We start from the raw sequence: 254,690 nt of genomic DNA, 5'->3' as shown, positions 1-254,690 counted from the left end.
TTCTGAACGAGTGGCATTTGTGTGGGCAAGGAATAGTCTTTTTGGGATGCCACAAACAAAAAACCCACTGTCTCTGCTGGAGTCAAAATTGAAGGGTCCCAGAGTAAAGGCCTTTGTGACAAATGCTGGCATAAGTCTGAAAATAATTTCCTTTTATGTACAAAATATTGTTTTGATGAAGAAAAATTCCAAAATGAAAGCAACTATTCAGAGCAAAAACTTGATGCCCTCTGGATGTATTGGACTTTACCTTCCTTTCTTTTTAGGATTATGTGGGAGCTGAAATCTAGCACAAGTGGAGAATATGGGCATTGAAAAGACTCACCCTAATGCTCAAGACCTGGGAATTGAATGAACTAAAAAAAAAATAGATGAATTTTACAATACCAAATTCTCACCATGACTGCTATTTTTAAATTATAAACAACCCTATAAGATCATAACATGCTGATCCTGATCTAGGAACAAAGTAAAAAGTATAGTATTGTTGTTCCTCAAATACTATTATCCCTCCTTCCATCTTCTGTGAAAACTGATGTAGTTCTATCTAGATCTATCTGTCTGCCTATCTATCTTATCACTCACTGAGGAAAATTTGAGCATGCATCATTTTCACTTCCTCATCCCCATATTTTATCTTCATAATCATACTTGAGGGAGGTTATGCTGAAATATAACCTGTGAGCTTTATAGCTAATGGGAGAGGAGCCTGGGCCTTCCCAGGCCTGCTCTTGATGCCCTCTTCACACTTCCATCAGACAGACTCCATTGCATTATATTATGCAGAGTTTTCCAACAGCTGCTTCTTCAGCAGCGACCGACAGAGACTATAATGGCGTTAGTGAAACCCCATTCAGTCAGTTATGCATAAGGTAACGTTGTCAGTGTAAAAAGGCATTTGTGAAAGTTAAACTGGCAGGATGTATTTTCCACATAATATAAAGGTAGTTGTGCCCAATGATTTTGTTTGGTTCTACTGCTTTCCTGGGTAAGAAATGGTTAGTAAAGTTCATGAATTTCCCAGTCAAATGAGAAAGAACCATTCTGGCTGGTGCTCATTTTCTGAGAAGCATAAAATTTCCCTCAAGTTGAGCTTGACTTTCAATGACTTCATGGACATGTTCCTGTAGTTGTCTTGACAACAGCTCCAAAATGGATGGCCATAGACTTCTGGGATGCTGTTATTCTTCCCAGTTTCAGCTTTTGCTGGCAATACAGTTTTTTTTGCTAACTTTCTCTTCTTTGTTCACATAACATGGCAGAGTTAGTTTATCTTACAAGGGAACATGGTGATTGAATGATTCTTTTGCACCATGCCATTACATTACTTTGGTTTCTTTTGCACCATGCCATTACATTGCCAAGCATTTTTTATATATCATGTGCTTTTTGCATATATGATCTGTTTATCCCATTTCTATCTCCCATTTTTGTTGAGAACAGTATTGTTGGATTTTGTAGTCTTGATAAGAGTTCTATGAAATAAGTCATAAAACCATAGGGTTAGAGGGTCCTTGGAGGTCTTGTAGCCCAATTCCCTCTCTGGGGCAGGAATCCTCAGACCACCCCAGATAAATGGCTGTTCAACTTTGTTTGAAAACCTATGGCACTGCTGTCAAACTTCTGGCCTACGGGATGGATGCGTCACACGCTGGCCACATCAATGCCCGGTTTAAGCAAAGCGGGGAAAAGTCTCGATACATTACATGATGATGCCGTGATGATGTGAGTTTGACACCCCTCACCTATACGGTGATGGAATAACCACAACTCCAAGTTGCAGGTTGTTCCACTGTTTAGGAGCTCTCACAGTGAGAACAAATTTGAATCTTTTTGTGTAAAGCTTCCCTCTATTGGTTCTTATTACACCCTTATCCTATAGAAAATATGCCCACATATTTTCTCTGAGACTGAGAGAGAATTTTGATAGTGAGCTTCATGTTAGAGCTAAAATCAAAATGATGTTTCTATGTACCATGTTACTAAATTCTGCCGTGGCTCTCTGCTTTTGATCTACTGGTTATCCATGATACCTATCTTCTTCTTCTATCTATCTATATAAAAACAGGTGTGCGTGTGTGTGTGTGTGTTCCAGCATAACTCTGGAACGCCTTGAGCAATTTCAACCAAACTTGGTACATAGATGACTTACCCTGTGGAAACAAATACTGTGGGGGTAAGACACCTCTAACACCTCTCGGGGTGTATGTGTGTGTGCGCGCCTTAAAATGGCTTCTACTGTACAGCACAGTGGACATGCCATGGTAATGGCTTCACAGTACTCCACAAGGGGGCTCCCTCTCAGGTCTCCAAGGAAACGTCAGAGGATTGGCCAAGTGCAATAAAAAAAATGAAACACCAGTATAGACAACAAACTCCAAGGAGTGGAATAAGAAGACTTGCAAGGCTGTGGGAGAGATAGTACAAACAGTGTGAGTCCCGACTACATAATTTCCCTGTCTAATACAGGATTGGGATAAATAAATACCCAGGAAACCCCAGGTTATCGGCTAGTAAGTTATAAAGATTTTCACCTGTGAAATTCTGTAGATGAAGATGCTCTCCAAATTATAGGAACAGGGCAGAACATTATTTCCTAATCAGTCTGCAATCTCTGCCCATAATTATTGTATTTAAAACTTCTGGGCCCAGAAAAGGATATTTTTCTGCTTTCAGGCAGTTTTGAATATTAACTGTTCATTGATCATTTCTTACTCATGAAACTGCACCATGAATAAATGCCAGGTATGCAATATAGGACAACATTTGAGGCAGTCAAGAAAAAGTGATAGTTTCACAGAATTCTCCAGTTTTATAGGCATTCTAACAATTCATTTTCTCCCAGCTTGAATTCATTTTTCTTGAACATGAATGATCAAAACACAATTTCTATTTTTAAATAACCTTCATTGGTCCCTTACATGTGGCTATCAAATATTCTGTGCTGTTACGAGCCACATATTGTCTAATATTGGCAAACAACAATATTGTATTTTTGGTTCGCTGTCATCCTGACATCCAATAATACTCACCCCTTTTCATTTTTTTTCCAGCTGATCAAAAAATAAAATCTGGTTCCAGGATGGGCAATTATATACTTTTTGTAGGTATTATTTTGGCAAGCACATGCAAAAAGAATGAGAGATGGAAGGACAACATAGACACATACACAGACAGAGAGGGAGATTCTCATGGATTGATATCTAGTTTCAAAACTTGCCTGAGGAAAAGGTATTAATCATCACCAAGGGAAATATTTGCAGAACAGAATTAATAAGCAGAGGAGGTTCCAGTCATGGCTTTATTTACAAGCTCTCTACTGAGGTCTCCCCAGATCTCCAATTCTACATTACAAGTGAAACATTAACTGGAAACTAAGTTCTTCTCAGGTCCTTTTCATCTTTCCCAACCTGGCATCTTTTGGGTGCATTATTTCCAATGATCAGCATCATTTGTGGGTGACACTGTTTTGGGCAAGAACTTTATAAGTGAGGAATATGGCCTGCTACTTTTTTTTAACAGTGCTACTTGCCTAAACCTTACCACATTTATGAGTATCAGTTTATTCAATATTTTCCTTATCAATAGGATTGATTTTGCTACCCTTTCTTTTCTTGCTTTTTAGGAAATTTTGTTCCTTCTGTCCATGGATAAAGGCATGGCAGTGCCAAAGAGCAAGGAAACTTAAGTATCACCCTGAACTTAGATGAAGCAATAAATATTCTGATTCTTACTACAGATAATCCTCGACTTATGACTATTAGTTTAGTGGCTGTTCCAAGTTACAATGGCACTGAAAAAAGTGACTTACTATTTTTCATACTTACGACTGTTGCAGCCTCCCCATGTTCACACAATCAAAATTCAGATGCTTGGCAATTGATTCATATATATGATGGTTGAAGTATTCCATGGTCATGTGATTTCCTTTTATGAACTTCTGACAAGCAAAGTCAATGGGTTAAGTTAATAACCATGTTACTAACTTAACAACTGCAGTGATTCACTTAACAACTGTGGCAAGAAAGGTCACAAAATGGGGCAAAATTCATTTAACAACATAAATTTTGGGCTCAATTGTGATCGTAAGTCGAGGACTATCTGTATTGTATATCTTCTTTTCCTGTCCCACCTGAACAATCTCATATTTGTTGGGTCTAGGATTTCTGTGCCCTTTCATGCGTATATTTGCCCATCAGTGCATTTCCACATGCTACCCTCCCTTTTCTTTAATGGTTACTTGGAGATAATTTCGGTCTTGGATCATACAGTCCCAATGCTGCAATTTACTTGCTGACCTCAAAGGCTCTGCACTCCCAAATTACAATTCTTTAGAAAAGCCCCTGTCTAGTGGCTTGTGTGTCTGTGTGCCAGTAGGTGTGTGCTTTTTTAAAAAATTTATACATAAATGGTTAAACAGTGGGTGTGGAAGAGAGAAACCAAAACAGAGGAAAACAAGGGAAGAAGGCTGATAGTACCAGAGATACAGAAGGAAAAAAGGATCATTATATTTTGGGCTGCAAGAGTTAGTCTGCTTCTTCTGTATTTATCACTGCCATAATTATTTTAATTGCACTGGATGGTTTATATTTAACCCTGTTTATGCGTACATGATCTTGTGAGGTTATGGTGACTCTGAATTCAAAGAAAGCCAAGACCTGTAATTTAAATGTAGCTAACAAAATGAGGATGGAGGCCACTGAATTCTGAGCTTTTCCTAAATATAATAAAGGTAATGTACATCTTGGGATTCTGTCAAATTGCAGGCAGTTCTGCCTTCCCTACCCATCCTTTAAAGTCCTTAATATGAGAGTGTTGTTGTTGTTTTTTTTGCAGTGACTGCTTAGAAATCAAGTACTGTAGTGTCAGCCTATTGCTTTCTGTCTGCAATCAGGGTTACTGTATCTTGGTTTAGAGGAAATATTTTCTGTCAATAGATTATACAGTTTGTATACTGGGAAAAGAGTTCTATACAAATAGGTGTTTGGGCACATCTGTGTCTGTGTGCACTATATATAGCTGCACACAAAGGATAAAGCTGGTTGCTTTATGAGTATCAGTCTGTATAACAATAATTCTGATTTTTTTTTCCCCCAGAAAGTTATTTGGAACAAAACATAACATTGGTTTTATATTTGTTTTTTTAATACTCATATTTTTGCAATAACCATAAAAGAAGACAGGAAGACCTAACATGATCTCCTGGCATTAAGAACGCATGCCTTTACTAAATTTATTCGAAGTGCCATTTTCTACCTACTAGTGTTTTCTGGATATTGGCTTCAAAGATAGAAGCCAGAGGTGCAATGCTTGTAAATGCCAATTCAGGTTTTAAAATTAATTTTGATGGCTTTGTTCCTTTTCTGATTCTGGGGTCAATGAGCCATTTGTAGCCTAGGGAGACGCTTAATTAAACTCAGATAGCACAGAAAAAGCATCCAAGAATCTGCCTGCCTTATATTCTTCCCCACCCAGCATATCTGTCCTTCGTGCACATCTGGAGAAAAGCTTGCATTCAAAGAGCAAAGAAAGCAATAGCTTTAGGCACCATTTCCTTGAGCAAGGCTGTGTTCCTGACAAGTATTGCAAATTCTTGCATCATATGAGAACTACAGAACACCAAAAATGATAACCTGGCAACAATTCCTGTTGTGCAGGGGTTATCAATTCTGAGTAAAAGGACATTTTATCATTTTTCTAATGCAATGTGTTTTAAAGTGTGATCCTAGGACCCCTGCCCCAAGACCCTGCAGAATCAAAATTATTCATCAGCCTATGGTGGAAAATAATGCAGTATTACAATCCCATCAAACCTGAGAAATGGCAGCAAATGTGTCAATTTTAATTTTTAGTATAGTAAATTTCAACGAATATAACCCGTTCAAAGAAAAACTCTTGATTTACTCCAATTTTTTTTAAATAATGGGAAGGGTCCCGGGAGAGAAAAAAATAAACCACTAATCTATTTTTATTATATCAAATATTCTTCTGTCTGCTGATTCTGCAGAGTAGGACGTCTGAATCACGCATTCCAGTAATTTGATTTTATTGATGTGTATAGCTCTAAACCAGGTGATGTCCAGAAGCACTGAAAGTGATTATCTCCATCTTTCAGTTACAAGATGTGGAACATTTCTTAGGATTTTCCCTCAAATTGATAACTGTGTCACCAATCTGCCACAACGTTCTATGATTTTCACTCTAAGAAAATCGTATAAAAAGTGAATGTGCCTGATTGCTTTCAGCTTCCACTGGCTATGACAGTGTAGACCACAGAGAGCCCTGAAGAGAGTATCAATTGACAATGACTTCCTTGATGAAGCAAGTAATCAAGCCCTTTTACACTGCTCGAGTGTCATTTATGGGATAGGCAATCTGAAAGAGCACAGCTGCAATTATGTGACATTCATTCACTAGCTAACAACAAGAGGCAGAAAGAGGTTAAGAGAACAAATGTAAATACAACATTTTCATGGCATCAAATTCAAGTGGAAAGGACAGAAGAATCAATTGCCCATTCGCCTTTCGGAATCCACATCTTCTCAACAGCCTGTCCGGAGGACAGTACAGCTTTAGCAACTTCAGATTGGACCAAAAGAGATTTAACAACTGGAGCAATTGCTTGGAAAGATATCAGGAGAACCTCCTGCTCAGCTGTACTAACCTACTCTTAGAAAGTGCAGCAAGCCACGGCAGTAGAAGGTATATTCAACCTCTTGTAAGGTATCAATGGCTTCTGGAACTAAGAATGGATGAACGAATTCACTAGTGTTGCATCAACCAGCACTAATTACTATTTGGTCTTTCTGTATCCATCAGAACCGGCTTTGGGAGTTTTAATGCTGGTTTCTTTGAAAAAGTTCCCCAATTCTAGCCTTCTAGGCAAAATTTTGTGATAGAATGTGCTTGCTGTGAGCAGGATATTGTAAGAAAATTAGCAGAGCAATTAGCAGGGTGTTATGCCAGGCTTTAAAAAGTTTGGCTAATTTGAGGTGCCATATGCAGTGAACTAATGACTAGTTTATGGTTTTGTGCTGCCCCAGATAATTGGGTTAATTGAGAAAGCCATGCATTCATGCAATGCATATACAGCCAATGGTGAAATAAACTTTGCAGTGGCAATAAACTAGTGAGAAATCATGCTATCCATTTTGTCACAAACATTGCTGAAAAGTATCTCTGAATATGCAGAAGCTTAGGAACATATGATATTGTAACTTATTTACCCTACAATTGCTTTTTCTCGTTTTCCTCAAATCAAATTAGTAGAGAATAACTTAGTAATAAGCATACAGTAAACTATCATCATGCTAAATTATGATCTATCTTGTTCCTCATACAACAAATGGTAACTATACTAAAAACACGGCCAATATCTACCATATATACTCGAGTATAAGCCGAGTTTTTCAGCACATTTTTTGTGCTGAAAAAAACCCCCTCGGCTTATACTCGAGTCAGATTCCCCTCTGAAAAAAATGGTGTGGAGCTCCGGAGCTGGGCAGCCGCTTCCCTGCTTCCGTGTTTCCTTTGCAACTTTTAAGCATGGGGGTAATCGGAAGCAGAAAAGTTCTTGCATGAGGATATATTGTTTTTTCTTTTTTTAACTGTTTTTAGGGGGGGGGGGAAAGACCCACCGCCATGTGAGAATGCTCAGACACGAAATCTATCCGCCCGAAAATAAGTGTGTGTGTGTGTGTGGGGGGATTTTTAACAGAGGGAAGATGTAGGGAGAAGGCAAAAGCGACGGAAGATCCTTCAGGGGAAACTGAGGGGGAGACTCACCCTTGGTCCAGATGAGCCCCCTTCCCCGCCCCTAAGGAAGCAGAGGCAGCCAGCAAGAGCAGGCAAGCGCCACTTCACGGACTCCGTCCGTCCTCGCTCCCTCCCACCCACCCACCCAAAGCCACGAAGTCCCCCAATTGCGCAGCCCAGAATCGCCCTCCCCTCAGGGGGCAGCAAGGATGCCCGGTGTTTCCCGAGACAAGAAGCTCTGCCGTGCAATGAAAGCGCCCTGGCTCTAGGCTCGCGGGCTCAGAAAACAACGCAAGCCGAGGTCGCTTTGGCTCCGCTCAGCTTCGTTTCCTCAGCCCCAGCTGCTTTCAGTCCGCTCGGGAGGAGGGGAGGAGGTGGTGGCGGCGGCTCGCGTTCTTTTCTGAGCTCTAGGCTCTAGGGCTCAGAAAACAACGCGAGCCGAGGTCGCCGGCTCCGCTCAGCTTAGTTTCCTCCTCCTCCTCCCGAGCGGACTGAAAGCAGCTGGGGCTGAGGAAACGAAGCTGAGCAGAGCCAAGCGACCTTGGCTCGCGTATTTTCTGAGCCCGCGAGCCTAGAGCCAGGGCGCTTTCATTGCACGGCGGAGCTTCTTGTCTCAGGAAACACCGGGCGTCGTTGCTGCCCCCTGAGGGAGGGCGATTCTGGGCTGCGCAATTGGGGAGTTTCGTGGCTTTGGGTGGGTGGGTGGGTGGGAGCCAGGACATTGACTTTAAGCGCTGCCGACCAAGTGTTTCACAAATACCAGTGGGACCTCCGTCCACCACCACCCCTCCCTCTTTTGCCTCCTTCCTTCTGATCAATCAGGTTTTCCCAGTATTTGCTCACAGCTGCGTGCTAGGCGTTGAACGCGGGGATTTCTGATTCCCCTTACACGCGCGTGGATATGCCGCGGGGCGTTTTCTTCCAAACGCCCCACGGGCAGAGAACACTGACTTTCATGATAGTGAGATCATTTCCCAAATTAATTGATTCACTAACCCAAAAGAAGAAGATGTTGATGACAGTGGGAGGCAGGGGTCACTCTCCCTTGCACGAAAAAAGCAAGAGCCGTTCTTATGATCTCTCTCTCTCCCCGTAATACAGTCAAGCCCTTTCCAGCATGCGCGATCCGCCCCCGCCGCTTTGCACCTTGCAAATGCAAAAACCCCGGGATTTTGCATTTGCAAGGTACAAAGCTGCGGCGGCAGATCGCGCGTGCTGGAAAGGGCTTGACTGTATTATGGGAGAGAGAGAGAGAGAGATCATAAGAACGGCTCTTGCTTTTTTCTTGCAAGGGAGAGAGTGACTCCTGCCTCCCACTGTCATCATCATCTTCTTTGGGTTAGTGAATCAATTAAACCTTTCATGATAGTGATATCGTTTCCCAAATTTTCCTTAAATTAGGGAAGAAATCACAAAAAAACCTTTGGACTGAGAATAAGCCTGTTCCCACGATGCCATTTTTGTTCACTGCAGTGTGAAAAGTGTGAAAAAACACACTTCTTTTTCTTCATCTTCTTGTTCCCTATTTACTGGTCTCTTTCAAAGAGGAAATTGTGAACATCAAACTTATTTTCAACTGTCCTAGTGAAAGTTTTTATTGGTATCTATTTTTATTTTTGAAATTTACCAGTAGCTGCTGCATTTCCCACCCTAGGCTTATACTCGAGTCAATAAGTTTTCCCAGTTTTTTGTGGTAAAATTAGGTGCCTCGGCTTATATTTGGGTCGACTTATACTCGAGTATATACGGTATATTTTCTACATTATTTTCCTTGGATTATTTATTATTTTTCACCCCCTCCTCCTAGTTTTAAAAGCAATTCTGGCTAACACATTACAGATCTGATAAAGTAGATTCAATTGCATGAAAGCTTATATCATCATACATTAAGCATTTTAAAAAATGTTTAAGTTTTTTATTGTGTTCTCTTTAGGCATAGGAATCAGTTTATTACTCCATTGTTACTCCACACTATCTCTTTGGCCTAGATCCCAAAGAAAGGCAAAATTATTACTGTTTAGACACTTATTAGAGAGTAAGTCCAATGTAACATATCTCTTATGAGATTATAAGTGAACATAAGTCTATTGATTTCAAAGGATTTAAACACCTGGTTGTATTTGTTTTATCTGTTCTAGAGATCTTTGTAAGATTTGTTTGTGATCTAATTCCATTTTTGCCTATATTGGCCATATATGAAGAAGGCAGAAAAATATTCAAAGAAATTTCACAAATTTCACTTTCCTTGTGGCAATTTTTCTGCTGAAAATCTCTTCCCAGGAACGCTTTCTTTCCAAGCAGAATTTTTATGGCTATATTTGAAATGGGCAAAGCAAACAAAGATATTTGTGGGCAGCCCAGTATCAAATGTAGATTTTTAACTACCCTGCATTTCTAATTGCACTGTAGCATGTTACTCAGTGACTGATATGCTGGACAACTCATCTTTGTAAGAAAGTTAACTACAATTTTAAAAGGATCTGAAACTGAAAATAGCTTATTTATATTGCATAGATAAAATTGTTGGAACTTTTTTCACCCCAGAGCCCAGCAGAAACATTGGACCACAACATTCCAAATTTCCAGTTAGTTTGCCTTTAGCTATGATAACTCAATACCTCTGGAATAGGTAACAAATACCAATACCTCCATCCAGGCAGAAAGAGCATGTTGGACCCCAGTGTTGCCAGAGGACCAACTAAACCCGTGATGGAGAACCTATGGCATGCATGCCACAGGTGGCACGCAGAGCTGCAGGCAAACGTACCTCACTGCACATGTGCACACCTCACAGCTGATTTTCGGTGGGTTTGAGGCCTTTTTCGGCCTCCCAAAGGTTTGAGGAAGGCTTCTGCAGGCTTTGCAGGCCGAAAACTAGTCCTGTTTCATCACTTCCTGTTTTTCCGAAAATACCAGAAGTGATGAAACTGGGCTAGTTTTTGGCCTACAAAGCCTGCAGAAGCCTTCCTCAAGCCTTTGGGAGGCAGAAAAAGGTCTCAAACCCATTGAAAATCAGCTGTGAGGCACAGTGCACATAAGGGGACGGTGGTGGGTAGGTGGGTGGGGGATTGCGCATGCATGTGTAGGGAACGTGGGGGAGGCGCATTGCCTTCTGGGTGCTGACACACAAGCGTGAGTGTGCAAGTGTGCGCACAATTTTTGGCACAGGAGCCCAAAAAAAGTTAGCCACCACTGAACTAGACAGAATGGATAGCCTAATAATTAACCTAAAGAAGGCTTTTATATTAGTGTTGGGAATCTGTGATCCTAAAAAATGGATTGAATGTTGAAATCAGTTCTTTTTGTTATAGACCTTGTGGTTCCCCACCCTACCCTATTGGTTCTGCAATAGAAACCGTGTGAGTGTGTGTGTGTGTTATACATCTAGCTTGCAGTGTCTGGTTTCTTTTTTCAGAGTTGTGAAGATATATGAGCCACAGAAGTCTTTAAAATAACATACCTTCTGGCAACGTCTATCATCATCCAAATGAGGAGGTGAAGTGAAGTTGTATGAAGCTCATTTCATTCACTGGATTGTCTTTGAAAGCAAAGCAGCACCCTTGCCATACCCTCAGGCGCCTCAGTTCTGAATTTCTTACACAGTGTATATACACTTCAGGAAGAAATGAAGCAGGTGGAGGTGGGGGAATCAATTTTAATTAGATTTCCTTTTACATAAAACTATGGTTACAAGGAAAAAAACTCACTTTGCAGTAGTGGCAAATATCTGTTGCTCAGGTGCAGGACAGTGGTGGGATTCAAAAAATTTTACTATGGGTGGGGCTTGGAGGGTTTTTTTTACTATGGGTGGGGCTTGGTGGAATGGGCATGGCAGGGGAAGGATACTGCAAAATCTCATTCCCTCCCCACCCCACTAACCTGCTTTCCAGCTCCGTTCTCCTGTGCAGGGCAACCAAAGAAGACCCAGCCGATCAGCTGGGACTCGGGAGGCAGAGAATAGATGGGGGCGGGGCCAGTCAGAGGTGGCATTTGCCGGTTCTCCGAACTACTCAAAATTTCCGCTACTGGTTCTCCAGAACTGATCAGAACCTTGCTGAATGCCGCCTCTGGTGCGGGATGAGCATGAGCATGGTTCTCCAAGTGGGTATTTTTGTTACCAGGCTAGGTAACACCTTCAGTTTAGGGAATGACACTGACATACCCTAAACTCCTTTGAAGATGTTACCTAGCCTGGTAACGAAACATTCGGATACCGACCCACAAGCTCAGAGAAGAAACCTTCACCCTAAAAAAGTCACTTTCCAGATTTCTATTTATGATAATAGAAGAGAGGCCTTCTGCTTTTTTTTTTTTTTTTTCATTCTCTCAATGCTGAGAAGGTGTGTGTTGGATTGCAACTTGTATCATTCCCATCCATGCAACCAGTGGCCAGGCTGGCCTGAAACAATGGATTTCAGAATTTCAATATCTCGAGGTAATTAGATTTAGGAAGGCTGCTTCTCATTACCTCTAAATTTCTTACTAAAGAGGAATTTTTTAAAAAATGTCATTTAAAACCCAGCCGGTATAATAGCTTTCCTCACATGTACCTAGCCCTGTGCAGGCTAAAAATTCTGGGAACTGAAAGCCATCATGCTGAAAATTGCCAAGGGGGAGAAAATGGTTGTATTGTATACTGGCTGCAATATAAAACTGCCTTTGGTTTAGTATTAAACTAACCAGCCTAAGCTGTCTAATAGTGTTCCACTTTAGCTTCTATATACAGAAACAAATTTGATTGGCCTTTGAACATTCCTTCAGTATTGGTGTCAGGCTAATGTCTTCTTTTGTACCTGAGAGCAACAGGTAAGCCACATGGCTGAGAAGCCTCTGTCAGTTGCACCAGCTTTTTGTGGCACTCCTCTCCCCGACACCTGCGGCTTACAGCCTTCATTTCATTCTGCCTAATGGTATAGCTGGCCCTGAGCTGTGTCCATCTGCTCTCTATACTGGTAACTGACTGGCAAAGGACCTCTACACTCTTGGGCAGAGCTTTCTCCCAGCCTGGCAACCTGAATGCTATTTGACGTCAGAAGATGGGGAAGAAAGCATGGATGCTATGCCATAGAGGGATGGGGTGCTTGTTTATTCATTTCCCACCCCGCTCTCCAGAGCAATGGTTATCAGAATGAGACAATCTTAGGTAAGAAAACAGCAGCATTGAGAAGATGCCTGCTTTCTTAACTATGCCTGACATATTTGCCCCTTAACAAATGCTGAACTGTAGGGACTCTTGATCCTCCTACAGCTGGGCCTGGTGGCCATACTGACTGGATGCAAGGATGCTAGTTGCAACACTTTTGGCAGGCACAGCTTGTGTGTTGTCATATCCTGTTTTCCCGAAAATAAGACCCAACTGGAAAATAAGCCCTAGCATGATTTTTAGGATGTTTGTAATACAAGCTCTACCCCCAAAATAAGCTCCAGTTATTATTATTTCCCAAATAATAAGACCTAACTGGGAAATAAACCCTCTGTGTCTTTTGGAGCAAAAATTAATATAAAACCTGGTCTTATTTTCGGATAAATACGGTCAGGGAGCTGTATTAACTGTAGCCCTGTTTGATTACAAACACTAATTGCTGCCTCCTAAAGATTAACAGCTAAGCAAATTTTTATGAAGGGGCAGCACTCTTCACTTCCACCTGGCTAGTAATGTAATTTTTTTAACAAATTGGTTAACTCATTAGAAACTGGATTCATCTTTTTACTGATGGCAAGCATTCCACACAATGCTTGGATTCCACTTCTTCTAAATGCTAGCCTCCAGTAAGGTACATGGATTTATGAGAGTGTTATTTTTTTCCAGTAGTATTATTTTTTTATGTTACTATATCACAGACTGTGATGCTTTAGGTCAGAGTTTACTGGCTTAGTGGTCTTTTGTAATTGAATGTGGGAATGGCCTTGGGAGACAGGAGGAAGCCAAGGGGACATGGCAAATGATTCAGGCGGCACCCTCCTTAGTTTCTTGGACCGTAAAGGCAAAGGGGTAGAGATATATTTTCAGCTTTGCAAGATTGCGTTAACGTAACCTTATAATAAAATTAGAGCAAGTACTTCTGAGTGTGCTTCTTATTTGGACCACCTTGCCAACATCTTCACTTGTACAGGTGTCCTTGACTTACGACAGTTCACTTAATGACCGTTTGAAGTTACAATAGCACTGAAAAAAGTTACTTATGACCAACCACTTGGTCAAATGTTTTAAAATTCGGATGCTTGACAACTGAGTCACATTTATGACGGTTGCAGTGTCCCAGGGTCATGGGATCCACTTTTGTGACCTTCTGACACAAAGTCAATGGGGAAACCAGATTCACTTAACAACCGTGTTACTAATTTAACAACTGCAATGATTCACTTAACAAATGTGGCAAGAAAAGTCATAAAATAGAGCAAAACTCACTTAACAAATTTCTCACTTAGCAACAGAAATTTTGGGCTCAGTTGTGGTCATACGTCAAGGACTACTTGTGCTAAATTTCAGTCTCCATCATGACTACTCAGCACTCAGTTTTGCTACCTGGGAGAACTTTGCATGACAGATGGTAGGACAGTGCATTTGACCATTTTACTATTTACTATTCTTGGTCCACAAGAATGGATTCCAGACTTCTGGTTTGAGCTTCTTCGGCGACAGACCAAAACCTCGTCTCTCCGAGGCTTCAATCCGTGCTCGCCACTGGAGTGCCCCGAGCCGGCTGGTTTCTAAGCCACTCCGTAGAGGTGGTGAAGAGGGGGGAGACTGCCTGCAGGGTTGAGGAGAGCCGCATCTCTCCTCCCCAGATGGCCATTACTCCCTTTCCCGAATGCGGTTGTAGCGGTGGTCAGAAATGGCCACCACAAAGAAGAACTCGACCGGAAAAGAATGTGCAGGAGGAAGATAAGAAGAGAAAGTTTTGGTTGACCGGGTCAAACAGCAAAAGCAACAAATAAGGTATCCTGGAATTTAAACTTAACAACAAAGAAGATTTTGAAGCTGCGAAGGAGAGAGAGAAGGGAAAGGATTAGGTTTTTTTTTCTTCCCTTCCTTATACTGACAGCTAAGAGACTTAAGCAAGAAACTGAAAAAAAAATCCACTTTGACATTAATAGGCATCTAAGCTGAAAATAAAAGTCAAAGGGATAATAAAGATTTCTGGACATTTAAAAGTTTTTAAAAGCTGGAAAGGAGAAGAAAAAAAAGAATAGAAGGGCAGGATCTGGAAAAATGGAGGAGACTGCCTGGAATTAAGAAATGGAACTGTAGGGAACTTCCGGTTTGTCAGCTTCGCGCGGCAGGGATTTGCGGCTGCGCGATCCCTGCCGCGCTAGCCGCTTCTGGGGCTCCGACCCAGACGGGTGCAGAGCTAGGCTGCCTGCAGGGGCAGCTGAAGGTAGGGGGATCCGGAGAAGGGTGTGGGGTGTTGCAGACCCCCTCCCCGACCGGCAGAACCCCCTTTTCCCAGGAGCAGTGCAGCGGCGGTCCGTAATGGCCGCCACAAAGAAGCTGGCAGCCGGGTAAGAATGCGCAGGAGGAAGTGGAGAAAGTGCTTGAGAGGAGAAAGTTTTTCTTGGTTCCTAGGACTCTAAGACATATTTAATAAAATTCCTGAAAAGTATGACTTTCTGAATAATACCTGCCAGAAGAGGAAAAAAACGGCTGTTTGATGGTGCTGAAAGGATAGCTTTCCTCTTTTCCTACGGAATAAATAACTGGATATTAAGAAACCTATTTTTTTAGGTGAAAATTGGTTTTAAGCGATGAGTGGGAAGAGAGAGGACTAAAAAGAAAATATTTGTATGTTAAGACTTTGTTGGAGCAGATGCCTTAAGGATTTGAAGACTAGAAGATATTGCAATAAGATTTTAAACAGATTTGGACTTTCTTTCTCTTTGATTGATATTACCCCAGAAGGAGAAAGTGAGAACTCTGCCTTGGTTTGGACTGACTGATAACTTTGGGACTGTTTTATTTTTTTTATTTTCTTTTGAATATTCTGGTTGTTGTAAGAAGAAAGAAGGGGAAAAGAAAAGAAAAGATTTATAATGGCTCTTTCTGTTGAGGAACTAAGAAAAGAATATGAACAAGCAAAAAAAATGGTAAAGATGGTGTGGAAGAAGCTTTCCTTTTTTTAGAAATGGCGCTTACTAACTATCAACAAACATTACAACAGATGAAGACAGCAGAGGAACAAGAAAGAAAGGAAGGAGCCATCTTTAATGAATCTCAGAATTTGATCAAGAAAGAAGGAAGAGAGAAAAGAAGAAAACTAAAGGACTTAAGATCTAAAAAACATTTAAGAAAGGGAAAAATAAAATGCAAAACCAATATGATGATAGTAAACAAAAGGGAAAAGGAACACGACAGAGAAGGGAAGCCGGTAAGGCAGAGGTTAGAAGAAGGGGGGGTAGAAAGGTTTGTTGGGAGAAGAAAGAAAGGGAAAAGGTGGAGAAAAGCTACAATGTTTTGAAATTAAATGGAAAAAAAGAAATTTTTTATGGATAATGGATAAAGTATAATTTTTTAAAAAAAAAAAGATTTTGCAAGGTACATAAGATGAGATGGTAGTATTGTAATGGTTTAAGAGTTGATAAGAGATTAAAATGTTAAAATGTTTAAAAATGATTGGCTTTAAAATTTAATAATAGGGGAGGTTTAGAATATTGTTTTAATTAAAGAGTTTAATAAGATTATGGTATTGATGTTATTATAAAATTTTTATTATAGTATCTTTTTTTAATATTTGGATTTACTGTCTAATTATGTACTTAATTATTTTGGATGTATTAGTTAGATAGAATGTACCAAGCAAAATCGGATTGGGTATTGGGTATTATTTTAAAGATTAATTTGACTAATTTAGGGGGGAGATAGAAAGGCATCATACTCTGATTAATGATTTCAGGAGAAACTTATTTTCTTTTTTTTTTATGAGGAATGAGACAAAGGGATGATAAAAAATGGACAAAAGATACAAATATAATGATTTAAATTAAGATGATTAATTAAGATAGAATTAAGAAGGGTGAAATATGTGGAGAAGTTAATATAGAAGGCTTAGAATGGTAAATAAAATAAGTAATGATATGTAAGATGAGCATGAATATAATTGAAGTCCATGAAGAGAGAGACACCTGGGTCCAAGTTACTTTCCAAAAAGATTTTTTTTATGTTTTGTGTGTTGTGTGTATATGTTTTTTTTGGGGGGGAGAATTAGTTAAAACTTGTAGAAATATAGAATGAGAATAATGGTAACTAAGTCAGAAAGAAACAGATGAAATAATAACAATGATATTGAATAAGAGTAAAGAGAAGTAAAGAGAAATTGAATAAGAGGTTTTGGTATGTTATATGGAAATGGTTTAAAACAGAATCATAATTTATCTGACTTGTTAAATTTACAATGAAAAAAGGTTTAAACATGTAATGAATAATGATAATTTGTGTGTTTTAAAAATTAATAAAACTTGAATACCTGTTTGCGAGGCTTCGGCGGCGGCAGGGTTCCGTGATCCAGCGCGATCCCTGCCGGGCTCATCGACTAGGTTCCCCCGATCCACTTGGATTTGGGGGATATAGCTGCCCTGTAGGGGCTGCTGAAGACAGGGGGGATCTGGAAAGGGGGTAGGGGGTGTCGCAGACCCCCTCCCCAGCCAGCTAAACCCCCTTTTCCCTAGGCGGAGGAGCGGCGGTCAGCAATGGCCGCCTCAAAGAAACCTGCAGACGGATAAGAATGTGCAGGAGGAAGAGAATCGGAGAATCGTGAGAGTTGCCTATGGTCCGGGATAAAGTTGCTAAGCAAGGAACCTCCGGGGATCGGAGAACTGTTGGAGAAGTTGCTACATTGTTTCCAGAGAGAGTTACAAGCCGCGGTTAGAACTCTTAAAGGGAAAGTTTTGTTTTTTCTTCACTCTCCTTCCTAACGTGACAGCTGTGGAACAGTAAGAGAAATCTGAAAATCCAGGTAATTAAACACTGAAGAGATAAGGATTTCTGAATGATTTTTTTCTTTCTTAAAAAAAACTTTTAAAAACTTTTCTTTTTTTACGCTGTGAGTGGGAAGGGAGAGTGAAAGCTGGACTATAATTTGGAAATGAGGAGTATGCCTGGAATTTTAACGAGATATAAATATTAACAAGGCTTCTGAAGATATATATTAAATGCAACTTTGTGATCCAATTTTAACCCCAGAAAGAGAAATTGAGGAAGGAGAAGGTGCCTAAAGAAATGATCTACTTGGACTGCTTCGTGATTTTATTACTTTTGAAAATTATCTTTGATTAAAAACATCTGGGTGGTTGTTTGGGAAAACTTTTTCTCTTCACAATGACATCATTTGTGGATGATTTGGAACTATTACATCAAAAAATTCAAGAGGAAAAGCGAGAAGGGAAGGATGTTTTTGATACTTTGTGTCAGTATTTAGAAATGGCGGTCTATGCTTACGTGGAAGGGATTGAATACCAAGAAGATTTGGAGGAAGAAGAAGCCATCTTGGAGGAACAAGTCACTCTGGCTGGGCAAAGAAAGGAGAAGGAGAAAAAGGAAAAAGAGACTTTAAGATCTGTAAAAGCAATCCAAAAAAAAGAAAAATAAGATGAAAAGGAGGTATTATGTTAGAAAACTGCAGAGGGGAGGAAGCTGGAGAGGAAGAGAGGTGGAGAGACGAAGGGGTAATGAGGACAGAGAGAAGAACAAGCAAGGGAGAAAAGGGATGAGAGGCCTCAGTAGCAGAGAGCAAGATGTAAAGAAACAAATCTTTTTTAGAGACAATGGGTAATCTTATTGATGAAGGGATTCTAAAGGTACACAAGATTGTTTTTATATTTGTACTTAGAAATAACTTTTAGAAGGTTGGAAATAAAGTGTAATTTAAAATGTGGTAAAATATTTAATATAACTTAGTGAAATTGGTGTTAAGGAAAGGGGAACATTTTATGAAATAAAGATTGGAGATATGATGTGGGGGGGGAATAACTGGAAAATATAACTATTATTAAAAAGATATGATATTAAATTGAATGGATAAAATGGTTAAGGTATAAAAGAATGTTGGGGAGAGGAGGAGAAGGAGGATTACCTTAATGAAATAATGATTTAAAATATGTGATGTGGGGGAGAATAATTGGAAAGTAGGTCCTCCCACAAAAGTATGTTAATTAATTGAAAAGCAATGTGCTAAGTTTTTTATGTTATAAAAGAATATGAATATTAATGAATAGATTAGTTCTGGTAGTGATAATATTGTATAATTCTTGAATGTACCAAGCAGGATCCCAATGTAAGTTAGGTGTTTTATATTAAATATTATAAATGTAGAGGAAAGAGGTAAAGGCGTTATACTCCAATTAGTGGACAGGAGAAGTTTTATTTTTTATTTTAAGGAAGAAAGCAAATGGATAGCTGGAAATAAACAGACAAAGAATAATAAATATTATGATTTGAACTGAGATGAGATGAATAAAATAAAATTAAGAGAATTTAAGAGAGAAAAGAAACTATATATAAAAGTGAAGATGGTAATAAGATATGAATGACATATAAAATGAATATGAATTTGAAGTTGTGTCTGTATAAAGAGTTTTGACCCGGGATTGAGCAACCTTCAGAAAAGATGATTTTTTATTTTCTTTATGTTATGTCTTATGTTATATGTATTTGTGTTTGTTTTTAAAATTAATAAAACTTGTTTAAAAAAAAAAAATTAATAAAACTTGTTTAAAAAAAAAAAGAAAGAAATGGAACTGTAATTAAAAGGAACTTACAGTGAAATTTTAACAAGATTCCTCAAAGATACATTTTAATGGAAACTTGGTAACAAAAATAATAGAACCCCAGGAAGAGAAAGTGGAAAAAAGAAGCAAATAGAAACAGCCTTGGATTATTTGGATTACTTGGTGATTTTTTGTTTTTGCATCTAGATGACTAAAATTAACTGGGTGGTTGTTTAAAAGTTTTTAAAATGGTATCACTCTTAGAAGAACTGAAAACGGAACTTAAAAAATGGAAAGAAGACGCACAAGAAGGGAGAAGGTCTTTTGGCTTCGTGTTTCAATTCTTAGAAATGGAGGTCTGGAACTATGAGAAGCAACAAGAAACGCTTGCAGAACAAGAAGATTGGGACAAAGAAGAAGCCATCTTTAATGATCAAATAATTTTAAGTGGGGGGAAAAAAGAAAAGGGGGGAAAGAGAGTGAAAGGTTTAAGATTAGAAAAAAACAACCAAAAAGAAGAAGAACAATTTGAAAGATAAGTATAATATTAGAAAGCAACAGAAGAGGGGATTACAGATGAGAGAGTTAGAAGTAGAGAGACGAGGAGGTAAAAAGGGGAGGGAGAAGAAGAGGGGGAAGAAGGCAAGGAAAAGAAGTTGTAAAAGACAGAAACAAGAAATGGAGAAACAGGGAAAAGACATAAGGATTGTAACCATAAGTTTGTTTAGAGATAATGGGTGAAAATCTAATTGGAAAAGGGATTCTGCAAAGGTACATAAGATAACTTTGTTATATTACAAATAGAAATAACTTTAGAAAATATGATGATGGATAAAATATTTATTGTAATGCAGTGGGATGTTTGTTAATAAATAAATGAATTAAAATGATTGAGAGAATTAAAAAGGAACATTTTTAATTATTATTAATGATTTATAAAAATATAAGTGAGAAATATGGGGGGGAAAAAGAATTAACTATGGAAAGTTTATAAGTGTTCCCAAGGAAGTATGATATTCAATTGAAAAGAAATGTTAAAGATGTTAAGATTTTAATGCATATTAATGATAGAATTGAATTGGAATGGAATGTGTTTTATTTACATATATATATAATTTTTTCTTTTTAAGAATATAGTGCCTATTTTAAGAATGTACCAAGAAGAATTCGATTGGAAGTTATGTATTATATTGAATGCTATAATCTTAAAGCTATACATTGAAGCTTAAATAAGAGCTTGAATGGATAAAATTAAAGGATATAAAGGTGTCATACTCTAATTGGTAACTACAGGGAAAAATTTGCTTAATAAGAAAAGATAATGTGAAATTGTAACAGGACAGACAAAAGTATAAATATAATGATTTGAATTGAGATAATTAAAACAAAGTTGAGAAAATTAGAAGAGGGGAAAGACTATGTAGAAAATATAAAATGGCAATAAGATATGGAATAGAACATAAAAATGAGCATGAAATTGAGTTTCGTGTCTGTATGAAGAAGTGATAACCTGGGACCATGCTATTTTCAAAAAAGATGTTTTATTTGTATTTTGTTTTTGTGAAAACCCAAATAAAATTTTCAAAAAAAAAGAAAAGAAAGAAGAATGGATTCTAAAACCCCTGCTGAAGGTTGTCCTTTCATTGATAACATAAGCACTGTCTCCCAACTGTCCATAGGGGAGAACAAGAGTCAACCTATTTTCCAAAGCACCTGAAGGCAGGACAAGAAGCAACGGATGGAAACTAATCAAGGAGAGATCCAAACTAGAAATAAGGAGAAATTTCCTGACAGTTAGAAGAATCAACCTGTGGAATGACTTGCCTCCAAAAGTTGGTATGCCCCATCATTGGAGAGATTGGACAGCCGTTTGTCTGAAATGCTGTAGGGTCTCTTGCTTGAGCAGGGGATTGGACTAGAAGACCTCCAAGGTCCCTCCCAACTCTTATTTTGTATAATAGCTATGGTTCCCCCAGTGGTGGCCATCAAATGTGGCCCTTACCAAACCAGAATATCAGGAGCAAGGAACAGGATTAAAAACAAAACAAGCAGGATGATTTTCAATGGACAGTTCAACCAAAAACAAGAAAGATGTACACAGTTTTTAAATATGAAGCAATCTTTAAATATGTCCAAGACTTTTAGGAGGTTATACCCCCTCCACACACATAGACACACAATTTGGTGAGGGCATCGATATAAGCACTCTGCACTTGCCTTGTCTACTAGCTCAGAATCCAGAGTAGGTTTGAGTTTTGAGAGTGAAATCTTACACTTATGCTTGGATCAAAGTGCTCATACTTTGTTCATACTGGGAGCTGAAATTCAGTGAATACAGAAGGTACCAGGAGATAAATACACCCCATTGTGTAGAATATCTGAGGTGAGGTTAGATATCTAGATAAATGGAAGCACCTACAGCACTTTTAGAATTAGGAAAAATATGAACTAGGGTGTCCTAAACTCACCCTGCCTTAGGAAAGAAGTTATAAGTAATAAACAGCAAGAATATGAACTCCATTATTGTTATAAGTTGGACAGTGTATAAATATTGCCCCCACAATCCATTTTTATGTCCAACTTGTAGTTGCACACAGTCAACGTATATGTGGGAACACTCCATACCACCTCCCAGTTGAAAACTTAATTTATACAGATACATTTGTGACAATAATATTTTCTTGACAGACAATGGTATAATTAGGTGGACTGTCTAGTTAATGCAGAAGTATAGGAAAATTGCCCTCTGCTGGCTGGACAAAGCATGGATCAATGTGCTTATGTCCCTGATGAAAAGTACACAATGGGTTCACCCATTTGACAGAATTTTGCCAAAGAAAACTCATCTTAGAATTTCAGCAGAAATAGCAATTTTGCAGAAGAACAAGCGGCAGATGGATGATATGCATAATGGCATTAAAAATGACTTTCCCTATATTGGGATAATCAGACAGGGAAACAATGAAGTATCCTTGATAGAACCTGGCCTAGTAATACATTTAAAACAAAGAGAAGGGCTACCAATTTTGTAAACATATTTTTTGCAAGCATATCATGCTGAAGGAATGTGCTCAGCCATTTACAGTTACTACTTCAGAAAACTGTGATATTTACGGAGGTAAAGCTCCTATATTATCATGGCAGTAAAAAAAAACAACTCAGGAGGATTTCCAAGGCTCAAAAATGGAAGTATACAGATGAAGTAATGTATGGGCACTTTGACAATGCAGTAACCTCCCCATTACATCACTGATTTAGGACTGCTCAAAGAGTTGAAAATCCATCAGAGTGGCTCCCAAGGGCCTTTGTCATATGCTTGAAATATGCGAGAAATTGTTATCATTGTCATCTTTTTACAGTTTTGTAGCTCTATGAGCCTGTTGGAGACAGGTGACAAAGAAGCATCTAGGAAGAACAGTAGGGGTGAGAGTAACCTACTTACCTATAGATAGTCTTGTTGTGGAGTCCTGGGAATAAACCACAGTTCAAGCCAACACACTTCGTAGATGTTTGCTTTTAAGGCTTGATAACATCCACTGAAAAAAAAACCTCAGGGGAACTTCACATTTTCTTGGCTCTGCTTGAAGACCTTCAACTCTACTTTCCTTGGCTTGTATCCTCGTGTTCTTCAAGTGCCAGAAATGGAGATGCTACAAACAGAAAAGGTTTTTTTAAAAAAATTGGTTTGGGCATGCGTATACTGCTTGTTCTAGTGCATGGAAGGGATGCATGTGCGGGGCGGATTGCAAATTATGAACCCTTTAAAAAAATAACAATTAAGATTTTTAGGAGATTTTAAAGAATAAATATCATAAGAATGATCAGCTATCAAGAATTAAAATAACTAAAAGTTTTAATAATGTAAGATACATTGGAACTATTTTGCATCAGCTGAAGTTGGAAGCATCTGGTATCATTCTGCTTATTTAATTGATAGAGGCTGCTAATTAGAGATCTTTTACATCCATTGTTGATTTTTTCTCTCTTCATTAACCAGGAACTAAATTTGGAAACTTTGCATATAATGTTTATATTCCATTATTAGGCTATTTTTCTTCCTCTAAAAAAAGACAATGGTCATAATCTTTGTGACATCAGGATCTCAGTTTTCTTCTGGCATCAAGAGGCAGCAGTTCCAGAACAGTGACAAAAAGAGAGGGAGAGGGAGGAGGAGGGAGGGAGAGGGGGGTTTTAAAAGGCAGTTTTCCAATTAAATTACCGTGTTTCTCCAACAATACGCCCCCCCAATAGGAAGATCCAGCATGTTTTCTAGGCATAAAATGAAATTATGCCCCTCCCCCCAAATTTAGGCCTAGTTTAAAACATGCGAAATTGAGGGGGGAAGGCGGGGGGGAACTTGCCATTAGGAGTGCCCCGCGGGCAGCTATGCCTCACCATCAGCCGCTCCTAACAGCCAATCATGGTGGAGCACAGAGGACTCCCTTACCCCTCCCTTACCCGGGTCAGCAGGCGGGCGGCGTCAGCGTGGATGTCCGGCAGCATTTCAGCCGCTTCTCAGGCCTCTGTAGCTTCCACAGTTCCCACCGGTGCTGGCGCCTCTCTCGCCAGCGCCGTCTCCAACAACAGCATCTGAGTCACTCCCGCTTTTCCCCTGTCCCCGTAACAACAGGGAAAAAAACATTTTGAGGTACCTGGGAGCGCCGTGCGCTGCATTTTGGTTTAATCCCGAGCGGCTGGGTGGGCATGAGAAGAGGCGAGCAAGCGTCTCTGCTGCTGCTACCCTTGGTGCTCCAGCCTCGGGCTCTGCAAGTTTGCAAAAGTCCCAGTGCGCAGCCTGTTCCTGCATTCCAAGCGCCCAGGCCAAGCTGCAGCTGTCCCTCTCTTGCCAGCGCCGTCTCCAATAACAGCGGCAGCAGCGGCAGGAACCATGGAAGCGTTTCAGCCACTTCTCAGGTGGGGGAGCCGCCTCCATAACTTCCATGGTTCCCGCCACTGCTGCCGCTGTTATTGGAGATGACGCTGGCAAGAGAGGGACAGCTGCAGCTTGGCCTGGGCGCTTGGAATGCAGGAACAGGCTGCGCACTGGGACTTTTGCAAACTTGCAGAGCCCGAGGCTGGAGCACCAAGGGTAGCAGCAGCAGAGACGCTCGCTCGGCTCTTCTCACGCCCACCCAGCTGCTTGGGATTAAACCAAAATGCAGCACGTGGCGCTCCCAGGTACCTCAAAATGTTTTTTCCTGTTGTTACAGGGACGGGGAAAAGCGGGAGTGACTCAGAAGCTGTTGTTGGAGACGGCGCTGGTGTGCAGGGGGGGGGGGAGAAATTAATTCACCCCCGAAAAGACGTCCTAGCCGTTTTTTCGGGGCTCCAAAAAAAAATAAGGCCCGGCCTTATTTTGTGAGAAACATGATAGATAGTTTGGTTACTTATTGGCCTTCTTGGTGATTGGAGTATTCATTCATAATATTGATTAATGCATTAATGGGATGTATACCCCACGTCTTCCAAGAATTTAGCACAGGATTTGTGAGTTCAGCCTTCATTACCATGGCTCAGACTAGAACATTCCCAGTATTCATAATCCAATGAAGCCAAAAAATCCATTTTTCTACAGGCTAATTAGAAAGGGAAAATTATGTCCTGGTCAGTTGCTTTTTACAGGGAAAAGTCTCATTCCTGTGCTCATAATCCTCCATACCATGACACTGCATCCATCTTTCTGCTTCTTTTCGAATTTAAATGTGAAACCAAAATCTGCAGTGAGGTCAGTGCCAGAACTAGGCTAGCCTTACTCAACCTGGACTTTTCTGTCCCTGTATGGCAGATATAGGTCAGTTTCAATGTGTGAAAATTAAGCGTGTCCAGTAAGGGAACAGATCTTATGGGATTGTTGTAGGATTACGTCTGCATCACAGCAGCAGGAAAAGAAGGTTAATGATTTATTTAATAATTTCATCCCTATGCATATGGATATGGCTGTTTTGAACTAAATCCAGACTATACTACCAATCGAGCTTTCCTGTTCACATGACATGTTCACTTCCTAGATCCAGTTTAGCATATCAGGTGAACAGGGACTAAAATTTTGCTGTTTCTGTGGATTGTCCTGAGGCACCACCTAGCCTACATCTTAATTACATTTTTAAAAAAGGAACAATACAGCTAGAAAATCAACTTAGGTGCCTCCACCATGAAACTGAGACAGCACAATAAGCTTTAGTGATAGTTAGGAGCAGGGGTGGAATTCTTCCATTCTATAGAACAGGTTGTTACGATTCTGCGCAGTTCGGAGAACCAGCAAATCGCTCCACTGGCCTCCCCTCCCCTCCCCACCCACCCCTGTCACTCCTTAGCTCACATGCACACCATCCAATTTGCCTGCATTGTGCCTTCGCCTAATTTTTGATAAGTTGCTATTTTTTCCTTTCCCCCCAACAATCAGCTGTTCTGACTATCAGCTGTGCCACACGATTTAGATTAGCTAGAAAGAAGGAAATTATCAGATTTCTTGCTTTCTAACTGATCTAAATTGCTGTTGTACAGTTTCACCTTCACCCAGGAAACTTCTCTGAGGCCCAATCAGGGGTGGTATTCAGGGAACGGGGGTGGGGTGGGGGGGGGGAGACGTGGCCTGAGAGCAGAGCTGAACCTTCCTTAGGACTGAAGCTTCTATTTTTCAATGCAGACTCAGGCAGCAGATTGCAGAAAGCTAGATCTCTGAGTGATTCTGTGAGCAACTCAGTCTGCCTGCCTGCTTTGCCTGATTTTGGGTAAGAGTTGCTCTTTTTTTAATAAAAAAATTCAATATTTGTATACATGATGTCTTGTGAGTTAATTTTGTGAGTTTGCTTGCTAGCAAATTTTATGTAACAGACTCAGGCAGCAGATTGCAAAAAGGTAGATCTGTGAGTGGCTCTGATTCTGTGAGCAACTCAATCTGCCTGCCTGCTTTGTCTGATTTTGGGTAAAAGTTTTTATAAAAAAATCAATATTTATATAAATATTTATAATATTTACATACAAGTCACGCCCACCCAGTCATGTGACCACCAAGCCACACCCATAAATTAGACCACACCCACAGAACCGGTTGTTAAGAAATTTGAATCCCACCCCTGGTTAGGAGAGAGAGCCAGAGAGAGAGAGAGAGATCCAGAATTCTTCTTCACTCTCTGTCTCAAATGAAAGGAAGGATGATAGACCACAGGTTTTAGAGACATTAGAAGAGACTTGAATTTGCTTCTATGTTTATCTTAGTGGGAGGTCCCTTCAGAAATCGTTAGAAGCATTTGTTTGTGGAACTGCTTAAGTGCTGTTTTCAGCTACTTCCAACCTGCATATCTTTATAAATTAAAAAGTAGCATCCCAATAATGGCTTTCTTCCAAAGAAAACAAAATATAGAGAAGCAATGTATGCATGCAAGTTTTCTCTGCTCAGGTACGCTCATCAAAAAAAAAAAAAAAAGTTGCACACATTTTAGTCTAGTATACAGTGAAAGACCAACTTATGTAACTTGTTAATAGCTCAGTATGTCCTGCAAACAAACTGTGTAAACAAACTGTGGTCGATTAACTACAAGTAAGCTGTCACAGGAACATGAGTGCTGCATAATGAAGGGATGCTTTGCATTTCCCAGTGTCAATGAGCTGTTCTTCTCTGGCATGCTGAAATGTCCTGCTTCAGAGTTTTGAAATCAGAAGTAGCAAGGTTGGAGGAATGCTAAATTCATGGGAAGCAGTCAGTAGGATATGATTTAATTCGCAACAGGAATGTTCAGGATCTTCCTGGTACCCTTTCTTCCATTAGGGAAAAATTGTTTACTTCCACGCATAGAACAAACAACTTAGGAGGAGGAGGAGGAAAAGTGGGGTTCTAAATGCTGTTCACCCTCCTTTTATCTTATGTAAATTTGGAAGTGGATTAACTTTTGCATCTTGGCCTTAGATAAGCGGAACAAGCCTTTAACACCCCAGATTCAAGCCTTCTTCATCCTATGTTTATAGTGTATTTGTTCCTCTCAGTATTTGTTCCCAGCAGGAACCAATAGAGGGTGCCAAAAGAGCAGATATGGCGACACAAGCAGCAGAACATCCTTGGTTAGCTTTTCTTCCCTCTAACTTGCTATTTCCCCGATTCAGCCGAAGCCTGGATTGTTGTTGCTTTTTAAAATCAGGCTTTGCAGGGCAAGAAAGTTACACTTCTCTTTCTCTCTCCCGCCTTCTCATTTTCTCCACCAATGCACTGCTTCTTCTACAAAAGCTCATTATCTGTGTGATCCTCCCTAGAGCTGTAGCTGAAGAATACTGTGACTGTCTCATTCCAAGAGAGAGAGAGAGAGAGAGAGAGAGAGAAATATGCACTTGCAAATACAGACATACAAACAAATGCACTTGCACACACAGTGCTATTCCCTGTATCAGATACAATTTACAGAAACAAGTGGGAAGCCTCATTGCCTTGCTTTGCAACAGTCTGATGTGGCAGTTAGCATGGTTATCCTAAGCCTGAAAAGTCAAGAAGCAATATAAAAAACAATCCAGGCCTTTAAAGCAAGAATGCTCTAAACCTGGTTATATCAACTATTTTACCAGCAATTATAGGAATCCTGCTCTTGCCCGGTTGTTCATTCCCACTTATTAGGTATAATCTAAGCCTCTTTGGAAACATTTAAAGCTTTTCAGAGCTTGTCAGGAATTAGATCCCCAAACCTACAAGTAACATACCTGACAAAAACAAATCTGGGCAACTTTCAGATACCAGTAAAGAGAGGCAATTTGGCATAGTGGTTAAGATATCAAGGAGAGAAGCAACATGAAATTAAGGAGAAACTTCCTGTTTGAGCAGAGGGTTGGAGTAGAACAGCATCCCCCAAACTGTCCGGGTTGGCGACCTAGCACGGGAGAGGAGGGGATTTGTGCGAGCTTCATTTGTCCGCCACTCACCTGAGTGAGACTACAAGCTCCACCACTTGCTCGAGTGCCAGCTCACCACTCACACAGCCCAGTTGCAACTAGGCCACGGCCTGGTAGTGGGCTGCAGCACATAGGCTGGAGACCCCCTGGACTATAGAAGACTCCAAGGTCCAGCTCTATTCTGATTATTATTAAGATATCAGACTAGAATCCAGGAGACTGTAAGTTTTAGTTCCATCTTAGGCACAAAGCCTTTTGGGTGACCTTGGGCCAGTCATTTTCTTTCAGCTCTAGGAAGGAGGCAATGGCAAATAACTTCTAAAAAAAATCTGTTAACAAAACTGCAGGAACTTGTCCAGGCAGTCTCCAAGAGCAGAACGGAATAAAAGAAAAGTGAGAAGTGGACAAGATATCCTCTTCAAATACTCTAACCAAGGTGTCATCCTCTAATATTCTAAAGACACCTTTCTGTCTTGGCCCAATCCCCAACCTATACCTCAGGCAGCTTAGTGTTGAACATTCGTCTGTGTAATGCCTGGCCAATTCTGTGTAATTTGTCTGTATAACGCTTGACCATTCAATCCAATATAGCACAACCAGCACAAGCTGTGAAAAGGATAATAGTGCCATATGTTCTGTTGTGGAACAAAGACGGACTCGAGACTGGAGTTGAATTCAGCTCTTTATTAAGCGTCAGTAACTTCAACTAAACTCGAGCCGCGGCAGCCTCTTTTATAGCGGCTGCTTGCGGCTCGCAGCCAATGGCATCGTTTTAAACTTCGCGCCGTTGGCGGACCAATCGCAACAGTTGTTAAACCGCCAGTCGCTAGGCAGCAGTGGTCGTCCAATCAGAATGTGGTATTACGAGTATGCAAATGTCTATATACAACACCATACATCAAAATAATGTCAGAAACTACCAACACACTATTACAATTACCTGGCATCACTGTAGCACACAAACCAACAAAAGCTCTCCAAAACATCCTAAGTAATATGACCCGGCAGCCTCAGAAGAAAATCAGGTGTTATTTAAAATATAAAGTGTAAGGCAGGGGTGTCAAACTCAAGGTGCTTTGATTTGGCCCGTGGGGCCACCTTGGAAACAGTGAAGGTCCTGTTCACGGTGCCTCTGCCAGTGAAAATGGAGCTCAGTTTTCACTGGCAGAGCACTTGGGCCATCATAGGTGCCCCTGACAAAAGTGATGTTGAGCTGGCCACACCCACCCTGGCTATGGCCCCCCAGCCCCCCGGACATCAAACACAACTTTGATGTGGCCCTCAGTGAAATTGAGTTTGACACCCCAGGTGTAAGGACTGCTACTATTTAGGACAAACAAGTAGAATACTAACAGAAACGCATCCATGAATACCAACTAGCAGACACGATGAAAACTCTTTAATCACTCAACACATGGGCAGACTTAATCAGAGTTTCAACTGGAAAACTGTAAGCACCCTAGACTAAGCCAAGTGCAAAAATGCTAGAGAATTCCTGGAAGCCTGGCATTCAGACAAATCAGCCATCAACAGGCGCATATGCATAAATAGCACCTACATACCATTCACCAGAGACAAGCCAAAAGCCAAAAGGGAAACAAAAAGACAAAACATTGCTTCTCCATCAATACCCAGATTTGCACAGACTAATTCCAAGATTAACATTAGACCAACAATCAAGAAGCAAACAATATCACAGCCAGGGAATTGCTAAACAAGCTAACAGTACACAACAGTCCAATCAAGGAACCACCAAGATCAATTTCACCATCACCGATCGGGCAAGCCACTAGTATATAAAATGAGAGCAAACCCCTCTCACTGCTAGTACTTGATGATGTTACCCAGTTTAGTAATGAAAAATCTGCAAGAAAACAACCAAGCTCAGAGAGCATCAAGGACCTGCAGTTCAACCCTGAGCTACAAATGTTCTTTTCTATCAGTACAATACCGGTACTATATCTTGTAAGTCCTTGAACTTTTGAACAATTGCTATTATAACTGCTAATATAATTTATGTACCAAGATGGAATATTTTTAAATTTTATCATGGCTTCATCTCTTTCATTCTAGGCATCTACATTTATGGTAAGCATATTTATCCTTATAATAAGTACCGGTAGTTTACAAACCACTGAGTTTTTGAGAAATATCCCATCTTTTGCTCATAACTTAATCTGACCGTTATATTTGTGAACATCTTCCTATAAATTCTTTAGGGGAAATTCCAACGATCATATACAATTCCACTGAAATTAATTTGCACCTTTTAAGAAGGAACTAACCTGACATTTACATTCTGTAAATGGAAACTTGATTAATTCCATCTGATGTGTTATTTTAGTCTTTCTCTCCAGTCTTTGGTTTTCTGTAGACTCTTGTACCCTCTTTGGTGCACAAAGAAGCTCATGTCATGGGACCGAGAGTGAAGTATTATAGAAAAAAATTGGTCCCTTTCCTCTTTTGGCACAAGTGACAGGTTGGCATTGTAGAGCTGCTCCAAGCCTCTGATCTATCACTGGGGTTATTTTGGGATGTAGGCAGAGATATGTTTAAAAATAGTCAACTGACAGGTTACAGGTCGAGGTGGTATTCAGCAGGTTCTGACCAGTTCTGGAGAACTGGTAGCGGAAACTTTGAGAAGTTCGGAGAACTGGCAAATACTACCTCTGACTGGCCCTGCCCCCATCTATTCTCTGCCTCCCGAGTCCCAGCTGATTGGCTGGGTCTTCTTTTGTTGCCCTCCCCTGCAGAGGAGAATGGAGCTGGTTAGTGGGCTGAGGAGGGAATGGGGATTTTGCAGTTTCCTTCCTCTGCCATGCCCACCAAGCCACACCCACCAAGCCACGCCCACAGAACTGGTAGTAAAAAAAATTGAATCCCACCACTGGACCACCTCTGCACTTCCAACTTGTCACCTGGGCAATTTGAATGGTGCCAAAGCTTGCTCTTTTAGGTACCCATCTACACTCACCCAACCTTGCCATTATGCATATAGGAGAGCAATTGGTAGTTGTTTTCATGAAGCAGTAGGAAAGAAAAGAAGCCAGGCATCCACTAACCACTTTCCTAATCTTGTTCTATGTTAAAACTGCAAGAACAGCACCACTCAACAACCACGTTACTGAAACTCTGCTGCTAATCACCATATTAAGACTGCTATGGATCAATCACATGGTATAATCAAATCAGGTGCCTTAACATGACTTTCTGTATAGTGCACACACAAAAAAAGACACACTTTTTAAAAATGTATTGAGGAGTCCAATACCAAAAATTATGAGTTTAAGGTTATAACGAACAGATGTAAGATGTCCAAAAATCAGAGACCACTGACGTGTTGGAATTAGAATTTCCAGTTCTTTATTCTGTAATTCTTATGTTATTAATATTTTAAAGATCATTCAGTTGTTGATAAAACTGAACTATGGGTGAATCTGTATTTTAAAAAAAACCCCACTTCTGTCTAATATACTTAAAATTCTAGGAGTTTGTAAGGCTGCTTAAACATCAGGCCCAAACTGAGAACAGAACAAACAGTTAATACTTTTAATACTGGAAATGCAAGTAAATTCTTAATCTAATTTGCCAGGATTTCAGAGATTCTAAAGCATAACTATGTAGTGAGTTCACAGTGGAATAAATCCAATTTCATTTTCATTTAATTGCCCCCCTCCCAAATTAATACTTAGGCTCAGTGATACAATTAAAAGTCTGGACAATCAAAGCTCCCATGTTCATATGGGTAACAAAGACTATTGGGGTCTGATCATTCTATAAAAATAAAATAATTAAGTTATCAGTTTGTAATGAAACTAAGGATAATTAACATAGATATGTCTCTAAAATATGAACTAATCATGAAGTTAGATTGATTTTTGTAACATTCATTCTTCCCCATAAATTGATATTTTCAAATCTCTATTAGTTTCCTAATTCATTCATTTTATACTTAAATATTCACTTATAGTAACAAAGATACTTTTCCTGAAATAATTATTCACCAATATTTAAAATAATCCAAAACCTCACTTTGTATATTTTATCATTATTGTTATTGATAGCTTGAATCAATCCTCTAAAGTTGAAGGTCTTTTCTTTGAAAAAACTTTCATTATGGCTTTTAATCAGTCACTGTTTAAAGCAATAGTGTTTTTCAACTTTCTCGTCTAGAGCTGAGAGAGACTAATTGGCCCCAAATTATCCAACCAATTTTCATGATATCAGGCTCAAGCCCAGAGATGAATAGTGACATTCAATCAAGTTCAGTCCTTTATTTGCTTACATCTAATGGGCAGAATCTTGCCATACTAAACCTATAACCTTCCAACCTGCCAAAGACATCCTAAGAAAGTCTAGGGTGCGGTTACCATGAACCTCTTTTTCCCCTTCCCCATCCAACGTGGGACCATGCTATCAATAATCTGGCCCTCTCTCTGGGAAAGCTGTGTATTGCAAAAGTCCTCCTTTGCTCCTCCAGGTGCTAATTCCATCAGCATGTAAAAGAGGACTAGAATCTTGCTTTTTTTAACTCTTAGTTCAGTACTTAAAACACTAGATCTCCATTGTACATATTTCTGTTGAAATTTTATGACTAATTAGCAGTATACTTGATTTGTTCCAGATTGTTGTATAACCAGAAAAATTGTCATATTGGTAAATCATAAAACTTTGTAAAGAGATCTAATAATAATTGATAAAACCCAAAGCATTATTTTTGTGCCTAACAATGCATTCAATTCCAGGCACCTGTAGCTATGAATGTTACCAGACTATCTATTAAGGCATGGCAAAGGAATAAAATTAAATTTAAAGGATCTTGATGGGTTCCATGATTCATCTTAATTGGTGGGGAAATAATTTTATGTATAACAACTCAAGAAGTACGGCTAAAATAATGCATGTCAGTGCAAGAAATAAAAGATAAAGAAAACATATTCAAAAAAAATAATTGTATCACATCACAAGTTTTTTTCTGTGTCTAACAAAGCCAGTATAGCAAATTCTCAGTATTCCAGATTTTCAAACTGAATTGCTAAATTATCCACAAGTAAGCTAAGGTTATTATCAGCTTAATCCATTTTCACAAAACCAGACTCTGCAGGATGTTATAAATTGCCATACTTTCTGACATACTACATGCTTAAATTGCAGTCAAATTATTTGCATCTACATTTAACAAAGGTACAAGCTTATCCAGTTTCAGAATAATTGTTACACAGGCTTCATAAAATGATAAGGATTGCATTTTCAAAAAATTATCTAATCCTAACAAAATAGAGGCCAAGCTTTCTTTATATTTAAAAAAAAACCTATTCTGTAGGGGATTTATTTGTTTCATAGAACTATATCTAATTCTTTCTACAACTCAACTTTATGGGTTCAAATGAGCTGGAGAAATCTTTGGCAGAGTGTTTAATTTTAAAACTTTCATTCTGTTCATCATCTCATCTTGAAATGATATAACTTAGTTTAAAAATCCAAAAATTGAAAATAGATTGCTCCCAAGTCATTCGAATTATATCTAAGGAATCTTTATTGTAGATACATAATTATGCAGTATTGTTTTCCTCCTTGTTCCCTATAAATGTTCTTAATATGAACATCAATGAATAAATATTACATTTCAGCATTTAATTGTTCAAGTTCCAACTTAACAGACCTGAACTTGTAATAAAATGCCAAAGTGCATTAATTAAGTGTATTTAAAAAAAATCTTTCTTCTCTTAGACTTCTCCAGTTTTGGATATTTTATGAAACAAATGATGAAATGATTCAAAATGCAAGAGGGATTTTTTTCTGTCCAGAAAAAAGAGTTATTGGAAGATAGATATAAAGTCTGGATCTAAAGCATTTTTGCCTGGTTTGGGTCTGAATACTGCATACCTCTAATGATCAGAATGGATGATTAGAATGGATTGGAAAAGACAGTTCTGTAAGTTTGGGTCTGCAATTACAGAACACCATTAATCAGGTCAGGTAAAGAACAAGGAGCTTGAATTAATTAAATGTGCAAAGTTCATTTATTTTTTTACTACAATTGGGCGGGGGAGGCTTACAGTGTTATGTACATTCCTCCTGTGTGGTTAGTTTATGGTTTAATATATTCCATAATTTCAGAAAATGGATTGAATAACCTGGTTACTGTTGCATGAACACAAGTAAAAGTTTGATAAAACTTTTAAGGACCACAGGTTTATTTGAGCACAGAAACAAACCCCAAACTAAATTAGTTATAATAATACATCAGCACCCGTTACATTTCCTTTAATGCTCATTGACATCTTAGGTGTCAACTGCTATTTAAAAAGAAAACCTCTATAAGTGGCAAGCAAAAAAATATGTCTTAGTAAGTTCAAGAATAAATGCATCTGGTTTGCCCACTGTCTCCAGTAGCAAATTAACCAGTGACACAGAATATATGTCAAATTTGCCAACATATCTCAACAGTCAAAGTAAAATCTTGCATCGTAATTCAGGTTTGGTATTAATAAAGCTTCACATTGCAAAGGACTGTTGGACTCCATAATTATCTCTAACTGGAACATTGCTTCAATTTTTTAATACACCGCTTCCCACAACGATAGACCATCGCTTCTTTGCAAGCCCTTGGCCATATTTTTCCCCTGCTCTTCTCTTGACACTTCACTGATGTTTCCAACTATGTTAAAGAAGCATATTCCTTCCACCTGAAATGAACATAATACATGCATATATTATAAAGTCAATTAATTCTAACATCAGCAGCATCATGAGATTGTCATGAGGGAACATCAGCAATACACAAGATAGATAGTCACTTTCCCAGAGCAGGACTCAGGAGTATATCTCAGTGGCTCACCTTTGCATGACTTAACTAAACGGCTAGGCTTGGGCACAGCTATAGTCTCTGTCACATGATACGGCTTAGCTAGATAAGAACATTAATTGCAAATTATACTGAAGCCTTATTAGACATCTAATTGCCCTCTATCAGTGTGAAAGTGCAAATCCCTTTTATGCCCATTGCAGTTTAAAGCTATTGTGTCTTCTTCGTGTCCTTTCTATGACAGTAATGGTCTCCCCCTGCCTTTTAGATACCCTCCAACTGAGAATGTCAAGATTTTAAATAGCTGTTACAGGCATGTTATGGTTTTGCAGCTCTTTCCTTTGGGTTTGTTTGCTCCAGATTTGCCTTGAAATACTATATAGGGATATAAATCCATTATTGCAGTCATATGTTTATCTTTACTGATGATTGGGGGATAGCATAGCATCCTAACAGATAGTACCTATGCCCATCATTAATGTGATCAAGATGGCTTTGAACAAAATTATCAGCCAAGAAAGGTGCAGGAAAAAAGCCTATATTAACCTACTTACAAGGAGATTCAACTTTAGTAATTGAGCTTCCTACTTTATCTTACCTTTGAGATTAACATTTTACCCTTGTGTAATTGACCAAACTGCCACTTCTCTTTGGCTCACAACAAATTTAAAAAAAAAAAATCACAGGTCCTTTTCAATCAGCCTGCTTGATAGAGTCAAAGAGATAGCTTAATATGAACAGCTAACCCCAATTAGGGATGGATTATTAAGGAGAGATAGTTTGAAAGCCTGGGGTTGAAATTAACTCCTCCTAAGGAGATCTGCTTTACAAATAGGCAGAAGGAAATTAATAGATCTAGCTTCCAAAGTCCCCCCAAAAAAGTTCCTGGAAAAATGGTCATTATGTCTCTGAGTTCTTTTTACTTTTTGTCTCCCTACTTAGATAAAACACCACCACCCCGCCAATTTCCATATACAGATAACCTCAATGTTGGATTATTTTTACCCCTTCTTTGTGGGATGGCTCTTGAAAATGCTCCAGAAATTGCAGCTGGCTCAAAATGCAGCAGGGTAGCACATGATAAATATACTATTGATATTCACATCTAGCATTTATCTACTCATTAATTAAAAATCAACAATTATTTGGTTTCAGAGCAGTTCCCCCCCCCCCCATGTTATCCTCCAGAAGTAAAGACACCCATTTTCAGAATTGTCAGCAATGCAGTGTGTCTAAATTGGGTGGGGGGGGGGACTGTTTCTAAGTATTTAATGCAAACCTATCAACTTCAGGAACTGATTTGCATGTCTACAAAGTCCTCCCACCTACCAACTAAGATTGTAATGTCATTGTACAGACTTGACTTAAATAGCAACCACTTTTCTTCCCTTATTTACTGTCATTTTCCCTCGTCTTTAATCATTTTGCCTGAAAAAAACATGCTTTGATGGTCAAAATGCATACTTTTGCTGTTCTAAAATATGCATTTATTATGCATATATATGTTACTCTCAATGGTCTCAGAATCTGTTTTAGTAGGACTATAGTATCTAGTTGCAAGCCATTCATGGTAGTGTTTGTACGGATGCTTGTAAATATGCACACACACTAAAGTGGAAAAACCAAAAGGATCACAATTGTGCATTCCCACAAAAGGAAAAATAAAAATAAGTGAGGACTTTGCAACACATCTACAGGACTGGTCAGCAATGTATCAAAGTTGAACGAGATTTTTGTTCTAGTTAAGCCTATTCTTTGCACTGTTTAATTTAAAATCATTTCTCCTGGAAAACTGCCAATCACCAATATTAGTCTTCTGTTTTCTGAGCCAAACATATTGAGTCTCCAACTTTTCCCTCTATCATCTATATTCTGTTTCCGTTTACTTCTTAGCCTGTATTATAGGAGAAGAATTGTGCTAGATTGTGATAGCCAAAAATCAGAAGGCTGGTAGCACCTTTCCTATCTACCAAATTTTATTAAAAGGCCTAAGCTTTTGTGAGCTGCAGCTCATTTCCTCTGGCACATAAAGTGGATAGACTGATGTGGGATTTAAGTTGGAATGAAGTAGGGGAAGGCAACAGTGTGGAAGATAGAGGTTAAGTGTGAGAGAGATTATAGGTACCTTATCAATTAATAATTTCACTGTGTTAATTAGCCATTGTGTTTGTCGAAAGCTTTTGAGAGAGCCTGAAATCTTTTAAGGCATGTAAATTCATTCTTTTGCATGAAGGAAAGGGAAGAAGAGAATAACCAACAGCAAAGTGGATGAACTCAATTGCAGTAGCTATGTCTGAAGGACAGGTTGATGATAGATTATTTCAGAAGAAATTTATCTTTGTGATTGCTAAGTATTGACAATGACTTGATGGCACCTAATCAAATACTGTTGCACAAATTTTGTCCCACTTGTCTTACCCAGAATATAGAAGGCATTGCTTGCGAGGATAGTGTATATCACATTAGAAGAAGCATGTGAGGTTGCCTTGAATCTTGTGTTGATATAGATCAGTGATTCCCAAACTTTTTCAGTCCACCCCCCCCCCCCCGGGCTACAAACTCATCCTCGGTGCTCCCCACCCAGGGGTGGGATTCAAATTTCCATAGGCGTGACTTAATTTGAGGGCGTGGCTTGTTGGTCACGTGACTGGCTGGGCATGGCTTGCTGGCTGGGCATGGCTTGCTGGTCCAGGTAGGTGTGGTTTGGTGGTCATGTGACTGGGTAGGCATGGCCAGGTAACTGGCAAACCAAATACAAGTGGTCCTCACTTAATGGCCAGTTGTTTAGCAAGTGTTCTAATTTATGACTGGTGTCTCCAGAGCTACTTGACCTGTTTTTGGTGTTTTGACAGCCATGCACACACACACACACATACACACACACACACACACACACACTCCCTTCTAACCCTGCTGGAGCAGGTCATTGCACGAGAATTGGCAAAGCATCTCTGATTACATTCTAGTAGTGAATAGAATCTAATCAGAGATGCTTTGCCGATTCTTGTTGATTTGTTTTATTTGTATTTCTTTATTTTATGTTGCTGAATTGCATTGACATGTGTGTCCCTTCTTGTGCATAGCCCAGAAGCTTTTGTGATTCTTTGCAGCAAGAATTACCGACCTCTGGCTTTGCTCTACTTTTCAAACATGCCGCCGCTGCCACGTTCTAGGTGCCGGCCCCACAGGTCCACCCCATTGAGCCCACTGCACTGAAGGGACCTGCCCAAGCAAGTCCGAGCAAAGCGGTGCACCAAGTCAATGGGGTGAGCCTGAGAGAGAGAAAGAGAGAAGGAGGAAAAGAAAGAGAAAAGGAAAAGAACGATAAAGGGACAGACAAAGAAAGGGGGGATGGAAGGAAGGGACAGAAAGAAAAAGAAATAAAGAAGGAGGGAGGGAGGGAGGAGAAAGATAATGAGATAACTATTCTAGTCCAATCACCTGCTCCAGCAGGGTTAGAAGGGAGTGTGTGTGTGTGTGAGTGTGTGTGTGTGTTCTCCTTGTAATTTAACAGTACATTTTGGTTTTGCCTTCTTCAGAATTGGTACTGTAATACATTGGGGAAAAGTAATTTTTTAGGGTGGAGATCTGGTCCAATGGATCCTGTTTAAAGCCTCAACAAAATGTGAGAGCTTCCTGATAGTCTTGACCATGTTTCATCCACAAAACCTTTAATAGAAGTCAAAGAGGTTTCAGTGTGGAAAAAGGCCTCAGTCTAAACTAGGCCTCATTTCAATCTGATGCATCAGGTTTCTCTCTCTCTCTCTCTCTCTCTCTCTCTCCCTCCCTCCCTCCCAAACTGGCTTTGCTCTACTTTCCCAATGTGCCTGTGGGGCCAGTGCTTTGAACATGGATGGAGAGAGAGAGAGAGAGAGAGAGATAGGTAGGTAGGTAGGTAGGTAGGTATATTGGTAGATAGGTAGGTAGGCAGGCAGGCAGACCTTTTGGATGAATGTATGGATAGGTAGGTAGGTAGGTAGGCAAGCAGGCAGGCAGACCTTTTGGATGAATGTATGGATAGTTAGGTAGGTAGGCAGTTAGGCTGGCAAACCTTTTGGGTGGATGGATGGATGGATAGGTAGGCAGGCAGGCAGGCAGACAGACCTTTTGGATGGATGTATAGGTAGGTAGGTAAGTAGGTAGGTAGGTAGATAGACAGACAGACAGACAGATAGATAGCAGATCTTGGCGTGTTTGGGTCTTTTCCTGTGTAACATTGAGAGTATCTTGGTGATGTTTCGATGAGGTCCCACTCGCCATCTTCAGGCTGGTGCTTTCGGCTTTGTGCTTGTGCAAGCAAAGTGTGATCTGAGCTGCTGTCTCTATAAATACTGTTGTGTTGTCATTTCTTTTTTTTTTTTTTTGAAAAAGTTTTATTATTTTTTTAGACAAACATAAACAAACACAACATAAAAACATCAAGCTATCTTCCACATATGTACATACAGTGCGTCAGTTGGTTTACAAATTGTTTTGTGCCTCCATTTCATAGTCACACTTACAATTACTTGTATATATTCTCATATTATCTATCAAATATTCCTAAATACATTGATATCATTATTAATCAATCATTTGACTATACCATTATTCATTCATGTTTTGCGAGATAATCCATATTTTAATTGATTTATTTCATGACAATTCATATTATCACCCCAAATCTATCCTATAATTATATTGTGATTATGCTAAAAATAGTACATCTTTATGTATTCTTTATATTCTAAAAATCTACATATTTCATTACCACGTTTTATTGTCTAACCATTGATAAAATAAATCCCAAATCTTATAGAATTGTTTATCTTCTTGTTCTCTGATTTCAAATGTCAATCTACTCATTTCAGCACATTCCATTATTTTCTTAATAACTTCCTCCTGCGTTGGTATTTTCTCATTTTTCCAGTTTTTAGCAAATACAGTTTCTAGCCGCTGTTAATACATTTACAATCAAATATTTCAATTCCTTACTGTATGTTTTGGGTAAAATTCCCAATAAAAATATCTCTGGTTTCAAGTCTATATGTTTTTTGTCATTTTTTCCAACCATGTGTGGATTTTAGTCCAATATCTTTTAGCATCCGCGCACGTCCACCACGTATGGTAATATGAGCCAGATATCTGATGACATTCCCAACATTTTTCAGATTTGTTCTTGAACATTCTTGCTATTCTTGTTGGGGGTAGGTGCCACCTGTAAAACATCTTATACAAATTTTCTTTATATGCTGTTGACATTGTCATTTTATAATTTTGAGACCACAATTTTTGCCATTTCTCTAAATCAATCCCATATCCAAAAAATTTTCCCCAAGTAATCATTGTTTCTTTGACTTGTTCTTCTTCTAGCTTAATTTCTAATAAATGTCCATACAATTTTTTAATCACCTTTTCATCAGTACCTGTCAAGATCTTTTCTAAATCAGTCAACTTATCATAGAAATCTTCTGTTTTAAAATCTTTATCATATCTAGAACGTATTTGCGCATATGAAAACCAATTCATCTTTATACCTCTATCTATATCTTTATCTATACCTCTATCTATATCTCTATCTTTATACCTCTACCTATATCTTTATTCCTCTAGTTTTTGCATAGATTTAAGTTCACCCTTTTCATTCAATATTTCACCATATCTAACTGTTTGTTCCTTTTTATATATTATAGGATAAGAAAATGCTTCAATAGTCGATAACCAAACTGGAATTTTCAAATAACATTGCCTTTTAATCTTCTCCCAATTTAACCACAGAGCCTCCCTTATATAATGTCTTCTAAAGTACCCCTGTATTTTAGTTCCTTTATACCATAGGAAGGCATGCCACCCAACAACAGATCATGTCCTTCTAATGTCAACAGTTTCTTAATATTACCCATTCCTTAACCCACATCAGTTTTGTAGTTTGGTAGTACAACTCCCAATTAGGCAAACCAAATCTTCTTCTTATTCTAGCTTCTTGCAAGAGTTTTAGTTTTATTCTTGCTTTCTTACCCTGCCATATATATTTCAACACAATTTTATTTAAATCTTCAAAGTAATCTTTTCCAAACCTAATTGGAATTGTTTGAAACAAATATAAAATTCTGGGTAATATGATAATATTAATGATAATTGTAAGTTTTCCCATTTCGCCAAATCTGTCGCTATCTGTTGCTTGCATTTGGTATAATTATTCTCTTTAAGTGTGCTACATCTTGCTGTCAAGTGTATCCCCAAATACTTGATCTTATTTGTGACCTGAATTTTCAAAACATCCGCCAATTCTTCCTTTTGTCTTAATAACATATTCTTTGTCAAAATCTTTGTTTTATCTTTATTTATTTTCAAACCAGCTACCTTTCCGTAGACCTCTATCTTTTCTGTCAGTTTTAATGCTGTTTCTAATAGATCTTCTAAAATGAAAACCAGATCATCCACAAATGCTTGCAATTTAAATTCTTGCTTTTTAATTTTCATCCCTTTTTATATCCCTTTCTTCTCTAATGTTTCTATTTAGCACTTCCAAAGTTAACACAAACAACAGAGATGACAGTGGGCTACCTTGTCTTGTTCCTTTTCTTATGTCAATAGAATCTGTCAATTCTCCCTCTATCATTACCTTTGCTGTTTGCTTATGATATATAGCTTCTATTGCATGGATGAATGTCCATCTGTTCCAGCTGTAGTAACATAAATTGCCAATTCACATTGTCAAAGACCTTCTGTGCATCTAAGAATATCAAAGCCATTTGTTTTTCAGAATGTGCCCATAATAGTACAAAGTATCCAAAATTATTCTCATATTGTCTTTGATTTGTCTCATTGGCAGGAATCCATTTTGATCAGGATGAATAAAGTTATTTAAATATTTTTTGAGTCTTTCTGCCAATATTGAAGCAAAAATTTTATAATCTGAGCTTAGTAGAAAAATAGGTCTATAATTTTTGATTTGTAGTGGGTCGGTGTCCTCTTTTGGGACAAGTGTAATATAAGCTTCTGACCATGATTTGGGTATTCTCCTCTTTGACATAACTTCATTCATGACTTCTAACAATGGGAGATTCAACGATTCTTGTAATGTCTTATAAAATTCCGCTGGAGTCCATCTGGACCTGGTGCCTTTCCATTATTTTGCTTCTTAAGTGCTTCAGTTAACTCCATCATTGTTATATTGCTTTCTAACATTATTTCAATTTCTTTAGGTATCTGGGGTAGGTTAGCATTCTGTAAGTACTGTTTAACTCTTTCATCATCAATATTCTCTTATGAGTATAGTTTCCCATAATAATTTCGTATGATTTTCTTCTTCTCTTTACTTCCATAGCAAGCTTGGCCTTGATCATCTATTAGTTGCAATATTTTCCTTGATTCTCTATCCTTTCTCAGTTTATATGCTAACCATCTACCTGGTTTATTTGCATCTTCAAAATAGTTTTGCTTCGCACTTCTGATTTTCTGTGCTAATTCTTCTTTTTCCATTAATCCCATTTTATGTTTAATTGTATCCATTTTTAACTTAATGTCCTTTTTCTGTGGCATTTTCTGTAACTCTTTTTCAAGTCCTTTATACTCATCCTCTAATGTCTTAACTTTTCTTTTTAATCTTTTTTTAAACTTAATTTTTTAGTAATATTTCTTTTCCTTGTGTAGTCTATTATCAAGCCTCTGTCATATGCCTTCATTGTATCCCATACATTCTGCATTGATGTGTCTTCTTTTTTGTTTTCTTTAAAGAAAAAAGCCAGTTCTTTCTCCATTCTCTGTGTAAAGTCTTTTTCTTTTAGTATAGTGTTATTTAACATCCATCTAGATCTTCTTCTTTGTCCTTTCCATTTAATTGTCATTGGATTATGATCTGCCCAGGTACTTGTTTCAATATCTATTTCTTGGAGATTAGCGATCAATTCTGTTGACATCCATATCATATCTATTCTGGACCATGATGAATGTCTGTTTGAATAGAAGGTATATTGTTTGGTCTTAGCATTTGTCTGTTTGAATAGAAGGTATATTGTTTGGTCTTAGCATTTCTTTCTCTCCATGCATCTTTTAAATTTATTTCATCTATCATTTTAAAAAAAGATCTAGGGAGAGTCTTTCTGCTTTGCTTTGCTTTTTTCTGTGTTGTATAGTCCAATGTATTGTCTACTATTCCATTGAAGTCTCCCATCATACAAATATTGACATTGTCCAGTTCAATTATTTTCATATGTAATTTTCTATAAAATTCTTCTTGATTTTCATTCAGGGCATAGATTGCTGTCAGGAGTGTTTTTATATTATTGCCCATTATTTTGACCATTAAGAGTCTTCCATCATCATCCGTATGGATCAATTTCGCTGGAATAGTATCTTTGATGTATATGACCACTCCTCTTTTCTTGCATTGTGTCAAAGAAGTAAATATTTTCCCTAGCTTTGGCTATATCAACAGTTGTTCATATTGCTTTTTAATATGTACTTCTTGTAGGCAGATTATATCAAATTTTAATTTCTCTAATTTATGGAAAGTTTTCCTTCTTTTAACAGCTGAATTAAGTCCATTTATATTAATTGTAATCTTTTTTTTTCTTTTCCATGATTATACTTTATAAGTAGGTTTTGCAGCTCTAGTAGATCTTGGTTCTCGTTCTCTAGCTTCCACCTTTCCGCCTGCTGCACCTTCTTCTTTTTCAATCGCTGCCTGACAGTCCTCTTGGAAAATCAATTAAGGACACTTCTTTTTCTGTCTCCTCCTTTTTCCCTCCGAAGTATTCCGTATAAAATAATTCTGCTTTCTCAATTGAGTCAATTCTGTGTCTCTGTTCCTGCCATGTAAACATTAAACCTTCTAGTATCAGCCATCTATAGTTCACCTCTTTTTTGAGTAGTATTTTAGTCAGGAATCGATACTCTCTTCTCATCTCTCTCACTCTTCTGGGTACTTGATTCAGTACCACAATCTCCTTATCTTTATATTTCAATGTTTTCTCTCTTGCCACCTGCAGTATTTGCGTTTTAATAGCTTTCTTTGTAAATCTAATGTGAACTTCTCTTGGTAAACTATTTCTCATTGCGTACCTTGTGAAAACTCGAAAGACCTCATCTATTCCATCCATCATCTTCTCTTTAGTTATTTCCAGAGCTTCAGCCAAGATTTCTGTCATTATCTCTGCCAAGTTTTGTCCCTTTTCTTCCACTATGTTTTGGAATCTAAGATAAAATTCTGATCTGTCCATCTCCCATCTCAGCATACCACTTTTATCTTGTTCAACCAAAGTTAATCTTCCATCAATATCTCCAATCTTCTTATCTCTTTGTTTATCTTCTTCTTCAATTTTTGGGAATCTCTCATCATACTTCATTAGTATTTGTTGAATATTCTCCACCTTTTCATCAGTTTTCTCTGTTCTCTTTTCAATATTCTCTGTTCTTGTATGTTTTGAATTCCTTGCATTATCATCTCCAGTGTCACCTTTTCCTGTTCTTTTTCTTGTTGTAACATTGTCTGTATTGAGTGTTGTCCTCCAGATGGTGAAGAGGAAGAAGTAGGAATTGAAGAACCAGCTGCTGTTAGTTTCCTGCTCATTTCAAACAATTCAATATCGTTAGGTTCTTCTAGACCTTAATCCGCTTGTATAATGGCCAATTGTAATTCCAAGTAAAAATAGTGAAATAAAAAGGAAGCAGAGTAAAAGAAAAGTTTCTTCAGGTTCTTGTACACCTTAATCCAATCAATTAGTTAAATAGCAGGAAAAATCCAGAAAAAAAAAGAAAAGAAGAAAAAGCCATAAACAGAAAAAGGAAAAAATTGTTAAGTATTGTGGGTAGCAAGAAAAAAAAAGAAAGAAATAAAGTTCTTCAGGTTCTTCAACACCTTAATCCAATTAAAAAGTCTCGAGTATAAAAAGGAAAAAAAAAGAGTCACAGAAAAAACCAATATAGGAGGTGGATAAAAAGATGGGAAAGGAGAGGAAAAAAGGGAAAAAAGACTACTCCCTTAAAAAGAAAAAATTAATACTAAGATTTTCCTTTTAAAATAAGATCCAAAAATAAAAAAATAGACTCCAAAAGCAAAAAACAAAAAAAAAACCCAAACAAATTCCAAAAGGCCAAAGGTCCAAATAACTATCAAAAATAGTAGACTAATAAGGATTGATCAACGGAGGGTGGAACTGGCGTCGTGGCGGTACAGCATGCGATCTTTAAGCTCTAAGATCGCTGCTGATATCTCCATTGCAGGAAGGTCCCAATGGACCTAAACCATCCCATAGAGATGGTGACAGAAGAGGGCACATCCTGTTGATCCCAGGGACATCACAAAGTTCCCAGTAGATCCAGGAGAAGCCCTTTTTTCCTGCGGTGGAGAGGCTGCCATTAAAGCTGCTGAAGCTGGGACAGCTCCGGAACGGAAGAAAGCTGGAAAGAAAGTGTGTCAGTTTGGTGAGATAAATTTCTATTTATTTTTTTCTGGAGAGAACACCCTGAAAGACTAAAAATTAAATTTAAAAGTGAAGATAAAAGCGCTTAAGCGATGAGACTAAGCACAAATTAAACCTGAAGGTTTTTTCTTTCTTTTTATTGGAACTTTGGATTTTGTTAAAACTTTTTAACTTTTAAACTGGACGGGTCTTTCCTTTTTAATTTTTATTTCTTCTTCTCAAAATACCAGACTCCAGCCACTGATAGATACCCAGAGGAGCACCTGCACTAACACTCTCCCGTGCTCTTCTCTCTATCTTATCAAACAGGCTCAAAGTCCTTGAAAAGAAGTCTCAGTTCTTTCTCAGCTTTGTCTGGTTGAAGAGGAAGAAAAAGGAAACAATATTTCTAAGCCTCTAGTTGGCAGTGTTACAAATTTTCCTCTACTTTCACTTTCTCCCTCCTTTTCCAAACAAAATGTAATAAAAAAATATATTTCAAAATGAAGAAAAGACTTAAAAGAAAAAAAAAGCTGAAAGGTAATCTCTAGCATAAAATATTATAAAGACAAAAAAGGGAAAAAGACAAAAAAGAAAAAGTAAGGTAAAAAAGAAAACCAGTCCAGTTTAAAAGTAAAAAATCATACATTAAAAGTCCAGCAATAAAAAAAGAAATATTAATTTTGACTTCCTGTTTAAAATGGCCACTTAACCACTTCTGTCTTAGATTTTACAAATTTTTTCTTTTCCTTAGGGTGTTCTATCAAGTCTTAAAATAAAGGAAAAACTCTCACCAAACCGGCACACTTTCTATTTCCATTCTCTTCTGTTTCGGAGCTGTCCCAACTTCAGCAGCTTTAATGGCTGCCTCTTTGCCGCTGTCAAAAAGAGCTTCTCCTGGATCTACAAGGGACTTTGAGATATTCCTGGGATCGACAGGATGTGCTCTTTACATTCACCATCTCTTCGGGATGGTTTAGATCCGTTTGGACCGTCCAGAAGCAAAGATATCGGCGGCGATCTTGGATCTTCAAGATTGCATGCCGTATTGTCGCGACACCAGCTCTGCCCTCCTCTTGTTGTCATTTCTTGATTGGTTGATGGAGTTGATGTTTGCAGATTGGCTGGCTTTTTCATAAGAACATGTGTGGCTGAGGTATTGGCTGTGTGTCTCTCAGCCTCCTGTGTTGTAACGACCTGGGTAATGGGCTGTGTGATGACCTTCTGAGTTCTATTGTTTTGACATCCTGGGTCTTGTGCTGTAATCTCCTGGGTTGTTGGCTGTGTTGTAACATCCTGAGGTTTTGTGGTGTAGCCTCCTGAGTTCCGTGATGTGATATCCTGAGCGGGTGGCTGTGATGTGATGTTCCAGGTTTTGGTTTGGCTCCAAGTTTGAGGCCTGGCTATGTGTTCATGGCGTGTGTCCGTTGGCTTGGTTTGAGGGTTGGGGTGTGTGGCAGCTGGTGATGCAGCCGTGGTCTGGTTTCTGGACACTGGTTGCCTTTTGTCTATGGGGTGGGTTTGGGTTTTAGTCTGGTGAGGGAGATTGGTGGTGGCATCATGTGTTGTTTTGGGTCCGGTGTTGGTTTTCGTGGCTGGGACTCGTTTGTTGATAAGGGCTAGTTTTTAATCTCCAATACTGAACACTTCAACAAGAGAATAATCAGGGAAGCCATCAAAATAGAGAAACACCCCCATAACATGAATAAACGGAATGATACCTCTCACCAGCAGACATCTGGAAACTAGCAGCGCTCTCGGGATGGGAAGGATGAATCCCGCCTGCAGCGCTGTGCTGATCCTGTGCCTGCAAAAGACCTCCAGCCACCGTGGTTTTTTTTGGTGCGGTTGGACTCCTCCAGCACGCCCCCCCTTGCCTCTTAGTGCCCCCTGATAGCCCCCTTGCCTCTTAGCGCCCCCCCCCAAGGCATCCCATCGCCCCCCGGGGGGCAGTACCACCCACTTTGGGAACCACTGATGTAGATGTAGGACAAAAGTAGTGATCTGGATAAAGTTTGTTTTTTCTTGTTGCTTGTGATTTGCTTCAGGTTAGGCAGCTGTTTGTATGTAAGTATGGGCATGCCACGCTGTGATGACCCAGGGTGGGATACAAAGCAAACACAGTCACAGAAAACAGGTGAAGCCCCTTTTATTCCTTCACTTTGCTTCCAAGCTCCAAATATTCTTGACAGAAGACAAAAAACTCCCACACAAGCAGTTACAAAAAGAAAGAAAAAAGCAACACAAACCAGGCAAGATAAGGGCTGGAAGACATCCACAGATTACACACACTGGGAAGGACTCCACACTCAGAGGGGAACCATAAACTAGAGATATTTCCACACTTTCCACACTTTGTTTCCAGCGTTCACCCATAGTCTGACCTCTTATTCAGTTGTCACAGCTGCAGCCCATGAAGAGGATCAAGGCCCTCTCCTCCTGAGTAGTCCATGTCTCTCCCTTATCCTCTCCTCCCTGCGTGCCCTAGGATGGATAAGGGATGGGCCTAGGTCCTCCTCTGACTGCTCAGCTGGCCTCTGCCCTTACCCAGCCTCCTCCACAACCTCTGGAGCCACACTTCCACTCCCTGTCGGCTGTTCCTCCTCTCCCTCAGAGTCAGTCTCCACCAGGATCATGACATACACAGTGTTTGAGAATGTGCAGGGTTATTTTTGTTAATCTGCATCTCACTCAGGACATGTGATGATGTCATGTGACAACAATGTGTTGCCACGAGTTTGCCACCCCTGACCTAGCATATATTGTCCCATGGATAGTATGGCTATGATCAGTTCTTATCATAGCCTATTAGATCCTAAATCCTCTGAAGGCCTGATCTTAGGTTGATCTCAAAATGCTCCTCTTGTACCAGACAGTCTGGAAATTCTCCATTATTGAGATATGACCATCAGAACTAGCAGTGGTCAGTACCAGCTAAGCCATGAGCTTTTTTTTTTTAAAAAAAAAACCTTCATTAAGTATATTTTCTAGCAATTTATTCATTATTGTATCCTCTCATCTCCATCACAAGTGATATGACCTGCATCAGCACTCCCAAAGTATCTGTAAATTGAAAAAAATCAAACTGAACTTGCATAAAAAATAAATGTACTATGAACTATACGAAAATATCATGGAATGATGTGAATTAATGTCTGAATATACATGCAAATAAGAGTAATTTCAGAACTACATTCTCATGGGGTCTGAACAACCTGTATTTCAGGTTCTCTCATTACCTTGATAAACTGAAATAAAAATATTTTTCATTGTGCTAATTTAAAATACACAACTCCAAACAAGCTTTTAAGTAAGACAGCTGAATGAACCAATTCTTGAAATACTTTCAAATATAACATATACAATGGAAAGCTACTATTTACTATACAACTCATTTTATATGTTTTGATTCCTTTCATGGCTTGCATTTTATTAAAATACCTTTACCACCACGTTATCTGAAAAATCCCAGCAGCAGCGTATATATGGACAATATTTCGCAGCATCATGTCCTAAGGTTGATTTCTGTAATGTTTTTCATTGAATCATCATCCAGATTTCCGGGTGCAATCATATGTTCAGTCTCAGTTACCAACACAAATCTACATGACTCATGAAAGCCAGGATGATGGCACATCAGCTGATGTAAACTTCAAATGTGAATTACTAAGCCCTCAGGAATGTGATGTGTGTTGACTGTCTTCTCTGTCATTTGGAGTCCCATACCCTGGAAAGGCCAATTAAGTGGAAAAGGCCCTGCACGCTTACCATGCCATGATTGTATAATGCAGTTCTGAGAAGTTATTGATGCCGTGTAGATATTATTCCCAGTGCAAATAGCAGCTTGGAAGCTAATGGGATTATGCTAGGAAAATGGTGAATGAGGGTTAATTTACACACTGCCTTTCAAATACAGCATCACAGTGCTTCCTAATACAATTAGGCATAAAATAATTTTTAAAAGCCTTTCCAATAGACTTCTCCTTCCTCATCTTCTGCAGTCCCAGCACAGCTCAGATGCTCATCTGCATACATGTTAATGCAATACATGCAAATATTTTCATGGCATAATAAAAAATTGGACCCTCTTTACCTTTGAAGCATCACTGAGCTGATGGTTTTGGGTTGTTTTTTTCATATTCAATGGTTGCCTGATCGGCATGTATATTGTTGTGCACCACTCAGAGCTGTTGGGAGTCAGATGGGCATACAAATTTAATAAACAAACAGGCAAACAATTTATTATGAATTGATACAGTATGGTGGTATGTTGTATATCTAAAGCAAAATATCAAATGCATTTTGGCTTAATTGCAGAAGATTTGAAAGGTCATGCCTGTTTTAACTTCTTTTTTTTTTTAACCAGAGGACTCTTGTTGAAGCCAGAAGACAAGTAGGAGGTCATTCTATTGTTTCATTTCTAAAGCTTGTAACTGAATATACAGTTGTGCAGGAATGCAAGTTAAAAAATAGACGCCTCTCCTTGCCGTAGTTTTCCTTGCTGCAACATCCTTCTCTGATCCCACTGCAGTTAATGAAGAACTCAGTTAAACAATTTCCATCAGTAGTAAGTAATGCTATTGCACTGGAATACACATAACTCAGTATCACATAGAAAACACAATCATCGAAAAAAGTGATATTGGTCTGAAAGGAAAAAAAAAAATACTAAGGGAGAAAGAGCACCAGAAGAATAGATTGCTATACCAAGGGCTGCCTGAAAAAGCCAGATGTCACGGAAACCAGGATAAAATAAAAGCTCAGATTGGCCCCTTATCTCGTTTGCTCCTTGGGGACCCTCTGACTCCTGGATTTATCTTACATTATTCCTCTAAATGCTTTCTATTGCAGGAAAATCAGCACTCCTTTATCTCGTCCTGCACTTTCTTGTACTTGCTTTACCTCTCAGAAGAGCAGCAGTTCAATAAAAACAAACTGAAACCTAACTGAGCACTACTGTAATTGATATGCAAAGCAATCTCTGGACTGATTTCTTCCAGAACAGTTTGGAAATTGTCTCAGGAAAGAAATGTGTAAGATGCCAAACAGCATAAACACGGAAAGCTCCAGTATAAAACTATTTTAGCCAAAAGTCATGAAATAATGAACAAGCCAATTCAGTATGGCAAAAGAAATACACACGAAATAAATTCAGTATAAATATCAGACACCACATAATCCATAAATGAGGGCTCCTGGATGCTCTCTGAACTTGATTGTTTTCTTGCAGATGTTTCATTACTTAACTAGGTAACTTCATCAGCGGCCTATCTGCAAGAAAACAACCAAGCTCAGAAAGCACCAAAGACCCCACAAGTCAACCCTCAGTATTCCCTTCTGCCGATGATCTGTATCATTTAAAAAACCTCTAAAGTTTGCATTGCAGTGAACCAGATATGAGGCTTTGCAAACCGAAAGTCTTTGTGGAGGAGGAAGATTGTAATAGTCTAAGAAGCAGGAGTGTTTAGAATTGAGTTGAGAAAGAAGGAAAATGAGAGACAGAAGGAAAGATAACTAAAAAACAAAGATGAAATTGGACAAATTCAGTTTGTTGAACACATGTAGTTTCCCAGAAAACTCAAAGACACCATAGGAGTATTGCATTGCAAGGAAGACAAGCAGAGGTGGGATCGACAGGGTTAACTACCGGTTCGGTGATTTACGATCTGCTTCCCCGCAAGCTGCACGCGCATGCTTCATCAGCTTGCTGTCTGGACAGCTGAGCAACGCTGCGTGCAGGGAAGCAGTATTTGGAAAAGCACTTTTTTCCTGCTTTTTAAACCGCAGCTGTGCCTCGCATGGCAGCTGAAATTGAAAAAGCAGGAAATAAAGGTCAGGTAAGAGCCCGGGCGGGCAGTGGGCCAAAACAGCAGCAGACATAGAACTGGTTCTATGTCTGCTGCTCTTCAGAGCTACCAGTTCTACAGAGCCGGACAGAACCAGTAGAATCCCACCCCTGAAGACAAGGGAGCAATGGGGACTATCTATCCCATACAAATATCCAGAGGGAGAAGAAGAATTGAACTGGAGACCTCAGGAAGAGAACCCAAATGTTGCTACCTGTGAGAGATGGCCAGTTATGTTTAACTCAAGCCCTTGATTAACTCTTTAGTAATGTACTTGTAACTATATTATAGAATAGGCAAGCTTATTTTTTTTAATAGTAATAGTAGAAACAGCAGGGAGACAAGACAATTCATGTTTGAACTGTCTAGCAAGTAGTAGGTCATAAAGTAATTAATTATATTTCAAACTTGTTTGAATGTAGGCAAAGGAGGAAGGGAAGAACTGAATGTTTTTTGAATGCATTAGGTCACTGCTTTTCAAACTTGGCAAGTTTAAGATGTATGGATTTTAACTCCCAGAATTTCCTGGCTAGCTGGGGTATTCTGGGAGTTGGTTCATTTATCTTAGAAACACCCACATTAGTTGATTCTGATTGTTTAATATCTGACTGGGAAAAGTCATTCAAAGAAACTAATATCTTTCTGTTTATGCTAGGAATTTAAAAACATTGGAATGTATCACAATAAAGTCCTTGTGTGCTACTTTGTTTATTAGTCCTGAGAGCTCATGAGAACATGGTGGCAGTTGTGTAGACTGAGCAGATAGCAATAATACTTAGACTTATATACTACTTCATAGTGCTTTACAGACCTCTCTTAGCAGTTTACAGAGTCAGCCTATTGCCCTCAACAATCTGGGTCCTCATTTTACCCACCTCGGAAGGATGGAAGGCTGAGTCAACCCTGGGATCACACTCCTGGCTGTGGACAGAGATTGCCTGCAATACGAGATTCTAACCACTACACCACCAAGGCTCAAACACCACAATAAACAGCAATTTGTGAATGAAGGAGCATGGCAAAGGCAGAAAGAGGTAACCTTTGGACTGCGATCCTGTAAATGAAGGAGCATGACAATGGCAGAAAGAGGTAACCTTTGGACTGCGATCTTGTATGTTTAGCAAGCAAGGATGGAACAATAAACACAAGCATGGCAGAGGGAGTAGTTTTGAAGGTGAAAACCGGGGTGGGATTCTGCCATTTCAGACTGGTTCGGATAAACCGGATGTTAAAGTTACATCTGGTTATTTCAACCGACCAGCTGGCCCCGCCCACGCCTCCCCTTCCAGGAGTCTACACATGGCCCATTTTTTATGGAGGTAAGTGCAGTGTCCGCATGGAGCCTCTGGGGGTGGGGGGAAATGGGCCTTCTGGAAGTCTTGAAATGGGCCTGTTTCTGGCTTCCAGAGGGCCTCTAGAAGCTGGGGGAGGCTGTTTTCGCCCTCCCAGAGACCCGGGGGAAGCATCCGGGCCCTTGGCAGAGAAAAAATGGCCTCTCCTGTGCTCTGGAGGCCCACCGGAAGCCGGAAACAGGAAGTACTAGTAGGCCATGCCCACCATGGCAACGCCCACCCAGCAACCAGGCAGTGAACCAGTTGCTGGGATTTTTGAATCCCACCCATGATGAAAGCCCCTGGTGTTCAGGCAATGGCTAGCAAAACCCTTTCTGCATTCATTGGGGAAGGAGAAAGTCTCAAGCCTGACAAAATACTTTCTACCACAGATAGAAAGAGATAAAAGCAACCATTGGGGGAATAACAGACCTGGTGCCAAGTCTACAGCTGATCAGGAGCTTCCTCCAGTTGATAATGGAAGCCCATAGTTTTTCTGCACACTGTAACGCAAGCTTTTCCAGAAGTGGGGTGGATTGGCAAAGAGCCACAGAAGGAAAAGGAACATTCTGGGCAGATGGTTCAGGAAGAAAGAAGCCGTAGAAAGACAGAACTCAAAGAATGTTCAAAGATCACAAGAGAGAGAGAGAGAGAGAGAGAGAGAGAGAGAGAGAGAGAGAGAGAGAGAGAGGGAGGGAGGGAGGGAGAGAGAGAGATGCAGACTGCATTTTCAGAAGTTAATCCATGTTGAAAGATACAGACACAGATAGGCAGGGCAGTATAAAAACGTGGAAGGAAAATCATTTTCTGCACCACTATGATGTAATCAAGTATGCCTACCAATAGAGATTCAGAAATGACTTCTGAAGGATTACAGAAGTATGTGTCAGGTTCATGGACTTAGGAATCAAACAACTGCCACCCACTTAAAAACCAATCCAGAAGTGGTAGAAGAGACAGTCTTTAAACATTTAATGCATCTCCTACCAACTCCAGTCAGGTTCTACATTCAAATGCACCATCATGTTAAGCGAAAGCAAGAATGCTAGTAGAAGAAACATGCGGGGAAAATTTTGAGTTTAGCAAAAGTTCCAAAAGAGAGAAAAAAAACAAAAGCTCAGATAGGATAAGAGAGAAAGAGAGGGAAAAATAAACCTAAAAAAAGACTATAGTGCAGAAAAATGCCTGCTATATTTATGGTAAACCAGAATATCAAGTTAATGATTTTCCCAGAAAACCGGCAAAAGCCACAACCTTAGCTAAACTGCACAGTTCCCAGTTTGTTAAAAGTATTTTTTTGTAATAACTATTTAATAGGGGGGGAAATCAAAGTACTTTACAACATTCATGAAAAACATAACAATTTATGGTCATAGTCATATAAACACTCACTACAGGGAATAAAACCAAATAACTGAAGAACGGATATTAGGAAGTATTGACATTGCATAAAAAGAGACTTTTAAAAGAGATGTATAAAATCAATTCTGGGATCATCAATGTGTAAATCACCTCAGCCAAACTATATGTGTCCCAATATAAGCAGAGGTGATGTATCAACCAATAGTAGGAGCTCCAAGCTTCTGATCTCCAATGATAGGTCTGGGAACACCCCTAAATTGTGAGCCATCTTCTTCAATGTACTACCATTCCACCTTCAATGTACTACCATTCCACCTTCAATGTACTACCATTCCACCCTCAATGTACTACCATTCCACCTTCAATGTACTACCATTCCACCTTCAGTGTACTACCATTCCATGCAATTCTCCTTGATCTCCACATCAGAGGACGTACTCCCAGGGTTTTAATCTAATCAGGATTCTGCTTACCTGCCCTCATCTAATCCATCAGTACATTATATGTAATATCTTAAATTAGGCGACTCTTTCGATTTAATGGTAACAAAGAATTAGAGCTGAAATCTCTTCTCCAATGTTCTACTGATCACACTAACAGTTTCATAAAAAATATTAAATAGCAATAGAATCTCAGAATGACAGTAAAGAAGCAGATTCCCTACAAACACATGTAACCACAAAGCTAATCCAGAACTTCATGTTCATGGTATCAAAAGTTGCCACAACAGATTTGATAGATCAAATAAAATTAACGGAGTCATTCTTCCTCTGCTCTCCCACTCCTGATAAAGGGCATACAACAGGCTGACCAAGACTAAATCTCTCTTTTGTAGCCCAGATTAGAATGGATCTAGTAAGTGACATAAATAAAAATAAAAAATTTATAAGAATTCTGCTTAAGACTTTTATCTAATTATCTGAGAGTCTGAGAGCCTCCCCCCTCCCTCCCTCCCTCCCTCCTCCCTCCCTCCCTTCCTTCCTTCCATGATATGCTGACAATATTTCCCTTGCATGTTGAATGTTCAAATAACAGTAGGATGCAAATGATTTTCTGTGGAAATTCCTGAGTTTATAAAGTATATATGTCATTCCCCTTATATTGCCAGAATCTTGAAGGCAAAATGATCTGTCTCATTTGAAGGAAAGTGGACTCAGAAGATGTAATTTGGAGCAAAAAAACATATGGAGCAGCAGTTTAATGCCTAAGCACTCCATTCTGGATTGTTTCTTGATTGCAACTTCTCTTTCTTCTTTTACCATTAATCAGCCTGTAGGGACTATCTATACATGTATGGATCTGTGCAGAAAAAAATCTTGGAAAATGGTGGACAATAAAAATCTGCTACTTTTCTACTGAAAACTGTTGCCTTTCAAATGTGGTTTTTCTACAGAAAAATTGTTAAATATAACATCAGGTTCACTTTAATATTCCTGAGCTAGAACTTGATCTTATAAATCATTGTGGGATGGAGAGCTGTTCTATAAATAAAATTGGTTGTAATTCTGCCTTTAAAGAAATGTTTTCTAAAATCGCCTGTGTTCAGATATGTAAGCTTGTGAATTAGGCAAAGCCTGAGATATTCTTTCTTTCAAATGATGGAGGCTTAGCACTGCAGCCACCATCAAAAACTTATGCTAGTTTTGATGTTTGATTTATTACTGTTTTATGATGCCACAATTGTGTATCTTTTGCAGTGTTATTTCATTGGCATGGAATGTAGTAGAATATAAAATAAGTAAGAGCAATGAGCTCTTAGATGAAGAAAGTAAAAAACCATAATTACATATTTGTTTTTGGTGCCTTTGAGTCAGAACTGATTCCTGGAAACTGTCTGGACAGGTCCTTGCAAGCTTTTTTTTTTTTTTTTTTGCAAAATTTTTGTTGTCATTGCTTGTTCCCTAAGCCTGGGACAGTTAATGGCCCCAAGACCACACAAGTGACTTTGAACCTATAGTGGGACGAGACCTCATAGCCACCCTGTTTCTAGCTGGGTGTCTTAATCACTATACCAAAGTGGTGTTCTATAATTATGTTAAAATATGTTAAATGAGCTGATATTCTGCCTTTGTTTAGTTATTTCTGAACAGATAGAAGTATGGAACAGTTGAAGCTTCACTCCTGGAAGTGTATGGTTTGACAATTGTAATGTGAAGGAAATTGAATCTTCAGAAATTAAACCACTAAAATCCAGTCTTTGGCACAATGCATTTTAAAGAGAAGGAATGCAAACATCCAGGTTCAAGTTATCATGAGTAATAAATGGGGAAATCATGAGTCAATCTTATGTGTGTGAACTAACCATGATTAGAAGCTCAAAGGACCAAGAACTGGCATACTTCTGTGATTTTGGACTGTCATAATGCATAAAATACTGTAGGGTTTAAAGATTCTGACACAACTCTTATTTAACTTGCAAAGGGTCATGAAGTTTTCAGTTCTCTTTTAGTGGTATTTTTCTTGTCCTAAATGTTTTCTGATAAAAATGTGGTGTTTTGTTAGGCTGAAGGCAACAGGAAGGAGTGATGTACCAGTATTTTCACTACATGGCTGTTTTCTTTGCTTCAGAGTAGTAGCCTTTTAGATACCTTCTCTAATTGTATTTTAGTGACTGCAGCATACCTCCATTTATATTGTGGCTGGGATCCTTTGATGCTCAACAAGAAAGGCAGATCTCAGACATGTTGTGATGCAGATTTAAGAATGGTAAACCTCTAGAAATAACCCCATCACTCACATACATTTTTTTGTGAGGGCTTTATACAGCCAATGTTGTTTTCACAAGAATAATCATGTTCACCAGCTTTCTAGAAAGGCTAGAAGCTAGCAAATTATTCTGAAGGTTAGCTCAATGGGTTAGGGTTAGGAGTGGGAGATAGGGATGAATTTTAACCCTCTATTTTTAGATTTTCGCTTATATGTCAGGAGATTTATATATATATTTAATTATTCAGGAACATATTTTTGCAGAATTATGAAAAAATGATATATCATGACAACATTTTTCTTGAAAGTAAATTCCACTGGTTTCAAGTTTGCATTGTATTGTACTCTTAATCACCTAAGTTCCCCTTATTTGAATTCCCTCCTTATTCAGAACTGATAGAAATTGCTGCATTAGTGATCTATAACCAATGTTTAAACATATATGTAAACTATAGAATATTAATTTGTTCTTAAAGAAATTAAAGTAATTAATTGCTCGGAAACTGAACAGCAAAAAAAAAAGTTTAGACTGAAGCAGGTTACTAAATAGAGGGGTCTAATGGCAAAAAATCTGATATTGTTTATATTTAATAAAAATAAAAGCCAACCTCATTCATGTTTTCACCTGTGTGGGAAAAGATAATGGTGCATGTGTGGTAATCAAAGATTTATTTACATAAAGAATACATATTTATTTTAAATATTTTCATTCAGCTTTACAATCCAAAGTTCTTCAAAGGAAGTTACAACACAACCTAAATCAATCTAGAATATTCAGTCACTAGAAACAAAGAACAATAACAGTACTAACATTTAATATTATCCCTCCCGGGCTATTTCAAAACAACTGAATCAGATAAACTGAATATACACAAAAGGAAAAGCTCTTAATAGTATATGCACATGCTAATAGGAAAGAGATCAATCAAGCTTGTGGAGAATGATTTCCCTACCCTGGAAACCACTATATAGAAAAGAATATGGGTGAAACAGTAATTCAGAACATCCTGTCCTGCTCCCAAACTATTTAGTGTTTCTAGGTAATAACTGAAAATTTTCTTGGAAGCAAGCTATAGTTTCATGCAAAAGTTTAAATATTCTTGCTCAAGTGCTTTATTTTAATGAATCTTTAACTGAATAAAAAAGACAAAATCTCTGCAAGATGCCAAGTTAAACATGACGGTTTGTTGCAATTTTACATGTTGCTATTTCAATGTACTCTTTATGTGAAGCTATTTACAGTTTCAAAATAAGAGAACAATGAATACGTCAGGTGCAGAAATTTGGACAGTCTTTTAGTCACTTTGTAACAGCTGGCAAAACATCTTCCAAACATTTCCTGTAGCCAGTTAAGAGTTATACTTTTTATATATATATTTCCCCCCTGTTCTTATGGAAAAAATGTTCTAGCTCAAAAATATTTAGGCTTCCTTGTATATACTCCAAGTCTGAGATCTCCCCACTGATTTTCAATAAGATTCAAGTCTGAAGATTGTAAAGGCCATTCCAAGATTTTGTATTTCTTTTCTGTAAGTATTTCATGGTTGATTAGAAAATATGTTTTCAGGTCATTATCTTTTTTTCCCCGAAGGTCAATATCAATTAATTGAATTTTATTTCTGTTTTCTCATGTGGTTCTTAAGCCCAGATTGTGTGATCACTTTTCTGTGAGTAGGAAATACTTTCCAAATTAAGTAAGATAATCTTGGAAACAATCTTATTTTAATATGAAAGAATTAGCATCAACTAGTTATCACTAATGTATGGTTCTCAAAGTGATGATCACTCTAGAGTCTATTGGAGTGGGAAACTACAACAAATATAAATAAGAACAAAAAATAATAAAATAAAATAAAACCAAGCTTATTGTAATTTATATGAAAAATAGTAGAACAAAGGTTCCAGAGGTAATTTCGATGGATATCAATGTAAACTATCCTGATGTTACAAATAACCTCATACAAGTTACTAGTCTCTAAAATTATTATTTTTTTGCTGCTTCACACATTATGTTAGTCAGCCATGGTGGTCACCGTGACTGAGATTTTTGGAACTTCTGTCTTGGGTCACATATGCCACAAGCACTTACAATATTATTATGCCAAGATTTCCATTGAAAAGGATTTTACTAGGAAATTCTTTCTCTATTTTCTATTCCAGCCTTTCCCCAAGAAATTCCAGTCAATCAAAATAATAGCATTTCCCCAGCAGTGACAAATTTTAAAATCTCCAAGTTCCCAAATCTGAGACATTAAAAAGCATCTAAGAAGCCACTAAAACCCTGCCCAGTATGGGAAGTGAACCCTTCCAAGAACTGCCAGTATTGCTGAAGCAAATTCAAAGTCCTCCCAAACCTTGCAGCCTTGTGTTGGATTCATGGATGTTTTCAAACCATAGTTCAGAGGTAGTATTCAGAAGGTTCTGACCAGTTCTGGAAAAAACGGTAGCAGAAATATTGAGTAGTTTGGAAAATCGGCAAATACTACCTCTGACTAGCCCCACCCCCATCAATTCTCTGCCTCCCGAGTCCAAGCTGATCGGCTGCGTCTTCTTTTGTTGCCCTGCACAGGAGAACGGAGCTGGAAAGCAGGTTAGTGGGGTGGGGAGAGGATGGGATTTTGCAGTAACCTTCCCTCAGGAGTGGGGAAGGAATGGGGATTTTGCAGTATAGAGATTTTTACAGTATCCTTTCCCTGCCATGCCGACCAAGCCACACCACGCCCACCAAGCCATACCATGCCCAGAAGAGATTGGACAAGCATTTTTCTGAAAATGTACTGAGTTTCCTGCCTGAGCAGGGGGTTAGACTAGAAGACCTCTAAGGTCCCTTCCAACTCTGTTATTCTGTTAACACATAATTTGCATGAATTTATAAAGTGAGATTTCCAGAGCCTAAGTAACTATGGCTAAGCTCATTCCACAGATAAATCACAGTGGCTGAGAGACAGTAGCCTAAAGTCATCCATAGGGATTCTTTTGATCAACTAACTATGCTTTGATATAATTAATGCACTGATTAATTAATATATTTAATAGGGATACAATAATTACATTAAAAAATTAAGTGTGCTAATATGCTAAAGGTAACTGTGGGTGGTGAAAAGTATGAAAATAGTCGCTTTCAAGGTGACTCTGATTTGCTCAGAAGACACAGTGTTTTATGCTGAGGCGTTAAGTGATTATTTTACCCCCAAAGTGCAGGTTCATAATTCAAAGTATAATCATGATCAGATTTAAGTCTGCAGCATCCTAGTATTTTTTTTTTCCTCTGACAAATCACTGAATGCTGGGTATGTGTTTCTGTATACAGTGTAGAGTTTTTCACACAGCTGGCCTCCTTTATAATTTAGTTTTGTTCTTTATCATATTCATCTCAGGTGAAAAATAAAGTGAAAGAACTATGTGCAAAAGAAGAGTAATAGTAATGGGAAACTTCAACTATTGTCACATAGACTTAAAAATGTCTTTATACTGTAAATGACCAGCTTAAAAAAGCTATTCAAGGAATCAGCTATAGAAGACATGACCCTATATTCATTCTTAAGTGATGACCAGGAATCTTCTTCAAAACATTAGCATTATTGAGCCAGTGAAGCATAAAAGTGAAAAGTGTCTATGGAGATTCTCAGTCCTCCAGATCATGGGTGTCCCAAAAGGTGCTTTTTTTTTTCAAGAGGCAGTTCGACTTCCTTTGTTTTTCCTTAAAGATGTTTCGCTTCTCACCCAAGAAGCTTCTTCAGTTCTGACTGAATGGTGGGGAATGGAAGGATTTAGATTCCTTGCAGTCATCTGGTCGTTAGCACTCTTTCAGTGAAAAATCACTGGAAAAAAATCCAACCAAGTCCCATTTGATTTTAAAAGAGCAAAGTTTGATCTATCAAGATTTGTCTGACATTATTCATTTTTATACTCAGAAGGAGAGGAAACGGAACTGATTGTTCTGAACAAGGGCTTTATTAGCTGGCTGGCATTCCAATCCACAATACTTTATTGCAGGTCTATGTACAGTAAACCATTGCATGGAACTGACATATACGCTTCAGCTATCTTGTATATTTAAGGAAGAATTCAGCACCCCAGTTTTCAATCTAATCCATAATGTTCAAACACATAGAAGAACCTAAGGAAATCAGGAAGAGAGACAAACCATTCTTGAAGAAAAGTCATTACTGAGTCATATAGGACATTGTGCAATTGTGATTCATGTATCTCAGACTACAGTCTTCCAAAAATTTACATATTTGGAAACAAAATACATCTGCCGATGATCTTTTAAAATATGGGCAGCAGTGGCTTATAAGGGGATTGGCACGATTAGGGACAAAAGTGCTGGCTGAGGAGAGAGTGTAGAAGGGGACTGATGGTTTCCTATAGAAATCTATAAATCTGAAATGGATTATCATTGCAAATACTATTTTATTGTGCTGATTCAAGCTAATTTGACCAAGCTAATTTGCATAAGAATAACCAGCTTCTTTTTTTCCCCCCGAAGGCCTGCTCTACTCTTTGGATTATGAAGGTGGGAGTTAGATGTGTCATTTGTATATGAATCACATAAGCCAAATATTTCATGGCTAGTCAGTATTCCTAATAAAGTTGGCATTTCACAATTAAGTAATATATGCACTTGCACATTTTACTAGAAGGCTATAGTAAAAATAGGGTGTTGATTTCAAAATGCTATCTTGATGTCAGTCATTTCCCCCTGCATACTGGTCTCTACGTGCTCTCTGTGCATTGCTCCAAAACAGTGGTGGGATTCAAATTGATTTTACTACTGGTTCTGTGGGTGTGGCTTGGTGGGCGTGGCAGGGGAAGGATACTGTAAAATCTCCAATCAGAGGTGGTATTTGCTGGTTCTCTGAACTACTCAAAATTTCCACTACCGGTTCTCCAGAACTGGTCAGAACCTGCTGAATACCACCTCTGCTCTGAAACCATTCCCATGTGCAATTCTCCTCCTCCTCCTCTTCCCTAATCTATGTATTTCTCATCCAGCTATGGCACATCCAGGATCACACTGAAGATGTGATTAAAAACACTGAGCTTACTAGAGCTAGAAGCTGGACTATTACCCTGCCGTGGAAACTTTTCTTTCAGCCTGTTTCGCACTCGGTACAAGCTGTCACGTTTTGCACATCTTTAAAATGCAGTGAAGGAATTGGTATTTTTCAAATTCCTCATCACTGCAACCATTCCAGCTCCTATTACTCCCAACTAGCATGATGAACAGTGGGGAATATTGGGAGTCATAGTTAGCATATGGAGCACCTACATTATTAGCTTTGCAATCATATTTTTCTGTAGCTTACAAATTCCTGGTCCCTAATTTTCTAACTCTCCCTTCTTTTTCTGTCCTCCTTTCCCCCCCTCTCTCCCACCTTCATTTTAAGTTTTGATCTAAACCTATTTTATTCTTTTCTTTGAGGGCTCCAGGTCATTTTTGTTCATTCAGCTCCCTTCCCTCATGGCTAGCTCCTCAATCATCCTCCAACAGATAGTTCCTCCTGATTTTAAGCATTAGGTGAATCTTTTAGATTTTATTCTCACTGCCATACCCTATCTTATATTTTATAATCTTTGAGAATCCTTTTTATTTCTCGGCTGGCTGCGGAAGCTAATTTTGTTCCTAAAACCTGTGTGTCTGACAACTTTCCCTTTGCAACAGTGGCAAATATCTGTAGCTCAGGTGTCGGATGGGGTACAGGTTTGTTTCCAAGCCTGAGGGTTGGTTTCTGATCGTTTCATTACCAGGCTAGGTAACATCTTCAGTGGAGTTTAGGGGATGTTAGTGTCCCCTAAAAAACACTGACACAGACATCCCCTAAACTCTACTGAAGATGTTACCTAGCCTGGTGATGAAACATTTGGAAACCAACCCACAAGCTCAGAGAACGAACCTTTATCCTCAACCTTCCCTTTCCAGGATTTGGTTTATTATGATTTTTTTGAAAATATTTTTGCTTCCTGAATAGTCAGAACGTTTGTGAAAGTTGACCCATGAGATTACATTAGCTATGTTCATTATTATAATATGCTATTGTTGACATAAAAATAATGCCTTCAATATTATTCATTGTCAATAGATGGCAGTACTGCTGTGCTCAATACTCTGACATGGTCTTAGCATCTATTGTTTTTATTTATTTTTCATTTTATTTATTTTGTCAATTGCTTAGAAGATAATAGGTATAAGTAAAAACATAGTTATGAATACATGGGTACATATAAGAAAAATAAAAAAAACAATAGGACAGGGACGGTAGGCACATTGGTGCGCTTATGCACGCCCCCTACAGACCTCTTAGGAAAGGGGTGAGGTCAGTACTAGACAGTCTAAGGTTAAAGTTTTTGGGGTTTGGGGAAGAAACCAGAGTCAGATAGAGTATTCCAGACATTGACCACTCTGTTGCTGAAGTCGTATTTCCTGCAATCAAGTTTGGTGCGATTAACCTTGAGTTTGTATCTATTGTTTGCTCTTGTGTTGTTATGGTTGAAGCCGAAGTATTCATTGACAGGTAGGACATTGCAATGTATGATTTTATATACTATACTTAGATCGGACCGAAGGCAGCGTAGTTCTAGTTTTCTAGGTCTAGAATTTTGAGTCTGGTGGCATAAGGTATTCTGCAACGAATAGAGGAGTGGAGAACTCTTCTTGTGAAATATTTCTGGACTTTCTCAACTGTGTTAATATCACATACGTAATGTGGGTTCCAGACTGATGAGCTGTATTCAAGTATTGGTCTAGCAAATGTTTTGTATGCTCTAGTTAGTAGTGTGATATTACCAGAGAAAAAGCTACGTAAGATTAGGTTAACAACTCAATGCCTTTTTGGCTATGTAGTTACAGTGGGCTCTAGCACTTAGGTCATTCGAGATGAGTACTCCAAGATCCTTGACAGAGTTTGGATCATCAACAAGGTCTTGACTATTCAGTCTGTATTTTATTTTCTGATATATATATTTTTGCCAATATGTAGGACAGAGCATTTATTTGAAGATTTGAAGAGATTTGAAGTTGCCATTTGTTTGACCATTCTGACACATAGTCAAGGTCTTTTTGAAGGGTAGCAGTATTGTCAGTGGTGTTGAATAGCTTTACATCATCAGCAAAGAGAATGCAGTTGCTCTTGATATGATCACAGAGGTCATTTATGTAGAGTATGAAAAGAGTTGGTCCTAGAACACTGCCTTGGGGGACACCACTGTTGACAGGTACAGAATTTGATAGGACGCTCCCAATTTTGACCATTTGTTGTCTGTCTGACAGGAATGCTTCTATCCAGTTATGCTGGTGTCCAGAGATACCGTAAGATTTTAGTTTTAGTAGTTTGTCGTGTACCACTGAATTAAAGGCTTTACAGAAGTCTATGCAGATTGCGTCTATTGCTTTGCCCTGATTGAGTTGTGTAGTCCATATGTTTTTGCAGTCTAAGAGTTGCAGATTACAGGATAGTTTTTTCCTGAAACCAAATTGTTTATTAGAGAGTAGGTTGTTTGTCTCTAAGTGGAGGATAATGGATTGGTTAATAATTGATCCCATGACTTTACAGGTGATGCAGCATAAAGAGATTGGTCTGTAATTTTCAACTAGGCTGGGGTCTCCCTTTTTGAAGATGGGGATGACCGTGGCTTGTGACCATAGTTTTGGCAAGGAGCTGGTCCTGAAAGATTTTTCAAAGATTATGCTTAGAGGTTCTGCTATGGCAGTGGATAGCTTTTTTAAGAAGTAGGCACATATTCCGTCCAGTCCAATAGATAGAGATGGTTTTAGATTGCATAGTGCTTTTTCAACACTGTCTTCTGTAAAATCGATATGTATTAAATCATTGTAGTTGTCTGTGGTTCAACTAAGAAATACTGGGCATGATCCATTGCTTTTTACAAACACTGAGCCAAAAAATGTGTTAAAGAGGTTGGCTTTAATAGTGTCGTTGTTGCAGTATTTACCATTAGGTCCTTTCAGGGGTGGGATGGACCTTGAGTCTTTTAGTTTGTTGTTTAAAAAATTGTAGAAAGTGCAGGTGGAATTGATGCGTAGAAGGTTTTCTTCTTGTTTAATGTGATAATTGGTGCATTCAGTTTTTATCTGGTGGCATAAATTTTTGTATCGGCTTTTGAAGTTGACAATGTGACCAGATTTGTTTTTCTGCCAAAGTGATTTCTTTTTGGATTGAAGCTTCCTTATTGTTATGGGTAATTTGTTTTTTTCTGGTTTTGGGAGTTGTTAATGGTACATATAGTTTGATGACTCTTTTGACTTCAAGTAAAGATATGTTGTAATGATCTTCTACAGTATTGCATCCAGGGAATAGAAATTGCCAATCAAGGGATGAGAGACCGTTGTTTATAAGATCGTAGTTGCCTTTTTTGAAGTTAGTTCAGTTGGCAGGAAATTTCTGTGAAAAAAAAAAGATGTTGCAGTTATTCCTGAAATTATGTTGCATTTATTCATGAAATTCTCAATCTGTAGTGAGAACTCATCAATACACTTTAAGCATTGTATCATGAATGATTCTTTTTAACTGCTGAAGAGTCCCTCCAATTAAAAATTGCCATTATTGCTTGTGACTTATAATTATGACTCTTGTATGCTGCCATGAATATTGGACTTTGCTCAGCCAAAAAATGTAAAGATGGTAAGCTAGGAAATTTGTATGATCAAGAACAAAGTGAATGACCTTTGATAGCAGCTAATGAGTTTCACATAAGAAAAGTAGATGAACTGATTAAGGACAATCAACAGATCACTCAAGGGGAATTGCTGTCAAATTTGGCATTTCTCAGGAATATGTGGATGTTCTTCAATATTAGAAGAGTTGTGAAAGGCGGATTCCTCACATGCTGTCAGCAGATATGAAAATTCAAATGCTGAAATTTGCCAGCAATTGTTGTCATGCTATGAGAATGAAGGGGAGGAACTTCTTCATAGCATTGTAACAGCTGAAAAATATGGCTCATCATTATGATCTAAAAACTAGATATCAGTATGGACTATCACCAAAGTTTCATTTAAAAAAAATCAAAATCTAGGTTTTGGCGAGAAAATTCATGGTTACATATTTTTGGCACCTAGATGATATTATTCATATTGGCTTCCTTAAACCTAACATCATTATCAATTCAGACCAGTGCAGTGCAAACTCAAAACTTTGAAAGAACGATTAAGCAGAGCTTGAAAAACAAGATGGAATTTTGCTGCAATATGACAATGCTAGCCCTAATATGTTATAAGTAATAATGAAGTTAAATCTGACTGTCCTACCCCATTTGTCATACAAACCAGGCTTGGTGCCATCACAATTCAGCCTTTCGCTAATCTGTGGGTGTCTTTGTGGGTGTTTGTCTGACTGAAATGAAGAGGCTGAAAGGATTGTTTGAAAAGACAAAGTGAGAATTTTGTTTTGTGATGATTTTAAGAAGTGCATTCATTCTTGACAGAAATGTGTGACTGGCAATTAGTGAGGAGGTGAGGTCCTCACCATTCTTCCATGCAACTATCTGAGACACTGCCATCCACTCTTGAGGAAGTGAATTTTTTAGATGTGTTTCAGTTAGGTTTCAGGTCAGGATTCAGTACCAGATAGCTTGGTCATACATGTTGATAATTTTAGTAGAGCCAGATTGGAAGTGATCATCTTTGTGCTCTTTGAACAATGGCTTTTGATGTTCTCAACATGGCATCCTTCTGGACTGGCTTTGGGGGTTGGAAATTGGAAGGGAACTATATTGAGATAGTTCTCTTGCTCTGAGGCTGGGTTTAGTCAGTGTTGGCAGTGGGAGAGCCATTGCTCTCTAGGGGCCTCCTTTGTAGGGTGCCAGTTCAACATGTTCAATGTCTATGTGAAACCATTGGGTAAGTCCATCTGCCAGTTGAGATCTGGTATCATTGGTTTGCTAATGATACACAAGTATATTTTTCAACCTCAAGTTGGCTAAGTGGAACTGTCACTTTACTGTCACAGCACATGAAAGCTGTATGGACCTGAAAGAGGAGAAACTGACCCAAACTCAATCATACAAAGATCAAGTTGGGACCACGTAAATTTGGGGATCTTCCATTCTTACTTTTGGATGGTCTACAATTTAGAGGTTCTCTTGGACTCACAGCTCTTCTCCATCTAATGCACCATGCCCCTTTCTGGAGTGGGGAATCCTCCACACAGATATTCATGCCTTTATCATCTCACCACTTGGTTACTGCAATGAACTGTACACAATGCTACATTTGAAGACCACTCAAAAGCTTTAGTTGGTCCAGAATGCAACAAAAACAGAGGTCCTGTCTTAGCATGCCCATGTGATACTCTTATTTTGGTTGCCATTTGATTGCCATTGTGCTTCTGGGTTCATGATTATGTATGTATATATGTAAGGTGGCTAGATGTGTTTGATAAATGATGCATATATTTGGCATTAGTCTTCTGGATTTGCCATTTGTTTATTTCCTTAACTGTATTTTTATTTATTGTACTTGTGTTTTATTTTTTATATTGTGAGCTACCAAGAGTTGATTTAGGGTTAGGCAGTGCCAGCTGAAATACATAGATAAGTAAAAGAGCTCATTTCAAGGATTATTTGCTTATTTTATTATTAAGATATCCTTAGCTATGGAGATGGTGGCACTATTTGTCATTCAATACTCTCATAGACAAACAATGAACTTCAGAATATCTCAGTCTATCAAAAAATATAAAAACAATCTTATTTCTTAAAAGAGTTATATGCTAAGCAAAAGTGTTATCAAGCTCTGAATTAATTCTGGAAAGCTACTAGAGAATTTTAAAATTGTTTTAGTCCACAGTGTCAAGTGTCCATTCCTTTCTACATAAAAACCTATTAATTATTTCAGAATGTCATTATTCACCAAAAGTCTATAATCATATTACATCCCTGTAGAAAGAACACTCAGTGTCTCTAGCGTGTTCTTCAATTTGGTAATGTTGATTTAGCTATTCTAGCAACTTTAATCAAGCAAAATGATATAAAAAAGAGAAAAGCTGACATAAAAGCAACTAAATGGCAGGAATTGTAAAATCTGTGTACTATGTTTTGTGTATGCGTGCTATTTCCTACTGATTTGTCAATTCTGAGAAATGCCCTTATGCCTTTCTCTCAGATATAGAAATAAGGACATGAACTGAACTACTTTTTAATAGCTTTGGATTTGTCAATACACTAAGGAGGGTAATGGCCATGGAAGTGGACTCTAATTTATCTGATCATTAAAAGAAAACTGTAGATATAGTTGAATTCTATGTCTGCATCTGGTAAGGCCAATCTACAGATCTGAGAGTTACTCCAGCAAAGGTATACTTGGCAATAATCTTCACTAGGACAGTAATTGATGCAGATATGGTGTTAGGAATAGCCACTTCCTTCCTCCTTTTAATATTTTGTCTGCTGAAAATTTCTTGAAAATTAGAAAAAATATTTTCTGTCTTGAAAATATTATAGAATTTTGATCCATAGGGAATTTCTTCTTTTCTTTTTCTTTTTTTTCTTTTTAAAAATATTTAAAAGAAGAAGAAAAAAACCCAAATGAACAGACTGCACTACACTACATATATTAAATGTATCAATAATCACTGGTTTATTGATAAATGTCATATAATACTGTCGTATAATACAAAATGTTGTTGTAGATACAAAATATTATTGTAAAGTATCATAAAATCTCTATCAGCATAGTTCATACTGCTTCATCCTTTGATTAGTAGAGATTACAGCATTTTCCAGGATGAATAATTTACACATTTACAAAATCCATTCCTTAACTTAATATCTCCTTTCCAATTTCTCAATAAAATCTCCCCTTCCCCCCATGTTCAGTGCAACCATATTGCAAAGCTTTGGGAAATAATTCAACATCACATTAATATCTTTAACTTTTAAGAGTTTTCTCGTAAATGTATTTGTACACATTAAAATACCATTTCAAAAAAGTAGCATATCAGATGAACCACAATTTTTTTACACCCCCAATAAAAAAAATCTGATGTCCATACTTTCAAATAGATAGTGTATGGGAGTCCAACACATTCTAAATATAATTTTTAATGAATGAAGTTTAATCTCAAATATGTTGATATCCCATTCTTAAAAATATGTAAAGTCACTTGTATTTTTAATTTCTTGAATTTATGTCATCCCAATTAATGTGAAGCCATTTTAAAAGCCCTGAATTTGCTGCACTTTTACAAGAAAAATTCCCAAATAATTAACACTTTAATATTTCTGTCTGTTTCCCATGTTTTCTATGCCAGTTCTATACCATACTGCTGTGTACTTTATGGGTATTATTTTTGAAAAGTATGTGGACATTGCAGCTGTTGTTACGAGAGCTAGGTTGCTGACTGGTACAGGGCTCATATAATACCTGGTACTGGATTGGCTGCCAATATACTTACTGAGTGCAATTTAAGGTGTTGGCACTTGAACATTAAACTGTTAAAAAAATACGGTCCTGACCATTAGCAAGACTGCTTCTCCTCTTATGAATTTGTCTGGCTGTTAAAATCAGCAGGAGAGCCCCTTCTAAAGCTGCCTTGATGTCAGACATCCAACTTTCTGGCATAGAAGAGTTCCCCTTTTCCTGTGCTGTTTGGCCAATATTCTCACTATTTACAAATTCTGTAGAGATACATCCCTTTCATTCAACCCCAGAGCAGATGACCATTTAGATGGCCATCCCATCAAAAAGCATTTAGATGGTCGTCTAATTTTCTCTTCAACTCATCCAATGAAAAGGAATACCTCTGTTTTTATTATTAGAAAGTCTCTACTAACATCCAATCCAAATCCACTTTCTTTAATTTAAATCCAATATTTCCATGTTTTGTATTTTGGAACGGGTCTTTTCTTACATACTTTCCAAGTATTTAAAAGGTACATTTATTTCTCAGATTTACGCCCTGCTTTTCTTGCAGGATAGTTGGCATAGTGTTCTGTCTTCTGTTTTTCCACATTAAACATCAACCCTGTGTGGATGGTTAGGCTGAGAGAATGACTGTGATAAAGTCATCCTGAGATTTCCCATGGCTGTGAATGGACTCTTAATTTATTGAATTTCTCAGTTTAAATATAATGAAGGTAGTGAGGGCAACTAATTCATGGCCTGCAAAGGTAGGGCTACCATATCTCCAAAAGAGATGGAATTCATTTGGTGATAAAGATTTAAACTTATTCAAAGAAAAGAGCAGAGGTGGTATTCAGCAGGTTCTGACCAGTTCTGGAGAACTGGTAGCGGAAATTTTGAGTAGTTCGGAAAATTGGCAAATACCACCTCTGATTGGAGATTTTACAGTATCCTTCCCCTGCCATGTCCACCAAGCCACGCCCACAGAACCGGTAGTAAAAAAATTTGAATCCCACCACTGGAAAAGAGGTATCTCTCAATTTTGCTTCCATGTATTTCAAACTTCAATTTTTCTTATTTATCTCACCATTCACAATGTCCTAGTGGAACACACAAGGTTTTTGTTGTTGTTGTTGTAGAAAGAAACAAAGGAGTTTTCCTTGTACTGCTTGTGAGCATTTTGCTTTCTTTGCTGGTATATTATTTTTCCCCCCCCCCCCCCAAATTATAACATTTAGTAAATTCTGGCATCATCTAAATGATTTGTTTTGTTTTTATCTTCAAAATTACCAGATCTCTCTCTCCCCTGTATGCACGCACACACACACACACACACACACACCCCGCAATGGAATTACTTTTTCCGGCACTTGAAAGCCATTAGCGTAGAAGCTAGTTACGTTTCCAGCAAGGAAGTTCTCCAAATGAGATGCCACTATAGAGAAGGTTCTATCTCCAAGTGCCATCTACTTGACTTCAGAAAATAAAGATACCCTATGTCTCTATCTTTTCTATCAATTTTGATGCTGTTTCTAGAGGGTCTTCTAAGATGAAAACCAGCTTAAATTCTTCCTTTTTGATTTTCATTCCTTTTATATTCTTTTCATCTCTAATATTTCTGTTTAGCACTTCCAAAGTTAACACAAACAACAAAGGTGATAGTGGGCACCCTTGTCTTGTTCCTTTTCTTATATTGATAGAGTCTGTCAGTTCTCCCTCTATCATTACCTTTGCCGTTTGCTTATAGTATATAGCTTCTATTGCTTGAATAAATTTTCTAGCAAAGCCAATTTGTTCCAGCAGTAATAACATGAATCGCCAATTCTCCAAATGAAGTTCTCCAAATGAGATGCCACTATAGAGAAGGTTCTATCTCCAAGTGCCATCTACTTGACTTCAGAAAATAAAGATACCCAGTAAAGATACCCAGTAGTGATCAACTGCAATTTGCTGTAGGCTAAGGCGTTTCTATTTTCGCAAAGCTTTTTATCTTATTTTATTTTGATGAGATCTTTATTCTGCTCTTTTAAGGTTTTGCATCCTGCTGCTTTTAGTCTTTAGAATTTTTATTTTGAAAGATGCTTTTTATTGTATCTTTGATATCGTAAAGCCACACAATAAATTTATTTAAAGGTGGGGTGCATATATTTGTTACTTCCTTTTTGAAATCCTGTGCCTGTGCTTTCTAGGATGCCTCAAACATAAGGGGCAATAACTAAAATCATACCTGGGAGCCATTTGGAGTTAGCGTCATTTAGGATTGGTCAGGATTATGTTCATGCAAGAAATAATGAGAAGGTGTACAGGACCTGGGAGAGCTCCCTGGGAGACTGGTTTAAGAATGATTGACCAATTAGAACAAGATGGACGCATGATGGACACATACCAATTCCCAATGTGCTAAATCAGTTTTCAAGAGTTTTTGCCAATGGGATTTTAGTGCTATTCAGAACAGCTTCTTTTAAAATGACTTCCATAGCTACACCATTTATAGTAACCCGATTATAGTAATTAATTTTTTTAATTACTTAAAAAAGGATAATGTCTCTACAGTATAGGCAGGTCTTTTCCTTATTTATTTAGAAACTTTAATCTTCAGTTACATTTTGGAGCTTGTGAATTATACAGCAACACGTAGTATATTTTACTAATGGGATTTTTTTAAAAAAAATTGTGATCAGAATTGTTTTAGAATAGTAAATAAAACAAGCAGTAATTGTATTAACATATCAATTTTTATTTAAATGATTTCAGTTGTTTGGAAGTACCTGAAGCCTTAATATGCAGCGGACTTATTTTTAAACTATTTGGATTTAGGTTTTTGCAATTTAAATTCAATATTCCTCCATCCCAGCAAAGTAAGTGATTTATATTTATCCACTCATGAATTAAGGATTGGTATAAATTATCCCAGAATACTTACGTTGATTGACTAAACATTCTGATACCACCTGCAAAATAATAAGAGGCATCTCCTGCAGTGGGCTGTGAACCTCTACCATAGGAAACAACAGTATGAAAAATATTTGTGACCTGAGGTCAAGTAGATCTCTTAGCAATCTTCTTCCCAAGTAATTCTACGACTTGTTATTTCTGCAGCGCAGATATGGACTGGATAGTTTATAGATCTTACCTATCATACAATTAGTAAGTGACATCTTTCCTCCAAAGTTGCTCTGTGTTATCTGCTGTGGAAGGATAGCAGGATGCAACAGGTTGCCTATTATTATTATTATTATTATTATTATTATTATTATTATTATTATTATTATTATTATTATTATTATTATTATTATTATGTGGAATTTTTGTTGGACAAGAGTTGTTATTTCAAGGACAAAGGAGGCTGTAATTGCACCAATTCCTTTGGCCACTAAAATTAAGTTATAGTTTGCCAGTTTATTATTCCAAAATTTACAGAACAATTTCAGAGGAAGATAGGCAGTTAAAAATATGAAATCCAAATAAAATAAATATATATATTTTTAAAAACTCTATCTGGTTTGGTGAGGCTTTGTCTAAAAAAACTGAATAAGACTGCCTCCTAAAAGTTCTTGGAAAAAAACTGTCCTACTGCACTTTAATAAGCACTGAATAGAATGGGAAATATATCCAAGCTTGTATCTGGATCAAAAGTTAGCATTAGAATTATTAGAATTAGAATTCTTTTATTGGCCAAGTGTGATTGGACACACAAGGAATTTTTCTAGGTGCAAATGCTCTCAGTATACATAAAAGAAAAGATACATTCATCAAGAGTCAAGAGTCATAAAGTACAACACTTAATAATAGTCATAGGGTAGGGTAAAGTTTGGCAAAACATATTTTGGAAGATAATTTATGAAAGGCTAAGGAAACTACTATCTTCTTCTTCTTCCTCCTCCTGTCGGTATTGAGTTGCCTGCAGCCTTAAACTCCTATTTTTTGTCTGTTGGAGTGCCCTTCAACCACAAATACTATAAACCAGTAACATGTTTTCTCTGCATTTTTGAGACAACCTCTCTACCCCAAACTATCACTTCTCTCTAAAAAAAACAATCAGCAGGGGGGAAAACGTAAGAAAATCCAGATTCCTCCATATCGCATCAATCATGAATTCAGTACAATTCCCAGGTTATCAAACCTGGGTCCACACCATTCTATTTCCTTTCTTGTTGGATAGGGAAGCTTTTCCTTCTGAACTGTAATGATTTTGAGGTATCTTGAAACAGTTTGACCTCTAGACCTGGCATGGAATGAATCCTGTCACTGGACTGAATAATCACTCCAGTAGCTCTTGCTAGGATAAAGCAGCAGCCCGAGTCATCCTTTTGGGTCTTCTTAGCTGTTTTCCTCAGTTGGAAGACTGAACAGTATGTGCCACCTGGCCTGTCAGTACTTTCTTGGTTTTTAATCAATTGTCTTAATCAACTGCTCCTATGCAGGGTATAATTTAAAAATGTTTTAAAATATATTATCACCAACACAACTACTTAAAGATCAGTTTTGAAATAAAACAGCCAGAAAGAAATTCATGTAGAACTTTAATCAGCAAAACAGGTGTCAAAACAGGAAAGCGGGGTATTGAGGGGACAGGTATAAACAGATTTCTTCAAAGTGGGAACTCAACAGATACAGGATTATCAATAGATTTCTGTTCTCGGTACTCACCATAAATTACTCTTGCCCCAGGATTTCCCACATCACCACCTGTATTTTGCATTTCAGATGCTGATTTGTAAATCTAATGAGGATTAGTGTAGATCTCTGCTGTTGTCAATGGCTGGATATACACTTTGTACAAAGCCATGATTTTCTCCATCATTGTTTGCTGCATAAACATAACTTCTCTCTCATCTATAAATCTACCTTCTTCCTTTTTTACCTTCTGTACAAGCTGCATGAAAGTTGTCTCCTGGATTTCTATTTTTCTTTCCCATTTCCTTCACTCTTGCTCAAAACTGCTGTCTCTTGCTGCCGTCTCTTCTTCTTTTATTTTATTTATTTTATTTTGTCAAGCAATTATTAGATAACAGGTATAAGTATAAACATGGTTATGAATACATGAGATGGATACAAATAAGAAAAAAAAGAAACAATAGGACAGGGACGGTAGGCACATTGGTGCGCTTATGCACGCCCCTTACAGACTTCTCAGGAAAGGGGTGAGGTCAATAGTAGACAGTCTAAGGTTAAAGTTTTTGGGGTTTGGGGAAGAAACCACAGAGTCAGGTAGAGTATTCCAGACATTGACCACTCTGTTGCTGAAGTTGTATTTCCTGCAATCAAGTTTGGTGCGATTAACCTTGAGTTTGTATCTATTGTTTGCTCTTGTGTTGTTATGGTTGAAGCTGAAGTATTCATTGACAAGTAGGACATTGCAATGTATGATTTTATATACTATACTTAGGTCGGACCGAAGGCAGCGTAGTTCTAGGTTGTCTAGGTCTAAAATTTCAAGTCTGGTGGCATAAGGTATTCTGCAACGAATAGAGGAGTGGAGAACTCTTCTTGTGAAATATATCTGGACTTTCTCAATTGTATTAATATCAGATATGTAATGCGGGTTCCAGACTGATGAGCTGTATTCAAGTATTGGTCTAGCAAATGTTTTCTATGCTCTAGTTAGTAGAGTGATATTACCGGAGAAAAAGCTACGCAGGATTATGTTAACAACTCTTAATGCCTTTTTGGCTATGTAGTTACAGTGGGCTCTAGCACTTAGATCATTTGAGATGAGTACTCCAAGGTCCTTGACAAAGTTTGGGTCATCAACAAGGTCTTGACTATTCAACTTGTATTTTATTTTCTGATTTTTTTTGCCAATATGTAAGACAGAGCATTTATTTGTTGAGATTTGAAGTTGCCATTTGTTTGACCATTCTGACACATAGTCAAGGTCTTTTTGAAGGGTAGCAGTATTGTCAGTGGTGTTGAATAGCTTTACATTATCAGCGAAGAGAATGCAGTTGCTCTTGATATGATCACAGGTTATTTATGTAGAGTATTAAGAGAGTTAGTCCTAGAATTCTGCCTTGGGGGATACCACTGTTGACAGGTACAGGATTTGATAGGACGCTCCCAATTTTGACCATTTGTTGCCTGTTTGACAGGAAAGCTTCTATCCAGTTATGCAGGTGTCCAGAGATACCATAAGATTTTAATTTTAGGAGTAGTTTGTCGTGTACCACTGAATCAAAGGCTTTACAGAAGTCTATGTAAATTGCATCAATTGCAATTTTGAGACGCTATCATGATATACATGGCAGCTACTATTCCTTGCGTGCTTTGGTTCTGATCTCCCTCTCCAGATGCCTTAGGAAATTTATAGTTAACAGGTCTGTTTGGATTTAGTAGCTTGGCAAGCACTCCCTCCCTCCCATTCAACCACTGTCTGTGTACACAACTGCACCTTAATATCCAATGAGCTCTGTTCTGGGTGCAATTTCAGAGTCACAATACGACTCTTTTAGAACTGGAGGTAAATTTTAGTTGCGAAGATGCAATTGACAGAGATTCCAAGATTTTGGAGACTTTTAGGCTTTTTAAATTTCATACAGTGAAACTATTTACAACAGGTAATTTACAATAGGTATTTACAACATCCGTTTTTACCTTGTGTCAGGTTTACTCCTAAATCTCTTTCCCAGAGACTATTTCCCTCTAGCACTCCTGCAAACTGCTTCACTTTCTCCCCCATGACTCCATCTCCCGCCCCCATTTCTGGGCTTATAAAGAGAGTGAAAAGAACGTGCTGGAATTGCAACCAGGGTGCTCAGCAGTTTCTCTCTGTTCTTGGATCTGCTCAGCCAGAGCATCTGCATCTCCTTCATGGGAGGAAGAGCCTCTCTCAGGGTCTTCTCAAAGACCTGGGCAGCCATCTTGGGTTTGGGGTAAAATTTTTGTTTGTCTGGGATTTCACTTGTCTTCTTCCAGGGAACCATCCATAGACTATTCTTCTTCCTCTCTGATGAGGAAAGTGACAACTATTCTATGCATTTATCAAACTTTCCTGCCCCCCTCTCTCACCAATTTTTAGTCACACCAGGAGCGTGTCCACTAGCAATTGAGGAGTCAGGTGCCCTTTCAAGGCTCCAGTCCCCAACACCTATTGTGCCAGGTTGGACCAATGGGATTGCTATTTTTAACCTCCCCACAACATCTCTGGCTAGTAGCCAGGCCAACTGATCAGGCGGGGCAACAAGGTCAGTTATAATTGAAGGCCAGAATTGAGCTTCTTCTCTTCTTTCTCCATTTGCTGACTCATGCCAGCAGAACAGTAACTGTGCTAGGCCACTAAAAACACCTGCCACATTGGCATATCCTGCTGAGGCATAAAATACATCTTTTAAATCATCAGAGATTACCTCACAGGTTCTACTATGTCATAGTCCCGTGATGTGGAACCTATGGCATGCATGCCACAGGTGGCATGCATAGCCATTTGTGCCGGCATGTGAGTTGCAGGCAAACTTACCTCACTGCGCATGTGCGTGCCTCACAGCTGATTTTTGGCTGGTTTGAGGCCTTTTTCGGCCTCCCAGAGGCTTGAAAAAAGCATCTGCAGGCCGAATAGGCCAGTTTTGTCACTTCCTGTAATAACGGAAGTGACAAAACGGGCCTATTCGGCCTGCAGAGGCTTTTTTCAAGCCTCTGGGAGGCTGAAAAAGGCCTCAAACCAGCTGTGAGGTGCAATGCAGGTAAGGGGGGGTGGCGGGGATTGCGCGTGCATGTACAGGGGCCATGGAGGGACACGCATTGCCTTCTGGGTGCTGGCACATGAGCACGCGAGCGCCAGCAAGCACACAATTTTTGGCACAGGAGCCCCAATAGAGCCAGTTTGGTGTCGTGATTAAGGTGCTGGCCTGAAACCAGGAGAATGCGAGTTCTAATCCCATCTTTGGCATGAAACCTGGCTGGGTGACTTTGGAGCAGTCACTTTCTTCTAGCCCAACTCAGATCACAAGCTTGTTGTGGAGAAAATGAGAGGAGAAGGTATTATTTTGTATCTTCACTGCTTTGAGTTATTTATAAAAGTAATAAAGGCACCATTTTAAATAATCTAATAATAAAATCTAAAAATAACTAATTTAGAAAGTTGTGATATTTTGATGTAAATCAGTATTATGCACTATGGCTTTCATCCAATCTATTAAAATGTTAAAGTTATGAATAATTATATGCCTCTGCCCTTGACTTGGATGCTTCTATAGTTAATTATATTATTGTAGCAGTCATTATTTGGTAAGAAAAAGTGCTGAAACTCTTTGTAGTTGTTTACTATATAATTCCATTTAGGGAAGTGCAGTACAATCTCAGCCATATGAAACCTCTGCTGATGCCACAGGACCTTACCCTATTCTCCAAGTCCTTTATCCCAGGGATGATATCGGAATGGAAGAATCCCCCTTACCTACATCGCCAATTCTGATAGAAGACATATGTCTCTTTAGATAGAAGTTCATCCTAAAACCGAAAGCTAGACTGCTCACAATTTTTCACTTGCTGAATTTAAACAAAAGTTATATGTAAAGTCCATTATTTGCAATGTTTTGTTTACTTTTTACTCACTCTTTATAGACCTTCAGATGCTGATCAAGTACAATTTCATCACCTCACATCATCACAGCCCTTGAGTAAAGGCTGCTAGGAACTAAAATCCAAATATATCTGCAGTATGAGAGATCCTTACTCTGTAGCTTTAAATACTTATGATAGCACATTTAAAAATATATTGGAACTTCATGTAAGTTTAATAGAACTAAACATAATTAAAATGTTTATGAACATCAAAAATGAAATATTAAGATGGAGATAGGCATACAGTTAGTACAATTAATCTGTGTGCCAGAAATAATTGCGTATCTAAATAACTATGTGGAACATTGTAAGTATGGTAGGAAAAAAAGCAAATATTTAGCAACACTATAATCCAGTTCAAAAGTCACTGTGTAATACCTCACTAAATAATGCCCACAGTTGTAGGAAGCTCAAATTATAATCATTCCAGTATTTATATCTCAGTTTGGCTCACAGCTGCCAGTCTGAAGAAAAGTAGAGTACCTTTGACTGTAATGCTACTAAAACTGCTGAAACTTCGCAACAGGGAAAATATTTAAATTTTTAGAAATTGTTAACTTTTTTAATAAACAAAGAAAAAAGTCATGGAAATAGAGTTGACACTACAGTGACTTGCAAAGTGAGCCATATGTTTCAGCTTATGCCCACAGAAGACCCAAACTATGTATGTATCAAATGTAAAATACCTGAATTATGAGAAGAGAAGAAAAAGTAAAGGGTCTAGACTAAAGGCAACTTTAAACACTTTGAAACTCAATGAACAAAACGAAAAATCCCAACCTAAACAAGAAGACTACACCAAAATAAAACACAATAGGGAGCAAACAGCTTCTAAAAAAATGATGATGACCCCATATATGAACATAAAGAAGAAAACCAATATACCCAAATTGAACACAATAGGGAACAAACAGCTTCTGTAAAAAAATGAGCCTGCATATGTACCTAAAGAACAAGACAGGTGGAAACATGTCACTTTTAGAAGAAAACAACAACCAAGAGCAAAACCCCTTCTATCTACCCTAGCCCACTCCAATTAAACCCCTCTGGAACTGAACAATTGCTTTCATAGCCTCCCTCTGGAAGAAAATATAGACACTCACAAAAGAGCATTCATCAATAGTTTCTAAAAAAGAAACACAATCCAGTATTCCTCTGACAGGAAGAAAACTATTCCAGACTTCCCTAGGGAAAAAAAGGAAAATATTGGTGATAGGAGATTCAATTTTTAGGGGAACAGAAACTACAGAATGCAGACCAGGCAGTCAATCTAGGGAGGTATATAGTCTCACTGGAGCAAAAATAAAAAATGTAACTGAGTACTAATCAATCTCACAGATTACTACCCCTTTCTTCTACACGTGAGGACCAGACACAACAATGAATTTGAAAACAATAACCAGAGATTATGAACAGCTAGGGAAGAAAATTAAAGAATTAGGAGCACAAGTGATATCTTCATCTATACTTCCAACAAAAGGCCAACATCCAATGAGGGACAAAGGATTTTACAAACAAACCACTGGCTTAAAAATGGGTGTCATCAACAGAACTTCGGCTTCCTAAACCATGGTTTACATCACCTATATGAAGGGCTACGGGCAAGGGATGGAGTGAACCACACAAAAACCGGAAAGTATATATTCAGAAAACGACTGGCTCATCTTATCAAAAGGTCTTTAAACTGAAATTGAGGGAGGAGATCAACAGATAGCCTTAATCTGTAAAGATGAAGCTAGGAAAGCAAAGGCTCAGAATGAATAAAGACTTGCAACAAAAGTCAAAGATAACAATAAAAAAGTTTTTTCAACATCTAAATAACAAGAAAAAGTCAAGGAAACAGTCGGTGAACTAAAGAGAGGAGATGGCAATGAAGTAACAGGCAGTAGAGACATAGCAGAGCTGCTGAAGTGTTGTACCTTATGATTCTCGATTCTTGATGAATGTATCTTTTCTTTTATGTATACTGAGAGTATTTACATCAAGACAAATTCTGTGTGTCCAATCACACCTGGCCAATAAAGTATTCTATTCTATTCTATTCTTCTATTCTATTCTACTCTATTCTAGTCTATTAACTCATTCTTTGCATCAGTCTTCTTCACACAAAAAGATACTATAGCCCAATCTACCAAAAACATAACTATAAAAAAAGACTAGAAATAAAAATTAAAATAAGCAAGAAAATGGTAGAACACCTGTCTGCCCTTGATAAATATAACTCACTGGAACCTGATGGATAACATGCCAGAATTCTGAAGAAGCTGGCAGATGTTATCCCAGAACCATTGTAATCGTATCTTTACAAAATCTTGGAGCACCAGGAAACTACCAGAGAATTGGAAAAGAGCTGATGTGGTTTCCATCTTCAAAAAAGGAAAAAAATTGACCCAGGAAACTACAGACAAATCAGACTAACATCAATGCCTGGGAAGATACTGAAAAAAACAACCAGATCTTTGAACATCTAGAAACAAAGAAAGTTATAACTAGTAGCTAGCATGAGTTTGTTAAAAAGAGATCCTGCCGATCTTATTTCATTCTTTGACAATGTGACTAAATTAGACTGGCAAAATCTGTGGACATCATATATTTAGACTTCAGCAAGGCATTTGACAAAGTAGACCACAACCTACTTCCTGGTATGCTAGAAAAATGTGGGATAGACAGCATCATGACCAGATGGATTTGTAATTGGTTGACATATTCAAAGAGTAGTCCTTAATGGTACTACATCTACATGGAGAAGAGTAAGCAGGTTCCATCTTAGGCCCAGTTCTCTTTAATATTTTCATAAATGACTTAGATGGGGGAATAGAAGGGGAACTCATTAAATTTTCAGATGACCCTAAGCTGGCAGGAATAGCCAAAACCCCAGAAGGCTCAGGATCCAAAAAGTTATTGACAGACTTGAACAATGGGCCCTAACAAAATGAAATTTAATGTGGAAAAAAGCAAAATTTTACTCCTGGGCAGGAAAAATCAAAGGTACAAGTACAGATTAGGTGACACCTGGCTCAAAAACAGTAGCTGTGACAGGGACCTTGGAGTCCTGGTGGACGATCACATAAAAAAAGGGGTCAGCAGTCTGCGGCAGCAGACAAAAAACCTAATAAAATCCTTGGTTGTATAAACAGAGGCACAGAATCAAAATCACGTGAAGTATTAGTAACACTTTATAAAGCCTTAGTAAGACCACAACTGGAATACTGCATTGTTTTGGTCACCACATTACAAAAAAGATGTTGAGATGTTGGAAAAAGTGCAAAGAAGAGCAACTAAAGTGATTAAAGGCCTGGAGACTAATATAGGATAAAAAGATAAAATGAAGCATTCAAAATACAATATTGCAATAATTTAAAAAATGGAAAATAAATCAATGCCAATTTTCCTTTTAGATTTCCAAATTCTTGTACATATTTTCTCGAAGATTACACACTAAAACCAGAATTTCTTTTTCAGTAAAAACTGTGCATCCCAAAGTTAAAAGCGATTTTATTACTAAATAAGCAAGATGATAGTGCAGAATTTGGAAACACATTCATCTTTTTAACATTTCTCATTTCTGTGTACAGTAGAGTATCATCATCAGATTCTATTTCTAATACACATTACACTCTTCCCCCTTTGAAATTTTTGCACCCAAGCTTAAAGATGTCTGGAAATGCAATTTTTTAAATGAATTTCTGTGCTCACGGAGTAGAAGATCATAATGTTGCTTGCTTTTTGTTCAGCTTGTATTATCAACTCAATCATAGTATGTAAACTTATTTTTAACCATGTTATATAAGCCTTATTCAACCATGATTTAAACATACTATGGTTAGTGTAGTATATGATCTCAGTTTGGTGGTCAACACACGGGAGGAGGCGAAAAAAGATGGTAATAGGACCCATCTAGGTAGGGAATGACTAGGTATGTTTTCCCGTATATATCCATAAGATTTTAATAAAAAGGTAGAATAAAACTATCAATAGTGTAACACTGAACATCTATATTGCCTGCACTTTATCTGGGAAATGCCCCAGAAATTATCAGTATGACTTTGCAAAAACCTCCTAAATGCAGAATGGCATTACAAAATAAGTACACTACATAAAGGCCCTATAATGTAATAATTATATTTGAAAGACATACTTCAGAAACAAAAATAATTCTAGCACGTTTGCCTCGGCTTGCGTTTCTATTATTTATCTAAGCAAGTTATTTATCTAAGCAAGTCCATTAAAATGGGTAAAATGAAAGTAAAATGATTAAAAATTGTAACTGTATAGTGTTTAAAATCAATTTCAAGCAAAGGGCTACTTATTACTTATTTAAAGTATTTTTATACGGCCTTTGTAAAAGTTTTCTTTACAACTTTGTGTCTCTCTGTCTGTGTATACATAACACATATATTAAGTAAGCTGAAATAATTATTGCATAAAGTACATAAAGAGGTAGCAAAAATGTAAATCTATATACTAATTGGGAAATTATGTACTACAAACGTAAAATTATGTACTTTACAAAATATAATTATATAAAATTAACAAAATTTCTTTAAAGAAAACCTTTACATTTATTAGCCAATTTATTACCAATACAAAATAACAAAGTAATATTCTCCAACGTTATCAGTTCTTTAGAATCTGTGGCTTCCCCTGTATTGCCCAATTGAAAGTTGTGACGAACAAAACTGAACATGCCAACAGTTGCTAGAGGCTTTACTATCACAGAATGCCACACAGTACTCGTATTTTAAACATCAGCAGAAAACCCAAGATTTTAAAATATATTACTGTCACATTACTCTCATCCTTTACTCATAATTATAACATTGTTACTAATTGCACAATTAATTCATCCAGGTTTCCTGCACAATTTATTGATCAAACAGAGGTCATAAACTTTCAAAAATGTTTGTACAAGGCACCTTTCCATACTGCAGCACCCAAAGGCAATGGGTTGGATCCAATCTTTGGAGAATGTACTGAAATTAATGAAATTGTTTGAGAGATGCCCAACCTTGCTTTGTGTTAACCAGAGTACTTAATGAGAATATAAGTAGCATCATCTCAACCTGTCCATACAGCTCTTCAATTTGTAGCTTATATAAAGATGAGCATAGTATCTGAAACATTTTTGGTAAGGGTGAACTAAACTTAAATTTAGTCCCTTGTTTATTATAAAACTGAACCCAGCTCATTTAAGAGATTTACGCATCTTATTAAGTACTACAGTGATTTATTTGGGATAATGTGTATTCTGTCAACCAAAGAATTCTGATTTATAAACCATGGAATACAGCTTAAGGAAATACACCATAGCTTCTTTAACACAAGAATCATTATTACTCCCTCATAGCTGCTGTTAAATGGCCTACTGCCTTTGAAGTTGATGGCTATATGATCTAATTATCAAATGGTTAACGACTAACAAATTCATATATTACCACACTCACACAAAAAACTTTAAATGTTCTCATCCAGGCTTTTCATATATAAAGTATATTAAACTTTTAGCTTTCTATTAAGTATTATGAAGAGCATAATCAACTCAATGCATAGTTGAAACTGAAAACAAACCATAACATTGCATCTAACATCATGAATCTAAATATATCTGCTATGTCATTAAGTTTTGCATGTACTGCAAATAGTTTGATACAATCTGGCAAAAATTATACAGTATGTGTATGATACTTTATTCACAACCATATGAAATATCACTGATTTCTTTTGCATGAATTTTAGCAATATATTTAGAATCCAAATTTTAGTTTGATCAATGTTAATTGATCTGATTATTTAATTCAAAATATAGTACTTTGTATACTGTATATTTATAAATAGAAAGTTATGATAAAATTCTATTGCAATTCCAACAGAGGGAAAATTTCAAACATATCAAACATTGGATAACAAAGATAAACTTTATTTTCACTTTGTGTTAATTTCTAACCAACCTTAGGTTACAATTACATAAGTTTTCTGATGCTCAGAAAATCTTATTAACAAAAACAGGCATTATAAATTTCAATTAAAACCTAACATTAAATTAAGACAGATAAAATAAACACAGGTAAGAAGAGAATCTTATAACCAAGTAAGTAAACATACATATTGATTTTACAGTTAAAATCAAGTTATGCCTGAGATGCTAATAGGATACATTTTTCTTTTACTTTGGTACACTAGCAAGATATTTCTCTTTTTGCTGGTGTTTGCACAGGACGCTTTCCAGGATTTGCTAAATTGTCCCAACTGCTTATGCTCAAGCAATACAACCATTAACTAACCCCACTGGCTCAGTTCACACAATACATTTAATTAAAACATAGTCGGCTGGTTTGTGGTCAGCTCGCCTATCATGAAGTCACTCAAGAACTCGCCCTCTCCTTTAATTTTACCCAGCCACCCTAAATATATTAACTTTGTAACAATGACCTCCATTAAATATTGCAGCGATATTTTCTTTCAGCTAGGCAGAATCCAAGGGCTCTTCCCATTGTTAGACTGGTGCATGTATAGTTATTTTTTCTCTCCCTCCCTACTCGCCCCCCCTCCCCAAACCTCGCAGCCCTTACTGCCCTGTTGCATCAACTTCCTGTCCAAGCTCCTCGCTTTGGGATGATGGTGAGAATTCTTGGGTCTCTCTCACACCCCTTTCCCTCCTCCGGTATGTCAGCTTCCTGTGCAAAAATCCCGTACGCCAGGCTAAAGATGCCTGTGTGTTGCCGCTGCCCTTGGTGCATCCACTTCCTGTGCAAAGCCCCTTGCATTGGGGCGATTGTTCTTTTTTTTAAAAATAATAATATTATTATTCCTGCCTTTGGTGCATCAACTTCCTGTACGGATTCTTTTGCAAATGGGTGAAGAGCACGTTTGCGAGGACACTACCAGCTTGTTCGCTGCTGCTGCTGCTGCTGTTGTTGTTCTTTTCCTATTGCCCTGGTGCATTCGCTTCCTGTGCAGAATCCTTTACATTGGGGCGGGGTGGGGGGGCGAGCGAGCGAGGATGCTCGGCTGCATTTCTCCACATTCCTTAGTGTATCCGCTTCCTGCGCAGAGCCACTTGCAATAGGGGGGGAAAAAAGATGCTCGCACTTCTGGTTTCCTCTTGCTGCCGCTGCTCCCACCGCCTGCCCCCAGTTCGTTTCCCTCCCTCCCTCCTCTGCCTGCCCCGGTGCGTGATCTTTTCCTGCCACCGCTGCTCTGCGAGAGTTTGCTGCCCTACTTCACTCTACTTTAGTTTCACTCACTTTACATCCGGGTTTTTTCCCTAGGCAATGGGTGCCGCACCACAGCCCGTTCCTTAGGCAAAGGGAAATAAATTCGCTGCACCGACACGTCAAGTAGTCCCTCTGGAGAAGCCTTGAGGCGCCCCCTCCTCTCCCCGAGCAGGCCGGCCACCCCCTCCTCCTTCATTCATAGGGAGATAAGGTGGGGAGCCCCGGTTGAAGGGGGAGGCCTCCTACGCCTCCGCTTTTGTCCCCCAAACCTCGGCTCCCTTCTTCGCTTCGGAGAGCGGCCGAAGTAAGCCGCGTTTGTGTGCGAGAGTTGTGTCGGGGGCGCGCGGGCAAGCGAGGGAGTCTGGAGCGCGCGCCGCTGGCAGGCCAGGCAAAAGCAAAGCAAAGCAAAGCAAAGCAAAGCGAGGAGGGGAGAAAAAAAAAAAACGGAGGGCCGGTGGCGGAGGGATTCAGGCGTGCGGGTGCTGCGGCCGGGCCGGGTGAATGGGATTGAAGAAGAGTTCAGCTTCTCGGCTTGTTTTTGTGTCACAGTTTCTCTTCTTCTGCGCCTCTTCTGCTTCGTTCCTTTCTTCCTGCCTGTCCCCTCCTCCCCTCTGCAGGAGGAGCCCCCCTGGGAAAGGGGAAGGAAAAGGACCCCTCAGAGGAGAGAGAGAGAAGAGAAAAGCAGGAGGAGGAGGAGGAGGAGGAGGGAGCAACCAACCAACCATCTTCCACTCCCAGCTTAGATTAAAGAAAGTGAGAGGAGGAGGAGAGAGAGAGGAGCCAAGAAGAGGGGGACAGGGAGGCCCAGAGGAGCAGCTGCACCGCCTTCTCCCTATGAAGAGGACTCCTTTCCCCCTCAAACAGAGGTCCTGCCAGGGGGACCCCAGCCAGACCACCTCGGCGGCAACATCACCACCACCAGCAGGGTGTAGTATCCCACCTTTTGGATATTCTCTCTCCTTTCCCCCCCCCTTCCCCTTTCTTTCTCTCCCCAACCCCCCGTCCTCTGTTGCCTGGCTCGGGAGTTTCGGGGGTGGGTGGCGGGAGGGGGGGAAGAAACAGAGAAAAAGGGTGGATGGTGTGTGGGTGCGCGCTGGGAGGAGGGAGTCCACCATGGAAGACTCCGGAGCCAACTTGGAGATGAGGAGCCACAACTTCAGGGTAATTCACCCGCCCCCCCCTCCTCACCCGGAGGTATAACGCCTAGGGATGCGGGAAGGGGGCATGTCCTTTCTCTGTCACCTGTGAGGATTGAAGTAAGTTTCTGTGAGAGGAGGAGGAGGAGGAGGTGGTGGTGGAGCGGGAGGGGTTAGGTGACACATTGGAGAGAGAGTGTGTGTATGTGTATGTGTGTTCTGGGGGGGGGGGAGAGAGAAATGACACATTTTTGCAAAGAGAGGGGAAGGGAAGAGGACGATTTCCCCCACTCCTCCTCCCCAGGATGATCTTTTTTTCTAGGCCGTTTTTCTGTGGGGTTCATTTTCTTCTTCCTCCCTGATGCTGCCGCCGAGGAAGTTTTATTACCTTGAAGATGCTCCTGCTTTGATGATCGAGGCTTCGTAGTAAAGCTGCTGCGGCGGCGGTTTTTCCTCTCCTCCCTTCTTCTTTTTTCCTCCCCCCCCTTTTTTTTTTGCCTTTTAATTTGTCTTGGTAGCCCGAGTAGTGCTGGGAAAATTCCGTTTCTTCAGCAACTTGTTATTCTGAAGTCTCTCTTGCCCCCCTCACCCTGGGGCAGCCCATTTTGCATGGATACAAAGCTCAGTGCAAGGACACCTTTGGGATTTCACACTCCTGCTCTGGCACATGTTTGCAGTGACTGGAGACGTGTACCTTCTCTCTTCTCCCTATCTTTTCCTCCCATTTCTCTGTGTTTGGTACAAAGAGTAGGGGGTGTATGGGACTGCCATTTGGTCTGGTTGTTTTGTGCATGTGTATCTTGTTACTTTTCTCTGTGTTTGTTTCTTTGTTATTCTGAGCTTACTACAGATGGGATTCTTTCCCTCCCCCACTTTACATGTCTGCAGTTCAGTTGTTACTTTCAGGATTAAACAATACTTTTTTGTTGTGGATATAAAAATGAATTAGATCAACACAATTAAACCAAGTGACAGAAAATGAGGTTTTGTGATCAGTATGCATTTATCTGTGATGTTTACTAGTGACAGGGATGTTCTGAAAGGTGTGAGGATGTCATTTCACTTAAATTGCAGGTTATAAGTCCTTTATTTTAAATGACACATTCATGTGGAGAATAAATTGTTAGTAAAATTGGTGCAAACAACTCCCAAATAAATGTGCTGTTGCCATTTACTGTGTCATGTTTGTAATAAACTTCTCTAAGTAATGATTTGTACATTTTGATGAATTAATGCTTAGTGAAATCTATGTTCATGATTATGGTACAGAGATTTTGGCTGAGTTTTTCAGATATATTTTCAATAAGGACGGTATCTTAAAAAGTTAAGATTTTCATACATAGTATAAATATGAGGTAGAATATTCTAAACATAATGATAAAGTTATGTGTTTTTCTATTGAATAACATTAGATTTGAAATTAGTAAACCTAGGCATGCAAATCAGAATAAATTATTATTATAGTGTAGTATTCACGAAAAGTGCAGTTCCAGCTCATTATTGTTGAAATACTATCATTCTGTAAGACTAAAAGTAGCAACAGCTTTAGGGCAAGCATTATTAACATATGATTCTGTAATATCACAGGCCAGTATTTTGCCATATCTGCTGTCCAGTCTTAAACAAATTTCTATTGTATTTTTAGAATTTCAACCTTTTGAAATAAAAAGTTCAACACCAGAAAGAGAGAGTTTTAGGAACTCTTTTTCATAGAACTGCTTGCATTTTATTTATCATTTCCTTTGGCAGAACTTGTCTGGTTTCACTTTCTAACTATTTATTTCCTTTTTTCTTTTTTCTTTTTTTGTTTTCTAATGGCTTAACTATAGTGACCACTACAATCTGAGTATATTAGTGAATATTGAATGTTCTTTTCTTATGGAAAGTTAAGATGAGATGGGATTGAAAGTCTTGTTTAACACGCTGGTATTTCAGGGAAAACTGAAGTCAGCTGTCATAAACACTAGTGATCTTGCTAAACATGTGAGGAACTTTGCAAATCTGTAACTTTGAATATATTTTAAACTATATTTTTTTAAATTCTTTTCACCAAATATTGTCTTACTACGTAAATCATTACTAAGAATTTTATGTAAAAGCACTATTTTTACACAATCTAAGAATTTCCTCACAATTCTTATTCTTACTATGGATTTGAGTAATGTATGTTGGTCAGAAACTTTGGAAAGTATTATCTCTAAAGTAATAAAAATACATTGTAGCAGCATATATAATTGTTCTTAAATGAGAAATGCAGGCTTAACTTCTCAGATCTCTTCTACAATGGTGGCTATAGTAGTCTGGAGAAATGAAAATAGTACATTGTTATGCTTCTTTTAAAAATGGACCATTTGCTGGGGGAGGAGTTGGCAAGTTTTCATTGGTATAATGACTGTCAAAAACTTAGCCTACTGGTCTAAGTCTGGGTATTTAGGGGAAAATAAGGCATTATTGACATTAATATGCAGCATTGAAGGTATACTTTTTAAATGGAATTGGGGTTTGTTCTGTTTTACTACTTACATATGATGGCCTTCAAAACTGATAAAACTGTTTACTTTCTTAAGGCTGTACTTCTATATAAACCTTGGTTGATCTTCTGAATAGACATGTTTTAAATGCAAGGAAACTGAGGAAAATTTTCTTCCGCCTTTTTGTTGATATTTTTTCAAATTAAATATAATGAATTACTACATTTTATTACAGGGTGTAGAACACAAAAGTTTTTGCACTGCAAACATAAATGTATGTGATACTTGGTATCAATATTGTGGCATGTTTTAAAAAACAGCTTCACCTAGACTAGCTAGACCTGACTCCCACTGGCCATTCCCACTGAGGTGTTAGGGCTGTTGAACTCCAACAGATTTGGAGCACCAGTTAAGTGAAGCAGATCTAGACTATATTCAAAACAATAGTTAAGCGTGGAATCAGCTTATTTTCTCTTTCAGTATGTATTGTAAGTTATTTGATATTGAAACATTTCACATTTTTATATGCATAAGTGTTCAATATTGGACTTCAATATTTATTTCTTGTAAAAACAAAAGTTCTTAAATTCCAATAATCATTTTGATGTAATCCATCTCTTAAACTTATTTTAATTTTAGTGGGATCAGATCTAATTGCATGCTTAAAATTTAATTGAAATAATGCGATTTGAATATAAGTTTGGATAAAGTTTTTTCTTTTGTTAATTCTATATAGAAAAGTTTCATTGCATTTTTGGATCATATTTCTTATACTGTAGCATTAATAACAGATTATAATACTAAAGAAAAGTATATAGGAGGAAACAATTTTTCTAAGAACTGGCACCCTAATTTTAAGGCATCTATAGAGAATTTAAATTAGGGTGACTTCGTTTAGTACTTTTGGAATAGATTCAGCACTAAAATTTATTGGGAGCTTAAGTATTCAGGGTATTACTTTGCATAGCTTATTCCATTCCATATTAGTCCTAATTAAAAATTATTAAACTATGTACTTAACTGGAAATCTGCTGAAATCAATAGGAATAATTTCTGAGTAGATATGTATAGAATTGCAGTAGTATTAGTGTAACTCATATAGTTTAAAGATACATTTTCATTCTTTTCACTTTTAATGAATAATACAGTGGACAAACTTTCACAAGAAATCAACAATGTGATTTATAATCTTTGTGATATCTGAGCTAACTTTAAAAAGCAGTAATTCTTGATTTCATCAGAATATTTTAATATTTGGACATTTAAATGTATGATCCTGTTATAAAAATACACCTGATTGTAATTTTATAGTGGCCTTACATTGCTATTTTACATGGTTCCTTGTAAATTTTGGATATGAACCCAGTTCTTGTCTTGTAGAAGCCTTCTGAATAGTTTTCTTTTTTTAAGAACGCATGGTACAAAGAGAGATCACTGCTTCATTAGTTCAAGTTTCACATTTTACATTGAACTCATATGATCTGACATAAATTGATAATTTAAAGGATTAAGGTATTTTGGGATAAAGAGTTTTATTTATTTACAATGATTTTTTATGTTCCCCACTTTTGTAGACTTCGGTGGTAGCCTTCACAGCATTAGCGCTATGGAAAAGTCTTGTTTTGAGAGGAGGGTTTTTATTTTTTTGAAGGCCAGGAAGTCAGGTTCATTCCATAATACAGGATACAATCACAGCATAGGAAACCTTGGAGGCCCTTTTGTGAGAATCCATGGGATTGGTTGAGAGAAGTGATCCTGAAAGTGCATTAAATTGCAAGGAGAAATAATTGATTAATTTGTCTCTAACTGAAAGTATTTTGGAAATGATATATTTTGTGTAGCTATTTAGAGAGTTATATGTTTGCAGATAATTGGGTATGTGATAGGAATAGATTGACCGCAACTATGTCAGAGAATGAAGAAATTTCCGAGTTATTATCCTATTGCTTTGAATGTTAAACTGGGTACCATAACTGGTTTCTTTACTATTAAACTTATATGAGTATTGTAGATTTTATTTATCTTTGTTATTGCTCACAAATATTTTAGTAAAGTATTTGAAGAACCATAGATGTTTGAAAAGATGTTCACAAAAAAAATTCCTACAGTAGTTATGGTATTAAAAAAAAATCCTCTGGTTGTTAACTTGTGTCATTCATGGGGTATCTTTTAAGAAGAAAAATCTGTTTGCTGTGTTTTTGCAAGTTCTTAAGGACCAATGTGTTTCTGAGAGTTACACCCTCATTTCACTTGTTATATTTTTAATTTCTTGTAGTGTTTTTTATGGGATATTATATTGTGTTTTTTCTGTGTGAGTTGCCTAGATTTGTTTTTGATATTGGCAACACAGAAATGCTTAATGAACAAATTTGAAGTGAACGTTTTAATATTTATCCTTGTCATATGTTCTAAAATTTTAATTTTGTATTATTTCTTTAAAACTAAAAGCTGGGAAATGACTTAAATGTAAGATTTCAAACTTTTAAAAGAACTTGTGGAAATAACTGCATTTATAAACCTCATTTATATTTAGAACAGATAAAACTTAATTGTTACATTATATTGAGCAAATATTAAAAGTTTTTTTTAATGCAGGGTAATTACTGTATTTGACACATTAATATCATTATTTTGTATAGGCTTTTGTTTATAGGATATTCAACTTTGAAAATGTGAGGAGTGGCCTCCTATTTAATATTTTACCTCATTACCTTTTACAACCAACTCTGGCAGTATTTATCTAAAACCAGAATTCATCTCATGATGGAAATGAAAGCTGGGAATTTTAGGATTATAATATATATTATATTCAAGTTACTTAGAGTGGACAGTAAAAATGTTCACTGGTTGGAAACTTATTCCATTACAGTCTTTGTTTTAGTTGCTCAGTTGCAATATTTTATCAGTCTAGACAGATAATACATGCGGTATTTGTTGTCAACAACATAGGCAGGCAGTCCAGAGGAATGCACCAACCCCTTGCCAATGTGTTCCCCATATCTTCCCTGTAAGATAGAAGACACTAATTAGCAAATGTAGAATGTGGTTGGGAAATGTATATGGAGCAAAAGGAAAACTAATCATACACAGTGTATGGAATTCTATTTAGGTCTTATTGATTGGGATCCATAGTGACTTTTGCATTGCTTATCAACACAACTTACATCTATTTTGCTGCAAGATGTTAACCATTGCTACTTTCCCATTTCACTTATAATGTTATATTTCTGTCTATTGATAGTAGAACAAGCAATGTATAACAAATGAGGGAAGTTTAATTTCTATCCTTTCAGTGGAATAAAATAGTTCTCACCATGAAAATAGAAATGGGTTTGAAAACCTCTTGTTGCACTGAATAGTAAGCCAGTAAGAAAATATGAAATATGTAACTGGTAAAATGAAAAAATATGAGGCCTAATCACTCTTTTTGACTCTGTCAATAGGGCTATATATATATTTTTTAAATCACCAACCCTCACAAAAACTGAAAATATGGTGTATGTTTTGTTTTTTGACTGCATATGGAACACAAACTGTCAGTACTTGAAGAGAAGGAGCACTAGCAGAAAGGCATTGATTCATTCTTTTCTCCTCCTGCTGTGTATCCTAGTATTGTTAACCATGGCTATTTGAAGACAATATATTTGGATGCAGAATCATAGTTGATCTCTTCAGTCAATTAGCCATCCAAGCTTAAGGATCTTTTAAACCCAAACTTCTGAGTAATCACAATTTTTTTTTCTGATAAACTGACTTATAGTAGCCATGGCAACAGCTGTCTTGGCTTTTTATGGACAGTTCTGTTGCTGCATCTGCAGGCTTCATCAATACTTCTGCTGCCTACAAAGGAAAGTGCAATAGAATGTCTCCCTTACACTTTTAACAGCTTTGCATATTATACTGTTGCAATGTACTATTATGTACTTCCCATGTTCCAAAAGTTTATAGACTGTTCTTCTTTTTGCCAAATAATTGTTCAGATGCTGGAGTTTAAGTACTGCCACTGTAGTGAAATGCTGTGACAACTGTGTCATCCTTTTGAACATAAATTGTCATAAAGTGTTTCTAGGTTCTTCACTACCCCTAAGGAGGTTATTTTAAATAGATGGATACATTTAAGGTGTTGTCATCTTAAAAAAATTTAAAGAATTTCCCTTTCTTAAACTTCATAGTAAATACTTCAAAATGACTTTTTGTTAGAAAAAATACAGGTTTGTATTTAACGTTTGATGAAGGGGAAAGACAAATTTAAGCAAGTGGTTTTTACCATTGGAACAATATGTATCTTTAAGATACATGTTTTAAGTGATATAAATGATACGTTTAGCAAAAAACACCTTAAATTGAAGACATTTTTGTCCTAATAAATGGAAACCAGACTTCATGTTATATGATTTTCATTTAATGAACAAATTTAAAAGTATATACTAGTGATTTTGTATAATATACTGTATAGTACCTTAGAAATTCATCAGTGGTATTATATCATTGTATAATTTAATTTAAGGATACTACAATATAAGTAATATATCAATTGAAATATTTGATAAAACAGTCAAAATGTAGTTACTGTGCTAAAATGTTTATTTCCATAGATATATAAGATTACTTAGAAATTACTTCTATGGGAATATTTTATATTTTAGGACATGAAAACTTTGATTTAGAGCAGGTATATAGAATTAATTTCTGAATTTACTGGGAATTATGATGTTGGTTGTAAATTTTAGTTCCATTCCATACAGCTGCCCAATTGACTCTTAAATGGTATTCTCAAAATTTTATTCATGAAATAGACGTAAGATTAAATGATTTGTCCTTTTTTTGCTCAAATTTGGATAAGATTAAGCTGGGTGTAAGGAGAGGAAAATAAAAGTACATCTGACTGCATCCACGTGTCATATGAACTGTATATTCTGGCATGTAGTCATGTGAATTATTTCAAAAAAAAAAAGTATTTTAAAAGTAGAACATTCCAGAATGTAGTTGTTTATGATCTGCTTTTCATTTAGTAAATGTGATAAAAGTGGCAGTGATAAAAATTTAAAGCTAAACTATTATTTTAATTATAATTACCTAGTACTGTTTGGAAAAGACAATGTCCCTTTGTATTCATATTTTGATACATATGATTGATTTGGTGATGTATCTATCTAAATATGGTTGAAGGCAAGCCCTTGCACCTCTAAAAGTAAGTGCATGTGGATTTGGAAACACAGGAATTTGAGAATAAGTCTTTTAATTGCTTTGATTTTTGCTCCTTTAGAACAGGTAATTGTAAAATTTGCTAAAAACGTGTGCAAAGAAAGCTGCAAAATGAAGGGTAGGAATTTGGGTGTCATTTTCATGGACCACATTGTTCTATCAGCCATGTCACTTACCTTCACCTCCTATGTGGAAACTAAACATTTTCAAATTGTAAAATGCTTTAAGAAATAATGTTCTACTCAGAATAAAATGTGAAACCCCTGAGGGTCTCTCTCCCTTGAAGATGTAAAGCTCTCAATCAAGGTTAGAGGGCTGCTGTGGTGGTAGGATAACTTTATTTGTTATGGGTACTTCTGAATACACCTCAATTACAGTTGACTTAATTAACTGGCCTTAGTTCTCCCTTTTCATGCAAGCAGTTGTATTATGTACAAAAAACTACATGAATATATGCCTAAGTAGTTAACGATAATTTTGTTCAGTTTTATCCACTAATTGTTGAATTCTCATTGTGTTGTTTGAAGAATCTGCACACACAGATTTTGCATTAAAACTGTATGGTATTGATTTACATGCTTGATTCTGGATGTATACACAACACTTGTCATTTGGGTATTCTTATATTATTGATCCTTCATTTAGTTTGACTACAGTGATGGCAGGTATAGTATATAGATAATTCCATACTTATACATACAGACAGAAATAAAACATGTATGGGATATAAAAGAGATTCACATAGAAAGATCTGTGACCATATTTAGCTTCTATAGATAAGGAGGTGACACAGATTCTTGACCTATCTCTAACAGCATGATGGGTTAATACTCTCATCCATCACAAATGAGATGAGATTTAAGCAAAAATGACTGCATGTTTAAACTTGCTTTATTGATACAGAAAATGCATCTATTACTTCTATAAAGGAAAATTGCATTATATGGAAACTTTAATGTACTTTGCATCAGTGCACTGTTATTTTAGTACCAGCAAAACTGATTGTGGTTTAACTACTTCAATTTTTCAGTTATGAAATAATGGACAAAATAAAATATATTTTCATATTTATCTGACTAGAAAAACATGCTGATATTTAGGACCTTGGCAGAAAAAAGCGTCCAGCTTTTTGTAACCCCTATGGTTAATGCTTTTTAATATTTGAAAATAGGCTCTTTAACTTTTCTCCTTTATATATACGTCCAACACTCTTTTGCTTTCTGGGCTTTCCCTCTCTAACACACATGGCTGTCCACTTGAACTCTTAAAAACTCTATATTTGAGAATGCTGTGAAGTAAAAGAGAATGCAGACTTTTAGTGGGTTTTAAAAGTTAAACACCACATATTTATAGTAACACAGGTAATAACATCTATACATCCATAGACTAGACTAGTCAAGCCCAGTTTCTGCAACCGTTCATTGTATGTTTTAGCCTCCAGTCCCCTAATCATCCTGGTTGCTCTTCTCTGTACTTTTTCTAGAGTCTCAACATCTTTTTTATAATTTGGTGAACAAAACTGGATGCAGTACTCTAGGTGTGGTCTTACTAAGGCTTTATAGAGTGGTATTAGTACTTCACTTGATCTTGATTGTATCCCTCTGTTAATACAATTTAGGATTGCATTAGCTTTTTTGGCTCCTGCTGCACACTGCTGGCTCATATTTAGCTGGTTGTCCACTAGGACTCCAAGATCCCTCTCACAGTTACTGCTATTGAGCCTGGTTTCACCCAGTCTATATGTGTACTTTTGGTTTTTTTGCCTAAGTATAAGACTTTACTTTTCTCTATATTGAATTTCATTTTATTAGATATGGCCCAGTGTTCTAGTCTGTCAAGATCCATCTGGATCTTGAGCCTATCTTCTTGGGTGTTAGCTATTCCTGCCAGCTTAGTATTATCTGCAAATTTGGTAAGTTCCCCTTCTATTCCCTCATCGTAAGTTGTTCATGAAGATATTGAAGAGTACTGAGCCAAAGACGGAACCTTGTGGCACCTCACTTCTTACTTCCCTCCATGTAGACTTAGACCCATTAAGGACTACTCGTTGAGTACAGTTTGCCAGCCAGTTGGGAATCCATCTAGTGGTGGTGCTATCTATTCCACTTTTTTCTAGCTTACTAAGAAGTAGGTTGTGGTCTACTTTATCGAATGCCTTGCTGAAATCTTAATATAATATAATTAATATAATATAATATAATATAATATAATATAATATAATATAATATAATATAATATAATATAATATAATATAATATAATATAATATAATTAATATAATAATATAATATAATATAATATAATTAATATAATAATATAATATAATATAATATAATATAATATAATATAATTAATATAATTAATATAATTAATATAATATAATAATATAATATAATTAATATAATAAAATAATATAATAATATAATATAATAATAATGTAATATAATATAATGTAATATAATATAATATAATATAATATAATATAATATAATATAATATAATATAATATAATATAATATAATTAATATATATCCTGGATCCAGTCCTTAAAATCAGGACTTATCTTTCTGAAATTGCCTTCCTTGCTTTAGGCTCAATAAAAACCAAGCTTTTCATAAGATGACAAATTCCATATTTTAGAAATACAATTCAATGTCTCATTAAGATCCTTATCTATAATATTTCTTCCAAAGAACATATTAATATATGTAATAACTTTAAGCCAAAACAAATCTATAACAGAATAAGACAAAATCATATGGGCTAAAGTGCCTTCACATTTCTTAAGTTGCCAACATAAATAATCTAGTTTCCATTTCTTCTTAAATAGTCATTGAAGGCTCTGACAAATTAAAGTTTTATGAAGAACTTTTTTAGATCATAAGAAATTTATCTTTAACTATAGACCAGTGCTTCTCAACCTATGGTTTGTGGACCCCTGGGAGGGTGTGAGGTCATAGGGGGTCTGCAAAGTCTTGAAGAAATGTTAAGATTTAAATCTTGAGTTACATCTTGGTGGTTTGTGGTACCACAAAAGGTATTTAAGGAGGGTCCATGGTGAAGAAAAGGTCGAGAACCACTGCCCTTGACCATTTGTTTTCCAAAATTGAGCATTCTCCTGCATGCTGCTGCGAGAGCCCAGGATGGGTATGACTCCTCCTGATGACATCATCAAGCTGGGTCTGTCTAGTATAAAAGTAGCAGCTTGTGGGAGAAACCCCCCAGCTTTGACTCAGCTTCTTTAGATGACCATAAGCTGATGTCTCTGAAAGCAGTTTAGTTAGCAGCAAAAGTGAAAGCTATCTTCATCATTGGCATAGCTCCCAGGGAACCGGTGCAGCTGTGCTTTCAGGAGAGTGGGGCTCCACTCTCCTGCAACACTGAGGATTCGATGTTTTCTTCAACCGAGGGAGACTGTAAGTAGGGAGTAACCCTTGATCTTCTCCCACAGTCTTCCCTCAGCGATTTCAGCCGCCACGATCGTAAAGACCGCATGGGCGATAACAGCACCTCTCAGCTGATCGTAAATTTTCACTTTATTGCCGATTTCGCTGTTCGGGGCTGTTTAGCGATTTAAGCCCTGCGTAGGGGCTAAGTAGCGATTTAACCCCTGCGTAGCCTGTAGCTCTTGCGAGCGGCCAATTTGGAGGCTTCTTCAACCACATGTGGCGAGCGGCCATTTTGAAAGCTTCTTCTTCTAAAGAAAGTAGCGAGCGGCCATTTTAGGTGGCATCATCCCCCAAAGGCCAGTTTCTACTATTCAGGCTACTGCACAGACAACACATAGTGAGGATCGCTTCCAGCACCTTTGTGTCTGTTTATGCATACTATGGATCAAGACAAGGCCCACACACAGCCTTCAGGCCTGATCTCTCAAGGCCCCCAAGCTGGCAAAAGAAAGAGAAGGAGACAACACTCCCAGTCTGTTCAAAGGGATGTAGCGGCCAAGATTAGGGCCAAAGCTTTGGGCCCTAAGAAAACATCCCAGGCCGAATTAAAGGCAGAGAAACGGAGGCATGCAGCCTTAGATAGGCAGTTCAACAAAACTATTGACAAATGAGGGGTCAACTACAACAAGCTTCCCAACCAGCCAATCCTCTAGTTGTTCAGCCAGCTACTTCTAGGGAGAGGAAAGATACCTCAGCTCCTCTTAGCCACCTCCAATCCTGGTCCCCAGAGCGACCTGAAATCCAACCAAGACCTCAAGACTTGAGCAGGTCAGGTCCTAACTTCGCCCAGACTACTTGGGATCTTTCTTCATCTATCCCATCCATGGCCCAAGACCAGAGGCCACTTTTACTCCAATAGCAGCAGGTCTTCAGGACCCGGATCCTCCATCGAGTGGCAGATCTTCTGACATCAACGAAGTAGTCTTCATAGCCATCAGACAGGGTCTGGCAGAAGGGCTTCAACATATCTTCAGGCCTTCAGACAGATCTCAGCCTTTCTTCCCGGCTTTTCCTCTAGCGCAGATTCCCCAAAGGGGACTACCTCGCTGTGTAGAACAAAGGGCCCATCTTACCTATGCGGAAGGAGTGGACCTCACTCAGGGAGAGTATGAGGAATCATCTGAGCACAGCCCCTCCCCTGATTCTGATCTGGAAGAGGGAGAAATCTGGGACCCCAACCTCTCAGAGGAAGAGGAAGATCTGAGGCCTGATCAGCCTCCTTCGGCTTCTGTATTCAAATCCGCTTTATTCAGACCTCTCCTACACAAGGCATTGGTAACAGCCCAGTTGTCAGCAGAGGAAATTGCCCCCGAGCCTCAAGTGGTACAATCGGGGCATGGGGATTCCCTCTTCTCCAAACCCATTGTTCATTTGGAGGTCCTTCCTTCCCCCATCATCTTTCTTGACTTACTCAAGGAACAATTTGCCTTCCCCACTGCAGGCCCCCGCCTATTATCCCAAGATAGGCGGTTCTACAACGTGGATCCTTCCTTAGCTAGGGCTCTGGCAGTTCCCCCAGTAGATGCCCCAGTTGTGGCCTCTTTCTCCTCAAGCACTCCAACTGAGCCTCAGGACGTACTAAAGGCAGAGGATAAATGCTTCAAACAAACACTGAAGTGTAACGATCAAGCCTTGGCTTGGACCATCCAGGCCTCGACTGCTGCATCATTTTTTTTTTTTTTTAAACAAACAAATTTTATTAATTTTCAAAGACAATACACAAACAAACAAAACATAAAACATAAAAACATAAAACATCTTTTCTGAAAGCTGCTTGATCCCGGGTTACATCTCTTCATACAGACACAAATTCAAATTCATGTTCATTTTATATACCATTCCATATCTTATTACATTTTCCATTTTCTATATAGCTTCTCCCCTCTTTTAACTTTCTTTATTTTATTTTATTTATCTCATCTCAGTTCAGATCATTATACTTATTATTCTTTGTCTGTTCTGTTTCCAGCTATCTATTTATCTTTTCTCTTTAAACAAAATTTCTCCTGTACATCTAATTGGAGTGTGACACCTTTAACTCTTTCCCCTAAATTTATAACACTTAGTATAGTACATAACTTCCATTGGGATTCTGTTTAGTACATTCTACACATTATATTTTTTAAAAAGAAAAATTTATAAGTATGTAATATAATTAAAACAACTATCCATGCCAATTCAAATCTATCATTAATATTAATATTCGTTTAAATCTTAAACATTTTACACATTACTTTTCAATTAAATATCATACTTTTATGGGAACACTTAACTTTCCATAGTTATTTCCCCCCCACTTCACATCACTTATATTTTAAATCATTGTATCATTAAAATGTTCCCATTTCCTCCTACTTCAATTCTCTCATTTATTTCATTGCCTTCCTTTTATTCACAAAAAATTTCACTAAATTACACTGAATATTTTATCCCATTTTTTGATCACATGTTGTTTCCAATTTTCTGACATTATTTCTAAGTACAAATATAACAATACAATCTTATGTACCTTTGCAGAATCCCTTTTGAAATTAAATTTTTACCCATTATCTCTAAATGAATCTTGTTTCTTTACATCTTGCTCCATACCATTGAAGCTTCTCATCCCTTCCTTCCTCCCTTGCTTCTTCTTCTCCCTGCCCTTTTTATCTCCTTGTCTCTCCACCTCCCTTTTCCTCTTCTGTATTCCTCCTTTCTGTTGTTTTCTAACATGTCCACTTTTCACCTTATTTTTCTCTTTTTTGGTTGTTTTTTTAAATCTTAAAGTCCCCTTTTTCTTTTCCTCCTCCTCCCTTTCTTCCCCAAATAAACTTACTTGTTCATCAAAGATGGCTTCTTCTTTGTCCCAATCATCTTGTTGCGCAGTCAGTTTCTCATAGGTGCAAATCGCCATTTCTAAGAATTGAAAAAGAGTGCCAAAAGAGTCTTTCCCTTCTTGTTCCTTTGTATTTTTTGAATTCATTTTTCAATTCATCCACAAGTGATGCCATTGTAGAGAGAAATTTTTTTTTCAAAACAACCACCAAAGTGTTTTTAACCCTTCAAAAATAATTTCCAAAAGTCCCAAAGTCACCAAACAGTCCAAATAAGCTGTTTCTTTTAGCACTTTCTTCTTTCTTCACTTTCTCTTTCTGGGGTTACTGTTTAGTTGCAAAGTTCCAGTTAAAATGTATCTTTTAGAAGTCTTGTTAGTATTTAATGATTCTTTCAAATTCTAGGCAATCTCCTTCTTACTTCCAAGTCCTGCTCCAATTCTTTTCCTCTCCCTTCCCACTTACAGCAAAAAAATTTTTTTTTAAAAAAATATTCAGGAATCCTTATTATCCCTTTAGCTTTTAGTTATCCATTTTACCTATTAATGCCAAAGTGGGTTTTTCTGATTTCTCATGTATTTCTGTTCGCTGTCAACGTTAGGAAGGAGAGTGAAAAAAAAGAACTTTCCCTTTTAACTTCCATTCGCCGCTTGTAAACCTCTGGGAACGATGTGTCTCTCGCAAATTTTAAGTTCCAGGATACCTTCGTTGTTGCTTTGTCCCGGTCAGCAAAAAACTTTCACTTCTTCTTAACTCCTCCTGCACTTTCTTTTCGGGCTGAGTGCTTCTTGTGGCGGCCATTTCTGACTGCCGATCTACTGCCTTCGGAAAAGGGGGTTTAGCCGGCTAGGGAAGAGAGGTGCGATTTCTCTCGACCCTGCCAGATCCCCACTGTCTTTACCACCTTCTACGGAGGTGGCTAGCCCTAAAGCCGGGTGGCTTAGGGCACTCCAGTGGCGAGCACAGGCAGAAACCGTGCACAATCGCGGATTCCTGCCTTCCCCGAAGCGCTACAAACCGGAACTCCCGACTGCTGCATCATTTTTTACAAGGTCTTCCATCCGCTGGCTATACCAACTTCAAGGCTGCATACCTCCATCAGACTGTAGGTCGCATCAAGACCTCAATAAGATCATAGCAGCAGCTGAGTTCTGAACGCCACCCTCAATGCCGCCAAGTTCTCTTCCAGGGCCATTGCATCATCAGTGGCAGCTAGGAGACTGCTATGGCTACGAAATTGGCAAGCGAAGCCTTGATGAAAGTGGAAACTAGCTTCTGCCCCATGTACCAGTGAGAAGCTGTTTGGAGATGCCCTTGACCCATTTGTTGTTGAAACAAAAGACAAAAGGAAAGTCCTTTCATCAACAGGAAAGAGAGCAGACTTCCGCCCTACCCCATACCGGCCTCCCTCATTCAGGCCCGAAAACGCTTCTCGCTTCTCCAGACCTCAGAGAGCGTATTTTCAGCGTCGAGATCAATGCCATGAGGCTACCAGCAGACAACAAGCTGCGGATAAACGGCCCTTTTGTGGGGGTGGGAGTCGTTCCTTCCATCGCTCTAAATAATCTCTTGTTCTCCCCCTCATCATTTGGCCTCCTTTGCTTCCAGATGGGAGGAGTCAACGACAGACGCCTGGGTACCCAATACAGTAAGGTCGGGGTTACAATTAGAATTTCTATCACCACCCCCAGAAAAATTTCTACTCTGCCCCGTTTCCCGGGACAGTTCACGAAGGGTACTTATGGAATCGGCCATTAGTCACCTGGTCAATATAAGGGCCATTCAACCAGTCCCTGAATTATAACATGGATGTGGGTTTCTCGACTTTTTGTGGTCCCTAAGGCCTCGGGGGTGAGCCATTCTTGACCTAAAATTTCTGAATGAGTTTATCCCATATAGGCACTTCAAAATGCAGACTCTGCATTCTATTCTGGAGAGTGTTCGGGAGGGCGATCTCCTCTCTTCCATTGATCTCATGGAAGCTTACCTCCACATTCCCATCTGGCCTCATCATCACCAGTTTCTCCGTTTCTGTTACCAGAATTCCCACTTCCAGTATCAGGCCCTTCCTTTTGGGCTCTCGTCTGCCCCAAGAGTCTTCACAAAGTTACTGGTGGCATTGGTGACTTCGCTCCGGTCTGTTCCAGTGAGGATCCAGTGCTACTTGGATGAAATCTTGATCCTGTCATCCTCCACCCACTCTGCCCATCAAGATCTTCAAACCACTCTCCATTGCCTCCAGTACCATGGTTTTTCCATCGAAGAAAAGCCATCTCTTCCCAACAACCAGATTGCTCCATCTGGGAGCCATCATCAACACAACTCTGTGCCAAGTTTTTCTATCTCCAGCCCGAGGGCAGAGCCTTATCAAGATCATTCGACAGGTCCAATGTCAACACACTGTCTCCCTGTCACTGTTGTCCAAACTTTTGGGCAAAATGATCTCATGCATAGGCATCGTTCTGTGGGCACAGCTGCACTGGTTCCTGCTCTACAATGGTTCCTGCTCCCCTTTCAATGAGCAGGAACCAGCCACACATCTGCCAAGGTCCTGCTCTCTCCAGAGGTCCACTGTTCCTTCAGGTGGTGGCTTTCCCCAGCCCTTTCGAAGCGTCTCCCATTCAAGGAACCAGACAAACTGATCATCACCACCGATGCAAGTCTTCTGGGTTGGGGAGCCCACATGGAGGGTCTCATGGCTCAAGGGATCTGGTCCCGGTTAGACAGGACTGGGCCCATAAACTGGCTAGAACTCAGAGCCATTTATCTAGCCCTGAAACATTTCAGGGACAGGATCATGGGGTCCCATGTGCTAGTGTTGACAGACAACATCGCTGCAAAGGCACACATCAACCTGCAGGGGGGCACAAGGTCCAGGGCCCTCATGAGGGAAGCTGAAAGGTTGGGGAGGTGGGCAGAGAGACATCTGCTGTCTATCACAGCAGACCACATCTCGGGAGTCAACCACGCAGAACGGTCCCTTCCCCAGTCCATTTTCAGGGATCTCTCCCTCAGGTTCGAGACCTCGGAGGTAGACCTCTTCGCCTCTCCCCAAAATGCTCAAGTAAACAGATTTTTCACCAGGTTTCCTTGTCAGGGAGTGGAGGGAACCAATGCACTTCAGAGCAGATGGCCTACTGATCTCCTCTACGCCTTTTCCCCTCTTGCCATCATTCCAGCAGTCATTCGGAAGATGTTGGAGGAATGGGGAGAATTGATTCTCCTAGCCCCCCATTGGCCCAGGAGATCCTGGTTTGCAGATTTGATGAACCTGTCTGTAGCCACTCCCTGGAGAATTCCAGACCACATGATCTCACTACATCAGGGGACACTGCCCCACCCGGATCCCCAGTGGTTCAGATTGACTGTATGGCACTTGAGCGGCAACCGTTAAGAGAAGCCAATCTCCCAGGTCATCCTTACTATCCAGGTGTCTCGTAAATCTTCAACGCGTATATACAATGCCACCTGGAGGGTTTTTTTGTCATTGGTGTCACAGGGAAGGTCTCTCTCCTACAGTAGCGGGGGTCCCACAGGTCCTCTGTTTCCTCTAGGATGGCCTTGACAAAGGTCTGGCTCCTAACACTTTACGCCGTCAAGTAGCGGCTCTTGCTTCAGTCATCTGGGATTCCTTCGCTTCCTTGTCCCGTCATCCTTCAGTTCAGAGATTCTTAAAAGAGGGTTCCAATCTCCACCCTCCTGTGGTTCACAGGTTCCCATCCTGGGACCTTCACAAGGTTCTCCAGGCCCTAACAGAACCTCCCTTCAAACCGCTCAGAAAGGTGTCCAATTCTTGACCTTCAAGGTGGTTTTCTTAATGGCCATCACTTCAGCTAGAAGGGTGCTCTATCTATATGGCAGGACCTCTGCACTTTTCACGACAATAGAGTTCTTCGTTTAGATCCTACCTTTGTACCCAAAATAAATTCTGTATTCCACAGATCCCAAGACATAGTAGCTCCTGATTTTTCTTCCCGTCCACACCAAGCCTTAGAGCACAAGTGGCACACCCTTAGATGTTAGAAGGGCTCTTAGAATTTATGTCAAATGCACTTCAATGTTTAGGAAGACAGAGGCTATGTTTGTATCCTTTTCCCCTTCCCACTGGGGGAACAAGGCCTCTCCTGCCACCTTAAGCAGGTGGATCAGGGCTTGCATCGCACAGGCCTACAAAGCCAAAGCTCTGCCAGTACCACATGGCTTGACAGCACACTCCACTAGAAGTGCTGCAACTTCAGCTGCCTGGGCCACCCAGGCACCCCTAGAAGAGATTTGCAGAGTGGCTACATGGACATCCCCGTCTCAGTTCATCAGACACTACCGCCTGGATTCCTACGCCTCCACAAGCGCGGCTTTTGGCAGACAGGTTCTTCAGCAAGTGGTGCCTACTTCGGAGTGAGAGACCGGACGAGGACCCTCCCGAGGACATGAAGGCTTTGGTATGTCCCATCCTGGGCTCTCGCAGCAGCATGGAGGAGAATGGGCGTTGGTAAATTTACCTGAGAATGCCCTTTCTATCTATGCTGCTAGAGAGCCCAGCCTCTCTCTTGTTGCATTCAGATTGTGGTGAAGTATGTTATGGTTCATGATTCTTTTTTGGCTTTCAGAGACACTCACTACAGTCTGTCAAGTATCTTTGCCAAAGCTGGGGGGGTTTCTCCCACAGGCTGCTACTTTTATACTAGACGGACCCAGCTTGATGATGTCATCATACCCATCCTGGGCTCTCTAGCAGCATAGATAGAAAGGGTGTTCTCAGGTAAATTTACCAATGCCCATTCCATTCTTCAAAGAAACAAAAAGTGTCAAAAAAACCACAAATACCAAACATATCTAATGTTAAACATAAGAAAAAATCCACTCCAGCTAAATGCTGAAAGATATATCAAAAATTAGCTCGATACCCATGCTTCGCTCACAAAACTACCGTGTTTCTCCAACAATACGGCCTCCACCAATAGGAAGACCCAGCATGTTTTCTAGGCATAAAATCAAATTAAGCCCCTCCCCCAAATTTAGGCCTAGTTTAAAACATGCAAAATAGGGGAAGGGTGGGGGACTTGCCATTTGAGTGCCGTTGGAGCTGCCACCGCCATTTGGAGTGCCATTGGAGCTGCTGCCATTTGGAGCCGCCGCCGCCATTTGGAGTGCCGTTGTAGCTGCTGCCGCCGTTTGGAGCTGCCTCTGCCGTTTGGAGCTGCCTCTGCCGTTTGGAGCTGCCGCCGCGCGTTGAAGCTGCCGCTTCGCGTTTGGAGCACTGCCACTGTTTGGAGCACCACCGCCACTCCAAACACGGCGGCAGCTCCAAACACGGAAGCGGCAGCTTCAAACGCGGCGGCGGCTCTCGCTTCCGTGTTTGGAGCTGCCTCTGCCGTTTGGAGCCGCCGCTGCCGTTTGAAGCTGCCGCTTCCGCGTTTGGAGCACTGCCGCTGTTTGGAGCACCACCGCCACTCCAAACACGGCAGCAGCTCCAAACACGGAAGTGGCAGCTCCAAACGTGATGGCGGCACTCCAAACGGCGGTGGCGGCTCCAAGCGGCAGAGGCAGCTCCAAACACGGAAGCGAGCTGCCGCCGCCGTTTGGAGTGCTGCCGTCACGTTTGGAGCTGCCGCTCCGTGTTTGGAGCTGCCGCCATGTTTGGAGTGGCGGTGGTGCTCCAAACAGTGGCAGTGCTCAAACGCGGAAGCGGCAGCTTCAAACGGCGGCGGCGGCTCCAAACGGCAGAGGCAGCTCCAAGCGGCAGAGGCAGCTCCAACAGCACTCCAAACATGGCGGCGGAATGGGCAGAAGGAAAGCAACAGCGGCAGGTGCCAAGGTCTTGGGTCTGCAGCAAAGGTGTTTGGTGGGAGTAGGGAGCTCTCTGCGCTCGCCATGATCGCCTGTTAGGAGCGGCTGGTGGCGAGGCTGCCCAGGGGTGCTCTAGATGAGGATGAAAGGGGAAAATTAAGTTACCCCCAAAAAGACGGCCCAGCCGTTTTTCGGGCTCAAAAAAATAAGGCCCGGCCTTATTATGTGAGAAACACGGTATGTGGTCAGGCTTAGTTTTTGGGGAGGAAAACAAGGGAAAAAAATTCTGCCTACCAGCATCCATCGGTATTCATCTGGCTAGCGTCCTGTCAGTGTGTGAGAGAGTTCAGGGCTATTTAGAAATTGAAACAGTATTTGCTGTGTGAGCAAGAAGGAGACAGGAAGGAGCTTGGGCATGGCTTAGCTCAACTGTTCTGTACTAAAGTTGCTTGGTACTCTGAAACTGAAACTCCTCTCCTGCATTTGGAACAGATTTCTTTTCAGGTGGGGAGAGTGAGTAGAACTCCTTAGCATCAGAGCGTGTTAATAATATACGAAATACTAATGCTTTGATGGTCATTTTGAAAAATCCTTTCTTAGTGAGCACCTAGAAGCCAAGAGAAACATATGTGCCAAATTTTAAGTTTGTCGGCTTTACGGTTCTGGAGATTTTGTGGTGATATGTGAGTGGTATTTCACTTATATATATATAGATCTAATAGATTTCCCTCTCCTTACATAATGGATCTACAAATAGTTAAAAACTTTCCCATTTATATTTAACAAAAATGCTATATTATATAAACTGATATGGAAATCTAATTGTCTGGTAATCGAATCGATCCAACATCTGTATAGATGTAAAAAAAAATCAACAGATTACCTCAAAGGTAAAACACCACTGAAAATCTAATAGGATAAAATCATTACCATCATCATCATCATCACCATGCCACAATTTAGCTAAAGAAATTCTAGGGGCTTTACTCTGCCATATTTTTTTCTCATTAACTCATTTATGTAAAACACCTAATGGAAATTATTATTGGAATCCCTTTAAGATATACTGTACATTAATCTTGATGGAATATTCATTTTAGTAATATGTTTTACCACAAAGGTATATAGTTGAATAAAATAAAGTGATAGTAAGAATATTAGACTGAAGAAATACTGTACATTGCTATATTAAAGGAAAACATTTTAATTGTCATCAATAGTAAATATACTGGGAACTGCAGTATTTTATCTTAGCATAAATTACTATCTTAAATGATTCTGTGAAAAACCTCATGTAGATTTTTTTTTTAAAAAGTCATGTTTTTTGAGATCCATTCATGTTGTTGTAATTAGGATATGAGCAACAGCTTGGATTTAAAATACTAAACTGCTGAACTGTTATGGTATGATAGGTATATTAGATTTTGCACAATGTGTGAATTTGTAGTTAACACTGTAGCTAAGAGGAACACTTTTTTCATTGGGTACATTTTAAAAGAGACCAAGTAGACTATTGTCCAGTTATTAGAACTAATGATAAAAATTAGGTCAATTTTTGGAAAATAGTCCAAATGTAGATAGTTCTGAGTGCTATTTAACTTCTTAAAACATTGTAGACTTTTTATATTTATATTAAATATAAATATTTAAATATTTATATTAGTTTTGTCTAAGAAAATGGACTGTATACTATATAATAAAGGGGAGTTGCCTCCATCTAAAATTAAACAACAATACAATTTGTCAAAATCTTTGTTTAATAAGGAAGAATCTTGTTTCAGTAATGGCATAGGGGTTTGAGACAATCTATAGGGAATAGAAGTCATCACAAAAAGAAGGAAACACAAAAATAGCGTATCAAAGAATTGACTCTTAAGTGAATAAAAGAGAAATCATCATCTTGTCAGGTCTACCTACCAGGTCTACCAGCCAAAATATTACTCAGAACTCCAGACAAAGAATGAAGTCTCATTATATTCAACAATGTCAGTGGAGAGAACTCATATCTAGTGATAGCTTTGTAGAGAAGCTTTTGATAGCTCAGCAGGTTTGTTGTGTTTCAATGTGCATTCCTTGTATATAGGAAGTTATATTTTACTTGTTTGACAGTTTAGCCTAAAGAACTTAACTAGCTAATCTCTGAATTTATGGAAGCTATTTAAATTTTATAGTTCTATAGTGTGAACTTGCTTTATTTTCCTTCTTTCTTACATATTCTTCTGTGTTCTCTATAGCAAAAAAAGTCAAATTAGAAAATTACACAAATATTTACTAGAGAAATTAATTACTCAATTCACACAAGATTTATTTGACACAGAAATTTAAAATGTACTTGGTAGTCCTAAATTAATGATGGCAAATTGGGACCAGAATTGTCATTGCTAACTGACAGAAGAGAGTGTCTGCAGCTCATGGTTGAATTTGGGATTCTTGGTGCTCTTGACCCTGGTTGCTATCTTGCAGATTTTTCATTATCCAATTAGGTAACATCAGTGCTAGAAGGGAATGGGGTTTGCTCTCTGTTTATATACAAATTGCCCTGTCAGTGTTGGTGGTCCCTTGGTTAAGCTTTTGTTTACTGTTATTGTTTGCCTGTGAGTTGGTATTTCCTTAATTGTGTTGTTTATAGCTTTGTTGTTGGTGTAATTGTTAAACTTGGTGTTAATCTGTTTATCTGGGTGTTGATTGGAGGCAAATAGGTGCTTTGGTCCTTTTGATTTTTTTTTTAACTTTTAGGTTATCTGTTTTGAATGGCACGTATGTTATTTTTCTCTATGTTCCTGTTAATGGCTGACTTGTCTGAATGTCATGCTTCCGAGAATTCTCCAGAATGGTTTTGACAGGATCCATGTATGGGATGTATTCAGCTCTGTTCGGCTATAGACTGAATAGAAAAACTGAAGACACACCCCTTCCGGGCCACCGTCCCCAGTTCTTCTATTCAGCCTCGGCTGATATAGGCGGCTGCTAGATTGCTCCTCTATTTTTCAGAGATAGAGTGGTGTTGGCAGCTTTGTTCTGAATGAAGTTGAGGCCTTCTTGTAGATGCTGCAAGAGTCCCATCTTTGTATAACATTCATAATTAGTAATATCTTAAAAGTTAGTCCAATACACAACATGATGGCCAGAAACATAAACATGGGCAGGCCTGGATCCTGTCTACACCATCTGAGAAGGCGCGTTATCAGGCAATTCTACCAACGCTCTTTCTCTTAACATTTTTGGATTTTTGTTGGTTTAGGATGCTTACAGTTTCCCAGTTGAAGCGATGGTTAAGTCTGCCCATATGTTGTGAGTTAAGAAGTTTTCATCATGTCTTCTGACTGCTATTTGGTGTTCATGTATCACAAAGAATTTCCCACCAGATGACCATTAATATCCGGATTTGAAATCTATGTATCTGAAGGAAACTCTACAATAATTAGGGAAGTTTGGTCTAATTTAAATCTCTAGCTGTGACTAATTGACATTTAAAAATGCAGTTTAATACAATAAAAAAATGTATGCAAAAAGTTAAAAGCATTATCATCCAAAAATTGACTTTGAGGGAAGAAATGGCAGACTGAAAGAGGTTCTGCAACAAGTGGAGCTGATGACCACAGCAGAATGAAGAGCCAGTGAGTAAACAGATTGTTTGATAATTCATCTCTGGATAAGAAGAGGACTTGAGATCACTCACAAGTGCTCCAGGCAGCTTCTTCTTGCAAAGAGACTGCAAAATAGCAGTCTCCAGTGGATTTAGAGTTCTGTGAGATGAGGGAATAACCATCTTATTCAAGTTATGATAATCACTTTTCTAATCATTTTTGGAAACAGCTTTTTAATTGCTTTTGAAAGATTAAGAACCTTTGGATTAACACATAGCATAGGGTGAGTTTCCTTCAATTCTTAATGAAAACTGTTTTAACTATGAGTTTAAATTTTTTTAAAAAAATGATTGTGTGTGTGTAATAAAAAACAAAATAGTAATTAAAACCTTGATTTTAGAAAGTTACAGATTATAACAGTACAGAAAAAAATTGAAATAAGATTTTTGGAATTATCAAGAAGTTTTCACATGGGAAAATGCTTTTGTTTTGAATTTTGTTTCTTAACCATAGTAACATTTTAAAAATTAAACGCTAGCAGGATCAGAAGATTACAATTAAAGGAAAAGAACAAACTCAACTTGAAATTACAGAATGAAGCTAAAACCATTGGATATGTTAAAAGTTATTTTGGAAAAATGGACTCAGAAGTTAAATTTAAAATGTCTTCCTGTATTGATAAACTCATTTCAAAGGATGTTATGGAAGAAAAACAAGTTCTACTGGCAATGTCAAAACTGAATTGAAAGTGGACTTCTGTAAAAATGACAAAGATGTTATGCTGGACATACAAAAAAACCCGACATGTCTTAATAATTAAAATGGATAAACACAAACCAAGATAATTTTCCTATGTTAGATTTACAAAAGGGACTTGTTAAAAGTTTTGAGAAATTTTGTGAGAAGGGACATATAAAAAATGAATAAATAAATAAATAAATAAATAAAGCTCTCTGGCATTATTTGAAGATACTAATGATTAATATTGTTAGTAAAAGGACAGAATACGAAGTTGATTTGTTTGATCAAGAATAAAAGAGGTATGTTGTTATTTCTGGTAATCCTTAATGAATTTTTATTAACATGTATTAAATGTTTTTGCTGCCCACCTCACTATTCAGAGTAGCTCTAGGTGGCTTACAATGCAGACATCAGGAGTGACATGATGCTTAATTAATCTGTTTATAGATAAAAGATGGGATATGGGAAGAAGAGATTATTTGTGTTTTAAGCAAAGGTGGTAAGTTACAAAAGCAGTTTTACTTGTGATGAAGGTGGGAAGTATATATGTATGTGTGTATGAGTACATACAAACGTGTATACACACACACATATAGCAAATAGATAAATAATTTCTCCCTCGAGCCGCTCGGAGCATCCAGAGACTGGGATGTGCTTCTGAGTCCTCTTCTTGCAGGCTGAGCTTTAGATGAGGAAACGCTCCGCCCCTCACGTGGTATCGCGCAGCGTCTCCCCAGTCTTTTGCTCAGCCTCGAAGAGTCAGGCTGTGTTTCAGAGAGCTCCTTGGCTGATCGCACATTTCTTTACTATTACAACCCTCTCGTCTTGATAAGGTTTGCTTTTCCTTCCTCCTCCTGCGCAAAGGGTCTGGACTTAAGGGAAAATTTTCCCCGTCCTTGGGGCAAGGCTGCGGGCTCGCAGCGCGGCAGCGCGACCCCCCACCCTTATCTGATCGCCGCTGCCTCCGCGTTGCCTCGTGGCACGCGTTTTCTTTACTGCTGGATTCCCCCACCTTAAACACCGATCGGGAGGGTCATCGCCCCTAGGGCCCTAGGCGCTGTGCTGACCAGCGAAGCCCTCCCTTCCGTCCCGAAGCGTCCCGACGGTTCAGCTTGCGGCCGCCATTTTGGCTCCGCATCGTGGTCGGGCGCCATTTTGAATTTCTTTAGCTGCGGCGAATTGGAGCCCCAGGCCTTGGGTCAAAGCTTAGCTGCCCATTTCTTCCACCTGGCTGGCCCTTGTATTACTTGTTGGCCTCCCGCAGCCCGTTTTTCGGGCGAAGTTGCAGCCCCCTCCGGTTTTATTTTTCTTGTCTGGAGGCCTGCTGCCAGAGGCTCTTCTTCTACCATAGGCCTCAGGTGTTCATTTGACTAATTGGCCTGTACTGAGATATACGAACTTCTCACTGTTACGGTTACTGTTTAAAAAAAAAAAAAAATAAATCTATCTATATATATATATACTTAATACATATACAAAAGGAATATATTAAAAAAAAAAAAAAAAATAATTATAATAATAATAACTTTTGTCTTGTACAATAATATTTTTCGTACATATATAAATATATACGGATAACCTGTATATACATTTGGTACAAAAGCATAATAAAGATAAAAATCAATCAAAAGGATAAGGAAGAATTATAATTAGAGTATCTATTTTTCTGTACATACTATATTTCTTAGATACCTTACTGTTATCTCTGTACACAACAAATTCCAAAAGGGGAGAGGGCCAGCTTCACCTTCACCCGGCCTCATCCAGGCCTGATCTGGGCGAGCCAACCGCCTTTGCTAGTAATTGTATCTAACATGGCAGACGACAATCCCTCTAAACGTCCTTCTTTGAAGGCTAAGGCAAAGTCCCACTACTTGCGCAGGCAGGACAAGGAACCTAAGGGCTCTAGACAGGACAAGGAACCTTCCAAGGCCGCCCAACGTGACGCCTTAAGGCGCCACAAGCGTTGGAAAAAGTTTGACCGGCGTTCAAGGGAGTCCCGCTCGGAGCCGTCAATACCTCCTCCTCCAAACCCTTCTACCTCTGCTCAATCTCTCCCCTCAGACCCTCTTCCCTACCTAGGCGCAGTTCGCTTCAGGGTCTTCCGACCCCGGACCTCCGACCAGACGGACCCCGAAGCCACCTTTACACCCACAGCCGCTGGTCTGCGCCACGATGAACCCTCTACCTCCGAGGTTCCACCTCACATCAGGGCTTGGATGGAATCAGCCATCCGCCAGGGCATAGCAGAGGGACTACAACACATGACAAGATCAGGCTTCTCTCCAGAGCCTCCGAGCACGCGACTCGATATCTATCAGATCCCTTCCACAACCGGTCCCCCAGTTGATCAGGTACTCTCTCAGAGGGACAGCCCTCCTCCGATTGGGGCCCAGGTGGAGGAGGAAGGGGACTTTAGGGATTTCAGGGAAGAGGAAGAGGATTCCCGGATGGGATCCTCCCGCTACAGTGAACCCCTCTTAGAGGCTGACATCATGGAAGGGGAGATGTCGGAGGACGAGGACCCTTCTCCCGACCAACCCTCCTTTGGGGGCTGTTTAAACCGCATATGTTCAAGTCCCTCCTCCTTAAGGCCAAGAATGTCTCTGGCCTTCTTTCCCAGTCCGCTGCAGAAACCCCCTGTCCCAGAGGGCCCGGAAGACTCCATTTTCACCCAACCAGTGGTGGAAGCTGAGGTCATCCCATCCCCTCCCATCTTCGTAGATCTGGTAGCGAAGCAACTTACCTCCTCAGGGACCCCTCCCACTCCCTCTAGCCAAGACAAGAGATTCTTTAATCTCGATTCGGCTCTGTCTAACCTCCTGAATATCCCGGAGGTCGATGACCCCATTGTGGGTCTAGCCTCCTCCTCTACCCCTAGTGAGGCCCTAGAGGCCTTGAAACCTGAGGACAGGCGGGCGGAGCAGGCGCTACGCAGGGCTCACCTATCTGACGCCTGGGCCATTAAGTCAGCTACGGCCGCCTCATTTTCACGAGGTCCTCTATCCGCTGGCTACGTCAGCTCAAGGACCACATCCCTGCTTCCAATCTCAGAGCTCACCAGGATATAGCGAAGTTAGTGGCTGCAGCCGAGTTCTCGGCTGACGCCACTTACCAGTCGGTAAATTTTCTTCCAGGGCCATCACGTCGCATGTCACGGCTAGACGCATGCTATGGCTCAAACACTGGCAGGCGGACGAAGAATAAGGTCAAGCTGGCCACTGCCCCCATTACGGAGATAAACTGTTTGGCCCAGCTTTGGAACCACTGCTGGTCGAGGGCCGCAGTAAGAGAAAGTATTTGCCCTCCCTTTTTCGAAGGTCGGAGGCCAGGGGGCTCTCAGCCCTTTCGGAGGAGCTTTCACGCCCCTTCTACCAACCCCCCTTCCCGCCCAGATATCCTAGACCCCCTTCCTTCCGATCCCAGGACCGCACGGACCCGGGCGACAGATCCAGGCGCGGTGGCGGCTACAAGAGACCCTTTCGGGATCGGGAGGAAGGCCCTACCGCAGAAGGTAGAGCCTCTTCCTCCCCCCGTTGGCGGCCGCCTCAGCCACTTCGCCGCCCAATGGGACATATCCACTTCCGATGCATGGGTTAGGGACACAATCAGGTTTGGCCTCGCCCTGGAGTTCAGGTCCGCTCCCCCTGATTGTTTCTTCCCCTCCCCTCCTCAAGGGATCCCTCCAAACGTGCACTAATGGATGCAGCCATCCATCATCTTCTTGACATCCAGGCCATTCAACCTGTCCCTCCGGATCAGAGAGGAAAGGGGTTTACTCCCATCTCTTTGTGGTGCCCAAACACTCTGGGGGTTGGAGAGCCATCCTGGACTTGAAACGGCTCAACCGTCACCTTATCCAGCGTAGATTCAAAATGCACACTTTGCAATCAATTCTTTTAGGCACCAGGCGGGGAGACTGGTTATCTTCCATAGATCTTTCGGAGGCATACCTCCATATTCCAATCAGGCCTTCCCATTTCAAATTCCTCAGGTTCTGTCACAATAGCCTTCATTATCAATACGTGGCCCTTCCCTTTGGACTGGCCTCGGCCCCCGGACCTTCACCAAGGTCCTGGCGGCTCTGGCGGCTCATCTCAGGAGCGTTCCTGTCCGCCTCCACTGCTACTTGGACGATATCCTTATTCTATCCCGTCCAAATCCCAGGCAGTCAGGGATACCAGGGTCACTCTCTCCACCTTACAGGCACACGGGTTCCTAGTCAATTGGCAAAAGAGCCAACTTACCCCTTCCACCCGAATCAACCACTTGGGCGCCATAATTGATTCGGTTTCTCAAAGAGTTTCCTCTCCCAGGAGAGGTTCCTTAGCATTCAGGCCCTGGTCAAACAGATCAGGCGTTCAAGGAGGGTGGCCTTACTGGACCTCTCTAAATTGTTGGGCAAAATGGTGTCATGCATCTCTATTATTCCCTGGGCCCGTCTACACAGCAGATCCCTCCAGTGGTTCCTGCTCCCATTCCAACGATCCGGAAGAAGCAACTCGAAGACCAGAGTCAGGGTCCCTCCAAGGGTCCTCACGTCTCTTCTATGGTGGACCAATCCCGCCATCAACAGAGGCCATCTCTTCGCGGAACCTCAACGACTCACCGTCACTACGGACGCAAGCCTGTCCGGTTGGGCGCTCATCTCGACTCGCTCTCGGCTCAGGGCAGATGGTCGCCGTCCGAGCAAAGGTGCAGCATCAATTGGCTAGAGCTTCACGCTGTCCATCTGGCCCTGCGCAGTTTTCCTCAGATCCGCAAACATCACGTCCTCGTTCTCACGGACAACGTCACGGCCAAGGCCCATATCAACAGGCAAGGCGGCACCCAGTCCATCCAGCTAATGAGGGAAGCCGAGCGCCTTTGCCGCTGGGCAGAATCCAACCTCCTATCACTAAAGGCCAACACATCTCCGGAGTAGACAATACTCAGGCGGACTGGCTGAGCAGGGCCACGGTGGACCAGGCAGAATGGCGTCTCCATCCATCCCTGTTCGAGGAAGCGTCCAGAATATTCGGCCTTCCGGTGGTGGATCTCTTCGCCTCCCCGTCCAACACTCAGCTTCCACGGTTCTTCTCCCGGTATCCATCTCACCGGTCGGAGAATCACAATGCTCTGCGCTGCCCATGGCCCCCAGGGCTCCTATATGCCTTCCCTCCGCTCCCGTTAGTTCCCAGAGTAATACAGAAACTTCTTCAGGAGAGGGCAGACCTTCTCCTGGTGGCTCCCTATTGGCCCAGGCGACCGTGGTTTGCGGATCTCCGCAACTTATCGGTAGCGCCCCATGGAGGATCCCCGGACAGGGTCTCCCTCTCTCAGGGCCCCTTCTGCATCCGGAGCCTCAATGGCTCCAGTTAGCCGTCTGGAGGTTGAGCGGATCCGTCTGACTAGTGAGAATCTCTCGAGTCAAGTCATCGACACTATTTTGGCTGCTAGGCGACCTTCCACTACACGAATTTACGATGCCACTTGGAAGGGGTTCTGCAAGTGGTGTAGCGGGTCTCAGATTGATCCCCTCTCTCCCTCAGTGGCTCAGATCCTAGAATTTCTTCAGGAAGGCCTCCGTAAAGGCCTCGCACCTAACACCCTGAGACGACAAGTTTCTGCCCTCTCAACCGTGGTCTCCTGTGATAACTACGGTTCCCTTTCTCATCACCCCGAATTAGATCTTTCCTTAGGGCGCCACCAACCTGTGCCCTCCCACTGTTCACAGGTTCCCCACATGGGACCTCAACAAGGTCCTCGTTTCTCTCACACGTTCCCGTTCGAACCCTTGAGAGATTCATCCCTTCAGTTTCTCACCTTTAAGGTAGTTTTTCTAGTAGCTATTACTTCTGCTCGTCGAGTTTCGGAAATAGCAGCTTTGTCAGTTAGGAGCGATCTATGTGTATTCCACGCTGATCGGGTGGTCCTTCGTCCTGACCCCACATTCCTACCCAAAGTTAACTCTCCCTTCCATAGGTCACAGGAACTGGTTCTACCAAATTTTGCCCTAGGCCCTCCAGGGCAGGGAGGTCCTCTGGCACACCCTAGATGTTAGAAGGGCCTTGAGTATATATATATTAAGCGCACTCAACCCATGCGAAGGTCGGAATCCTCTTCCTATCCTTTCAACCCAGGTCACTGGGGCTTAAGGTTTCTCCTTCCACCATCAGTCGCTGGATCAGGGCTACTATTGCGGTGCTACCTTTCCCATTCTCTGCCCGCTCCGGGTGGAATAACCGCCCATTCCACCAGAAGTGCAGCCACCTCGGCGGCCTGGGCCACGCAAGCCCCCATCGCTGACATTTGTCGGGCAGCCACCTGGACCTCTCCGTCCCGTTTATCAGACATTATAAAATAGATACGTACGCCTCAGCGGAGGCCTCTTTTGGCCGACGGGTCTTACAGAGGGTCATCAGTGATCCGGAGGGGCCTTCGGGCCAGACGGAGTCCCACCCGTAGGACAGCCCAGCTTTGGTATGTCCCAGTCTCTGGATGCTCGAGCGGCTCGAGGAGAATGGGCGTTGGTTCTTACCTGATACGCCCCTTCTCGGCGAGCCGCGAGGAGCATCCAGCCCCACCCTAATTTCTCCGTCTGGTGGGGAATCTTGCTTCAGCCAAGGAGCCAATAGTAGATTAGATAGAATTAATAACCTCTCTTCTCGTTATCGCAAAAAACTGGGGAGACGCTGCGCGATACCACGTGAGGGGGCGAGCGTTTCCTCATCTAAAGCTCAGCCTGCAAGAAGAGGACTCAGAAGCACATCCCAGTCTCTGGATGCTCCTCGCGGCTCGCCGAGAAGGGGCGTATCAGGTAAGAACCAACGCCCAATTTAAATACTTCTTTATCTACTTGCTTGACTTTATAAGGATATAAATCATAATTTAAGACAAAATATATAATTGATTTATCAGATGAGATTTGTGAAATATGTAGCAAGCCAAAGATGCTGCAAAATACAAAGAGGAATTTTAAAAAGATTTTAAAAAGATTTACTTCACAAGTGGGCAGCCATTATAAACCAAATAAATAATTAAATAATTTAACTTAAAAACACTCCGTACTGAGAGTGAGAAACTGATCTCATATTAGAAACTGATCTCATAGAGGATACACATCAGCATTTTGATGTTCTTATCTTTGTTAGTCATGTTCTGTGTGCCATAATAATCCAGAACACATAAATACTTATTAGGGAGATTATGATTTAATATAGTATTGATACAAATTATTTTCCTACTATGTTATTGCTTCCTACTTACCTGGAAGACAGACATTTTTTTCCTAGAGTCCCTTGGTGATATTTGAAGCCAATTTCCCAGTTCTTTGATACAGTCTACTTTGTTAAATTGGCTGTTACAGCTCCTCAAGTACTTCTTTTTTCTTTTACATCTCTTTATTATTATTATGGGCACTGAAGGCTGTAAAGTTGTTCACTTTTCTTGAATACATGGGAAAGCTCTTGGATTGGCTTGATTCTCCGGGCTCATTTCTGCAAGCAGAAGCTCACAGGATACATAGACATCATCCCAGGCAGATGTGTTTTGTGCATACCCAGCAAGTATTGCTGGAAGGCACACCAGATTGACAGAGATGGCTTGATTTATTTTCTTAAGGCCTCTGGGATCATCAGTCTTTTGAGGGGGAAAAGGAACCATGATTGGAAGGAATGGAGCAATGTAAAAAAACTCACCAATTCTGACTGGAAGTTGAGTCATGGCAACTAGACTTTTCTTGCTGGTTTGAAACAGTTTGCTGCTTATCCAAGTAACTTCTTCATTCTCCACCATGCTGCTTCGAGAGTCCAGCACTGGGATATGAGTCCACCTTCTGATGTCATCGAGCTGAGTCTGCCACTATAAAAAGCCAGCCTCTGCTGAGAGCCCTAGCTTTTCGACTCAGCTCTTTGATATTAAGAGCTAGCAGACTGGAAGAGTGAAATTGGCTGGCTTCCCATGCTGTCCACCAGCGGAGCTAGGCCTGATAACAATCGTGCCTCCCAGCTGATGTTCGGGGTCTAGCGCGGGGCCTTTCTTGGTATGAAGGCAGAATTACCAGCCCTCACAGACAAATTAGACAAATATTCCTTAGAGTGAGACTCCAAGGATTTAGGCCACATAACCAGGTCTCCTCAGAAAGCTCCTGGCTTCGTGGCTGGTGGCCATTTTAGGATCGAGTTCTTTCAGGTGCCATTTTAAGTGGGCCTCAAAGCAGTGATCCCTCCTGTTTGGCCTGCATCTCGGAAGACACCCCTTGTGAGAACTGACAGCACCTCCGGTGTTCTTCCTAGAGAAATGGAGAGCGACTGAGCCCAACCAGGACCATCAAACATGGAGGCCAACCAAGGCTCTGAGGTATCGAGAAGGCCTCTCAAGATAAGGTGACAGAGTCCTTTCAGCCAATAGGCAGGCAGCAGTGAAGATCAAGACCAAGGCCTTGGCCCCCAAGAAAACTTTGAAATCAGAGCTTAGAGCTGAAAGGAAGAGGCATGCTGCACTAGAAAAACAGTTTGCCAAAAACTTTCAACAATTGAAGGAACAGGGCCTTTCTCAGTCAGGGGAACCTCAGGCCTATTCAGATTCAGTCCCCAGAGTAGGGGGATCAGAAAGTAGTTTAGCAAGTCACCTACAGAAGGTCCCCGGAGAGGCCTGATAAGGCCTTCCTTCCTCAAGACCTGAGCAGGTCAGGGCCTTGCTTCAGGCCAGCTAATTGGGATACTGGTAATTACAATCCTCGGGGTTTTTTGTCCCAAGGGGGACATAAGCCCAGGGCAGAGGCCTCCTTCACTCCCATCGTGGCTGGGTTTCACCCAGAGGTTCTCCCCCTCAGACAATAGGCCCAGAGATAATACAAACCATGTTTTCTTTGGCAGTGAGGCAAGGCATTGCTGAGGGGTTCCAGCAACTTCTTCATCCAGCAGGGGCCCCCTCCTAGTATTCTACCCTCTTTCTATCAGGGAAACCCCCCTATGTAGAGGGAGACCTCCAAGCCCCACAATTTTCTGTACCCTTCCACTATTCCGTACTGGGGAGAGCAGGATGACAGAGGTTCCTTATATCCCTCGGAACACAGCAAATCCTCTATGTCAGAGGAGGAGGAAGGGGAGCTCAGGGATTCTAATCTCTCTGACGAGGAGGAGCCTAGGCTGGAGCAGCCCACCTCTGCAGCTGTCTTCAAACCTTCATTATTCAGACCCCTACTCCATAAGGCTTTAGCTACTGCACAATTGAGTCCTGAGGAGGTGGCACTGGAGCCACAGGTTGACCCTGCAGCCCAAGGGGCCTCATTATTTTCTAAACCTGTCCAAAATGAGGTGCTCCCATCTCCATTATTATTCTTGGACTTGGTGAGGGATCAGTGTGCTGCTCCTCTGGCTGGACCTTGCCCGTCAACCCAGGACCCTCCCTGACCAATGCCCCAATGCTCTACCAACAGTAGATGCTCTGGTGATAGCTACCTTTGCATCCTCTGGAACCCCGATGGAACTGGAGGATGTCTTGAGGCCTGATGACAAAAGATCGGAGCAAACTTTGAAACACACATCAAGCTGCAACTTGGGTGGTGAAGGCCACCACAGCCTCATTTTTTATGAGGTCAGCAATACGTTGGTTATACCAACGCAAAGACCGGCTACCAAGCAACGATGCCAGGTCCCAACAAGACCTAAACAAAATAATAGCCGCAGCTGAATTCATGGCCGATGCTACACTAAGCTCCGCTAGATTTGTGTCTAAGGCAATGGCTTCCTCAGTGGCAGCAAGGTGCCTCCTCTGGATGCGCAACTGGCAGACCGACTCACAGTGCAAGTGGAAGCTGGCAGCTGCTCCATGCTCCAGAGAGAACCTTTAGAACAGCCCTGGAACTGTATCTGGTGGAGACCAGGGATAAAAGAAAAGTGCTGTTGTCTACCAATAAAAGATCGGAATTCCAGCAGGTGCCATACTCCAGGCCTCCCACCTTCCATCCTGAAGCCAACCCTCGGTTCCAGAGACTGTTCCCTCCACTCCAGGAACAACATCCTGACCAGGCTGGCAGATCGCAGCAATTCTCTGGTAAGTGGCCCTTTCGAGGGGGAGGAGGTCGTTCATTCTGACACTCTTAAGTAACTGCATCCACTGCCCTCCCATCGGAGGTCTGACCTTTTTCACTTCAAGATAGGAGGAGTCAACAATGGATGCCTGGGTTCTCAGGACTGTATCATCTGGCCTTCGCCTCGAGTTTCTCTCCCCTCCTTCAACATTTTTTCTTTGCTGTCCATTTTTTTGGGACAGTTCCAAACGGGGTCTTATGGTATCAGCCATCCAACCCATGGTGGACATCAGAGCCATAGAGATGGATCCTGTGGATCAGCGGAGGTTGGGTTTCTATTCCTGCCTCTTTGTAATCCCAAGGCCTTGGGAGGGAGGAGAGCAATCCACGAGTCCCTGAACAGATTCATTCCCTACAGGCGCTTCAAGATGCAGATGTTACACTCTATTCTTCAGGGTGTCTGGGAGGGTGATGTCTCATCCATAGACTTCACGGAGGCTTACCTCCATATTCCAATCTGGCCCCCTCATCGCCAGTTCCTGCGCTTTTGTTATAACACTAAGCACTATCCATACCGGACCCTTCCATTTGGCCTTTCATCGGCTCCAAGAGTTTTTACCAAGGTGTTGGCAGCGTACCTTCGAGCCTTGCCTGTGAGGGTCCAATGCTACCTGGATGACATTCTGATCCAGTCTACCTCAGACCAGGCAGCCGACCATGACCTTTGGACCACAATGCAATTCTTGCAGGAGCATGGATTCTCCATAAACCTCCTCAAGAGCCATCTTCTACCAACGACCCCCCTGCTACACCTTGTGGTGATCATCGAGGTCTGCAAGGTCTTCCTTTCCCCGGAGTGACAGGAGAGCCTCAACGAGTTGATCAACCGAGTTCGTCTGCTTCACACCGTTCCTCTGTCTCTCCTGTCACAGCTGCTTGGGAAGATTATCTCCTGCACCGACATCGTGCTATGGCACACCCTGCAATGGTTCTTCTTTCCCTCTCAATGGGCAGGGACCAGCTATTCAGCCAGCAGGGTCCTGCTTCCTCTGCAGGTTCTTCGTTCCTTTCGATGGTGGCAATTCCAAGCCATTTAGAAGGGGCACCTTTTCAAGGAACCAGACAGGATTGTAGTCACTACGGATGCCAGCCTTTACGGCTGGGGGGGCTCATTTACAGGGCCACATGGCTCAAGGTCACTGGCCTCAGACAGGTCTTGCCCCATCAACCTACTAGAGCTCAGGGCGATCTTCCTGGCTTTGAGACACTTCCAAGACAGAGGATCCCATGTGCTAATTATGACGTACAATATGTCTGCCAAGGCCCATGTCAACAGACAGGGGGGACCAGGTCCAGGGCCTTGATGCAGGAAGTAGAACATCTGGGGAGGTGGGCAGAGAGGAACCTTCTGTCCCTCAGGGCAGACCACATCTCCGGGGTTGACAACTCCCAGGCAGATTGGTTGAGTCGAACTCAAGTTGACCACTTGGAGTGGAGCCTCCATCCGTCCCTGTTCCAAGAGTTGTTCCTCATATTCAAACCTCCAGTGGTGGACTTATTCGCCAGAACGGACAGGTAGACAGGTTCTTCTCCAGGTTTCTGACCCAGGGAGTGGAGGGGACCAATGCACTTCAGAATAAGTGGTCTCTAGGTCTCTATGCCTTCCCCACCTTCCAATCATTCCGGCTGTCATTCGGAAGATATTGGAGGAGAAGGCAGAGCTAGTACTACTGGCACCACATTGACCCAGGAGGCCCAGGTTCATTAGGTCGGCGAACCTGTCGACTCAGAGACCATGGAGAATCCCAGCCAACAGAATTTCTCTCAGCCTTTCTACATCCAGAATCCCAGTGGTTCCAACTGGCCGCATGGTGTTTGAGTAGCAATCATTGAGGGAGTCCAACCTATCTGACAAGGTTATTGAGACCATCAACCAATCGACTTCACGATGCCACTTGGAGGAAGTTTTGTGGGTGGTGCTCTGAGAGGTCCCTGGACCCTACTTTGGCATCGGTCCCAGAAGTGTTACAGTTTCTCCAGGGTGGGTTGGGACAAAGGGTTTGCACCAAACACCCTCCACCATTAGGTGGCAGCCTTAGTGTTGGTCCTGTCATGGGACAAGTATTTGTCTCTCTCCCACCACCCTTCAGTCTGTAGATTTTTGAAGGGAGCAGTTAATCTACATTCTCCAGTCGTACATAGGTATCCCACTTGGGATCTCCCTAAAGTTCATCAGGCCCTGACAGGTCCACCATTTGAACCCTTACGGACGGTGGGCCTTCATCTCTTGACTTGCAAGGTGGTCTTTCTGGTGGCAATCACGTTGGCCAGGAGGGTTTCTGAGCTGGCAGCCCTGTCTGTGAGGCATGATCTCTGTATTTTCCATGATAACCAGGTAGTGTTGCGCTTGGATCCTTCCTTTGTGCCAAAAATTAATTCTTGGTTCCATAGGGCACAAGACACAGTACTACCTGACTTTTGTCCCAAGCCTCAACATGTGTTGGAACATAAGTGGCACACATTGGATGTGCGAAGGGCGCTCCATATTTATGTAATACGCACTGCTCCCTTTCGGAAAACTGAAGCAATGTTTGTGTCCTTCCAACCTGTCTCCTTGGGGGTCTAAGGCTTCATCACCCATGTTGAGTAGATGGATCAGGGCGTGCATTTCTACCGCCTATGAGACCTTGGGCTGCCAGCTCCCAAGAAACTGACAGCACACTCTACTTGGAGTGCAGTGACTTTGGTGGCCTGGGCTACCCAGGCACCTATCAAGATTTGTAAGGTGGCTACCTGGACTTCGCCTTCTCCAGTTATCCACTATCGGCTGGATTCCTTTGCTTCTGCAGAAGCAGCATTTGGATGACAGGTACTCCAGAGAGTGCTTCCAGTGTCGGATTGATTGGACCAGACGAGGGCCCTCCCTGAGGCATATAGGCTTTTATATGTCCCAGTGCTGGACTCTCAAAGCAGCGTGGTAGAGAACACCCTTTTTATACATGCTGCAAGAGAGTCCAGCCCCACCCTGTGGCTGTCTGGTCTTGCTTAAAGGGGGGGGGGGGTATTCTTACTGTTTTGGTTTTGTATTCCAGAGACACTCTAAGTCTCTCAGCAGAGGCTGGCTTTTTATAGTGGCAGACTCAGCTCGATGACATCAGAGGTGGAGTCATATCCCAGTGCTGGACTCTTTTGCAGCATGTTTTGAAAGGGTGTTCTCTGGTAAATCTACCAACACCCTGTCCAAGCAAGTTGATTAGGGAGAATGTGTGTAGGCAGACAGTTGTTGGAATGTACCAACTCCTAAAATTCTTTAGAGTCATTAAGTGTGGCCTCCTTAACCTGTGAAGTGGTTTTAATCTTCCTTGGATTGATGAGAAAACAGAATAAAAAATGTGAGACACTTTGTGTCTGACACCTCTATCTCTGTTGAGGGAAGGATTTTCCACTTTGGCACAAATGATTCCTTCGCTCCTGTCTCAAATCATCTATTTTGTTCAAAATGTGAACATTATTGTCTTTAAAAGAGCATTCTTTCTGCACATTCTAGTTCTGTGGTGCTGTTTTTCCTATGCTGTACCATTCTCTTGTGTAAAGACTGGCTTCTCCAAAGTAGAGCTCTGAATATGCTTGACTACACTGGACTGCATACACTGTATTGCTCTTATGTTTTGGTGTGTGATATTTAGGGTGGACATATCTCTTTGTATTGGTGGATTTGCAGAACACAAGTGTGTGATTCTCTGTTATACTGTTGCAAGAGTCTAGCGTGGGTTGTCCTTGCCTCCTCGTCACATGACTGAGTCTGCTAAATCATCGACCTTGCCACCATTTCTATGGTTACCCCAGTTTTCGACGCAGTCGACTTGTCAAACTAGTTGTGATCTGAGAGCTCTCTCAGAGCTGAAAGCTTCAGAAATTAGTAAAAAAAGTCATTTTGAAAGGAAAAAAAGCGATTGGCTTTAAAATCAACACCTGATTGGTGTGAAAATAGCATCGGCTCCCAGGGACCCGGGAGCACCGAGAGGATGCTGCGCAGGGTGGGAAGGCCTCTTCTCTGTTAGACTGCTGCGAGAGTCTAGTGGGGGTTGTCCTCATCTCGTCGTCACATGACTGAGTCTGCCAGATCATTGACCTTGCCACTGTTGCTGTGGTTACCCCAGCTTTCGATTCAGTGACTCGTCAAACTCGTGTTCTGCAAAGCTCTCAGAACCAAAAGTGTTAGAAATTGTTTAAAAAGTCATTAAAAAGTCACGCCTGTAACGACTCAACTTTTTCTGGGTCCATTTCCACACCGACAGGTGAAATACGATGACCCAAGAAGTCGATTGTGGTTTGTGCAAACTGACACTTCTCGTGTTTAGCGAACAGGTGGTTATCACGCAAGCGTTGCAACACCAGCCACACCTGTTGCCAGTGTTCTTGCAGGGATGCTGAATAAATCAAAATGTCATCCAGATAAATGACCATGAACTGATCCAATAAGTCATGGAAGACGTCGTTAATAAAATGTATAAACGCAGCTGGAGCATTGGTTAAGCCGAAAGGCATCACGGTATACTCAAAATGACAGTACTGTGTCCAGAAGGCCGTCTTCCACTCGTCACCTGCATGAATGCGAACCAGGTTGTAGGCCCCATGTAGGTCCAACTTCATTAAGATCTTAGCTTGACAAAGCTGCTCAATCAGTTCAGGGATGAGGAGAAGCGGGTACCGATTCCGTACTGTAATTGCATTCAACTTGCGGTAATCACAGCACAAGCGTAGCTCCCCCAATTTCTTCTTAACGAAGAGCACCGGTGCAGCCAACAGGAAGGTAGAAGGCCAGATAAACCCTTCACGGACATTCTTCTCAATAAAATCCTGCAACGCAGCCAGCTTCAGTTCTGACAGGGAGTATTTCTGACCCACCAGCAAGTTTGCATCGGGCAACAAGCCAATCGGACAGTCATACGACCAATGCGGAGGCAATTGATCTGCCTTCTTCCCAAACATGTTAGCAAAGTCCATCAACTCTGCAGGTAAATTCAAGTCCACGGGCGTTGCCACACCCCCTGCACAGGTGTGCAGGCAATGAGTGGCACGCTTCCTGCCAAGAAACTGCACTGCTCCAGAAGACCAGATGATCTGCAGGTCATGAGCCCGTAATCACTCCAAACCCAGCACCACCGGAAAATGAGGTACTGCGGCAGCGTAGAACACGCCTTCCTCCACATGCTGCTCAATACACATGTGAAGGGGTTTGGTTGCAGCAACCACAGGTCGAACAAAGGGGCCGACCATCAATTGCCTCTACCAATACCGGCTGTGATACCTGCTGCTGGGGAATGGAACACTGCATGACAAAATGAGCATCCATGAAATTGGCTGTGGCCCCTGAGTCTATCAAGGCATGGATCTCCATCGCTCCCTGACTAGGCATGAACACGCTCTCTGACAGCACAAGATGTTTCACCAAGGACAACTGGGATGGGGATGGCGAGGATGGCGACCCTGAGGACATTGGAGCCTGACCTACAGACCCCCCCGTAGGCCAGGTGATGCTCGTTTCCTGCCACTCCTGACATTGCTACTTTAGGTGCCTTAGCAGGACATTTGGCCTCGACTGCCTCAATAGAGGCATAGGCCATCATCATGATGCCTATTCTTTTCCACTTGGGTCAGATGTGGGCGGGCAGCCCCCAGCTGCATGGGCTTGTCCAGAGGCACTTCCAACGGGGGCGCCATCTTGCTGGGAGTGGATGCAATCTCTGTCCGTCATCACGCCCATCTCTGCTGAAGCCTGGCATCGATACAAAGACACAGATGCATGAACTCCTGCAGGATGCGAGGGCATTCAGTGCGTGCCAACTTGTCCAGGAGCTCCGATGACAAGCCTTCTGGAACAGTTCTATCAGTGCTGCCTCATTCCATTGCAAGTCCTGGGCGACCACCCGAAATTTAGCAACATAATCCGTGAGCAAGCCTCGCCCCTGCCTCAGTTCTCTCAATCGCCTGTTTGCCGTTTGGCCTCGAACAGGATCCTCAAACATGGCCTTTAACTGATGGTAAAACTCGGCATAATTGTCCAACAACTGGTTGGGCTGGGTCAACAGAGGCGTCGTCGCCCAATGTGCTGCCGAGCCTGACAAACCAATCAAAACTCCCACCTTATCCTGGTCAGTGGGGAAGTCCTCTGGCTGAAGACTCATATAAAGCTGGCACTGCCCAAAAAATACTGAAAATTGGGCCAGCGACCCATCAAATTTATCCGGGACCGCTACCTGGCATTTGTGGCGTGGTCGGACAGCTTGCATCTGCACAACCTGTGCAGTCAAAAGCACCACTTGCTGGCTTTATCTGGGCATTGTCTGCTCTGAGCTGATCCATGGTCACTCCATGTAAAACAGAAGCAAGTTGAAGGGGTGGCTGGAAGCAAAATGTGATAACCCAGGGTGGGATACAAAAGCAACAAAGTCACAAAAACAGGTGAAGTCCCTTTAATTCCTTCAACTTGGCTTTAAAGGTCCAATTATCATTGACTAGAGAAAAAAACTCCCCCACAAACTGTTGTGAAAAGGAAGAACTTCCATTCAAACTCAAAATACATATAAATTATAAATAGAAAAAACAACAACACAAACCACACTGAAGAATTAATGAGACAAGGCAGGATAAGGGCTTGAAGACGTCCACAGATATCGAAATACACACACTGGGAAGGATGCCAGAACTCAGATAAGAACTGACAGACTAGAAACATTTTCATGCTTTGCTTCCAGCACTGGCCCATGCGCAGTTTGTCCCTTTAAACAGTCCTCACAGCTGCAGCCCATGAAGAAGATCAAGACCCTTTTCTCCCCTGTAGAGCACACCATTCACGTTTTTCCCTTATCCGCTCCTCCCTGCGTGCCCTAGGATGAAGAAGGGATGGGCCTGGGTCTTCCTCTGAATGCTCAGCCAGCCTGTGCCCTTCCCCAGTTTCCTCCAAAACTTCCAGAGCCACACTCCCACTCCCTGTCGGCTTCTCCTCCTCTCCCTTGGAGTCAGATTCTAACAGGCATGACACAGGGTGTCAGTTCCCTGAGCGGTTCTCTGGTCCTTCCAGTGGTGGCTGTCACCAAGCATCAGCATGGGGCAGCTCTTCAAGGAGCCCAGCCAAGTGGCTATCACCACAGAAGCCAGCCGGTATGGCTGGGGAGCTCATCTTCATTCAGAGATGGCTCAGGGGCGGTGGTCTCAATTGGAGAGCACTTGCCCCATCAATTGGCTGGAGCTCAGGGCTATCCATCTGGCCCTCAAACAGTTTCGGAACAGAGTAATTGGGACACATGTACTTATAATGATGGACAAAGTGGCTGCCAAGGCACACATCAAGCATCAAGGGGGGGTCTAGGGCACTTATACAGAAAGCAGAGAGACTAGGCCTTTGAGCAGAAAGACACCTATCTATGAGGGCAGAGCACATTTCGGGGGTCGACAATGTACAGTACTGGCTGAGCCAGATAAACCACTCCGAATGGCGTCTCCATCTGGACATATTCAGGGAAATGACTGGGATTTTTGCACCCCCAGTCGTGGACCTCTTTGCTTCCCCAGACAATTCTCAACTCTCCAGGTATTTCTCCAGGTTCTCTACACCGGGTGCGGAATGGATCAATGCCCTTTGGTGCCAGTGGCTGGAGAGTATTCTGTACGCTTTCTCTCCGCTTTTTCTTATTCCACTTGTAATCAGGAAATAGTTGGCGGAGAGGGTGGAGGTTTTACTCCATTATAAACTGGATGCCTCTTCTACGGGTTCTCAGTCTACGACAAGAGATGCTCCTGGTTCCCAGATCTGGTGAACCTATCGGTGACATCTTCATGGAGGATTACCCCATCCAAGATTTCCCTTAGTCAGAGGCCCTATTGCATCCAGAGCCCCAATGGCTTCAGTTAGCTGTATGGAGATTGAGCGGGGATCATTAACCAATGACAGCTTCTCTTCTAGGGTCACAGGCATCTAGAAAAGCATCTGCCAATCACATTTACTTGGAGGATATTTTGCACTTGTTGTGATAAGACTAATCATTCGGCTATGGAGGCCTCTATTGGGGATATTCTAGCATTTCTTCAGGACGAGTTGGAGAGGGGGCTTTTGCCAAATATTCTTCTCAGACAGGTAATGGCCTTGTCTTCTGCCTTATCCATGGGATCACTGGAGTCCATTTCTCATCATCCACTGGTCTCCAGATTCCTCAGAGAGGCATCCAATCTGCATACACTGGTAGTCCACAGGTACCCTACATGGGACCTGTCTAAAGTCCTGTGGACTCTTACGGGAACTCCCTTTGAGCCTCTGAGAACTGTTGGCCTTTGTTTTCTGACTATTAAGGTGGCCTTCTTGGTGGCCATCACATTGGCTAGAAGGGTTTCGGAACTAGCAGCACTCTCAGTTAGAGCAGACCTTTGCATTTTTCACCATAACAGGGTGATCCTGAGACTTGGCCCCACCTTTGTTCTGAAAGTTAACTCTTTGTTCCACAGAGCGCAGGAAGTGGTATCACCAGATTTTTGTCCTAATCTGACTCATGAACTGGAAAAGAAATGGTATGCTCTGGATGGTCGCAGAGCATGAAGATTTATGTAAAAAGGACTTCTTCGTTCCGTAAAATGGAATCACTTTTTGTTCCCTTTTAACCAGCCTTGTTAAGAAACAAAGTTTCTCCCTCTATGATGGGCAGGTGGATTCCATCCTGCATATCATCGGCTTATGAGACTCGGGGACTCCCTGTGCCCAATAGACTAACGGCTCACTCCACAAGGAGTGCAGCCACAACAACAGCTTGGGCTACTCAAGCAACTATAGAGGAGATATGCCAGGCTGCCACCTGGTCATTTCCTTCCCCGTTTATTTGTCATTACCGTCTGGATTCTTTGGCCTCAGCGGATGCGGCCTTTGGCAGATGGGTGCTCCAATGAGTTGTATCAGAGCAGATGGATGAGGACCAGACATAACCCTCCCAGGGACATGCCGGCCCATACTTGACTCTTTCAGCAGTCTAACGAAGAAGGGGTATTGGTATCATTACCCTTTCTCGTTTGACTGTGAGAAAGTCTAGGCCCACCCTGAGGAGGTCTGGTGTGGGCGGAGAAGGATATTTTAATATTTTTCAGAACACGACATCTGTCAAGAATCCTTCGTCAAAAGCTGGGGTAACCATAGCAACAGTGCTAAGGTCAATGATTTGGCAGTCATGTGACGAGGCAAGGACAACCCACACTAGACACTCTCACAGTCGAAAGAGAAGGGGCGTTCACAGGTAATATACCAACACCCAATAAAAAAATGACCAGTTTCTTTCATTGACTCTGAGTCTCAGCTCTGTGTGTTGTTCTTTTGTTGGGTCCAGATGCTGATTTAATAAAGGCCCAATTTTGATACCCACTTAAGAGTTGTTCATATTTCTTCTTTTGGGCATCCCTGGATTTGTTAATGTTTTCTGCTCTGTGATATAATGTGCTAAGAGAATAGTTCTGCTTTCCTCAGCCTGCTTCCTCTCTAAATTCTGCTTATTAAAGCAACTGGCCTCTTGTGGAGCTTTCTCCACTCCCATTGCAGTGCTCCTTCAACTCCCTAAGTTTTTTCCCTTCAGGGAAACATATCTATGCTCATGCAGCTAGACACCTAGTAGCCTCCAAATTATAGAAGCCTGGGAGAGGGTTGTCTAACTCCTACCAAGTCTCCTGGCATAGAGTTGTTCTTAAAGGTACCTTCAGCACATATGATGGCACTTCTCATTTGTATCTCAGTTGATTTCTTAAACCCTAAATTGCTTTTTTTGTATATATCTCCCTTTTTCTTTCTCAAATTTGACCATAGCTACCTGTTATGTCTCACCTTTCCAATGAGTATGGAAAGTCCACAACTCTGACAAAATACAGGCAGGCAAGAAGATTCAGCAACTATAGAGTTAATTCTTTGAAGCAGGCAGTGCTCTTGGCAGTATCACATACACGCTGCCTGCCAAGTCCGACAAGATAACAGAACCATAAATTACGAAGGCCCCCAATAAACAGAATACACCTAACCTCCACAGAAAAACTCACACTTTGTCCCTTACGGAGCTCTCAGAGAAAACACACCCACTTTTATCCCCTGTGGGGTGTGTCAGTCACTCAGCTCAGTCTCTGATTCGTCCCCGCTTCCTGCGTTGCAGCTCACACTTTTTCCTGCGACGTTGTCTAGCATCAAGCCAGCATTCGTCTACTTGATTCTCTGTCAGAGGCTGCTCCGATATGCCCTCCTCCTTCTCCTGATTAGCCTCAGGCTTTCCCTCTCGGTTATCTGCCGACACCTGAGGCACAATCAGGGAGGAAGGCATTTCCGAAGAGGAAGGTCCTGGGGAGGAAGGCATTCCCAATTCCTCCTCTTCCCCATTGTCCGAGTCCTCTTCCTCCAACAATGCAGGCTCAAGCCTCAGAGCCACAACAGCTACCTATGGGTGAGGGCATTGCCTTTTTATAGCTTATATATAGGTTCTTCAGACTTAAGTACTTCTACTGGCTCTATTCTCCAAATCTTTATGATAGGAAAGAAGTGATCTGACTAGGAAGAAATGGATTCTCTGACAATGTTTCCTCATAGCAGTTTTTTGCTGATGGCCAAAAAATACCTGTAAGGCTCCCTACTCCAAGGAATATTAGTGATTTATGTATTCTTTCTTGGGGTCAAATGGTAGCCCAATGTTTTTTCTTAGTAAGATGCCATTCAAAAAGCCATAGTGTCAATCCACCAAAAGATTAACAAGGCCATGGTTTTTGTAGCTGAATCCAGCCTAAATGCATTAGAGCTCTTTTCCAGGGTTAGAACCACGAATACAGCAACATGGATGTAAAGTCAGTATTATCTACCAATATCTTCAGAGGTACAAATGTTGGTGACTCCTGAAGTAAAGCTTATTTGAAACAAAGGGAGGAAAGAAAGATTTTTCAGCCATCTCTACTCTCTAAGCAACTAATTTGTTTTAATGCTATTCATTCTCAACTTAAGTTGATGGTTGCAAGAGGGCTTTAAGCTTCATTGTGATACTGCAATAGCAGTAGCCTACCAGCAGTTTAGGTGGAGGGTGTCACATCTCTTAACTTGTATAAAGAATACCATTAGGTATTTACTGAGCACTGGGTGCTTCAAAGAGTTTCTTACATCAGAGAATTGTAAAACAATATTCAGCACCAGTTTATTTCTTTCTCCAATAGCAAAGGATAAATATAAATGCTACAAGCCATTATTGATTTGTTTGATATAGATTCAATACTATATCCCGGTAGAACTTAATACTCAATGTTTTTGTTACTTTGTAGTACCACAAATGAAAAATAAAATGGAGAACCATCCTAGTTCTCCAGTGTGCTGAGGAGAATCCAAGGAATGGGTTAACTCTACCTTCCTGCTCATTAAACTGAGTCAATCAATCTTTGTAGTCACGTTTCTCATGTGTACATTCCCAGTTTTTGACTGAGTCATCAGCTCGACAGACGTTTTTTCCTCAGCTCCTTCAAATCTCGGAACAAGAAAATTTAAGAAACCCTTCCTCAGTACCATCGGGAAGAGGTCAAGCAACAGCAAAATGACAGGCAGTCTCCCCAATCTGACTGGCATGGCTGCCATTATCCAGCTTGTCGGCGAAGCCGAGGTCCTCTTTCATATATCCCACAGGCTTGCGGGGGGGGGACTCGAGTCACTGCCCGGGCTCCAGAGCATACTAGCTTTGTGGTGACTAAATCAGCTGCGGCAGCTGTGTTTCCAGATGAAACCAGTCTGCCTTTCTGAGGGGCCCAATCCAGAAAATGGAGCCTTTCATGGCGGGAGACAGCTACAAAGAAAGTGTGAGTGGGGAAGAATTGAAGTTACCTATCCCCAAGCCCTCCCAATAAATGCTCCTCCACGCCCAATTCGGCTATTACAGAAGCAGTGGCCAGGGCAAAAGTACTCCTTCAGAAAGGCCAAGGAGAAGGATGCACGGAGGCACCAAAAGGCCCTATACAGGGAAGTGGCAAAAGCAGAAAGGGAGGAAGAGTGACGCAGGCAAGAGAGTTCCCCTGTGGGTGAACTTGCCAGTTCCCACGCTTTGCAGCCCCAGCTTTTACAACCTCTATCTGAGGCTAGGCAGACAGTGTGACCTTCCAATCTTGGTCACCAGATGGCACCCAAAAATTGTTTCTCAGCCACAGATTCCAAAGTGATATTCCTTCCTTCAGTTTCTAATCTACTCCCACAGGAAGGATCATGGGAGCCGCTGCCTAAGAGAGCAAAGCCTACCCCAGAGGCTGCCTTCACCACTACAGCGGGACTTCGCCCAAGGGAAACACAGGAATCAGAGATTTCCCCACAAATGAGATTAATAATCTCAGAAGCTATTGCTCAGGGCATTGCTGCAGGCATACAACAAAATTGACAGGCAGTTTCTCCAGCCCCTGGCAACACTTTACACCAGGGGAAGCCTGCTAAGGCCTCATTCCCTCACCTTTTCCATGCATAGCTGAGAATCCTTCTTGGATGATGAGGAGCATAAAGAGTTAATGCTATCTGAAGATGAAGGGGTAACCCCAGAACCCTCAGCCTTCATAGGGCTCTTCTGCCTTGCCTAAAACGCTTCTATAAAAAGCCAAGACTATGACTTAGATAGAAGCTAACCCAGCCGCGTCAGATCCGGCCCTGGGCTTATCTGACCCCCATAATTTGTTATTCTCAGAGCCTGCCATTGATAATGAGGAAATTCCCTCCCCGAAATTGTTCCTGGATATCGTCCAGCGACAATGGGCCCTACAGGCATGATATTCCGCTCTGAAAAAAAAATCGGGCCAGCCAAAAGAGACCCCCGCCGCGCCCGGGAGCGCCGCTGCTTTCCTCGCCAGGGCCGGGTGGTGGCGTGTTGCACGGAGGCTGGTCTGTGGCTGGCCTAGCTCCCTTTCCTGCCGCCCAGCGGCCTCCGCCGCACCGCCCAGGCTCCGCTCAGGTATCCGGCTGGGGCTGTCAGGAGTTGCTACCGCCGGCGCAGCTCACGTGGCTCCAGTCCCGCGTTGCCTCGGGAAGGGAAAGGCAAAACCAGGAGCCGCTGCTGCCGTTGCAAGCGCCGCCGCGGCTCTTCCTTTTGCCTTTCCCTTCCTGAGGCACGCGGGACTGGAGCTGCGAGCCGCGCCAGCAACTCCTGACTCGGGGCCTCCGAGGGAGGGGAAGGAGGAGAAGAAGGGGGGAAGGGGGATTCCCAAAAATCGGAATTCGATTTTAATCGGAAGAATATCATGCCTGGCCCTACCAGAGGCGTACCCATCCCCAAGCATGAGTGACAAGTGAATCTCATGGCTGCATTACAAATACCAACGATCGATGGGCCCATGGTGGCCTTAGCCTCCTCCACTATTATGTCCAATGACACAGAGGATGCCTTAAAAGCAGAAGACAGGAGAGCAGAACTGACACTCCGCAAAGCCCATCAGGCGGCTGCTTGGGTAATTAAGTCAGCTATGGCTGCTTTCCTTCAATAGAACCTCCTTGCTCTGGCTCAAACAGATGCAGGCAAGAATCCCAGCCACCGACCTTCGCACTCTTCAGGACATCAACAAGCTGCTGGCAGCAGAATTCTCTGCAGATGCCACACTTAACTCAGCCAAATTCGCTTCCAGGGCCATCACCTTATCCTTGATAGCCCAACAGTTGCTGTGGCTCTGTCACTGGCAGGCAGACATGAAGTACAAGTGGAAATTGACTTCTGTTCCTTTCAAAGGGGACAAGCTATTTGGAGAGGCTTTAGAGCAGGGGTCTGCAATCTTAAACACTCAAAACCATTTGGACCGGTTTTCCACAGAAAAAAACACAGGGAGCCACAAAACCTAGGTGGGTATGGCCAAGTTGATGTCATTCCCACCCAGTCACATGACCCCGCCAGCCATGCCTACCCAGGTTTTGTCGCTCCCAGTTTTCTGTGGGAAACTGGTCTCTCTCTGTCTGTCTCTCTCCCTCTCCCTTTCTTTCTGTCTCATCCCTCCCTCCACCTATCCATCTATCTATCCATCTATCCTTCTATCCCTCCTCCTCCTTCCATCTATCCCTCCATCTGTCTCTTCATTCTTCTATCCTATCCTATCCTATCTATCTATCTATCCTATCTATCTATCTATCTATCTATCTATCTACCTACTATCTATCTATCTATCTACCTATCTATCTATCTATCTATCTATCTATCTATCTATCTATCTATCTATCTATCTATCTATCTCCATCCCTGTATCCCTGAACCCATCCATCCATCTATCCCTCCCTCCCTTCATCTATCCATCTATTTCTCCCTCCAGCTATCCCTTCCTCCATCTATCTATCCCTCCATCCATCCCTCCATTCCTCCATCTACCTATCTATCCCTCCATCTATCCATCCCTCAATCTACCTATCTATCCATCCATTCATTCATGCTCTCCTGCCCAGCTTCATGTGTTGTGTGAATCCAACTACTTGGGCTGTGGAGGGGGAATGGATGCTGGCACGCAAAGTCAAGTGTTGGAAATCCACATAAAGTAAGGCAACTCCAACCTGGATCCTGTCGGGAAGACACCCCCCTCCCTCTCACGCTCTTCCCTGCGGTGGGGACCTGGGCAGCCTGAGCGTAGCTCCCACCTCAGAGGCAGCCAGTAAGCAAACAAATGTAGCTCTCTGGGTGGTGAGAGCAGAGTAGGCAGTGCATGCACCTTCCCCGCTGCTGTGGCACTGGATGGGAGGGATGCACGAGCCAAATGCTTAGACCCATGCTCGGTGGAGTTTGAAAGCGGGCTTGGAAGTGCTGTGGCGGGACTGGAAGTGTTCACACAGACAGGGAGACCCTCAAGCAAGTGGCCTCCCTACCCCGTGCGTGCCTTTGTTGTGCTTTGGCGCTCGCTTGAGGAGGGTGTGCACCCTCCCAGCCCTGCCACAGCCAGCCAGGGGGTCACAAGAGGAGAAGGAGTGGGGAGGAGAAGGGTCACCCTAAGGGAAGCCTCTGCTGCGGTTGGCGATTGCTCCTCAGCCAGCCTGGATTTCCAGAAAGAAAAAAAAGGAATAGCCAAGAGCCCCAACCATGGCTTTCTGAGAGAGAGAGATAGACGCAGAGACAGAGAGTGCGAGAGAGATACACATGTACAGAGAGGGGTGGGGAGACCGGCTGATGGGCGAGTGTCTTTGGTGAGGAGGCTCTGGCTTTCTCCAAGCCTGACCCCTGGGGTGGGCATGTGAGGTTTGGTGGGGCTAGCCCCCTTTTCCTGCTGCCCTGAGCTTTTTTTTAAAAAAATTATTGAATAAAGCATTAAAAATAGTGAAGGTGGTGTGATCTTCTTGACTATCCTGTTTATCATACATATCTATTGTACATAATATACAATACATATTTATATAACATACATTTGTACATTTCAACAATTTTCCATATTGCTAGTCTTCTATCCTAACAACCTTGTCTTACTTTAATTCTGAGTCCTTCCTTTCCCCCCACTATTGATAGAATTTATTCCATACTTTGTAGTATTCAGTCTCATCCTTATTTTTTACTTCCAAAGTTAATTTGTCCATTTCAACGCATATACATATCTCTTTAATTACCTCGCTTTCATCAGGAATTTCTTTATCTTTCCACTTTTGAACATAAGCTAACCTTGCTACCGTGATCACATGATTATTAGATACATCAACTCCTTATTTTATTTCTCTGTAATGATTCCCAGCAGGAAAAATTCCAATTTATACTCGACCTTAAGCTCACCCATCTCTTCTAACCACCTCTGAATCTTATGCCAAAATTCCTGTGCTTTCCTACACGACCATGTGTGATAATATAATCCATATTAGTGGGTGCATTTCTAACAAACAGGCGATACATTTTGATACATCTTAGCTAATTTTTTTGGCAGGAGGTGCCATCTATGAAACATTTTGTATAAATTTTCTTTATATGATGTGGCCAATATTTTTTTATTTCTTTCCCACAAGGTTTGCCATTTATCCAAATTGATACCATATCCAATATCTTTCGCCCAAGCCAACATCGTTTCTTTTACTTGATCCTCTTCTAATTTATAATCCAATAGAAGTCTATGAATTTTCCTTATCAATTTTTCATTTGCTCCCAGTAATATTTCATCTAATTTCATTTTCTGTCTGCTAATTCCCCATTCTTTCATATCTTTTCTGTATCGTGATTGAACTTGTAAGCCCACCATTCCAGCTTCTTCAAGCCGTGGCTGGGCACTGCAGGCCTGTCCCCCTTTCTGTTGTACCCTCCTCCCGGATCCCATTCCCACCCTGTCAGCCCCAAGCAACCAAGGCACGCCCAGCACCAATAAGGGCCGGAAGAAACTCGAACAAGAGTGTGGCACCAGAAAACTGGGGTTCTATTCCACCCTGTTTGTAGTCCCAAAGGCTTTGAGGTGATGGAGAGCGATTCTTGACCTAAAAAGACTCGACAAGCATCTGGTTTAAAAGAGGTTCAAAATGCAGTCCCTCTAGTCCATACTGGAAAGCATATGGGAAGGTGATTTCCTGATGTCAATAGATTTAATGGAAGCATACCTACACATCCTGATGTTGCAGGCTCACCAATGATTCCTACGGTTCTGCTACGTGAACCGACACTACCAGTACAGGGCCCTTCCATTCAGCCTATCTTTGACTCCCAGATCATTCACAGAGATCCTAACGGCGCTCTCAATTCACCTCAGAACCATCTCTATTTGTGTCCAATGCTATCTGGCCGACATAGTGATCCAATATTCCTCTCGTCTCCGGACAACAGAGGACCTCTGTTTCATGATCCGGGTCCTCAATGGGTTCTCATTCTATGACAAGAGCCACTTCTCTCCTACCAACAGGATACTACACCTAGGAGCATATATAGATACGACATCATACACAGTCTCCCTGTCCCAGGTCCACCAAGACAGCATAAGAACTCTGACGAACCAAATCCAATTGGATTGTGCTCCTGGCCCTCCTCTCACAGCTCAGGCAAGATGGTGTCCTGCAACTCCATAGTTCCCTGGACATACTTATGTGCCAGGGCCTTGCAGTGGTTCCTCTTGTCTTACCAGAAATCCGACAAGCAATTCAATTACCAGAGTCTGGGTTCCTCCAAAAGTCCTCCAGTACTTCCAGTGGTGGATATCCCTGACCACACCCAAGGGAAGCACATTCAAGGAGCAAACGATCTCACCATCACCACGGATGCCAGCTTATTCGGCTGGGGAGCACACATGCAGACTCAGATGGCACAAGGCCAATGGATACAGGAAGACTAAGGAAACAACAAAAATTGTCTAGAAGTCAAAGCTGTCATCTTAGCCCTTAGAGGGTTCCAGGCCACCATCTCTGACCAACACTTACCTTAACAGACAACGTAGCCACCAAGGCCCATATCAACTGCCAAGGGGGCTTCCACTCCAGGTCCCTCATGCGAGAAGCCGCACGCTTGGGACACTGGGCAGAATGGCACCTTCTATCCCTGCAAGCAGAACTTATCTCGGGAACATTCAGTGTACAGGCAGACTGGCTCAGCCAGGCCACAGTTGACTATGCAGAATGGCATCTGCATCTTGATCTGCTCAGGATGCTTTCTGAAAGGTCTGGCTTTCCAATCCTGGATCTGTTCTCCACCCCGTCAAACAGATTTTGTGTAACCCTACGCAGATTTTATACCCGGTTCGAGACACTGGATGCTGAGGGGATCAATGCACTCCACATTCCATGGCCTTGGGGTCTACTATATGCCTTTCCTCTGCTTCTTCTCATCTCAGTGGTAATCAGGAAAGTACTGGCAGAAAGAGTGGAGATCCTACTCTTGGCTCCCCATTGGCCCCAAAGGCCATGGTTCACCGATCTAGTCAACCTATTGGTGTGCAGACCTTGGAGGATTCCACCAGACAAAATCTCCCTCAGTCAGGGAGTTCTCCTCCACCCACACCCACAATGACTCCAACTAACCATTTGGCATTTGAGCGAAGGGCTTGGAGACTGGACAGCTTCTCTGACTTGGTGATATAGACCATTCAAGCCTCTAGGAGGCCATCCACCAACAGGATCTACGATTCCACCTGGAAAACCTTCTGTACCTTGTACTCCAAAACCTCTATTGATCCCCTCTCTGTATCAGTGGCCCGAATCCTGGACTTCCTAGACAAGGGCCTATTGCCCAATATGATGCACAGACAAGCGGCCACCTTGTCATCCATGTTATCTTGTGGTAAACGAGTTCCTTGCACAGCACCCTGTTGTACACAGTTTTATCAGAGGCACGACTGACTTAAAGCAACCGATGGTCACTGATATCCCACCAGGGAACTACCTACGGTCCTCAAGTCCCTATCTTCTGCACCCTTTGAGCCTTTACACTTTGCCAGCCTTCGTTTCTTCACCTGCAAGGTCTCCTTTCTTGAGCAGCCCTCCCAATAAGGAAGGATCTATGCATCTTCCATCCCAACAGAGTTATTTTGCGCTTAGAGCCTTCGTTCCTTCCCAAGGTCAATTCTTTATTTCACAATGCACAAGAACTGGTTTTACTGAACTTCTGCCCTAGTCCAACCCATCCCCTAGAGAGGAAATGGCACACCTTGGAGATCAGGAGGGCTCTCCACATCTATATCAAGAGGACAGCTTCCTTTCAGAGATCGGCGTCCCTGTTCGTGTTGTTTCAACCCTCCATGTTGGGTAATAAGGTCATAGCATCAACAATAGGTCAGTGGATACGGGCATCATTGCCAAATCATATAAGCTTCAGGCTCTGCCATTGCCCCGGAGAGTGACAGCCCACTCCACTAGAAGTGCGGCCACCACAGCAGCATGGGCTACTCAGGCCCCCATTGAGATTTGCAGAGCAGTGACGTCTTCTCCATCCCCATTCATATGGCATTATAAACTGGGTGCCTTCGCTTCTACTGAAGCGGCCTTTGACAGGCGAATTGCTCAGGGACTCTGGACCAGACTCTACTGCCCACCCTTAGGACGGGCCGGCTTTGGTATGTTCCATTCCTTAGATTCTTCTCAGCACCCTGGAGAAGGGGTGTTGATCTTACCTGATACAGTCCTTCTTGGTGTGCTGAGAGAGAATCCAACCCCCCCCCCGGCGGTTGTGTGAAGTCAAGCAACACGTTCACATCAATCATCACACCCTCGTCGAAAACTGGGGACATAGACGTGAGAGGCGTGACTACAAAGATTGATTGACTCAGTCTAATGAGCAGGAAGGCAGAGTTAACCCATTCCTTGGATTCTCTCTCAGCACACCAAGAAGGAGCGTGTCAGGTAAGACTAACGCTCCATTTCTTTGTGGAGCAGGCAGAATGCATAGCATTGCAAGTTTCATGTGGAAAGGTCCAAAAATCCATTTTAGATTGCCTTCAGTTAAGGACTCAAATAAGTTTATCTTCAATAATAATCATGGGGTTGATAGCATTTCTACTTAAATGACTTCACTTATTCTCCTTTTTCAATAGGAAATGCATGACATCCAAATGTAATCTAATCCTTAACCCTTTTTCCCCTTTAATTATGCCTTCGATTATGCCATGCTTAATGATTTTGCATATCATGATAGTTCTGGCTTTTCTTCTAGAGCCCAGGAAACAAAAGGTATGAGACTTAATTTGTACTCCATCTGCTGTCATCATAATTCCATACAATCCTATTCTTGGTTAGTTCCAGGGTCTTGATTAAACTTTAAAATGAGTACAGTTGTGTCCTGTTTCATTACAGGTACAGTTGAAGGCATCTAATAATTTATATATGTATATTATTTTAATAAAATATAATTTAATAAAGACAGAAGTTGGGCAACAAATTAAACTTTTAAAAATTAAACTTAAAGTTTTTTTTGTTTAAACAAACAGGTTGCAACATCCTTATCCAGCTTGGATATTTACTTTTGTCGGTTGTGGATTTACCAGGTGCAAAATCTGGGAGTTTAGTGTACAGACATTTCAAGGACACCCATTTTGGGGGAAGATGAATTGTGGCAATTGATATTACTGCAAAATTGACAAGATGGAATTAATGGATGTCTGATTTCAAAATCAACTGCAAAGTGCTAGGCAAATACATTGCAACAAGCTGTTAGATGTTTCATGTGATCTGCACAAGATTAATTCCAAGTGTGCTTTTCTTTTTCATTTTTTTACTGCTTTAAAGTGAGGTCATTATCCAAATATAAAACATTTTAAAGAATGCAAAAAGAGAAATTAATAAGAAAAAATATCAAATATGTAATATATTTTCTATCTCTGAGAGTGACCAGTATATATATGTATATATAAAACAAAAAGCAAACGGTAACAGTTCTTAAACCAGAAATTTTCAGGAAAACATGCTTTCCATTTTTGAAAATAGTTCTAATATTCTGCATCTAGAAATACAGTGAAAGCATTGCCACAAAATACAGTATATTGATATTAATAAACAACATCACGCCAAATCATCTATGTACATTTAAGCTGTTTTCCCAACGTTATAACTTGTTGATCTTTTAGCCATGACTGATTCCCTGTTCCTTCCTTTTTATCCTATATAATTTTTCTCTTCATTTCTCTTCTTTAAATATTAAACAATTATGATTAACATAATTTTGCAAACCAGTGTTAAATCTTACTTTTAAATTTTAGTTCTAAACTATTGATGGGGTAAACCAGAGAGTAAATGGAACAATCATTAATGGTACAGAGAGAAGGATTTTGAGAGGTATGGAAGCTTACAACGTGTGCTAGGTCACAGGGTTCTTCTATTATTTGTACGTGTTTTAGAACAGGGACTGCCAACCGTTGATGAAGAAGGATTATGCTTAATATTTTGGGTGGCCTTGATGTAGGTGCACAATTCCACTGGATTTTCATATTACAGTAGGGAAACAATTATTTCTGCTGTTGATTTCTAAGAATCAATTTGGAAAATCTTCTCTTTTTTCACATAGATGCCATCTTTATGAAATCAATTATACCATTTCTTGAATAAAATTTACAAAGCTGCACTTGAATGAATGATAATATGTTTAGTGCTCGAAGTAATGCTTACCCGGCGTAGCAGACTAGTGCAAGATTTTATGGTAAGAAGTTGTGTTTGGTGGTTGCAAGTTATCTTTTAAAAATAAAAAGGTGTTATCCTAATGTAAATGCTTTTTAGTGGAAATACACATGATTATATCAAAATACATTTTTCAGGCTCACATCTAAATTGTTTCTAACCATACACTGCAAATCTACTCATTTTAGGATTTTATTGTATAAGTGCAGCTGTTAATTTGGTTAAAGGACAATGGCAGAACAGGTACCAATCCAAATCCCTAATGTTCCTAGCAGAGAACAGTTTTTTTGCATGAGTTTGCTCCTTTTTTGTTGGTTCACATAAAGGAAGGGCCCAGAGAGGGATGAGGTGGCCTGTAATAGATTAATCTTACAGGAATGCTTTCTTTGACAGAAAAAAATATTCTCCACTTAAAGCAGGCTTGTCCAACCCGCGCCCACGGGCCGCATGCGGCCCAGGTCGCTCGTAATGCGCCCAATGCCCACCCCAAACTTCATGAAAGATCCAGCGAGGAGGAGGAGGAGAGGCAGGCACGAGGCGGGCGAGGCGAGCAACAGAAAAGGCGGGCAGCCGCAGCCCAAAAATCCCGCCCTGCCACCTCCTGCTGTTGCCGCCGCTGCCGCCGCCGCTGCTGCTTCTGCTCCCCCCGCCGCCACCGCTGCTGCTGCTTCTTCCCCCCGCCGCCGCTGCTGCTTTTGCCCCGCCGCCGCCGCTGCTGCTTCTGCCCCCCCGCTGCTGCTGCTTCTGCCCTCCCGCCGCCGCTGCTGCTTCTGCCCCCCGCCGCCACTGCTGCTTTTGCCCCGCTGCCGTCGCCGCTGCTTCTGCTCTCCCCGCCGCCACCGCCGCTGCTGCTTTTGCCCCCGCCGCTGCTGCTTCTGCCTCCCCCGCCGCCACCGCCGCTGCTGCTTTTGCCCCGCCGCCGCTGCTGCTTCTGCTCCCCCGCCGCCATCGCCGCTGCTGCTTTTGCCCCGCTGCTGCTGCTGCTTCTGCCCCCGCCGCCCCCGCCGCTGCTGCTTTTGCCCCCGCCGCCACCGCCGCTGCTGCTTTTGCCCCTGCCACCGCCGCTGCTGCTTTTGCCCCTGCCACCGCCGCTGCTACTTCTGCTCCCCCGCCGCCACCGCCGCTGCTGCATTTGCAGGAGGAGAGGTAGGCGTGAGGCGGGCAAGCTTTCTTCCCCTCCCCGCAAAAATTTGGCCGGAAAATTAATAAAAATAAATAATTTGCAGGAAGAGAGTAGGCGCGAGGCGGGCGAGCTTTCCCCCGCAAAATTTGGCGGAAAATTATAAAATAAAAATAAATAATTTTTAATAAATAATAAATATTAATTTTATTTTATTTTATTATTTTATTTTATTAATTTAATTTAATTTAATTTAATTTAATTATTATTTAATTTAATTAATTTAATTTAATTTAATTTAATTTAATTTAATTTAATTTTTTAATTAAATTAATTATTTAATTTAATTATGTGCGGCCCAAACCAAATTTTCATCTTCTAATGTGGCCCAGGGAAGGTGAAAGGTTGGACACCCCTGACTTAAAGGTTCACCAGAAAGTAGACTTAAAAAAAAATGTCTTCAAGAAATCTATTATGTTTCAAAAAATTGAATTACGGAAATAATTCTATTTAGGCCAAGATAAGGTTGAAAAAAAGTTGCAAATCCGAGTGCTCCAGAATTCTTCATCAGGTAAAATGTGCTAAGACTGTACATACATACAAAGTGAAAGAAGGAGGGATGAGGTGGCTAAGTGTTCAAACAAGAGTTGCCTTCTTGGCCTTATGATAGTGTGTGGAATAGAATATAAACATTCAGAATTGGTTTTCCCAGAAATTTTGCTGGAGATATTTGAATGAAGATACTGTAGTTTTATTTTCTTCCACTCAAACTAATTTCTTATTTGACAAATGGTAACTTCAGTAGTTCTTCAGGTGAACTAATAAAGTTATTGATCTAGTAAAAGAGTTGGAAATTGCCTTATCACCATTATTGTTGTTTTCTGATAAAGTAATATTAGTTTGTGACCTACTGTATCTGACTTCTATATATATTTCCTTCAATTTAGTTATTTTTCCCATTAGATAAATAAAAGTTTTTGAATTTTAAAATAATAAATTATTTTAAATAAATAAATAAAATAAATAAATAAACAAAATGCATACATTATATAAATATACATAACAAGGGCTTCAAAATAAATGAAAAAATACAACAGAAAAAAAATAAAGTATATGTTGTTAGAACAATAAACAGTTACAATTCTATAACTAATATAAATATTCAAGTATGTGTGTGTGTATACACACATTCAAGTGTATTTTTCTAATGCACTAATATGGCTATCATGCTTTTTTAACCTACTGTAATTTGTATAAATGAATCCTATATTTCCCATATTTCCTTATTTATCCATACAAAGTCAGCATCTATAGATAGTTTGCTTATAAGTAGCAAGTATAATCAGGTCTTCAATCCATTGAGTAAACAGGACTGTACATTAGTCTTTCCAATGTTGCAATATCAGTCTTTTAGCTGTAATACGGGCATAGAGAATCCATTGTACAATTGTCAACTTCCATGTACTAGGTCTGTAATTCAAGAGACTATTTTCTTCTGAAATTTTTTAGCTTTTCCCCCTGAAAATTTTAGCTTTATAGAACTATATAAATGTATATAAATGTCACATTCTCCAGAATGGTGTCGATAGGATCTAGTAGCTTGGGTTCACTCTGGTCTGCTAGCTCTTTAGACTAAATAGTTTAAACTAAGGACATGCCTCCTGCACTCCAACGGTCCCCAGTTTTTCTCTTCAGTCTGGAACTCTACAGACGTGTTTTTTCAACACTGTGTGTGTTATTCAGGACTGTTTGTTGACATTAGGCTTTGCATCGATAATTTTCTCCATTCAGTGGCCAGAGCCTTAAGCTCGAGTCACTGAGCTCGAAGTTTTGCCTTGTATCACTTTTTGAAGCCTCTTTACAGATCGGAGAGTGATAGGAGTGAGCGTGGTAGTGACTACCTGACTGCCTGCCCCAAGAGGGACCATAGCCAGCGACAGAAAAAAAGTGGCACAATTTACATTGGGGCTGCTTGCCTTTTAAGAAGGCTCACCCAGAGTTCCTGGCAGACCCGGAGTTCGGTCTGCCGAAGATCAGCTGGGAGACGCTCATCAGCTGCCATTTGAAGCATGGTTTTGGCTTCACAATGGCTTGGAGGAGGGTCTCTGGGTTGCCTGCCTCTTAAGGAGAGCAGTCCTATGGCAGCTTTTTGCACACGAGGTTCTGTGCTTTGGATTTGGACAGCTGAAGCATCAGGACAGCGGTTTGGTGAGAATAGATTTGTACCATCCTTTCGGCATGCCCGTAGTAGACCTCATTGCATCTCCAGCAAACACCCAATTGCCGAGGTTCTTTTCCAGCTTCCCATCACCAGAGGTGAAGGGATCAACGCTCTCCAGTGCTGGTGGCCTCGGGGCCCACTCATCCTGGGTGTGATCAGGAAGATCCACATACAAATAACCAAAGATCCACATACAAATACCCGCGAAAACCTCAGAAAGCAAATATTGCACCTCTACGGGGAGGAAACCCACCATCTGACCAGGACTTATGAAAAACTTGAAGTCCAAAGAGCTTCCATTTTATGTGACCTTGCATTCCTATGCAACTGCCGAGATCAAAATTTAATCCCCATAAGCTTCCAATTGAAATTCCACACCAACACAGCAGCCACCAAACACATACTAAAAAGAACAGAATCGGCCCTAATTAGAAATGAACTTCACACAAAAAGATTCCTCCTAGACCAAATCAACAAAGATCTCCTCACACTTCACCTCAGACTCAGCAACAAGATTCACCCCGCACTTTGGGACAAATCCAAACAACTCGCTGTCTGGAGAAACATAGACCACCCTCAAGACAAACACACACACCAACAAACTCAGAAAACTACAACAATGCCAGAAACAAACTCCTCCTCCCTCACAGCCACACATGAAACAAACAGTGCACAACATCTCAGACAAGATCCTCACCGGCGAAACCAATGTCCTTTCGAAAGGATTCAACTTTGCTGTCGCTCCCAAGCACATCCCCACAGAAACCATCATATGCGGAGTTGAAACCAGCCTGACCAAAACCAACCTTGATGAGGCTAATAGAATCAGACTCAAAATCACCAACATCCTCTGCACTAGCAAACCACCCAAAAGCAACTTATCCAAAGAAGAACAAACTGCATTACTTAACCTGAAAGAAGACACCAGCATAATAATCCTACCAGCAGACAAGGGCAACGCGACAGTGGTTATGAACACATCTGACTAACAAACTAAGTTATCCAACCTACTCCAAGACCCCACATACAGACCCCTAAACACAGACCCCACCACCTACCTAAATAAAACCACCAGATCCAAAATAAAAGCCTCCCCCATCAGCGAAGAAATCCAGCAAAGAATCATACCCAGAGAGAAATCATCCAGATGCCCTAAGCTTTATGGTCTCCCCAAGATACACAAAGAAGGAATCCCACTTAGACCAATAGCCAGCTCCATAGGCTCACCTCTACAAAACCTAGCCAAATTTCTCGCCAAACAACTACGGCCCTATGCAGAATCCATCAACTCACACGTAAGAAACTCATTCCAGTTCATCGAGATCATAAAGAAACAAAACTTACAACCCAGTGACCTACTAGTGAGCTTCGATGTCATATCCCTCTTCACCCAAGTGCCAATAAAAGAAGCCTTGACAGTCATCCAAAACAAATACAACCCCCCCAAGCACATCCTAGATCTGACCAACCACTGCCTATCCAATACATACTTCACCTACAACGGACAAAAATACAAACAAATAGAAGGAGCACCCATGGGGTCACCCCTCTCACCTGTCATCGCAAACCTCTACATGGAACACTTTGAAACACAAGCTCTAGAAAAATATGATCACAAACCCAAACTCTGGCTCAGATACGTAGATGACACCTTCATAATCTAGCCACATGGGAAAGAAAAACTGAACAACTTCCTCACACACCTCAACAGCCTACACCCCAAAATACAATTCACCATGGAAACAGAAGCTAACAATCAGCTTCCCTCCCTAGATGTCTTAGTATACAAAAAATCCAATGGCTCCCTAGGACACACCATCTACCTGAAGAAAACACATACAAACCGCTATCTACACGGACTCTCACACCACCACCCAGCACATATCAATTCCGTAGCCGAGACACTCATTTCCAGAACAAAATGCTTAGCCGACGAACAACACCTAAAAACCGAACTACACACTCTCGCTAACGTACTAACAGCCAATGGATTCCAAAGAAAGAAGATTACCCACTTAATCCAAAAAGAAACCCCAACCAAAATCCAAGACAGAGAACAAGAGAATGGCAAAGCCCTCCTCCCATATATAAAAGGCACTACAGACAAAATCAGCAAGATCCTCCAAAAACACAACATTAAAACAGCATTCTGCACAAACAGAAAAATATCCACCATCCTAAGAAACCCTAAAGACAAAATTGAGTTAGAAAACCAAGGAGTATACGAAATCCCTTGCACCGCCTGCCCCACCACATACATCGGACAAACTAACAGAAGAATAAGTGCACGCATTGAAGAACACAATTCAATCAAAAAAGAAGAAACGACCTCTTCCCTGGTCCAACACCTGAAAGCCACAGGACATGAGATTGACTTTAAAAATACCAGAACTATTGCCAAAACCGAACACTTCAACAACAGAATAATCAGAGAAGCCATAGAGATAGAAAAACGCCCACACAGCATGAATAAACGAGATGATACCTCCCGCATACCAGCCATTTGGAAACCTGCCCTCGTGAACAAACAAGTACCTAACATGAAGAATGACACCAGACCCACATGCACGAGGGCCACAGAAGATGCTACCACCACACTTCCACGTAGAAAGCAGACTCACACCCACACAGAAGATGAGACACGACCACGGACCAGAAGCCGTACCGCAGCTGCATCACTACCCGCTTCAAACCCCTCCGACCCATACATGAAGCGAACTGACGCCCACCATGAAGATGTGGCACGACCACGAACGTGAAGCCAAACAGCAGGATCACAGCTCACCAGCTCAAATCCCCCAGCAACTAAGACTAACCTGAGCACAACCAAGTCCCCACCTGAACAGAACACCCCCAGCCAATCAGAACACAGCCAACCCCCCAACCAATCAGAACACAGCCAAACCCCCAACCAATGAGAACACACCCCCACCCAATCAGAACACAGCCAAGCCCCCACCCAATCAAGTCACACCCCCACTAGCAGTTAAAAGGAAGAAGCAGCTGCAAGCTCACATTACTTTGAGAAGCACAAAGCTGAAGACACAAGCCTGAAGATGATGAATGAGACTTCATCGAAATGTCACCTAGATACTTCCAATTCTACGCGGGAGAAAACCCGAATAACCAAAGATCCACATATGTATGTATGTATGTATGTATGTATGTATGTATGTATGTATGTATGTATGAATGTATGTATGTATGTATGTATGTATGTATGTATGTATGTTATTCAGCTTTGTTCGGGTATTTTCCCACGTCATTATAGTTGTGCTTTTAAAGTTGTAGCAACGTTTCAGCAGAATCTCATCTGCCATCATCAGGCTTCTGTATTGTGTCCGTCTGTGAGTCAGACTTTTACAGTGGTTTCAGATTTAAATTGGGCAGCCTATTGCTGTGCCAGAATGGTTTTTTCTTCATCCTGATTGGTTGGGAGTCTTGGTCTGTGTTTATTGGTCTCGGAGTTTGCTGTGTTCTGCTTGATTGGTGTCTCTAATATCTTCTGTCTGTTTTTTTTGGCTCTTTTTGTATCTTGATTGGCTGGCAGCATTGTGTTACTTTATTGGAGGTCTTTAGTGCAGCTTGGCTTCGGGTAAATGGACGGCTAACCAGACTCCCAACCAATCAGGATGAAGAAAAAACCATTCTGGCACAGCAATAGGCTGCCCCAAATTTAAATCTGAAACCACTGTAAAAGTCTGACTCACAGACGGACACAATACAGAAGCCTGATGATGGCAGATGAGATTCTGCTGAAACGTTGCTACAACTTTAAAAGCACAACTATAATGACGTGGGAAAATACCCGAACAAAGCTGAAGGCCATACATGTAAGTACCCGCGAAAACTTAAGAAAACATATATATATATATATATACACACACATACACACATACATACATACATACATACAGCTTTGAAACGGCTGTGATAGTCTGACTCACAGACGAACACAATACAGAAGCCTGATGATGGCAGATGAGATTCTGCCGAAACGTTGCTACAACTTTAAAAGCACAACTACGATGACGTGGGAAAATACCCAAACAAAGCTGAATACCATACATACATACATACATACATACATACATACATACATACATACGTTTTCGTAGATTTTCACGGGTACAGGTATGTAAGTCTAGGTGTGTTCGGGTCTTTTCCCTCCCCGGGAAAAGCCGAAAGCACCAGCTGAGGATGGCGAGTGGGACCTCGCCGAAACGTCGCCAAGATACTCTTAATCTTACATGGGATAAGACCCGAACACACCTAGACCTACATATGTATGTATGTATGTATAAATAAATAATATATATGTTTTCTTAAGTTTTCATGGTACTTACATGTATGGTATTCAGCTTTGCTCAGGTATTTTCCCACATCATTATAGTTGTGCTTTTAAAGTTGTAGCAACGTTTCGGCAGAATCTCATCTGCCCTCATCAGGCTTCTTTATTGTGTTCGTCTGTGAGTCAGACTTTCACAGCCGTTTCTGTTTTAAATTTGGGGCTAGCGTACTGCTGTGCCAGAATGTTTTTTTCTTAATCCTGATTGGTTGGGAGTCTTGGTCTGTGTTATTGGTCTTGGAATTTGCTGTGTTCTGCTTGATTGGTGTTTCTAATATCTTCTGTCTGTTTTGTGGCTTTTTTTGTCTTGATTGGCTGGCAACATTGTGTTCCTGTATTGGAGGTTTTTAGTGCGGCTTGGCTCCGAGTAAATGGACGGCTATCATTTATTCGGAAGCTAGGTTTCATCTGGGTGCCTGGTTGGGGTGTGTTTGAGCTGGAGGTATCGGGGGGATCTGTTTGTGCCCAGGTGTTTGCCTGGCTTGTGGTGTGGAGTTTTTTTTGTTTGTGAGTGCAGGCTTCCAAATAATTGACAGTCTGGTGGAATCATCTCTTCTATTCATGCTTTCGGGTCTTTTTTCAATCTCTATGGCTTCTCTGATAATTCTGTGGCTGGGGTTTCTATAGTGGCTAGGGTTTTGGTGCCATTGAAGTTGATGCTATGACCTGTTGCTTTCATGTGTTGGACTAATGAGGAAGTGTGTTCCAGCTTTTTTTTACTGCATTTTTGTGTTCATCCAGGTGGGTACTTATTTTTCTATTGGTCTGTCCAATGTATGTGGCAGGGCATGATGCACAGGGGACTTCATATATGCCTTGGTTTTCCAGGTCAATTTTATCTTTGGGGTTTCTTAGGATGGCTGCTATTTTTTGGTCTGTTTTGAAGGCAGTCTTGATGTGATTCCTGTGTAGTATCTTGCTGATTTTGTCTGTAGTACCTCTTATGTAGGGCAGGACAGCTGTTCCATAGGTCTGTTCATCTTCTAGGTCTCCATTATGTTTCAGTGTGTTTTTGTGGATCAAGCTGGTGGTTTTGCTTTTGTGGAAGCCGTTAGCTGTCAGTACGTAGTTAGGGTGCATAGTTCAGTCTTTATGTGTGTCTTGTCTGCCAGGCATTTGGTTCTGGCGATTAGTGTTTTGGCCACGGAGTTTATCTGTGCTGGGTGGTGGTGGGATTGGGCGTTGAGGTAGCGATTGGTGCATGTTTTCTTCTGGTATATGGTGTGTCCTAGTGTGCCATCTGTTTTTTTGTAGATTAGTACATCTAGGAACGATAGTTCCTAGATGCATATATGTATATATGTTTTCGTAGATTTTCATGGGTGCAGGTATGTAGGTCTAGGTGTGTTCGGGTCTTTTCCCTCCCCGGCACGAAGCCGAAAGCACCAGCCTGAGGATGGTGAGTGGGACTTCAACACATCTAGACCTACATACATACATACATACATACATACATACATACATACATACATGTGTGTATATATATATATATATATATATATATATATATATATATATATATATATATATATATATATATGTTTTCTTAAGTTTTCGCTGGTACTTACATGTATGGTGTTCGGCTTGGTTCGGGTATTTTCCCGTCATTGTAGTTGTTCTTTTAAAGTTGCAGCAACGTTTCAGCAGAATCTCATCTGCCATCATCAGGCTTCTGTATGACGGACACAATACAGACGGACACAATACAGAAGCCTGATGATGGCAGATGAGATTCTGCTGAAACGCTGCTACAACTTTAAAAGAACAACTACAATGACGTGGGAAAATACCCGAACCAAGCCGAACACCATCATGTATACCTGAAAACTTAAGAAAACATATATATATATATATATATATATATATATATATAAATTTATATTTAACATAAAGATTATGTTAAATATATTAGCTTTAAAAAAAATTGTATTAGTGGTCCTCGGGATTTAAAAGTATGAGTTTGGTGGTCCCTGAGATCCGAAAGGTTGGCAATTCCTCTAGAGAATTGGAAAGTATCTTAACTTATATACCCAGAGTATCAATGGATCTTACTCTATCTTAATCTGTGATTTATATAAGGACAGCAAAAAAAATTAGAATTTATATGACTCCTTTGTGTATGTGTAGAAAAGGTTGTCTAGGATAGAATTTTGTTGGAGATGTAATAAGAATGTTTCTTTAAAATGAATTTTTACGTCTTAAACACATTTCAGTGCAGGTTTATAGAACTGTAGAAGTTGCTAGCAAATTGTAACTTTTAATTAGTAGGGATGAATCATATTAAATATATTTAATTACACTTAAATAGAAATGAAATTATTTCAAAATTAGTTCTCCTCTTAGCTCTTCTATTACTGTTTGGAGTGTATCCCTATAAGACCATTCAGATGCCAAGATATCCATTCCAAAATAAGTTCCATATTTCTAACCTATATCTGACATTTTGTGTTCTTTATTATAAGGGATAGCCCTTCATTTTATAAAACTGTTATTTATATTTATTTAATTTATATTATCTTGTGTTTGTTCTTGAATATTCTCTTATAGAGCAAAATTATAAATTTAAACATTTTCCTTTTATGAACCTCTTTCAAGTTTGTTCCTTGTTCAGTTTTGTCCTTTATTTTTTCCAAGAAAATATGTTCACTGTGACTATGGTATGTAGGAAATATCTCAGAGGAATTTCATGTATGGAAATTTATATCGAGAGCATACAGTTGGAATATAGGTTTTATCTAAAACTTTTGGTAGAAGTAATTCTATTCAGATTGTCCTTCACTTCCGGGATACATCTTGAGAAAAATTGACTAATAGCATTGTACCCTTATTATGTGAACAGATGAACAAAAATTCAACTCAAGTGAGATCTGTCAATGAATTACCTATGCTACTATTCACCCCCAAAGTTTCCAGAATTAAAAAATAATAATTGATTTGGTCAATGTTTGTCAATAAACTTGTTAAAGATTTCACAAAATATTGAGATCATTGAATGAGCATATATAGAAACTAAAACCAATGTTTTAAAATTGCAATCTATCTGATCCATGTAGTACAATTTTTTCTTTGTAGGTTTCTCAGGTGTTTTTAAACTTGTTGTCCTCACTTGGGAGTGAGTGTCCCTTTGCAACATAGAACCCACAGTTAGTAATTTATTGGGTACAAAAAACTATTGTAATTTAGGATCAGGGTGATCATGTTGATTATTTAGGAATGCTCATTAGCCTGTCAATTTTATTTGGAGTAGAAAATACTTTTAGATATAAATTTGTCTATTTAACAGGTATTAATTTAAGCATGTTCCATTGTACTTGGTTTCCATAGAAATAGTGTACAGTCAATGTTATTTATAAGGTAGAAGTAAAATAGGGTGTCTAATGGGACCCCCTGCAGCTCTGATGAGGAGACTTTGGGGGAAGAATGAAGGCTCATGGGATTTTTAACAATGTTAAATGGAAACGTCTTGTAACAGCATGTAAAAGATCAATGTTAACTATAAACAAATATTTCAGTATTAGAAAAACATATTTCCTAACTTTTAAATATTTGTGTGTTTGTGTGTGTGTGTGTGTGTATTTGTGTTGTGTGTTTTGACTAAAAATACAAAAATGTTAATGTAAGATTTGAAAAAGTTTATAGAAATCTCCATTATAGTAAACTCTGGTTATCACATGCCAATAATTATCTGAAGCAGTTTTTATGGCATTCTTAATTACTGGTTTCTTTTGAAATTTTAGTCCACCAAAAATAAAATAAGGCCGTCTGGCCGGGGGTTTATTTTTTGGGGTAGGGTTTATATTATGAGCATCCAGAAAAAACATGCTAGGGCTTATTTTCTGGCTGCGTCTTATTTTCAGGGAAACTCGGTATATATTTCTATTTAATACTGTTAGATTATTTCTGCCTCATCAGCCTTAAATCAAGGAATTTTTCTGAATATTAGTATTTAGACAGTAAATAGTAAGAAGCATTCTGCAACATAATGGGTAAGTTATGTCCTTAATAGGACTTTTTCCTGCATGGGGGCTTCTTCTCATAAAGTTTTTATTTTTTAGCATTTGTATTCTAAGAAGCAGTGTTTTGTTTTAAGAAACTTAATGGTTCCACCTAATAATCTTCTTGTATTGATGTTTTCTCAGTGCTTTTGCATACAAGTTCCCCTTGCATAGACCATTTATCAGGTGCTTTGTTGATGTATATAATAAAATATCTAAGTATAGTATGGATTCTAGGCAGCTTTGTTCAAATGATTTGTTTGGGGTTTTTTCCCCGTCCTATATGTGGCATATGTCCTGTTGGGATTCCTGGGTGACTCCCTATCTAAATTGCTTTTTACACTCAGGGACTAAATGGAGATTCCCAATGCAGGGTTAGCTATGAAAACATTACAGAGGATAGTATATTTCCTTCCAACTTTTCTAACAAAGAAATAATAATTCCATAGTTTGTATTAGTCCTGTTACTTTCATGCATACTTTCTGATCCAATCCCTTTGTGGAATATAGTATGGTATATCTGCAACATTTAAAATAATGAAATAATTATTCTTGTTTATATTCTAGTGCTAAAATATATATGATTCTTTTTTGTGTTTTCTAATTATTGATCCATTGATTTTTGGAAAAAGTGCTAGCTCTTGATTTAACTGGCATTATTTTTTTTTCAATCTAATAAATAACATTTCTGATTTAAATCTACTCCTGTTGAACTGTTACGTTGAGTTAGGATCATTAAGCAGAGTGTATGAATGCCCTGAAAACTGTGCATCTGAAACATATGAATTGCTTATATGAAGTTGGCTGTGGGCATAACAATGTCCTGAACTGGGTATTAACCATTACGGATAGTCCTTATCAGTGACCACAATTAGGATTAGCAACTCAGTTGTTTAAGGAAAGTGGCTGCTAAGTGAAACTATGACTGTGCTTATTATCTTACCTCAGCTTTCCTTTGCTTTACAGACCTGCAAAGGTCTGTAAATGCGAGGATTGGTTGCAAAGTTACTTTTTGTCACTGTTGAACTGTGAATTGTCATAAACAAGCCAGTCACTCATTTTATTTCATAGAGCAGAGGTCTCCAACCTTGGCAACTTTAAGACTTGTGGACTTCAACTCCCAGAGTTCCTCAAAAAGCTGGCTGAGGAATTCTGGAGTTGAATTCCACAAGTCTTAAAATTGCCAAGGTTGGAGACCCCTGTCATAGAGTATATGGAACAAACCTGGGCCTATTTTGTAGGAGTTTTCCATGCTAATCTCTTCATCCCTCAAAGATTCCTCCACTCCAAAAATCCTGAACACCCAACTGCAGCTGATCTGATAATGTCGCAATGTTACTGATTGATCTCTTGTAGCTCTTCAGAAGTTTGGAAGCTAAATTGTAGCTTCAAAATGTTAATCCCAGTCACATATGGACAAAGATTTTGGCAGGGAAGATTTTCAGTGCCAGAATGGAAACACTAGTGTGTTGCCTGCACTGGACTCCATCTAGGCCTAGGGCACTGAGGCAGCTGACCTCCTTTCTACCGCCTCAGTGAAAGTTCATCCTGTATTCATTGGCCATTGCTTGTGAAAAAAATCCCCCTCTCCTTCATTCCCATTTTCATTCTAGAAGATGGAGAGGAACAATATAAGATGGAAGCGATATTAAACTGTAGAGACAGAAGGAAGCATGTCGAGTATTGATACACTAGAAAGGCTACCCAGAGTTTGAAAGGTCATAGCAGGCAGCAACATATGTTCATGCACCGCAGTTGGCATAACATTTCATTACCAATACTCCAACAAATTCCATTCTCAAAGTCACAGACTTAGCGGAGACAAGCCCTGACTAAGGTGAACAGGAGGAGTTATTCTATGGGATGGAGGAAACTCTGAGTATACCAGAGAGCAAGTAGGGGAAATGAATCAACTCCTTCCACACCAGGCAAGTAGTACAAGACATGACAGATCCACAAGTGAGGGATAGCTATCTTTCAACTGGAGCAGATGATTTATGGGATACCCTGGGTGCTCTGTGGCAATTTCTGGGGGAAGAGGGGAGTGACACAGTTACATTTTGTTCTCACAGCTCACAACCTTTTTTCCCTGGGAACTTGGAAGAGGTAGATGAATCTGTTGATGAAGGATGATAGAATGGGTGGATGACCTTGGAGATTCCTGCCTAGGAAACAATTAGAGAAGAGAAGGGGATGCTCCCAAAGGCTTAATGGCCAGAGGAAGAAAATTAGAAAGGATCCCTCTTAATTGATCAGACAATTAAAAGTGATGGGAAGTTTGTACTTTTAGTCTTATTAAGATCTTATAAGTCTTATAAGATTTACAATAAATAGAATTAGCTCATTTACAAATAGTCCTTGATTTATGAGGTTACTTAACAACTGTTTGAAAGTAAGACTGAACCAGGAATAGATGCTTTAAAGTTCATAAAACACTTCTGGCCATTGTAAAATGTGCCACACCTCTCGCCAATCACATGACCCCATTTCAGATACTTGCCAACCAGCTCTCCTTTACAACTTATTGCAGCATCCTGCACATAGCCACAATTTGCAATGGTTTTTTTTTGCCAGTTTCCTAAGAATGGATTTGCACTTAAGACTATAATATTTGCTTAGTGACCACAGTGATTACCTTAATGATGGTCACAAAAAATGTGAGATCTGGTCATGTGTATGCCACTTTATGATGGCAAGATAACACCAACATCCGATGATGGATATGGCGCAAGAAGAACAACAACTTAGGACCCCATATCTTGTCCCAATTGCATTTTTAAGTTGAGGACTACCTATGTTTCCTATCTGGTTTACCTGGGAGGGCTGACAGAGTACAGTTTTTGAGTCAAATACAGCACCGATTAATCGTCATGCCATTCAGCCTCATTTAATTATCTTGGTAATCATTATCTGATGGGATACTTTATTGTGTTATGGATTTAATTATTTATTACATATTTAAAAGTATTTTTATCCTGCCTTTATTCTTTTATAAATAATGAAGGTAGCAAATTTCTAACATTCCTTCCTCCTATTTTTCCTAGAACAACAGCCCTATGAGGTGGGTGGTGTTGAGAGGGAGTGTCTGGTCCAAAGTCATCCATCCAGCTTTCATGCCTAAGATGGGGACTAGAACTCACATTCTCCTGATTTCTAGCCTGGTGACTTAACCACTAGACATACCTTGCCATAGTTTTTGTTTTTATTTATTCTTGGCAATTTTGCTGACTGCTTTGCTGATGTCAAGGTACGCTACATCTGCTTCTATCATCTGATAAGGAATTGTCCATTGAAAAGATACAATTAATCTAAGATTTGTTCTTGATGAATCCATGCTTATGAAACGGCCTAGAATCTTCCTAGTATTAATATCAGACTAATTAGTCTAAAGCAGGGGTGTCAAATTCACGTTGTCACATGACGTATCATGACTTTTCCCCCTTCACTAAACCAGGCGTGGCCAGTGCATGACACATCCGGCCCATGGGCCGCGAGTTTGGCAGCTCTGGTCCAAAGCTTTCTGGATCCTCCTTTCCTCCCTTTTTTTCCTTTGAAAATTTCTCTGACATCCTAGAATGAAATTCCTCTAAACTAATTTTTAAAAAAGTACCAGTAGTCCTTGAGTTATGACCACAACCAAGCCCTAAATTTCTGTTACTGAGACATTTGTTCAGTGAGTTTTGCCCCATTTTATGACCTTTCTTGTCACATTTGTTAAGTGAATCACTGCATTTGTTAAGTTAGTAACACAGTTGTTAAGTGAATCTGGCTTCCCCATGGACTTTGCTTGTCTGAAGGTCATAAGTGATCCCATGCCCCAGGACACCGCAACCGTCATAAATATGAATCAGTTGCCAAGTGTCTGAATTTTGATCAGTTGACCATAGGGATTCTGCAACAGTCATAAGTCTGAAAATGGTCATAAGTCATTTTTCAATGCTATTATAACTTTGAACTGTCACTAAACGAACTGTTGTAAATTGGAGGTTACCTATATATAATCCCTGACCATTTTTCTATCCAAACTCAGACTTCCATTTTACCCCTTCACTTTTCATTACACAATTATTGATCGTTTCATTGGGGAAGACTGCAGCAAAACCAGTTGAGTCTTTTTTACTGTAGAATGAAATTGTGATAATGAACAGCTCATCTGGAGAATCACAATTGCGATGTGCAGAGCATTAACATATCAAACAGAACAGTTTTAGCTTTGCCGTTTCCTTGATATGTTGTATTCTTTTTATACAATTAAAAGTTCATAGGAAAGTCTGCAAAATCTGAACTCACTTTAATAATCTGAACTGATATCATTCAGTCAGAAATTTACCACCTTTATGAAAAGTATCTTTTTAAAACATCCACTGATGAGCTATGTTGTTGTATGGATATAAACATATTTAATATGATTTATCTTTATTTTAAAGTTATATAATTATTACGTTTTTACAGGCATTCAGATTAAAATTCATTTTTAAGAACTATTTTAGTCATTGTTGAAAATAAATTGCTTGTTTATAAAATAATTAGTTAACTTAGGAATGTGTGTTTTTATGTTGAATTAAAATTAAAATTCATTTAAACTGCTGCAACATTTTGCTGCTGTTTAATTAAATTACCGGTATATGAAATTGTGCTGGATTCTGCACATATCAAAGGAGTAATGTTTTTGTTAAGTATGATCTGACGATAATAAAAAGAAAACCTTTTTTTTAGTTTTGGAAGATGAGTAGTACTCAATATTTCTTATGAACTTATTGTATGTAGTATGTCTAGTAAGTTAGGACTGAAGAAGACCCTGTCAAGTCTTTGAGAAATCACAATAGAGCATTTGATTTTTTTATGTCTTTATTTAATTTCTCACCAGGTTTGCTATAGACATCCTCATAGACACAAATTCTAATCTAAATTTTTCTAGGTTCATTATTATAAGTTTGTCATTATTTGATTTTTATCCTACTTTGTTGGGTGCATGTGTCTATATATATATGTATATGTATGTTTATATCACCTAAGGCAGTGAACATGCCTAATAATCCTGCCTCCTTCATATTTTTCCCACAGCACCAACCCTGAGAGATGGTTTGAGCTGAGAGAGCCCAAAATCACCTAGCTATCTCTTTTGCCTAAGAGAGACCTAGAACTCATAGTCCCCTGGTTGCTAGACTATCTTAACCACTAATGAAATAATCTTCATTTAGGGACCAACATTGAAATTGGCAAAATGAAGTTATTTCTAAGTCAAACCATGATTGTGCTTAAGATCTTACTTAAGCTTTCCTTTGTTTTTTAGGATGTGTGAAGGTCATAAACACAAGCATTGGTTGTAAAGTTAGCTTTTCAGCATTGCCATAACTGTGAATGGTCTCTAAACAAGGCAGTTGTAAAGAGGGATACCTGTACTTCAACTTGACTCTTTCATAGTCAGAATTTAGATACATTTAGATAGTATTTAGATTTTTAAGTATTTATTGTTAATTTAGCTAATATGAGAATTTAGAATCAGAATACATATATCACATTTAAAGAGAAATTACTATGCTATATTCTCGGTTAAATTACTATAAAAGATATTAAAAGAGTTAGAAATTGTATTTTTTTATTCTTGTGGCTCCCTAAAGCTCACAAATAACAGAAATTGCTTGAAGAAATAGTAAGCACTTTGAAGATATTAGGCATTCAATTCATTTTTATGTCCCTTCCGTCCATAATTATGGAATACATTATTCCTATATATTTCATGAAATGGAGAATATGTACACGTTATTTAACAGATGCAAGGTATATTTCATGGATTAGTATGAAATTAAATCTTAGTTTTTAAATTTGTAAGTGATTTGTACCTGTATTTTGAGGCAATATGCATTATAAATCATTTAATACTGTAGTACTGTATGTTTATTGAGGCTTTCTAATAGGAAATATAATATATCACCTTATTAAAAAATTCACTCTACATTTGTGTGTGTGCTAAGATAATTTAGTGTGAATGTGGAATAATTAGGATAACATCATAAATTGTGCAGGAAGTTATATGACTCTTGGAAGAGCTAAGTTTGTTTTTTAGTCTAACTTAATTCAAAAATTTTCTTATGTTTCTGTAATTTGAAAATATAAATAGCAAATCTGCTATTTAGCATAGGCAGTTAGCAAGATTAAAGTGGGAAAAAAATTAAAGTGAAAAAAACACTACAGGCTGATCCAACTTTGATGTAATGTCCTTAAAACAAGTCAAAATGAGGCTCAGTAGTGTGTGTGTGTGGCCTCCACGTTCCTGTATGACCTCCCTACAACGCCTGGGCATGCTCCTGATGAGGTGGCGGATTGTCTCCTCAAGGATCTCCTCCCACACCTGGACTAAAGCATCCCCCAACTCCTGGACAGTCTGTGGTGCAATGTGGCGTTGGTGGATGGAGCGAGACATGATGTCCCAGATGTACTCAATTGGATTCAGGTCTGAGGAACGGGCGGGCCAGTCCATAGCATCAATGCCTTCGTCTTGCAGGAACTGCTAACACACTCAAGCCACATGAGGTCTAGCATTGTCTTGCATTAGGAGGAACCCAGGAAACAAGCACCAGCATATCTTCTCACAAGGGGTCTGAGGATCTCATCTCGGTACCTAATGGCAGTCAGGCTACCTCTGGCAAGCACATGGAGGGCTGTGTGGCCCCCTAAAGAAATGCCACCCCACACCATTACTGACCCACTGCCAAACCGGTCATGCTGGAGGATGTTGCAGGCAGCAGAATGTTCATGGCGTCTCCAGATCCTGTCACGTCTGTCAGACATGCTCAGTGTGAACCTGCTTTCATCTGTGAAGAGCACAGGGTGCCAGTGGTGAATTTGCCAATCTTAGTGTTCTCTGGCAAATGCCAAACGTCCTGCACGGTGTTGGGCTGTAAGCACAACCCCCACCTGTGGACGTTGGGCCCTCATATCACCCTCATGGAGTCTGTTTCTGACCGTTTGAGCATCCACATGCACATTTGTGGCCCGCTGGAGGTCATTTTGCAGGGTCTGGTAGTGTTCCTCCTGTCCCTCCTTGCATAAGGGCAGAGGTAGCGGTCCTGATTCTGGGTTGTTGCCCTCCTACGGCCTCCTCCACGTCTCCTGATGTACTGGCCTGTCTCCTGGTAGCGCCTCCATGCTCTGGACACTACGCTGACAGACACAGCAAACCTTCTTGCCACAGCTCGCATTGATGTGCCATCCTGGATGAGCCACTTGTGTGGGTTGTAGACTCCGTCTCATGCTACCACTAGAGTGAAAGCACCACCAGCATTCAAAAGTGACCAAACCATCAGCCAGAAAGCATAGGAACTGAGAAGTGGTCTGTGGTCTCTACGTGCAGAACCACTCCTTTATTGGGGATGTCTTGCTAGCTGCCTATGCTTTCCACCTGTTGTCTATTCCATTTGCACAACAGCATGTGTGTGTGTGTGTGTGTGTGTGTGTGTGTATAGTATTCAGCTTTGTTCGGGTATTTTCCCACGTCATTATAGTTGTGCTTTTAAAGTTGTAGCAACATTTCGGCAGAATCTATAATAATAATATAATAATATATATGTTCATAATTTCATAAAAAGTTTTTTGACAATTGTCTCCTAATTGTATTTTTTATTATTCAAAAGTTAGTATTGATATATTGTTAACGGATCAATTCCTCTCTCTCTTTTGTAGGGGGGCTAGAGGGCTGAAGAGGATACTTGTTTAGCAAAGTTGGTAAGCTGCTTTACTCTTGCAGTTTCTATTCAAGTTAATTTAGAATGTACACTTTTTAGCTTGACATCAGTTAAATAAAGTATATTGTGTGAAATATTTATTACAGAACATAATGTTCTCAGAAGGGGATCTTAAAGCACCAGTATAAACTTGGTATATAACACTTTAAAAGGTGGCAAAAAAGGTCTAGATTCAGAATTATTTAATTGTAGTTTTTAATATTTTATGGCTATTAGAATGGCTCTGAAAAAATGTTACAGATCTTTTGTAAATTAATTACTGGAAGAAGTGGTTTAGTTTCTCGGTATTATCTTATTTTCATTTCATATAAAGTGTGTGTCAGTGTGTGTGTGTGTGTGTGTGTGTATATGGAGTGAATATTTAGTATTTGTCATTTGTTTTAACATGATTTTACGAATATATTTTCAATTTTATGGACATTTATTATGAAATAAGTTACATCAGACTTTTAGAACTTAGTGTCAGATAAGTGTATGACTCCTAGTTGTTGTGTTCTGTAGAACAATTATGCTGTAAAGTTGTTGATTTTTCCCCTTTTATTAAAATACTTTTTTATAGGACTACTGTAAAAGCAAAGTTTTTCTTTTCATTCAAACAAGCATCTGAAGGTGTGGGGGATTTGGTAACCTCAACAGCGCAAGAAAGTGGAGAAGGCAGAGAATGGAGTTGCAGACTCTACAGGAGGCTCTGAAAGTAGAAATTCAGGTTCACCAGGTAAATAACTTTTTTCCCTTTGTTTCGCTTGCAAAACTTATTAGAAACAACTCTAATTTCAAGAGATTGGGCTAAAAATACTAGTTTCTTGGTAAGTTTTGGCACATTTCTAAATTCAGCATTATGGTTAGTGTTCGTCTGTTTTTATTTCTGATGTTTGTTGTCCACAATTTTCTGGGACTTGAAGTATTCATTGGTCTTCCATAAAATATATACTTCACATACACATACATTTGAAATTTAAAACGTGTATTATTTAAAGGTCTTAGGAGACAGAGACAGAAAAAGCATAGAAATACAACAAAAATGAATTTAGTTAAGTGTGCTCTTTTTAACATTTTTAATACTCCACCAATTCTTTTCTAAGCCAGGTGAGTTCTTTACCTTTTTTTCAACTTTCTGAAACCATGTGTTACCAAACTATTTCCTTGTTTTCAGCTCATATGGTTATTGAACATGAGGTGAACATACACAGTTCTTACAATCCATGCAACATTAAAAACAGATATGTAATTCATGAAACTGATCACAAAATTTGGATCCTATAAGTTTCTGAAATGGTTTATAAAATTTATAAACTTTACACTCTGACCTTGAAAGCAGCATGTATACAGATACTGCAAGACACTGTAACTGACAGGTATGCCTTTTTTGTCTTATTGTCTTCCTTACAAAGTTGTAAGGACATAATGCTATGATTTTAACATTTATTTTCTCTAAAAGGTACAGTAATTTGGCTTTGAATGGAAAAACATTGAAGTCACTCTGGTCTCTATTATCAAGATTTAAGTGGGTGAACTTTAAGGAATTTCTTTTTCAACTTTGTTCATTTGAATTATTGGTGAAGTGCTAATATCTACTAAAGAGATTCCAGCTTATGCTGGTAACCAAAGTGAACAGAAGTTGCCCCTGGGCTAATACTTGAATGCCAGTGAATAAATAGCTTGCATATTCAGGAGGTTCCTGCAAGACGGATAGAACACTTTCAGTTTTGTGTTAATTTCCAATAGGTTAATAACTTTTGAGTATTTATTTCTAAGTTACCCGCCTTTTAAGATGGCTATTGGCATTTTAACTCCAGACATTTTAGATACTATTGATTGTCTAGGTTATCTCCAACAGTTGTTCAAACTGTTATAGTTTTCTTGATAGCGGACCTATAATGAGAAAAATCAGGGAGAGTACAATCCTATTATTTTTTCAAACTTTTCAGTTTAGAAAATTGAGATTGATATCAGTTATTTCAAAGATAAACTAGGAATACCCCAGAACCTCATTCTACACATGCTACCAAAATTCATTGGCAAATAACGCTTTAAATTTTATGGCAGAGAAGTAGGAAACAACCTATTTAAAAGAGGTGCTCTTTTCATCTGTGTATGTATGCCTTCAAGTTAGTTTACACCTGGTGACTTCATGGACAGTTTTCTAAGCAATATTTTTGTAAATGGTTTGCCATTGCCTTCTGAGAACTGAGAAGAATTCTGTCCTAAGGCAGGTCTAGAACTCAATTCCCTCCACTTCTAGTCCAGTGCTTTACCATGAGTTTGAACAGGCTCTTTTGGAAGAATTAGGAATTTTTAAAAAGTTAAAAATATCCCAAATTGTATGTACTTGAGATTTACAATTACTGGTATATATAAAGTTCAAAAATAGCTTTAAATATGTTCACTTACTTTTAAAATGATGACAAAAGAAATGTGTATTTTAATAAATACATGTACACAAAATGTATCGTAGAACTTTGTAACTGGTTTAAACAGCTTGAATTTGTGAGGCAGTGATGGCAAAAGTATGCTGTCTGCTAAGATAGTGATACCTTTCTTCCAGATCTTTCTGAAATACAGGTTAGGCAATTGCCAGTTAAAGAATGTTTGTTTATCTACAAATCTTTAACTTGTGGTTTGTTTGACTTTGTTCTGATCCTGTCCACTTTACTCTTTAACTCTTACCCTTGGCATGCCACATAATGCTGAATGCTTCCATCAATTTGGAAAAGATAATCTTTTCATACCAATTGAGGTATAGTTTACTTCTTGATATGTGTCTTCTGGGAATTGGGAATTCCTTCAATAGTAGCATTTGAACCTGGGATCATTGTTTCCACAAGGTGGTGCTAGGGAACTATTACTCTGTATTTTGACACTATTTTGACATATAAAATAGCCCTGTATTTTATCTCCTATAATATTAAAGAACATTGTGCAATCTTTCAGATCATCCATTGTTTTGGGATGATAGCTCTGATTTCAAGTGAGTTAGTAAATCTGTATCTCTGTGTATCCGTATCTTATTTAATGGAAAGACTGAATAAGAGCTGTTGCACTGTATCTATGAAAAAGCTAGATTTGACAGTAAGAAATTCATCAAATTGAATCAATTATAGTCAGTGTGCCATTTGTGGCCCTCCCAATACATGGAAACTGGGCAGAATAAACTTCTGCAACCCACTTTATACATAGCTCGCTACAAAAATATCTCAAACTTTAATTGTTAGGCTTTTGAGTAAAAAAACTACATTGCCCAGACACCTTCCAGAAAATGCTTTAGAAACTGGATTGCCTTAAAGGAGGCATGCATATCAGAAAAACTGTACATAGGATGAAAAAGATTTGATAGATGCTTTCTTGAAAAAAATTTTGATGGCCAAATATGGCTTGGATTACATTTGAAAAATTGTTCCAGCTCTTAAAATTTGATTATATCAAGGTTTGATTATACAATGCATTCAGTAAGTATTCAGACCCCCTTCACTTTTGTCAATTTTGTTATGCTGCTGCCTGATTCTATAGTTGTTGAAATTCGTTTTTTTTCTCATTAATCAGTATTCCATAACAAAGTGAAAACAGAATTTTAGAAATGTCTATAAATTCATTAAAAAGGAAAAAAATGAAACATCACATTAGCATAAGTATTCAGACCCTTTGCAACAACACTTGAAGTATAGCTCCAGTGCTCCCTATTTCTCTTGATTGTTGCTGACATGTTTTTACACATTGATTGGAGTCTACCTGTGGTAAATTAAATTTATTGGAGATGATTTGGAAAGGCAGAGATCTCTTTGTAGAAGGCCTCACAGCTGACAATACATACTGTAGCAGAGCAAAAGCCATGAGGTCAAAAAAACTGCCTGCAAAAGCTCACAGACCAGGGTTATTGCAAGGCTCAGATCTGAGGAAGACTTCAATAAAATTTCTGCTGCACTGAAGGCTCCTAAGAACACAGTGGCCTCTTTAATTCTCAAATGGAAGAAGTTTGACACAACCAGGACTCTTTTAAGAGTTGGCTGCCTGGTCAAACTGAACAATCGGGGGGAAGGGCCTTAGAGAAGTGATCAAGAACCCAATGGTCACTGATTGAGCTCCAGAGATCCTGTGTGGAAATGGGACAGAGTTCCAGAAGAACAACCATCAATACAGTCCTCTACCAATCTGGGCTTTATGGCAGAGTGGCTAGATAAAAGCTGCTCCTTAGTACAAAACACATGAAACCCAGCTTGGTGTTTGTAAAAAAGCACCTGAAAGACTCTCAGACTGTGAGGAACAAGATTGTCTGGTCTGATGAAACCAAGATTGAACTGTTTGGCCTCAATTCTGAACGTTATGTCTAGAGGAAACCAGGCACCGCTCATTACCTGCCCAGTATCATCCCAACAGTGAAGCATGGTGGCGGCAGCATAATGCTGTTGGGGTGTTTTTCAGCAGCAGGGACTGGCCGACTGGTCAGGATTGAGGGAAAGCAGAATGGAGCAAAATACAGGGATATCCACAATTAAAACCTGTTCCACAGTACTCAGGATCTCAGACTGAGCTGAAAATTCACTCTCCAATATGACAATGATCCTAAAATCACAGCCAAGACAACACAGGGGTTATAACTCTGAAAATGTCCTAGAGTGGCCTAGCCGGAGCCTTGACTCTATTGAACATCTCAGAGAGACCTTAAAATGGCTCTCCTGAAAATGGTTATCACCCAATTTGACTGAGTTAGACAGGATTTGCAAGAAAGAATGGCAGAAAATCCACCAATTCAAGTGTAAAGAGCTTGTCGCTTCATACCCAGAAAGACTCAAGGCTGTAATTGCTACCAAAGGTGCTTCATCAAAGTACTGAGTGAAGGGTCTGATTACTTAGGCCAATTTGATATTTCAGTTTTTTCTCTTTAATAAATTTACAGACATTCCTAAAATTTTGTTATTATGGGATATTGAGTATAGATTAATGAGAAAAATACGAATTTTAACAACTGTAGAATCAGGCTGTAGCATAACAAAATTGACAACAGTGAAGGTGGTCTAAATGCTTTCTGAATGCACTGTGGGCAAAATCATAGGACCACATCCATATATTTTTAAGCAGAAGTAAGCTGAAAAACATCCTATGTAAGTAGAACTGACATAAATTTGAGTTGAAGACACACAACAAAGTCTCACATTCAAAGTCTCACATTACCTTTAATCCTTCACATATTTTGTCAGTTTTTCATCACAGACAGATCAATAATGTTTTTTTTAGATTTTTGTTTATTATTTTGCTGTGTATATGTAAAATGTACATATATAAACATTTTTACTTAAATTCTTTGATCCTGATGCTGTTGTAACTTCTGACTTGCAGTCTTTGATTAAGGTTTTGTGTCTTCTACTTGAATATTTCTAAAACAGTGTCTTTATTAGAAATTGAAACATGTAAAATGAAATTCATGTAATCTATGTGACCTTTAGAAAAGTAAGTTTGAATGCCTTATCTTTTTAATTTAATGATGGACTGTTTTAAACCTATGAAATAAGATTCTATTGACCTTAAAATTGTTAATTCAGCAAAATAATCATACTTTGGAGACTTGTGATAATGTTTAATTAAGGTTTTTTTTTTTTGGTTATTGGAGATACAATAAAGAAGTTGGAAGGTGAACTAACACAGTTCAGGCTTATAATACTTTGGCTACATTTTGGACTGAAAACATAGGATTGTAAGTGCAACTCTATAAAGAGTGCTGCCACTCAGTGATGCACACATTCCTCTAATTATATCTAGTAAAGGAAATATGTCAGTGTACCAAGATTAATAGATACTTTGTGATGGGATGATAGTTACTCAGATTTGCATCTGACTTTGATGATGTCAGTTGTTTGTCACTCATACGATGTAAATTTGATATTTGATTGCTACTGAAGAAGTGTTTAGAATGCTGCCCCTTTAGATTTTTGGAGTTCCATTTACATCATTGTAGTCTATGGCAGTGGAACACTGTTGACTTGATCCTTGCCTATCTTGGCTGATAAGATCTAACAAAGCAATTATTGACTTGGTAAGCATGAGTGGCATTGAATTTCTTGTAATCACTTCTGAAGGAGGCAGTATATGCCCTTTCCTAAAGAGAATCTCCATGGATCCAAAAAAGTTAATATTCCTGCTTTGACTATAATTACTGAGAGTCAACTTTAATTGCTCTTAAATTATTCTAGTTACCACTGGCCTTAATGCTATACTTAATGGAGGTAGACAATTTGCGGGGACTTATAGGCACATTATGTTTTAATAGACTTCTATGACCACTCATTTCAATTACAAGTAGTCCTCGACTTATGACCACAATTGAGCCCAAAGTTATGTTGCTGAGGGAGACATTTGTTAAGTGAGTTTTGCCCCATTTTACAGCCTTTCTTGCCACAGTTGTTAAGTGAATCACGGAAGTTATTAGTAACACAGTTGTTAAGTGAATCTGGCTTCCCCATTAACGTTGCTTGTCAGAAGGTTGCAAAACCTGGGATATTGCAACAGTCATAAATATGAGATGTGAAGTGTCTGAAGTTTGATCATATGACTGTGGGGATGCTGCAATGGTCATATGCGTGAAATATGGTGATAAGTCACAAGTGCCATTGTAACTTTGAATGGTCATTATATGAACTGTTGTAAGTTGAGGACTTCCTGTATATGACTCTGGGTAGCTAATAACATTAAAAATATAAACCATATTAAAAAAATAAAAACATATAAAGCCTGGGACAAATTATAAAAGACATCAGTCAATACAGGCTTGAGCACAGAATCAAGTCTTCAAGATAGGACTTATCTCAAGCCAACAGAGACATGGCCAACCCAACCTCTAAAAGATGGATGCCATAATAGGAAAGGTTCTATTAGATGATATTTCTTAAATGGTATCCAGAGCATGCCTCTCCTGTTTGATCAGACAGAAATGGTAGAGACAACTAGGGAGAGATAGTCCCATAAGTAACCTGACTCCAAGCCATAAAGGGCTTTTAAGGTGACTAATAGCACCTTGAATTGCACTTGGAAGTATACTGGTAGTTATAACAGTTGATGTAGCAGTGGTGTTAACATTTGTTGAAAAACTGGCAGCACTAAACTTGTCTTTGCTGGATCTTACTAGAATCTTGGAAAGTTATAGAAAGTACTAACAAAATTTATCTTCTGTTTTCAGAAATTGGTTGCCCAAATGAAACAGGATCCACAGGTAAAATATGTTTTATTTGTACTCTTAATTGAATATGATATTATTAATGTTTAATACAATATCCAATTTTGTGTGTTTGCCTGGATTACTTTTCAAAATTAAATTAAAACATTCATAAAACATATTTAGTATATAAGTAGTAGTATGTTTGATGCTTTGTTTTGCTCTTCAGAAAATTGTGATTAATTTTGGGTTTGTGTTAAACCAGTGCCTTAACACTTATGCTTGCTTTAATTCATAGTTTGTAATTCTTGTTTGACAGACAAGCAAAATCATAAGTCACTATCACGGGGTGAATCTGTAATTTGCTTTGAACGCAGAAGTAAAATTAAACAACATGGAGCTAGAATAGTGAATGAGGTCTGACATGCAGTCATGTTACAGGTAGACTGCAGTTGAGCCCAACATTTCTCTTGCTTAAGCAAGATAGTTCTTAAGTTAGTTTTGCCCCATTTTACAATCTTCCTGGCCACAATTGTTAAGTGAATCACTGCAGTTGTTAATTGAATCATTTGGTCATTAAGAGAATCTGGGAAGGTTACAAATGGTGATCACATGACCCAGGAGAGTGCAACTGTCATAAATACATGTCAGTTGCCAAGCACCCAAACATTGATCATGTGACACAGGGATGTTCCAGTGGTCATAAGTGTGAAAGCTGGTCATAAGTTTTTGTTTTCAGTAACTTTGAATGATCACTAAGTGAATGCTCATAAGTTGATATTCCAGAATAGACCTATATTTTTATTATGTATGAATTAAATAAGCAGTAGTATCAAATTATATAGTTTAGTGTTATTGTTTATAATTTTTCAAACTGAAAAAGTTATTCTATGCTTTATATAGAAGTTATGACAGATTATATAATTCAGGTTGTACATTTCCTTATAAAATAGCCATTTATGCATTGAATATTGAAGGAATATTTTATAATTGTAGCGAAATTAAATATCCTATAATACAGGGCACATAGTTGCAATATTATCATATAGAAAAGGGCTGTGCAAACCATTTAATAGGGTGATTGGTGAAGCACTGAGTTCTGGGTACTGTAGTTTCTGCACATTTGTATATAGTCTCAATCAAAGCATTGTCTACATGTACACTACTCTAGTAAATTGTGTTCGAATTTGAAATAAAAATTCAAGATTTATAGCTAATAACTATTACTGAGTTTATCATCTTGCCTTAAATGTAGAGAATAGAATTCCAGTAATCTTGATTTTAAGGAACTTGATAATGTTCAGTGAATTTATAATACATATGTATATGAATTAAAACTTTTGAAGTATATCTGCTTTTACCTCATGCACATTGTAAGATCCAGAGGCTGGAGATCAGATTTAGAGATGGGTGATAGTTTTTAACGATCTTTTAAAATAATTTCATTTTTTCTTTGCAAAGAATAGCCTATAGAGCTTCCATATTTGCTTTCATACATCATTTAAAGTCCTCTTGTCCTTATGAATCATTTCCAGTAAATCATACTTCATATTTTGCCTTCTGTCAACTGACATTAGCCTGAGAGTCACTAAACAAATGTAGTACCAGGAAATTCAAATGTTCTTTGTACATTTAGATTATTTATTATTTTGGTGTATTTTTGCTTTATTAAGCAGTCTTATTGCAAATCTGTATTAATAAGCAGAATTGTTGTTATACTTTTTTTCTAAGCAGAATGCTGACTTGAAGAAGCAGCTTCATGAACTCCAAGCCAAAATCACAGCTTTGAGTGAAAAACAGGTAGGGAACTGGTATATCTTTGACATGGATTCCAAACATTTACTACTTTAGCAATTTTGTGTGTGTTTAAAAATAGATGCAGCAAGCTAGCATTTTAGATTTTCTTTAGTGTATATACCAGAACAGAAATAATTATTTTGTATTTGTATCGTGTATCTATGTATGCCTTTGAGTCCTACAGTCTTTGACTCATAGCAGCTACTTGGAAAAGTCAATGCAATTTTCTTTTGCCAGTTTCTCAGGACTGAGTAAGTAACTGGATTGAAGTCATCCAGTTGCTTTTTGTGCCTAAGGCAGGACTGGAATTCATGGTCTCCTAGTTTATAGTCCAGTGCCTTTAACCACCACACTAAACTGAATCTCATTTAGGACAATATTTTAAGTGCAGTTTATCTGGGGATGTGCGGGAATCTAGCTTTATAACTGTAATGTTATAAAAGGGTATTGTGTATACTCTATAAGTATACATTTTGATGAATATGAATGTACAAAATATTTGATGAATTACAGGAGAGATGTTTAATATACGATGAAAGAGCTGTTCCTTAATAAAATAAAAGATTCCAGGGTCTTCAGAATTAGCTAAGTAATTCAATATCTTTAAATAAGTAGTATAATTTAAAACAAAAAAACAAATACAGTGGTACACCTAGAGACCTAACTGAATTTGAACAACTTATAATACAAAACTAAGAACTTTTATTGGGGTTTATTTATAAGTCGTTATTCAAATAGAGTACAATCTAGAAATTAAGTTAAACATTTTAGGATTTAAGTAGGACAATTGACTTGCAGCAATGACTGAGAGAGATTAAGTTTACCATGAATATTAGGAAAAATTGATATAAGATGTTTTGCCATTGATAAATTATCCTAGTGTTTATTGCCAAAACAAATAATTCCTTTTCTGAAAATGGCTGGAAATGCAATAATGAGACTGAATTATTCATACAGTATTTGGTAGCAATACATAAAGTCCAACAATTCTGGAAGATAAATTATTTTTATATTTATTTATTATTAGATAATTTTAGAAGTTGAGTCACCTTATCTGCATTTATTTTTCTGTAAATATTACTAAACCTGATATTGCTACCAAATATATTGTATTAGCTCTGTGTAACTAAGCTGCAAGAAGTTTTCTGTAGAATAGAATACAGAATACAGTAATTTATTGGCCAAGTGTGGTTGGACACATGAGAAATTTGTCTCTGGTGCATAAGCTGTCATTCTACATACAAACGTGATATAATCAGTGTACATATAAAGAACATGTACAATAAATAATAAATGTATGTACAAACAAGTTAATATAATCATAAAATACCAATAGGAAAAGGTAGTACAAAAGATGAGGATATATATGTATGTATGTATGTATATGTATATGTATATGCATGGTATTCAGCTTTGTTCGGGTATTTTCCCACGTCATTATAGTTGTGCTTTTAAAGTTGTAGCAACGTTTTGGCAGAATCTCATCTGCCATCATCAGGCTTCTGTATTGTGTTCGTCTGTGAGTCAGACTGAAGACATATATATATATTCATTCTTAAGTTTTCGCGGGTACTTACATGTATGGTATTCAGCTTTGTTCAGGTATTTTCCCACATCATTATAGTTGTGCTTTTAAAGTTGTAGCAACGTTTCGGCAGAATCTCATCCGCCATCATCAGGCTTCTGTACAGACCAGACACAATACAGAAGCCTGATGATGGCAGATGAGATCTGCCCAGCGGCTGCAACTTTAACAAGCACAACTATAATGATGTGGGAAAATACCTGAGCAAAGCTGAATACCATACATGTAAGTACCCGCGAAAACTTAAGAAAACATATATATTATTTATTTATACATACATACATACATACATACATACATACATACATACATACATACATATGTAGGTCTAGGTGTGTTCGGGTCTTTTCCCATGTAAGATTAAGAGTATCTTGGTGACGTTTCGGCGAGGTCCCACTCGCCATCCTCAGCTGGTGCTTTCGGCTTTTCCCGGGGAGGGAAAAGACCCGAACACACCTAGACTTACATACCTGTACCCGTGAAAATCTACGAAAATGTATGTATGTATGTATGTATGTATGTATGTATGTATGTATGGTATTCAGCTTTGTTTGGGTATTTTCCCACGTCATCGTAGTTGTGCTTTTAAAGTTGTAGCAACGTTTCGGCAGAATCTCATCTGCCATCATCAGGCTTCTGTATTGTGTTCGTCTGTGAGTCAGACTATCACAGCCGTTTCAAAGCTGTGTGTATGTGTGTGTGTGTGTGTGTGTGTGTGTGTGTGTGTGTATATATATATATATATATATATATATATATATATATATATATATATATATATATATATATATATATATATATATATATATGTTTTCTGAGGTTCATTTGTATGTGGATCTTTGGTTATTCGGGTTTCTCCCGCGTAAGATTCAAAGTATCTAGGCAACGTTGGCGAGGTCCCACTCGCCATCTTCAGGCTGGTGCTTTCGGCTTAGTGCCAGTGCAAGCAGTGCCTTACGCGGGAGAAAACCCGAATAACCAAAGATCACATATATATATATATATATATATATATATATATATATATATATATATATATATATATATATATATATATATATATATATATATATATATATACACACACACACACACACACACACACACACACACACACACACACACATTCTTAAGTTTGGTATTACATGATATTTTCGGGTATTTTCCCACGTCATTGTAGTTGTGTTTTTAAAGTTGTTTACTTTACAACTTTAAAAACACAACTACAATGACGTGGGAAAATACCCGAACAAAGCTGAATAACATACATACATACATACATACATATGTGGATCTTTGGTTATTCGGGTTTTCTCCCGCGTAGAATTGGAAGTATCTAGGTGACATTTCGATGAAGTCTCATTCATCATCTTCAGGCTTGTGTCTTCAGCTTTGTGCTTCTCAGAGTAATGTGAGCTTGCAGCTGCTTCCTTTTAACTGCTAGTGGGGGTGTGACTTGATATATACATACACACACATATAAATGATCCTTATATATATGACAGTACTGTGATAGTTAGGTGTTCAGCAAAGTGATGTCAAGAGGGAAAAAGCTGTCCTTATGTTTAGTTGTTTTGGCATGCAATGCTCTATACCAGTTCCTGAGGGGAAAGTTTGAAACAGTTTATGACTGGAATGTGCGGTGTCTGTAGATATTTTCTCAGCCCTTTTTTTGACCTGTGCTGTATACTGGTCCTCAGTGGAAGGCAGATTGGTTGCAATTGTTTTTTTCTGCAGTCCTAACTATCTGTTGAAGTCTATACCTGTCCTATTTAACAACAACACTAGAGCGCACAACAGATATAAACTAAATGTAAACTACTCCAAACTTGATTGCAGGAAGTATGATTTCAGCAACAGAGTGGTCAATGTCTGGAACTCACTACCTGATTCTGTTGTCACCTGCTCAAACCCCCACTCCTTTACCCTCAAACTAACCTCTGTTGACTTCATCCCATTCCTGAGAGGTCTGTAAGGGGCGTGCATAAGCGCACAATCGTGCCTACTGTCCCTGTCCTATTGTCCCCAATTATTAGTTCCTATTTCTTGGATTTAAACTTATGTTTATTCTTGTTTCTGTTATATTGTAAGCTTTTGAAAAATAAATAAAAATAAATAAAAATATCTGATTGTTGTAGCAAACCAGACAGTTATAGATGTACAAATTACAGATTCAATCATTCTTCCGTAGAACTGTATCATCAGCTCCTAGGGCAGTCTGAATTTTCTGAATTGATGCAGGAAGAACATTTTTATTGTGGCTTTTAATAGTTTGGGTGATTCTAATGTTAGGTGTAATAAAATAAAAATAATTTATTTAATAATTTATTATTATAAATTATAAATAATTTTATTGAAAATTGCACATAATCTTCAAAAAATGCAAACAAAATGGTAAACCATGTATACAGCTTTGTATATACAGCAAACAGAACTATGCATCAGGGAGTATACCTCAATGTTAATAATAATTTCCTATCTGAAAAACAGGTATAATGCAATGTAAAATTTGACTTCAAACTATGTATGTATACCTTTATCATATTTAAAATATTGGTATTGTTATCGTATTTTAATATATTAGCTTCTGCTTGAATTGTTACATTTGAACATCTGTACAATTGTACAATTTTTACATTTAAAAGAAAATTTTAATTATTGTGACTCATTTATTGTCCAATTTAGTTGGCTATTGAATTAAACTTTACCATTTGAAATCTTACTTTAATGCTAGAAGATTTCCTATGCAGCACTGATCTGATGCTAGATCAGTGCTGAAGTAACTGGTGTATAAATTTTCTCATTCATAGTGGCATGGTCAATAAAAATGACAGTTTAGTTTCTGTTTTTCAGTAAAAGTTTTATTAGCTTTGTGCCATGAACTATATTATCTAATGCCATCATGGCAAATCCCATCAGTAACTTACATTTCTCACATTAATGCAGTGAACTATTTTAAGTTAATCAATTCCTTGGTTAGCCACAAGATTTTCTAATATTCAGAAAAGTTTCATATGCTAATAGATGAATTTGCAATTATTCTTTACATAAATAAAGAAAATAGACGTTTGCATTGTGATGGTGTTTATAATTTTGTTAAAATAGATATATGGTGTTTTCCTTATTTTGTATCAGAGATCCTTCATTTTAGGGAGCTACATTATATAACAAAGACTATATAACATTTTTTTATTTGTGAACTTTTGGAAAATATTCATTTTTAACTATTAATCTTTTATATATGTGTGTGTGTATGTGTGTGTGTGACAAAAACTGTTAGATAAGAACAATGTAGCTTGTGCTTTTGATTGAATTATAATTGTAATTGATTACAAGTATTGAATGTTCTGCATAGAACTTTGTATACAAGCTCTTTTTATTTGGAAAATACTTCATAGTGTTGATATTATCTTGACAAAATAAGAAAAAGAGATTATGAAGTGATATATTTACCTATATTTCATAATGAACTTGACAGAAATAGGGCTCATGTACCTGTAGTTTCAACTGATGAACCTTGACATGTCTTTCTACAAAAAGTTATTTTTTTAAACAAAAGGTTTGTCCCTAGAATAAAAATAAATTAAAATCACAGGTATTTTAAAGGTATTAAAATAATTTAAGTGACTAGCTCAATGTTACCCAGTTATCTTTGTGCCTAAGGTGCCTAAGGTGGGACAAGAACTCAGTCTCCCAATTTCTAGCCTGATGGCTTAATTGCTACACCAAACTCAGTACTTCTTTACATATAACTTAAAACATAGTATTTGAATCCCTTTACAGTTCTCAGGGCCAGCTATGTCATTTACTTGAGGTATATGAGTTAGTATAACAAGTAGTGTGTTGGGGAAGAACAGCACCTTGTGTGTTTTGCTGCCAACTCTATATCCCCTAAGCTAGAGGTTCCCAACCCCTAGGCCACCACCCACTACCAGGCTGGGGCCTATTTGAACCTGGGCTGCCAGAACAGCAGGCTGACATGCTACTCACACAGGCTGGTTCCTTTCTCCCACCTCACCCCCTTCCCCAGGTTGCCAAGCTGTAAAGGTTTGAGGCCACTACCCTAAGCTATGTTGCTAACCTCCAGTATGGTAAAAGATACGGTCCTGTCCTAATTGTTGTTTGAACTGAAATGTGCTCATGAAATCAGATAGAGGTTCCATTTGATCCTTTATCTCAAGCTGAAACATGTTTTAAAGCCAGCTTTGCTACAAAAAGATGGCTATAACAGCAAAGCTGTCTCTCAAACCAGCTGATGCGTCGCTCAAGTTCTGCATGTAAGCTGTTACCCTGTTGTCATGTATAACTAAGTAAAGAGAAGAGTCAGAACCTATAAAGAAGGAACATGATTACCTTAGAGTGTTGTTGGCAGTTGAGATTCAAAGTGTGGCCTGATGGTGGCAGGTCAAGAAAAGCGGGGGGGGGGGGGGAGAGAGAAGAGTCTGCAAGAAGAAAGCAAGAGAATAAAGAAGAAAACAAAGAAATCCAAAGAAGTTAAGAGATAGTGGGATAGGGGTAGGGTAGTATTTGCAGCAAAATATCAGTGAAGCCTATGTAACTAGCCCAGACTAACCATATGAATATTCTAGATATTGGATTAGGTAGTTGGTCATTTGAATTGATTGGGACATCCATGTGGAGGAAGCACTGAAAGAGAAGAAGCTTATATGTGTAGCTGCATCCCAAAAAGGAATGATGCTGAAAGAAGAATGGGGAAGAAGAGAAAAAGATCATATTACTTCCCTTCTCCCTCTCTTAGGAGTGCCAAGCAGCCAGATCCTTTCAAATTGTGTTCATAGACTCAGGTTAGAGCAGCCTCGTTAATGGAAAAAACACTGAAGACAAGAAGATAGAGGAAGAGTGCCTATCATGAACACTAACTTTATAATTTTTTAAAAATTAAACCATTTGCTGCCCATCTTGTTTCAAAGCAAGTTTGAGTGGCTTTCAGCATGAAAAGCGTTAAAATAATAAAAGATAAATATTTCTAAAACAATAAAAATGGAAATAGCAATCAAAAATAGAATTACAGTTAAAAAATAAAGAGGAAGCAGGATGTGCAGGAGGAGATGTGGGATTGTCTCTTAATTCATCAACCACCTCTAGCGTGATGCTCTCCCATTGGGGCTCCAAGCCATCTGGCAGAGCCAAGTCTTCAGGCCCTTATGGAAGGTAAAAAGGATGGGAGCCAATCTCTCACTTCAAGGGGTAGGATATTCCAGAGGTTAGAAGCCACAGCAGAGAAGGCCCTTCTCCTGGATCTCACCAGCCAGAATTCCTTAACCAATAGGGCTTATAGTATGCCTCCTTGGCTGGTGCAGATGGGGCAGGCCAGTCCCAATGTAGTGAGATGGTTCCTCAAATAACCTCGACCAATGCTATGTAGGGCTTTAAGGCAGGGGTGGGATTCTACCGGCTGGAACCGGTTGTTAACATTCTAAGCAGTTTGGAGAACCGGTTGTTAGAAGAAATTAGTGGCCTAATCCTGTAAGGAAGGCAGGAAGGAAACATTCTGGTGTTGCTTACAGAAACTGCTTCTCTGTTGACCCTTATTACATTCTTGGCAGGACTAGACTTCCTGTCTCAGGAACTTCTCTGGAGTTTTTTCCCCCTCCTTTGCTGGTACTTTGCATTCAAAGTTACAACGGCACTGAAAAAAGTGACTTATGACCGTTTTTCACACTTACGACTTATGACCACCAAGCCATGTCCACCCAGTCACATGACCACCTAAGCCATGTCCACCACCTAAGCCATGCCCACCACCTAAGCCATGCTCACTACCTAAGCCACATCCGCAGAACTGGTTGTTAAAAAATTTGAATCCCGCCCCTATTTTAAGGGTAATAACCGACACCTTGACTTGCACCTGGAAACAAACTGGCAACCATTGTAGCTTGTGAAGCAATGGTGTAACATGGGCCACAGAATTACTGAATCAAGACCAGAAGACCAACACTTTATTATTCCTAATAAATACTATGCGCTATGGTTCTCTAGAGAAGCTTTACAAGGAAAAATGGAGAGAAGCCCACTGCACTGGAACCACCCAGAAAAATGCTTTCTCCAAATCCTTGGCAAAATGAAAAAGGCAACATTAAAGTTAAAATAAAAACTTACTGACTGTAGATAAAAGAGTCACTATGAAGTAGTCTTAAAAAAAAAACTAGTCAAAAGTAAACAGAAAAACAAATGATCTAATTGCTGTGGGTAAAATGTAGAACAAAGATAGGCGGTTGTAGTAATAGTAAAGCACTAGTGGTCCCTTTTTGCAATACAGGTAGCCCTCGACTTAACAACAGTTCATTTAGTGACCAAAGTTAATAATGGCATTGAAAAAAGTGACTTATGACCATTTTCCACAGTTACGAACTTTGCAGCATCCCCATAATCACACATTCAGAATTCAGATGCTTGGCAAGTGGTTCATATTTATGACCGTTGCTGTGTCCAAAGGTCATGTGATCACCTTTTGTGACCTTCTGACAAACAAAAAGTCAATGGGGAAACCATGTTACCAAGTCAACAACTGCAACGATTCATGTAACAACTAATTTTGTTCTCTTTGATTATGAAAAAAGTGTTACATAGTGAATAATAAAACACTTCACATTTATTACAATATTTACTTTTGGGGATTCTTTCTCCTTGATTGCCTGCCTGTTCCAAGGAGTGGGTTTTATTCTGTTTTCACCAATGAACAGTATAATTGGAGAGAGCAAGAAAATACATTCATTTGTTTACTGGTACTGCAAAAAGGGAGCACTAGTGCTTTGTTATTGACACCTGTGAAATTTCTGTGAGAATTGAATTGATAGCATGAAGAAAATTATCTACAAGTAATCACTTGTCTTCCAAAATGTATTTCCAATCTGTAATTATATTTGTGATTTTAAATTTATGTTGAAAAAGTTTTGCCTACATATAAAAAGTTACTTTTGTTAAAAGAAAAGTGCTTCTTTTGTCACAATATTTATCTGTTGATATGATAGGAGAATTTATAACAATTTGACAACCTTCAACTTGTAAAGTTTCAAAGGTATTCATTTTTTATTTGTCCCAAGTTTTTGCCTTGTGTTTACCCTTCCTTTTGTAGAGGTTGGTGGAAGAAATCCTTTTAGTTATTATTATAAATTTGTGCTTTATTTTAGATATTAATTAAAAACACTCTAGTTTACTGCAAATATTGGTAAAGTTGCTGGAAATCAAATTACATTGTAAATTATGCTCCCAAAGAATGTTTTACAAGTAGGAGTATAACATTATTTTTACTTCTATTTTTTATTTTACTTCCTTTCCTTTCCTTTCATATAGATAATTTTTAAGCTGGCTCATAAATATAAGCATATTATAAATGGAAAAACAAAGAGATAAAGAAATTGAGTTTTTTTTTCTTCCTGTTATGGTTTTAGTGCTTTCATAATTTGTGGCTTTTGGTTTATGTCTGTATTTACATTGCTATTTTGGTTTTTATAAATTGTTTGAAGTAGTCCCCAACCCCGGGCAGTGATGGAATAAGTCAACAAATATCTTTCTGCCCTTATATTAATTATGAGCGGGGGGTGGGCAACTTTCTTTTGAATATAATGTAACAACATATGTTTTCAAACTAAAATACATAGAAGATACTTTGACACATTTATTCTGGAGAGATCATGAGAATAAGATCTATACACAATTGGTTTACATGGGTCACTGACCTATACAACATTTTGCAAGTGAAGAATATTTTTTATTGTACTTTTATTTACAGTTTAAAGGATTATCATTTTTATTAGATTTTTCCTTCCCTATAGTTCAGGAGAAAATTTAAAGAATAATGAAAGAAGTGTGACATTAAGCAGACAATATTTTGCTTTCATCTGTATATGGGAAAGCACAAAATTCAGGGAAGCATGTCTATATTGAGCTATGTCTAAAACTTAATATTCTCTCAATAGAACAGATTTTTGCTTGCAAATTAAATGTTCTCCTTATAAATTGTTGTTTTCAACAACAATTAAAAATTGTTTTAATAAATGTTTTTTTCCTTATAAATAAACATTCAAAAATTCCTTTTGGTCCTAGCTAGCATTATTTTAATTTTTACAAGAGCATAATAATTTGTAAAAGCCATTTTTCCTCATTTAGGAGTAGTTGACTTTAAAACAGATTGTTGTAAAATAAAGAATATTTGGCATATCTTTCATAACATAGATGTTGGTGATAAAAATAATGGCCAGAACCTATGCTTTGGAATATACACTGCTCAAAAAAATAAAGGGAACACAAAAATAAGACATCCTAGATCTGAATGAATGAAATATTCTTATGAAATACTTTGTTCATTACATAGTTGAATGTGCTGACAACAAAATCACACAAAAATTATCAATGGAAATCAAATTTAGCAACCGATGGAGGTCTGGATTTGGAGTTACACTCAAAATTAAAGTGGAAAAAAACACTATAGGCTGATCCAACTTTGATGTAATGTCCTAAAAACAAGACAAAATGAGGCTCAGTAGTGTGTGTAGCCTCCACGTGCCTGTATGACCTCCCTACAACACCTCGGCATGCTCCTGATGAGATGGCGGATGGTCTCCTGAGGGATCTCCTCCCACACCTGGACTAAAGCATTCCTCAACTCCTGGACAGTCTGTGGTGCAACGTGGCGTTGGTGGATGGAGCGAGACATGATGTCCCAGATGTGCTCAATTGGATTCAGGTCTGGGGAACGGGCGGGCCAGTCCATAGCATCAATGTCTTCGTCTTGCAGGAACTGCTGACACACTCCAGCCACATGAGGTGTAGCATTGTCATGCATTAGGAGGAACCCAGGGCCAACCGCACCAGCATATGGTCTCACAAGGGGTCTGAGGATCTCATCTCGGTACCTAATGGCAGTCAGGCTACCTCTGGCGAGCACATGGAGAGCTGTGCGGCCCCCTAAAGAAATGCCACCCCACACCATTACTGACCCACTGCCAAACCGGTCATGCTGGAGGATGTTGCAGGCAGCAGAACATTCTCCACGGTGTCTCCAGACCCTGTCATGTCTGTCACGTGATCAGTGTAAACCTGCTTTCATCTGTGAAGAGCACAGGGCGCTAGTGGCGAATTTGCCATTCTTGGTGTTCTCTAGCAAATGCCAAATGTCCTGCACGGTGTTGGGCTGTAAGCACAACCCCACCTGTGGTCGTCGGGCCCTCATACCACCCTCATGGAGTCTGTTTCTGACCGTTTGAGCAGCCACATGCACATTTGTGGCCCGCTGGAGGTCATTTTGCAGGGCTCTGGCAGTGCTGCTCCTGTCCCTCCTTGCACAAGGGCAGAGGTAGCGGTCCTGATGCTGGGTTGTTGCCCTCCTACGGCCTCCTCCATATCTCCTGATGTACTGGCCTGTCTCCTGGTAGCGCCTCCATGCTCTGGACACTACGCTGACAGACACAGCAAAGCTTCTTGCCACAGCTCGCATTGATGTGCCATCCTGGATGAGCTGCACTACCTGAGCCACTTGTGTGGGTTGTAGACTCAATCTCATGCTACCACTAGAGTGACAGCACCACCAGCATTCAAAAGTGATCAAACCATCAGCCAGAAAGCATAGGAACTGAGAAGTGGTCTGTGGTCACCACCTGCAGAACCACTCCTTTATTGGGAATGTCTTGCTAACTGCCTATGCTTTCCACCAGTTGTCTATTCCATTTGCACAACAGCATGTGAAATTGATTGTCAATCAGTGTTGCTACCTAAGTGGACAGTTTGATTTCACAGAAGTGTGATTGACTTGGAGTTACATTGTGTTGTTTAAGTGTTCCCTTTATTTTTTTGAGCAGTGTATTATAAATGGACTTGTTGATTTCCAATGAGGAAAAACTTTTTGAGAAAGAGTTAAATAATGTTAAAATGGAGAGGGATTCTTCAGAAAATAGAAATGTTCATTATTTTGGCCTATTTCTTTTGCAGTTTTTCAATATAGAATTCTATGTACAAATTTAAGATAACTTTGTAATTTGACACTTACCATCCCTGACCAATTGCAGTTTCCTGCAACTGTTACTTCTGACTCTGAGCTAGCACAGTTGTTTTAAGTGCCTGATGTTTTGCAAGTACTAGCTGTAATTCCTTTGGGAAAGAAATGAAACATTATGTACTGATGCACTATCTAATATACAACAAATATTTAAATGTAGAACTGTTGGTCCTTTGAAGTCTAGAAGAGCACAGAATGAATTTGTACGTTCATTTTTTAGTCTGTTCCAGTGGGAGAAGATAGACATGACACCAGCAGAGGCTCTGTAAGGGTTCTACTGTGTATGACACCTTAGGTTTTAGCCTAGGAGTAAGAAGACCCAGGTTTATATATCCAAATGATGATAACCCTTACTAGGTAGTTTAGGCCTGTCATTGCTTATAAGGCTATTGTGTGAGGTTAAAATATTTACTTTTTTGAATTTCTAAAGGAAAGATATGATACAAAGTAGTTGTGAAACAAATGGCTTTTAGAGCTGAAAATATATTAACATCCATTTTGAAGCCTAGTCAATATGGTAGTATTGATTGATAGATTGATCAATTGATTGATTATGTGCTATCCAAACAGTATCTACTTGTGGGAACAACGTAGATATTTCTCCATGATGATCTGTCCCTAACTTGGTTCTTTAGAACTTCCAATCATGCACCTATTGCCACTATAATTGAGCCCATCTATGTTGTTTCCTTGCACCTTTCCTAGCATTGGAGCCTTCTCCAGGGAGTTTGATCTTAATGTGTCCAAAGTAGGGTAATTTGAAGATGGAAAATTAAATTTATCATTGTTTGGAAGAATTTCTGTGATAAAAATGAATGTATTACCTAGAATGTTTCTGTTTCAAACAATATCTGTTTTGAAAAATGGCACACCTTTTAAACAATGGCAAAAATGTATACCTAGATTTATATAGCAAGGTAAAAAAAATCAAGGGTTAAATATATACATTTCTTCAAGATGTAGAAGAAAGAGGAGGATTAGGATTACTTGATTTTAAATTGTATTTTGCAGCCTGCTTTTTTGTCTGAGTAAAAAAAGGGGTTCTACTGAGAAATGAAATAATGCTAGAATTAGAACATAACTGAGATTTGGTTGGCATGGATTTTTATGGTATGGTAAACTTAATATAAATTTTAAAACATCATGGGAGGAATGCCAAATTAAGAATGTTGTGCCTGAAAATAGCTTTATAGGTCTCAGCACAGGAAGCATTTTATAAAAAATAAATATCAGGCAAAAATAAATAGTTAACATATCAAAATCGATTAATACAGGAAGATAGGGAACTTAAGAGTCCATTGGAATTGATCAGCTAATAAATATAGATTAAAAAAATCAGATTAAATAATACAAAATTTAAATTGTTGAAATCTTGCGAGTTTGTGAAGTCTGATTTTTTCCACATGTGATTTCAGAAAAGAATTCCAAAATATCAGATAAATTTTAAAATCTTTTTTGATAAAATTGCTGAAAACTTGCAAGATTTTGACTATTTTCTTTTTCTCACCAGTTCCAAACTGATATAAGCAATTTGCCCACTGCATTATTCCCAAATACTTTCTGTTCACATTTAAGAGACAAGAAAATGAAACTGTTTCTACAGAAAACATGAACTTCTACTGAAGATTTGGGAAACTTATACTAAAGAAGACAAAGATACAGTGTTCTACCAGTAACCTTCTGAAATCAGGTGCACATAGTCATAAATTAAGAATAGTCATATTTTTTGAAGACTTCTTACTGAATCCATTGTATTTAAAAAAAGCTATGAAAACTGCAGGTATATCAGTGAGCTGCAGCAAGGTACTTATTACACAAGATTATATAGCTTTCATTGTTTTTCATGATAGGATGTGGAAATAAAAGTTTGCAGTGGCCAGTATGAGCTCTTCCTGCTTTGTTTTCTCCCCTGGGACTTTTAGGCATTACAAAGAGCATTGCATCACATCTGGTTTCCAATGATAAAAGGAAAATGCTGGGAATGACAGAATCTAGGTATGTGGAGGAAGATTTGTGTTGTGCAGGGGAGCAGAAAGGAAGAATTTGCAGTTGAAGGACTGGAGCATTTGTCAGCTCAACAGGCAACTGAGGGTAAAGGAGGAGCAGATTTGGACTTAATTAAACCAGCTGATAGGAGAAGCAAAACCCAGCAGCTTCACTACTCCAACAGCTGACAGGTAGTCCTCAACTTAAAACCACAGTTGAGCCCGGAATGTTAGTCATAAGATGTTGTAGTTGTTAAGTGGGCCACCAAGGAATCAGACTCAATTTTATGACTCTTTTATTAAGTTGTAAAGCAAGTCACTGTTTTCTGTCAGAAAATGGCAAATTTTTATAAATCACAATTGTGGGATGCTGAAACAGGTGCTTGAAATGTAATTATGCGGGGGGTGGGGGACCAGTAACGTATGGATTATAAATTAATAGAATGTTGTGTGTAACTTTTGTCTTATCCCAGGACAATCACATACAAATACACAAAGGGGTGGTTTTGTTCTCTGTACTAAACTAGTCTTGCAAACATACACATTTACAGTATAGAGGCAAGTTACTGTTCCCTCGCCCCCCCTTCCCAGATATAGCAAATTTGGCTTGCACGTCTTCCAAAATGAAGCGGCATGTAGAAGAAAGTATCAGGTGAAGTCTGAAGGTCCAAGTTTGTAACAGATTTGTCAGCAGTCCAGGTTCAAAATAGGATTACGAAGTTCCAAGCCAAGGCATATGGAATGGACTTAATGGCTGGTTGTTGCCAGTAGAGAGCTTGAATTTTTTGTTCTGTTTTAATAGAAGCAGGCCCTCTCTAACCCATTTAGCTGGGTGAGATTCCTTCTGCATGAACAGTCTCACAGAGTCCCTTTGCTCTACTCCCTTTGCAGCCCGCAGCCTTGTGTTGGGAGCAGGCAGTAATTCCACACTCGTCTTTAGAGAGTGATGGCATATTTCTGTGATTTTATCCTATCTCCTTAGTTGCCCCTGTATATTAGACGGCAATTTGTCTGATGGCATTGGAGCTGGCTGCTTGTCTGTCAGTACTTCTGAAGCTGGCTCTGGCATTGGCTGCTCATCATCAGTCCCCTCCTTTGATTCTGAATGTGAGATCATTATGACAACTTCAAACAGTCGTTAAGTGACTGTAAGTTGAGATCTATCTGTACAGCCAGCCAGGAGCTGGTAAAACACCTTTACTCTTCTCAGCCCAGGCTGAGAAACTGCCTTGCTAAAGCTTCGGCAACAGTTTAGCAAAGCAACTGATAGCAACAGAAGCCAATTTAAAGGTGACTACATATTGACTCAAAGCAATGAAGATTCAAGCAGTAAAGAATAGATTGTTTAGAAATAAACACACATTGCTTGGTAGACATATATGTTAGTGTAGTGTAGTGTATAGTAATAGTATAGTATGGTAAAGGTAAAGGTTCCGCTCACACATACATGCTAGTTGTTTCTGGCTTTGGGGGCGGTGCTCATCTCCGTTACAAAGCCGAAGAACCGGCGCTTTCTAAAGACGTCTCTGTGGTCATGTGGCCGGCATGACTAAATGCCGAAGTATACTATAATAATAAGTTTGTAAATATGTAATAAATACTATGTACTGTAATAAGTAATATTACTTGTTATAATAGAAGCCTCCCTGAAAACACAAGGAAGATAAAAACTGTTGCTGGTGTGTCCCATTTCCCAAAGGGGAATTATGGGGAACCAAAAATAAACATTGGGAAGAGAATATTTTTAAAAGTAGGTGAATTTTTTAAATATGAATTTGAATATTTTTTAAATCATATTTTCAGTGCTTTGCTTATGATCTGACAATTATGTGTTGAATATGCTTGGTATATGCTTGGAATTATCTGTTGTCAAAATAAAATGCTTGGATTGTTTTATGTGCCCTTGAATATAGTAATATAAAAGTGCAGTGTGTATGTGGGTGTTTATGTGGATGTGTGGGTGTATGTATTCAAACACATACACGCACATTTTCAAAATGACTATATAGATGAGAATCAGCAGTCTTGTCCTCCCAGAGGACCAGGCTGTCTAGGACACCTCTAGGTAGTATCAAGTCATCTATCTCTCTCTCTTTTTTTTTTTACTGATCTTTCTTAGCTGTAGATTTGCTACTAAGTCTTAAAGAAGAAACTACTACTTTTTATCATATCTTGTACAGATTGCTTTAATTTTCTTTCAAAATCAAATATTGGACAAGAATTTCTCTTAAAATCTCCACACCTTGGACTACCGTATTTGCTGGCGTATAAGACGACTTTTTGCCCTGAAAACATGCCTCCAAGTGGGGGGTCGTCTTATACAGCAGTATATAACAAAGGTCGTCTTATACGCCGGCAAATACGTTGTTGTCACTCGGTGCAAGAGCGACGGGGCGGAGCTCCGCAACTTGCGAAGCCCCTTCAAGCCCAGCCGGAGTCTCTCTTCCTCCTCCTCCCCACCCACCCACCCATTCCGCTCGTGCGAGCAGACCGGCAGGCTCCAGGCTTTGCCCCCATCCCTCACCTCCTTCCACCCCGCAGTGGCAGAAACTTTGCTGCACGTGGGGACGAGTGGAGGGGGTGGGAGAGCAGCGATGCCACTCAAAGCTGAGAAAGCGCCATCCTTGCTTTTGTGCTTCGGGAAGAGTTCGTGTTTTTGTTTTTTTGTTTTTCTCCCAGGAATGGGATGCTGCTCGTGCGATTTTCTTTGGGAAGTTTTCTTCCCGGTTTCAGCCTTTGCTCTGAATCCTCCCCCGCCACCCCCAGATTCACTTCTGGAAAGGATGCTTGTGTAACTCTTTTCCTAAGCGTTGCTGGGGTGGAGGGGGGAGTGCAGTGTGAGCGAGAGGCTCCTTTCCTTTCTCCCTGAGCGCAAAACCGTCTGCCTTCTTCTCTCTGGACGGACCGAGCAAGGCTAATAAGATAATAATAAGATAATAAGATAAGATCCTAAGCGCGTTGTGGAAACAGATCTGGATCTTGTTGGAGAAAGGTAGCAATGAATGAACTGGACTTTTGGCAAGTCTCGGGTAGGAACTGGACGCTTTCTGGAAAGTTAGTGAGCAGGAAAATAGACATCCTTTCCGCTTTCTCCCAGCGTGGGTATCTCATTATCCCTCCCTGTAAGAAGTAAGAACCACAAAGCCAAGGGAAAAAGGACCAGTTTCTTGTGCCTGATCAGTGGCGGCCCTTTCGCACTCAGAACCCTTGGAGACAAATTGGTTGGGGAGGTGGAAAGATATTAAGAAACAACTCGACTGTTTTTTGTCCAGTTTTATTTTTATTTATTTATTTTCCCCTGAAAAAGCAGATCGCTCAACAGTGTCACAAAGAAAGGGAGAGGAATTGAGTGCCAGCCTGAGAAAGGCGAAGCTGCCTCTCTAAAGCATTTTGGTGGCTTTGTAAGTTTGGGGGAAATGGGCGGGAGTGTCAATCAAGAATTATATCCAGAATACCCCAAGTGTTACAACAGTTTGGGGGAAAGGGGCGGGAGTGTCAATCAAGAATTATATCCAGAATACCCCAAGTGTTACAACTTACCGTATTTGCCGGCGTATAAGATGACTTTTTGCCCTGAAAACATGCCTCCAAGTGGGGGGATCGTCTTATACGGCAGTATATAACAAACTCTATATTTTGAGTGGAAATGTTGGGGCTCGCTTATACGCCCAGTCGCCTTATACGCCGGCAACACGGTAATTTGTTTCAAATTAATCTAAACTATTTTCACTCATCTTTTTGCTCTAAAAAATCACTAGCTGGTGAATGTAAAGAATGGTTTTATTATTTATCTGTAGATAAATATCAATTGTATTGCTCTGAATTTATTTGACTTGTCAAAAATGGACTTTGGATTTGCTCTACCACATAGAGACTTCTCTCTTTTTAGATTAATACTGGACAACTTCCCTGATTGAATGTATTGCATTTTTTTCCAATTCCAGTTGCTGTGATGTGTTTTATTCTGGAATTTTTACTGAATTTTTTTACACCCTTTAGGGTAAAATAAGAAATTTGTTTTGACAAATGCTTGGCAGCTTATGTTAAGTGCTGGGTCTTTTAATTAACATATTCAATTTTTAATAAAATGTCTTGTTGAAAACCTCACCTGCTTCATCATTTGCATTATTTTACTGTTTCTTGACATGCTCGTGCTCTTTATAAATTTAAAGAAAATACTGTGTAGTTTGATCATATCAGTCTGTGTTGTTTATATCTTTATAAAATTACATTGAAAAGTAACATTCATTACTTAAATATTATGACACTGGAGAAATTTTTCCAAAGGTTTGAAAAAGGAATCTTAAGAAATATTAACGTTTAAAGACTATAATGTATTTAATTTCATAATATTTTTGGTGCACTGCATGAGTTCAGTAGAGCCAAAAGTGTTTGGTTGCTGATTTTTTTTTTAGTACTCGATGTCCAATGCATCTCACTGCGGTGTCCAACAATTGTTACCCAGAATTGATGGATCAGTTGCCACAATAATGTTTTTCATTATAGAAATACCCTGGTGACAGCTTTCACATGTTTGTCACTGACTACTCCTAGATTTTTGGGAAAGAATGTGAATGCAGAAAATGAATCTTCAGTGACACGTTGCACTTCAAGGTCTTGCATGCTGTGATAAGTTGATCAACCAGCTGAATGTAGTTTGGTGCTCTGTAGTTGCCAAGAAAATTCTCAATGGCATCCTTGAATGCTTTCCAGATTATTTTGGTGATATATCTGTTCTGTAGATCAACAAAAATGTCTTCATTAATCTTTACGACATTATTCTTGGAAACTTCTGTCACAAATAAGAAAACCTTCAGCTTTCTTGTTCATACCTTTCAAAACATTTTTATCAATCCAAGTTTTATATGACATGGAGGCAAAAATACCTTTGTTGTTTCAAGAAGTGATTCATGTGCCACATATTTCTGTCCTGTCCAATGTTTTCAGAGTGGCTTTTTTTTTAATGTAATGTGGCTCTCTTGCACAGATGTCCCATTCACATATGTAACAATAATACTTAATATATCTGACCTGCATTTGAGCCATCACTTTTAGATCTCCACAAATATTCCACTTGTACTTGATGTACTGGATATACTTCAACAACAGTTCCATCTTTTTGTATGTTCCTTTCATGTGTGCAGCATAGCCAATAGATATTGAAGGTTGTACACTGCAAAACCAGATGATTTCTATAAAATGGTACAAGATAAGTTAAATTATAGACTACTTTTGTGATTAGCACCCAAATGGTGTCCAGGAACCAAATCTTTGTTGTCCAGTGTCATAGAAAAAAAAAGCTAGACATTTTAGAATATTACAATGCAAATGTTGCCATTTCACTTGGTTTTCATGGTAATTTAGTAAAATACATAGTTTTACTTTGTTTAGGAGAGAAAAAGGCTATACTTGATTAGAAGCAAAATTTCAGAACAGCAGCATTCTAAAGTACATGTAGTCCTTGAAATTCAGGCATTTGACAGTCCGTATACTTGTACGAGCAACCATGGAGTGCTACGATTCCTTCTACCTTCCTATCTCTCCCCCATTGGCCAAAGTCCCCAACAATTTCAGCCAGGTAGGGCTGAAGACCCTGAGATGGGGTTAAAACATAAGTGGTGTTTATGAGGGAAGCTACTGGTAGGGTGATTTGGTTGCAGTTGCCATGCTTGGTGAAAGACAAGAGTTCAGTGGCTTTAATGGCTGCCCCATCCCTGTGGCCTAGCTGCTTCCTGTGTTCCTGGTATTTGGCCCTTTGTGGAGGGGGGTCCTTGCTCTTGGAGCTTGCCGAGCCTTTGACGGTTCCCAGGCCATGGCACATTTTCACCATACTGTTGGGTTAGACGGGCAGCTGTGGGTTCTTTTCCCAACCTCCCTACACTCACACTGCATGCAGCACCTCCCAACTAGCATGCAGCCTGCACTCAGCCTTCTAGGGCAGAGGTGGCAACTATGGCCTTAGACTTGTGGACATTCCCAAAATTCCTGAGCTAGCATGGCTTGCTCAGGAATTCTGGGAGTTGAAGTCCATAATTCATAAAAGGGCCATAGTTGCCCACCCCTGTTCTAGGGCCTTCCCCATCTTTTTGAGGTTTACTGGGAATCTGATCACTTCATGACTTATGAGATTGCTTAATGACCACTTTGTTCAAGAACTAAGATTCTTGTATGAACCAGTTATTAAATATTTTCATGGAAAGAACGTTATATAGAAAAGTGGAGAAAAGATACTCTCAAATAGAAAATTGAATGCTAATTAATTTAGTATTTGTGTTTCAGTGTATAAAATATTGCAATCAAAATTGATTCACTATTGAAGATAGTTGGTTTCATTTTGCAATGAATCAATTTAATCAATTTCTGCTACTCCAGTTATTTCTTCATAGCTATTTTAACCAAAATGATTCCTTTATACATGGACTTCACCTGATGGAGTATATGGAAATCAAATTGACTATATTTTTATTATTATGGTTTTGTCTACCTATCGAGTCATTTCCAAGGACCTAGGATAGGTAGATCTGGATGTTTGATGGTGTTACTGATATTATTGCAGGATGTAAGCTGTTCTGAGTGAAGATGTATTTTGTAATTGACTGATGGTGAATTTGGTGTCCAAGTTGTGCTCCAGATGTTTTGGGATTGCACCCAAGGTACCTTTTACAATTGGTACCCATGTTTCCCCAAAAATAAGAATGGGTCTTATATTAATTTTTGCTCCAAAAGATGCATATTTTCAGATGATGTCTTATTTGGGGGGAAATACAGTACTAAATGCATCTGGCTGATGATCTTAACGGGGGTTTATTTTTGGTGTAGAGCTTATTTTACAAGCATCCTGCGAAATCATGCTATGGCTTATTTTCTGGTTGGGTCTTACTTTCGGGAAAACACGGTACTACCTTTGTTTGCTTTTGCCATAGTAGTTCTATTTCTATTTGCAGTTCTTTGTATTTTGTTATCCTCTCCAATTCTTTCTCTTCTCTTCTGTTGCCTCCAGACTGCCAAGTCCACTATCCAGACTTTTGTATCTATCTTATCAACAGTTGTTAAGTCTACGGCAGGGGTGTCAAACTCAAGGCTCAGGATCTGGCCTGCAGGGGGCTTAGATCTAGCCCGCAGGGCCACCCTGTAAACAGCTTGTTACTGCCTCTGCCAGCGTTAAAGGAGCTCGTTTTCGCTGGCAGAAGGTTGCAGGAGGCCATTGCAGCTGAAAACTGAGCTCACGAGGGCCGCGGACAGCATTCCCAAGCTCTGTTTTCACTGGCAGAGGGTTGTAGGAGGTCTTCACAGCTGAAAACAGAACTCGGAAACCCGTTTTCACTCGCAGAGCACTCAGGCTATCACAGGTTCCCCAACACGAAGGACAAGGTAGCCACACCCACCCTTGCCATGCCCACCCTAGCCCCCCAGGGTCAAATACAACCCTGATGCAGCCCTCAATGAAATCGAGTTTGACACCCTTGGTCTAGGGTGTTATGTGACAGGTGCCTGTCTGTTTAACTTCTAAAGTCCCAGAGCAATTTAGCTTCTTTATAGCTTCTTCACCCAGTTATAGTGGTGAGGAGTGCACCATTAGAATATATTAAAGACCAGGTAAAGGATAGATCTCCATGGAGAAAATCTATGTGGTCACTAGGAGTAAACGAAAACAACTTGATGGCATAAAAAAACATTTAATCATTAAATAAAGTGTGTACATTTTAACAAAAATCTTATTTTTGTTTGTTTTACTTTGGGTGCTTTTAATGTGATAGAAAAGAACTGCAAGGGCCTAGTTGTGTATGAAAACAATAATAGAAGGCAAGCGTTCAGTAAAATAAGACTGGGTTTAAAAACAGATAATGCCAGATAAACCTTATTGCCTTCTTTGACAAAGTGACTAAATTAGTGGATTAGAGAAATACTGTGGATATAGTATACTTGGATTTCAGCAAGACATTTAACAAAGTAGACTACAATCTATTTCTTGATAAGATAGAACAATGTCGGATATACAGTACCAGCACCAGATGGATTTGCAGTTGGCTGACCAACCGCATTCAGTATGTAGCCTCAATGGAGCTACATCTATGTGGAGGGAAGCATGCAATGGGGTACCTCAAAATTCTGTCTTGGGCCCAGTGCTGTTCAACATCTTCATAAATGATCTAGGTGAGGAGTTAGATAGGGAACTGATCAAATTTGCAGACAACACACCAAGTTGGCGGGAATTGCCAACACTTTGGAAAATAGACTCAAGATTCGGAAGGAGCCTGACAGACTTGTACATTGGCCCTTATTCAACAAGGTGCAGTTCAGTGGCCAGAAATGTAAGGCAGGACCACTGCTTAATTATGAGTCAGCAGCGTGCTGCAGCTGCCAAAAGAGTCAGCACAATTCTATGTTGCATCAACAGAGGGTTGGTATCAAGATCATGGGACGTGATAGTACTACTTTATACTACACTGGTGAGAATGCATATGGAATACTATGTCCAGTTCTGGTCATCATGATTTAAAAAAGATGCCTTAGAGAGAGTGCAGGGAAGAGCAATAAAGATGATAAGGGTTCTCGAAGCTAAATCATATGTTGAGCAACTAATGGAACTAGGTATGTTTAGTCTAATGAAGGGGAGACATGGTAGCAACCTTCCAATACTTGAAGGGCTGTCACAGGGAAGAAGACATCAATTTATTCTCCAGAGCACTGAGGGCAGGACAAGAAGCAGTGGTGGAAGCTTGTCAGAGGGGAATTTAACCTGGAAATAAGGAGAAATTTCCTGACAACAATCAGTGAAACAACTTGCCTCCTGGAGTTGTGGGTGCTCCATCATTGGAGATTTTCAAAAAACATTGGACAGTCATTTGTCCAGAATAGTATAAGACAGTGTTTCTCAACCTTTGGCAACTTTAAGAAGGGTGGACTTCCCAGAATTCCCCAGCCAGCATTACTGGCTGTGGAATTCTGGGAGTTGAAGTCCAACTATTTTAAAGTCACCAAGTTTGAGAAATACTGGGATAAGGAGTTCTGCTTTGGGTAGGGAGTTGGATTAAAAGACCTCCAAGATCATTTCCTGTGTTATGATTCTAAGACTGACCCAAGAAAATCCCTTTCTTCCTGATGTGTGTGTGAGTGCTGAAATGTAATGCTTAATTTTTAACCCAAGATGCAGCTTTGTAAATCTGTATGGGTACATAAAACACAAAAAGACTGATGTCGAACTTATCTGAATACAAATAGGTGTAATTGTGTTTGTTATGGATACTCTATCTACTACAATAGAAAAAAGTACATACAAAAACCTTATTATATAAATGAACAAAAGACACATGAAAAATTGAGTGGTCGGAGGCTGCTATTAATGCTGCTAGAATTGACAATCTATTGATACTCATGCAAGCCCCTTGTGTAATATTTTAGATTGGAACAGTTGTGCATATTACTACTTTAAAAAATTACAGATAGCAGAAGATAGGTACCCAGATAGTTCTTGGTAGTGCTCAGTTAATGAGTGGAATTGAGAGTGGAATTTCCATTACTAAGCAGTGCGGTTGTAAAGCGTGATGTCACATGATGGCATTGCTTAGTTACACCAGTCCCACAGTCCCCATTGCCTTTGTTACGTGAGGATCATGGGACATTTAGCAAATCCCAGGCAGTTCACCAGCAGGCAGATAAGGCATGGTGGGGCTGGAGGGAGTTGCTGCTGGATGGGAACAAGTGCATGAGTGGCCCACAAAGTATGGGGTGAATGCACCTGTTTGGGAGTTCGGCTGCTGCTGCTAGGCAGAGGAAGGTGTAAATGATTTACTGCCAGCTTCCCCATTGACTTTGTAGGAAGTAGGCAAGAAAGGTGACAGATGGCGATTGCATGACACTGGGATGCTGCAACCATTATAAGCCAGGTGCCTAGCATGCAGATTGAAATCATATGGCCGCAGGATACTGGGAATGGCTGGCATTTTGAGGACTGGTGTTGCAGGTATTCCTTTCTTACCTTGCTATATTCAAACAAATTTGCTATTCAAATTGGGCAACTTTTGATGTGGGTATTTGTAATAAGGCATGCAGCTTTAGTGAAATTATAATAATTCATGCCCTGTTTTACTGCAGGCAGATGGTTATCATAAGATTTGCATGTCAACATGCCTGTTTATTTATAGAACCAATAAGTGTTTACTTTACTTCAATGGCCACTTGTTGAAAGCTGAATCTGAAATAAGTGGTCATTTATACTGGAGGGCACAGCAATTCAGTCAGTTGAGTAATTGCTAAATCATTTCCTTTAGTAGGAAGTATTACAATTCAGTTTGGATTTGAAATGCTGTATGAATTAGAAGAGTTGCATATGTTGCATTTATTTACCTTATTTAAGATTGCATGTTATTGAATGCGACATCTGATTTTAATATCTTGTAATATTTGTATTCATAATATCCCAAATTAATCAGAGAGTAAAAGAAAATGGACATTTGTTGTCAATAAACTATTACAAAACTCTCAGTATTCAGAAAGGTTTTTATGAACTAGTTTGTCATTAATATTTGTCAGTATGCTATAAATGAGAAATTGAAAAAAAACAATCTTCAGCAATGAAAATATCCTATTAAAATTTTAATCTGAGGCAATAAAAACATGCTGATCTTGCAAGGGAAACTTAACTCTGCCATGGTTTGGCATCAACTATTTCCTGTAAAATAAATAATTTGTAATGGGGTAGTCTTTAAGCTTGAACTTAAAGAAGTAAACCTTGTATTTTGACTATTGAAAAACCCATCGATTACCTAACTGGTTTTTGTTTTCAGTTTCATCATGTGTTTCATTTTAAAGTTCTCAGACCTTTATGTGAACATGACCCACATCTTAGACAGAATAACAGAGTTGGAAGGGACCTTGGAGGTCCTCTGCTCCAAGCTCAAACAGGAACCCTTATACTGTTTCAGACAAATGGCTGTCCAGATTCTTCTTAAAAACCTCCTGTGATGGAGCTCCCGCAACTTCTGGAGGCAATTTGCTCCATTGATTAATTGTTCTAACTGACATAATTTTTTCCTTAGTTCTATTTTATGATGATAAACTGAATCTCATGAGTGATCAAAAAATGTCACATGCACTAATAATACAGTTCTCCATATGCTCATAGAGTGGGAAGCAAAACCACACCCACTTTATATATGTTTGTCTGTTTGTACGTATTTATTTTTGTACAAACATGTTTACACCAATTTGTCTATGCTTTTATCTTTGGCCAAGAGCTTTTTCCAGAGGACTCCTAGGCAGTGGTAAATTATGTAAAAAGAAACCAAAGAAAGCAAAGCCTGGAACTTTATAGTAATTGTTTTAGCATTACACAAAAGCACTCTTGCTTATTCAGATGTTTAAAATAGTCACAAGCTTTAAAATATTTTAAAGGGTTTTTGCCCTTGCTGCTTGATTGCTTTTCTATTTCATATTTAGAAACTTTTTAAAAAATATACCTTGGGAGGAAGGATATGGCATAGTTGGGAAAGTCTATACTTAATTAAAAATTTGATTGTTGTAACCTTTAATTGGGTGGAATGATGCACTCTAGGGCAAAACATTTTCAACCAAGTTATCTTAAATGGGCTAACTTACAGAATGTGTCCAAAATCCAGGACTGATGACTCCTGAGGAATTGAAATTTGGCAGATTTCATAACATTTTAATACATAAATATTATTATAAAAACAGTTTGTGATATGATACCCAAACATTATAAAATATTTTCTGTGTTGATGTTTGACTCTCTATACAGTTCAATATGGGTTATTTTGAAGGTAGATATATCTCTGAATATATCTCAGCTTTTCCACTGAAGGCAGTATATTAGAAACTCTAGCATTGTTGAAGGCATTAAGGAACCAGGTAAGGAAATATTTCTGAAATGATGAACCAACAAATCATAAGTTGTTTAGTAAAGATCTAAATGCAGCTCATCTTTTTTCTTCCCCCTCCCCTCACCCCAGAATATTTGATGCCAACGAGTTCATGGTTTAAATAAATTCTTAATATTAAACATTTGTGAAATTAACTCTGCAAATAAAATTCCAGTATTCATTATTCCCAAATTGCAGATTGGAAGGAGTTGTCCATCTGGGATTAAAATACCTTGTAGCATACTTCACAATGAATACTGAAGGTCAAGTTCCAAATCATTTCATCAATCATGCATGTTGCCCAGTTGTATGAGGCCTTTATTTTAGGTTGGGGTAATGTGTGCTGAGCTGCAGTTTTATTGCACTGTGGGATTGTTATAATTTTACATTTTAATTATCATGTTGCTCGCTGAATTGAAAAAGCTACTCTCAGTATACTTTGCATCAGCTCTAAAATATAACCCATTTTAACATTATAGGCAATGGATATGCTTAGTTGCTCCCTCTGTTCTCATCCTTTCACAGAAGTTTTCTGAGAACTATGATTGTCACATTTTAAGAAATTATTTGAATAATTCCTGGCATGCATTTTAAATATATTTTACTGAACTTCAGTTTTATTGTTTTGGTCCATTTTCAGTTACCAAAACCTCAGAAAAATAACGGAACAGTTATTTTGGTATATATAAATATTGGTTTTTCACACAAAGATACAATATCCCGTAATTTAATTGTATGAATGATAGTTTTTTAAAAATAACATTATTAAGTAAAGGTAATAACTGGATGATGACAATGAAGATTCTTAGTTAGAGATGAGAGATAAAAATTAGATAAAGAGGACTTCCGGTTTGTCGGCTTCGCGAGCGGCAGGGATTCGCGAAGCTGCGCGATCCCTGCTGCGCTAGCTGTTTTTGGGGCTCCGATCCGGACGGGTACGGAGCTAGGCTGCCCTGCAGGGGCAGCTGAAGGTGGGGATCCGGAGAGGGGTTTGGGGGTGTTGCAGACCCCCTCCCCGGCCGGCAGAACCCCCTTTTCCCAAGACGGTGCAGCGGCGGTCCGTAATGGCCGCCACAAAGAAGCTGGCAGCCGGGTAAGAATGCGCAGGAGGAAGTGGAGAAAGTTTTTTAAAGGAGAAAGTTTTTCTTGGTTCCTAGGACTCTAAGACATATTTAACAAAATTCCTGAAAAGTATAATTTTCTGAATGATACCTTCTAGAAGAGGAAAAAAGCGGCAGTTTGGTGGTGCTGAAAGGAAAGCTTACCCTCTTTTCCTACGGAATAAATAAGTGGATATTAAGAAACCTATTTCTTTTAGGTGAAAACTGGCTTTAAGCGATGAGTGGAAGAGAGAGGACTAAAAAAAAAATATTTGTATGCTAAGACTTTGTTGGAGGAGATGCCTTAAGGATTTGAAGACTAAAATATATTGCAATAAGATTTTAAGAAACAGATTTGGACTTTCTTTTTCTCTGATTGATACTACCCTAGGAGGAGAGAGTGGGAACTCTGTCTTGGTTTGGACTGATTGATAACTTTGGGACTGTTTTATTTTTTCTTTGGAATATTCTGGTTGTTGTAAGAAGAAAGAAGGGGAAAAGCAAAGATTTATAATGGCTCTTTCTATTGAGGAACTGAGAAAAGATTATGAACAAGCAAAAAAAAATGGTAAAGCTGGTTTGAAAGAAGCCTTCCTTTTTTTAGAAATGGCGCTTATTAACTATCAACAAACATTACAACAGATGAAGACAGCAGAAGAAGAAGAAGGAGAGGAAGCCATTTTCAATAAATTTCAGAACTCGACCAAGAAAGAAGGAAGAGTGAAAGGAAGAGAAATAAAGGACTTAAGATTTAAAAAAACACTTAAGAAAGGGAAAAATAAGGTGCAAAATCAATATAATGATAGTAAACAAAAGGGAAAAGGAACACGACAGAGAAGGGAAGCCAGTAAGGCAGAGGCTAGAAGAAGGGGTGGGGGTTGAAAGGTTTGTTGGGAGAAGAAAGAAAGGGAAAAGGTGGAGAAAAGCTACAAAGTTTTGAAATTAAATGGGAAAAAATGAATTTTTTTTAGGGATAAAGGATAAAGTATAATTTCTTCAAAAAGATTTTGCAAGGTACATAAGATGATATTGTAGTATTGTATTAGAAATAGAAAACTTAAATGGTTTAAGAGTTGATAAGAGATTAAAATGTTGAAATGTTTAATAATGATTGGTTTTAAAATTTAATAATATGAGGGGAGGTTTAGAATATTGAGTTTTAATTAAAGAGTTTAATAAGATTATGGTATTGATGTTATTATAAAATTTCTATTATAGTATTTGTTTTTAATATTTAGATTTATTGTTTAACTATGTATTTAATTACTCTGGATGTACTATTTAGATAGAATGTACCAAGCAAAATCGGATTGGGTATTGGGCGTTATTTTAAAGGTTAATTTGGTTAATTTAGGGGGGAGATAGAAAGGCATCATACTCTGATTAGTGATTTCAGGAGAAACTTCTTCTTTTTTTTTATAAGGAACGAGACAAAGGGACAATAAAGAATGGACAAAAGATACAAATATAATGACTCAAATTAAGATGATTAATTAAGATAGAATTAAGAAGAGTGAAATATGTGGAGAAGTTAATATAGAAGGCTTAGAATGGTAAATAAAATAAGTAATGATATGTAAGATGAGCATGAATATAATTGAAGTCCATGAAGAGAGAGATACCTGGGTCCAAGTTACTTTCCAAAAGATTTTTTTTATGTTTTATGTGTTGTGTGTATATGTTTTTTTTTTTTGGGGAGAATTAATAAAACCTTGCAGAAATATAGAATGAGAATAATGGTAACTAAGTCAGAAAGAAATAGATGAAATAATAATAATAAAATTGAATAAGTGTAAAGAGAAGTAAAGAGAAATTGGACAAGAGGTTTTTGTATGTTTATATGGAAATGGTTTAAAACAGAATTATAGTTTATCTGACTTGTTAAATTTATAATGTAAAAAGGTTTAAACATGTAATGGATAATGATGATTTGTGTGTTTTGAAAATTAATAAAACTTGTTTTTTTTAAAAAAAATTAGATAAAGAAAGATTATATATGAATTAAATATAAAGACTTTATAATTATGAATATGCTAATATAATTAACAGAATTATAAATAAGCTAATATAAAGAGAAAACTAGTTGAAAATATTCTGTTATGCTACTACTATTGTTATTAGTATACAGGTGAAACTCAAAAAATTAGAATATCGTGCAAAAGTTCATTTATTTCAGTAATGCAACTTAAAAGGCGAAACTAATATATGAGATAGACTCATTACATGCAAAGCAAGATAGTTCAAGCCGTGATGTGTCATAATTGAGATGATTATGGCTCATGAAAACCCCAAATCCACAATCTCAGAAAATTAGAATATTGTGAAAAGGTTCAATATTCTAGGCTCAAAGTGTCCCACTCTAATCAGCTAATTAAGCCATAACACCTGCAAAGGTTCCTGAGCCTTTAAATGGACTCTCAGTCTGGTTCAGCAGGGATCCCAATCATGGGAAAGACTGCTGACCTGACAGTTGTGCAGAAAACCATCATTGACACCCTCCATAAGGATGGAAAGCCTCAAAAGGTAATTGCTAAAGAAGTTGGATGTTCCCAAAGTGCTGTATCAAAGCACATTAATAGAAAGTTATGTGGAAGGGAAAAGTGTGGATGAAAAAGGTGCACAAGCAGCAGGAATGACCGCAGCCTGGAGAGGATTGTCAGGAAAAGGCTATTCAAAAGTGTTGAGGACTTTCACAAGGAGTGGACTGCGGCTGGAGTCAGTGCATCAAGACCTACCACACACAGACAGATCCTAGACATGGGCTTCAAATGTCGTATTCATCTTGTCAAGCCACTCCTGAACAACAAACAATGTCAGAAGTGTCTTACCTGGACTAAAGAAAAACAGAACTGGTCTGTTGCTCAGTGGTCCAAAGTCCTCTTTTCTGATGAGAGCAACTTTTGCATCTCATTTGGAAACCAAGGACCCAGAGTCTGGAGGAAGAATGGAGAGGCACACACTGCAAGATGCTTGAAATCCAGTGTGAAATTTCCACAGTCTGTGTTGATTTGGGGAGCCATGTCATCTGCTGGTGTTGGTCCACTGTGCTTCATTAAGTCCAGGGTCAACGCAGCCATCTACCAGGAGATTTTGGAGCACTTCATGTTTTCTTCCGCAGATGAGCTTTATGGGGATGTTGACTTCATTTTCCAGCAGGACTTGGCACCTGCCCACACTGTCAAAAGCACCAAAACCTGGTTCAATGACCGTGGGATTACTGTGCTTAATTGGCCAGCAAACTTGCCTGACCTGAACCCCATAGAGAATCTATGGGCATTGCCAAGAGAAAGATGAGAGACATGAGACCGAACAATGCAGAAGAGCTGAAGGCATCTATTGAAGCATCCTGGTCTTCCATAACACCTCAGCAGTGCCACAGGCTGATAGCTTCTATGCCACGCCGCATTGAAGCAGTAATTGTTGCAAAAGGGGCCCAAACCAAGTACTGAGTACATATGCATGCTTCTACTTTTCAGAGGTCTGATATTGGTCTATGTACAATCGTTTTATTGATTGCACTTAATATTCTAATTTTCTGAGATTGTGGATTTTGGGTTTTCATGAGCTGTAAGCCATAATCATCTCAATTATGACAAATCACGGCTTGAACTATCTTGCTTTGCATGTAATGAGTCTATCTCATATATTAGTTTCACCTTTTAAGTTGTATTACTAAAATAAATGAAATTTTGCACGATATTCTGATTTTTTGAGTTTCACCTGTATGTATTAATATTTCTGTTCATTTTTTCTTCGTTCTTCTATAAATGGTATGCCCTGACAATATTCAAAATATTCATGAATAATAATAATAAAAATGTGCTGTACTAAAAAAAGAAGAAGATTCTTAGTCAACCAAGTCGAGTTGTTTGGAAATTGAGTCATGGCAACTGGACTTATTTTTGGTTGGTTTGAAACGTTTCACTGCTCATCCAAGCAGCATATGTACCTGATTTGGTGTAACTGTTGCTGGCCATATTAGTAACTCATATGAAATGATTAACCTTTTCCAAAGAGTTTGTTTTCTTTCTTTTAGGAATATTTTGTTTTAATACAGCATTCATCACAACAACTTAATTCTGATGGAAATACAATAGCATAATGAAAGAGATTCAATCTGTTTAGTATTTTTCATTCTTCTTTATTAATTTACATGATTTGATTGAAAATCTTTAAAAAACCCACTAGATGGCAATCTCAGCAACTATTTTTGAACATTTTTCATAGTTTCTTTGCAAGTTTGTAACAATTCATGGACAAAAGATTATGTTAGGTTAGTATATCCAGTGATATAATGCTATTGATCATATATCAACAACATCTCCACTATACTGCTACTAAATTTGATTTTCTATATGGGAACTGGAGAGGAGAGGAAAGAAAGCCCCAACACATAAACCACTTGCTTAACATTTGTTGAAACCTACTGTGTTTCTCACCACCACCACCCCCATTCCCCCTTTTTGCCAATGGACAAAAATAGATAATAACACAAATTGTTTATACCTTGAGAATCATTTTGATGTAGTAGTTATCAGACTAGAAACTGAGAAACCGTGAGTTCTACAGTCGTTCCACTTTAGGCATAAACCAGCTGGGTGACCTTAGACTAGACACACTTTCTCTCAGCCCTAGAGAGGAGATGATGGCAAACAATTTCTGAAAAACATTTACAGGAAAATGTCAGAGGCTAGTCTAAGCAGTCTCCAATAATTGGAGATTGCTGGAGATTGAATGGAAGAAAAAAAAATTACATCTTAATTTTTTCTCCTACAACTCCCCTCTTTTTATCAGTTCACAGTTTTCCACTTTATAAACATGGTTGCAGATAATAAACTACTTATATATATCTTTACATAAAGGGGGTTAACTTAAATGTACTGGGAAATAAAGATTATCCTATGAAATATACACTCTACATTTAAAATTATTCTGTAAGCCAGTGTTAACAAGTATCATCTATGCATGGTCGTTTAGTTTCCTGATCTATGTATCCAGTGAGAGACCACACAACTTCTATATTGATGGATACAATCAAAAGTACAATTATTTTCTATATTTGGCAATATATGTTCTACTGATGGGAAATCAGGTGATTTCATGTGTGTACATTAAGTTACCATTTGCTCACTTACTGTATAGCAGCTTTTCTTTATTTTGTTAGGTGGAGGCTTAACCCAAATAAATATAGTACAGTGTGGTCAACACTGGGCACACTGCTGTCATCTGCTTGCTTCTGGGAGACAAATGGGAGGAAAGTTGGTACAGCTGCATCTTAGCATTTTGAAAGACAACGGTAATTTAAAAACATTTTTCATTTTATTTGAGACAATTTAACAGTGTTGGCGTTTATAAGCTTCAGAGAGTGTACTTTGTAGTTAATCTTTCCAATTTTTTAAAAGTTTCCTTGTGTTTTCATTGAGGTCAGTCCAACATGGGTGGAGCCAGGAATATTACAATTTGCTAGGCTGCTGTGAGAATTTGTGTAACATCAAATTGTTCTGTGTAACATCAAATTGCTCTTATATTCTGGTTTTCATTTTTACTGAAGTTGTAATAGTGGTTTTTTTCTGTTTTAATGGGTCTCTGAAATGCTTCGTTAAGTTATATCCTAAGATCTCTGCCTTTCTTGACTTTGGTTTCTCTTCTTAGCAAGTTCCATCATTTGCTCTCTTTTATCTATTGGTGTTTGTTATCCTCTTTTCACATTCATACCTAACAAATTATTTGATTTTATTCCATGATTCCTATAGTGGTATATCAATAATTATGCAAGTATATATAATGCTGCTATATATAGTAATTCAGTAATTGAAACAACTCAAATGTTCTCCTTAAAAATTGTGGTATATGATCAGAATCATTTCATGGAAACTGGTTGGCTTTATTCTTCCTCTCTAGCTTGGAATTTATATATGAGCAGATTGTGAGTTGTTCCATGGTCAATCTGTAGTGACATCTTTGGTGTTGTAACTGAGATTCTTTATTTTTTTATAACAATAATATAATCAATCCGATTTTTGTACATCCCATTTAGTGATGTCCATGCATATAGGCAGTGTTTTAGTTGTTGGAAAACAGTGTTAAAATGATGAAACCACAGGATTGACAGAAACTGATAATTGTTTTGTAGCTTCATTTCTGTTTCCTAAGCTATACATTTGAATTATATTATCCTCTTTACTATTTCTAACTTTGGCATTCCAGTCTTTAAACAACTCCTCTTTTGATCGAGAAAAACAAGTTCAGACTCAGTTTAATCTGGACTTGATGTGCAGATGGGATTGAGCTTCCTAAAAGAGCAAATCTTGATGTTCTCCTGCATTCATGGCTTCACCTAGAGGAGTGGGTAACAGCTGTGGCCCTTGCCAGCTTTAGTTGGTATGCCAATGCCTTGAATGAGATGCACTGAGAAAAGTAATTCTTGTCATTATCAACTCCCATTTAGATTATTGTAACTAGATCTACTGTAAATGGGATTGTTCTTGAAGACCACCTAGAAATAGCAATAGCACTTATATACCGACTGCTTCACAAGGCTTTACGTTGTTCTTTACGCGGTTTACAGACTCAGCATATTGCCACCAACAATCTGGGTCCTCATTTTACCTACCTCAGAAAGATGGAAGGCTGAGTCAACCTTGAGCCAATCAGAATCGAAATCCTGGCAGTGATCAGTGGGTTAGCCTGCAATACTGCATTCTAACCACTACACCAACATGGCTCATAAAATTAGGCGGTTGAAAAATGTGGCTGCTTGTGTGCTTCTTTGGTAGGCTTGATAACATCACATGATGCTACAGCTATAACATTGCATTATCTACTAGTTTATTTTGATGTGTTATTTATGGGGCTGGTTTATAACACTGGCTGTATCTGATAGAATATGCCTCCCTGTTGCATAAATACTGGGTCTCCAGATAATCCCTACTATGAGGATATTCAAGTAAAAGAAATACTGAAGCACCCATTCTTTCCAGGACCTTCCCTCCTGTAGAATGCTAATTCTCAAAGATTCTTCTGGAGACTTTTAAAGACTTGGCTACTCTGGGAGTGCTTTGAATTTTATTTTTACAGTTCTGAGATAAATGTAGGATGATGGATATTACACTGTATTAGAAAATACTCTTGTTCTTTTTTTTTTTATGTAACCTTTACCATGTAACTTGCTGGCTGATTAGATTTGATATGAGTGAAGCAGTATAATAGATCATAGCAATAAATAATGAATTTAATGCCCGTTATAATTCATTAATCAGAGGGTTAGACTCTGTCATCTAAGTGACCCTGCCCACTTTATAATTCTGTGATACTTATTGATAAGTAACATGAAGCACTTCTATAGAATATTAGACCAGAGAAAGCTGGCTTAAAGTATTCTGTATCAGCTATCCTGCAGTAAAATGTGGGAGCAATTTTATTGTTGAAAATTAAGTGAATTTAATTAGTGTTTATGCATTCCTAGTGCATTCTTTAGGAAAAAAAGCTTCTTCACTATGTTAACAACAGAAAACATTCTTACTGTCATCATTCAAAAGACTGTCCATCTGATAGATGTATTTACAAGATACAATGCAACTTTCCATCTTCTTTGTATATGTCTGTGGATTCAGCATTATTTTAGAGAATATTAATGTTTGGTCTCCATGATAGAGAATTGCTGTAACTTACCAGTGAATGCTGACTGATTCAGCTGCCTTTGTGCTTTAAAGTGAATTGCTAATATAGACTAAAAATGTCTTTTCTAAACAGCTTGCTCATCTCCAAAACAGTATGCTGAGCCAGCACAGCGTATGAAGATAAGGGATTCTTAACTTTGTGTGGGGAGCCAGATGATCACTAATTTCTGTGTTGGATAAAATACAGTCATATAGTTCTCTTAATAGAGGGCTGGATAGTGTTTTGATAACTGCTGTCCACACCTGACATGTTTTGGAATAGTGGGGTCTTTTGGATGACCTAGCATTGCAAAGTATGCAAGTCTGCAGTGGAAATGAAAAACTCTTTTTTCTTGAGTGTGTATTAATTGGTTTTTAAAATACCTTATGTCTTTTATAGAGCTTTTTCTGCAGGTTTCACACATTTCTTCCCTCTAGATCAGAGGCCTCCAAACTTGGCAACTTTAAGACTTGTGGACTTCATTTCCCAGAATTCTCCAGCCAGCATAGCCATCAACAATCTGGGTCCTCATAGCTAGGTGGAGAATTCTGGGAGTTGAAGTCCACAAGTTTTAAAGTTTCAAGTTTGGGAACCCCTGCTCTAGATGAAGGAAGACAATCTTAACTGCTGTTTTTTTAAATCAGCTTGTTCTTTAAAGTATTTCTAAACAGAAACCTAAAAATACAAAGATCAATATATAATAAAACTAAAAGCATTCCTCCAACATACTAAAAACCATCTAATTACAGTAGAAAGTGGAATATGCTCAGGGGAAATTGGGATGTCTTAATAGGTCTTTATGAATTTCTTAAAACTTCTCAGAAATGCAACTCAGCATATTTCACATGGCAAGCATTCCATAAATATGCCTTTGTAGAAAAACTTATCTGTCTTGTTTTAAAACAGTGGAATTACCTCACACAAGGATATAGGGGAAAGCTTCTGCTCCTGATCTTAAAAAGTGGCAAAGTTGATAAAGTGAAAAGTGTTTCTGGACCCCAACCCATTTAAGTCTTTAAAGGTAAGAAACAGCATTCTTAAATTGGTACTGGACATTTTCACCTCAAACACCAGCTGGAGAGATGGGCCAGAAAGTTTTCTGTGATTAAAATGTTCCATTTTATGCACATTTGGCAGTTTTAAAGTTGTATGATCTCTGCTCTTCAGGTAATTAAAAATAAAAGACTGAAATTACATTGTAGTTGCATATTATTACATTGCCTGTTGTCCAACGTAGTTTCCAATATAGGAATAAAAACATTTTTTATCCACAAATCAAAGCTTTTAGGGATTTTTTTTTTACAATGGATGTTTCAGACCTCAAACCAAGTTAGATTTATTACTTTCACATCATATAGTATAGATTAAATTTTTAGGAAGACTGGTGATATTGAGATGAATACCCTAGTTGAATTCATATTTATTTGCATAGGATTTTCTGTGGAAAATACACTTCTTTGCCTCTAACATATAGGTCATATTCTGTATAATTGAAAATGTATTACAATATTTCTAGATTAATGAGTCCAAACAGGCAGATTACAACATAAGATTATAAAAAACAAAGCATTAAAACACTTCCTCTGAAAAAGAAACAACATAATCCTGATGTTAGAACAATTCCTATATTATTCAGATGTCAAATGTGGAAGACTTGTTTTGACTGCCCTCCAAAACATTATAAGAGATTATAGTTTCTGTATCTCTAGAGGTTAAGTTTTCCACACAAGAGGGTGTATTACAGGAAAAATTGTGTGCTTTCTCTCTCTGTCCAACCCTCCCCCTTCTTTGTGGAAAATTCTTAGAAAGCCCCTTGGGGCTGAATACACTGTATGGATTGGTTCTTGCTGAAACAGAGTTAGGGATACATATGTGCCAAATCCTAAAAGGTTTTATCAGTTTATAAGTGCACACTTTGAATTATATTCAGATGCCTACTGATAGATAGACAATACACAACCAGCAACACTATAGTTGTATGGCACTGCGGCTTTTTTACTGCACCACTTCTTCAAAATCAGTCCTGTGTAGAGTCTATTTCACTAGTCTAGCATGATTACTAGTACACAAATAACTGAGGAAAGGGCCACAGGTGAGATATGAAAAGTGCATCTGATCACAAGAGATACGTGAGATTCCCCGTTAGACATCTGCAGAATCCCTCACTTCTGCTGAAATAACAAAAGCAGTGTTGCAGTGCAAGTTTCTCCTCTTTTGTACGTGAGTATGATGTCATATACACAAAAAGAACACAGCTTGCAATGCAGCACAGTGCTGCTTCCATCATTTGCCCTCTTCCAGAATATTGCAGCCGGTTAGTTAGCAATTCTAAGGTTTTAAACTTTTATTTAAAAGTAAAGTTTTGTTTAGAATAATAGTTTAGTGATTTAGTTGTCTAGAGTAATTCTTCATATCAGTTGCTCTGTCGCTTTTCCATTGACCCTATCCATCATAAAATAGTCCCTAGATGTTGGTTCATGAATTCCATACTTCCTTGAGATGTGCAAATAACAACGTGAAATAGAGCCATGCGTTATAAGGATATTGATTGTACTTCAGCCAAAATCTCAGGATGATTTTCCAAACTGATTTAATGTAGATGTTGAAAAAGGTGGAATCTTGCCTAAGGCAAGTAGCTTGTACTGTTTTGAAGATTAGAAAACATAATCTTATCAGTGTAATAAGAAGTGAGGAGTATTGGCAGTAGAGCGCTGCATAAATGTGAGATGAGCCAAAATAAATTATTTAAAAAAACTATTGTAAAGAGAAGAGAATTTTGGTATCTAAGCAAAAGATGATAAGGAAATCTACCATGTTTGCTGAAGGAATATTGGGGAAATGCTGTAAAGGGAAAAGTAACATGATTTGGTTACAGATTGTGTGTTCTGGGTCTAATTAAACGGTATTGGTCTTATCTAAATGTTGCTTCCGTTCACAAAAGGAGGCAAAAGTGCTGTATTCATTAGAGGGGTTTCTAGATATGTCCTATCCCCAAGAAATATGAACTACACATTAAGGAAATTTAGGGTTAAAGTTACTTTATCCTTTGGGATTTGGATATAATTCCTCTGTCTTTTGTAAAGGGGGTTTATTCCCCATTTTCAGCATCTTTTGTCTGATATGCTTTAAAGTTAGTTTAAGGAAAAAGAAAAGACAATTGTCAGCTAAACTGAGATTCTATATAAATCACCATTAATCATATGCCTGGAAGTCTCTTTTAGTGCCTATAAAGATATGCATATTTTGGTGTAACCTTGGGATTTCTTAAGGAAAGGCAAAATAGAAATATATTGCAGAAATACTGCCTGCTAGACACTGGCAAACAAGTGAATATACCGTATTTGCCGGCGTATAAGACGACTGGGCGTATAAGACGACCCCCAACATTTCCACTCAAAATATAGAGTTTGTTATATACTCGCCGTATAAGACTACCCCTCTTCCACACACCTTCCACTTTTGCACTTTTTTTTTTTTTTGACGCACTTTTCTGCTTTGGACAATTTTGAAATGAGCTAATCCAATTTTGAACCAAGAATATGCAAATAGCTATGGAGTTTAGAAATGAGTTTTAAAAATATTTTTCATTGCTTACCATTAAGCGTAAAATATGTTGTAAATAAAATGAGAACACAGGAAACGTTCTCTTCAATACAGCTGATCTCTCTCTCTCTCTCTCTCTCTCTCTCTCACACACACACACACACCAAAACCCGACACTGAAAAGGCTGCCAAGGAACAGTATATTCAATGCCTTCTCTTTAATCAAGAAACAAGGAATTCCTTAGAATCTTTTTTTTTCCCCAAGTGGCCCTCTTTAAAAAAAAAAAAAATGGAGGTAACACTTTCATTCAAAAAGTCTTCCAGTATCTGGAGTCGCTCAGACATATTGAAGTGAGGCAGGAGAGTAAGTGAAATTTGAAATGATCCAGCTACCGCTTTCTTCCCCCCGCCCGAAGGCCATTATCTCCACGTCAAAACGAACGCAGGGGAGGCAAAGAAGCCAAACACGCTAAAAGGATCTCTTTATTTTCCTACACAAGGTCACACCTACTTTTCCGCATTCAAAGGACAACCTCTCCTCACCACCACCACACACACACACACACCCCAATACCCGCAAAACAATGTTCTGGGCATTAATCACCATTGCTACATTAACCTGGTAAATTTATACCCTGCCTCCCCCAGTGCTTGCTTTGACGGCAGGATTTCACACAGCGGGCGCCGCCGCTCTCTTCTCCGCCTCCCACCGTCGCACATGTTGGAAGCACCGTAAAACCTGATAACCCACCCGGGGCTCCCCATCCTTAACCTACAGCCGCCCGCATGCAAAACCTGCGTGCAAAAAGAAAAAAAGAAAAAGAAAAGTACGCCGCACGTGAGGATCTTCGAATCCTCTCCTCCCCACACCGCTAAGGAAGGAAGAGGGGGAAAGGTTGCGCAGCGCGTGGCGAGTGACACCCGCCACACACACACACACACACACACGCCGCTCCCCCAGCCTCCCTCCCGGCTGCAACTCAAGCTCGAAGTGGAGTCGGAGTCTCTCCCGGCGTATAAGACGACACCCCCACTTGGAGGCATGTTTTTCAGGGCAAAAAGTCGTCTTTATACGCCGGCAAATACGGTACATCTCATACTGACTGCTGCTTTTCTACACATACGTACAAGAAAAAAAACTCTTTAAAAATGTAGCCATAGTAGCTTCAGACTATTGTATTCTATAACACATTGGCTTCACAGAAATTATCAGCAAGGCATTGTTTTTCCGTCAAAATGAAGTTAAATACCTGGTTGATAGTTGTCCTTTCAATTAACAGTTTTAAAAAGATATTCTCTATTGGTAATCTGTGGCGAATGACATTGTAAGAAGAGTCCTAGATGGGTCCTTCAGGCAATCACAGAAACAGCAAAGCAGCTTTGCAAGGTCTCAGTGCCTCTCATTTTGCTGCACATATGTTGTAGCCTGCTAAACTTTTCGAGATGAATTTTTTTCTTCAGCTGCTCGGGGCAAAAAGCCACAGAAAGATTTTCCTTGCTTTCTTGCTTCCATTTGTCTACATTTCAGCCTGGAGTTAAGATAAGGTTTAAAGGGATAGAGATTGGAGGGCATAGGTGTGGAGTTTAGTTCTGTTATCTAATTTGGGAGCAGGGGAAGAGATCAAGAAATATGTCCCTCCCAGCTTTTTTATTTTAATAGAAGAAATGTGATGTTCTGACCAAGGGAGGAGGTTAAAACATAGGGAAGATTTAGGAAGCTCTTCCTGAAGCTGCCACTTTCACATGCAGGTGCTGGCTTCCCAAAGCCTAGCTTGAGCCAGGAGAGGTTTGCAATCTCCCAACAGCCTGCTAATCAGAACAGAAAGGTCCGAAAGCAGCCACCATTTTCTATAAGGAATTGTTGGAGTGCGGAAAATGGTGGCTGTTCTAGGAGGAATGGGAAGCTGGCCCAAGCACTGCAGGTCCTATTGGATCTGGATTGTGGGGGGGGAAGAAAGTTGGGGAGAACGCAGGAGCAAAATTGCACATGACAGTCCCTGTGATAGCTCATTTAATGACTACTTTGCTTTGTTTTAACAACCAAAGGAGAAATAAGATTGTAAGCCTGTTGCAGTCAAGATATTCTACTTAGCTCTCATGGGACTTAACAACAGAATTGCTGGTCCCAGTATGGTTGCCGAGTAACATCTATAATCAGTTTGCCTTCTATGTACTTCATATGTTGATGTCCATATACAGAAGTGGTTTTTTTTAATATTTGAAGACAGCGTTAACTATAAAGGAATCATTGTAATGGCAGAAATGGTAAGTTGGTGTTTTGTTTTTATTTTTTGGTTTCCTAGGTCATTCAGATCCAGCAACATTTTTCTCTTTAATGTTTCCAACTTTGGCATTTCGGTCTTCAGTGAACTTGCATATTCTGTTGATTTCAAATTGAACTTGATAATAAAATGCATCAACTTCCTCTTCTGCATTGGTGATTGGAGCATAAAATTGAATGATTTCCATATTAAAGGATTGTCCTCATAGTCTAATCAATCTTATTTGGTCGTTGATTGTATTGTAGCTAAGTATTGTTCTTGTTGTGCCCTTCCTAACTATAAAAACGGTTTTCCTTTTTTAATTTTCATGTCACATGTAATAAACAGTGTGATCTGACTTTAAAGTGTCCAGTCCTGGTCCATCTCAATTCAATGATGCCTAAGATATCAATTTGTAGTCATTTCATTTCATATTTTATTGTTCTGAGTTATTCCATGTTAATGATTCTTATATTCCATGTTCTTACATAAATCTATCTTTTCAGCTTTGGATTTTTTTCCCTGTATGGCAACGTCATACAGAAGGCTTTAATCTAGCCATGTCAAAAACAGCATCAGTACTCCAAAAGTTCCTCAGCTCTTGGTCAATAGCATGTTGAATGCCATTAAACATGAGAGATTGGTCACCTGGCACTACATTGTCAATTATTTTATATTAGAAATCCATGTGTTTTTTGGGTAAAAAAAATATACAGTAGTAGTTTACTAATGCCTTTTCCCATTTGGCATGAATTGATGCCATTGTCATTAATGCTATCATCTGCTTCTTGTATCTTCCTATAATGCTACTGCCTAATATAGGTACCTGCTTGCTTAAGGTAGGTAGCTATGATGACCTTCATGCCTTGGGAATAAAAAACTCTTGGTAAATACTCCTGATTCCTTTGCTCATCCCCCCAGGAACGTCCTTTCCCCACTGACACAGTAAGGAGTAAAGCAGGACTTGTTGAGGATCTAGCCATACTTGATTTAAAGAGCTTGGAAAACTTATCTATGTTTCCCATGTTCTAAATGGGACATACATTCATTCAGAGAATATTGTCTTTCTGTTTTTAAAAAGGTTGATTGGGAAATTACTTTGCTCCAGTTTTATTTAAAGTATTACCAAAGGGGTGTTGGTGATTTGAAATCAAAATAAATATTGTTTCATTTACAAGAAACCTGGGTATTATAGGTAGATTAGCATCAAGAAAAAATAGCATTTAACCAGGGTTGTTTTATTATTGTGGATATGAACTATTCTCTGTTGTGTCCTCGTATCCTTTGTTGCTTTTCTTGTATAAATGGCTGTGATCATGCTGAATGGGCTTTTGGGAAGGATTCTGCAATGAAAATGGATCACAGTCATTATTTCAATATGACAGGTAATTTTATTTTATATTTTGTTTTATATGTATTGAGGTTTTACGGAAAAGTAGGTAGCAGAAGATTCCCTTAAATCTTTTCTAAGCTGAGCGCATCTGCTATTAAATTATAGAATTGTGCTTAGCCTATGTTCAGTATTGAAGTGATTTTTTTTTTTGTTATATTTCCCATTCTTGCAAACTCCATACAACCTTATCAGAAATGGGCAGTTGGTGCTGTTGGTATGAAAGCACAAGGGAACTCTCATGTAGAAGGTTAATGGAGTGTAATTATAAAGAAAAATAGACTGTTCACACATTCTATCTCACTATACCTGTTATGAGAGTGACAAGCACTTGATCTTTTTTAAGCCCTAGTGCAGAGGTTCTACAGTCTATAATTGTCACAGTCAAACTGTCAAACAATTGTTCTATGAGCTATTGGTGGACTTGATAGGAAAGTTTGCATTCTGCTATGTAGTATTTATTTTTTTACAAGAGTATGTGAAGTAAAGTTCTTACATTGGCTATTCCATATTATATTACTTTTAAGACATTTTCTTTATATGATCAATGTTGGCATTCAGAAACATTTTGCTCCGTCAGATGTCAAATGAAATCAATACTTCCTCCTTATGACAGTTCTAGCTGAGAAAGCCATTCATTCTTCCAAGACACAGTGTCCATGACTTTGTAGATTAGGTATTAGTGGCAACAGTAAAGTGGCAACAGTGCCACTCCTCAGGAGCTAACGTGAAGGTTTCTCCCTACCCCTATGAGTACCATGAACAGAACGTAATGCTTAATCATAAGACTAGCAGCCTTTGAGAGTCAAAGCAAGTCTTGTTTAGTGCTGAAGGCCTACCTGCAAAAATGGCTCTGTTGACAAAAAGTGGGCAGAATAAGGATAAAAAAATATGTTAAATCCTTCAAAATAAAAGATAAAATGAAAACAGTCATTAAGCGCTCAATACTGTGGGATGAGCAGTTCTGTAAATATACAAATAAATTCAGGGTAGCTCTGCTATATTCCTTAGCTATTGTGCGCAATTATTAATTTCCATAGGATATAATTATAATTCTTTGATCATTATAAATCATGGCTGTATCACATGACTGAAGTACCATATTTTTTGCATTATAAGACGCTCCAGACCATAAGACACACACTAGCTTCAGAGGAAGAAAAGAAGAAAAAAAATCTGCCTCTGCCTCCCAGCATCCCTCCAGTATTCATCTGGCTAGTGTCATTGCAGCAAACAGCCTGATCAGCTTCAGCATGTTATTGCAGCCCCAGCACGTGTCTCATCAGGGGTCCGCTCTGTTGTGCCTCCCACCGGTCAACTGAGCTGAGCTGCTGCTGCCTCCAGGGAACACTGATTGGCGGTTGGATCGGCCTCCCAGAATATCATCAATCAGCTGTTCTAGGCGGAGGGGATTGCCGCTGCCTTCACCATCCACCTTTGCCCATTCGCCGTTGCCTTTCGCAGCTGCCTATTGGCGGCGATTGGCAGTAGTGGTGATCGGTGGCGATCCCCGCCACCTAGAACAGCTGATTGGCAGTATTCTGGGAGACTGATCAGCAGCCGATCAGCAGCGAAGACTCCAGCGTTCTCCAGTGATGGTGAATGCCGGCAATGTTGACGGTGGCAGTGACAGGCGATGGCAAATGCACCAATCCTCGCTCCAACCCCCCTTCCCCCACTGCAATATTTGGTCTATAAGATGCATAGACATTTTCACCCACTTTTTTGGAGGAAAGTGTGAAAAATACAATATATTTTCTGTATCCAGAGCCAAAGCATAATTGCATAGAGCTTCTAGATTTAAGGAAAGTATGAATGATCCTTAATGGAGTGGGATGGCAGGATGTTATAGATAAGTGTTGTGGTGATGCTTCAACTTGGAAAAAAGTGGTTGAAAGTGGAAATGCTTACCAAAACAGAAAATGATGTGATTTATAATATGTCAAAGACATATTAGAGGAAATGGATCCTCAGTAGCTGGTTAAGTTAAAAAATTGACCAATACTCCTGGCAAAATATTAGATATAGGATTACAAAGAATGCAGTACTCCTCTTTATTTATTTTGATTTGTATGATTGATCTTTTCATTGACATGATTCTCACAATAGAAAAACACAACCTAAATAGCATAACAACAAATATATAAACAGCAGCTTGGATAAAACTAGAAACAAATATCAGAAACTGAGATTGTAAATACATCCTCCCCAAAAGGCAAAATAGGATGTACATTTGCATTAGAAATATGTAATAGATTCAGTCAAATCCGTAGGTAAATAGAATTACTTTATTAAGAGTAATGATGCCAAGAAGACTGGATGGAATTACCAAGTCTCTGTCTATGTAGTTATAGGAATTGAGCTTGACTTGAAGGATATTTTTACTGAAATTATAAAGCAGATTGTGCATTTCTGCTTGTACTAGCAAAGCTTTGAATTTCTGAATCTCATTTTTTACCTGGGTTGCAGACTTTTTGTAGGACATCTGTACAAGTTGAACAGTATACTTGCATTGAATTATTTATGTATTTTTATTTTACATATTCTACTCTAGCTTTAACAGCTTATATTGAAAATAAAACCAGTTAAAACATCCAATATACAAACCTTCCATCAAAAGAGTAACAATAACATTAGCCAAACAATTAAATAAAAGTTAAAGATGGCATAATAAAATCAGGGGAAGGCTCTCCAAATTCTGCCTTTGCTAACTTCTGTATATCAGCAAGGAGGAGGGGGGCCATCTTTATCTCTGCCAGGAAAGTTGTTTCAGAGTGTTAGCACTGCCACTGAAGGACAATACTTTCTGGCTTCAGTTCCTCAGACCACTAATAATGTGGGATTAATAAGTTTTCGAGTTGATCTGATTTGTTGGGCCAGTTCTCGTTGGAGTAGACAATCCTATAGATACCTAGTTGGACTATATAGTGTTGCAGACATTTATTTTATAGTATTCTCATGGTGCTCTTTTCTGGTGTTAGTTATATTCTTAATTGCTGAAATTGAAGATGGGTACCAGTATAAGCAATATCACTTTTAGAAATATGGTTTCAGAAATTCTAATAATTATAAGATCTTTTGGTTTCCTTGGAATAAAAGTTCAGATAGTTAAAATTTCTACTGACCATCAATAAAATCTGGGTGTATATATACCAATAGCAATCGCACTTAGACTTATAAATTGTTTCACAGTGCTTTACAGTACTCGCTAAATGGTTTACAGAGTCAGCATATTGCCCCCAACAATCTGGGTCCTCATTTTACCGACCTCAGAAGGATGGAAGACTGAGTCAACCTTGAGCCTCTCAGGATCGAACTCGTGACAGTGGGCAGAGATACCCTGCAATACTACATTCTAACCACTGCACCACCAGGCTCATTGTACATATATACATAAACACTATTTCTTGGATTATAGACTTGTTGCGTAACTACATTAATTTTATTAAGTAATTAAAATAAACTCAATTTTTGCATTTGTGTATCTGGTCTTTTATAAATGGAAGATAGTAGGAAGTGTATTTTACCAATTTTTTAAAAAAAACTTTTTAAAAAAGACAAAAAGAGCAATGCAGAACAACATCTTTTTTCTCACACAATGTAGGTAAAACCTACTTTCAAAAAACTTACAGAAATTTCATCCCTGTTTTCAGGGGTGAGCTTCAAAAATTTTAGCACCAGGTTCTCTGCCCGGTTGCTGGCTGGGTGTGGCTATGGTAGGCGTGGCCTCCTGCACCACAGTGGGGGGTTGCTTTTGCCCTCCCTGGGCTCCAGAGGTTTTCCTCGAGCCTCTGGGCGGGCAAAAACAATCTCCCTGAGCTCCGGAGATTCTCTGGAAGCTGGAAATGGGCCCATTTCCAGCCTTCTTGAACTTCCATGAGGCTCATTTTTCACCCTCCCCACAAGCCTCCGTGCGCACCCTGCATCCAAAATGGGCTGCGTGGGGACTCCTGGGCGGGGCCAGCCAGGAGTGGGATTACAGGTTCTCCGAACTGTGCAGAATTTTAGCTAGAGGCTCTTGCGAACCCCCAGCAGCCCACTCCTGCTTGTTTTTAATCCATAAGTTTCTTGAGGAAGAAAGCCAGAAAGAATTGTAAAATTGAAACCGCATACTTGACTTTTCTTCTTCCTAACCTCTCTTCTGTTTGATTGATTCTTTTTATTACAATTTAGCTTGGGAACGTTCAAGCCTAGCATCTCTTGAATACTATTCTCTAGCCAGATAAACTAGCATATATTCTTGTGCTGTGAATAATTAGAGTAATAGTTTGGCATGTATAATTGGCTTCTGTTCTGTTATTTTCCTTATGGTACTCTGCTTCCTGAAAATGATCCTTCTATTCCTGCTTATACTTGCTGAATCATCATTTTGTACTTCAGAAAGAAACAGTAAACAACGCATCAGTATTTGAATGCCTAAATAAAGAATATGGGACTTCATTGTCCTGATCTCTGGGCAAATACATTTAGAACTTGAGTTGATAAAAATAAATGCCATGTGTCTATTGGCTTGTAAGAATTACTGTACAAAGTATTACCATCACAGAAAGCAAAAAATAAAGTTTGTGTGAAATGAACGATAGAACTGTAATTTCTATCAGAATACCACAAATGACCTATCTTTGGATGGAAAAGGGGCTAACAAAATCAGTGGAAATTTTAATGATACGTTTTTTGTTAATGTTCTTCAAGCTTAAAAAGGACAGAAATAATTAAACTCCAGAAAATGTGATGCAGTCTAAAACATGCACTACTTCTATGCATGTGGAAAAGTCTTGGTGGAATAAAGATCCGAACATCATGAATAGTTTTGATTATAGGATTGGAGGTCACCCCAAACTGGGAAAGAACATTCTGTTATATTAGCAATACACAGAGTTCCCGTAATGCAGGAATTAGATATTATGATAAATTAGATATTAGATATTATGATAAGACTGTTGTTGCTTATAACACTTAACTGATTTGTTATAAAAGTTTGTGAAAGGTTTGAATGATGAATGCCCTCATTCGGCTCCATATTTTTGTGGTAGTTTGTAGCAATAGTTTCTGGGGGAGGGTTGTCTGAATTGAATTGAATTGAATTGAATTCTTTATTGGCCAAGTGTGATTGGACACACAAGGAATTTGTCTTAGTGCAAATGCTCTCAGTATACATAAAAGAAAAGATACATTCGTCAAGAGTCAAGAATCATGAAGTACAACACTTAATGATAGTTATAGGGTACAATAAGCAATCAAATCATACTAGGAAACAGTCAATATAAATTGTAAGGATACAAGCGACAAAGTTACACTAATATAATTACAAGTGGGAGGGGATGGGTGATATGGAGTGATGAGAAGATTAATAGTAATAGTAGTGCAGACTTTGTAAATAGTTGAACAATGTTGATGGAATTGTTTGTTTAGCAGAGTGATGGCGTTTGGGGAAAAAATGTTCTTGTGTCTAGTTATTCTGGTGTGCAGTGCTCTACAGTGTCTTTTTGAGGGAAGGAGTTGAAACAGTTTATGACCAGGATGTGGAGGGGTCTGTAAATATTTTCACAGCCTTCTTTGTGACTTGTGAAGTATACAGGTCCTTGATTGAAGGCAGGCTGGTAGTATTGAATATTGAATTGCCCACAACTTTTGATTTTAGTGATATGTTATCCTTCCTTAAATTTGCTGATTTCTCAAAAATGAATTTGCTTCCTTTATTTTTATTTAGTATGAAATTTATTCAATCAAATGTTTTAAAGATAGTGAGTTTAACAAACAGCGATAAAAATAAACAGTGGTAATACAATCAGATACATACATACACATACATACATATAATAGTAATTAAAATGAACTTAATAATATTAATACAAAACTGACTTTTTAAAATAGAACCTTAAAACAAAGTTCATCTTATAACCAATTACATTATTTCTATTTGTTTTTGGAAAAAAATTGAAATGTATTTTACTGTAATGCAAAAAGTATATATGATACTATTTTTGTTTGTATTCTCTTGCTAGAAAAGAGTCGTTGAACAACTGCGAAAGAATTTAATGGTAAAGCAGGAACAGCCTGATAGTAAGTTTCAAATACAGCCATTGGCACAGACAGAAAATAAAATACAAACATCACAGCCTCTACAGCAGCAGCCACAGCAGCCACAGCAGCAGACCACTGCACCCTCTCCAAACCTGCTTGGATCACAGGTAAAGTGTTTGAATTAGTTACTGTAATTTTGGAAAGCTATTTCTTAGGCTGAAATTCATCACTGTATAAAATCAATGTTAGTCTAGGTAATGACGAGGAAACATTTACTAGAAACTAAATCATTTTGACCTGAATAGGAGTGAGTGAATGTTTATAGGATCGGGTAATGCTATCAGAAATCTTTAAGTAAAAACAAAGGTCCTTATCTTCTGTCATTTTCCTCTCTATCTTTGACTAATACTGATCTTGTTTCTATTTGGTTTTATTTCAGATGACATCCAGGGATCTTGAACTATTTAGAGATTTTTGATCAGTTCAGGTTATTTATTTCAGTGGATGGCAATTAAAATACAGAAATAATGTATAATTAATTGTAAATAAAGATATATGCAGAATAATTTTATGATATCAACTTATAAGCAACCATAAATTTTCTAATAAATCTAAATTATATCAACTAAAGTAGTTACCCATCAATCTTACAAATGCTGCTGCAAAATGTAACCTCTGGATGAAAAACCTTCTTGTTGCTATTGGTTAGGAGAAATTCTACCATTTATAGGTTGAATGATGTTAATTGCCATTCATAAATAGCGGAGAAACATTTATTCCAAAAGTGACTATAAATAACATAGTGGAAAGCAGTTTCTTTTGCCTTGCCCAATAAAAGATTGTGTGTCTAAATGGTGGACATGTAGTAATTCTGACCTTTACATTCATTTTTAATAAAATGTTGACACATTCAATACTATAACTTCTCAAACTGAGGATTACATTTTCTCATTGCATACTCTGACACCGATTTTATGTAAGCAATAAAGACAAGTGTTTTCTTCTCTTGAAATTCAGTTTTGAACCAATATCTAATATTTATTACAATAAGAGTAGTACAAATTTTATGAATGAACTGTAGTCAAATTGGTGAAAGCAGGTTTGTGAACTAAATAAAGTAAATTAAGAATTTTCATAAAGAAACATTTTTGGCAATTTATTGTGTGATAAAAGTTGAGGAGAATATGTCAACAGGAAATATATGCATTTCTATCCTCAAGTATATATAGCTTGGAACTAAAGAACTTGGTAAAAATAATACATTATAATGAAGATGTAATGATACAAAGTAGTTTTGGATTAAAAGTCTCTATTCTTACCAAAATAACATAAGAATTTAGAATGTTAAAGACAATGCTTGACTAAAAATTATTTTGCTCTCTAAGTAGTCATGGTAAAAGGCAATGAATTGAACCTCAAAGGAGTTGTAGTTTTTTTAATGGTTCTGATGTATTGCAAGTAGTATTAAATAGAGTAAGCTGCAAATATCAGAAGCCCTATATGTAATGGGTTCAGGACAACTTGCAACCGCTGGTTCACTGCTGTTAGCTCGCTGCCGTCACTTCACCTTAGCCACCTCACCATGGGACAACTTGCTCACCATGGGAGAATGCAGGAGGCAAGGGAAACTTCCTCCTCCTTCAATCCTTCCCCATAGCTCAGACTGGAGTGAAAAATCAGGGAGGACAAAGCAGCAAGGGGAAGAAAAAAGAAAAAAGAGTCATACTTTGGTACACAGGAGTTTTTGCTACAGAATTCAGGAGGTAATGGTGGGGGTGGTAAGCCAGATCAAGGAAGAGAGAGGGAGAGTGAGGAGGAGGAGGAGGAGGAGATTCCCCTCACCTCCAGCATTCTCCCACAGTGAGTTGTCCTGTGGCGAGTTGCCCATGGAGAGCTGGCTGGGGCAACCCAGCGGCAACCCCGCTGCAGCAAGTTGTTCCATTCAGCTGTGTAACTTTACTTATTCTGCTACTTATAATAAAGGATAATTTGCATATAAAATATCCCTAATTCAGACTCTGATATCTGGAAAGTTATCATTGTCATTAGTAAAATAGAAAGACTGTTCTTGACTGTTGGCCAATTGGAATATAAGAAAAAATAAAATGTTTTTATTTATTCATATCCTGCCTTTATTATTATTATTATCAACTCAAGGCAGGAAACATATCCAACACAACTTCCTTCTCCATTTTCCTCACAACAAGAACCTTGTGAGGTGGGTTGCACTGAAAGAGAGTGACTGGCCCAAAGTCACCCAATTGGCTTTCATGGATAAGGCAGGACTTGAATATATGGTAATTATTCCTTTGGTAACAGCATATCAGTGTCCCATTAAATTATTGGAAAAAAATAGTCAAATTATACACTGTTGGTAAACCAAGAAAAAAATACTATTTAATTCACAAACTTTAATTCTAGAAATCCTTTACTATGAAGTAGATATTTTACTGGTTAGACTAATTTCAGGTTTGAAATTTTAATTGCAGATTTATCTGATGCTCTTCTGACTGTTTTGATTAATATGCTGTTGAAAGTAATTGACATTAAGTAAAACATAGAAATTTCATTGTTTAAGTTCATTTTGAATAATCTTACATAATTTATATTAGCTAGTATTAAAAACTGTAACTATTAAAAGATTACAGTTGTAATAACTTTACTCTGCCTTATAGTTTCACTTTCAGCTAATATGTGCTTAAACAAGATATTTAAAACTAAAGAGCCCTCTAGTGAACTTGCCTTAAAATTGCTACATTTTTTTCTTTTATTATTCTGTTGCAGACCTTCTTTAAAAGTCTTAAACTTATAAACATATTTGTTTAATAAGAGCAAAACTAAATTAATCAAATTCCAAGAAATAAAATTGTTATCTAAATTGCATATGGACTTAATTCTGATACATCACAGGGCTTCTCAAATTATTCTTTAAAACTTTTAAGTCTTTTGGGAGAATTAAATCAGTTCTTTCACAACATTATGAAGCTACTTGTAGCCTTAGCAAAGAATTTTAGAGTATTTTAAAGATGCGCACAATTATTAAAAGGCACTAGAAGGAAACACTAGCAGGAAAAATTACAACATTTGTAAAATTCTTAATTGTAATACTGTGACCGTACTGAAAATTCATAGTTTGCTGATGTATTAATTAAAGTATTAATTCATAATTTGAAATAATTGCTACCAAAACCTTGACTAGTAAATACCAGTAGTATTTTCTTTTTCAAATTCTAGGAAGGAATGATTCCTTACATTTGGATATTACTCTAGGATCCACTTATAATTAATAGCAATAGCACTTAGACTTATTTACCACTTCACAGTGCTTTACAGCCCTCTCTAAGCGGTTTACACAGTCAGCATATTGCTTTCAAAAATCTGGGTCCTAATGTTGTGATGTAGCTAATTAAGAACACATGATTTAAATTATACAAATCAGATTAAGCATAATAAGTGGAATCTGGTACATCTGATGTGAATGCTATATGAAAAAGTGTGCACCTGTTTTTAGAGAAAAGCAAAATTTTAGTGGAATGCAAAGTTATGGATTTCTATGCATAGGTGTGAGAAATCTTGAAAGTCCCAGTTCTAGTTAATTGTAGCATAACATATGAAGGGGTTAAAATAGAAGGGTTCCTCCTAAAATCCACTATCATCTTTACAGTTTTAAGCATATTTAGCTCCAGATTGTTAAGGCTGCACAGCAGGGCCAGTTGTTCAACCTCCCATCACCATCTTGAATGAGGCCAATGACTGTTGTACTGTCTGCAAACTTCAGAACTTTAACAGCTTCCCTCTGATAAAATAATCCTATCCCAACTGAAAATATAATACTGCAGCAAAAAATCTAATACTAGATACTTACTTAGAAACTTCTGCTAAAATAAAAATACTTCACCGGTGAAAATGCCTGTATGATATCTGCTGTTGTTTTTCAATTCTCAATGACTAGGAGTTTCCAAAAATCATATATGATAATGACCTTTTAATTTTGGGGAATTTCTTGTCGGAATTTCACTTATTAACTCTACTTGAACCAACTTTGAACTGAAAAATTGGTTCAAAACAAATACAGTTTTATGACATTCTACAGATACAGTGACATTTCCATATACATATTTACACCTATATTTGTTGCATTAAGCCTATTGGTAGAGGTTTGCACAAAATTAGAAATTATGTGTCATGAATGCTTGACTGGATTGTCCTAGGTACATCACACTCTAGAATAACTGGAAATGTGCAACATTTTGGTTATTTTTGGATTTTTTTTCAAGAATAGTCCAGAAAGTTCTAGGAATAAAGCAAGACTGACATAGCTCACCCCTCTCTTCTGTTCTCCTCATGGCCTAGGTACTAGTTTGCCTAGGGATCTTCATAGCCCAACTCCCTGCTACCATTTTATATTTGAACACAGCATAAGTGACTGGTCCATTCCACTTTTTGCTCCTTTTCCCAGAGGTTTCCATCCCTGCAGTTGCTGTCATCCTATTATGATCAGGCCACTTGTCCCTCACCTGGCTTTCCCATTTTCTCCTTCCCTGTAGCTGTCATTGCCAAATTTGAATTCAAGAATGTGATACAGTTACTCAACTAGCCCTGTTACCCTCTCTGGATATTCCCATCGCCTTCCTTACCTTTATCTCTGCTTAGCTGCCACACACTGATGGCTTCATTTTTCTCTTCTGTATCTTATTCTAGAGGCCCTATGTTTGGAACACATATGTTCTGGGTCCATGTCTGGATAAAATACCTATGTTTTGTTCCAAACATGGACCACCCAGTTCTACCTGTTCCATATACAGGATAGCTTGTGCACTGAACATTATGGATATTGCTAATATAAATAGTTAAGAAGAGACACACTTTTCAAAAAGTCTAGAGATTATAGTAAGGATATATTCCAAGGAGCGGAAAGGCAAAAATTGAAGGATGCATACAAAAACTTGATTACTGTTCTGCATATTTCATCAACTCTGATCAAATCATGACCTAATATTTCTGTATGATTAGTTGTCAAGTATATATGAGATTTGCTATAAAGTATTAATAAATGTATTGATTCCAGGAGAAGGATATCAATGTTTAAATTTTCCATAATTTCTCCATTGTGCTGTATTGCTTCTATTTTCTCACAGTTCTCAATAATAATTTTTTCTCAGTGGATGGTGCAGTGTTCCAGAAAAAAAATGTGTTTTCTATTTCTGTAGAAAACTGTAACTACAGCTTCTATGATCACCACCAAGACACTACCTCTTGTTCTGAAAGCAACAGCAACCATGCCTGCCTCTGTTGTGGGTCAAAGACCTACAATTGCCATGGTGACTGCCATCAACAGCAGCCAGAAAACTGTCCTTAGCACTGATGCACAGAACACGCCTGTCAACCTCCAGACAACAAATAAGGTCACTGGTCCAGGAACAGAGGCAGTACAAATAGTGGCAAAAAATACAGTCACATTGGTAAGCAAGCTGGGTAGCTCAGCACTTGAAACATTTTATATGATAATCATAATATGAAATTATGTATACCAGAGAATAGAGTGTGTTATTTACATACTTTATATTTTGATGCTTTGCTTAAATTACAATTAGATAACACACTTATTTTAGAAATGTTCAATTTTAATTACTATCCCAATGCTGATTAATATTGTTACAGTACTACACAATTATGTATCCTTAACATATGTTCCAATAATAAGATATCAAATTGTTTCTATATGATTCTTAATCTCCTTGCTAAAAGGACACAGATTCCTTAATTTTGATTGTAGAAGTTTATGCTTGGGGACTCTTTATTTGAATGGTATAACTTCTGACATAGTTTACTTTTTTCAATTTCACTGCTTGTTTAACTTCATTAAATATTACTGCCACTGGGTCCATAAAATGGTACCTTGCACAATGAGTTCTTGCCAGCATTTTTTCACTCTATAACAATTACAAGCATTATTTTGATCAAGGATCAGTTTACAAAATGTCAAACAGTTGAAACCTATTAAAATGTAAAATTTAATTTTAAATGTGAAGTCAGCTATTTTATCGGCGTATAACACGCACAGGCGTATAACACGCATCTTCATTTTAAGAGGAAATTTCAGGAAAAAATTTAAATTTCTAAATAAAAACTTTGAAGCACCGCCCGGCCTCCGCTTGCCCTCCGCTCGCACCGCCCGGCCTCCGCTTGCCCTCCGCTCGCACCGCCCGGCCTCCGCTCGCACCGCCCGGCCTCCGCTGCACCGCCCGGCCTCCGCTTGCCCTCCGCTCGCACCGCCCGGCCTCCGCTCGCACCGCCCGGCCTCCGCTTGCCCTCCGCTCGCACCGCCCGGCCTCCGCTTGCCCTCCGCTCGCACCGCCCGGCCTCCGCTCGCACCGCCCGGCCTCCGCTTGCCCTCTGCTCGCACCGCCCGGCCTCCGCTGCACCGCCCGGCCTCCGCTTGCCCCTCCGCTCGCACCGCCCGGCCTCCGCTTGCCCTCTGCTCGCACCGCCCGGCCTCCGCTGGCTTCTTAACATTATATTGGCGTATAACACGCATACATCATTTGCCCCCTATTTTCAGGGGAAAAAGTGCGTGTTATACGCCGATAAATACGGTATTTAAACAGATACAATTTGGATTAGAAATATAACAGTGATTATCAGTATACTATTAAATATATGAGGCATCTGAATGTTAACATTTGAGAATTAATCCAGAAATGCAGCTGTAAGTAAATCTACTTACAGCCTTCGTATTCTAGTAATAAATGATCGTGTTTCTGGACAATAAGGAAAAATAATTCATTGTGCAAAGCAGTGGTTTGGGATACTTTGAATATGAATGCTTATGTTCTTAACATATTTAAACATCTTGTGAAATACAATTTGAATGGGTAACAAGACTGATACTGTATTCTGGAGAACAACCTGTAATGTATAAAAATTCAAGATTCAGATGACTGGTACAGACTTACAGTGATAACATAGGTTTATGTATTTATGAGACAAGCAAAAGGCCAGCTTTATACTTCCTAAATAAGAAAGACAGTTTCATTCTTCAGAATCAGTTCATATTGGAAAAACTGGTAACCGTTATAAAACTTTAAAATAATTAATCGTACCTATACTTTGCTTAAAGCTGCTTTAGTTGTATCGCCGCCTGAGCTCACTCCTGTTGTTTAGCAGGTTCAAGCTACAGCTCCTCAACCTATCAAAGTGCCACAGTTCATCCCTCCTCCCAGACTTACTCCTCGTCCAAATTTTCTTCCACAGGTGAGTCTGTTCAGAATAGATGCCAACTAACCAAACTGTGTAAAACTCAGTGAGATACGACTTTGATTTGAGGTTTAAAAAGACAACATTAGATATTTCACACATTTAATAGAATTAGGGTTGTCAAATCCAGGCCACAAGAATCTGAATGACCAGGAGTGCCATTCAGATTGTGAGGTGACAGCAGTGAATTAGCATTGTAGCTACAATCTATTGTTAGAGTTGGCTTTTTGCAGGTCAGACATGGTAGCCAGCAATAAATTCTGCCCAAAGAGTTCCTTTTTATATTAAAGCTCCATCTTTTTATATTAAAGCTCCTTTCTGCCATCTTATGGGAGTGTTTTGTTCTAATTGTTTCTGCACACTTCATCAGGTCTGACAAGAGAGGTATGCTTCAGGCCTTATCAATTAAAATGTCACCTGGTGGTACCAGAACTGTGCCTTTTCTGGCTCAGAACCTATCCTTCCCACCCAAGATCACTTTGTCCCTAGTCTTGCTGGCATTCAAAAACCCCTTAAGATCTGGCAGTTCTCCCAGGCTCGGAGGTCAGAAAGTTAGCTGAGACTGTGAATAGAATTAACTTTTTGTTGCTGAGCTGTACCCAATTGCCCCCAATTGTTTCTCTGTATTCATCATGTGCTTTTAATTTGGTTTCTTTTCATTATACTAATGTATAACCAATAAGGTGTTTGCCACCCAGTTGTTGCCACTGTGATGAGTTTGTAGTTTAATTAGTGCAATTTGCTCTTAACTGTTTTCTAGAAAGGATCAAATTTGTCATGGGAAGATTGGTTGAGCAAATTTTTTTCTGAAATAGATTATCTCCCAACTATTTAAAGGCAAATGTGCAACAGTAATATAGAAATCTAGATGATTGTTAGATTGCAGCAGAAAGCTAGAGTTTTCTTATTGTTTTGATGCAATGTAACAGTTGTCCTGAATTTTGCATTCCACGACTGGTAGCCATATGTATAACAACTTGTATGCCGTGCTTTGAATGTCTAATACTGTTTCTTTCAATAAATGATTCTTATATCTCAATGATGTTATATTTGTCACCTTCAGCTCCATTCCCTGCTGTTTAGAGAACCAGTTTTCCATCTCTGAAGCATAAAGTTAAGATATATATATATATATATATATCTAACATCCTAATATGTTAGATTCAACATTTAAAATGATAACTATGTATAAATTCTCTCAATTAATGCAGAGATGTAGGGTTAATATAAATGCAGCTGCATTTAATTTATATTTATTTTGCATAGATAATTCCTCTTACTGTTAATATTCTTAAAGAATACAGCATTGGAAATTCAGCATATTCTATGCTACCATATCAGGACTTGAAAAATTACATGACCACTCTAATTTTTATTATAAGCTAATTTATAAAGTAATATTATCCCTTTAGTCTGAATAAGAAGTATATGAAGCTTCCTGATGCAGAGACAAGGAACAGTTTTTGGTACAATTTACAGCCATATTTGGAATCAACCAAGTTTGAAACAGATTTCAAATTAAGTAGCTTTGTGCTAATGTGTATCTCAATGTAATACAAATACTGTTGTCTGCTAAGTCATGTTTGTAGGAAATAGTCTGATACCTCTGTCTGCCTATCTCTCTCTAGGTTCGACCAAAACCAGTTGCCCAGAATAACATACCTATAGCTCCAGCCCCACCTCCTCCTATGCTTGCTGCTCCTCAACTTATTCAGAGGCCTGTGATGTTGACCACAAAGTTCACCCCCACCTCCTTACCCTCTACACAGAATTCCATACACCCAGTTCGTGTTGTGAATGGGCAAACAGCAACCATAGCCAAAACTTTTCCAATGGCACAACTCACCAGCATTGTTATAGCAGCCCCAGGTGCCAGGCTTGCTGGACCTCAGACTCTACAGATCAGCAAACCAAATGTTGAGAAGCAGGTACAGCTAGAGGAATGCTATTTGGTTGGTCTGTATTTTTATTTACAGTCCATCAGAGCTATTATCATTTGCTTGGGTTTTTTTTTTTTTGCCTAAGTATACAATTTTCATTTTCAGCAAAAAATATATATTTCCATTATGTTGCTAACATTTCTAATTAATCTAACTTCAAAATGAGGTAACAATTTTACAACAACCTCTAATTTATCATTGGTTATTCAATGCTGTTTAAATATTTTGCAACCTGGATAGTTGAAAGAGTATTTCCCTAACATAATAGAAGTAGTCATCATTTTCCTGGCAGCACATCTTTTTATGGCTGATTTTGAAGCCTGCTAATTTGAATTCTCAAAAGTTGCTTTTAAGCTTGACAAATTTTCAGTTTTTTGTATGAGAAAAATGATCTACTTTTTATCTCTTTTAGGAAGGTGTAACATATATGTCACAGTAAAATACAAACACAAAATCAGCATATGCCAAATTAGTACTTTGCAAAGAAGGGAAGGGGTAGTGTTTCCTTCCATTTTGAACTAACAAAGAACCACTGTTAGTGTTAACTGAGACTTGAAACTTGTATTTTTAATATCTTTAACCATGATTGACTTATTCAGTAAATAGCACCAAATGTTTCCAATGTTGTTTCACAGCCATGCTAGACCAGACCATTAGAATAAACTACAGTTCATACAAATGTTTCAGACATAGCCAATATTCACCCATAATTATAAGCCAGATTTTAACTATGTTTTATTGAAAACTCTATAGCACATTAGTTTGTATGGCATAGTAAACCAAAAAGGAACAAACAACAGTGTGGTTTACTATTAAGAACAAACCAATCCATATCCATATTCCATGTATTGCTCATATAGCGGACTGAAATTATCTTTGTCACCTTGGAAATGATTGGTAATATTTTATGACTTCACATCCATGTCATAAAGTGATTATTGTGTCATTGTGGAGGAACTTATGATGCAAAGGATTCTGCCATATACTATGTATACTTCAGGAAAACCCACTCTTTCAGGAATCATGGAGAACTAATTTTCAAGCACATTTCATGTTAATACTAAAGCCCAAAGAGGAGTGCTTGTTCTTAACAAAATGGTGTCTAAGCAAGCTTTTCGGGGAGATCATTCTTTAAAATACCAACTCATCTATAGTTCTGCTTCCCAGGTCTTTTACTTAAGTATTGGAGTTTGGGGAGGGGGGGCGTGGTCTTCTGAAAAACTAATTATTGTTTGGGATATTTTCACATAATTAAGGGTTTTTCCTCATTGTTGTCATTCTGGTTAATGAAAGGCATTGCTTTTTTGTTTTGTTTTGTTTTATGCTAAATCAAGGAGTATATATTCAGTTATTTCTATTTCAGACAGTCAAGCCCCAAGTAGAAACGGAGGAGAAGCCAACAGAGATTCATACTGTTACCTCTCCTGCACCTCCCAAGCCAAAACGAGAAGAAAACCCACAGGTACCACTAGTTAAAATATTATTTTCTGGAAAATAATCTGATATATTACCAGTTGCTAATATGCAAAAACTTGGGTTTTGTTTATTGTCTGAAATCTCTTAAATATCTGAAAATAATGCTTCCATAATGCCTTTGAGGTATATATTAATACAATTGATGGTATAATTCAGATTAACAGTAATATTAACAGACAGTTAAAAATACTTATGAATTTATGGAGAAGAATAAATGTGGTGAAAATGAATTTAATTTCAAGATTAGTTTACAAATTTAAGAGAGATGTCTCTGTATTAATTCCAACTAGATATTTTAAACAAATCAATAAGCTTCTGATGACATTTTAATAAAATGGTCCGCCCCCAACGTTCTTTCTTTGAAATTCTAATTACACATGAAAATGGAGCTTCTTATTTTGCAGAATTTTAATTGTAGCATTGAGCAAATGTATTACCTTTTTAAAAAAAAAAAAAAAAAAAATGTATGCCACCATACTTAAGATACTATGGCTACCACCATGAAGTTATTATTGGCTTCTTTTAAATCCTGGCAGGTTCTACTTTTAATCAGAACTGAGGTGTATTTCCAAGTATTAAAGGCAGCCAGATTTATTTGCATTTTATTGAGAACAAGATTCACATTTGATCTTTTTATAAAAAGGATACTTATTTTTGTTTTTAATATTATACTAATACTTTCTCTGAAGTGACATATATATTATGCTTGGTTGATTGGTTGGATAGTTGGTTGGTTGATTAGGGAAGAAAGGGAAGGGGAAGGAAGGATTTTATGGACTGATACCTATTTAGAAATGGTGGATGAAAGTACTTGTACGTTTAATTTTAGTTTTGGAAAATGTTAGCTGAAAAGGGGTTAAGATCATATTATTAAGGATTTCATTATTAATCATATTTCTATAACTGAGAAGTATAAAAAGAATGCAACCTGCCCCAAAAGACTAAAATGGCAAGTATAAATAAAATATTAAACTTATAACAAAAATATTTATTTTTAGAAGTTAACCAACTATTGAATAATATAGAAATTGAATTTTTAAAAAATCTGGAATAAAAAATAAAAGACTCCAATTTTAAGAAATCAGCCGTCTCAACTTTAAAAAGATGTTAAATGTGTCTCATAATCTTTACAGAATATTAATTCATCAAAACATTCTTCAAATGTATGGGATAACTCAGCAAATCTCAAAAGTAGTTGTTATCTATTTTTCTAGATTGGATATGCAGTATATTTGAAGACCTGTTAAAAATATGTGTTGGACATGTCTCTGATAATTCCATGGTGGTGGAATATTCTTAATATTATTAGTAAGGTTTCAGCAAGAGAGTTAAAGTTTTAAAATGCCAGTTTTTTTGATAAATTGTATTTTAAAAATCCTGGAATTTTGTGAAGAATTTGGGATACATCATGTCACAATTGTTGGGAAAAAATATTTTTTTCTTGGGAAAGATACTAATTCACCAGATGTCGATGTGGTTTTAAGAAATGTGTGCACCCTTGAGTTTTTGAATTGACTCTTTATTAGTATAAAGAGTCAATTCTTAAAATATCTAGCCAATGTGTCACTCAGGTCTTCTGTGAGGAGCAGATGACAGTAAGCTTTATTGTAGTTGGAGGTGGGGTGGGGAACAGTGGATAGTTAGTTGAGGACATGATAGACTTAATAAAATAAGTTTTCTTTACTATTTTCACCATTATTTAATCGTTACGGCCATGCTCTACTACAAATTCCCTACACAACTTCAACAATGTGTTTCAGCCAAAAAAATTTTTCACCTGGCTTGAACTTCAGTTGCCATAACCTTAGATCCATGTTTGGGATGTTGATGAGGTGTCTTTTTTCATTTGTTTCACAGTTATATGAAGACCTTTGACATGATCACCAATCCAAACTGCTAGAAACTTCTCCAGAATTTTGAGGAATTCCTCAAATTTCATAAATCTTTTGGAGTGGACTGTTTTAATAGGATATCTATTCTTCCAAGGGAGGGTAGTTGCCAGAAATATGACCTACCTATGATGATTGGATTTTCTAAATGTTACTTAACTATCAGATCAAAGGGCTGAAAAATCAGTGGTAATGCTAACTGTATGCCCTGGGTCAGTAATGCATAGTCCCATAGTCAGTTCCATAGTCACCATGGAAAGCAGGAAATGGCATCCATCAGTTGTATCTCGGTATCCCTGGGTAAGAGAGTGAGAGAAATTGCCAGGCATATACTTCACAACGCAGAGAATTTGTGTAGTGTGGGTAAAACTGGTGCTACTTTGCCCTCAGGGACAGATTCTTACTGAGTTTGACCTAGTAATTATCTTGTCTAGCCTATCTCACAGGATTATCATGGGGAATGTTGGAGAAAAGAGAACTGTGTATATTATTTTGAGCTCCTGAAAGGAAGATGGATTTTGCATGTGACAAATAAATAAGCAAACATACACTTGAAGACTTTAAAAGAATACTTTTAAAGGAATACCTTTAAAATAATCTATTAACAATGTGGCTAAGTGTGTTCCTGCTTTATCAGGAATTATGTTATTTTGAATGTCTTTTATTAAGGGACTTAATTCCACAAAGATTCAAATTACCATATTCAAACCCAACATTTTAAGAACTATTTGCTACTGTGGTGTTAATTCCTACACATTTCTGATAGTGACAGTTTTGATTAATTAAAAAAGCATCATCATTTATATTAACTCTAATTTTTGAAATTATTTTATGTTGTTTTATAGATATCATTTTATCCCAGCTTTTCTTAGGATAAACTGGGGAAATGTGTTACTTGTTACTTTATTCCCAAGATGGATGTAAAATATAGTATAATTCGAATAGTAACATATTTTACGGAGAGTGATTTGGGGCAGCTTCAGATGACATGTAAGGAAGCCAGCTCCCTAGAGAGTGAGTTTACTGAGTAAATAAATAGGAGCTTGCCTATTTAAGTTTGACTAAGGATAGGGAAGAGGCAGGAGAGACAGAATAAAAGAGAAAAAGCCAGAAAAGATAAAGGCTGGTGATTGATTGCATCTGCTAACTGTCTGTGGAGATTCTCAATCATCCAGGTCATGGCTGTTTCAAAGCTGCTTTTCAAAAGGCAACTGGACTTCTGAAAGCACTTCGGTGCTCCTGCTGACTCTTTTTCTCATAGTCCATTGGGCTGCTGATTGCTAATTGGACATGATTGGACATTTCTTGCTGTTGATCTAGTTGTGGGGAAGCTTGTGGGGAAGCCAGCTCCTCAGCAACAGGCAGGCAGGAGATTGGTGGGGGAATTCCTGTATAGGAACCAAGGAGGATGCGTGTTGGAACCAAGGAGGTGTGTGTTGTTCGTTCTTTTTTTCATCAGAGGAATAGGAAGGCAGAAAATTACTGTTGTGATCAGTATATCAGTATTCTTTTCTGAAGGCAAGAGCTCCAGTGCTACAAATGCAAAAAGATTGCCATCCTGGAAGAGAGGTTGACAGAACTATAGATAAAATTTTCACTTCCCAGCTTATCAGGGGAGATAGGGAGTTCATAAATAGGTCACAGGAAGTGCTTGTGGAAAGACAGCTGAATTAAGAACCTCCCTGGAAAATAGAGAAAGCAAAATGGGAGGATTGGAAAGCAATCTGGCTTTTAAAATTTAAAGTTGTAGAATAGATTCCAAAATTTCACTGTTTATTATATTTCTGTATTGAAAGAAAAACAGCTACCATAAATCTGAGGAACTGAAGAAGGGGGTGCTACAGGTTCTGCAAAAGGAAGGATGCCATCCTCTTCCCCGGGAGCAGGAAACAAATGGTGGTGGTACTTTGTTAACCAGCCAGTCTGTCAAGAGGAGTGTGATGCTTTTCTGGGCACACATTTGGAATGTGACAGAAAAGCTTCCCAACCCATTGATCAATATCCCTTCCCTCTGATCTGTTTGGGAACAAATACATAGCCAAATACAATCTTGAATCATTGCAAGCACTGGATGGGAAAGCAACATTACCTGGGGCTCAGTTTGTGTTCTCTTCCTTCTTTCCTATAAAAGGACATAGCGTAGAAAGAGAATTCTCCAAAGGAACAATTGGGTATACCAACGAGAAAACTTTTGTTTCTTTGATATTAGAATGCATTATTTCAGATTCCTGGCAAAAGATAGGCTGCATGTTATACGAACTGGGAGGATAAGTTTGGAAGAGACCTTGGTCAGGAGGACTGGATCCTATAGGGAAGGAGAGGACATAATTCAAAATAGTATGAATGCTGGTAAGGAAGTGCAGAATGTAATGGTATTAAAAATGAGCATGTAAATACCAGAAGGAATAGATAAAGTTGTATGACCAAGTGTTCCAGCTTCATTACACAAATACACAAAGTGTGGGACACAAGTTAGAATAATTAGAATGTTGGAAGAATATGATTTAGTTGGTATTACTGAAAGCTGGTAGAATCAAATTCATTATTAGAAAGAAAGATTGAAGAAGATAATTGTCCAGACCTATCTTGAAAAACCAACTCAGCCAAAACCACTGAGTCCCAAAATTCCTTAAGAGTTGATGCATATTGTTGAATCATTTGTATTAAGAAATGACTGTTAGCTAATTTAATTTTCTATAATACTGTGTGATTTCAATTTTTTGTTTCTCTTAATTCAGAAACTTGCCTTTATGGTTTCTCTTGGACTTGTTACGCATGATCATCTGGAAGGTAAAAAGATAATCAAGCTTTTTCATTGCTTTTTTTAAAATCAAGACCTATTAAGTTTCATTTCACTTTATTGGGTTTATTTTCAAAGAAATGTTTGGGATTTAGTTTGAGTGTAGACAAAATAAAAGTTTTATACTACCCAGAGAGAACTAGTGCTTAACATATTCTAAGAAAATCTCAAACATGATAAAATGTATGTTCTCATATGATTAAAAATAGAAAGTTATTATCTTTTGGCATGCAACATATATTTTTTAAAAATTGATTTAATAACTAAATCTTAATCAGGTTTTAGATATGTTTGATAAAAGGGGTTTCTTTAAGACTTATTAAACATTTTAACAAATAATTTCATTTACTCTTAAATTGATAGTGTTTATATATATTTTGATGCATTTTTCTATGAACGTGTTTGCAGTTTTTTTTAAAAAAGTAATCCTTATAGATTTGTAACCTGTCACGGACTTACTGCATGGAAAAGAGTTGCAATATACATTGAGCAACTAAATAGTTCTTTACATTTCTCTGCAGCTGTTGATTTTGACTTTAATGCTTTTTGTCATCATTAATCTGCAATATTCATGGTAAAAATTCATACACTATAATGAATCTTGCACTAATTATCACTTGAAAATTTCTCTTGATTCATTAGTTGATAAAAAATATAAAATTAGATTTTTGAAGATGTGGCCTGTAATCTTTTAAGTTGAATTGGTGTCATGTACTGATATATTTTCAATCTATTTTTATGTAATGCAGCTGCTTCTTTCGGATTATCTTTGTGCAAGGATGATCAGAAATGATAGATTCTGACTCCTAGTTTCTCAGACTCTAAAACAAAATCTTGTGTGCTTGGAAATGCTTTTATTTTCTAACCAAATTATTTCTTTCCTCAAGAAATACAAAGTAAAAGACAAGAAAGAAAACGAAGAACCACAGCAAATCCAGTTTACAGTGGAGCTGTTTTTGAGCCTGAGGTAGCAATCTCTTATTTATACATTAGAAATAAAATCTGATTGAAAAGAGCCTGTTTAGCAAATGACTTCTATGAATGATGGCTGTCCTTACTGCATCTGCGAGAGCAGGGTGGTTTTGGGTTGCTCTGCTTGCCAGGACTCAATTGCCCTTCCATGACCCACAGCATTTGCCTAATCGTTCAACTATACCCACCCTCAAAGACACTAGAAAACTATGTAGACTGTCCTGGGTTGCTCTGATATATTTCTAGAAGTTATAGACTAGTTGTTGAATGATGAAGATTTAGCATCAAATCATTGTCTTGTTGCTAGTGGAAAAAGGTCTGTTATGGCCTGTCAATGATTTCATGAAAGTTCAAGTTCTCTAGAGTAGGAGTTCTAGTTAACACAAATGATGAATGCATTCTTTAAAATACTGAAAGCTTGCTCAAATCTAGAAATGATTTTTAGTAGTGAAGCATGTTTGTTTATGTTACATATGGATATGCATCAGTGATTCTATAGATTTCAATTAACAAAAAGTCTTTATTACTTTGTTCCTATCTTTTACAAAGCGCAAGAAGAGCGCGGTCACATATCTGAACAGCACAATGCATCCTGGGACACGTAAACGAGGTAAATTTCTAATTAGAGAAGGGATGATACGTGAATCAAATATGTTAAATAATCATATAAACAGAAGAATAGCTTTTCTGCTTTCAGACAAGTCCCATCATAATCTAGGATTTTGTTTCTCACAGTGGCCACCTACATGCTTCCATGGTAGTCACATAAAGAATATGGAGACATTCCCCCCTCCTGCTATTCTTTTTCAATTAATATTTGGGGGTATCCTTTACCCTACACAGATGTAGTGTAGAATTTCCAATTCTATTCTAATTCACACTATCCAAGTTAGCATCCTTAACTGTATATTTTGATAATGAATTCCATAGATTAATTTTGCACTGTATGAAGAAGTACTTTTTGTCCATTGTAAATTTCCTTAGCTGACCTCTAGGAATTGCAGCAATATTTCCTACAAATCATTGTTTAGTCAAAATACCCAGCATAGGAAAAAGATATAAATACTGTAGATATTTGCTAAACCTTGATATACTTAACAGCACAATACTTAACAGCACAAACACAAATACCAATAAGTCGTTTAAAAAAATTAATACAACACTGAAAAAAATAAAGCTCTCATGCTCTATGAAGGACAGTACTTTTGTTTCCTTGTTAAAATAATTACATACATATGACATAACATGTGCGTTAGAACAACTCTAGTCAAAGCCAAGGTTATAATTCTTAATAAAGGCAAAAAGTAGAAATAGCATTGAACCAAAGAAGAAATAAAGGATCTAGCAAAAAAAAAAAAAGAGGTTAATATAAGGAACCAAAGAAAACAAGGTCGAGGGGATTTATGAAAACGGTGAATAATGGAATAATTTGGTGAATAAATTGTCTCATATGGTCATAAAGAAAAATGAAAATTGAGATGAGTGATGATGTAATCATGCTAAACAGAAAGTGGAATCAATTTCTCTGTGTCTTAAGTCTAAAAGTTTCCAAGTTTTGAGAAAAAGAAAAAAATACCTTATTTTTCTATGCCAAGCATGATTGTATGCATCTCAGTCATATCACTCTTTAGTTACCTTATTCTGAGCTAAAAATAATTGAAATATTATACTTTTTTCAAAGAAGAAAGGTGCTTGAGCATCTTGGTAATTTTAGTTGTCCTTTTCTATACTTTTCCCACTTTTATTATAACCTTTTTCAAATACAATAATTAGAACTATACACAGTATTTCAGGTACAGGGCTAATTATAAATTTGTACAATGGCATTTCAGTGTTGGCAGATATATTTTTAATACCTTTCCTTTATGAGACAAACTACTCCCATTCTGACAGTTAAAACCCCAAACTCTTTTCTTTAAAGACTGATTTCCTGTGTAGGCAGGTTCAATACAGGAGTTAGAGTGAGCATGAAAGTAGCTACCTCCCAGATATTTGTTATTCTCATTCCCAATTTGAATTTATAAAATTCAAAGGATAATATGCCCGAAAAAGCTTCTTCAAGCATTTAGATTTTGTTTTGGATATAAAATACTGCTGATGTAATCCAGTGTAATCCAGTGTGATGGGTGCTTTATTAGTTACACAATAGAGCTGAGTGAGCATTATGTAATATCAAATAACATTTGATTCTGCTAATGCTTTTTAATAATTCCTTTGCTGCTGAGCTTATTTAAAAATAAAATTGATAACTTGAAATACAAGCTGTAATTTTAAAACAATATTTTGTAATTAAAATGTGTATTGATGAACTTGAGATATTGTGCTTCTAATAGTGTACTTGAATGTACTGAATATATGAATATAAGTGATTAAAAGGTTTCAGAGTCAATTGCAGGTTCCACTGTGCAATTTTTTTTCTTTTCCAAAATATGTCATTATAAGTAAAGTAGAATTGATATTTTTCCCATTGCTTTTGGCATTTTGTTCTTGATCACATAAAAGAAACCTTTATATTTGTTTCTACCACTCTTTACCTGTTTGGTACAGCTTAATTTTAAAAAGTTACCTATGAATGCTTAATTCCATGCTTCCGTCTTTTGTCTGTAATTTTGTTTATCAATCATCAGAAAACTATTACAAAAAAACCTATAGGGTTATATTTTCAGTTAGAATAATAGTTCACTTTAGAATAATAATTTACTAGGCAATTTTATGTCATAGTTATTTTATGAATAACAAAAGTGCTCTTTACATTTATGACTGGTCTAGATTCAATGCTGTATAATTTTTTAAAATATTCCTTAATAAACCAAAATATTTTCCAGATCTAATATAAATATTATTGCCTAAATGAAAATGTTATGGATAGCCTCCAAATGGTATCTCAGTATTTCAGATTTCTAAGAAAAAGAGGAAATGAGACTTAGAAAATGTATGAAGTATTACTAGGTACTGTTTTAAGGATTATGAAGATATTTCAGTCAATTTAAGGGGTAATAGATCATGGCAACTTTTGGAAGAAGTCCATTGGGGGCTTGATATGGAAGGAAAGATAGAACCCTCAAAACGACATACCGTTGTTAGGAGTAGCAACTTTTACCTTTCTGAGAAACTGCAGGGTTTTTTCTCATAGTATCCTTTTTGAAATTATTCTTGTAAATGTCTTAAAATTAATGTGAGAATCTTGGCTTCCTTTCACTTGTGACTATTATACTAACTACCTCTCTGTACCTCATCGCTTCCTTTTTCATGCTAGCCAATGAGGAGCAATGTCCAAAGGTATGTAAGATTATTTTCCTCCCCTTTTTGTTTCCTTCTGTTAATATGTAGGTCGTCCACCTAAATACAACACTGTGCTGGGATTTGGGGCTCTCACCCCCACATCCCCTCTGTCCAGTCATCCTGATTCCCCTGAAAATGAAAAGACAGAGACATTTACTTTCCCTGCAACTGTTCAGCCTGTATCCTTACCCAGCCCCAGCTCCATGGACGTAAGTAATTCTTGCTGAATTATACACCATTTGAAGCAAAGCTACTGCGCAGAAACTCCAGAAGTCGTTTTCTTAAGAAATACTTTAAATTGCACCAAAACTCCTCTTCTGGACTCTGCATAGTCGATAACTATTTCCCTCTCCTTGCCACATTTCCTAGAGTAGATGGATTCTATATTGTCCTAGTATCTGTAGGATATTTCCCCCCTATTCGTCTTTTCAGATGCACAGAGAGATTGATGCATTTGTGTGCATGTTTTAGCAGTGGAGTGGCAGGAAAGAAATCAAGTTTCTTTGGTCATATTCAGATCATAAAATCATGATAAGTATTATTCATCAGGAATGGGATGAATTAATTCCTCAGGCTTCACCCAGTCATGTAGTTTCAATGGCTGTTGGCAACATCTTGTGCCTTACAGATTCCTGGATAATGGATTCTGCTCTCTTACTTTAGCCTTCAGTGGTACAGAGTGTTCTGTAAAATCGGTCCTTTATTTGATACAGATTTCTTGTGTAAAAATTGTTCTAACCCTTCACTGATATATATATAATTAGCATTCATAGCAACAACATTTGTTCTCATGATAATAACTTAGAACTGGAAGTTGTGGATTCGTATGTTTAATCGGATTTCATTACTTTTCTATTACTTTGTTTTTTCCCAATTTAACTAAGTTATTTGTTGCTGTAAAATCCCAAATAATGGATATATGCCACTTAAATAAGCATAAGTTACATTTTATATCACAGTAAAAATGTCTTGAGAATATTTCTGTATATCTAACTCAGTAAATAAGCAACTTGAAATTCTGTAGCATACAAATCTTCATTGCTGTGGCAGCAGCAATAGCCAAGTCAACAACTAAATGACATATTCTCTGCATCATGAGATAGGACAAAAGATAAAGTTAAGATGGAATCCTAAAGAGAATATATTTTTCATGTTGAAAGTCTAAACAAATGTTATTATTGATGGAATCTTCTAAATTGCCAAAAGGCAATACTGAAAATTAATTTGAACAAACAGAAGAAAATCTGATAAAGACTTATATGTATACATTCATACGTGATATTTCTTAACATTGTAACAGATTAAGAAAAGATGGCATGCTTACCTGAGATTTTCTGCTTTGAATAAAGCAATGAATTTTTTGCCATTGTTTTTGGATAATAGTTTGAACTTTTTATAGCGATGCAGTTCCTATTTTATTTCATCATCACCTAGACTGAGTTTGTTACGTATTTACAAAGCAGTTTTGTGTGTTCTGTTTGCATCTTCTGTTAACCCCATTTCAGACTGGAGGCATTGTAACTGTCCACTAGAGTCCTAAAAATTTACATTATAAGTTGTGTTGAATCTTCAAGTGATACAATAATGTCTTTATAGTACTGATAATAGCTAATGCAGGTTTTATAGTCATGTGAAAAAATAAGTACAGTTTACTGAAGCTTGATTTTTAACACATTTCAACATACAAATATTTGGTCTTCACTTCAATAATATTGATAGCGAACAGGATATAATAAATATCACATACTATTTATATTTTGTAGTCCATTTTGTAATTTAAATATAGATAAATGCAAATTTCACATGTGGAAAAAGTAAATATAACTCACTTTTATCATTACTTCAAATAAAATTAAATTCCGGCACACCAGATCAAATGCAAATGATTAGAAAATCATTGGAATCTGGAATCTGGGAGGAACCTGTCTTATTGAAACCTCTGGCTTGATTTGCTCTTTGTTGTTAAAGTGTATGGTATACAGGCTTGTAAAATTGGATTCGTTTTGGGATCGCCGGGGCGGCGGGCGCGGGGGGGCGGCGGGCGGCGGGCAGGGGCGGGCGGCGGGCGGCTGCGGTGGGGGTCTGGCCGCCCGTTTTTTTTGTGCTGGTATAGATCAAAATAGCTCTTTGAGTTCTTCAGAAAAACGTTATATACAGCTATGAATCTGGGAAGAGAATTAAAAAAGATCACCAAACAATTGGACATCTATCATTCCACTTTCTGGAATATCATCTGGAAGTGGAGATTTCAAACAAGTGCAGACTTGTCTAGGTCAGGCCCTCCCAGCAAGTTCAGTCTGAGAGCAGAACAACAGATGCTGAAAGAAATCTCCAAGATCTCCATTACGAGGCCTGTTTGTTGTTCTTGCCACTGTTGGTGTCAAAATGCCTGATTCTACTATTATGAAGAAGCTGCTCACATTAGATCTATATGGGATGGGTAGGGTCTAGGACAACTAGCCATGGCCAACTCACCACAGCCAACTTGAAATTAACTTGTCACAGCCAAATCACCACCAGACAACTCGTCACAGTCAACTTGCTACAGAATAATTCAAATCTGTATTAATTATTTCAGTCAATTACTTTTACTATTGGTGACAACCTTTTTGTCAAAATTATTGTAACTCTTGTATTTCTGGATTCATTTTCTTTATTTTATTATTCTTGGTCACTGTTCTGGTGAAATTAATTTAACTTTCATATCTGTTGAATTGTCTTGCAATGAATTGGCCTGTAGTGAGTTGGCTGCAGTGAGTTGGTCGCCATGATTTGGCAAGTTGTCCCATTTGGGGAGGAGTGCCAGGAGAAAACATTTGGTGTCCAAAAAGAACCTCAAGCAAGACTAAAATCTGTTCATGAACACCTAGACAAAGACCAAGGCTTTTAAAATAATGTTTTTCTAGACAGAAAAAGCACATTATTTGGCACAATACCAAAAGACATGTTTGGCAAAAACAAAAAACAGCACTTCACCCTTACTAACCATAAAGCATGGTGATTAAAGCTTTGCTATATCAGCACCTGGGCAGCTCACCATCATAGAATCAGAGGTGGTATTCAGCAGGTTCTGACCAGTTCTAGAGAACCGGTAGGGGAAATTTTGAGTAATTCAGAAAACCAGCAAATACCACCTCTGACTGGAGATTTTACAATATCCTTCCCCTGCCATGACCACCAAGCCACGCCCACAGAACCAGTACTAAAAATTTTGAATCCCACCACTGCATAGAATCCACTAGAATTTTTTTGTTGATACTTGAAAATACTGTGAGATTATTTGTCAAAACATTGAAACTCAACTGAAAGTGGACCTTTCAACATGACAATGACCTTAATCTGCATAGAAAAATGGGGGGGAAAGTTCTTCCCAGTGTATGCTAGAAACTGGTAGACAGTTAAAAGAATTGCCTACTTCAGGTTGTTTCTGCCAAAAGGGGCAATACGAGGTATTAAAGCCAAGGTTGCTTTTTCCACAGAAAGAAATGGTGCATCTGTTAGTTTTTTGTTGAATAAATGAATGCAAAATCAATTTTCATAGCTTTTTTGTTCAGTTACATCATTTTTATATACTGTTTGAATGAAGATTAAAATAATAACAACCCTAAATTAATGTTAGAAAAGAAAAACACTTTATGTGGGTTTATGTATTTTTTCACATGACTGTACAAGTTAAGAGTGCTGATCCCCCTATAATTTGAATCCTGCCCAACTCCCTTAATTTTTGTGAAACTGATTTTACATAGAAGTAGTCCTTGACCTACAACCATTCATTTAGTGACCGTCTGAAGTTCCAATGGCACTGAAAAAAATCAGTTATTACTGCTGTTCACACTTAATGGTCGTTGCAGGATCCCCATAATCACATGATCAAGATTAGGATGCTTGGCTAGTGGCATGTATTTAAGATGGCTGCAGTGTCCCAGGTCATGTGATCACCTTTTGTGACCTTCTGACAAGCAAAGGGAAAGCCAGATTCACTTCACACCCCTATTGCTAACTTAACAACTGCAGTGAGTCACTTAACAAATGTGGCAAGAAAAGTTGTAAAATGGGACAAAACTCACATAACAGCTGTTGTGCTTAGCAGTGGAAATTTTGGGCTCAATTGTGATCAATCGGCTAAAATTGGGATTGGAGGTGATCAGGAATGGGCCTGAGAGGTTTTTTTAAACTTTGAAACTCTCACCCCCAATATTTCTTCCTTAAATTGAGCCCTAGGAAGTCATCACTCATTTGATATATTGTGCTTGTGGAACCATCAAGGATAATTCATATGTCAAGATAGCATACTCATGCTGGAAATTAATGATGTTACCTCCAGAGTGTGAAGCATTGATTTTCATGCAGTTAGAAAGTTTAAGCATTAGCCAGTACTTGGGAGTAATCCCATCCCCCAAATGGTTGATATTCTGTCATTATTTAATACATTACTCATAATAAAGGTAGCCTACTGTTGTTTTAAGGCTAACGTGAAATAGCTTACATAATTCAGAACCAGTTTGCAAGTGTAGATCATCTTATTTACCTCTCTTCAAGTTCCTACGGAATATCATATTTTAGAGAGAATAGGCTACTTTTACAGATCTTACTATTTACTTCTAAATTTGAAGAGTTTTAGAAAGCGGGATTCAGTTGTAGCAACTTTTCAGAATTGCCTTCAGCTCATCAAAAAGAATGTTATAGTAATATCTTTTCTTCTTCTGATCTTGTTACTTTGACTTCTTTCAATCTTTATCTTTATTGTACTTTATTAGTACAATATGCTAAAATGAAAATGTCTGTGATATAAAGGTCAATTAACACAAAATCAGTAACTCTTAACAGCTTCACATTTTTCAGCTGAGATGTATTTATCATAGAAGTCTCAGATCAATTAAACTAGAAACAGATAGATCTGTCCTTTGACTGAATTCATAAACGCACCTTCAGGCAAATGAGTTCAGGGGTAGAATAGATCCCCTTTCCCTTTGCAGTCTTATGAAAACCCTTCTGAGATCTGCTTCAAAAGTTGGAGGGATATGTACAGGGCTGCCAAAAAGAGAAAAAGGAAGTCCCGTACTTTAAGTAGAAACTGAAAACATTTGATTTTCAGAATATTGATGTAAGTGAAGCCAGAGCACTTAATATATATCCTGTTATTAGATTATTAGATTGTCTACAATTCTCACAGGAAAGGCTGTGGTAAAAATTAGAATTAAATTATGCTTACCCTCATAAGTTAAGTCAATATTGCAGTCCACTGTGTTTTTGCCATTGTTCTGTAGCCAGTTATATATAGTTGTATTTCAGATAATTCAAATTCAAATAATTCAGATCTTATCGTCTTATTTCAGATCACATCCATCCAGTTTAAATACTACTTAGTGTAACTATTGTCATTTTGTTCCCCTCCATCAAAAATCTTACCTGTGTGACTATATAAAATGGCTTCTCTACATCAGAGGCCCCCAATCCCTGGTCCATAGACTGCCATTGGTCTGTGGCATGCCAAAAAATGGGCCATGCAAACATGCGAAGCCCCATCCATGGGATTCAGGCAGCACACAAAACCATACCCCCCCTCTAGTCCACAGAAAAACCTTTCTCCACAGATCTTGGTTCTCCACAGATCCTGGTGCCCAAAAGATCAATGGCAACTGCTCTAAATGAGTTACACTGACATCACCATGTACTCTTTGTACCTCTTTGCTGCAGTATATTTTTAAGTCAGAAGCCAACATTGTAATGTGCTATTTTAATGAATTAAAATAAACACAACAGTGGGAAACACCAACATATATATAGTTGTTCTTCCAACAATGCCAAACACTCTCAGACCAAATAAAAACAGCTCTCTACAGTAACCAGCAAGCAGAACCACTCAAACTGTACTTTGGGCATGTGATGTGAACAGATGATGGTGGGTCAGAAATAATGCAAGAACAGAGAGAGTTGAAGAAGGAGAAGGCAACTAACATTGGATGAATGCAAATGTATTCTTCTAGTATGCAAATTACATATTCCCTCATTCTTTAAAAAAGAAATATTTTTGTAGTAGTATTAATAGTATCATCCGTACTAATAATACATTGATGTATTGCTACTACAATACTTTAAAATTGTAGTTGATGGAATTTCACCCTGACGCTAAATTTATTTACTTAGCAACAAAAGAAATAATGTTCTTGCTTTACAAGTCTACTAGAAAATGTGGTGTATCTTAAGTGATGTAACAAATTTTCTTAATAATTTTTATGGTGAAAATGGAACAAATTATACTTTGGGTAGTTTTCTGTCTTATATAGGATTCTCTCATGCATAAACTTTATTTTCATTTTTAATGTAGATTGAAAATATTTTTTAAAAAACCTTTCTCCCTGTTTTCCTTTTTTTTATAGGGTGATATCCATGAAGATTTTTGCAGTGTTTGCAGGAAAAGTGGCCAGCTACTTATGTGTGATACATGCTCACGTGTATATCACTTGGACTGTCTAGACCCACCTCTGAAAACAATTCCTAAGGGCATGTGGATTTGCCCCAAATGTCAAGACCAGGTATTGTTCTTTCACACAAAAGAGTAGGGACCAAAGAAGGTTGTCTGTAGCAGATAAAAACAAGTTTTCATTTGATTTACGTAGAGTAAGAGGAACTGGCCTATAATACATAGCTTATCTACAAATGAGTAGGCATTGCTAAATTGAATGAATTTTGCAGCTCTTAGCTTATTCATTAATAAGATTGCCTCTGTTTTCTACATTATAGGGTATTTTTCTGCCATTGTTATGTCATAACATAAGTATTGTGGTTCTCAAAGGCAAAGTCAGAAACATTGATCAAATCTGTTTTTTTACCTATAAATTATCTTTTGCATCATTGTCCAAAACTGTTTCTCCCCTGCCCACCCAAATTAATATTTTCATTTATATGTCAGAAAATCCATTATTTTCAAGCCAGTTAAGGAAATCTATATAATCAAACATACCAATAATCTAACAACAAAGATCATTTATGGGAGATGCACATACCAAAATGTCCAATACTTCCCCAAACATTTCTCGATTTTGTTTTGTTTTTCCCCAGTCTTTCATGTGGTATTTGGCTTTGCAGAGAAATAGTTGCAAGCAAATATAAATCCTATTATGGGATAAAGAAGATTAATAAAGAGTGATTGTGATATCCAGATGTGTCTAAACTCCTTTCTCTATTTGCTACTTCAGTTTAAGAAATGCATCGCAATTCATTTATAAATTTTAATAGTGTCTGTGTGCACTAAACATCCAGGCAATATACGCAGGTTAAAATATGTACACAATAGTATAAAATTCAATAAACATGACAAATAATAGTAGATTTTAAAAATACAAACAACTATTAAATGAAAAAAATATGCTGTGAGGTAATTCCTTGCTTTATGGCTAGGGAGATGGTTTTCCAAAAGCTGGTATCACAGCAACGAAAGCCACCCTTCCCTGAATGACTGCCAAATTATTATCCACAGGATGTGATGAGGACAGGGGTCAGATGTAGTACCCTGACAAAAGGCATTTTTATATATTGTAATGCTACTTACTTTCTGAAAATCCAGTGCATTTGGTATTTGAGCTACTTAAAACAGCAGTTTGTGAGTCAGAAAGTCAGTGTCCTCTTTACTGAAAATGTAAGATCAGATATGTTGCCTTTTCATTCCAGTTTGGTTGTTTTATAATTCACAGCAGGAAAGATTTCTAGATTCACTGGAATTGCTGAGGCTGTGATTTAGCTGGCCTCTTTTGTGGGAGGTAAAATACAAAAGAGTGTTTCATTTAAGGCCTTTTCCAGAAGCCTGTGGAGGAGTTTTTTTGCATGTGGTAAATGAAATGATTACTAGCTTGGGGAGAGTGTTGATGTCTTTTTCCACCTAAATGCTTTATTAAGAAATTTAACCAATACTCCCAATTGCATTTATTTACTTGTTTTTTGGGGAAAACTATCTTCCTTGGCAGAGCAGTTGTTGAGTCATACAAAGCATGCTTTTCACTATCACGCTTAGGGGTTAATGTTTACTAACACAATTCCTGCCCACCTGTTACTGTTTTGTTATTTTCTGACTGTTTTATAATTCAAAGTATTTAAAATATGTGTCTTTATTTAGGGGCAGTGGCAATAATCTAAGCTTCTTTAACAACTTCATAGCAGCAAGACTATATCTTCTATCCCTTTATTTTCTTCAAAACACAATAATAGATCATTTTAGTACATTTATTTAGTTTGTGAATTGTGCATTCCTTCGCAGAATTTACACCCACTATGCAACCAGATGCTTTTAGGGCTTACAGGTACCCTTGCTCATTTCTTTTCTTTAGTGGACCCTCAACTTCCGGCCATCCCAATCCAACTACTTGTCTTGGGCCTAGAAATAAATCCTATAAGAAATTAAAGTTGTTTAATTTTATACAACAATTCTAAGAAGACATCTATGAATGTACATATTGAAAATGGTTTGAGGTGCTATATTAAATCTTCCCTAGAAGTAGACCATGACGGCCAAATGTTCACCCTCCTTTCTTGCAGATGCTGAAGAAAGAAGAAGCAATTCCATGGCCAGGGACTTTAGCAATTGTTCATTCATATATTGCATACAAAACAGGTGAGTTAAGTAATCCTTGGTTTGATTTTTTTTTTTTGAAAAATGACCAGAATGTTTGTTCTATTCAGTTATTAAATAAAAATAATCAAATCAATAACCAAATGCTTGATAACCCTAGTAATCAAATTAGCAGGACAATTTGGGATTATTTTTTTTAGTGAATCCGTCTGCAATATCAGGAATAATGCAGCATCGCACTCACCACCATTTAATGCTTGTAGTCCAGTGTAAAAAAAAACACACGATAAGAGTGCACATTTATATAGTACAAATAATAATCTCTCTTCCGCAGCAAAAGAAGAAGAAAAACAGAAATTACTAAAATGGAGTTCAGATTTAAAGCAGGAAAGAGAACAATTAGAACAGAAAGTCAAACAACTCAGCAATTCTATAACAGTAAGTATTAACCATTGCCAGGTGGTTAAGGTGGTCGTTTATTTGTACTACCTTTCTTTTCACTAAGAACCATGAAAAGAGGATTTATTCCTTTTTATCCCATATCAATCTAGAGATGAGGGGTCCTTGATGCTCTCTGAGCAGTAACCCAAACAAGGAACCGCCAAACAAGCTAACACTAAACAGCCCAACCAAAGCATCACCAAGACCACTCCTACCAATACTGACAGGACAAGTCACTAGAATGTAAATGACAGCAAACCCCCACTCCCTACTCCCACTCCCGATGATGTTACCTAGTTCGGGTAATGAAATGTCTGCAAGAACGCAAAACTTAGAGAACACCAAGGATCCCTCATTTCAAACCTGATCACATTTTGGGTGTTCGGTAACTCACATATTTTAATTTGTTATTTTCTTTCAAACTCAGCCAAATTTATACATTTCAACAAACACGTTCATTATTTGTATACAATTCAGTTTCAAATTCTGTTTCACATTTTTCAATTTCAATTTTTATCTATATTAAATCTCTTAATTGTGCAAGTGAAAACCATTGTATACTAAATGAAAGGGAAAATTCATGTAAGCTGCTTTGAGTTCCTGGAGAAGAGGCAAGATATGTATTTAGCTAACAAGAAGTTCATAGGCTCAAAGAAAATCATAGTCTGTATTATTTTAAAATATCTTGAAGTCCATTTCAAGAAAACACATTGGTTTCACATACAAGAACCTTGATTAGACTCTGGTTAAATTAATGGATTAGTTATGTACCATCAAGTCATTGTTGACTCCTAGCATTCACATAGATTTTCTTCATGACAGGCTGTACCTGATTTTTCAAGTCTTCCAATGGTCTGAAGCTAAAATGTTTAAATTCTGTGAGATGCCCAGGGTTCTGGTACAGAGGATAGGCAATTATAATGAGTTTGTTGATAGATGATAGATAGATAGATAGATAGATAGATAGATAGATAGATAGATAGATAGATAGATAGATAGATAGAAAGAAAGAAAGAAAGAAAGAAAGAAAGAAAGAAAGAAAGAAAGAAAGAAAGAAAGAAAGAAAGAAAGAAAGATAGAATCTGTTTGCAGTTGCTAGCAGCCCAAATTTTCAGTTTTGTTATTTCCCTTTCCATGAAACTTGTGAGAAATAAATCAGTTTATGTTCTAAATCAGAGATATACTACAAAATATGTTTGCACTAGCCACCCAAATTTAGATTGTACCTCTTCTTCCCTCCAAAACAGATAGCTGTTCATCTAATGATTAGACATAATATAGAAATAGGAATCATATACTACCTTTGCAGCTTTTGTATAGAAATTTATTTTCTTGCACAGATTGTTCCTGTGGGATCAAGGTGTGTATATGGTAAATCAGAAATATGCCATCGATAGATAGAAAGAAATTTCAGCCATTCAAAGGGAAGAATTCAGTGTTTAACTTGCTTTTTAAAATTGAGATTCCAAGATTGATTATTTCACATTACTAAATATGGTATTTTTCTATTGATATCTATAGTGCCGCATAAACATAGCTTTAAATCAAATGTACACAGAGCTACATGCAAACAAAAATGTTTTTTTTTAAAGATCTTTCTGTCATGTAAGTCCGTTTGAGCTAAATGCAGTTCTGCATACCACTTCCACATTTGGCTTTCTTTTTTTGTACTAGTGCAGGCTTTTTCAGCAGTGTACTCACTAAGATTTATGTTCTGATTCACTTCAGAAATGTATGGAAATGAAGAACACAATCCTGGCAAAACAGAAGGAAATGCACAGTTCACTGGAGAAGGTAAAACAGTTAATTCACCTCATCCAAGGCATCAACCTTTCCAAATCCATAAACTCTGAAGGCAGTTCAGCAGCCATCTCCAATGGCATGGACTCCGCCAGTAATGTGACAGCTGCCACCTCCACCCCAGCATCTTCCCCCTCCCAGAGCTGCATGGTGAACTGTAAGAAGGGCAATGAGACTAAATAACAGAGCACAATAAGAAGGAGCCAGAGGAGATGGCAGCAAAGCAGAAGAACATAAGAGACCCTCTAGAAAAGGAAATGGATTTCTTCTGGAAAGTACAAGAAACTCTTTAGTTCCAGAAAGAGTGCGAAGATGCTCGTGCCGGGCGGCACTAAGTTTGCCAATTGATCCTTCTTATTCTGTGTGTACGTGCAAAGTTTGGACCATGTTACATGAATAGTGCCAGCTGGAGGTTCTTAGCCAGCACCATGCCAAGTTAAATAAGATATTTACTCTCTATATTTTACACCAGAGTGTGCCTGCAGCAGCCTCCACAGCCACTATAGGTTTGTTTTTTTATTTTTATTTGGGGGCAGGGAGCAGGGAGGAGCAGGTTTCAGACCTTATCTATAGACCAGTTTTTGTTTAGCTAGGGGAACTTCAAATCCAAAGAGCCTGTGAGCTTTTCCTGTTTCTAAATTGTCCATATTACTAAACCAAAAATGCAAAAATAAGAATTAACAAATCCTAGTATCCTAAAAGGGGACGGGGAAGGGGAGAAAAACTTATCCAGTAAGCAGTATTTACAACTGTTTTTACAGAAAACACAACAAAGGATTTTTCAGGAAGTATCCAAAAGGCTGAAGATTACAAGACTGGCAACTTTGGGTTGTGTCCCCCCCACCTTCTTTCTCTCTCTTAATGTATTCAGAAAATATATTCAAATGCAAATGAAATGCATTGTTGATTTAGTTGCTACGTTAAGAAGGAAGCTTTTACTGAGGTAGCTTGGAAGGAGACTAACATGATCAGCCTGCATTTTTGTAAAGCAGGCCATGAGTGAAAAGAATTTTTTTTTTCTCTTTTTGGTACATTTGTCCAGCAAAAGCAGTATCCCAAACAGCACAGCACATGTCCCTAATGTATTGCCCAAATAGGTAAAATGCCTGTTTCCTTTGTTCCTTTCTCTTTTGGTTACAAATATAAGGAATAGAAAAACTCTTTTTTTCAGGCTGACAGTCCAATAAAAAGGTAGATGGGACCTTGCATGGTATAGATTAGAAGTAATAGTGTCAGTGAGATACAGTGAGTCTTTGTGAGTCCGTGTGTCATCGTTTTGGGCACTGTTTTTTATGCAAGGGCAAATCTTTGTATCTGGGGAAAAATAACTTTTTTTAAATTAAAAAAAGAAAAAAAGATATTGAGGTCTTCCTAGTGTTACTTAAAATAAGATCAAGGTAAGAAACATTGTAAAAAATTACAAAAGTGCTATTTGTTTCCTAAACAAGTGATTTCTATTAAAAAGGTGTCAGAACTGGAGTAAATTCTGTGTACTTAGATTTTTTTTTTTTAAACAAACAGATTTTATTTCTGGTATTGCCATAATGCTGTGGTTTCAGTTTGAAAATGCCTTGGAGTGGATATCTTGATGTTGTCATGCCATTGAAACAGCCTTCACGATTAAACTGAATCTGAGCTGAAACCATTTTTTTTACACTAAGGGGATTTCTTCTCTGTAAAAGCACAGAGAATAGCATTGACAGCATTAATCATTTTTATTCTATTGCAATATAGCACCTAAGCTGATGGATAACACTTCTTATCTTACTTTTTAAGATAATTGTCAAACTAATCCTGCAGTGATCGAAAGGCTGATGCTGGACATCAAATCTGTAAGCCTGAAATAGCCAGTTTTGTATATATCAGTGCAATCACCCAACGTGTTTTTTGTGGCAAAACTCATGTCACTAAATCATGACAATATTGGCCCAAACATTATCTGGATACATGTTAGCAGAACTCTTTATTTCTGCTAATCATTAATGATACAGGTGCGCTTATTCTACATTAAAGATCTATGCATCATTATGCACTTTATTTGTATACTCATTTCAAGTTTGCTAATTATTGTGGCTGTTCTGTTTTTCTTGTGGCTTCCATTCTTATCCCTGAGGTTTCAGTCATTTTTAGTTAGGCTTCTTGCTTTTAGGGCCTAGCAACTGATGGTTCATTCTCAAGTTAATTAGTAAAAAATAAGAAAAAAAAATCCTGTCAAACAGAACTTGCTTTACATTTGAAAATGTCAGGGTTAACTGTCAACTCTTGATATTTTGTAGTGAAGCTAGCATATTTCCAAAGATTATATGTCATTAATGGGTATAAATGAAAGACAGACACTCAGTCAGATTGACAGCTGCTCTGAGTATACAGTATCATCACAAGAATACACAGAGCAAATATTGTAAATTTTGTGTTTTAGTAAGCCAACCATTTAATAAACCCATTTCCTATTGTTGCCTGCCTGGGATGTTTTAGCAAGCGAGATTACATGTGTGATGAGTTGAATTTGACTTTACAGGTTGCAAGTTTTTAGCCCTGTGTTAAAGACACCTTTTAGAGAAAAAGGAATGAGTGAAATTGCCCAGTTTTCTCTGCTGATAGTAGCAAACAAGATCTTAAATATTAGTTACTTTATTCCCATTTGCTGGGTCCCTGAGTTCACTTTGAATTGATTGGAGTTTGGTAGCCATGGTCACCTTCTGTCCTTCAGAGGGAAGTGGAATAAAGGCAGAACTACTCTTCCTGATAAATGTGACAAAGGCTGAAACAGGGATCCCATGGCAAGTTATTCTCTTCCTTTATATGCTGTAAATTGTGAATAACAAAATGCCTCAGAAAGGTAGGGCAACTTCTTTATAAAGAAGTATAAAAAAGTGTTGGGTTCCAGTTTCATAATTATATGAAGGATATGATTGCTTGAGGCAAATCTCCCATGTACTAAAAATCTGTTTTGGATTTATTCTGATAAAATGAATAAATCGTTTGTCTTCTGACTAGTAGGATTGTCACCCAGCACTATTTGATATTATAAATAAGGCTGTTGTCAGTTTATCGTTCTGCAATTTTATACGTGCATACTTTTCTTTGCATCTCCTGCCCTGGCATTGTAACCAGTTAAGATGAAGGGAAAGAGAGGAAAGCAATCATCAGCAGGCTATTCTGAATTCTCAGTGTCCAGAAACAAAATGTTGTTCATAGATTTGACTTTTGAAAATACAGCACAAATTATAAAATAAAGTTTGGATTTTATAGAAGGATTCTTTCATATTTCCAGAATGGATAAATATTTGTTTTATTGAACAAAAAATGTGCAATGATGTAATGGATGTTAGATTTTTTTTCAATGCAAGGGGTTGCTCTCAAAATAAAAGGGAACCACAGAAAAGACGTTTCTTGTTAGATAAGATTGCCATTATAAATTATTTTATTAGCTAGAATTTATTAGCTAGAAGTTCCGTGTTTCTAATAACACTTCATGTCATCACTGTGTCAGAGAAATATTCAGAAACATCATTAGAATTAGGACAAACCATGCTTATGGTTGCTACTGGCTTACAATTAATCTTGGTTTTCTCCTCCTCCTCCTCCTCCTCCTCCTCCTCCTCCTCTGCTCAGTGCCACATTGGCTGTTTATATCTTGTCAGCTGTATCGGTATATCACAATACATTCTCTTATAAATGTGTGGTGCTGTATATCATGGAATTCGCTGTGAATGTGTGAGGAAGTAATTTGGAGTTAAAATATTTTGATTTATATTGTAAAAAAATGAAAGAATTGATTAGATGGGCTGGTCCTTTGTGGGACTTGATGCACTTAATCTACTGGAAAATTGTATCAAATAATTGTGCAAACACAGATTTGTGATGCAGCTGTAGGGCAGCAACGTGCTTCCCCTTGGCTTAACATTGTGACTCCCCCTTATTTTAAGATTTTGATCCTATTTAATCCATTGATTTCCTTTAAACTGTGAACACATAGCAAAGCCTTCTTGCAGTCATTCTACAATCCTTTCCATTTTTTAACGTTCCTACTTGAGAGGTGTTCTTGATCAATTCAGAATTGCAATATATAGTTAACATGACCCCTGCTACAAATCCTAGGATTACAAATTATGTTCCTCATTATAATTTATTATTTCCTGCCCCCCCCCCCCAAAAGCTCAACTCTGACAATGAGTGAAAGTAAGAAGGTTCTACTAGTGGATTTGGTTCAGAAAAAAACACATATGCCTCATAAAAAGGGACTTGATTCCCTCCTTCATCTCCAACTGATTTAGGTAGTGTTGTGTAAAACGTGAAGTTATGTTAAATTCCTGGGCTCTACCAATGTGATATAGTGGAACAAAAAAAGCAGGGTGGCCTAGTTCTTTCCCAATGTGTCTTCCCATTAACAGGTGATCATGAAACCATAAGGTTGTGTAATGTTCTTCAAATATTGATAAACGTATTGCATATCTAAGAATGGATAATAACTGGCTGTTGTCTTATGTACATGCCTTGCCATTTTTAGAGTAGCTCTACACAGCTCTCTCATTTTTAAAAATCATGACTGAAATAAGTATATTTTTAGCATTAAATATCTCCCTGTCTCCCAACACTTATTCTACCTCAGTTTATCTAAGGTCTCCTTTGTAAAGTACAAGACCTTTAAAATGAACGTTTGGGGTTACACATCACACTTAGCCCTAATGTGACTTTGGCATTCTGTATATAAATCAGACATTATGATTTACTCAGCAAGATTTTGTTTATCCTGAAGTATGAACCTTACCAAGGAGTCAATTCTAGTCCACATAGATAACCATCTTCTGGTAAATAACCATCTTCAAATATTTGCAAAACTTTCTTTAAACACTTGGGAGGAAGCAGAGATAAGCATGTCAGCTTTGTCTCTCTTCTGTAATCCTTTTCACCATTCTTTATGTGTAAAAGACTGCTGAGATGCTCCTCTTACCCACAAAGGCTTTCCATGCAATTTAGAACCCTGATTTAAAATCACAAAGGAGTCTTTTCTTTGCAAATTTCCCTCTACCTATTGAAGGTGATGAAAGCAATGATTGGTGTGTTACATCTGCTGTCAATATTCTTTAGATATAGAAAGGCTGCTCTTTGGAAATGGTTGATGAGTTCTTAACTTTATTTCCCTTCTCCAATATCTCAGTGATTTTTGTACTTTGTAGCTGTGTACTTATATATCAGCCTTGATGTCAGAAACATGACAGCTGGATCACTGTGAAGAGTCTTGTTGTCAGAATCTTCTACTAAAGTAAGGAGTATACCAAACTTTTCTGTTAACTATTCTGCTTTTGTTATGGCATAAAGGTAGGTCTTGGGGAACAAGACACCCGCTTCATGATGACATCCCTTAAAACACCAAGGAAAAATCCCATTCATGCTCATTTGTATTGCAAATATAAGGCCAACAGGAATTAAGCCAGGACTGAAATTTCGGTATTTAAGTAGGAAACTCTTGGTTTAGTTTTTTTTTTTTAAAAAAAGGAATTAATAAATGCTAGTCTATTTAGGCTTCCTTGTCAAGTACCTAGGATGTATTTAATGTTACATTAATTTGTACCTTATTTTGTAATTTGCTCAGTTATGCAGTTACACAGATATTCCTGCTGACTTCCCTATGAATCATCTGTGTATCTTTATTTTAAGACCTGATTCAATTGTTTATAACAAAACTTTCTGATAATTGGAAGAGGACTCCTTGCAATAACTAGTGTGTGATAAAAAAAAGTGGCTGACCTCACGGAAAACTACGTTTTTGCTTTTCCAGCAGTAAGTCTCCAGCCCCGTATATCCATCTTTGGAATCACATGCAGCCTCATGCAGCCAGCAATTGGCTGCTCCATACCATACTGTCCATTCCTTTTGCAGTGTACGTTCCAACTCAACTCAACTCCACTTGTACTGCAGCCCAGTCCTTAACATCATTTGTAAGACTTTAAGTAAATTTGGTGCAACCTGTTTCACAGATGGTCGCCCTGTGAATGGTATACAGATACATGACCTTACCTAAGGATTTTGTTTTTGCTTTTTTTTTTTGGGGAGGGGGGGGAATTAAGATTAAAAAAAGAAATAGCCTGGTGCTCATAGTAATTTTTCAGTCTCTTTGCTGCCTTCTTTCTGTAGCCTTCCACTCCCCTTGTGGGTTTGGTAACGTGTCTAGATTTCAGTCTATTAAACCGGGAAGGAAAAGAGGGTGCAGAATAAATGATCAATTTGTATTTATTTAACATTTTACTAAATAAAACAGTAAAATCTATTGTCTCAAGTTTTGTCTGTCATGGGAAGAGGAGAGTCTATACCCCTGCTAACAGTCGTGAATTAAGAGAAACAGCTTTTGTCAAAGTGAACATGATTTTTTTTAATGGGCACTTCCATTGAGCCTGAAAAAAGATGCAGCTATTTAAGAAGTTCATGACAGTTAATGTGATTCTTAAAGCAGTGGCACCTTAATTTTAAACTTGCAAAGGAAACCAAAACAAAGTTGCTTTTATGAATGGCAAAGAGGTTTTTGCCTATTAGGTTCAAAATGTTTCTTTCAAATCATATTTAAACTGCACAGGTCCAGTTTTTATACTTTCATGATAGATCATCAATTGAGTTTTAGGAGCTAGGTTAATAGAAGGATATTTGTCTTGAAAGTTGGAGAAGTTTGCACAGATTTTAAGCCTGTTCTTATAGATAAGAACAGAGGTAAAAGTAGATATAGATGTGTTTATCTTTCCAACTAATTGGAGAATCCCCCCGTTATATTTTCTTGTTCATAAATCTTACCTAAGATTATTGCCTGCTATGCTAATTTTCATAACCACTCAGATATGTTTTCCTTTCTAAGCTGTTATAAAAAAGTCCTTCAGCAAAAGAATGAGTAAAGAACAACTTAAAGGACACCATAAGCAAAAGCTTTGTCTTCTGCATCTCTATCTCCTTGTCAAAACAGTGTTGCATTTGGAAGTGGATGTTTTGTTTTTGCTTTATCCCAATTAAACAGCAACCTAAAATGGCTTTTAGGAAAAAAAAATCAATATACAAAAGCCAAAAATTTGGTGGCTCAGCTCCCCATATTTTCTATACACATGGCACATTAAAAGTACCTGCTGGTTTGAAAAGATTGAGCAATGGGCTGATATCAACCAGGTTGTTATTCTTATCCATAGTTTGAAGCTTGAAGTGACATTCTGGGAATAGCATCATCTTGGAGACAGACTTTTCCATGCCTTCCTAACCTGTGGTTTTATCCTTCCAGCTGCTCTCACTAGTTCAGGAACAGGCAATTTATGATGCCATCAGCCCTGTTTAC

At 38.7% G+C, this 254,690-nt stretch overlaps 1 protein-coding gene across 12 annotated transcripts; it reads left to right on the top strand.

The window, feature by feature from the left end:
* Nucleotides 1-85,374: 85,374 nt before the first annotated feature.
* PHF21A (PHD finger protein 21A) lies at nt 85,375-248,862 on the top strand. Of its 12 annotated transcripts, none has more exons than XM_026671264.2 (18): nt 85,375-85,827; nt 160,515-160,556; nt 161,136-161,291; nt 167,742-167,774; nt 169,452-169,517; nt 216,937-217,122; nt 222,166-222,417; nt 224,120-224,209; nt 225,841-226,140; nt 227,516-227,614; nt 232,256-232,307; nt 233,205-233,284; nt 233,839-233,899; nt 236,620-236,780; nt 242,952-243,107; nt 245,104-245,179; nt 245,472-245,575; nt 247,307-248,862. In XM_026671264.2, exons 3-18 carry the CDS (start codon nt 161,238-161,240, stop codon nt 247,559-247,561), a joined length of 2,025 nt encoding a protein of 674 aa, XP_026527049.1. In that variant the 5' UTR covers nt 85,375-85,827; nt 160,515-160,556; nt 161,136-161,237; the 3' UTR covers nt 247,562-248,862. The 12 variants fall into 12 exon arrangements, with proteins under 12 accessions (XP_026527049.1, XP_026527050.1, XP_026527052.1 ...); XM_026671265.2 differs by having other exon boundaries at nt 85,383-85,827; nt 224,123-224,209; XM_026671267.2 differs by lacking the exon at nt 236,620-236,780 and adding an exon at nt 236,546-236,568 and having other exon boundaries at nt 85,383-85,827; nt 224,123-224,209.
* Nucleotides 248,863-254,690: the final 5,828 nt, after the last annotated feature.

This window comes from Notechis scutatus, chromosome 1, assembly GCF_049901735.1.
Source record: "Notechis scutatus isolate UNSWTSFEM ecotype Mainland chromosome 1, rNotScu1.2, whole genome shotgun sequence".
Classification (NCBI taxonomy): domain Eukaryota; kingdom Metazoa; phylum Chordata; class Lepidosauria; order Squamata; family Elapidae; genus Notechis; species Notechis scutatus.
This window is presented reverse-complemented; position numbering and strand designations above follow the sequence as displayed.

Bases quoted from the DNA above. Each gene is read 5' to 3' on its own strand.
- PHF21A (XM_026671264.2), top strand. From the start codon at position 161,238: ATGGAGTTGCAGACTCTACAGGAGGCTCTGAAAGTAGAAATTCAGGTT. The intron at 226,141-227,515 runs GTACAGCTAGAG...TTTCTATTTCAG, and splicing joins AACCAAATGTTGAGAAGCAG to ACAGTCAAGCCCCAAGTAGA. The intron at 233,285-233,838 runs GTAGCAATCTCT...TCTTTTACAAAG, and splicing joins GAGCTGTTTTTGAGCCTGAG to CGCAAGAAGAGCGCGGTCAC.